Source organism: Streptopelia decaocto (genome assembly GCF_964273445.1).
Source record: "Streptopelia decaocto genome assembly, chromosome: 1".
Taxonomy (NCBI): domain Eukaryota; kingdom Metazoa; phylum Chordata; class Aves; order Columbiformes; family Columbidae; genus Streptopelia; species Streptopelia decaocto.
Genome location: NC_138663.1, coordinates 122,252,360 through 122,496,152, shown reverse-complemented (window position 1 = coordinate 122,496,152; position 243,793 = coordinate 122,252,360). Strand labels below are relative to the sequence as shown.

The following is a 243,793-nucleotide window of genomic DNA, read 5'->3' as shown; positions in this document are numbered from 1 at the left end:
ATTTAGTGGTCTGTGTAATGAGGAAATGGTATGTTGGAGGAGCCAGGTGGTGCCTAAATTGGTATTCCCATCTCATGCATACAAGAGGGCTTCTGTTATGTGGCGTTACTATGTTCCCCACTTCCCTCTGTCCTGGTGAGGTCCTATGTGTTGCCAAAGGGCAAGAGGTCGCATCCCGCCATTTTCCTGAAGCTGTTAACAGTACATGATTATCACAATATTAGAAAACTCACAAAGTACCTCTGTGCCATTCAGTTAAAAATCCCCTTTCCACTGACAGACCAGGTGAACATGACAAACTGTGGAACCAGTTCTGCCAAGGATGTTTTTTCCTCATAAGCAAGTCCTTATGCCTCTTGTTTTTATTACAGCCTGATATGAGGTGCCATATAAAGATCTCCACTGTGTCCCCAGAGGAATTAGAACAATCATTTGTACAAATGTGAAGGCTTTCTGATCTCTTTTCAGAATAGTTGGTTTTGGCCCTTGTGACGCAGATTCCCTCTTCTAGAAAACTCCCAGAAATTCACCCCAGGCATTGTGGGATAAGGAAGAAGATTTTTTTTTTCCACAGTTTGTATTTTCACACAGCTAAAGAGTCATCAAGGTTTCCAAATTACAGACCTAATTTTAAAAGGGCAAATTTATTTTTGTTGAGCTGATAAGCCTACCTCATTTCTTCCCTTTGCTTCCTCAGACCCCTCACCCACAAATCTTAACATCATCAAGCATGTCCAACAAACCATTAGGTCTTAGCCAAGTGCTGCTTTTGGTGGATGGTCTGAAGCTGGAATCTGTATAAAATGGGATTAGACATGAAGCATGTTGGCTGGTTAAAGGGATGTACTGGGAGGAGGGCCATAAGGAGCCTGCCACAACTGTTCTTGTTTAATAGAGCAAGGATCGTCTTCTCAAAATGTTCCTTTTAGGTCTCATTATAACTGAAATGGGAGTGATATATGCACGAACAGAGAATTATGCATTATTTATAAAACCTTGTCTGGCTCAACTGGGCTTTGGTTTCTCACAGTCCCTAGATCTGACTGCCTAGCAGATAGGTGCAGGGGTTCCTCGCAGAGGACTTTGCCTGAAGACCTAAATACTTCCCAGGGCCACACACCAGCAACTTGCACAGTGCTGGTTCTGCTGAGCAGGGCCCACCTGAACCCAACACTGCTAAAAATGAAGTGCCCAAAACTGGGATGAGATGGGCTGCAGAAAGTCAGTGGGCGTTGCAGAAAAGCTGGTGGTTGATCTACAGGTTTATGAGGTGCAGCTGGAATTTCTTCTCTCACTTGTGGGTATCCTAAAGAAGAATGAAGATGGTAATATTTACGTAAGAGAGGGCAAGGGCAGTTGTGTGTATGTATAAAATAATCAGTGTGCCTGGTTATCTTGTTTTTCTAGCTACTACGAATTTTCCGGTATTTTAGTAAGTGAAGCATAGAGGAACTGTGGACGGTAGACTCTGTCAAATGAAACCTGGACCGCTAATGCCATCCAGTGGCTGGCACACACTAACACACTTGCCATCACTAATAAACCCTGAATTGACCAAAACAAATATTTACTCTAAATTCTTCCCCCTATGCTGTCTGCAGTCATTCATACAGAGGGTTTTTCTTGCGCTTGGTCTTATCAGAGTCCAGGCTTATACTGAAAAAACGGTAAGGAACAACACATATGTTCTATTCAGCTTGTTTTAAGCACATTTTTCCCTTCCCACCTCTGTTTTCTTTAGAAAGTATCATCTAGAGCTTAGTCTCTGTGAAGTAATCCCCATAAATGTTGTACATGCTGCTGAGTTTGTATCTGATCTTTCTCAATGTACCTGAAACAAAAAGCTGTCCTGCCATTGTACAGTGAGTGCCCTCAGGCAAGAGCCATGAGGGAAATGTACTGACGTGAATTTGGTGCACAGCGCAAAAATGATTTTGCTTTATTTGTTTCTGTGACTGTGTTACATGGTCACACACTGTTGCCTCCATGTAGCCCTTATAAAACAGCCGGGCACAACAGGAACTCTCAGTGTCGGCTGGTAGGAGGAAAGTAGTAGTTGCAATGGCTTGTACTAGAGAGATTAGCCCAGCACCTACCGCTACATCCTCCAAAAACCCAATCGGCCAACCGCCATCGCAGCCAAAGCACGGTCATTGGCATCCTGCCCTGGTCTGCTCCTCTACCATATCTGCTGAGATAGAGAAGATGGAGCTGCAGGATAACAAAACCTGGCCAGGACATGTTTGTGCATCCACTCAAGCGTTTGTGCAGGGAACTCGCAGTGAGTTCCCACTTTCAGGGTGAGGGAAGAAAGCAGGAAGGTGGTTCGTTGCGGGTATTGTCCTTCTGCTTTCAGACAGAAAACATTTCAGTTTTTTTTCATGCCCTACAGGGGTGAGGAGTCCTGGCCTGGGCAGGCAGGCTGATGCCTGCTCTCATGGGCACAGAGGGAGAGTTTGGTGTGCCGAGGCTGCTGAGGTGAAAGACAAGAGAAAACTCTGTAAAGAAGCAGGGTGATGGCTTAAAAGAGAGAGGAGCTGAGGGTCCCACAGTCAAACCAAAGCAGGGCTGGTATCTGGGGAGAAAAGAGGCATGACTCACCAAGGAGCACAGAGATGAGCCTTCTGTGATGGGAGCTCTTGTTAGCTGAGGCTGTGTTCTACACATGGACCTCAAGATGAAGGCTAAAAGGTTCCCCTGCCATCCTCAGGTGTACACCAGGTCCCAGCCATCCAGATAATGTCTTCTGTGTTGGCAACAAACCGTCTCAGAGGCACCACCCGCACTTCCTCAGCTCCTCAGTACCAGGCACAACCAAGCTACACGACCCAAAACCCCTGAACGGGTGCTGTCTCTATCAGTTCAGCTGTAACCAATTTCACAGCAGGGAGGTTGATCTGAAATACAAGTGCATTGTGCACACAGCTGATGTAGCTGAGGTGGTTGTGCACGAATTGCCTGCATTGCGTGCTCCCCCAGTGTAGTGGAGCAAACCCACCATGGTGCCGGTGACTGCTCCTCCCACAGATGGCAGGATGAAACAAGCGTCCCTGCAGTGACCCAGGAATAGCTGCTGCGATTGCTGTTTCTCCAGAATACAGTGACAATGCTCAGGATGGATGTCATGAAAAGCCAATAGCTCTGGGGGAAATTAGGCAGCAGATGGCTTTGCGTGCTTCCTGATGGCAGTCCCTTCAAGCTACTCGCCAGCTCTGAGCTGCTGTGATCCCGGTCAGTGGGTGGGTGCGTGGCACTGCCAGAAAGCAGGGCTGCCAGAGGGCAATGCCCACCCATGACTGAAATGAGAGAGAGGCTCAGAAAGCACGCTGCAGTATTCCATGTCTTGAAGTGAATGGCCTCATGTTGATCATTACACCTCTGCAGAACAGTGCGTTTCTAAAAGGACCATCTCTGGTGCGTGCCCAGATCCTAGTGCCGTGGCTGGCACTCACTGGTGGCAGCTAGGATTCTCTGTAAAAAAGGCATGAGGATTACTTTGTGGAAACTGGCTGGCTCAGGTGGTCCCCAGACGGGTGTCAACTGAGGCTGCGGTGAAGACTTGTGGTGGTGAGTTGGGTCAGGAGCAGCATCTGGCACTCCATGGTGGTGGCTACATTGCACCCTCCTGTGCCGAGCAGCTTCTTCAGTCTGCCCTGAGCAAAGGTTGTCCTTGTCCCTCATACTTCCCGGCACAATTGCATGTGGAGTCACTCCTTAAGCACATCATGTCAGAGTGATCCCAGCAAGAAAATTCCAGCTATTAAGTGTGCAAATTAGCTTGGATCATGCTGACAGGATGAGATGAGGCAATAACTACACATGAAGTCACGAAGCAGTGCTGCTCTCCAGCAGGGGTGCCAAAACCTCATCTCCCTCCACAGTTGTGGACGGACCAGCATAGCTGAGCTGGCATGTGACGCAGCGGGCTGCCTGCCAGAGACCATCAGGAGGTTTAAATTACTCCAGTTCTGGAAAAGTAAGGGCATTGTCCCGCTGGGCCCGTGTGCCCATGCAGAGTCCCCCGCACCAGCAAGCTGAGGAGTGTACCAGCAGGGCTGGATGCGGTTCAGTGCAGATGCAGGTTTCAGTGGATGCTGCAGCCTGTTCCAGAACACTGACAAAGTTTGGCCCTGGGGGAGACCTACAGCCAGGCTCATAAAATCCCTCAACACTTACAAGTGAATGTGGAAGGGGACTTTCTATTCTCTCCACCAAATCATAGAATCATTTTGGTTGGAAGACACCCTCAAGATCATAGAGTCCAACCATAACCCTACTCTAGCACTAAACCATGTTCCTAAGAACTTCATCTATACACTTTTTAAACACCTCCACCCAACAATGACGTTGCCCAAGTCCTGACCGGGAGCTTGTGTATCTGACCACATTTTGTGAAGGCATTCCAGATCATACAACCCAGAGGGATGATGGTTCCCGGTGTGCACACTGGGTGCAAAGTCTGCACACTTGCCTCCTGTGGTGCACTTCGTCCTTTTCGCGAGGCTGGAGAAGTCTGCTCTCCTATGGAAAAAATGTTCTAACAGATGCAAAGTGGTCATATGAATATTAATTACATGGTACTGTGGAAATGGTATTAGAATACCTGACTAATGCCTTTTGCAGCTGCATTCCCAATTATTAATTGCTTGTATTAAAACAACACCCAGAAACCTCATTTCATTTACAGATGTACAAAACCAAGCTGAGTTCTGCTTCTTGCTTGTGAAAGAACTCAGCCACTCCCCAACCAACAGTGACCCCAGAGAAGAAATAACACGTTTCAAAATCCAAATTAAAACACTCTTTTTTTAATTCTGGACATCTGCCTACATGCATTCTGTTTTCCCACTGCAGAAATTGGATAGTTTACACGGTTGTACCATTTAGGTATTTTCTAATTGCATATTAATTAACATGTTCACCGTGATTTTGTACTGAATCAAGCAATTGCATATCTAGGATTACCCAACACAGCTGAGTTAAGGGAAAAACAAACAAACAAACAACCTCATCCTTTAATGTACTGACACCTGCTGTACTAGTAAAATGTAAATGTGAGAGTGCAGAACAGTTTGTGTCAGCAAGTGCTGAAAAGTATATCCAAATGAAACTTCATGGAAAGTTACCTCTGGCATATTCTTATATGGGTTGCGATTTGCAAAACAACTTATATATCAAGTGACATTAAGAGTTTAGTTAAAATTATAAGGACTTTTACAAATAAAAACTTAGCTAAAAATCTAAGAATAAGCTTTTCTTTTTCTACGCTGTGAATGAAATCCTTAGCAGGTCATCATATATAACATACATATATTGTATGAAAGGGTATAGGCTTTCTTTGGACTTGATTTTTACCCTAGTTAATATTTTAAATATATTTTCCTAATGTATATTTGTACACACACACAAGGCGTTGCGTCTATTTAGGTGCCTGAACCCTTTCAGTGGACAAAACAATATTCCTGAACGCATAAACATTTTGACAGTTTCTAATAAAAAAAAACCAAACTTATTTCAGATGACCTTTCTTGACAATATTCTGTCTTCGACCAGTTTCAAAGGTAATGTTTTCACTTTTTCATGACAAAAACTTTAAACACCAGTAACCTGAAGTGTGCTTTGCGCTGTAGTCCTGTTTCTGCTCCCCTGCAGAAGCAGCCTTGCCAGCCACCACCAGGTACCTTCAAACACACGTGTACCCCTTTTCCTCCTGACGCTGCAAATGCCTGATAAACACTGGCCACCATGCGGGAGCTGGAGCACCTCCTGCTCTGCTGCTCCTGGGCTTGGCGTGGGGCTGGCCAAGAGCCTGGCCTCACGCCAGGGAGCTCTGCTGGCACAGCCACAAGATCTGCCCATTTGCCAGGAATGGGGTGAAGGGCTCACGGGACTTTGGTCTGCCTTACATTGGCCACACCAGCAGCCCTGTGCTCCCGTGATGGCTGAAACCCAAACTCTCCAGGCCTGATTTTTGCTCCGGTGAATCCAGCTGTAGCACACAATCCCGGGCCTTGCCACATGCTTGTGCTCCACTCCATGAGAAGCAACAGGACGTGGGGGCTGCCACAGCTGCAGGAGGGGTACCCATCGCCTCAGTGGGGTGCACACCGGAGCAGCTGTTTTTTGTGGCTGCTGGTTGTGGTTGTGCTTCTCTGTCTGTAATCCAAGTGGGCAAATAAACTGCTTGAGGCGGGGACTGCATGCAATGGAGCAACACTAGTTTAAAATAGGTATATGCAGGAGAACAAGGCCTCAAACTATGGTTTTAATTATCTTAAGCAAAATATTCTTTTTAATTTTTTATGAACAATTCAAGCTCATTATACAAACAACAACAAAAAAATCTAGTTAATAGTTTAAAAGTTCTTTTAAACTTCAGCTGTGTTTCCCCACAATTCCATTTAATTGCAGTTGTCTATGCTATAGCATGAGTTCCCATAAAGACCACTGCCAAGTATTTTTTCTGCAAACACCCAGAGAATGCAAAGGATTAATGTGTGTATCCATCCTGTCTTGCATATGACAGTCCTGCCAGTCACTGTTTGCTGCTTCGTGCTCCCAGTTTCAGACTGTCAGGCTGTTTCGATGGGGAAACTCTCCTGATGGCTGCCGGGTGTGCGGGAGCTCTGGCCCACGAGCTCTGAGCGAGGCGCTGCAGGATCGGCTGTCCTTGGCAGGAGCTCCTCACTTCCTCGGGTTTTTTTTTAACCAAAGGTCACGCAGCCTTTTGAGCAGAAATAAAGGACTGAGTTTCTCTTATGAGCTACTTCTCCTGTTTCAGGAAGACGGAGGCAAACACTATCACAGCCTTACGAACACCTTTGAAAAATTGTCAGCCTTTCAGTGCAGAGCTGGCAGCTGCGAGGAACCTGTTCTAAAATTCCCCCAGCGGGTACTGTCAGGACCAGCCTCTCCTGCGACTGCAGCTGCCCCACACAGGCACCTACTGCCCATTTCCTTCAGATATGGGGTGCACAGGCAAGCGGGGATGCTGAGCATCGGGTTTGCACTGCTGTCACAGACCACCCTCTGTCAGCTTCCACACGTGGTTCAGCAGGGGATCTGTACGATCCACTGAATTCACTAGAAATACACACTGGAATAACATGCACAAGCTCTGGCACTGCATTAAATACTTAAAGTCAGCCCTTGGTGAGTTTTATCAAGAAAAAAAAAAGAAAGAAAAAATTAAAAAAAAACAGTAGACAGACCTTGAATAGCACCAGTGCCCTAGAAGGGTTGTAGTAACTTGGCAGCTGCAAGCCCCATGCTGGGTACAAAGGTCTTCAACAACATTTACGCAACCTCTCCTTTGAGTCTCATGTTTCAAGTTTACTCAGCTTGTCAAGCAATGGAGGACAAGGGACTTTTTAATCTTGTATGTCCCATGTAAAGGTTTTCCAGCAGGCTCTGCGTTAATTACACGAACGCTTCGGTTATCAGCACCACCACCCCTTAATTGGAACGGCAGGCTTTCCACTAGGGAGCCACCATCACAAAAGTTTCTAGTGAAATAATGCTTAATAATTTCCAAAGCACATTTCATCTTCAAAATACTCCGCAAATATAAACTCAGTTAATTACCTCTCCCAGCATCCCTTAGGGGTAGGGAAGTGCCATTACCCACATGTAATCAAATGGAAAGACTTTAATGACACATGATGTCTTATTCAGGACGACAAAAAGACTCAGGGTTTGATTTGTTTCCTCAGTGTATGTACCTAGTGCTCTTTGAGATGCTGTAGAGTGCCTCCAGGAATGTACAGGGGGCTGGCAGGTAGGAAACAGCAGCTCCAGGACCACTTTTGTAGCAGCTAGAGGCCAGAGGAGACAACCTGGAGTATCTCAGGTGGTGATAGACACTGATGTGTAGACAGCTGGGTCCAGTGACAAAGCATTAGACAGTGAGGTTCCAGCATCTAGACTGTAGGATCCCAAAGGAAAAAACAAACCCCCAAAAAACAAATCAACCCACAAGCCTCTTCCAGACCATTCACAACACAGAATAATAATCTGTATGTGATGCAACACCCTCCTTACTGAGCAAGCCTGAACAAAACAAGCATATACTGTGTTCTCTGTGCACTAGGCAACTCTCAAATGCAGCAAGTCTTCTAGGGTGCCACAGTGCATGGTCACACCAACATTGGAAATGCAGCTTCCACAGAGAATATCTAGGTGACAAGACCATGCACCCTGTCTACTACAGCACTGGGAAGCCGCTGCTCACCACCTTCATGTAACAAGAGTTGCTCAGCTATCTGCTTTCCTGCGTGCTGGGATGAGCACACCCGGACTTATCTTAATGGTGGTGTCCCCTCCAGAGGCATACATCAAAGGATGTAGCAGGCCCTTGCAAAGGACCATTATTCAAAATCCATGCAGTTTCTGTTTACTTTTCTTAATGTAAGAGAATAAACAAAAAAAATTACATTAATGCAGATTTGTGGACAGCAACATTGATGAGCAACCACCTATGCACACAAATTCAGGCAATCTGAAGTGGTATTTACCACTGCAGTTTTATTTTCACCATGTATTTTTCCAGAAGAGCCATCAGAAGTAGAAAATACTACATATTTGCACAAGGCACCAGAGGTATGGTTGCCACGGGAACCAAAACCTTCAACACTTTCTCCCTCTAATTTTTAAATCCCTAGAAAATTTTGATCAGAAAGCGTGATAATGTGCTGCATGGGCTTTATGCTTGATGGGGTGGGGTTGGGTTGTGGTTGGACTCAATGATCCTGGGGGTCTCTTCAAGTCAAAATGATTCTATATTTTTACAGTACATTTTTTTATTTTGTTACTTTTGCACATTTTGTTTAGAAGTTTATTAGCTTCTGTCTACACAGATTTGACTTCTGTTAACCATTTGCCCTTGAAGTTGGCAAATTAGGAAACAACAAAGACTATCTTGAATCATGTTGTTCTTCAGAGAACCCTGTGCACATACCCTTAGGCAGTGACAGCAACTCATTTGATCAACATGAAAACCTGTTTCACTCCTCTGCTACAACAGATATGCTTTGCAGGCAACTGCAGAACAGGGCAAGCAAACAGAGCTGTGCGTCCACCCAGCCCTACGTCTGTCCCTCCTGTGTGCATTTCAACCTTCTGGGCCCCACATCAGTCCAATATATCACCAGTTTGCTTATAAAGGTGCAGCTGGGCCCAAGCTCGATGCTTCTTCTGAGCTGGGATAGCAGAACCAGGGTACAGGACAAAGAGAGATGTCAAATGACATGCCAGAGTTGCAAGAGGTGTCACTCTTACGCCTGTCAGATCCTGTGTCTTAGTGTAGTTCCTGCTATCAAAGTTAGTAATGTACTTTTTCTTCTTTCCTCTCTGCCTCTGGTACTCCAAATAATGAAATAACATGCTGTTCAGCTTATTTGGGGTGGATTTTTCACCAAAAAAAAAAAGTTCCCTACTGGTGACATTTAAGAAAGCAAATGAGTTAAAAGGAAGTATGCAGGGGGAAACAAAACAAAAACCTCTCCCTAGCTTCTTGTATAACACTTATGTGAAAGAGTACACCTGTTAACTAATACTTGTGTATTTCTATTGTACTTGTAAAAGAAAAGGGTAATAGAAAACACGCTAAAGGGTGAGGCCATGACCTCGATAAGATTCCTGATCTCTTTTTGCATGTGCCATACAAATTTTTCTGTATTAGCCCTCGACATTCATATCTCTCCTTTAGTCTCCTACTGCTGATCTTTTCACCATGTTGTCTCCTAGCATGTCAGCTTTGTTAGCTGCATTCTGCCTAAATTCGGCATGGGGCATTTCAGTGTACCCTCACACGTAACATGACATTGATGCCTAATGCAATAAATCTCTGAAATCATTACTTCGGATTATTTCATTTCACATTAAGAAGCCTGACACACCTGGCTTTTATCCATCTGTTTGTCCTACATTCATGTAGAGGCACAAAGAAGGGCAGATCTTGAAAACTTACATCCAGGAAGGAATAAACCCATCTGATAAAAACATAGGTGTATTTGGAGATAGGCCTAAAAATAAGAGAAAGCACTATAGCACAGCACTCAGGATGCCCCTCTTTATGAAAGGGCACTGACAAATAAAGATAGTGACATGGGAAGCCAAAGATGACTAAAAATCAAATGAATTAGTACTATCCCTTTGAATTTACAAACCACTTAAAATCAAACAAGATTTGCCTTGAGGGCACTGGAATCTTTCCTCTCGATCTAGCAAGCACTTATAGTGCCGCAGATTGTGCCACGAGCACAGACCTGTTTGCTCAGAAGTCATTTCCAGTCTCTGCTCTCCAGGCACATCAAGAATGAAACTCTAGGGAGTGTAACTCACTAGATGCCAAGATGCTTCCTAGATAAGAAGCTGTCCAGCTCTCCTCTCTCAGCTTCTTTCTACGATTAAACTACAAATCTTTGTCTGTCTCTCAAATAGTCTCCATGGATTTATGTGTTGTTTTTTTTTTTTTTCCCAGCTGCCTCAGGCAAACAAACTCCTGTTTGTTTCAGTCATGTCACCTGAGCCATGACTCAGGTGTCATGGTTGAGTCTGATGCGGGAAACAAACCTTGTACGTCCTTCTCTGACCATATGGCATTCTCAACCAGGTGACATGAAACCATCTGGGCATATACACAGGTTACCTAAATACCCAGGTACTGGAAAATCATTCTGCATTTCTGATTTAACTTCTCCATCAACAACACAGCAGAAAAACAAGCAACATGGGTTTTGCCAAAGGAATTAATTAAATGCATTCTTTCATTTTTAAAAAGCTCGAAGGTTCTATACACTTGATAAAACTGCAGAGCTGTACGCCCCCCAAGTCTGATGTTAACCTTTCCTTGGAGTCTAGGGTTTGCCAGCATTATCAGCATGAAGAGAATCTATTTTGTCATCTCACCTTTACACATCCCTCACACGAGGAGTGGTCCACGGTTACACCAAGACGCTTTCTATTTTAAGCAGAACTCTTGATCTGCAATACTGCATATCCACCTTGTTAATATGGTCTGCCTATGTGCAAAGGTGACTCTAAGAAAAGTCAGCAGCTGAGCAACACCAGCTTTGGATTGTAACTTTGATGGTTTCTCTACAAAACATTTGCTGGGCAAGGAGACTCTTTTAAAATGCAGCTAACGGGCAACTTCAAAACTGCATATTCATTTCAGATGAGAGTTCGTGATACCAAACACCTCAGTCACAACAATAGAGGAAAATAGCCTCCAGGGGAGGGAAAAATATGCGTATACTGGAAGAAAAGTGTTTGCAGAAAAGGAAAATAAACCTGCTGCTGCTTCTCTCCATGTCACTATTTTAGGACGTGTCTGTAAAAAGAGATTTTTCTATGTCTGGATGAAATCATAGCATCAGAAGATCACAGAACAGAAGCCTGATGGAAGTTTTTAAAGTGAGGCTGCCTGAAGCGCCGCGTCTCCTCAGGGTGCAAGCGCCACCACGGATGTGAAACGCAGGAGCGAATTCCCCCTGGCTCTCGAGTGCAAGCGCGGTGCAGGCCAAAGCGCGGAGGCCGGCCACCCGCGGTGCGCGCCCTTGCTCCCTCGCTGCCCAGCTCGCCCGGGCCCGGGCCCTGCTCGCCCAGCCCCGCTTCACCAGCCCCTAGCAGCAGCGGCCGCCACACAACGCATCTCCCAGCGACCAGCGCCAGCGCCACCTCCCCCGCCCGCCCGCTAGGCCCAGGGGCGAAGCGCCGCTGATTGGCGCCTACCCGCGCGCTGTCGCAACACGCCCGCCTCCATTGGCCGAACCCCGCGTAATTATTGCGCGGAGAGACCCGCGAGCGCAGCGCGATTGGCCGCGGCGCTGACGGGCCGCCCTATATAAGGGCCGCAGGAGGGGCGGACCCCTAGTCCCTCAGGCGCTGGGTGCTGTGGCGTGTTTTCGGTGCCGCGTTCCGGCCGCCGCGGGAACATGGCGACGCTGAAGGCTGTGTGTGTGATGAAGGGGGACGGCCCGGTGCAGGGCGTCATCCACTTCCAGCAGCAGGCAAGGCCGGCGGCAGTGGGCGCGACCCCGTCCCCTTGAGGCTCACCCGGCCGCGGTGCTGAGTCATGGCGTGGGCCGGGCGGCGCAGTTCTCCCTTCCCCTCCTCCGTGGGGGCTGCGCTGGGCGGGCTTGGCCTGGGCCGCTGCGGTGGGAGGGAGTGGGGCTGCTGCTCTGTCGCCCCTGGGTGTCCCCGGGCTGTTGCGACGCTGGGCCCCCGCTCCTGCGTTTCACATCCGTGGTGGCGCTTGCGCCCTGAGGAGACGCGGCGCTTCAGGCAGCCTCACTTCAAAAACTTCCGTTAGGCTTCTGTTCTGTGATCTTCTGATGTTCTGATTTCTTCCAGCTATAAAAAAACATCTCTTTTTACAGACACGTCCTAAAATAGTGACATGGGGAGAAGCACCAGCAGGTTGTTTTTTTTTTTTCTTTTCTGCAAACACTTTTCTTCTAGGATCTACATATTTTTCCCTCCCCTGGAGGCTGTTTTCCTCTGTTACTGTGGCTGTGCCCTCAGCCCTGCGGCCGGCCTTACGCTGCCGACAGAGCGTGTTTACCGCTGTCAGAGTGAGGCTTAGCAGAGCTTTGGTTGTCCAGTGGCCAGAGCCCTTCTGAGCACTCAGTTGTTTACACTTGGTAAGGGAGTTGAGGCTGCGACAGGAAATACTGTGTCTGTGGAGGAGGAATGACCTGAGGGTCACTTGTGCTTCCAGATGGAAGTACATGATCATTCTCAAAAGCAAGTGATCTAATAAAAGGCATTCATTTTGCTGTTGATGCATAATAGGAAGAGCATATTTTAGGCTACTAAATAAATGCGAACAATTTGTGCAATAGAGTATTGGCATATAGAATCAGTTAATGTAAGGTAATTGTTCATATCTTAGTAGCTGAACTTGTAGTATAGTCTCTAGTGTATCCTGTTGACTAAGAAACTTTATTCGACCCGAGGCCATTTAATATTGTAGTCATTTGGTGATCATAAATTCTCTCCATTAAAGGGCAATGGACCAGTAAAAGTTACTGGAAGAATCAGTGGCTTGGCTGACGGAGATCATGGCTTCCATGTCCATGAATTTGGTGACAATACAAATGGTAAGATGTCTGTCTAAGCTTTTGAGTTATGGCTGTAATGTGATTTCTCGCCTTTAAAGAGCTTTGTTTAGTGTTGCAGCAGCAACTAGTACTTGGGTACATTGCACATCTGTGTTAAGAAATTATGACATTTCTGAAGGAATTGATTCCCATTTAATACTTTAAACATGTTTAGGCTTGTGTTCAAGATCTGACATACCAAGCACTGACCTAAATACTCTGTTAACCTAGTATTAAGAAATTAGAAAGCTTTCAACTGAACCCAGAGTGTTACAGAATGAGTAACCTTACTTAATTAAATTTCTAAGTCTGTAGTAGGTTACTTACCTCCAGAGGATTAGTAGAACATCTAACAGGAGACTAGCTATTTCATCATTACTGACTTCACTGCCTCTGGATATAGGAGGACTCGCTTGGTGTGTATTGTATAAGCAACAGATTTAAATTGGCTATTGAAAAAAAAAAAAGGTAGTTTTGATGGCTGTGTTCTGTTTCAGGGTGTACCAGTGCAGGTGCTCACTTCAACCCTGAGGGCAAGCAGCATGGTGGACCAAGTGATGCAGAAAGGTGAGTTTAATATGTGGGGCCTCTTGCTGGGTAGCTACTCCATGCAGCAGCTTAGTGCAACTTTGTGCCTGAGAGGCCACTTAATGGATAATATTAGGACAATATCAGAAGAAATCTGGTAATTCCTGCAGGACTTTGAGGGTCACTTGACAAAGACTGTGATAACTGCACAGCAATTTGTTAGGCACTTTGGCTCGAATGGTATGGGTAAAATCTAGTCTTTGGGACATATTCTTGGTTTTGTCATAGCTTGGGGAGAAGAGGAAATAAAGGCTCTTACTGAATGAAGTTACCATAGGATGTGCATCTGGGGGATTTGTGTTAAAGCCTTCTTTGGTCGTTGTTGATTGGTTTCTGTTCTGGGGCCAGCTTTTGACAATAGGGCCCTAAACCGTCAATTGTTGAGCTGCATGCAGCAGGATGGTCATGTGGCAGATCAGAGTCATCAGTGGAAGGCACTGACGCTTCAGGGCAGTCTGCAAGGTGAATACAGAACTGTGTGTGCCCAGGCATGGTGGCTTTTTATTGGGGCTGCTGGGCTGGTTTCAGCCTGTTAGCTTAGGTACTGTGCTACCTACAGGAGGTACTCCTCAGGTGCTGGGTGTCAGTACACCATCTGATGCTTATGCTGGATGTCTCTTGGACCTCAGTGGGAGCTGAGACCTAATTCTGCCCCTGGAAGCAGTTTCCATAGTCTGGTTACCTTCAGGGAACCCTTGCATGTTTGAGACCTGATGCCTGAGTGACTGGTTTAAGTAGTACGCTGACTGGTTTTGGAGACTGGGGGGGTGGGCTGCATGAGACCTGAAGTGGTAGTGAGTGGAGCTAGGAGCAAGTGTAAAATATGGGCTGGTCATGCACAGGTAGCATCTTGGAGTAGCATTAGGACCAACTTGGCATTGTCATGAGCCTTTGAACTCTCACATCTGTCTGTAACTGCACCTTCTGTGGCTGAGTAGTTAGTACCTGAGTGATCAGTTGCAGGCTAGGCCAAGCAAGGTGGCTGTGAGCCAGCTGTCTGGGTCAGGGAGCAGCATGAAATGGTGTGCTCGTGGGCTTCAGGTGCAGCCAACTGTTCCAGTGCTAAAGGTCAAAATTACATGAACATCATGGCTTCTGCTTTTCTGCTTTGTCAGATTCTGCTTCTTGTGTCACCTGTCTGCTCAGGCAGCCATAGCCTGGGGAATTCTTTAGGAGGGTTTAAGAACTAGATTACGCTTTTATCAGTCCAGAGTTGAAACAATTGGACTGAATCTTAAATCATGCCAATTTCTAAAGAGAAAACTGCCCTTGACCTGGTTTTATGGGACTTGCTTAAAAATATGAAGTTGGCACTATGCTGTTTAAGCCGGCATTTGGCTGAGCTGGTCACCCGATGTGCATTGAGAGTTTCAGAAATAAGTTGCTATTCAAGGTTCTGAATCTGGATAGAAGAGTCTTGCAGAACATCATCTTGTTGTTTGATTGAATGTTTGTTTGCTTTTGGAGGAGGCAGATGTGAAAGAAACAATCCACTGGAATGTCCAGACGTTCAATGGAGCTGAACTGCTTGAGGATTAATTCTTAAGGGGAGCCCTAGTGGAGAACTAGCTCTGATAGGGTATAATGCCAAGTGTATGGGGAAAATGCCAAGTAAACTCAAGTAGTCATTCCTGATACTGATTAGAACACAGCTAGTGCTTAATGCACATCCCCTTTGACCTGTCACTTGACAAATGGTTTTTACTAATCCTATTTAAACTGAAAGCCTGTAGCCACTTGTGGAATAGCTGATTCGTAATAGATATTAGAAGCTCTCAAGAGTAGTGGCGGTGCTTACACCAAACCTTTTATGTGCAGTAAAGGTCATTTCACCTAATCTGAGAGATGTTCTTTCTGAGTAGAGGGAAGTGCAATCAGCATGGAGGAATTCTTAGCTTAAGAGTTGTGTACTGTTAGCTTGGCTTGCTAGGGAATATGGCCTTCCTTTCCCTAAAGGTGATTAACCTTCCAGTTTCCAGTTCTACCTAGGGCTGAATTTTATTCATCCATTGAACTAAAGGAGTTAAAATAGTGGAAGTGTTCAAAATTGACTGGTGGTTATAAATGAGGACATATGTGCTTGTTTAAGCTAAGATGGTGGAATACTTGAGTCTTGTAACTATGGGTATTGTATTGTTCAGGCCATCACTTAGAAGGGCTTTAAATTTAACCAAGCATTCTCTGAGTTTCTCTGCATCTTTGTGTAGGCATGTGGGAGACCTTGGCAATGTAACTGCTAAAGGAGGTGTGGCGGAAGTGGACATACAGGATTCCATCATTTCTCTTAGTGGACCACATTGCATCATTGGGCGTACCATGGTGGTAAGTGTCTTGGTGTTACTGGGATGCTTTGAGGAACACCAGAGCAGTCTTTTCAGCAAGTGGTGGCTTCTTGATGCTGGAGATGGGTCCCTGGTGTTTATAGAACTGATAGTGCAAGTTGGTCCAACATGGGGAGTTCTTTGGAGCCCTGCCTTAAAGTCCTGTGTGTCTTCATATGGCACTTCATTGCTGTGAGAGCTTGATTTTCTGCCTGCCTTCTGAAGGTGTTCCTCTCCATTTAACTTCGCTTCTTCCAGCTGTATGTGACTAAAGCAAACTGATGGAGGGAGCTGGCAGCCTGGCACAAATACTGTCACTGAAAGGCATGGCAATGGGCACTGCAGGATGCTGGCCACTAGCACCAGTCTGGTAGCTGCTGGTGTCACTGGTGCCTTGGTACCCCTGGGAAGGAGGGTGGAAGAGGCTGAGTGGACTTGGCCACAGATGAGCATTGTCAGTCTTGTTTCCCCTGGGACTCCAGTGTATGCTGAGATCAAGGTGCTCCTGCATGAAAGAGGCTTGGATTGATGGCCAAGGAGCTGGGAGATGAGTTGTGCAGCACGTTGGGTGGTGAGGCCAAGGTGCTGCACTTGCCATGCGGCAGTCACCCTCGTGTTGCAAGGGTGAACTTGAATGTCAGCGCCAAGATAGCTCATGGACTGGTGGTAGCTCTTTGAAACGTGGGCTTTTGGTGACTTCCAGTTCAAATTAATTCTGCTGAAGGCAACTCATCTCTTCATCCAAGTCTAGTCTTAAGTTTTAGCATGAGTATCAATTTGGCATTCAGCATTACCTAATTACAATAGGTTCTTTGTTGTGTAACAGACCCTGCTGGTAGCTGGCAATACTCCTCATCACTGCTGCTACTACTGAGTAGTGAAAAATGTTTAGTTATGCAATAATATAAATTAAGGTATCTATCTTCAATTCTCTTTTAGGTCCATGAAAGATGCGATGACCTGGGTAGAGGGGGAGATAATGAGAGCAAATTAACTGGAAATGCGGGACCTCGTTTAGCTTGTGGTGTAATTGGAATAGCGAAGAGCTAAGTGTTGTACCTGTAATGCTTAAGATGACAGTGGTAAATGGGCTGTGTTTCATTGCAAGTGCTGTACTTGCCCTTCCTTGTGTAAGCAAAAGATTTATCACTTAATCTCATTACTATTCTGCATTCTGACTATCATTTAAACTGGTGAAGACTGACTTAATTTTGTATGATGTATATTGGAATTAAAAGTGACCCTGATGGAATGTCTCTGTAGTCTTCTGCTAAAGCATCTGCTGTAACCATTAAGTATAACTTCACTAACTGGAACTCCTGTGTAATGAGAAGATGTATAACAATGAGCTCTAGCAAGACTACTCACCAAAGAGCAGTAGGCACTGTATGTATCAGGGCTTCCTCCTGGCAAAGTTGCAGCATTTGTAGGTTTCATGTTTGTGTAATAAACTTGCTGGGCAAATATACCTTGGTCTTGCTGTTTGAAAGAAAATAAACTCCAAACCCCTACCTGCTGACTTGCTAACATGGAACAGTGGGCCTGGACTTCCTCCTGTCAGTGGTTAATTATCTAGACATCCAACAAGTTGCTTCCAGCTAGTAACCCTGGAAGGACTGAGACCAGAGCTCTGTCAGTGTTTTTTATTTGCATTTTTGTGTGGTTTTGTGTGACAGAATCCCATGTTCTGTGGAAATAACCTGACCCCTTCTGTGTGTTAGAGGCAGGGATTTGACGTACCCAAGGATAATTACTGCTTTGCAGAAATACCTTCTTGCTGTAAAGTGTAGTAGTGTGTGGCACGTGTGACGCTTGCACGTGGATGCAAGGGATGTGTGTGTGGTGGGGAAGCCTTGAGCATATAAATGATCTGGTTCCAACATGTGTCCTTGTGCCTTGCCTGCTGGCTATGTGGGCTGGGTTGTTTGGCAGGTGCAGGCAGCTCCCATCAGTGAGAGGTGAGGCCTGGGGGGCAGTGAAAGTCTGGGTGCGTTGAAGAGAACTTCTTTCTTCAAGCTGTGTGGAATAGGTCTTTCTTTAAGAAGGATATACATAGCCAGAAGTTCTGTATTTAATTTAATAGAGCTTTTTCAGATGTGTAATCACTATATACTAGTGCCAACTTTCATTATTTTCTTGTATGTACCTCTTAAACACAGATTTCCAAGTTTTTTAATTGAGAAAATTATTACCTTTAATGAAGACTTGTATCAACATTCCTTTATCTGGTACATAAGAGATATTCATGGTAGTAATTGGTTGTAGCATGTTACAGATGGAATGGCTTCTGGTAGTATAGTGAGAATATTGCAAAAGCACTTCTGAAATTCATTGCAGGTGGCAAGCAAGTGTGTGTACAGTTTATACCCACCTGTACCTCTTCCAGGGGATTAGTCTATGTTCTCATTCAGCTGCTGCAGCAGAATTAAGGTAGTAACTCCACCCTTCAGCTCCTGCTCAAGCATCAGGGGATGCAGAAGACCCGCAAATACCACCATCATTCTTTGTGTTCCTGAACTTCATAGGACTGTTGTCATCTCCCCTTCCCCAGAGTGGGGAAACTAGCAAGTCCTTGACAACTGTAGGAGCTGTTGTGGAATGCAAGTGCCAGCAGCTCTGTTGCCTCCTTTCCAGCCTTTCTCTGTGCTGAACTTTGTGGCTTTGAAAGCCCAGTATGTCTAGATCGTTATTTCCAAGCCTGTTTTCTCTTGCTGGGTTACATACCTCATAGTACACTAGCCTAGGAGTCAATGCTGTACTGAAGGACATGCACTTAATGCTCAGTTTATGTATGAACAAATTATTGCAGCTGGCAGGCAGAGGCTCAGTAACCCAGGTAGTAACTACTAATGCTGTAATACATTATGAGTAATGGATGCTTGCACTAGGCTAGTTAATCTTTCAGTACAAATTGCTGGCTTGTCTTCTTCTAAAGCTGGAAGTTTGGTAGTTGTACAAGGGTAGGATGCAGTTACACTGGTGATGCTGTAAAGATGCATCCCCAGCAGGTTCACTATACAATTACTGCTTCAGAAGGCATTACAAAACTTCTACAAAGCATGTCCAAGGTTTTGATTTCCATTTCCTAGAAAGGGAAACAGTGAGAATGTGAGGTGGCATTTGTGTGAACAGAAAAGTCTTCTGTCTCTTTCAGTCTTGTCTTCAAACCTTTTACTGAACGTGTATTAATTTAAAAAAATCCTCTTTCCTTACAGAATTATGGCAGTTTTTACTAAGACAAGTTTTAAACATAAGATGTAAAAGTCTGGCTCTGTATGAAAAGTTAGTTCTGCTAGCCCAGCATGAAACAAACATTAAGGACACAAGTTTTAACACATGGAAGCTGAGTTCACTACAGTATGTAAACAATTTTTTTTTCTCTCTTTATTCTGCTATTGCAAGAACATAAAAATATATGTCCTCTCCCCAGTTCATAACTCCACGTTTGCTTTCCCACCCCTCTCCCTCGCCCAGAAAGAAAAATCCCTCTGCTGCAGAGCAGCTATGAAAAAGCACTGATGTATGCAATCAGCTGCCCTTCAAGGGGAAGAAAAGCAACTTTAAAAGTAGAACACATCTATATCAAGGAAAAAAAAAAATAAATATGCACAGGATTCATACAATTTTTCCACTAGGCTTCTCAAGTTTAACATGCTTAAGTGTGGCTGATGGAGGAGCCTGTTTCAGGGCAGAACTGTGAGGGCTTAGGCTCTGCTCACCACGGCACAGCTGCCTTTTAACATTGTTTGTGCCTGAAGGGCCGATTAGTATTTGTCCTCTTAAAATCTGACGAAATTACTTAAGTGATATGGAGAAGAGATGGTAAAACTTACGTAAATACAAGCAAATTCATTCTTTGTCCATCAGTCCCGTAGGTACAACAGTAAAAATGTGACACCTACCTCTTGCAGGATTACAGGAGGTAAGACATCAACACAGACAACCGCAGCAGCCCAGGCTTGTGTGGCTGAAGAGGCAGCATTTAAAAATCCTTGTGCGTCCTCCCACCTCCCTTTTCACAGCCCCATTAAAAATAGGTCAGCATTTTACATTGTCTTTTGGTGTCTTTGATTTCTCTTTCTCCCCGCTTTCCAAAAAGCATCAAGGAATAACAGGTACAAGAGATGCTGAACTGGTGTGCTCCTGAGCCACCGCACACGGTACTGTTATAACATCACAAGCAGAGCAGACCAATTATGGCTGAAGGTGTCCATTTTTAAAAAAGGCAGTTAGGGCAACATTGACCGCAGAACCAGTTGGAGAGGGGGAAAAGGAAAAAAAACATAAAGAAAAAAAAGTGGATTGCATTGCAAACACTAAACAGTTAACTCTTCAATTAACATTTTAAAACCACTAACTTTTACCTAGTATGGTCAAGTAGATCATTAAAATGCAGCAATCTAAAAACCAAGATGAGTTACAAATAAAAAATTGCTTCTGTGAATAGCTACACAAACAGATGTATTTCTCTTTAACAAATATAAACAAAACAGTCTAATTTAGACTCCAGTACAGCATTAACAGTTCCAACTTTAAGATGTTGAACACTCCTTTTCCACTTCAGTGCAGTGTAGGAAGAATAGCACACGTTAAAGTTTGTTACGAAAATAGAGTTTATTAAAAACACATCCCTATTGTTTTGAGGAGCTTTCACCGTTACCTTTTCTTAAATTAAAAAAAAAATAGAAAGCACTTCTACTTCTGATTTGTAAACTTTTTAAAGTCAAAACTTTAAAAAAGTTACAGCAAAAATGAGTAATATTTTAATCATATCTTCAGTATCTCATGTTATGTTGTGGCTATTTTAAATAGAAGGGAAGCAATCAAATTGCTTACAATTCCCCACCAACTACTGCGGGGCTGTGATATAAGCAGAAGCAAATATGATACAGCAGACTGTACAACTCTAAAGCTCTACACTCCAACAAATGTCACTGTCGCCTTTCGACAACGTCCAGTCTCTAGCGAGGAGCCTCCGCCACTGAGCCCAGATCCTTCTCCGCGTGTTCCACAGATGAGGTAGCCTCGGATGGTAACTCTTCCACGGGTTTTGCACCTGTAGGTTCAGACTCTCCCGCAGCAAGTTCAGAAACAATGTCTGCGTCTTCCACTTTGCCGCTATGAGATTCATGGTTTTTGTCGCCATCTGCCCTGTCTGTCACCTCCGATTTCTCCTTTCCTCGGTTTTCTTCCTTGTCTCTACGAGATTCCCTGTCCCGCGAATCTCTCTCTCTGTCTCGGTGGCCACTGGACCGCCTGTTCCTGTCCTCCAAGTCTCTGTGTCTGTCGCGCTCGGGGCTTCTTCGTCCCCAGTCTCGCCTGTCACGATTACCACCTCGCTCGTGATCTCTTTCCTCGTTGCGGTTACCGTAGCGCTCGCGATCGTTTTCTACCCGATTTCCAAAAGATCTCCTTCCAAACCTTTCCTGGTCTCTGTTAGACGTGAACGTCTGCCTGTCGTTCCTAAACTGCCTCCCATCTCTGTTTTCCTCGGGTCCGCCTTGCCCCCCGCTTCCCGGCATCCCCCCAGGTCTCACAAAGTGACCCGGCGGTGGGAAGGGGGTTTTCATTCCGTGGGGGGGTGGCATCCCAAAGCCCCCTGGCCCTGGTGGGGGCCCTCTGTGCATCATGTGGGGAGGCATGTGTCGCGGGGGCATCAAGGGGAACCGCTGCAGAGGAGGGGGCGGCATTCCGGGCGGTCGCTGGAGCGGTATCAAACCAGGCCGGGCACCCAAGAGGCCAGTGGATGGGGTCTGCAACCCAACAACAGGGGCTGGCGGGGGTGGCGCAACCCCTTGAGTGCCTGAAACAGAGAAACACACGCAAAGTAAAATCAGAGGCCGGCAGTAAGGAGAACAAAAAAGCACTTTCATAATTGCAAAAATTCTGAAATTATCTCGTGAAAAGAGTAACACCAAAGTTGGGGGGGGGAGGGGGCGTGGCACAGGGGAGGGGAGAGCAACCTGCAAAGCCTCCTGTGCTGGTTTACATACTGTAAAGAGAACGTTGTCTTCAAACAGAAGTTTGTGTTGTGATAGAAATAATTAATATTGCAATGGTAGTAACTAATAACTTAACCTATAAGCTTCCTTTTGTGAAGAAGCCCTTGCTATTTGGCAGGTCAACCCTTCCGGATCCCCAGCTCAGTGCTTTGCTTCGTCAACTGCTGATGAAACACCTTCCCAATAGGTTATGCTTCCCAGGCTTCTAATTAAAGACAGCTCACCTCCTCGTTACCTTTAAAACATTCTTCCTCCATTAGAAACATCAGCAAAATTGTATCTGGCTAAAATGCCTGAGATTTGAACTGGGTCATCAACAAGATTTTTCATGTGCGGAAGAGACTGCAGATACGGTCAGTGATGGAGGGAAAGGGACAGGGCTGGGGCAGGAGATAGCAGAGAATTCAGTTTACCCTTCCAGAGAAAAGGGACATTTCAATGTTTAATTTTAGTAAAACAAACCTTGCAATGTAAACTAAAAGGAAATGCAAGAGGTAACTTCTGGATTTTATAAAATACGGTTTCCCATCCTTTATAGCACATACCAAATACCAACTATTTCGCATTTCTATTCCTGGACTCTTGTTTTAGTATGGTCTCCGTAAGAGATTAAAAAACCCTTACTCTCCAAACACATTTTGAGAAAGCTCAGCCCAAAGCTTGTTGACATCAACACGAGCCAAAATGGAGGATTCCCGAGCTCCAGAGGACACCGCAGCAGTAAGCGTGTGCCAGCTTATTTTGTGTGCCTCCTTTTGTTTGAGCTACTAATGCCACTGTCTCATGGGCTCTGCAGCATTTATACTGGATCTGCTCTGTTGTTTACCTGAAAATAAGCTCCATATCTGAGAAAGAATGTGTTGTTTTTCAAACACCGAAACTGACATTTAAAGGCATCAACAGCTGCCAGCAGAACAAGCACCAATCCCTCCTAATCCATCTTGCGTTCCTTTATAGATTTGTTGGGACTATAAATAATGTTTTATTTCCACAGATATTAATAAAAATGGAAGAATGCAGGTTATGTAAAATTTTGTAACTCCTCCCACGGGTAAAACTAGAATGTGAAATAGCTATGGAAATTCACACTGGCATTAAATACTTGGCCAGTGTCATCAGTGAAAGCTGCACTTTGATTTCAGCTTAATGAGCATGGTGGAGCAGACAGCCCAGATAACCTTCAGCCAGCGTAGCTTCCCTCTTCCTCCCCCCGATTTATTTAGCATTTCTATCCCAAATATGTCTGAGCCTTCTGAAGAACATGTTGCCCTTTCACCAAACCACTTCTTATGCTTCGAACATCTCTAACAAAACCTTTTTATCTGAGTGTTCTTTATATTCATCTTAGAAGGAAATTATCCTTTGCTGGTCAGGAGAAGTCGGGTAACAAAGATGTGAATGTTCTTCCAGTCCATGGCATCATCTTACCTTCCCCTCCCAGCAGTCACTTCTAAGACATGCCTTGACAGGTCACACTCTTTGAAACAAATGTTCCAGCAGCAACAGCGTTTTGTTTTGTTTCCCATTTTAATTTTAAAACACACAGCCCTCCCCATCCTCTTGTTCACAACCAAGGCTGTAAGCACCCAGTCTGAACTCCTCCCATGACTTGGTACTACAGATCTGATGAAAGAGACATATGGCTAATGATGCCTTCCAAGAACATTATTTTGCTGAACTCTGAGGTTTGGGGATATTTTTGTTGATAAGTAAATTCTTCCACAGGAGATATAAAATAAGGAGAAAAGAGTAACTGAGATCTAATGAGCTGAAGAGGACAAACATATGATTCTGCTCTATAGCAGCAGCATAGATGTGGGTTACAACAGCATGAACATGAGGCAAGTGTGAAGAGGGTTTTTTTAATTTAACGAGTACAAGTAATTTAGTTTCTCAACCTTACTTCTACAGAAAATGCAGCACAGAAGTAGCATAATGGTATCTGAAACTCCTTCTCTTTCAATCTGGACTGCATTAGCAGGGTAACTGAACTCTTCTTTTAAATCAGCCCAAATTTTGAGGGTGAAGTACACTGTAGAAAGAACTATTAAGAGTTTCCCTGCTGTGCTGCCAAATCAGGCACCAATTAAAAATTTACTCTTAAAGAGCTGTCCAGGAACACGTCCAAGCTTATCAAAAATGCTCAGTAAAATTAGTGGTACAGATTGCACGTGCCATGTCTAAAAAATTTTACAGCCCTTTGTTGCCTTACATAGAGAAATACAGTATATAAAATTTAAATATTTTGTCAAACTTGAAGTACTACAGCTCCTAGAGAAACAATAAAGTGATTTAATAACCATCTCATACCTGTGCAGACGAGTGACGGAATTTATCGGCCCCAGCCTGTATTTTATTCGTCTGTTCATAACTGTAAGCTGTTTTGTAGCAGCTACCCTTGTCTTCTTGCTTATAGGTATGACATACAACCACCCCTTTCATCAGCTGCTTATTCTGCATAACATGGCCAAGACGTGGCTTTTATTACTAGACACTGCTTTTAACACTGGAGATGCAATCCTCAGATCTTACACCTATTCTGTTCAAATGTGTAGAAATATAGATTGCTTTCACAACTTATTTTTATGTGTGGCCTTTACCAGTGATGCATATTGAAAGGTCCTCGGAACTTGCAAAGAGTGTTTACTATGATGAATGCAGACTCAAGTGCACTAGGAAGACACATATCGCCAGCCATCAGTGTTGTTTCAGAGGTGCAAGAACAACCACACAGTGTCAAAAGTTTCATAATTTCACTTTACTCGTAAGACATAGCCCAAAATACTAGAGCTGTCCTGAAGTGTCTTATATCCAGAGATGTCACAGGAGCCGTCCTTACTATTTTGATAAATTAGGGAAAAAGCCAGATTTCTGTACCGCTGTAATTCCATTTCTGATTATCTTCTCTTCTAGCTGGACAAATCCCATGTTCCCTCGTGGTAATTATCAGTGTTACAAATGCTGACATAACTGAGAAGCATGGCATCTGATTTTATTTCCTCTTTTTTAACTGAACTCTGCTCAATAGGTGGTTACAATGTCTCTTATGATCCATTGAATTACCTCTCAGCTGTCCCAATACAGGAAAGCCAGGAATGGTGATTTTTCTGACACAGCAATCCTGCTTCTGATGCACCTCCTTTGCAAATCGTACGGAAATATATATGAGAATAAGAAGCCAGAAGCTTAATATTCAGCAGAACAGGCTCAAGGTTTACTCTTTGAGTTTGATGCTGATGTTCTGCAACATTTAGCATGTCACATTAATTCTCCAGTGGGGAATGTTGCATCTTAAAACTAGAACATTAAATGCTAGCAAGAAATTCTTGAAAGATGGACAATGTTGTAAATCTTGTGTCTTTTTCTGGAGTTGGATACAGAATCCTTTAGACCAGGCCAAGACTGTAAAGAAAGAAGCCTAAACTTAAGAGCCTAAATATTGATTCACAGCTTAAATAACTTGCGGTAAATACCAACATTTTTCAGGGTAGTCAGCGTCCACCACTGAAGCCAGCAGGAGCTCGCTCTTATTCATGTAAGATGCTTAAACAGGATTAGAGTCAAACTACATTATGTGTACAGTACTGGTTATTGGTATTAAGACTTCTGAAATTCCTGCTTGGTAACACAAACACTAAACTGATCTGAGTCAAGGGAATCATCAAGGCAAAACTGAATTCCAGGAATGCTGCTTGAGAGCACATGTTCCCTTACCTCCAAATTCTCCTTCCGTAGTATTATGAAAGCAACAGTCATATATATATAATTAGCAAACATGCAGTGTTTGTTGTGCTTTTAAAATGGGCTATCACAAGAAATCTGGAAATGTATTAGGCTTATCGTTGTTCATACCCTGTATTAATTAAAAAGCTCATCCTTCCTCTGAAGGCAGTATCACTTTATAATAGAGTAAGACTCTGATGAGCTCAGAGAATATCTTAGTGTGTCTTTGTAATCTGCATTAAATTATAAAAAAGACCACATAGCTACTTAAGAATAAACCATCAAGGGAGAAAAGAATAATTCAGCATGCATTAACAGGAAATGAATACGAAGTTCGATAAGAACTACAGTATAATTAATATTTGATAATATGTAATTATCATTGTAAGAGTTTTGGTAAAAAGAGCACTAGACCGGAACCTACAAACTGCAATATGGTGTATTTAATCAAGATAATAGATCACAGAATCTGAATAATCAAAACACAGCATCTGCAACAGCAGTTTATTACTGGTCCAAATTACAGCATTTGCTCAACACTAAGAACAAGTTGGCAAATCAAAAATGATTTAAAAGTCTGTCACTTTCTGCAATATGCACAGGTAAAAGGAGTCTAAAAATATCTGCTTTGCAGACCATTTAAAAATGACATATGAGCACACACTCTCAAAACCAGTTACAGTCTGGATAGTCTTGTTCATATTAAGAACAAGAACCTTTAACAGCAGCAAATATGATCAAGGAAACAACTAAATCAGAACAATCTGAGGGTGGTTTTTAGAAATAGGTACAAAAAATTCAGACACAATGTCCACAAGGGATCACGCCTCTGAAGCACAAACAATGTTGTTGTTGGAAGTGGTGAAAGAATTGCATTGGAGGAACAAATGAAATTAGTGGAGATGAAACAGAATGTAACGTACATTACTAAGAAAGCATATGAAATCTTACAACAATCCATTTAGAATTACTTTGTAACAGATCTTCCATATAAAAACTGAACAGATAAACTTCATTTTGAAGTTACAAAAATCAGAAAAGCGCTCCTGGTGCTTGTACAGATTACATAAGGTGTTCTCAAGCAAGGTTAGGTTTAGATTTCTATGACAGTCTCTCCAGAGCAATCTTCATTCCTTGAATTCAGCCTGCTGAAGTAAGTTCTTCTATCCTGCCCAAATATCCGAAGAACATTTCTTCATTCTTCATGTTACGCTAATCAACCCCCTTCATCCCTATTTCCCCAAGCAGAGTCCTCATGACATACTTCATGATGCTGTCACACAAATCTTTCTTCCAACTTCTTATCTCAGCTTGGAGAGCCACACGATGGGAATGTTTAATGAGCAGTTTGAGGACTTTGTGAGAAACCAGTCACACAGTCATTTATTCAAATGGCTAAGCCATGAGGTCCTTTAATCTGAAGCATTTGGTTTCCCTCGTCTGCACTTGCCCATGGCTAACTGAGGGTCGATGCCGTACCCACTCATTTACTTTGTCCAGTTCATTTGCCTCTGACCAGTACAAGACTAGGTCACTCTAAGGCTACGTTTAAACTGTAAGCCTACAAGTAGTTGTGGGCTCTGGGACCAGGATGCATACGTAGATTGCATCTCATGTTCGCACACGTGGTGAAACCCTGGCACACTCCATCTCCCAGGCTTTCATTTCCCTAGGAGCAAAACCTGACACACAGAATGAAAAGGAAGGAATGATGATGCAGCCTGTCCAGCTCTTCAGCTTGGAGGCTGGGGAGGGCAAGACTTCAAGGGACACTTCTTTGCCATCTACATCAGCATGAGTGCTGGAAAACATCACCCCTTTCGTGTTTTCCTTCCAGCCTAAGGAGAGACCAGATTTGGACTCCCACACACTGAGCTAAGCTCAATTGATAAGTGAATCAAAGTGATCTTACGAAGAGAGTTTCTGTTTACTTAGTGAAAAGTTTTCAAAGCAAAGACAATTTATATTAATCTTTTATCTTTAATCGTGTAAAATATTATAATCTGTTTCTTCTAGTTTTCTTGTATCATATTGTGAACAGTCCCCCTTAACTCCAAAATGTCAGGATGGAAGGACTTCACATAATTCCTTGATTATAAATAACTTCTTCTTGAAGTAAGACACTCATCAACATAAGATGTTATTACTTAGGTAAACACATAAATCTCTAAGCTATTACTTCAGGTCTAACTCCGTAAGCTCACACATGCAATCTAACAAAAAGAAAAAACTCTGCTATCCTGTTGTAGATGAGACAGAACATTGGAGGAGTCACTCTGACCACATGGACAACTTTACCTGCCTCAACTAGTCAGTAAACAAGTTAATAAAAAAACAAAGACAAGTTTTTGATCTTCAGATAAGCTACTGTCCTAATGTGGGTATATCATTTACTTCACTCCGATCTTTATTTTGTAAAATGTTTGTCTCATGTGTATAGCAATACAGCAACCTTCAGAGAGTAACTCAATACATCCCAAAGGCTTGGAATAAAAAGTTCAAGTTATGCCATAAAACACATAGCACCATGAAACTTCAAAACTCTAGTAATACCGTGTTGCAATTACAAAAAGTGTAACTTCATCATTAAGATGTGATTGTCTTAAATGTATAGTCTGATAATCCTATCATTACAAAATTGTCAGTGCAAATTTTTTTAAGCTTTTCTCTGTTTGCCAAGTGTCCAAGATACTCTAAAACAATTACCTGCTGGTTTTGCATATCTGCTTTCGCAGCTTTTACAAAGCAGAGTGAAACTCAGAGAGAAGCAACTTTAAAGTTTTTGAAAAACGCCTTTTAAAAGGGTCTTATTTTGAATTCCGAACATGAAGGATCCAAAAATCACTAGTCACAGCTGGAAAATCTAGCCATCAAATCCAACAGAGCAGTGAGCTCTCAGGGAGACAAACAGTTGTGCTTTTTTCAGTGTACACTGTAAAGTTCTGGGCAGAAACATCCTAAACCACAATTATATTTTTCATTCACTTGTTAGGCTCTCAGAGGTCTGAAATCCCATAAACGTAATAATCTCATTAAAATTTGTAGGAATCAAATCTCTTGAGTATATTTTTGACGTTGACCCATAAAAGGCCACTGTAAAATAAATATCTAGTAGACCTCTGTAACATTAAACAGTATACACCACTCTCTTTAAAAATCTGACCAAGTTCATATCATATAGTGAAATTATGTGAGATACTGAAAGTTAGCTTGGTTCTGCTATAGTCAAAATACCATTTTGTAATATTTAAATAAGGTTAACATATTGTTTTAAAAGTTTCAAAACTTGTAATACTGCAGGGCTGAATAAAAGCTTTTAAAAATTATTAAAATACTTTATTCCATACATAAAAAGCAGACGATATTTTCACAGATTTAAAAAATGCTAAAAAAATTACTGTTTCTAAGTTGATTTTGTATATGTAATAGTTGAGTCTAAAACATCGTTCATGTCATATAGATGTTGTAAGTTCATTTTCTATATGGTATAAATGTCAATTTGTTAGAAGTAGACAGCATTTCATTCTGTCCTGAATTTGTAACATAAATGTTACAGCTTTTTTGTTTCTTCAGAAAACAGACGTTCGATAATAAATATTACCGCTCCTTCTGTGCAAAATCAAGCCACTAAAAATTATCTAAAAGCCAACACAAGGGCATAAATTTCAAAAAGTTAGGAAAATCTGCTTTACTTTCTCATGAACTGTGAGTAAGCAGTAAAGTCAAAATCGTATTTTTAAATTCAGGGAACAATAAACCGAAGAATTTATACAAAAATGAACTTACCAAGAAGTGGAACACCTTGGGTGACAGGAGCAGGTACATTAGTAGGTGCTACGGGAGGTGGAACAGTCGCATATATTTTGGAATTATTGGTAGTTTCAGCATTCCCCCTGGATCCAGAAACCACTGTTGGGATGGGATTTCCTACGGATGAATCTTTTGTAGTGTCTTCACTTACACCAGTTGCTGTAGCTAAGAAACAACGCATTGACATATTACAAAAAAGTCAGCTTTTCTGCTTGCACAATACCTTCCTTCCATTGCCGCCTGCCCAAGATTTAAACACTTACAATTTGGGATGTTTACTGCTGGAGTGTGAGGAACTGATACTGGAGGAGTTATAGGTGGTGGTGGTCCAGGAGGAAGAAATCCTATGAAAAGGTAGACATCAACACTGAGCATCACTTTACCAAAACATACTTGTGCAGTTTATATGGCAGATGCTTTTATTTGCTATATAGTTTAAAAAAAAGGACTTAGTATTCCTAAAATTATATACATATACCTGGGGGTAAATGCATCGGGTTGAAACCAGGTCGTAAAAATGGAGGTGGCGGCGGTGGTGGCACTCCAGGAGCAAACCCAGGAGGTGGGATTCCTAAAGGTGCTGTGAAAGCAGGTGGCTGGAGCGCACCAACCACAGGAGGACCTGATGGATGTGGTGGAACCTAAGAAAAAAGGAAGGGGAAAAATGTGTTATCTCAAGACTGAATGTTGAGCTATTTCTTGTTCAGCTGTGGACTGCTGTCTTCTTTGTCCATCAAAACAAGAAGATATAAGCTAGCTTAAATTACTCTGCAACAAGGTGATTTACATAATTGATCTAATTAGCAGCCAAAAAAGTCCTACAGCTTAAAACATCGACATTGATCTTGTCTTTGTTCTTAAAGAAAAAAAAAATCTCTGTGGTAAATCAATATTAATGCATGCTGGTAGCTGGTATATCTAAAAATACCTTTTACACAGCAGCTGGAATTAATTTTACCATTCAGCATGATACACTATAATGCACACAACTTCGGAGCAATTAAAAAACCTTTTATTTTTTCATTTTTGCTGCCTGAATTTGTACATTATCTTAGAGTGACTATTGTTTCCTTATTAATTTATTTTTTATTATTATATCAAGTTCCCTAGACTCATATTTATGAGCTTACTATAAAAACTACATTAAATGTGTGGGAATCAAAAGGAAAAAAGTCTAATCAAGATATGTTCTGCATTTAAAATTGATTTATTAAAGCAAGGAAGAGCTGTGTACTCAAGTGACCGTAACTGACACCTCCATGACCATCAAAGCTTCAGAACTACTACACTACGACCCTTCATAACTCCTCTTTTATTTCTAGAGTAAAGAAGGAAAAGCCTTTACTCTTTTATTCTCAGCACTGAAAGAAGTGGCACTAAACCAAACTAAGAAAAATACTCTCCTTAAACCTGGAGAAGATACTAAAGCTGCCAAGCACCTGATACGATTTCAAAGTTCTGTTCCAAGTTCTCTACCAATGGCCAGGTTAGTGAGCTGAGTCACATTAAAACTTGTACTATTAGATTTTAAGAAAAATTAATTACAATAGGCTTTAATTCATTACGCTTTAGCGTAGACCACCCCTGTTTATTGTTAAGTTTTAAATTGCTTATTTATTGCTTTATAACAACCTGCTGATTAAGTCCTGGCCTGAAGTTCAGCTAACTGAGCAGGATGTGAGAAACCACTGGATGTGACATGAGAAATTGCCAGACAGGACAGGTAACAATGTGCGAAGCTGACATGTTATAGATGGCACCATGAGGGATGGCTGGATTCTGCAGGTGGTTAAGGGGGTGTTATGTGAACAACAGCCAGACTTCAGTGAGAAGCAGAAAGGAGGCACTGGGGACCTCCTGGGGACTAGGACCTTGCAAGGCCAACAGTGCACAGGTAAAGCATATCTAAGAGCACCATATAAGGCCAAGACTACCTAGATGAACATTAACCTGGAGTAACACTAGATGTGCTGCCATTAATCACAGTTTAAGCTTTAGAAAAAGTACTCCAAAACCACAGCAACCTAATTTGGTAGGTATTTTTGTTTGTTTTGCAGGGCATTCCTTCAAATCACAATGACAAAATTAGCTAGACAAAGTGACGGACCTGCTGACTGCAATAATCTTTTGTGAAGCAAGTGTTAATGTACAGTGTGTATGTAGCAGAAGGAATTGTGGAGGGATATCGAGAAGGCTAAAAGGTTTATAAAAGAGGGGAAACTTGCTGAATGCTGTCAGTCCTTAAGTAGTTAAAACCTGTGAAAACCGTGGATGAAGCATGTGTACACAATGGCTTGAGAAGAATAGTAAAATCTTATGATGGAAGTAGGAGGAACATCAAAGGAAGATGGTTTAGGTATGTATTAGAGGATATTCATACCTAATTATCCAAGCTTAACTGCTGTATTTAATTTTTTTCTAAAAAGTTAACCTAATGCATAGTTGTAAGTAACACATTAAAACCTTCCCTTTAAGCAGAAAGAAAAAAGGAAAGCCATAAAAATCCGCACATAAATGTCAAAACATCTAATTTAAAATACAATTTAAAGTGTTAAGTTTCTCTGTATGTTAAAGAGATGGAACCAATGGCTAATAAACACTGAGAGATACCAAACACAGAGAACAGGTGAACAGTTTCAAAATAATGGCTAATGACTTGGATGAAACAAAATAACAAAAAATGCTACTGGGAAGACCTTTTATTAATGGGGAGACCAATATTAGGGAAACCTCATATTTTACCAGCAACATTGGAAAATGGAATAACTCACTTCTCAATAGCTGTAATGCAGACTACCCGGTGCATTTCAACGAACACTTCTTGGGGTCTGGCCTGTGTCCAGGTACAAATATTTCTTAGTGCACACCTATCAGATTGACACTTGAAGGAGAATCATTTGCCCTGTGAACTAAAGGAGCACGGTGCACCTACCAAGTCAAGTAAATATATATTTAAGTGCACCAGCAGGAAGACTGCCATTTTCAATAGGAAGGGTATGGGATAGATATTGGACCAATGCACAACTCCCACATCTAGTTAGAGGGAGAAGGAGCATGTAGGATTGAGAAATACATCAGCAAATTTAGGAGGTATACACTCAACTTGGACTATGGCTTCTGGCTGAAATCCCATTAAATGAAGAAAAGGGACTCTGGGTTGCAGTGGGAAATATAGAGAAAGGGTGGTCACAGCAACGCTCCTGGACTTCAATGTATAGCCTTGGCAAAGCCGGAGCCATGGTTCACGGTAAAAGAATGGCAGTTTTGGTAGGGTAACACCAAACTTTGCCAGGAGAATGGAGCACCAATTGCCCCAAACTTCCTCAACGAATAAGCAACACAAGCAGTATCACTACACAAGTGCTATTAACTGAAACTGACTCTCAATAACCAGGAAACAGACTTAAGTTGGTCTTGGACACTGCAATATGACTTAAAAATTAACACAGACCTACCCTCAGAGCAGACCACTGAGGTGCATTACTCAGACCTGCAGGAGTGGGACCAGATTCAGCAAGACCTCAGAGATCTCAATCTATAGGCGAGAAAAGGGCTTACTCCAGTAGCACAACACAATACAACACAAATATTCCATCTATCTTGCCAACAACTCCGGTCCCTGTGCCTGAGAAGATGCTGTGCGCACTACTGAGGCCAAAGAACCAGACTTAGCTACGCAGGCTATCACTCTTAGAAGGACATTATAGATCTGAAGTGCCTTTCTACATAAAGGTTGCATTCAAGGGTCCTGGCAGTAACAGGAGGTCAGTTTGCAGTTAGTTACACTGCACACAGGTCATGTCCGGTAGAGCAGGGCTCCATCCCTACATGTCCAGCCCACGCAGAGGGGGCAGCACAGAAGGCCCATTCAGGTTTTAACAGAGAAAGCAGTGGCGCAGCTTCTTCCCATCCTACCTTTACGCATGGGATTGTTAGGATTGTGAGCAGATCACAAAGGGGCTGATGAGGCCCTGACCTAAGTTAAGCTTCAAGACAAAGGGCGTTATGGCCATGAGAAGCTACTGGACACAGCATGAGAAACTGCCAGACATGACAGGTAACAATCTGAGAAGCTGATAAGTTACAGACAGTGGCATGAGGGATGGCTGGATTTTGTGGGTGGTTTACAGCATGCTTTGTGAACAACAGCCAAACTTCATGGATAACCAGAAAGGAGCACTGGGGATCTTATGGGGAAAAGGATCTCCCTTGTGAGGCAAACAGTGCGTAAGTAACCACATCCAGGAATACCAGACAAGAACAATATTACTTAGGTAATCTGATCATAAACAGCAAATCTAGGTAGCGATGCAGCAAAACTAGCACCAACACGGAAGAGAAAGCCCAACAAAACAGAAGGTCAAGAAGTGAGAAAAGAGAGAGTATGTTATGGGAATCACACAATCAAAGCTGTATTTATAAAGCCTGTTCTGCCATACCACACACATTCAAGCTGCTTCTCCAGTCAGAGGGAAAAGGCTGGACAGCGGTTTTCCATGGCTAACACAGGAGCAGTCAGCCAGCCAGAGCATCCTGGTATCACTGTACTGATGCCCATTGCAGGCTAGACAGCATGAGCAGCTACCCAGCTACTCCCCACCTCTTACAATCCCAAACACTAAAGACAAATACAAATGAAAGCAGTTCTGCTTGAATCACAGGACAAAAAAGCATCAGCTAATTAAAAAGCAGTGGTACTCTACAAAGAAAGTGGAATATAATGAGTTTTTTCCTTTAGGTATTCAGTCACATTTGCATATTACAAAACATGTTACTTTTACTACTACCATCACTAACATCATCACACCTGAACTTAATTTGTAAATTTTAAGAACTATTTACAAACTATTAAACTATTGTAATTTTATGGCCAGGGAAAACAACCGTATTGGTCAAGTGTAAGCATAAAAAAAAGTTCATAGTAAAACCAAAGATAATGACTTAATACAGTTCTCTGATCCTGGCCTGAATTTGTGAAGATAAAAGCTTCTTTGCTATAGTAAAAATCTGAAGCTGATGAGGCAGAGACAAGCAATCAGCACACTCAACATATTCTGAATCTGGTTGGTTTTTTCTTTACACTTCCTTTTTCAGCAAAGATTTAAGGAAAATAAACAAAATCACTATTATTTAATACAGTTAACGGTTACTAAAACTCTCTGAAATTAGAAATTTGACTTACATGTTCATTTACTACTAACACCTTACAGAATTTCAGGAATTCTGTGTCAAAACAACACAAAATTAAATATGCTATATTCTCAAATCACATAACTGGCTAAATGATATATGTCTTCAAACAATCTGAGTTCTTGATCTTTTCTGAGTGTCTGCCATATTGTAGTTAATAAATCACATTTTCTCAAGACGCAAAATAGTTTTATTTGCACTTCCTCCTATTTGGAAGAAGATATGCTACTATTTTAACAGTGACAAGGAAGAAACTATTACTGTAAAAGTAGTACCACATCTGCCAGTATGTAAAGCTAAAAGAAAACAGATTATAAAACACTGGAGGGAATAATTATTATAACATGCTACTTAAACTAATGGTAAAATTTCAGAGTGTTCTTTTAATGAGTGAACACACAACATAAGCTTTGACTAAAGAACCATTATAACAACAAAAGAAGAGTATGAAAAGTGTTATATTAAATTCCCAAAGGCTGTTCAAAGAGAGTATACACAATATGGACAAACATGAAAGCAATATGCATATTTTAGAAGGTCTATAGCTTATTAAAGCCAACAGTGAGGAAAATTAATTAGGAAACCAGAAAAAGAAAGAAAAGGCAATCATAAAACTAAGAGGATGCAATTCAGCCCATTAATAAAAAGAATCTACTGCAGTAATTCATCTGGGCCTGGGAGAACAGGTATTAGCAGTACAGTTCTACAAATACTTCAAATAAAGATCTGGCAGACACACATACACTCTGCCTACATTAGCATTAGAGCAGCAACGAGGTTTTGGAGTAAATCTGCCATCGTTCCCACTAACCACATGCTGACTCAGTTCCCTGGGCTGTTCTGGTACATGCAAACTACATCCCTTTTCATGGAAATCAAACCAGACACTCTGCTCTTCCTGCGCGCAAAACATGCTCCAAACCATAATGGGTGGTTTGTTGTTTTTTTTTTTTTTTTTTTTTTTCAGAGTCTTCCATTGCCACTGTGGCTTAGCAGGAAAAAAAAAAAAAAAAGTTGTTCTACGAGACTGTATTGCTCTTTTCCATGAAGAAGCTCAAATAATGGACTTCAGGTGCATACTTGATCTATGGCACAGCAAAGTTATCTTCATAAATCAACAGTATAGCCAGTCTGCTAACAAGAGCATTTTTAACCCAGAACAACAACATGACAGACACACATACAAAAAATCAACTAGTTACCGTTCATCGTATTTCCTCCTCCCCGTTAACTTACCTATTGCCAAACTCAATTATTATTTAAAGTAAGTTTTTGTTTAAATATCCAGAGCAAATGAGAAGCAACTCTCACCTGTGGAGGAGGTACTGTTATTGGTGCAGGCATGGGAACAGGAATTGGAACAGGTAAAGCTTTAGGTATAGGTGACACTGGTTCATTATGTGTAGCTTCTGCACCTCCGTTTTGAGCTACTTCATTTTCAGACTTCTTGGGAATCCCCTTCCACTCTAAACAAAAGAACCCCAAACATATATGTATCAGCTCAGCAGAAGTGGACAAGTAGTCAAGGACTGCCATGTAAAATGACCATGCTTTCTGATGTTTACAAAAATGATGTAACTGAAAATATTCAGATGAGAAGTACAGAGATAAGACGCATTTAAATGTATTTCTGACAATAAAATTTTAAAATTACTTTAAACACAGTACAGCAAATCTCTACTACATAGCAGTAAATTTATTCCTTTGATTAGTCATTCAACAGCTTTCTTTTTCACTGATGGCATTTATCCATGCCCAGGACTCTGAAACACATTATCTGTAACAAAAACAGTGAGGTTGTTTTGGGACAAGCTTTCAACAGACTAATTCTATTGCTCTCAAGCAAGAAGGCATCAGATTTTTCACTACTTTGAGAAGTCATTTGTGAAAAAACAACATTTTCAAGTCTTGAACAAGGAAAAGGAGAATATAACAATGAAGAATAGAAGCAAATTAAGGGAAACATCAAACATAGCTTCAAACTCTATTTACAGAAGAAATATGGCTCCTATTGTTTGTCAGAAATTGCTGGGAAAAGAGAGCTAAGGAGAAAAAAGGGATCAGTTAAGAAGCACTGTGGGAAGGAGAAAAGCACTGAGAAGACTGGAACACACTTAGGTTATGTTTATCATTCGTTAGACTTTTTGTTTCAAATGCACACTCTATTTATTTTTGTGTTTTTATCAGGAAGAGATACTACCATTTAAAATAGCCACCACCTACTTAAGGCAAATTGGAAAGACAAAACCCTGAAATAATGTGTCAATAACTACTAATACACAAGCACATCACACAATGATTAAAACCAACAGCTTAGAGTACTGGTTCAAAGAACCTAAGGGTATTTCAATTGTTAAGTACTGCATTCCTTTAATATTACTTTTAAAATCATAATGGCCAGCACACTAGCAACTTTATACTGATTTGAAGCTGCTGATTATAATAGGTATCATTTTCTTAATATAACCATAGTAACCTGATATTTTCACTGTTTGCATACAAAATAACAAGAATCCTATTAGGTCCTTATAAATGCAAGACTTGCTAAGGGAACTGAAAATGTCGCAAGTGAGAAAACTATAGGCACTTTTTCTAGAAATTACAAAGTTGCTGTCTGCTCTGCTGCTACTCAAGTACTCCTCAGTCAGGCTCCTTTGCTAGTGGTGCCTCACACAAACAAGCGGTGGAGGACCAGGCTGGCTCTGGGACACAACACACTTTCATCATGTGTTGCCATCAAGGGCAAACACCAGTGCAGCTGACAGGTCACCTGGTAACCACGTGCATTTTTAGCCCAGCCTCTCATAACACAGCTGCACAATTCCTAATGAGGGACTGTCCTTAATGGCTTCCAAACTCCCTCCAGTCTACAGGTTGTACATGATACACTTCTCAGCCATTTCAAGGATTTTATGTGCACCTCAGAGTCATGAAAGTCAGCCACACCAACTTCAGCACACCAGCACAAAGGAGAATTTTTTTACAAGCATCTAAAGATGTAGCAATACTTTACCTGGACAAAGAGTTTCGTTGTCCAACATTCCTCCCTCACAGAAACTTTCAAGATCTTCAGGTTTTACTTTGTCCCATGGTATGTAAGTAACACCTAATTCTACATCCCAATACTGCTTATAATCTGGCTTTATTCCTTTATTCAAAGCCCATGCAATCTTAGGGGAAACAAAAATACATGTAGTCAGTAAAATGTTTCCACTTTAATGGATTCAATATTTACTTCTCAAAAACAACATTACCACTTAAGGCTAAAAGGCAAAAAGAATACTGTAATAGTGGGAAAAATAGGTTAGTTACAAAACTATGAAATAAGAGAGGTTTTTAAAGCAGACTTAGTTCTTATTTCTTGGTTTGACTCTTGCACAAAATAAAAATGTATAAATGTAAAAATATAAATAAATTATGTATAAATCTAAATAATAAATAAATGAAAATATATAAAGGCATTTTCTTCAAATGTTCTCCCATGACTAAAATTAATTCTGTTTCCCTTCAGAAGACAGTGTCACGGTCTAATACAATGTTCTTCAAAAGGAAGAACTTCACTAATGAATGTGTTCTACTTTACTTATTAGTACTTTTTGTAGGATTAGAATATATAATATTCTAATAAAAGACAAATAGCCAGCAACAAGAAAAACATAGTTACAGTCCACTGTAGTGACTAAAAGGACACCATTTTAGGTGGTTAAATAGACAATTATTGGCAATCTTCCAAGGAAACAGATACAAGTCCCACTAGTCACATTACAAAACAGGAAGAATACATCAAGTAAATAGTGGTCCATTCGCATAAATTAACAGAATACCATATCCAGAATACATAAAAGTCTAAAATGCCCCAAAGCCTAGAATAGATGAAAAGGGATTACGGTGATTACAGTAACTTTAGAACAGCTTGACATGTTCCAAGAAGTACCTTTATAGATTTCTGATTGACTTTGAAGTTTCCTCGGCTCAGTTTTTGCAGGGCACGGTAAGCATCTTGTCTGTGAACCATTACAATATAGGCACATCCTCTAGGCGGTATCATCTGTTTGTATTAAAAAAAAAAAAAAAAAAAAAGGTTTTGTTGGCACATTAACAAAGTAATGAACAACACACAAGTCTTCAATTATAGTACGCTGTAACATCAGCAAGTGTTTCAAAAAGGACTATGGTAGCATGAAAGGGAATGTTAGTTGAGAGGTATATTTAGCCAGTATCTTCTGGAAATATAAATTTCTAGCAAATGAAAAGCAACTTCTTATGTGGAAAGTTTTAAACTTTGTTCTGTGTGACAATACGGACAACTGTTGTATATTTAATCTTTTAAAACCGTTAAACAGTAGTATTCATGTAAATGTTGTGGTCTGGCAATTAGTTACTTTGTTAGAAGAAACAAGACACTCTAATATCTCACTTCATTCCATATACAATAAGCAACCAGCTGCACCTCCATGTTCTGTTTTATTTGCAGTTTTGTAATAATTTTGATTCTTCGTAATGCATTTGAGAAAAAAATTTATCTTGTTTTACAAAATTTGGGAATAGGAAGAAAATTACAGTCACTTATTTTTGTTTGCTTGTTTAAATTAAATTTTATAGCTACTGGAAGAGCTGTCATTTGTATAGAAAAATATCCTTAAATACAACAGTGCAATAATAGTTATCCATGTTTACGACCAAAATGACAGAAGAGAAACAAGCAAAAGTGACAAGAACATGTGCTGAGAGTCCACATAAAATGGAGCAGAGAAGGAAGTCAGTAGTATAGCATGAAATTCTGTACCCATCTCAACAGCCCTTTCTTGTTCAATTCTCTCCAAACCACGACTTTTATAAAAATGGGATAATCTTCTGTACTACCCCAACAGCATTTTTAAACTGCAAGAAACTAAAGCAACTACCTTCTTGTATTTCTACAAAGCAGCCAATGAATTGAGTTTACAAGCTAGAAAACACAATCATGTAGGAAATCAGAGCTCTTGACTCTTCTCAATGTATCAACAATAAAGCTGTCTTAAAACAGTTTGAAAAGTCTTTTTGTAACCAGGACATATCAAAGTAGCTTACACAGCACCATTTATACTTACATTTATTGATTCAATTGGCCCAAACTCCTCCAAAAGACTTCCAACGTCCTGTTGAGTTGTCCTTTTGTCAAGTTGTCCTACCCAAAGCGTAGTACTACAAACTACAAAGATTTAATGCAGATTGTAAGAGCACTTGGAAATACACGTTTCACTGGCCAGAATGTCAAAATAGTTATTTTAAAAGTCAGTTATTGAAATGAAAAAACCAGCCAATATTACAATTAATATTTTATTAATTAGAGGTTTTTGACAGAAATCTCTTTTTCTTGCCCACCTGGAGCTGTGTTAACATTTAACCACAGCAACTACATCGGAATTGTTGTTAGAATGCCCCCACTAAGAAGCTCTCTATTTAACTTAATATTGAAGTGACCTGCAACTTCTGATGATCGTGTTTATGGTGATACACCCACCACTGGCAAGATTTCCCTCCAGAATGTGGGAACAATTCAACTACAATGAGCAACCAAACTTTTGACATCTTTAGTAACCTACCCAATGACTTTTTTTCTACAGTTAAGTGAAAAATTGACACAAGATTTTTCTTTCAGGAATGTGTAACCAACGTGCTTATCTTGCTTCATGCTTCAAGGTAGTAAAACACACTCATCTATGTTTTCCCCACTAAGTGATATAAAACTGCAAACCTAAAAAGCATTGTGTGACAGGATCTGGGAGAGATGTTGGGAAAAGTGTATCTTGCACCACTGCCAATAAGCTTTTAATGAACAGCTACTATGTCTTTGCAGTCCTTTTAAACTAATGGTATTGTAATTCACAAGGTTTTAGCGAGATAAAACTCTCCAGTTTTTATTCCTCTTACATAAAAAAGAACGTTCTCATTTTACTTGATGACTCCAGAAAGGATTCCACATTCCCCAGGAACACTCAGAAGACAACTACTACATTTTGTCTATAAACAGAGGCAAAGCCAGGATTATTTCAGAAATCTGAACATCAGACTGTGTGTTTTCCAGGTCAAAGCTCCCCTCCAGGTTTGAGAGACACACAACATTGAATCATTAAAAAAATTGTAATAATGTGCTCAACTACTTGGTGCTCAATCTGCTTTACCTTATATGTCTTGAAGGAAGGAAAAGAAAAACACGGTGTTTCAGCTTTTTCTTCCCTCATTTTACAGCCAAAATATTTCTGACTTGGAGATATTCCAAAAATATCAAATTGTCTACTATGACTAAAGGAAGTACAAGGATGTGTGGTGAATTTAATTCTTACCAGCTTTACAACAGTTCAGAAAATAAATCACAGTATAGTTTTATTCTGTTTGGATGAGTCTTGGAACCCACATGAAATAGCATTAAACACAAGAAAAAGGAACCAAAAAACCCAACAACAACAAAAAAACCCACCACACATCAAGTTAAGAACTGTCTTCTGGGATATTCTAAGCAGATACCATACACTGACGGTAAGTACACATGTCAAAATTAAATTTAAGAAAAAGTCTAATAGATACAAGAAGTGTATTTCTTTGACATTTACATTTTTGCTAAAATAACTGTCTTCTTAGTATTCCATTTTACATAGGTACGGTATGTACCATAATATCTTCAACTACACAGGACTCTTAAAATTCATTAAAGAAAATACTGGACAAAGACAAAAAAATTCCATGTATGAACCAAGAAGATGCTGAGCATCCGAAAAATGGTATTATGGGAATTTGCAGAGCTACACAACAGTAAAGAGAAAGCATAAACTTACCACTAACAGTTTCTGACTTTATCTGAGGAAGGCCTTTTGACCTGCGTTCTCTCTCCCTCTCTCGTTCACGTCTTTCTTGTGACCGAGACTTAGGAGAGTGTCGGCGTCTATCCCTGGACCGAGATCGAGATCGACGATGACGTGACCTTCGAGATCGGGAGCCAGATCTTGATCGTCTCCTTTTAGGTGACCTAGTTTAAACAAACAACCATTTATGTTCAATCTTTCTGACCCAGACATTGACAGGTAACTATTTCAGATATCTATTTAAATAATCAGGGAAGAGTTCAGTAAATAAAAAAATAAATAAATCCAAGTTCGTTCACATGCATTTAGGACTATAATAAGTTATTACAGTAGCTTATTAATGCACTACAAGTTCATTGTTTTTCAATATCTTCTATTACTTTTGTATTGAAGTTTACTATCAAAACTATATTCACCTTAACACAAAAAAATTGCATCTGCTTAAATGAGGAAAATGTTCATTACTTTTACAAAAGAATGGCTAAAAAGAGAGATTAAAAATAAATTCTGCAAGTGAAAGTGTATTTTACATCATGTTCAAGTTTTAAACCACTCAAGGTCTGGAAGACAGAATAAACCTTCAAGGAAGTAATACTTGGCAAAGGAGAAGACTCGTAACTAAGTAAGACAGCTTTGCTTTAATACTGGAGCCAAATTTGTTCGATCAGCTCAGACGTGTATACTGCCTCTGTGATAGGCAAAGTCCCATAGCACACTGGATCACAGGTTTTCTTCTTAAGAAAGATGTCTTTAGAGCACGGAAAAAATTACACTACCATAGAATCAGAGAATCATCTTGGTTGGAAGAGACTCTCAAGATCATTGAGTCCAACCATAACCTAACTCTAACACTAAACCATGTCCCTAAGAACCTCATCTAAATGCCTTTTAAACACCTCCAGGGATGGTGACTCCACAATTCCCTGGGCAGCCTGTTCCCGTGCTTCACAGCCCTTTCCGTGAAGAAATTTTTTCTAATATCTAATCTAAACCTCTCCTGGTGCAACTTGAGGCCATTTCCTCTCATCCTGTCAGTCACTACCTGGGAGACCAACACCCTTCATACTACAACCTCAAGTACTTGCAGAGAGTGATAAGGTCTCTCCTCAGCCTCCTTTTCTCCAGGCTGAACAGCCCCAGTTCCCTCAAACGCTCCTCATCAGACTTGTGCTTCAGGCCCCTCACCAGCTTCATTGCCCTTCTCTGAACTCTCTCCAGCACCTCACCTTTCTTGCAGTGAGGGTCTTCCCTAAATGTACTCACTATAGACAGGCATAGAAGTTATCTCTACCAATAAGAGAGAGCTGTATAGAGACCCGGTTTTCCTTAGAAGGTATAAGGCTTTCAGGGGTTCACAAGTCTTAAGGGTCACTAATCTGTTACTCATTACCACTGCACTGAAGTACATACAACATTTAGCTGTGTTTAAACACAATTCCTCTCAAAGATAAGATGTTGAAAGGGTCTCTTTTTTTTTTCTCTCCTCCAGAAGGGGAATTCAAATAAAGCCCTTGACAGTTTTAACTGTACCAAGAAATTTCACTAGTGTTGTCCACACAGAGATTAAGACACAGACAGTAACTTCTTGTAATTAATCCTTAGATTAAATTGAAATGGACTCTTTTACTAAATGTGTCCTTTGTCACAGAATCCAACTTGTACAGCACAACTGGGCACTTGAAAGAAACTACCTCAAAGGAAGCACACTGAGCAGGGCACCCAGGAAGTCAACTCAAAATGGAGCTAACAGGACTATGTCCTAAGGCATTGAAAATGAGCTCCATCAACAGTTCAAGCTGCCTCACCTCTCAGCTATTTATTGTCATGTCAGTTTGAAATTACCACTCCTACAGTGGATTTGGCAGCACAGCAACAGATTCTCTGAGCTCCGGATAATCAGCATAACTCTCCTCAGTACTTGTACCGAATTAGTAATCATTTTCAAGTCTCTGGACGTGACACACTTAGTTCCTCATGTTAAAATCCAATACTTCATACAATATACACCCTCACTGAAAGAACTTTCACTAATTTACCTGGATGCAGATCTAGATCTTGACTTTCTGCTGTCAGAAACATGCCGTTTTCCCTCTTGAATAGGTGGCTGCTCCACTTCCATATCCTAAAATATTAAGTTGACTGGTGTTACGGGCAAGTAGCACAAGCATTTTATTTCATTTTATGCCTAGACTAAATTATATAACAGCATGAAAATTATACTGATATTCACATATGTGAAATAATAATAAATAATAAATAATAAAACTCTCTTCAAAAGCTTCATCACCACTTTGTGGTCACTAATAAGGAGACAGTCCAGTAATAAATGAACATAATACTACTACTGCAAAAATATAATAAAAGTAATTTACACAGAATTCTCATTTTCAATTTGCAAATTATTGCTTTCTCACATTTTAGTCAATTTCAGCACCACATACATCTCCACAAAATATTATGACATTCCTTAAAGTCAGTAAGTGGATCTTGTTCTGTCACCAAAATCACAGAAAAGTAAGGCTTACTAAAAAACTTTTCTCCAATATGTTTTACGAAAGTAGTTTAAGCCATATATATAAGCTAATTACAATACTATAAATTTGAAGAATGAAGCACTAAGTCATCAAAACAACAAATAACACAAAACAACCTGCTTTAAAAACCCCAGTAAGTTCCACAGTTCTTCCTTCCTACCCCAAATCCTCTACAGCTTCCCACTCTCGAACACACTGTGTTGTGCCTAAACTTTAGTTTTCACAATGCAACCCTGACACGGAACATCCAAACAAACAATCTCTCAGAATGTACTGATTTAACAGAATTCAAGACTAAAAAACTGATTACCAACATCTTCCAAAACCTTAGGAACAAGAAATAAGTGTTTACCTACACTTGGATTTTTTACAAACTTTTACAGACTTCAGAGTTTATTTCCACTATATTAGCAATCTACCAGGCCCTTAAAAAGTACAGTTTCCAGATGGTTTATCTCCAGAGCGAGATTGGCCTGTTAGAATTCCATGGAACAAAATATTCCTGAAGCATGATGGGGACAGGAAAGGGAGGATGAGGAAAAGTGAGAGGTGGAAGGACAAAATGCAATCCGAAGTCTTTCACAAAAGAGTTAACGCATATGTATGCTGGGTTTGCCATGCTTCTGAAATATCAGACTTGTCATATAGCACTGCAGCTATCCAACTTCTTCTTGGATGAGTTACCCTCACAGTCATCCCTGTCCATGGTTATCATGAAGTTTCCTCTCCTGAACAAATTACACAGGTTTGAGAAAGACATGTATTAGAGCATTTAAGTTAGTTTGTTTACTGCGAGGAGTCCTCACCTGCTGATGTGGTTTCTGCATGTGTGATTCACTCTGTACTGGAAAAGGAGACTGAAAAGTTTGCTGCACAGGTGCTGTTGGTGGAATCACAGGCTGAGCCATGGGTGGAAACTGCGGGGTAGGCAGGAGGCCAAAACCTGGCATTTGCCCGTTAGGAGGAAGCGGAACCTTGGGAGAAGAAAAAACACAAAACCTTCCAGTTACAAAAAAAAACGCATTAGTGTTTGCAGCGTTTCTAGTAAAATTGTATCCCTGCTTCAAAGTCACAATACAAGAGCAGAAGCCCAAGACAGATGAAGTAGGTCAACTGTTTAGGCATATAAAATAAAAATCTTGTTTCTTCAAAACTTGACCAGAACAGAGAACAAAAATGTTTCCTGGGAGAGCCAGAGGGCTAAGCCATATTCACTCTTCATTAATAGGAACACCACTTCCTTATTTCTGCACCAAAGAAAGCAAAAGATAGAAAACATAACACAATAGAGGGACAAGGGAAGACCCTGAAGTTACCTGGTGACGCATTGGATCCTGCTGCATTCCCATCATCCGCTGCTGAAAAGGATCCATATTTGGGATTTGAGGAAATACTGTCTGTTGTACACCTTCTGCTGGAAACCCACTAAAACCAGGAATATTTTAGTGAGACAAGTCAGTAGATACACAGATTTTTTTTGCTTTTATTTTATATATTTCCATGTACATTTAAACATGCTTGCTTCAAATTTAGACAGAAAAATCTTTATTATGATTCCATTTCCCCTCTAAAAAGTGAAAACAAAAAAGGAGAAAGAGTGGCTTCCTTATCTTTTCTCCACTGTAAAAGCACTCCTTCAAAGAAATGCTACATAAAGGTTTAAGCCTCTATTCCCTCTGTACTTATATGATCTTGCTAAAGATATCAGTCTATGGAAATTTTTTATGAAGGTTGTGTGCCTTAGGCTAACTTTATTCCTCCCCAGTTCCTCTTTTGGGAACAAAATAAGCAAGCTTTTTCCTCAATGAAAATAAATTGGTCATACTTTTGCTAGAAAAAAAACCTTTAGTTTGGGAGGAATTTAGGGCAGAGGAGAAAGGATTACAGTAATGTCATTCACTTCTTGATTCAACACACAGAATGGACAGTGCTCAGGGAAATAATGAGGTCTGTGCATTTAACAGCGCCTGTTTACAGGATGCAGTTTGTGCAAGAAACTGAACAGGATTTCAGGAAGATAAAGGAATTTCATGGTGATGTGAAACAGAACTTCGTAGTATTTTAAGACACAGGTGCCATACAATTCTTAGATGATTCTGGGCAGATCAGTTTTCCACATAGAGTATTACTGATTCTGTGTGCCCAAAAGGAGACTACTGGAATTCAGTCTTCAGAGGCATCTTACATAATATAAAGGAATAAGGACAGAGGCTTTGAAGTGCTACAAACAGAACATTAACATGCTGAAAAGCCTAGTCCAATGATCTCTAGTTGTGCATACACAAGCAGCACATATGTTCAACCTACCTCATCTTTCTGTACACCATGAGTTCCATCTGTATTACAGGGAAAACACTACTGATTTACTTAAAAGGCATTTTAATTAAGTAATACTCGCGGAACATTAAAGTGCTCAAGGTGATAAACACAGTAAGAGAGCTAATGACAAAGTTAGTGATCCTGTTTTTGAGAGTGGGGTTTGGATGGCATATACAGAGAGTAAGACATGGGGCCACATACTGAAGCAGGGAAAAAAGAAATATTGACTAACCCAGGTATTGAGCACCATCCAGCCTGTGCACTGAATGAGAGAGGGGTCCTGTGGAAAAAACTAGTATGTGATCATGTAATTTAAGACTTTATCATAATGCATATCAAAAGGGAAAGAGGAGTCTGAGTTAGTTTGCATGGATATTTAATGCTTGAGAATTTAAAGCTGCAAAGCCAATTTAAATGTTTTAAATAGCTAAAACTATCACAATGTTTGGAAAAGCATCTTGTCCTCAGCCAGCAAAGCAATCCAGCTGATTACTAACAATGCCCTGATGCTTGTGCAACAAAAACATGGGACTCATCTTGAAAACAAAACTGAGCTTTTCTCTACAGAGCACATCCTCGATCAATGTAATGTGCCAAACCTACACCAGATCACCAAAACCAAACCAAACCAAACCACCACACCAGTTGTTAAAGTTGTTAATAGTGTTTTAACTTTGGACTATAACAGTTAAGCACTGAAGTAACTTGGAATTTTAATCTAACCTAAGTATTTTTAGAACAAAAATTTGTGAATTTTATTATGACACAAAACTTACAAAGCTGGCTGAGAAACTGAAGGAGAGGGAGCTGAATCTTCTTTCTTTGAATCTTCCACTGCTTCTGGTTCATCATCATAGTCAAACCGATCCAGCAATTTCTGAAAGAAATTACACCATTTTTTCTGTATCTTACATAACTGGCAGCCAAAACATCCTTATTATCAAAGTCTTACTATATACCTAAGAGTTCTGGAGTTAAAGACAAGGTTAGAATCAGAAAAGAAAAATCTATATTCTAATGCAGAATCAGAAATTACCCAAAAGTAGTTTTATTCAGCTTCAAAAGCTGCAAAGGCTATAAAAATAGGAAGCCAACCTCCAGAGGGAAAGAGAAGTAACAAAAGTTGTATCGTTTTACTCCTAGCAAGTGGAAGACATTGAGGCATCCTTCCATCAGTCTTCTGCTGAATTGAAGAAGTCAAAGACAAAGAGCAAATGAAGACTTACTTTGTCAAATGATGTTTTTTGCTCAGGTGGTGGGAAAGCAGCTTTCTGTTCTGGTGGTTGTGCTGCTGTAGTTTTCAACTGAGCAGTAATAGCTTGAACCTGAGCCATCACAGTGTTATCTATGACTGGTGACTGGGGCTTTTGAGGCTGTTGAAAAGTCTGAAGAATTTGCTGAAGCTACAAAAAGATATATAGTATTAAGTATTCACTCTTCTATAAACACATAGTATTGCAAGAGTTGTAGGATAAAAATTTTACGTCAAGCCAGAATATGCCACAGGATGAACATGACCAGCCACCTGACTGAACTATGAAGAACTTTCAGCAAGATCAAATGTCATTTTTAAATACTTCAGTGGCTATATTCAGCAAATCCCAAGACTTCAGTATTCAGGCCTTTCAACACTGTGAATGTTTAAGTGGACCAAACAATAAAACTCAACATTTTGTTTGATATATTCTGCCTGTTCTTGAAACTTGGTACCTGCATCAATTCAGAACTAATTATTTAGGAATATTTAACGGAATTTTCCTCAAATACCATAATTACAGCATAGAAGGGTCACCAATCATTCAAATACTGACTTTAACTCTGACAAATTTTCCACTAAACACTTTACAGAGGCTTTTTGTTTTGCTTCAAATAAAGGCTGTTGCTTCAATCACTTTTCCCCCTTCATTTAACATAAAAATTGAAGTTAGAAGGGAACCAAATACAAAGAGCTTACCTGCTGTCCTTGTGTTGTTTGAAACAACTGAGCTACAGCTGCAAAGGCATCAGAACTGGGCAACTGTGGCACAGTAGGTACTGAGTTAGCAGTAACTTGAGGGGGCTCTGAAGGAACCTTTGCTGGAGGGGGCGGTGAACCTGAGAGTTTCATAGGAATTGAGAAAGTGCGACATTACTCCAAAACATTCATGTTCCTCTTCAGTCCATACATCTACCTCCTCAAAACAACTATCTACTATACTCTATTTAAGCCAAAAAAATCCTACCTAAACTACCCCACAATTGCATATTCTATTCATTTTGCCTTTAACTGCTCCATTCACTGCTCACATCTGCAAATTATACTCACTTAAGAAGGGAAAAAAAAGAAAAATGGCCTATCTGAAAGCTAGTCCAGCATGCTATTTTAGATCACAACTCAATGTTTACAACTATGGAATTTATAAAAGCTAAGAGAAAAACCATTACTCAAACAGCATAAAGCAATGTGTATCAATACACTTAAAATGCTAGTTCTGGTTACAAAGTTCTGACTCATTCTTTTGGATGAATATTTCAAATCAATCACCTACTGGAGGAGTAGTTACATTTATACAGTGCTAAAATTACATTTGGCCCTCTGACGGCAACCGCGAAGCTGATGTGGCCCCCAGTGAAAATGAGTTTGACACCTCTGATCTACCGGTTCATTTTAAGAGCAATTGAGTTTCTCTTAATATTTTCTGTTTTCTAGCAGTAACTGAACTTTTGCTGAAATGGCTGGTAATAATTAAAGGTTTTAAAAAATTATTTCATAAGCAACCTTTTCTTTGACAAGGTCTATTCCCATGCCACTTTTCCACAAGCACAAGCCAAACCAGTATTTGATAATAAAATCCTACCATAAAAATAATCTTACTAATTTGTCCAGGAAAAGACTCCCATCTCCACTGAGCTTTAATGAAACTGAGATCACATTTTAAGACATGCTATTGGCTTTGTTTACACATGCAGCCTTCCTATTCTCTTTGCTTTAGATGACAATGCCTTTTTTTAATAAACATTTTGCCAGTACAAAGTAAACTAGCAGTAATACCATCTACTCCTACATGCTGTGAGGAAGCAACTATTCATCAGCAAATATATTTTAATGGACTACTATAAAACTGTACAAGGAGAGACAGTCAAAAAAACCCCCACAGATCTAAGTAATTTTCCGTTTCAGACACTAAGCAAGTAAGTTTGCCTCACAACACCAACTTGTTTAAAGCCGTTCATCTGTTTGCAGTTTAAATAACTGCTGTGTTGACATACAGCAAGCAGAGACAAGCATGTGGAATAATATTCTCCCAGAAGTCAGATGTTACACAAAAACACTGCAAAAAGATACGTGATTGTTTTTAAATATAAATTAACTCCCAAATTATTTCCTGTATATATTCAGAAGGATATTTGCTTGCTCAAGGGAGAAAATTTGCATCTCTCTCTCTCCCTCTCTTGTTTCGGCTAAACAGAATTTGTAGCATTATGAGCTAAACAGATTTTATTTCACATAATGCATTAATGTATTTATTATTATTCATTAGCATATTTATTTCAGGGCCAAATTATCCCCTTTGGTGCATCTGAATAACCTCACTGAAATCAGTAATTCTGTACATGAAAATCTATACATAACGCATCCAATCTGTTAGCTATTAGTGATGAGACAAAGATGGGAAAATCGTGCCACTCATCCATCATATCAGAATGAATCTGTATAGCCAGCAGTCTGCACCCAAGCTCAGATGCTAAGACATTCCGTCCCCTGCCATGTTTATAAAACATGTCAATAGGATATGCCTTCCAAAACACTGCTGGAGACAATTTCACTTATTTTATTGCACATTATTTTGTTGTCTGTAATCACACCTCACTCCATCACATTTTTTTGTCAGTCCTACTCCAACATACACAAGTACAATAAATAACGAGGTTAGCCAAGTTAAATCTGAAATATAGAGTGCAAATTCAAAAAGAAGGCCCTCCAGAGAAAGGGAGAATTGTGGTATGCATATTCTCATCCACAATTCAGTAATCACACTACCAGCTTTTTATGTGGCATAAAATAGGGCAGTGAAAATACTATGGGCAAGTCGTCATTATTTTACTCCTTAGGTCACTGGACATTGAAGTAACCTGTAAGTAAAGTGTACACATATGTATGTACATATGTATACACACATTTTCCAAATAAGCATTCACATTCTGATCACTTCTGAAGTACAGTATCAGCATTTATTTAGACTGAGCTTAGCTGCTCCAGATAATCGTGAAAACGAAGCTGAGTTTATTAACATGCAACTGTTGAAACTAACAGTAGGAGCTTTCATGTGAAAGCTAGCAAACTATTACCATTCAGCCTTTTAAAAGAAGTTACAATGTCATTCATACCTTCATTATTAGCAGCATTTTCTGTCACTGGTGCAGTGGCACTAGTTCCTGCTGCCATATCCAGAAGCGGTTGAATTATTTCAATTTTAAATACTCCATTTTTCTGCCAAAGGTTCAGTACACGGACTATTTTACTCTGTTGAAACAAACGTGAGTATCAATGCTAAATACATCTTTCTTAATTCAAAAATTGCAAATTTATCTTCCATATGTTGAGAAGAAAGGATTGAACAGTACAGGAGTTCAACATAATCGGGCATACCTATTTAACAACCCCTATTCGGTCACATAAGTCAGCAAGACCTTTTACACAGCAAAGATAAAAACTGCCAACTTATTTTACTATCTGCTTTAATAAAAAGCAACTTGTGCAATTTTTCTAAAACTCTTCTGGCCGGTCAAAAAATCCAGGTTTGATATACAGTGGAGAAAGTCACATCAGCCCCATCATGTCTTCACAGATGGTCATAAAGCGGTGAAACAAAAAACAAATGCAACAAGAAAGATAGAAAATAAGATAAGTGGGAAAACCCTAATGAAGAGAGGGGCAGTTAGGCCATAAAACACTAGAACAAAGCTTTAAAGTTAGAAGATTATTTGCTTGAATTTTTTTCTATTAACCGAACCAACCCTGTGTTAACACCAGAAAAGCAAACTCCATCATTAATCAAAAGATCAGGAAATAAAGTGGAAAACATTCGAACTGATCACTGCAGAAAGATTAAATTAGAACCTCTGATTGTCAGCTGTTATTTTAAGCTTGTTTCTTTTTTTAACATTAAGAACAAGGAAGCTTTCAGGAACAAGCTGGAAATCAGTCTTTCCTTCTTTAGCCCAGTATTTAATAATAATACCTAATTAGACGCACTGCTTCAGTTCAAACATGCAAGCAGGTAAAAGTCAGAATACATATTATATTGCCATACCTGTCCTTTTTGTGTAGTCAGCTGACTTGGACACATACATGTTTTAAGTGGTTTTTACTTCTACTGTAAGTGCTAAGAATGAGTTGATTCTATTCCTTCTTGTTTCAACAATAAAATGCCTTACTGTGACTCAGTTATATAGACCCATGCAAATTCACCTATACTTTCATAAGATAAGCAATTAAAGACTTTTACAAAATGTTTTCTACAATATGATCAATTAGCAAGAAACTTTAAAATGGTTATTTTAAAATAAGATTTTGTCTGAAAAACAGTTAACTCCAAAACAGCACATTTTTTGACTTTGAGTACTCTATCTCTCCAAAGACTTAAAAATAATATGAAGGCCAAAAAACTAATAATTTTAATACTCTTGTTCTCAATCACATACTAATCTTACAGAAAGGCTGTTGAAAAAAAAAAAAAAAAAAAGTAGCACATTTCTCTTTGGATATCAACCATAGTTGTTGTCTATTTGCAGACCAGTTTTTTTGTTTAGGTACTGGAAATTCATTACAGCAAGCACATTTAAACAGTATCATTCCCCTAGTGGAAAGCATCTTAATTATTTTAGCAGTGAGGCATCAAGTAGTTCCATAAAGGAGAGGAATAGTATAACTGATTTAGATGAACAAAATGGTAACCACAGAGACAGAAAGAAGAAGGGAACTGCTCTGTTTCACCTGGGTATGAACCCAGAAGCTCTAGAATATCAGATTCAAGGCCTAAAGGTCTAAAAGTTCCACACATTAGAAAACTAACAGAGCATCAAGGCCTTTCAAAAGCTTAGTCAGAAAGTTAGGGAAAAAGTCAGTTAGAAGAAGAGTATTTTGCTCTTACAGTACTACCATTAAGAAAAAGAACAAGTAGGCAATTTTCTCGAAACCAATTGGCAACTTCTAAAACACACTTATCTTGGGAGTCTTTTGAAATTGTTCTGACAGAGGGCACAGAAGCCATCTTCTGTTGGTAGCAACCTGGACCATCATGGATTCAGGATACTTTCTGAGACTGTTCTGTCAGCAAGTACAGGAAAACTAAGACAAACAAGGCCTTAAACCAGTCCTGACAATGGAGAGCAGCAACAAAAGTCTCAAGTATGGGATTTGTAAAGACTGAAGAAATTAGCATGATGATTTTCTTAGAAAATATTTGGGAGTAGAACCTTCATTGCCTAAAACACCAAAGATTTTCCTATAACACTTTCTTTTTGTAGGTGACACCACCTTCCACAGAAAGTATTCCTGAAGGAGTCTGAAGAAGAAAAGTTTTGGCACAGACACACTCTGCCAAAGTGTCTGCATAAGTAAAACAAAACTGGTGAAGTTACACAAAATAAATATTTCAACTAGAACTTGCATTTAACTACCACTTTTTATAATCTTTCTCAGCATGTTTTACCATTTCATATAACAACATTCACTAGCAGAGACATAATCACCAAATTAGCTTTCACGTAAGTGGAAACACCAAGGTAGCACTGTTATCAATTCTCAACAACACTTCAGAAATTATAGTTGTACCTTGTCTTCAGATGGACAGAGATACAAATACTGGAATGTGGCAGTAATATTCTTAGAGAATCTTGGCCCAAAAACATCTTTGTCTGTTCCAAACTGGTGACGAGACTGACGAACAATAGAGTCAATAACGTACAATCCAGGGACCTTATATTCCGGTTTGCACTGAAAACATAAAAATATTTTTTTATTATGCAGTGACACTGACAGGGTAACATGCATTGATCTTAGATCCTTACAGGAAATCTATGCTTAGTATATCTGGGTAGGAAAAAAAAAAAGTTAATTTGTTTTATGTAGAATTCTCTTAGTGCTCTATTTTCACTTTCTTTATAGAAACAGATAAGGAGAAAAAAATGCCTTCACATTTGTGACAGAATAAATATACCTGGATATCTTGAAGCAGCCTTCATCTTCTCAATCACTGCTTTTAAAGTACCTTTAGCTTGACAACATGTGACAACAGGTCTACTACATTACAGTATAGACTGCCAGAACTCTGTTATCAAGCTCCCTCACACTCACTGCACTGAAACTACCTCCACCAACTCTATTCTCCAGAATTTAATACAAAGTCCTTCTCTTTGGAGGTCTCTGAAGGACTTCGGAAAAGAGTATTTTTCTTGTTCACTCAGAGGAACTTACTTTAGGCAGCATGACAGTTCTGCTTTAGTAATACATTCTAGCCTGTTGTTCTTTACACCTAGGCAAGCATGAAAACTGTGTTTCCTGAAAATATGTATTATCTTAGCCAGTGAAAATTAATTTGAAGTTCAGTACCTCCAGTTTCCTCCCCAGCTGCTGGGTAGAGGAGAAAGGAGGAATTACACTTTTTTTTTTTTTCTCCCCTTATTAATGTACTACGGAAAACTAAAATGAGGAGATGATTTAGACAAAGAGATACAAAAATGCGTAAAATCCCAACAAAACAGAATTCCTCCCACAATCCCTAAATAACAGAAGACATCTTTGTTATTTACTAGCATTATTGATAATATGCAGTAACAGATGCAGACAGTATCTTTATCAGTAGATTATTTTTTATCATTTACCTTTTTGATAAACTTCTCTACAATCTGGACAACATGCTTGTAGAGCTGGAAAAGAAACACATAAATTATTTTATAATCTACTCAACAGTGGTACATCATTTCAGAAGTACTTTAACTCTTTGTGCTTAATACCACTTTGGGAAGACCACAAAATATTGTAGTCACATTCTAAAAGTAAGTATGTTATCAAGCTGAGTTAATCAATCCAAGAGAAAAAAAGCAAACCAAACACGATTTCATGGGGGGAACAGACAGAAACAAACCATCCTTCCTGTCAGAAATGTGTCTATGTACACAAAAGATATGATGCTTCTAGACTATTAGTGAGAGCTTTCTGGATTTCCCTTCTAGGCGAATCCACTATGTTTTAATATGCCAAAGTGCAGTTGCATCCTGCAACATTTAAGATTTTATTATACAGAAATCACAACACCCTAGTGGGTGTAGCATTAAAAAGCAATGATTTAAAAAAAAAATAAAAAAAAAATAAAAAAAAATCAAGCTGGCATTATGCAGCTAGTCTAAAACCAAGAGATGATAATTCACCACCCACTCATTTCTAGATAACATTCTATATTCCAACTAGAATAAACATCCATGAAGCTAAGACTGGGAAATCCAAAGATGCACTTGCTTAAAAGTAAAATAATAAAAAATCACTACTGTTACAGTTTCATGTTTGTCTCATTGTACTTTACCTTAATAGCTTTAATGGCAGCTTTTGTAATAAGAATCATTTTCGCTCGTGAAATAGGAGGTTTCATCTCCATCAATGAAAAGAGCTAAACAGAGAAAATAAATATTAAAAATGTAATCTGAAGTTTAAGCAGTTAGCCAAAAAGACAACATTTCAGACCAGTTGATTATTGATGTTGCACGATATATACCACCACAATGCTGGCTGGCCCCTGAAACAAATTCTGAGACTAACAAAGAGATCTTTCAGGCAATGTTCAAAGTTATTTTCCTTGTGAACTAACCTATATTCACCCATTTACCAGATTTTGATAAGATTGCTGTCAAAGTTCTATTTGTGTCTGAAAACTACTATCTGCTAATTTATGGTACAGGCAATGCTAACTTATGGTATGGGAACTTGCTATTTTACAATAACAATATAAACCAGAAACAACCACAGCATCATTCAAATTAGCCTGAGTATGAGCTTACCGAATAGAAAAATTAGGATGGTGCTACAGATGGCTAGACTGATATAATCCTATAACCTTAAAATTATGTCCAAAAATGTATGACAACTTGCATCCATCAAGACGATCAAATCAATACTAAGTTTTCAAATTAACCTGCTATATACAGGCATTGCAAATGTCTTTAATGGAGATGTTTACCACTTTGTTTGCTATGACCATAACATATTATTATTAAAATTAACTGCACCAAGTGTTTTGTAGAATCCTCTGCATTATTCTTCATACTAATATTACCCAGTAGAAAAGTTAATTTCTCAAGTACCAAGTTTTCAGAGGTTACTAGTCTTTGCAGACTACAGTTTGAGGCATTCTGTGAACTTACAGAATAATTCTGATCTTGTTTCTATAAACACAGCCCAGGCACACTATTGCAAATAGTTTTAATCATATCAGAAGCTAAGAAGAGTGCTGGTTTTTGACACCATCAAGCACAAAAAGGGATTCTGCAGTGGTTGATTTAGACACTATTTTAAAGGAAAAAAACAAACAAAAAAAAGGTCTGAATTCACAGAAAACATATTCTATATTCAAAATATGTAGGATACAGGTAGAATGTTCAGCGCTTCAAATCTGAAAGTGTGACTCTAAGCAAAAAAAAATCTCCAAACTTCATTTTCACAAATAGTATCCCCATGACTTACATCTCACATGTAAGGAAAATTTATTACAAAGCACTTTCAAAGTCTTGAACCTAGACATTGCTCTGTCTTCCAGTATTGACCATAACTCTGAAAACAAGTTATTAGCTTCACATTTCAGAAACTGAGATAAACTAAAGCTTGCACACAGAAGTGTCAGAGCTGATGAAACATCTGTGAAGGTCTGAACGCAGAAAGCCAAGGAAAGAGTGACACATTTTCCTTAGGACCCCAGCAAGACTTGGACAGCATGACTTCGCTTCCTGTAGAGCGTTTTAAGAGCACAGGGAAATAAGGGATCTGGAGAGGTTTGGTTTTAAATAACACTCCTACAGCCTGGCACTCATAAGCATGCATGCACACACACCAGAATCCAATGCACATTTCACCACCTTCCAGACCACCCTGCCTACTCGAGAATTACAATGAATATTCCGTAAGATGTTGTTGTAATTTCAAATCGTAAAATAACCAGTTGCATAAAACTACACTATATGCTACACTGTGTTTTTATGGCATACTGTGCACACTTCTGACCTACCAGTCATTAGACCTGGATGCATGATCAACACTGGCTTGTTAGGACCATTCTCTCTTCTCCAATCTTTCTTCCCATCTTTCAAGCAGAAAGAGAAGCCAAGACATCCCAGTACTACTTCTTAATCCCCCCTTCTACATCACAGCTCATGGTAAGGTGCTCTGCTTCATTAAATATTATTTTCTATTCTTCCTTGACCTCTTATTTAAGCTGTGGCTTACTAAAGGTAGAATCATTATATCATCATGATTTGTATAGTGCAAAAAACCATGGAGATCTTCAACATTTCCTACATACACACATGATAATTTTTATCTTGAAATATTCACCACAAATCATAGAAAAAATGACTTTGCATTACACTAATTTTGCCCTTCACAATAAAGAAAAAACAAATGTCAAAAACATAATCAATTATTTGCCACAAAGCAAAATCAAGAGAATAATGGTATTTTCTTGTAACAGTGTAACGGAAAGCAAGGTATCCTCTAAAAACGTATCTCTTTCTATTCATTTAGAGTTCCAAAATACTTCTAAAATGACCGACTTACACAAGTTTATCCATCATCTCAGCTAAGGTAAAAAACAATGCAGAAGATAAAAAAACTTGGACAAATATTTAAAAGCAAGTAAAGTGATACCAGGACTTTCAGCAATACAGAATGAAAGCCTTACACCAGACATGTCCAAATAATTTTCACCAGGGGCCACAGCAGCCTTGTGCTTGCCTTCAAAGGGCTGAATGTAATTTTAGGACTGTATTAGTGTAGTAGTTACCCCTGCCTTACACCAATAAAATACAAAAAAAAAGTCAAGAAGGTACTTACTTCCTTAATTCAATTCCTGTTCCAGGAGATATGAAGGAAGAAAATTTGTCCTTCAAAACAGTGGTAGCCAGATACCTTCTCCAACACCAAGTCAAGACCTTGACTTTTCACTACTTATCTCCACAAAAGGCATGTTCTAGAGCCAGAATGTTTGAATTTTAAAGCTATTCAAGCTGTAAGAAATACTTCAGCTAACATCCCTACCTGCTGAGAATTCACAGTATGGAGAAATAAAAACTGTCAGATAAAAGACAAAAGGAAAGAGGTATCTGTGAGTTGACTTGTTTCTTTTAAAAAAAGGCTTCATTTCGATTTCTAACTATATTGCTTTAGAATAAGTGCAAAGACTCTTGATGAACAAAGTCATTGCTATTATTAAAACTCAGGAAAATCTGTTTTAAGAGGTAACAAAAGATTAAAAAAAAAAAAAGTAAAAACACCCACAAACAAACCACCAGAAGGCTCAAAAAAAATAGGTGGAGGGAGAAAAAAAGGAGCCAACATTAAGAAGGCACTCCTTTCCATCATATACAAAGAAGCAACTGGTCCTCCAGAAAAAGGAGCCAGTCCCTATAACAAGAGCAAAGAAGCCAGTGTGAAAGCAGTACTTCAGCATTCACATTTCAGGAACACCACCACAGAGAACCATGAAACTAGGAGAGCTCATAGCAGGACAGGAGATGACAATAAGCAAGTGGCAGTAAAAAAATGTGTCTTAAAAGGTATCCCAAGAATGACATTGCAACCAGAGGGAAAACAAACAAACAGCAGAAAGAAACTGCCAGAAGGCAGGAAAATGGGAAATCAGCTTGATGCACTGAAGTAGCCAGGAAGATGCAATAAAGAATATGGTAGCTTGGAGAAGTCATTAATTAAAGAACAAGAGAGACTGAAACTTAGGCTAATAAGGCAGGAATAAACAAGAGCTTTGGAAGAACAGGACTGAGCAGATCACTGTAAATTGTTCCTTTGCTATTACAGACAGCACTCTGAGCAACAAAAACACAGTAAAAGCAGCGCGGTCAGTACACACAGATATTTCCAGCTCAGAGTGAACAACAGCTGAAACATGCATCAAATTGAGATGCAAATGTTTTCCTATATAGATATATATGCACACATATATGTATACACACATATGTATACGCATATATGTGCATGTGCATATATATGTATTCTGACCCCTCTTCACACACAACCCCATCACTCTCAGAATAACACATCAAAACTTTGTTGCCTTTTAAATTTTCATAAGATTTTAGAATACCAAATGACTATTTTAAAGCTGATTTTTATTTAATTTTCAGTATCACAGTTACATGTGTCAAAACCATGTTTTAAAGATGGGTAAATCTAAAATTTAACAAGCTTACTAGTTCCTCATGGATTTTTACTGTTAGAAGGGGAAACTTCAGTAAGGCGCATGTACTTTACATGTTCAATTAGACTTGGATCTTCTCTCTCACACATTTCCCAAACCGATATATGAAAAAAGTCCTATTTTCAGAGGATCGCCCTTCCTATAATAAATCTAATTGCTCAAAGGGTACCACGATGAGCTCACAAAACAGCCTAGACACAACAAACTTACACTTTATTTAAAAAATAAAATAAATTAGATGGATGTAACAAAAGAAACGATAATTTGCAGCTTGAGAGTGTTTCCAATGTGCTGCCTCACAATAGGAGCCTGTCCCTGGAATGCTCTGCCCTGCAAGGCTTGACCTGCTAGAAATGACTTGCCGCTTTTACCAACCATAAATGGATGTTTGGAGAAAACAGGTCCTAGCAGTTCCCTACCTTCCTTCCCCATATAGTGACAACACTGGCTGAAGGAAAAAGCATAAGTTTAGCTGTGCCTCTATTTCTACTGCCCATTGCAATTTCATTTGGTGATGAAAGCCACCCATATTATCCCATTCACTAGGAGAGACAGCAGGGGAAAATATATGAAACTTTATTTTTATGTAATAACTAATTAATCAAAGGACTATTCAAGACTTGTGTCTTTATTCAGTTTTGATAATTTCAATAGTTTAAGGAGAATTGTCTCCTGATGTCTGCATGGATTCTTTCATACACAAGGAAAAACTAATATAGGAAAATGAGTAGAAAAGCTTGATCAGAAAATGTTATCAAAATCATTCAGTCAAAGGTCATAAGAAATCTTCTCCTATTTCAGTTATAACAGTTTCACCCGTTGAAAGTAGTACGAAAAAACACACACCTTGTTTTACACAAGCTATAGCTTAGGATACAATTTCAATTTAAGATTTTCCAAACATTTCTGGAACCTCCCTCCCTATATTTGAAAGTTTGTGCAGTGTAGCTACATCTGTTTTTAAAAGCAATAATTTATTTGTTGTTCCATATCAACTCATGTACTACAAAAGTGGAGCTATTAAAAAGCCTACTAAACTCAAGCCACAATACAAAATATTGATCCAAGAGTACTTCTGTGTACTTTTCACAACAGTACAGAAGCACAGAATAAAACAGGTATAAAACCAAGAATCTCAAAGGCAGAAAAATCATCTGCTCATTTGCAGGCTAATAAATGCAATTAAACAACGTTGATGAGCCACTCATTAAACCACAGCAGAAGCAAAAGGGAGACTAACCATACTGCCTGCTATTTAAAACAAGCTAGTAATCATCCCCAAATTATAATGCAATGTACAATACAGAAATACTATAGAAACAAAGTGGCAGGGGTGAACTTAAAAGGCCTTTCAACTCAAACTGTAGAACTTGCTCCACTTCATAAGCCCTGAGTGAGGTGTACTAAGAGGGGTTGGGTACTGGGAAAAGGAGTAGGATGATAGCCTTAGTTTTTCAAGCAGCAAATTCTTAATTTCTGCTATTCTACAAGTAATGCCCTTTGAGGGTCTATTTTATACAGAAACCTGAGAATTATGGGTTTTTGAAGCAAAGGGGAGAATCACTATTTTCAAATTTACCCACAGCCTTACCTTAGAATCCTAAAACGATAGCATGTCTGGGCACAACATGTCTTCAAAACAAGACCAAGTTGAAATATAGGAATACTATTAGCTTCACTTTTTTACTAATTTCATTAAACGAAAAGCAGAACCAGACAGTGATATGTGAATTCCAGAAGAGAAGGAACAGGGATGCCAAGGGAAAAACATAAGACACATGGTCAGAGAAAAAAGGCAGCTCATACACTTTCCAAACCTGAAATTACTAGGAAAGAAGTGAGACAGTGTCACCCAGTGACACTTATCCCGTTGGCACAGAAGGAAAAAGCTCAGGCTTATATCCTTTGGGGTGTTTCGAGCTTGATGTATGATTTTAAGTCTATTATCTGTTTTCAGCTTGAGATAACACAGTAGGAAGGTAAAAATACCTTTCAAGACTTGAACTGACTTCCCTGACTTTGTTCTCCTGCGAAAGTTTCTTTGACACAAAAGGCTTGCTTTATTTGCAAATGAAGAGGTACAGCTCCATTTTACACACTTACTAAATAAAACCCACAGAAAAGAAGCAGCACAGATAGAAGCATGATCTACTGACAGAAACACAGTGTTAAGTTATTAGTCAATATAAAGCACTCAGGTCATTGTTACAATACTCTTGTTAAATCTTCCCTTCTCCAAGTTTCACAGAGCAGTCCAACATGTCCTCAACAATTTCATCAACTCTTATGTGTCTAAGAACAGCTCTCTAAGCAGGCTCCATACACGCTCGACACAGTCAGTACTCTGTACATTCATTCATTTTGTTTTGAATGTGTTTTATTTATGCATTTAGAAACCACCCAATACAGCCAAACTACAAGTCATTTATAGACATATAATTGTAGTTATTTGTTCATGTGCCTAAAAAAAAAGAAGGATGATGGAAGATGTGACTGCCAAGCACAGATACCATATTATTCTGTTAACAAAATATCATTACTACTAATACACAATCAGATCTTTAAAAGGTCAGATGTTTTAAACAATACACATGGGTCAAAGAAAATCTGTTAGCCACATACATTTTTCTTCCCCTATAAAACTCATTGCTTTTTTTTTTCTTCAGGTCCCCATTCTTCCTTGAGCTACTAAGGAAAGGAGAAAGATAATTATGTCTACTAAACATCTGTCACTAAGCTATGTCTCAGAGGGCCAATGTAAGTTTTAAATTCTTGACCATCAGCTGTGAAGCATACTAAGTACCAGGTACTGCAGAAGATAAGAGATCATCAAAAAATTCATGGCCATCAGGCTACATTCTTCAGAAAATAAAGTGAGATTTAAATTTGACCTAATGTGAACCCCAGGCAATGAAGTTAAATAGAACTCCATCTACTAAGTTATTTCTATGGCCTAGAAAGGCCATTCACAAACTCCAATTCACCGGAGAGAAACATCTTTACAAAAGACACTGATATGAAAATGACATCATAAAAGTACACAGAACATCATTTTGTTTTCTGCACAAATGTTTTTGAAACTTATCTGACTCTTAGGATCAGTGCTATGCTCCTAAGTCCAGCATGTCTCCTGAAAAGCTGTTTGTCTCGTTTCTTCTCTTACAAAGAATCTCCAATAGAATGCCACAGTTTTCAACATTGCTGGAAACAGTTCAGTCCAGAAGCAACAGACAGAGCTCTTTCAGGATCACAGTGACGATGAGCCGTCAATTACTGTAATACGGTCATAAAAGGAACAAAGCAACTCCCACCCCAAAAAGCTGCACACTGCTTCTGCAATAATTTCAGTTCGGGTCTCACAGTTTCAAAACAGGACTAAATTCACTCTAGAACTTTAGCAGCACTCTCCTATATTCCTCTCCCTCTACCTCATCCAAACAGTATCTGAACTGCTGCTTAAGCACTCTACCAGGACACATGAATGGCAGCACTGACAAAAATGCAGCCTATTGTATCTACTGGAATATGGTAATCATTTTAGGCAGCTACGCCAGGTAGCAGCTTTCACTGTTTTCTTGAAGAGACAAAGGGTGCCAAAATGCACAAAAGACTATCTTAACCTTTCCTCCAACCACATTTGCTGGTAGTTGTGTCCTTGCTGCTCCGACATACAACAGAGGGAACCTAACTGGGGTTCATGAGTTCCAGTAACTGCTGAAGAACCACTGTGAAGGATATCCTGCTAACCTCTATTTATAGGACCTGGGGAGGATAGGGGAGGGGAAGAACAGTGAGCAATGGATTGTAATAGAACATTCAAAATGAATTCTTAACATTAGCATAAGACAGCTACACTAGATCAAAAATAAAACTGCCCAGCTCACTGAATATGGATAAACAGTAAGAATAAAGCTGCAGCATTAACTTTAAAGAAGCAGCCCACAAAGTACCTATCCTGTTTGTGATCTAGGCACACGTAAGTGGGATAACAATTATTTCAGTGGTACAGATTAACTATTACCAACTTGAGACACACGATTAAGTGAATATACTGCATTACTTAATACAAACATAAGATTACAAAATAGGAAATTTGACTTCTTTCTACTTCCAGCAGCAAGACTGAGAGTAAATCTCCATTTCTAACTTTTATAACCAGTAAACTACCCTTCAAGTTTTCCAGGCTGAAGAAAAGGAAACATATATCCCCTAAACTAAAACATTATAAGAATTAAAATCTTTATAAACCACGACGGATGTGTGGGGTTTTTTTGTAACAAAGTTTTGCAGCATTATCAAATTGCCTTTTGTGATTTACTTATGTTGTACTATTAATTTAACACAACATATACACTTAACAGTACATGAATTCTAACTCATACTTCCAGGATAGAGTTTGAAATAATTTCCTCAGGGAAAATATACTGTACGACATAACTGTCAAATCCCACCTATTCAGTTGTTAATATCTGCTGGATAAAAATAAAGCAGCAAATGTGGTGGGTCAATTAAAAAAAAAATGTGCTTGCTCCTGTAGAAAAATGAGAACTTTTAAGAGGCACATTAAGTGATAAACTTGCATTCAAAATACAGGTACAAAGAACAGGACTAAGGGAATGGGCAACACAATCAAACATGATCAAATTACGCAACCCCTCTAAGTTACCACCCATTGCCAGAACCAAACTAATTGATTCTAAGCGTTCTTTACTAGCTCACCACAACTGCTAAGTGCAACGTGCTAATTCAGATCTCTGTATTTAAGTTTTACCTCACGATTCAGATGGGCAGTTAAGATCATGTACTTATCACAACTGGCTGACAGGCAGAAACTTGTTACTGCAACATAATCATATATACCGTCAGCAGCCTATAACCCAAAGGGCAGAAACTGAACTTCCAAGTAGATTTGGAACCTAAGGCAGCCAAAACTAATGGTTTCTACTGGACTGCGTGAACAGCTTCAGCCAAAACAAAATGGTTCAAATTGCATAAACAGAAGTGTTGCTGGTGCTTTTCTCTTCCCGCCCAAGCTCTTTTGTCTGAGAAGCGGGTATCAGCCTAAAAGCTTAGAGGATGCCTAATTTACAGCCAAGATCTGAACTTGGACCTCCCACCATTCAAGAAATCGCTGTAATCATTAAACCCACCCCAAAAAATCCCAACTGATCATATCACCTGAAGCAATAAGCGGCATCTCCTCCTTCATGTAGACTGGCAAAGAGCTGACAACTGCCACCTCCACAGAAGAAAAGACAGTAAAGCCAGAATCGCATCACCTCTAGCACACATGGCAAGTCCAGCAGAAAAGTCATGGCTGCTGCAGCTAAAGTTGCCACTATAAAACTCCAGTTCTCTGTCTACAATGGTATTGTGCAGCCAGCAAGTTCAGGAATTCTTGACCTACAGGGTATTCTGTAGATAACCCAGTCTTCACTGTTGAAGCTATTCCACTCTCAATAAAATAATTAACTATTCAGTGAACAGAGACTGGTATCTCTGTAGTCCTCACAATGTCTATGCATTATAAGAGTCTTACAGACAAAATGAGTTCTCACACACTCCCTAGCCTGTGCTATTCCCACCATTCTGTGAATAATGTTGAGACCCTTTGTAAAACAGCTCTTTCAGTTTCTCTGCTTTCACTGAGAAAGCCCAGAAATGGAACAATATCTGACCGTAAATCTTACCCTCCCAAAAAAAGTTGGAGATTTTTCACACTTTTATGTTAGTATACACTGTTTTGCATGCACAGCTTTAGGCAACACACATGGAAGGAGAAGAGTTTAAGAGCGGAATTTCATGTTCTTAGCTAATATCATAAATATGCCTTCTGAGAAAAGGACAGTAACTACACAAACCCTGAATTTATTAATATGCTGGCTTTACGCTTAAGTAGTCCTATGGAACTAGTCATACGCTTAAATGATTGCAGAACAGGGATTTTAGCAAGTATAGTTTTCTTCCCCATAACTGATGTTCAAATGAAATCCGGTGTTTTATTACCCTTCAGCAGCCAGCCATCAGAATTTCAGTCAATACTTCTGATTATATCAAACAAAAGCTTCACACTTTTACTACATCTGAGAGGAAGAAGTATGAAATAAAACATGCCCATTTCTAAAAAGGAGTCACAGAATACCAAGAAACACTGCCTTCACGCTCAAGTCACTTTCATCACCAGATCAGCAGTGTTTTTTTGTGAGAAACACTAATCACTGGCTGTACAATTAAGTTTTATCAGGTAGCAACACGTTGAAATGAATGAAGTGAAAGCAATCATTTGCTAGAACTCCTATTTATATTTAGGCAGGTAAGAATTTTTCTGTCTCATGAAAATTGAAAACACTGCACATGTGCCGTTCTATTTTAATGTATTTGGGAAGGCTGCTTTGTACCCTTCCATACTACTGGTTCAAAACAGCACAACAGACCTCTAACATGGGCAAATAAATAAAAATAAAACTGTTAAGGAGGCGTATGCGGTCTGCTTTTCACTTTGAACTTCTATAATTTCGTTAAGGATGAGTAGATTTTCAGTTGTGTGTGTGTGTTTGACAAGCAGTTGCAGAGAGTGAACTTTACACAGCATGACTTCATCACATGAGAGTAGTCTGCCATTTTTCCTGATTCTGTTCAGCAAACATGCACAGCAACCTAACCTTCAAAACATATTAAATATTCTGGAATACGTTCTGGCTTAGCTTTAATTGATGATATGCAACAAGAATATGGATGTTCTATAGTCCATAAAGCATTTGCAAAAGTAAAATCACCAAACTGAGGCGGGAGCATAATTTAATCCAGGAATCATTTTAAGTAATGCGTCAAAAACTTTATAGAGGCTAGTGGTTTGTTACATATTATGCAAAAAATAACCACAGACCATTTTGTTTCCAATTCTGACTGGCTAAGGAATAAAAAGAAAAAAAAAAAAAAAGGCATCATGGAAGATAGGGTCCTTCTGTGTATCATAAAAGAAGGCTGAATGCCTTAAGGTTTCCAACCTACCTCCCATGTACCTACTGTTGGGGTCGATCCCTTAGTCTCAACCCCAGCAGTCGATTCTATACAGAGATAAGCCCCCTCGCGGTTTTCCCTCTCTCTTTTCAACCTCCAGCCTATCCTATTTGCCGCCTGTTCACATGGCAGGTCCCTTGCCAAACCACTGCGAGGAAATAAAAAGTGCCTCGCGCCCTGAAACGCGGCTTCCCCCTCCTTAACAACACGCACGCAGTGGGAACGCCTTGACACAGGGATCTCAGCTCGGACGCGCTCCAGTGGGGCAAGGAGGAAACTGAGCGGGGGTGGGCAGAGAGGGGAGAGCGAAGATCCCCTCAGTGTCGTCGCTCCCCCCGCCCCCCCCGCCCCGTGCGGGAACCTGGGCTGCAGCGTCGCCCCGGGAACGCTGCCGTCCGTCCGTTGCAACTGCCGCGGCGGACCTGACCCCGCTCGCCTCCATTTTACCCAGGACACCCGATCTCCGCCCCACACCGCCCCTCGGGCCGGCGGGAGGCCCCCGGGCCGAGCCAGGCCGAGCGTTGCCCAGGCCCTCCCCAGTCAGGCCTCTAGCAGCGCCGCACCGGGCCCGCGCGGCCCAGAGCCGGAAGCCGAGCGCGGGTTGGAAAGGGAGCGATGGCGGCCACCGTGACCTCCCCTGCCCCACCGCGACCCCCCCGGCCCGCGCTTCCCTCCCTCGTTCCCACCCGTTCCCCGGCTCCCACCTCCTGGTTGAAGGCGTTCACGGCCTCCATGTTGGCGGCGTCGGCTGCTGCGGGCGGGCGCCCGCGCGGGGGAGGGGACGGGGAGGAGGGGCGGCTCGGTCCCGCTCAGGGGCCGCGGGCGGACATGGCCGTTGGGGCGGCGGGGGGCTCGCGCTCTTCCCCTCTCTCTCCGCGCGCTCGTCCGGTGCAGGCGTCTCGCTGGCAGGGCCGCGGCACAAACCGTCTCTCCCAGCGGGATGGCGGAGCCCACGCCGCGCACAGCACCCTGGGATCGAGCAGGCCTCCCGGCCTCGCACCACCCACAGGAGACAGAAAGAGGGGGGGGGAGGAGAAGGGATGGGGGTGGGGGGAAGAGGAGGAGGAAGCGCGCGCGCGGCGCGGGCACCACGTGACCAGGACCGGGTTACTCCCCGGGCCCCGCCATGTCAGTGCCGGCCCCGCCCCGGGGAGGGGAAATGGCGGGGATAAAGCTGCCGCTGCCGCCAATGCTCGCCTGCAGTCGGCCTCGGTGATGCGTCGGGTTTGGCGGTGTGTTCTCTTAGCCGCTGGGTGGGCAGATAGCGAGCGCTAGGAGCTTCCGCAGCTTCGTCCCCTGAGGGGAGGCCGCAGCTGCTTCGGCCATGTTGGGGTGGCTGGGGCCTGGCTCGGTGTGTGAGGCAGGGGGCGCGTCTGGGCCGGGGAGCCGTGGGGACTGGGGCGAATGCCGTGCCCGCTTCTAGCTTCATATTTTAAAAAAATGTTGTAGTTGGTTGGTTGTAGTCATGTTTTGCAGGTAGCAGACAGCACATGCTAAGCCCCACTCTGACAAAAGCAATGCACCAGCACTGGGATGTGTTTGATAGCATGAATCACAGAATGTTAGGGACTGGAAAAGACCTCAAAAGATCATTAGTCTAATCCCTTGCCAGAGCAGGAACACCTAGATGAGGTTACACGGGAATGTGTCCAGGTGGGTTTTGAATGTCTCCAGAGAAGGAGACTCCACAACCCCCTGGGCAGCCTGTTCCAGTGTCTGTCACCCTCACTGTGAAGAAGTTTCCTCTCATATTTAAGTGCAACCTCCTGTATTCCGGATACTATCACGGTGGGAGAAAACAACACTGCTTGCTTAAACATAGAGCAAAACTGAAAGGCTGTTCTCAAACATAACACTAAAGAAGATGGTTGACAAATTACTGCATCCATGCTGACAATGGGGGTTGAAGTTCATGAGAAAACTGCATATATGCTGCAAAGTGTAGTTTTCAAGAACATTATCTGTCTATTGGCATCTGTTTAAGAGCACATTTGTGAAGTGCTCTAGTAAAGTGTTGGTATCAGTGTCACATCATAGTGGTTTCAAGTTTGCAGAGTACTGCCTGATACAGTCTGTTCAAAATGTTACTGTTTAACTTGGTATTTAATTGTTTAGTACATCAACAAGAGAGTAAATCGGAAAGAGGAGACTCAGAATGTTACAGAAATCTCACAGAAAGTGCATTTGGCTTTATTTTGTGTTCTGCTATTAAACTCTGAGTTGTTAATCAGACGCACATTGCTACTGGGAGTCTCTTCTCCCGGTCATCAACATAATGGCTCTGCAGCAATTAGTCCTCTTACAAAGAAAATGTCTTGAAATTCGAAGTTAGTTGACAGAGTAAGAAGAACTTTTGTTCTACTCAGATTATGAGTACATTAAGGAGTTGGTGTACAGTTATATGTCTGGTAGTTGGAGGAGTTTTAAAAATAAATAGGTTCTAGTGACAAATAGAAAGCTCTAACAGATGTCATAAGCATCTGTAGGTTGATCTTTTACTGGAAAATAAATAGCTTTTGTAGTTCTTGTTTAAAGAAAGTTGCCAAGCTAGAAAAGAGCGGGGGGAAAAGATAATATTGCCCGTCTAGTGTGATTGTCCTTGCTTTTTGTAATTTTTGCCAGTTTAAACATGGTAAATTATATGTAGCTTTTACTACTGTTCTTTTTCATGTCACTGTCCAAAAACTCACAAAAGGTAGTTTGTTCTGCCACCTGAAAAATAAGAACAGGAACGTAGAACTGAAGTATGTGGTGAGAGATTGAAAAAAAATGCAAATCATCTCTGTCCAGTTCTTGCATCAGCTAAAAAGCTTTCTGAGAAGTAAGAATGATTTCTTTGAGGGCTCCTGGCTTAGGGACTGAGAATGGACATCCTGCACTGGTAATTAATTTTCAGGTTTCAAACCTAGGTGTTAAATGGTGACAGCTGTTTCTGTAGCGCTGAGGACCTGACATTATGTTCCTTCCAGTGTGTACTTTATAATGTATATGCAGTGCTCTCAAAACACTATTAGTAACTTGTACAGGAAAACTAAACCTTCACAGGACAGGGAAGGCTCCTGGTGGTTCGGGAAATTCACATTAAATGTGGGAGGTTTTTTACCTATTAAAACTTCTCAAGTTTTTTATATTATATACTTGCCTTTCACAGGGTGTCACTACAGGTTCTAGAGGTGACTTCTCTAAAAACTGAGTGTTAAATACGTCTCAGTTTTCCTCATTGCTATTTATGTGTTAGGTATTGTTTTATTATTAATCTTATTTTTTCAAACATCTGCCTTTGTAGCATGTTTGCAATCAGAATTTGTGCATAATTAGATTTTATGTAACCTACAGAGGGGGAAAAATACTGTAGGTGTACCCCAGTATGTTTCAGAATTGTCTAGTTCAGGTGCTGGTAGCCACAGTGCCGTGGTGCTCGATGGGCCAACTGCGTTAGTGCTTGCCATGCAGTGCTGAACTCCGTTGCCCATTCCCTTATCAAGCCAAAATCTGGTGTGCTTGTGTGTCCTAGAACACACTGCTGGTTCTGCCTGCAGCATAAACAAATCCTTAGAGTCTGTAGAATTATCCCGGGCAACTTTGGTTCATTGAGAACTATGTTCCGATTCCTCAGGGGCTGAACGTTAGGATTTCGGGGTTGGATAGGGTGAACTAGGTTAATTACTGCAGTCTTAGACTTAAGTCTGGGTTTTACTAGGCTATGGCTCTGCTGTTCAAAGCAAATCTGCTTCATCAAGATAATATGCTTGGTAATTTTGAAGTAAAATTTGCCGTTGCTTACTTTGTATTATAACTACCTTTAGACAATAATATAATTTCTTAATGAAAAGTATATTATTTTCATTATGCTTTTGTCAATTTTAAATTTGAAGGTACTTGAGCTTGCAGCAAGTTTATTATTTAAAGCTGCTTTTATAGCAACCTTAGCCATTGTACAAATAAATGATGTACGATGCTCAGCATTTTGTTATATATTCGTGCAATATAAAGGATGGTCCTTGCCTCAAAGACCATGTAATCCGGTATGACTCATAGAACATTTAATACCATTCTTATTGTTCATATATATTTAAAAATATTGTTCCATGTTATTCCAAATGTATTGTTTAACAGTTTTGACTTGTGTTGGTGTGTGGGTTTAGTTTCTTCAGCTTGTTTACTTTTGTTTGTAACAGATGGGCAATAAATGGGCTCACCAACGTATGGAAATTACTGTTAAGAACAAATTACAGTTACGTGATGTAATGATTCTTTTTGTCTTTGTACCAGCTGATGAAATACATGTGCAAGTCTTATTCAAGCTTGCTGAAATCTGAATTATTTTTGCATTCAGTATAGTCCCTGTCATTTTGCACATAATGTCACAATCACAAGTTCAAGTGATTTTCAGTTAGCTTAAATGGTTTTACATAATGATATGTCTGTAATTTTTTTTTTCTTGCAGTAACGTTAAGTCTTGATCTTTGGAGATGTTAAGTATCCTAAACCTTGCACAGTGTCCTAAATTATTATTAGCATTGTGCATCATCATTGACAAAGAAGATGATTGACAATGATCATCCATAAAAATGTCATACTCATTGTTCTTTGATTATCTGTGTCTGCTTATCAGTGTTTCTCTGACTCATTTGATAAGGATCAGTTATCACTGGTGCATTATCACTCTCTATTGTTGTAATTTACCTTATGGGACAACTTTGGATTTTGACTAGAATTTCCTGGAATCCTATGTTCTGTAGAAAGACAAAACTCTTTTTCCTGCCGTGTTCAACATATTGCTGTGACTTTATATTCTGTAACTTTATATTATATCCTGTATGTGTTTACCATGATTTATAAGTATTTGCTATGTGATTGATGCTCTGGCTAGATCTACCTCACACCACGGAGTGGGATTTACTGATTGTTGTCTAAATGTTGGCATTGAGTACATGCCATGCTAAAATCGGATGCCTGAAACAGGATGAAGCAGCTTATCGATGCTGATCTGTTGTTTTACTTTTTACTGTTTGTAAACTCGGGTATTACAGACAGGCAGGCTGTCCTGGAACTGTGCTCTGAAAGGCTTTAGGAAACTTCATAGGAGGGGTAGCTTTTTGCCTGCCTGCCTTGTGGAGTGTGCAGAAGCTCTGGACACAGCCAGCTTTCAATTGGATTTTAAGATCTACCATGAGTATGCAGGTATAGTTTAAGGTCCTGGGTTCTAACCTAGAAAACTTTGTAAACTTTTAACAGTTGGTGACCGGAGAGGTTGACTCTCGTCCTTTGCACTGTTGGAGTGATATAAGTGACCCCAGCTAGTAATCAAAACCACAATAGTCCCTTGCTCACTGCCCCCTGCCCCACCAAGTAGGGGAGAGAATCAAAAGGGAAGGGGGAAAGTCGTGGATTGAAATAAAAACAGTTCAATAAAATAACAAAATAATACTGGTATGCTACTACTAATATATATAAAATGAAGATATAAGTGATACTCAGTGCAATTCCTCACAAACTCTGGTGACGCTGAGCAGCCAGCCCCAGGCAGCAGCACCTGGTCCCGAACAGCCAGGCCTGGGGAGAGGGAGAAAGAGGCAGAAAGGCCCAGAGACCTCTGCAAATGGCAGGACGGTAAAGGTCAAACTAAAAGAACTCCTAAATGGAACTCAACCGGAATGGAACAGAACTGGAAGGGGTCTCCTGAGCCCCAAAACCTGACTCTTGTTAAATATGAAGCAATGATGCTAATGGTATAGAGTATTTTTATTGGTCAGCCTGGGTGTCAGTCAAGGTGTACCCCATGTATGCCCCATTTCTTAGCTCTCAGCACACGCAGAGAGAGAGCCCAGAAAGACCTTTGTGTCCCACACGACAGCTAAGGTAACAGTAGGTTCTTACATTCTCTTTGTTCCAACTCATAACCACTAGCAAGTTACTTGGAAGAAAAACATGGTTTCTGTCCTGGAGTGTTGCTTTATTGTTTTCAAACTAAATCCAAACAATGACTGTGCTAGCTACAAAAAAGAAGAGTTTCTAACTGCCTGAAAAAAATTAACTTTTTTTTCAGTCAAACCAGCACAGTGACCAAAGTAAAACAAGGTGATTCTGCAAGCAGCCTTCTGATGTAGACAGTCTTGTATTCTCAGTGAATACCAAAATTTGAGCCTGATGTAAAATACTTTTTTCTGGCCCAGGGGCTACTTTTGAACTACTTATTGAGGCAAGGTAGAAGAGGGAAAATTTATGCTTTTTGTCTCTTGTGAGCATTTAGATTTTCATGCTCTGCCATGATGTTACTGCTGTAGACTTGGCTTTAGTGTTAAAAAAGTACTTTTTTTCCTTCTACTTCTGATGACACCATATCTAAAACTGCTGTTGATGGATAGCTAACCACTGAGGGTGTGAGTTGTCTATATCTGATGCTTAGTATAACCATCTATTTTAACGTTTAGTGGATAGGAGAAGCCTCTGCCTTTAACAAAATATTTTGGATAACCTTATGGAAATGGGACTGCCCACTAATCCCCTGCCTCCAGTGGATCTAGAGTATTACTCCAGTGTTTACAGAGATTCCAAATCATACAGCAAGGTAATATTATAATAAGGAGCTCACTTTGCAACATCTCTGTGCAAATCCTTATTAAGTGAATGGAGGTTTTGCACTTGAAAGCTTATGGGATAGAATATTAACCTGGTAGAAGACAAGGGGCTGTTCAGGTTTTCTGTGCAATCTAGACTAGATTTTGCCAGTAGACATGTGAGAACCGACTTACCTCTTTGCTCCTTCATAGTTATCTCAGCAACCTCTTTGGTTTCATGTGGAGGCTGGCAAGATCATGAGACTAGACAAGGTTTTATTGTAGGTGCAAAACTGAAGATCAAAGTGTGTCAGAAATTACTTCCTCCTCTGGTAACACTGTGGTACTACTGTTCCTGCTGTCCATTGGAGGCACAGAGACTGATTAGGGCTAACAGCCATTAAACAAAGACTAATTAATTATTTTGAAAAAGTCATGTTTCAACTGTGGCTTGAGAGATGATGTGAACATATGGAATTTAGGACACAGGGCAAGGAAACAGATACAGAAATAGGTATATTGTATGTGATGGTTGATAGTCCATTTAGCACAATATGGGGTTTATAAGAACAACTGCAACAAATGTGTTCATATCATCACATTAAAATTAATTAGTGCTTTAGAAAACCTGCACAATAGGAAGGAAGTTTGATTTTTTTAAATTAGCAATCACAAATGGAAGTTTTCTAGTGAATCATTTATTTGAATAAAGCCTGCAATTCTAAGGCAGCCACTATTCTGAGTTCATGTTAATTTCTAGGCATGTATGTAAGCCAAGCGCAATAAAAATTTTAGAAATGTGAAATTGTTCACCACCTTTATAACCTTTGTCTCTTTCCAGTAACTTTGTGGTCCTAATTCTTTATCCTCTTTCTTGTTATGTATTTTAAAACAAAGTATTTAATTTTGGATTCAATTAAATTTGACTTCAAAGGGTTATTCCCAGCCGCTCCTTAAGTGCAGCAGCACTCTCTGTAAGAGGAGAAGCAAAAAACTGTTTGTGTCCAACTGGATAGGAATTGTGTGTATTTTCTTGTTTATTTAGGAGAAGAAAAATCAGATTACACAGTCAACAGAAGCAGAAAATACTGTCTTCGAGGAACCAGCTTTCAGCTTACTGTGTTTCTTGTGAGTGAAACCTGAGAACATTCAGTGATACCTATTTTGCAAAATCATTTCTAAATAGGATCAAACTGAGTTGTCCTTATTTAAGTTTTATGCTTCGCAAGTTCACCAAGATAAATCTTCCACAGGTTTCAGTGAGTTTTGGTGATACCTTATTGAAGGCCTCAGTTCCCTTACTCTGCGCTTAACCTCCTACTGGCATCAGTAGGTAAGAAGCACTGGGGGCTTTGTCCTTTGGATTCTCACAAACCCCATCAAACTCACTTTAGACCGTAAAAGAGTTTGTGTCAAACATGTTGTGCAGAAACAATAATTAGCTCCCTCTTGTTCCTTTTAGTTTATCCCCTCTCCATATTATCTAGGCCAAAAGAGGTTCTGGGTTTTAAAGTGATTTCTATTTGTGTGTAATCTGTTTGCAGTATATTGTATCATTTATGTTTACAGTAACTCATTGTATTGAACCTGTGTTAAAGTGCCTTATTTTATATTGCTTGTGTCAGGCATTCAAAAAACACGTTCAGGCCTTTTTTCTTCTCCCATAAGGAGTGAGACTTAAAAATCACCAAGAACAGTAGATACATATTTTGTAATTAATAATGTAATAATTGGAAGTTGTTTTTTGTTTTTTTTTTTTAATTTCTTCCTCACACTGATGAGAAAGTTTGTTTGTTTGTTAACATCAAGATGTTCAAGTAGTCATGATGTAGTCACTGCTTCTGAAGATGAGATTTCAAGGCAGCTGAGTGTCATGGGGTGCAGTAAAATTCTGTGTACTAACAGTGATGCTTGATTTACAATGGGATGTAACCATAAAGTGTTTAAGAAGGAATGTGTAACTAATTAACTGTTAAGCATTTTTGGTTTTGTAGTATACTGGTAAAAAATTCTACTCAGATTATGCTTGAGGGAGGAGAAAGAAATCCTGTGCAAGAGACAACAATTCTTAGGCCTAAGCTTATAAACTGTGGCAACGGGTATGTCAGTCTTCATGGGAGATGCATGGACAGATTGCTGAGATTCACTTGATTCAGTAGGGTTCTGTGTTGCTGCTGCAGCCCAGCAACACAGTCCAGGGGTGACAAATGTTAGGTTCTCTGAAATTCAATTGAAATGCCCTAAGAGGGATTTGAGCACTTTTCCTTGGCACTATTGAGAAATACCAGTGGCACAGTCCTTGTTTGTGGCATCTATGTGGCTTTTCAGGTTTCAGTGTGTTGATTTTTTGTAACATAGGTTAAGAAGGACTTTCTGGGCCACTGGCTGCAGCTGCTGCCAACTGTGGCAAATGACATTATCAGATGAAGATACACCTAAAAGCAGAGCTTTGTGTCTATCCTTCCCCACTCTACCAACATTAGAAAGATGTTTGCAAATGAGACAGCTCTGAACTTCAGGAAGAAGCTTTCACCTTCCTGATGAAATTTCTTCACATTAAACCTGTAGGCATTTGTTCTTTGTCCATTACTATCTCTAGAGAAAACAGTTTTTCACAGGCTTTACTCCCTAGACTTAAAAAAATATTACTTTGCTGCTTCTCTTACAGTCCTTGTTCTGGCCAGAAGGTGGCACTTATGTACACAATAAGGAGGAGTAAAAGAGGCTCATATAATATTTATCTTTGCTGAAATTGTGTTTGTGGAATGGCAGTAAATATCTTGGGCAGATGATAACTCCCAGGATAAAAGATCACTTTGATCTTGTGGCACATGAGTGGCACAGATTCAAGAACAAAGTTCAGGAACTTATTATTCCACATAGAAACTCTTTATTTCCTTATTCAGTAATCTGATATGCTCCTGAACTCAGAAAGCAACCAGGAAAGAAAAATCCTGTGTGTTGATTTTTTAGGGTTTTTTAAGCAAAATAATCTAAAAGCAGTTTTTAGCCCTTTTTTCCTATTCCAACTGAGATTTTGTGCTACATGTTAAGGCCTGGTCTAAAGATGATATTGCACTGAAATAGCTTTATCAGTTATGTTTTTTGTACTTCTGCTTGGCCTTCTTTCTCAAATTATGGGTTTATATCCTTCATGGAGACTGAGTTGTACTGTTCTCCAGCATAAATGACTTCTAATACCCATTTGTGATAAGCCATCCCAACATGAACCTTTTTATCCCAGTATAACTTTGTCAAGCGTCAGGGATATTGCTCTGAACTAGCCTTTTTTACAACAGTACAGCTCTTCTTTGGAGCCATGTTCAAAGGTATGGGGCACTGAATTTGCACATAGGAGGTGGTGAGAGGAGGATATAAAGTGGCTGCAGTTCATTCAGGCAGCTTCCTGAGACTGTCAGTGTATTTTGTGCCAAATCATGGGGCCCATCTAAATCAGTGCAGAAACTAGAGTGGTTTGAGTGGCCTGTTGTGCATGGGGCAGTGTTGCCTAAAATCCCTGGACTCGTGCCTGTGGCATTCTCACAGGGTTGGGATCCGGCCTCCCTATAGCCTGGCTTTTCAAATAAACTTTTTATCAGGGTCTGATGACATCAGTTCATCACACCAACAGCTGGAGTCACTGACCCTTCATGACCTTCTGTCCCTTTCACCTGCTGTTGCCCACAGCCTTCCTCCCACTACCATTTTGATCACTGATTTATTTTGGGGATTTACTTCTAGATCTTTTGTTTTTCTCTAACAGCAGTCAGCATTGTAGTGGAGAGTGACAGCTTGCATCCAAACTTTCCCAGCTCACAAGTTCTGTTTCAGTCAGAAAACTCAGTGTGAGAACAACTTGAAAACATATCTCATTTGCCATTCTCATCGGATGTTTCTTGGTAGGAAAATCATTATATGTATGTATTTTACATATACACACACACGTATACTGCACCATGACCACTAACAACCAGATTGTTTTCTATGTTGCATGCAGAAGGATTGTTGCAGAGGATAGTTCATCCCCTGGCTCTGGTGATAATTTTTGTGATCCGAGACCACATTAAGCCTTATGAAACCCTAGCCCAATCTTTGAAGATCCATGTCCAAGTGCTAAGCCTATAAGCAATTGAGAGGGCTCCTGGGCCTTATGAAGTCTTAAGACTGCAATTGATAGTCTGAAAAGGGAAAGCAGTTGGAAAATACCTCTGGTGTCAATTGCGTGCCAATGTCAAATACTTGACCACTGGCAGGAGATAAAAGACTGTGAGCTGTGAAAGGAGAAAGGACTGCAAGGAGCACTAGGGGTGCACTGGCTGTGTCCAAACTGGCCTTGGGAAGGTTACAGTTTAAGTGCTGGAGTCCTGGCTTGTCAAGGATTCAGAACAGGGTCTTAGCTGGAATGAGGCACAGTTTCTATCCAGACTGCATGATCTCTTTTTTGTTTGTTTGTTTGTAAACCAGGTCTCAGTAGTTCTTTGAGTGGATGGCTGCAGGTGCTTGGCAGTGAGATTTATGCCTTCTGCTGCTGTTCTGCACCATCTGACTGTGTGGGTCATAGGCTTCAAGCAGCTCTTGGCAGCGTGTGTGTACCTGCTACTAAATGTATGTGTAATACCAGGCCTTCTTTGACGATGAACTGTTAGCTGAACTGTTACATGCTTCATCTGCAAAATACACTGGGGATTTTTGGCAAAGTAGAAACACAGTCATTTCAAACATAAATAATTAGCAAAACAGACCCTGCCAAAATAAATGTTACTCTGCATGTGTGAATCTTCCCCTACTTAAAGAGAGAAAACTAGTTATATGATGGGTGTGTTGATTCATGTGCTACTGTAAAAAACTCAAGTACTATGAAGAGAGGAGTGTTGTAAGAGCCGGAGTTGCACGTAACTGAGATCTGGACCTAATGTACTGTGGGAGTTGGGAGACCTGGCTGCTTCTCGTAGCTGTCCTGCAGCATCCTTGTGTTGCTGCTCAGCCACTTGGCCCTGGCACTCCTTCTGTCAGATGTGGGTGGTGGTTTCTCTCAGGAGAACTCATGGCTCACTTTGGGATCCCAGGTGGATTAGAGCTTATGAGCCAAGTGAAGGTTAGAGAGCCTGTCCATTGCAAAACAAGAGGACGTGAAACATCAATATATATCAGCTTGCATTTGACTCTGCCTAGTATCTCATGAGGTATGTTTGCATTTCATCAGGTAGAGAAAAATGGCTTCTGAACCCATTAACTGAGATTAAGTCTATCAAAATAGCAATATACTGTTGAGGTGAAATTTTCAGCTAATTACATAGCCTCCTACAAAACATATGTAGGTTGTTTTAACTTACAAAAACTCCCATTGTGTTCATGTAAAGTTGGTGCTCACTCATACAGGGTGCTCATCAATCAGGTTTGCAGATGGAAGCCCTGTATTTTTCTGCAGAAAAGCAGTAGACTATTTGATGTCAGCATAAATGCCTTCCAGTGTGTCACATAGCGCACCTAGGTGTCCTATCACCATGGCTGAGGTGAAAATTCATCCTATGTCCTTTGCTGGGACAACAGAATGTTCTAGTTAGAAAGGTGGTTTGTTGGTTGCTGAAGTACCTAAAATAGTTGAAGAGGACTCTTGAAAGCCTACTGTGAAGGTAGGGTGATCCTTGGTTACTTTGTGGAGGTGTAGTCATTATCACTTAAAAGTATTAATCCTGTAGGCAATTGTTAACCTAAAGATATGTAAATCCTTTCCGTTTTAGGCCAGTCTGCTCCTCTGACAAAGAATGACTTGCAAAACACCTGATGAGAAACTACAGAGACTACTGACCTTGCAGCTTTAGATATTTTGGAGCCTCACAATCAGTTGAGTCTTGCTTTAACACGTATCTCAAGATGGTTGGGTAAAGTGTCCTTAGCTGAACATTGCTTATTGTACACTAAAATGATTATGTAACCAGTATGCTCTGTAGGGTGTGAATGTAGGGATGCTTTCCTTTCTAGCATGCTGGCCTTATTGCAGCATCCAGAGTTGTACAACTCTGTAATAAACAATATCTTGTCTCAGTGTGCTAAATTGGGCTCTCGAGCATCATAACACCTGAAGGGTGCTAGAAACTCTGGAGGATGCATATCAGCTGCAGTTGCTCTTCACAAGGATGGCAAACTTTATTTTGAAGGTGACCTCAAAGCTCTCTTCAGAAAGCTGCAGGGACTTACAAATGCATTTCCCAAAGCCATGAAAGCTCTCAGAAGGCTGCATCCCACAGAAGCCACAGGAACTAGATGGCCGCATGATGTGCTGTGTCTGCACCCAGGTCTGTGTATGGAGGAGGCAAGATGGGCATCTGGGGGAGGGACCCTTGTCAGATGTCCCAGTGCCACCCACCTGGTAATATCGCCCACAGCTCCATGTGCAGTGTGGGAGTCAGAGAGTGGCTGCAGAGTCCCTCCATCGCCCTCCTGGATGATGGGTGTAGCCCAGTTTGTCCACAGTTGCAAGTGCATGTGATGTTTAGTCGTAAACCTTCCCACATATCGTGGAAGCAGGGAAGCCGTTTGGGTTTTTCTGGATTTTCATCTTTAAATTCCTGTTAAAAGAGCAGCATTCCTCTATTTTGTCCTGTTTCTCTGCAGACTAATTATGTATTTGTGCTATCTTCAGAGAGCTTGCCATGGCTCTCTATACTGGCAATATTTGGGTTTCTGAGCTCGCTTTGCTGTTGCTATGCAACGAACAACCAACAGCAATTTGCATGACCCTTTCTTCTGATGATATTAATATGCAGGAATTAGTGCCAGCTGTAGCTGGTGATGTGATGGTTTGCAACCAACCTTCTGCTTGCCTACCTCTTGCCTCTGGTGTTGCTTCAACCAAGTTACTGTATGTGGTTTGGTATTGGGAAACATGTAAGAATTGAATATTGACAGAAACTTTTTTGTTTTTTTTTAAATTGCTCCCAAGTAGCAAGTGACAGGATGAGAGGAAATGGCCTCAAGTTGCACCACGGGAGGTTTAGATTGGATATTAGGAAAATATTTGTTCATGGAAAGGGTTGTCAGGCATTGGAACAGGCTGCCCAGGGAAGTGGTGGAGTCACCATCCCTGGAGGTGTTTAAAGATGTGTAGATGAGGTTCTTAGGGACATGGTTTAGTGCCAGTGTTAGGTTAACAGTTGGACTTGATGATCCTGAGTGTCTCTTCCAACCAAAATGATTCTATGAAACAGAGTGTAAGTGTCACGAGGTCATCCTCACTTACTGAAAGCATAAAAACACTCAAGGACAGAAAATAAGAGTGTGGCCAAAGATTTGTGTGATGAGTCTCTGTACGCAACTGACAGTTAGAAGACTCTGTAAAAAAAAAATAATCTTTGGCATGCTGCATTGACAATTGTGAAATCTAGGTAGTTTTGTGGCATGTAAGGAAACCTTCCAGGGAAAGGTTAAGCTCTCCAGCCATTCTTTTGGTAGTATCACAATCCTCAGGATGGATTTTCAGAGGCAGCAGCAGCACATAGGCCATTGATTCCTACTGACTGACAATGAAAATTTAGTATCTGATGGTTGTACCTGCGTTTGAAAAGACCTTTCATAGCAGAGGGATTTTGGTTTTTCTGCTTGTTGTTGTTGTTTTGTTTCATTGTTTGCTTTTTTGTTTTGTTTGTTTTTTCCTCAAACCAGAACAGTATTGTTGAAAGCACTAGTTGGCCTCACGGGCGAGCTGCCTTCCCTCCACAGCACTGCCACGCATCTCCTCCAGCAGAACCTTTTGGCTGGCATTTCCAGGCAGGCTCTGGCTTGTGGCATCTTTTTTTCTTGCCATTCTCGATATCCTTTGTACTTCTAGAGGTGCCATTTGTACTCTGGAGTATGACTAAGGGGTTTCTGTAAGGAGCATTTTTAATGTATTAGCTGAAGTGAATAATTAATTCGAGATCCGTGCATTGTTTTCTGTTGACATACCATGTAAGTGGGTATATAAATAGAAGCATAATATAAAACATTTTATCCTAAAGTTAAACCAGTATAAATCGATAACTCTGTCTTTTAATCTTAGTATTTTTGCGAGGTCTTTACTGATATGTTAACTGCAGCCCTGATGTCTTCATTAGCATGATCCTTGTCCTGCATACATGTATGCCTGTATTCAATTTTACTAATGTTTACATGCCTGAGGATTTATGTGTGATGAGAAACATGCATTGCAAAGGTATTTTCCTATATATTCATTGCTTCAGTCTGTTTTCCTGTAATTAATCTACATCCACAAATATGAGAGATGTTATAAAAATATAAGTAAGTTTATAGTGGATTCTAGGGAAAATATCATGTCATAAGCATACAGATATAGTTGGAAACATATTAGTGTTGAACACAAGTAGTTCTAAATAAGATTTTCTTTAGATCTTTTACTTTAATATAGTGATTGAGACATACTGTAGAAGTAACTATTTCTGACATTTTGGAAAGATTCTTAGAACTGTTCTGTGTTTTTGATATTACACTATTTTAAAATCAACCAACTGGAAATGAGATACATTTGGCATGTATGGTGAAGATGTATGCATTATGTGTTGAATGACCATGAGGTTTGTTAGCATTTTATTTAGAATACTAAGAAAATGAAGCTCATGTAATTATGCTTTTTGCACACATTTTGGGGTTTTTGAGAGACCATGTCATCACAGGATGACATATTTATATTTGTTATTATTGCTTAACTGATTGGGTAAAACCTTAACTATTCAGAGTCAAAACCTTTAACCCCCTCAAGTAGTAATCTTTATATATATAAAAATTGTCCTGTCACGTCAATAGGGTTACTTCTAAAAATAAACTTTGGTAAGAATGGATTCATTTTTAATATCATGCTTTAAATATGTTTATGTATGACTTTGATTGACTTAAAACTGCTTATTCTTCTATTTGTTTCGAGATAATGATCTATTTTTTCCATCTGTCTTATTTCTTATCCTATATTACTGTATTTTAGGGGACAGACTAAAGGAGTACTTATAACTGTAAGTGATTCATAATGCTGCAGTTCACTCAATAACTAGGTATTTCATTATAATCTTCTTGCCACATAATCTTCACTGTCTGTCAGTTAGTTGATTGGTTTTCCATACCCACTTTGATTGTCTGGCACAGTAAAACACTTTGCTATTTATGTCAGGGACTTGCAGGATTACTGGCATCAGAAGCAAGCTGATGATGAGGAGTATCCTGCTCCATCTCTGGTCCTTCAGGGGCCATCAAGCAGCTGCAAGTGCCCTGACTCCTGCAATTGAACGTTTCCTGCAAATCAAGCTTGTTACTGATGGCTCGTGCCAAAGCAGCAATTTTAAACCATGATAGCCTCTTTTCTGAAGGGGGAGGAATTTCGCACAATATAATGCGGGTGTGGGAAAGGCTTGCCTTGGAAAAATAGGATGTGCCTTATGTTGGATGGAGCCATCCTAGTTTTCTCTTTATAAATCGTGTATCACTTTGCTGCCTGCTCAGCTAACGCTTTTCCATGCTTTGAGGGTTTGTATTATGGAGGTCAGTCACTGTGTCTAAGGATTTGTGAATTTTCAGTTACTTGACAGAGAGAGTGAGCAGCCGATTTGCCAGGCCCCTCCTGACTCCATACGAAATATACATAAGAGAAGAAGGGCACAAGGTCATCAGAGATTAGTTCTCTTATTTTCATAAATGTCATAAATATCCCAGACTGAAAAGAAGATGAAGATATGGCGCCATTGTCATTTTTCTAATATTTGTGCAAAATTCCACATGCACTCAGAAGGTCAGTACCTTTGTAATGAGTTAACCAAGAATTTCTGCATTTTGACTACATACCTAGTCAGTAGGTATTTAAATATGGCCCTGGATTCGTTGCATAAACACAACTTTATCCCATTTGCCCTTCACCCTTCCATGTCTTACACCTTCTTCTCATCTTCACTGTAAGTCTGCTTCTCACTCCCTTTGAATTTCCTAATGGCAGTCTTGTGACTAGTCCTTCAGTCATCTTCCATGATAAGTGCAGCTGGGTTTATCAGGAGATAAAACATTTTATTAGGTTAGAATGGATATAGCTGGAAAAAACTCCAGACAAGCTAGTGAAAGCTGATCACACTGTATCAGTTGATTGAATGAAAAATAGTGTCTCTCCTTATAAATTATGCTTTGCTTCACCCTTCCAGTCTCCCTGTTCTAGCAATGTAGCTTCCAGTTCTGATGGTAAAACTTTTTCCTGATTCTCCTTGGAGGATCTGATTCATTACAAAAGAATAATTCTAGTTTATGGTTCATAATGCCAGATGGGCTACTGCGATGCTCTAGCCCGCCTTCCTGTTTGACACACAGCATCAGGCTTCTTCCTGTTTGAAATACAATGTCTTTTAGAAAAACATCTGATTTTAATTTAAAGAATTCCAAAGAAGGAGACTTTGCCATAATGGCTTGCTGGGTTGCTGTGGTGCTTAATTATCCTCACTGTTAAAAATATGTGTCTTATATTATAGCTTGAATTTGTCTAGATTCAGCTCCCAACCACTGGATCTCATTATAGCTTTGTCTGTGAGCCTGTGTGCATACTTAGACAAACAGACTATGAACAATCACCCCACTCCCTTTGCTAGTCTTAAAAGGACCAATTTCTTCCACTGTAAAGTGTATTATTTAGGTCTTCCTTCACTTTCATATCTCTTTTTCTGGGTTTTCTTTGGTTTACCAACTTACTCCTTGAATTGTGGAGAACAGAACCAGATGCAGTTTTCCACATGGGGTTACAGGAGCACAGACTACCTGATAATTTAGCAGTTTTTTTTCTTTACTCCTTGTTATTTTTCCTTTGTGTATGTATTGATGGACCACATTTTAGGTGGACTAAATGTTATTTTTGATAGGCAGAAATACGCACCCAGTGACTCAGTCACGTTATCTCTTTCGGCCATTTAAGTTAAAAACAGGGAGTAGTAGGGTCTGAAAGTGATACCAAAGCTTTTATGAGTAATTCCCCTTCCCTGCCAAATCTTTCAGGATACTTAGCATTCATCAGCTAGGTGGATAAATCTGTGCTGATTCAAGGGAGAAAGTATGTGTTTGACATAGAAACAGGTGCAGAAGAGACTAACCTATTGGGTTTTGTAATAATCAACATGTTATCCTGATATATTCAATCACATCTCTGAGTGATGCTGTAATGATGTAAATACACAAACCCGGAACTGTGTGGGTTGTTGTTTTGTTTGTTTGTCTTTTTTTTTTTTTTTTTTTTGGGGGGGGGAGGATGGTTTTGGTTATTTTTTTATATTTACTTTTGTTTTTTCAGTTTCTCTAGAAAGTCTACTAATAAAAAATCTAAAAGCTTTATTTGGACCTAGCATGAACTGGCTTCCAGTATTCCACTGAAGGACTTACGAGAATGTCTTGACTGGAAGCTCTGTGCAGAAAATTTGTAAATAACACTTTCTACACCCAAAATTGATTTGGTTGTTCTGTACACATTTAAGGCCTAATTTGTAAAACTTCCTCACTAGGACTAGTCTGATTTTGTTAAACAGGAGTGTTCATTTGGGCATGATTTACCTGTGTAAACAAAGGTTTGAGAGATCACATATGCTTAGGGCTACACTAAATGACCTGTACAACACTAAGTTAAAAAAAAACCACAAACAAACCAAAACAAAAACAACAAAAATGAAACAGAAACCAGAAGGGGAAGATGAAAAGAGCTAAAACTTATTTTCAAGGCGGCTTCATGATTTTTGTAGTTGTGAGTAATGACTTTTTGGATGCTCGAATGAGCATTACTGAATGAGGGTCTCCCTATTGCTGGCTCTGCAGGTGAGCTGGCTAAAGAATCAGACAGGAGTGCAAATGCCAGCCTTCACGGTGGTGTTGGGAGGCTGGATTTAGTCTGCAGCTTCAGGATCTTCACGTGGAGACAAGGCTGGAGCCATACAAAACTCTCTCCAAAATTCTTATCTCAGTACACTTGATGTTCGGGGCTTTTGTCTCAGTACACTTGAGATTCAAGAGCTCAGGACCTCAGCAGGGGTGCCCAGGATTATGAAGATGGTTTGGACATCCCTCATCTGGTGGTGGAGCCGGCTGCCTGTTGTCGAGGGGTGTGATAAATGCATCTGGTGGTGGTGCGAGATCCAGGGCACATTAGGTGCTTTATCCAGATGCCATTGTTGCAGCAGGGGAGCGTTGTGCAGTACCGGCTGCTGAGCACCGTGTCTTGCTGAAGCAGCTACAGTGATGGCTGCCAGGCAGGCCACTGCTGAAGCTGTTTCCTGCCGAGGTTGGTAGCCTGCCAAGCTGCTTCAATAGTTTGGGCAACTTTCCTTCTGCTAATGCTGGCCAACCCATATAATCTCTCTCCCTAAGTGCTTGAAGCAAATCCTCCCCTGCCATCACTGGAGCCAGAGCCTGAATGACCAAAGCAGCAGCCCAAGTGGGAGCTGAGGGCAAGAGACGCATCTCAGTACTGCAAGCACCAGTAAGAGAAAGGACAACAAAACTTTGTGGAAAAGATTATTTCACCAACTTTTTCTTTTTTTTTTTTTTTTGGGGGGGGGGAGGTGGGAGTTGGAGATATGGGCAAATAGTTTAAACCATCAGTAATACTGATGAAACTGAAAAATAAGCAAGCAAGCAAAAATAACCTGGAGAAAAACAAAAATAAAGGGGATCAGATGTCTCTTTGAATATGCAGTGAGCATCATTCAGATAGGCTGGTTTTGGCCAAGTTCCCCATGAGGAAGTTGGTGGTGGCTTCTGGAGGAGCTGCTGCTTGCGGCCACGGCGTGGCAGTCTCAGACGCCCGAGCCAGAAGCTGGGATTTGAGGTCGATATGTAGCTGTGCAGAAAGGGAACCGTGCAACGTTGAGAGATTCGGCTGTGGACTAAAACACAAGTGGGATGCCAACGAGCTTTGGAAGGAAGGTTTTGCACAGTGCATCCCCAAGCTTTTGGAAGGAAAACCAAAACAGTATGGTTGACCAAAAGAGATTAAAAAAAATTCATACTGCAGGAAAATTTCAGGTAATTTATTAAATACTTACACAAGAAAATAGTGTATGAGCTGCACTATCAAGAGAGAGGTTTCTTCTGAAATACAGAGTCCTTGCATACCGTGTTTGTTTCCAGGCATTGGCTCCTGCATCGATTCTGATGCTGTGAATCCCAAGACCACCAGTCTGGAGCAGTGAAACAGCGTAGCTTGGACTGAGGCTGCCTGAGGAATTTCCTCTTCTCCTGCTCTAAGCACTATCTTGACAGCTGAGACCAGCCAGAGAGCTTTTGCTGACACACCCTGAATTTGAACATCTGGAGAGTGTAAGCTCTGCTTTCTTTGTGAAACATCCTCAGCTCAGGAATTTACTTCTCCCAGTGGCCTAGCAGAGCCAATGTCCATTGACCTTCAGGGCACCATGTAAGGCCCATCTGTTTTCCCAAATTTTTGCCTGAGGGTCTGTCAGGGAGGCTCATGGTTAACTTGTCCTATGGGAGTCTGTGCGAGATGAACAGTGGGCAGCCTGGTATGTATCTGGGTTTTTAAACAATATACATGCGTCCAGACTTTTACAGGGAAATTAAACAAAATATTTTTACCTTACAGGCGTTTTGCAATAAATAAATTTACTGAAATAAATAAATCCCTCAGATTTTGGTAACTGTGCTATGAAGGTTCCTCATGCTTGAGTGAGAAATTGATCTCTCCCAGGCCATCTGTTCTTGATCCTGCAAAGAAAGTATATCACAACTACCTCCATGACAACAGACTGACATATATGCTCAGGATTAAATCAACACTGCTTCAGAAAATAGGAGAGGCCCATGTGACAGAAAGTCCTCATGAACACTAAAAGAATTTCAAGGTAACAAACGCATTTCTCCCCCCCCCCTTTTTTTTTTTCGAGGTCAGTCCAATTAGTCCTTCTTTTAGGCACACGAAAAAAACCGCAAGCCTGGCATCAAGCTGAAATACCTGTTGATTGAAGTATCAGTGGACTAAACGGAGGGTGGGAAACAAGTACTAATTAACTCATGGTGGCTTTTGCCATAGATGCAAAGTCTAGTGGGAATCAGATGTCAAAAACTTGTTGAAAGCAGCCTAGATCACAAAGGGATCATACTGTGTTCCAAGCGAAAAGCTCTGACTCTGCAGAATCATCTGTTTCCACTTGAAATTGGATGCGATCCTGCAAGTCATCCCTCTATTCTCCTACGCTCAGCGTGGCCGCCTGCTTCCCCTGCAGCAGCATCACATCCTTCTGCATGTTGTTTCTGCTTCCATCCTCTGCACCTGCTTTGGCCTTTTTGGCGTTTGCAGAGCTCTGGAACCAAGGATCAAAAGCCACATCTTTGCCTTTTCACTTGCATGGGCTGTCCTATTAAAACGTGAATCTCATAAATAAAGAAACTGGGAATTGTTCCCACACTTATTTTCATGTTTGCAGAAGGCTGTGCACCCCTTTCTTGTTGTGAGTTAAGAATAGTCCCATATAGATTTTTATGCGAATTGTGAATTGTTAGAGACTTCAGATACCAAGTCCGATTTAGGAAAAATCACAAAAACAAGTTTCGTAATTTAAAATTTAATTCATTTATTATTAAGCTAATGTCACTTAAGAAATGTTGGAGGACTATGCCAGGTCCTGAATGTATGCCAGAATATTCACCTGTAAAAAATTGTGCACTTCATAACTGGGTTTTCCAGCATTGAATTTTTGATGTGGTTTCAATAGTTAGGGAAGTTGCATACAGAGACGTGACTGCAGCAAGTTAACTATGATTTCCAAATGAGATTTGCAATAGTCATGCAGCAAATCTATCCATATACAAAGGAAGACACTTGGAAAATTAATGTTTTTGTTTGCAAAGCACCAAGATTAATTTTCATAGCTTAGTACAAGACTGTATTCATTTTGAGATTTTTAATCTGATTAAATGTTTAAGGGTTCTCAAATTCGAATTAAAAATAAATATACAACAAGACTTGTATTTGTAGCTGTTTCATGATGGAATTTGTGTGCAACAGTCAGAATGATGGCTGGCTGAACTTCTTCATTGTTTTTCCTTGCCACACACTGCATATAGGTGAAGCATTGCTCAAGTTAACAGACTACATTTCTAGTACATTATGAGCCTATGGGAACCTGTTTGTTGACAGCACAGCGTTGTTACTCTGCGGCTATCAAGAACCGAGGAAGCCTGGGCCAGAGCCGAGATGAGTGGAGCTGCTCTACGTAACATCCAGGTAACTCACACTAAAGCCAGCCTGAGTGGAACTGCAAGCGTGTCCGCTCCTGCTGTACACCTCTGTGCAGCAGGTCTTTATGCACCTTATAGGAAGGAGCAGGGGCTGTTGGGTAGGAGTGGAAAGGAACGTAGCTGAATTAGTCCCCACGTGTGGATGAGAGCAGAGGTAGCGAAGACGGGGAGCAGTTTGACGCAGGCGTTGCAGATCCTACTCTGGAGACATTCAAACGGACACCTTCCTGTGTAGCCTCATCTAGGTGTTCCTGCTCCGGCAGGGGGATTGGACTAGATGATCTTTCGAGGTCCCTTCCAATCCCTAACATTCTGTGATTCTGTGATCCGGTCCCTAAGTAGTCATCTTCCTGTAGCCCATGAGTATAGAGTACATACCTGCAACAGTTTTGTGGTAATGTGTACTTTTACCGCTGTTGTCCTGGTTTTGTTAAAAACAAGTTTCTCTTTCAGTGAATTTTGCCTGTCAGCTAAAGCCTTCATATTAACTGCATTTTCCTGGAGAACCAGACACATGTTTTGGTAAACCTAGCAATGGAATGCAAACTTATTGATAAGCATGGATGGACATCTCGCGAGAGGGGCGACGAGAAACAAGTGACTAAGAAACTGACCAACTGTGTCTAACATTCCATTCACGTGAATACTTCATATAAAAGTGGGAGATCACAAGGATCTTGTCCCTTTCCCTTTTTCCCTTCTGCTTATGGCCGACCTTAGGAGAGGATCTGGCTGGTCGTCCCTGAGAACTGAGGCCTAGTGAGAGACTGAATCCAGCTCCGGTTGGCTGCAGAGTCCAATCCAGGACTTCGGGTGCCGGCTCTGCAGTTGCTGAAACTTTCAAGATTGGTTTTGTATATTTTGTATTATTTTCTCTATTCTTATTAGTAGCATTAGTAAAACATCTTTAATTTTTCCAACTCTCTTCTCTCTGTCCTTCTTTCCCTCCCGATCGCCTGTCCTTAGTGGGAAGGGGGGAGAGGGAGGGGCAAAGAGGGGGAAGTGGGGGGAGAGGAGGTTAGCGATACATCTGCCAGGGTTTTATTGTCACCCCGCAATCTTAACCCTCGACAGCTGTACAACTCTGCCTTCCAACAATTCATTCAGACATCAAAAATTACTTCAGGCTTAAGCAAAATAGAGAAATCTTAGTTCAAGAGTGAATCACTGGTTTGTTCACATTTTAGCATGGATGTAAACAAGGTGTTTGGAACATTTCTTGCAAGAAAGCATTTAAATAAGCTGACTTTCTTCAACTGAAAAAACATTTACTGAAGATGCAAGCACAGAGCAGACACAGGCTGATGGTGCTCAGCCTGCAGCAACAATGAGAAAACCACCAGTCCTATATTATCCTCTGTGGTACTGGAATATATTCTGACTTATTGCCAAGAAAAAAGATAAGGACGTACAATCTTAAGGCTTGAGGGTGTCTTGATTCTGAATTTCCATTGTGGCAGGTTATTTGCTTGAATGTTGGCATGGCATAACACTGTCAGGATTGTTTGGATTAGCATCTGTCCCTACCCGCACGCAAAACTTTATTTCAAATACACTCATCTTCATTCTCATTATGCATTTAAATTGCTCTTAGAGCACAATAACAGTGTGCCAACGTGGCACTGTGGAGTGACCCAGGAATTCCACTGAAGGGATTTTGTCAGAATTTGTAATAACTCACACCTTTTTTCTGCATGATACACTAATTCCAGGGATTCACAAAAGTCTGATTTCCTTTTTCCTTTCCTTTGTCTTTACATGTCATCCATCACTGATATCTAAAGGCTTTTGAAAATACAGGGTATTTCACATAGGCATAATTATACAACACTCCTCTGTTCTCTCATTTGTAAACGAAACTTAAATTCAAGGTCCTAAATTTTATGACACCGTGCACTGCAAGGAGGGTTTCACAGCAGTTTAATTTAAATTTAAAAATTGAACTTCTTAATTAATGAAATGTGAAAAAGAATAACGATGTTAATACAGCATCCTCCTGCTGTTTACTTTGATATTAAATTCAATTTGGTTTATGGTACCTCCAAGTTATCACATGCCCTCAGTTTTTATATTGGCTGCAGAGAACTATATTACAGAAGCCACAGGGCAGAGAGCAAATTGGAGATTTTGGTGGGAGCACAGGAAAAGTAGAACTTTTGATGCTCAGACAGTGACAGATAACCTCATTGCCAACATATTTCTGTAAAAGTTATCAAATAGTTTCAATGCTTACTCAGGTACTTTTGCATTTTTTTCTGAATATTTTTGAGGACAAATTTTTTTCAATATTTTTCAAATACAAGTTTAAAGCTTATGAAAGCTTAGCTGTACAAGTCCTCTTCCTGCGACCATTGAAGGGTGAAGTACATCCATTCTCTATGACTACCAGACTACATGGATTTAGAAATATTGTTGTCACTGCCAGCTGAATGGTATCTGCAGTACCCATATGTAGGCACGTAAGTCATAATCAGCTGATCCTGGACATCACTGTTCTACTGAAAAAGTTGTCTTCTTCACTGCTATCCATGTTGCAGTATAGGGGAGAAAGGGGCCGAACCAGGTACATAATCTGTCATTGTGGAAATGCCTGTAAACTTGGGTTCTTGACAGTCTGAACTCTGACAGAGATTTAAATGCTGTAAAAAACATGTCTTGTAAATTCTTTAAGAACAAATATGAATACATTCTCACTTCAAAAAAATATAATAAAGCCAACCAGTTTAAATTAATATTCCTGTAATATCTGAAACCCAAATATTACAAAAGTAGACAGGTGTCAAAAAAACAAAAAACAAAAAAACCCAGTTATTTTAAAGCAGAATGAAATATCAAAGAAAACATAAGCAACAACAGGATGACTTTTCTTTTTTTAACCTAAGTTATCAGGACTAAGTTAAGCTTTCTCCTACAACCTGACGGAAGTCAGCAGTTAACCATTGACTTCAAAAGGCCTGGTGATGTGGCAGGTAAATAGTAAATTACTCACTTTGAATTTGACCAGAACAGAATTTACATGTTGCTCTTGTGCAGCATAATTATGAGCTTACTTGCTTCTTCCTTTACCATCGTACTGTTGAAAAGAGCTGAGATTTCCATCATTCCTTCACTCAAGGACCTTGAGTCTCTTCGGAAGAATGAGAGCAATTAATGTGAATCGCAGAGGCAGGTGAGGCATAAGGAGGACTTGAGCATCCCAGGCGACAGCCCCGTGCTTCCCTGAGGAGTGCTTGGAAAGCTGCCACCACCACCTGCCACCAGAAGACCCAACAGCACTGTAAGGCGAAGCAATTTGCTGATGGGCTCTCAGGCTCACAAACGTTTCCCTTGCAGCACCATGTTCTGCTGCTGGACCAGCGTTTTCTATTTCTGTCCCCAGCCACAGCCTCCTTGGATGGGGTACTGTAGCCTGGGGACTCGGCTGTAGGGTTTGTCCCTCTGAAGGATTCAGCCCAGGTAGACCTTGGCATTGGGGATTGGGTGTGGGGGCCTCCATCTTCCTCATGTCTGCAAAACTCCCAGTCTGCAAGCTGATAATATGTTTTATTACAATATTTTTAAGGGCTGAGGATGGCAAAGGACAATACAGTCCAGGTAACTCTAAATTTCTTCACTTTCGTGGATTTAAATCAGGCTCTAATTTATTTTTAGTAACTTGCTATTACAGCTTTTGCAACCTGAAGACAGACTACTGCTTTTAATTCATTAGTAATTTCAACAGTTAATCAGAAAATGTCATTACGTAGAAGCACTGCGGCTCGACATAAAGCACATTGGAGTTAAATTTAAATTAAAGCATGGACACAAGTGAATGCAGCCTTTGATCCCCCTTCCATCCAGACTGCACCCTGATGGGCACAGCTGGACAGGATAGAAACCATGAGAAGGCAGCAGTCTCGCCTGTTTAAAAGGATACTGTCAACTCATTAAATCCTCAAGTTGAGTCAATTTTAAAAAAATATTCACTAAGTTCTTTCAGAGCTCTCCTAATATTTGCTGCAATGGCCATTTCTTGCCAGTTTTATTTTTAAAAGAGGTTGTTTTTCAGGTGTTTGACTTAAAAACATACCATTAATTCCTGTTCAATCATCACAGTGGCCAAAACCATGTTTCTGTTAGCCAAGTGGGAGCCATGAGCCTAAGCAAAGGCACATACCTCTGACTCTCTGTCTGTCTGAAAGTGTATTCCTTTGAGCAAGGGAAGGGTCTGGTTTGTTTTGCTGTGGGTGAGGTCCCCCCATCCGCACGTGGTACCAGCAGTGAAGCAGATGATGGAGGTGTGTGGTCTCAGCTCACCTCTCCTGTGCCGGGAAGGATGTATGGACACTGATGTGCACCCGTTTTTGGGCATCCATGCCTACAGAGGCTGAGGCCGGCATGGAGTGGCTGAGACAAGCTCTGTAGCCAGGGAGCAGGACATACAGGCCTGTGCATGCTGAGTATCTCCTTGCTGCATAGCAGATAGACTCATAGAATTGTTTTGGTTGGAAAAGACATTTAAGATCATCCATTCCAACTGTTAACCCAACACTGCCAAGTCCACTACTAAACCATGTCCCTCAGAACCTCATCTTTTAAACACCTCCAGGGATGGTGACTCCACCACTTCCCTGGGCAGCCTGTTCCGATGCCTGACAACTCTTTCTGTGAAGAAATCTTTCCTGATATCCAATCTAAACCTCCCCTGGCACAACTTGAGGCCCTTTCTTCTCATCCTGTCACTACCTGGGAGAAGAGACAAACACCCTCCATGCTACAGGTAGTTGCAGAGAGCGATAAGGTCTCCCCTCAGCCTCCTTCTCTCCAGGCTGAACAGCCCCAGTTGCCTCAGTGGCTCCTCATCAGACTTGTGCTTCAGACCCCTCACCAGCTTCGTTGCCCTTCTCTGAACTCACTCCAGCACCTCAATGTCTTTCTTGTAGTGAGGGGCCAAAAACTGAACACAGGATTCAAAAGTGGGGCCTCACCAGTGCTGAGTAGAGGGGAATGGTCACTGCCCTGGTCCTGCTGGCCACACTATTCCTGAAACAAGCCAGGTTGCTGGGAACAACCTACTTCAGAGAAAACACCCCAACGCCCCTGGCAAGGAGAAACCCTGCACCCCTTTTCCTTATCTGAAAGGTCAATTTGGACCCCAGCTAAACAATCCTCTTCTTCTGTCCATCCCCAGGGAAGTGCACAAACATGAGTGCAGGAGGCTTTGCTGGCTACCAACCCCTCCTCTCCCAGAGAGATTCTTCCCTCAAACTCAAGCAGAAAATGGCATATTGCCATTTAAACAATGACCTGGTCTCCTGCTGCTAACTAATGCTTTCTTTACCTTCCAGCTCTTCCCGCTCAAGGGCGTGCTGTCCCTGTTGAAGCCGGGCTACGCCTTTCCTCTGCGCTCCATCGCTGCCTATAAGGATTAGCCAGAAGCTGCATCCAGGCGTGTCTTCCAGCATTTTCTTGGGCAGCCACGTTTCCGATTTCCTTCTTCCAGTTCCCTGCATAGGAGACATGTGGGAATTCTTGCATTGTCTGTCTGAAACGTATTGGGTCCATTACAAGAACAGCTATATAGCAGATGTAGTTGCAAAATCTCTTAGCATAGTCATATCTTTAAATAATATGGGAAGATAGCCTCTCTACAACTGGAAAACAGTATGTACTTTTTATTCTTCCAATGTAACTGTCTGCAGTACAGCTTTTCTCACCTTCCTGACTCCCCGACAGTATTATTAAAAGTCTCACATTGACAAGAGAAGTCTTTGAAACAGACCTGGGCTCACCACTGAACGATCTCAGCTTGCCACTGTCCTGGCCTGTGCAAAGATTGTGTCACCTTCCCTGCAAACACACTGGGATGCTCCTTGCACCTTCCCACTTCCAGCTTTGATTTAGGAAACACCAAAAAAGTCCTCTCCTGAATGATTCAGTTTTGGTGGGAGTCAGTTTCATCAATCCCAGTTGATTCAGGAGGACAAGGAAGGTCTGATAATGGCATAATCTGAGGATGACATTGTCATGGCACAGTGTAGTACAGGGGTACTTGCGCTGCCTCACTGTGTGCTTCCACTTCTATTTCTCTGGTGGCCAGGTCAGTAGAGGAGTTGTCTAAAACTTCCTGGCACTTTTAAAGAGGCTGAATCACCTCACCAACCCTGTTTATAGCACAGCAGCACAAACATGCTGACACATCAGGGACAGCCGGGGCAGGACCAGTTTTACTGTTAGGGACATGTTCTGTCAAAGTGCACCCCAGCTATGAGGAGCACAATTTCAGCACAGCAGCCATCAGATCAGGCAGCGTGTCATGGCCCTGTGTCCCTACAACTTCCCACAGGGGCCCAGACTGCTCCTGGGATAGTGGCAGGTTGGAGAACACACAGAATCTTGTTTTAGGTGTACTGTAATATTTGTAAAGGCATATAGAGCATGGAATGAGTGTGTATTTTAAAAACAAAATATTATTGGCTTTGGAGCTTTCCCTTCTCCAGTTTCTGCCTGCTGGGACAGTGCTGGATTTCTGTTTTGTTTGAAATTTCACCTGAAAACATCTGTAATGTGAGTGTGGTGGTGTGGAGCTGGTCCCAGGGTTCTCAGCAATGGAACTGCTCTATATTTAGACATAGCAAATACATTCTTGAGGGATCAATGTAAGTTTCAGGGAACATGAAGTTGGATGATGGAAGATGGCCAGCTGAGCTCCAGAAATCTGTAGTGCTTCCCCAGTTCCTTTCCCATATTCTGCCTTGTAGTAAGGGCCTTCATCCCACACAGCTGTCTACCACCACCTCCACGCAGCATGGACACCCATTTCCTCCATCTCCTCTTCCCAGCAGAGGAGATGCTTTCCTACCCCTGCAAGAAAAGAGAAGGGGTCTATGTAAGGACGGCTCCAAAGTGTGGGAGGAGACGGTCATGACTCCTGACATGGCTGGGCCCAGAGGGCTGGCAAGGTGGGTGGAGAGGACTCGTAGTCCAGCTGCACCCCAACCAGCCCCAGCCGTGGGGTCATCAGGAGGTGGCAGGTCTCAGCACAGGTGGCAACAACACCTCTTCCAGTGCAGGCAGCCCAGAGCTCTTCACCACCAGACTCCCTGGGCAGCTGCCCACCTCTTGCCTAAAGCCAGACCTGGGTATGTTTGAATCTGATTATCAGTCACCTGGGAAGCCTGAACTGACACAGAGGAGACTATGAATTGTTATCCATTACATTTGGCACTGTAAATCATAGAATAATTTGGGTTGGAAGGGACCTTCAAAACTCATCTATTCCAAACCCCTTCAACGAGCAGGGACATCTTCAGCCAGATCAGGTTGCTCAGAGCCCCATTCAGCCTGGCTGTGAATGTCTCCAGGGATGGGGCATCTACCACTTCTCTAGGCAACCTGTGTCAGTGTTTCACCTCCCTCATTGTTAAAAATTTCTTCCTCATGTCTAGCCTGTCAGGATGTTGCTCAGCTCTGTCTTAAATTAGGAAGTTTTACCAAAGTTTTACCAAAGCAGTGATGTCAAGAAAGGTAGTGTGGAAGGAGCACATCAACACTCGTGCCAGCCAAAATCCAATTAGCGATGCAGGCAGACAACTCCAGCAGAAGGGACCAGAGGGGTACAGGTGTCCCAGTGAAGTGATAGAAGTTGAGATAGAAGCAAAGGCTAATGCACAGCAGCATGGTGTACAATTGGTTTGACGTTTTTAAGGAGTAAAAGAAGAGGTTAAAAAGAGGTGGCAGAGTGTGCAGAGGAAGAGTTGTGCTAGCCAGCCCTCTAGGGGAAAAAACAGCTTCACATGGAGCGGCGGCGCGATTGCAGCAGAGCTCTAAACCAGTTTTTATCAGGTACAGCTGCATCTTTACAGGAGGTTTTGCTGACATAGCTTGCACCTCGTAGGGTGCGAGTGATTTCTGTTTTTCAAATTGTTAACTAACACACAGCCACGCAGGCAAAACTTGAAAGTAGATTAAGCTTGAACATAAATAAGGGTCCTTGTTTACTTTCTTTGCTGATACCATCCCAAAGATAGGTTTTAGGCTAAAATCCTTAGGATCTCTGAGGCATTTCAATTAATTAACCGTTTCAATAGATCGTCCACAGCATGAGCTGAAGGTTGCTGGCATCACTGACCATCGGAAACTCAAGGCGCGATAGCTCTACTGGCTCTGGCTCATCTCCCGTCCCTGCTCTCCCTCTCCGGGTGCCTCCTGTCTCCCAGCGCTGCCTCCAGCGAGGTGGAAGGGCAGTGAAAAATGGCAATATACCCGTTTCTTCTCCCTTTCCACGCGATGGGGAAGATCGATAGGGAAATGGGTGTCCCCTGGACGCAGCCTGCGGAGGATGGGTGCCCAGGTCGCCTCCTCTCTCCCGCTCCACCGGGCCCCGGAGCACATCTGGGGAATGCAGACTGCGGGGGGAGACACTCAGCCAGGAACCCCGCTCTGCCAAACAGGAGGAGGACGGCCGGCAGAGGAGAGCCGAGCGCCGGGAGGGATAAGATGGAGAAGCGGGTGGTGAACGAGGCGGGGAGCGCAGCCCGTCGGCGCCGCCGGAGCAGCGGGCGGGCGGGGCGGTCACGATCGCGTCGCGGTAGCACGTTTCCCGGACACGGGAGTGAGAAGGACTCAGACGAGCTCGGGAAGGAAGGTGGTGAAGAGCAACACAAAAGATATTCTCTGGCAGCAATAAAACAAAGCCACACGCAGAGTCACGGCGCTGCCCAACAGCCGGGACCCCTGGTTCAATTCCAGAGAGGGATGCGCTGCCACCCCCGATTTAGGATGCCGGGGGTGGAGGAGTGGAAGGAGGGGCCAGCCGAATTTGAACATACCCAGGCTGCCGGGTTTGGATCGCATCTGCTCCCGCCGCGTGCGAGCGGATTAAATTACCGCAAATTCAAACTGAATGAGCCCTTTCCCCCTCCCTCCGCCGGTCCCTCCCTCCCCTGATCCCCTCCTCCCAGCCCGGCGCGGCAACCTCACGCCCGCAGCCGCTGCCGGCGCGGGGCAGAGCAGCGGCGGGCAGGAGGAGGAGGAGAGGCGCCGGATCCAATGAGGGGCGGCAGCCCGGAGCACCGCACCGCCGGCTCGCCCCAGCCCCGGCCCCCCGCCAGCCCCGCTCCGCCCCCCGGCCCCTCCGCCCCAGCCTGGCCGGCGGCGCTCTCCCCCGAGCAACTTTCCTACCCGCCCAGTGACCGCCCCGCGGGCCGGGGGCAGCAGCATCGGCAGCAGCGGTAGCGGCAGGGTCGGGCATGCCGGCGGCGGCGGGCGACGGGCTCCTGAGCGAGCCGCCGGCGGTGGCGGGCAGCGGCGGCGGCAGCGGGGAGGCGCGGAAGGCGGCGGCGGGTGCGGAGGGCAGTTTCCTGGCCGCCTGGCTGAGCGCGGCGGCGCCGCGGGAGCGGCTCCGCGACTTCCAGCACACCAAGCGGGTCGGCAACTACCTGATCGGCAGGAAGCTGGGAGAGGGCTCCTTCGCCAAGGTCCGGGAGGGGCTGCATGTGCTCACCGGAGAGAAGGTACCGCGCCCGGACAGGGACGGCCGGCACCCCTCGGGTGGCTGCCTGCACCCCAGGAAGTGGGGAGGGGGCGGTGTGTGAGATGAGTGTTGGTTGGGTCTCTGCCGGCCGGGAGGATGAGCCCCCCGGCGGAGACTCACCCCGGGGGGCGCCGAGGCGGGGGAGGCGCGGGGGTCCCCTCGGCGCCCGGCTCCAACTTCCCCCCGGCACTGCCTCACGCTGCGGGCGTGAAAACGGCGCTTCCCCTTCGCATACCGAGTTTTCCCTGGCTGTAATTTTGCTTTTCTCTTGAAATACTTCTGTTGCCTTCAGCTGCCTTCCTTCTTTATTCTGTTTGCTTCCTTTTTTTTTTTTTTTGTCAGAAATGTGTTTTTAATGTTAATACTTGTATTGCTGAGGAGCAGTCACAGTGTGCAGCCCAGTTGCGACGTTTAATGTGTAGATACATACAGGTACTTCTTGGTCATCAAAGCCATAGGAGATGCTGCGTGTGTTTGGAGGAGGGTGTACAGTTCCGTGATTAGAAGTTGTTGGTATCGCCGCATGGCAAAAGATGAGAGATGCACTATGGATTTCTTTTTTCCCAGAGTGCTGGTAAGAAAAGTCTGTGGAGGGTGTCTGCTTTTTGTTTATCTGGAATCTTGCAGTTGAGGCTTTTACCCATCAATCAGGATATGTCACAATGCTATAAAGAGTTGTAGGGGCTTGGTTGGGTGGTAAACAGAGCAAGGACAAGCCTCCTAGGGCTCGCAGATGAAGAGTTGTTTGAGCTATATGACTTCGGCTCTGTTTTATCAGATCCTTAACAGAGGGCTACAAAAGGCAGGATGCCTTGTTGTTACTGAAAGCTCCTTGGACCAGTGGGGCTAAGTACAGTGTAATTTCCTCCATCTCTGGCATCACTGTAAATGTGCTGCTGTTACGATTGCACCTTGGTAGTTTGCATTCCTGCATTCTTGGATATTTGTATTTTCTTTTTTTCATTCCAGTAAATTTGTCACAGAGTGAAATTTAACATAGGGCTCTGAATTTCATCATGAGAAAAATGATAAGGTTAGTGATTATTATCATATCGGAATGCAAAAAGAAAAATTTTGCTCTCTTCTGTTACCAAGCATGTGCTTCTCCTTGGTAACAGATACATCCAATGATCCTCCAGTTGATAAAAGGCACATGCACATACACGCTCTTCCCACCTCCTCGTTTTTGGATTGCTACATTTATCTCAGTCTGCTAAGAGGGGAAAAAATAAAAAGACTCACCACACACCTCTCTGTCTCAGCTCCCAGGCCTGCTGCCTTTTTTTCTTTCCCCCCGCCTCGATGTCTTGAATAACACACACTGTGACAAAGTGACAAGCAGAAACTCCAGGAGAATGACACTTCCTTCCTGCTGAGCCACTGTGCCCATCATTGTGGACAGGCACAATGATCTCTGAGCTCCGTCTGATCTGATCTTGTACCATGGGATCAAAGGAAGCACTTGCTGTCGACTTCAGTTGGTGAAAGATAAGTTGCATAGTTTCAGACTGACTAATCAAAGGTCCATCTTCCCAGAAAATCTACCTATTTAATTCCAGGTATTTATGGATAAGCAAGTTGAGTTAATACATAGGAGACAAGAGCAATTAATGATTTGCTTAAGGTGAGGTCCTATCTCAGCAAGGTTCCTCCCTCTAACCAGAGGGGTGAATGCTTTCTGCCCCATGTGAGGATTTTGCCCTGTGCAGAGAGCTGATGGACATTCGGCTGAGCTTTCACGTGTCCTCCAGCCAAAGGCAGCTGAAACGTGCCCAAACTGGCTGTGCCTCACAGCTGCTGGCAGCTCTGCCTACATGGAGCCCAGCATGAGCGACTAAGCTCTGCCTGTGATATAAGGGAAAGAAGAACAACATCTGCTTACCCAGGCTCCTTTCTTTCAGAGTGCAAAACTGTGGCGAAGAGGAGGCTGAGGCTGGCAAGGGTGGGAATAGGATCGGGAGCAAAAGCATGAGGTGGAGTGGGGGTGGGGAGCCACCACAGGGGAGGAGGCTCTGTGGGAATAGGACACTTTACATAAGAAATGGTTTATCTCATGGCAAAGTGCTTCCAGAAGAGCATCCTGATACAGGAAGGGCCAGATCCATTGATTACGCTATATTTGTGCCTTTAGAGAAATCTCAGTGAACAGCGGACCAGGCTCTGGAGAGTTAGGTATGACAATGCCAGCATCTGAGCCCAGGTGACACCAATGGGGACAGACTTTTTAGCAGGGCCTGTTATGACAGGACAAGGGGTAATGTTTTTAAACTAGAGGAGGGGAGATTCAGGCTAGACATGAGGAAGAAATTTTTTCCAGTGAGGGTGGTGAAACACTGGCACAGGTTGCCCAGAGAGGTGGTAGATGCCCCAACCATGGAGACATTCCAGGCCAGGCTGGACGGGGCTCTGAGCAACCTGATCTAGTTGAAGATGTCCCTGCTCAGTGCAGGGGGTTGGACTAGATGAGCTTTGAAGGTCCCTTCCAACCCAAACTATTCTGTGATGCTCAGCACTGACCTCCTCCTCCAGACATCAAGTGGCCAAAGTAAGGCTGGAGTTAAGGGGTCTGAGACATGGCATCAGTAGCTGCACGTGGCGGTTCCCTTCTGTCATCTCTCCCTACCCACCTCCACCCCTAAACTTGTGTTGGAGGAGAATCTCCCAAAAGTGACACCATGCTCCTCCAGAGGCTGGAAGAGAAGATCACTCCGATACGGCCTGGTGCTGTCTCTCCTTCCACAGGGTGAGACAGAAATTGCCCATGTACAGTCTTCTGGTCTGTTCACTTGCAGAGGAGAAGTTTATCTGCAGGAGTGTATACTTAATGTGCTCACAAGTGGAGTTCAGCGAAGCAAAATGTGGAAACAAAGCCGTCTCTCGTGGACAGCTTGCTGGATCAGTGTAATTGCTGCATTTTTCTAAGCTGATGCTTTATGAGCCTATTATTCCAGGATTAGTGCCTACATGTATTTTGAAAGAAAAAAAAAAAACAACTGATTTTTGTCTGGTAAAGCCATTGTTGAACAAGGGTATTGCCTAAATTTCAATAAAATTGCCATAATAGTGTAAAGTAGGGGTTTTATTACTAATGTCTGGTAGCTATTTTGGCAGGATCTGGGCCATTATGGTCACCAAAATATCTCAACTTCAGCAAGGGAGACCCAAACAGGTTTTGATTTGCAGCAGACCTTAGCAACTCTGGAAGAGTTAATGTGCATTATTGTTTCGGAAAATTGTATGTTTATAAATGAAATCTGTGGATTAGTGAGTCCCCAGCTAGGCTTGGATCCATCGCACTGACACAATGCATTGTACAGAATCAAGGCTATGTGGAGTGGATGCCAAAAATCTGCCATTACCTCACTCTGAGATTGCTAGGAGCTAAAGAGGTCTTCAAGAGAGCATGGGATGTTATATACTAGGGGCCAAATTCTAGTTAACTTTAGCAGCTGCTTCGCGGACAGTTTGATGGATGATGCATTTTGAGTGACCTGTGTTGGATGCGAATCAGCAGCTCCTATAAGCACCTAAGCACGAGCGGGTGAACTGAGGTGAGATTTTTAAACTTTCTCTAAGAAGGTCTTTAACGTTGGACTTTAATTCAAATCTTTTACAGTATTTCTTGCGGTTTATGTTGCCATAATGGCAGGCATGCTACTATTTTCTGGGCTTGAAAAATGTTTGGTAGTGCCTGATGCAATTATGTGTATTTTAGCTGAGCGCAGGAGAATGTTGAACAGATTCTTCTTTCCATTGCTTTTGAATAACAATATCGCAGCCTATAATCTGACATTTTTGGGTAAAAGGCTGATTTGTCAGATCGGCTCAGGCAGTCTTTATTGCTAATCTTAAGGAAACACAGTTCCTCTATGAAGAGCAAGCCAATTTAGCTTTAAATTGCGGCTCTGAAACCCCGCTGAGTTAGCTGTATTCAGCTAACTTTGGGAGCCTGTGCACAATATATTCTGGGATTGTTTCGAGCCTTCTGCTTGGGGCTCAGAAGGGTCAACCGCTGGGTGATGGGAATCGGGCAAAGGGAGATATTGCAAGATAATGATTTTGTTGCATGTTTAGATAGCTGAGATTATGTTGCCATGTGGTGGAGGTCGTATGAGGCTCTGTTAGTGGACTGAATAGATGGTGTTACCTGCTGTGGACCCTGGTGAAATGTCCAAATAACTCCATATAGTGTTGCAGTGACAATGTAAGGACAATACATTGAGCCAAAGTTCTTACAAACAAACTTAAACCGAGATTACATTTAACTACTTTGAAGTGTAATCTTTAGCACTACAAAAAAGAGTCATTGAAGCAAATTGAATCATTTGATTTCTCATTCACCAAAAGATTTGTTTGTCGTTTTCTTTAGCGCTATTGTTAAGCTCAGGAAAGGAACATTTTTAGGTACAGTTAGTCAAGGGCCTTTCTGCAACAGTGGGAAGCAGCGTCTAAAAATACAATTTACCAGTTTCTTCTATGGAGCCAGAGCAATTAATATTAACAGTGGCCTTTTCACAAAACAGTTTTGTGTTCAGAATGTGTTTCAGCATTAAAGAGGCAAAAAAACCCCAACAACAGAACAGAAGAGGTGTATTTGAGCATCCTAGAAGTGCTGGGGTAGGTAGGTGGGCAGAGCAACCTCCCTGCAGGGAGCTGGAAATGCCTCTTCTGGCCCCGGTAGGCCCTGCTCGGAGTAGGGAGGCGTTTCAAAGGGCACCTGCTAGCGGCACGTTGCACTGCCTGCGTTGTGCAAAATTATACACTGGCATAGCAGGAGCGTTTCTGTGTGAGCTTCCTGCCCTGCTTTTGCCTCCTGATGCTCTTTTCAGTGGGCTCGGTGGGAGCGGTGCAGCTCCCAGCGTTTTCAATAGGTGTGGAGCAGCTGGGGCTGGAGCTGCTGCCAAGGAGCCCAGGGGAGGTGAAGAGGTGGTCAGGAAGGTTATGTGCCTGCTTTACATCAGCCAAGCCTCCTAAAATGCTTCCCGTGACCAAACACAGGCTGTCTGGTTAAGCAGTGTTTATGTACGTGAGGCTATAGAGAAGTCCATATGCGGCGGTGTCGGTCCCTGGCCCTGCACACCCCCATTCCCATTGCAAGCCCCCTGCTGCTGCAGACCCCTCCATCCCCTTCCTGTCAGGGGCTTTGTTACCCAAAGCAAAGGTTGGAGCTACTTGTTTTGCAGAGTTTCTGTCTTGTAGCCACAGTTTAAGAGAATATAGGCAAATGGACACTGAGAAAAATGGAAACAAGTGGTGCCAGTAGACAAGAGCAGCTGTTATAATGCTATGTATCCTTTCTCATGTCATGGTGTTAATTTTGCCTTGACTAAATTCACCGTTTTCCTGTGTCTTCCACCATAGTCCTCAGGGAATGGAGACTTGATGGCCAAAGGCCTTTTGGTGTGTTGGCAGGTGAGATCTTGCCATGTTAATGCCCTTGGTAACCATGCCTTTCCCGGTGACATTGCTGCTCTCCATCTGGGAAACCAAGGCTGGTGGGGGCTTCCCATTGAGGGTGTCTGCACCAGGACTAGGCTTTGTCAACCTTGTCCATATCTCAAGATCCAGGGTTGCCCAGGTGGTAGTACTGACTTAAAAGCTGCGAAATTTGGTGTATGCTCATATGTAGTTCTATGACTTTACCTCTATCTGATTCCTGAGCTTTGGGGGCTGTGAGTGTGTGTGTGGGGTCACTTTCACTTAGAAACCTTCTTGCCAACCAAATGGGCCGGGAAGTTACTTCATTGCAAACAGAAGTTGAGTTTCTAAGGTGGTTGCTGGTCTTTCATTTGAACCCTTTCCTTCCCGCCCCCCGCCAAATATTGTGAGGTTGCAGGTGAAACTGTGAAACTTGGAATGTCTTCATTGCTTTCAGTGGCTCAGAGGGTAAAACCACAGGATTTTAATTTTAAATTTGATCTGTTATTTTATATTCTTTCTCCAGTGACACTTGTATATGAGTTTCCTAGATGCATTTGTTCCCTCACGCTAAGTATTTAATTAGTACTTCTCTTTTTACCCATTTCTCTACATATTTTCAAATTTTATTGCTATAAAAAACCCCCTTGTTTTGAAAAGTGCTTACTACAAATCTGCATGGTGGCTTTCTCCCAGCATGCTTTTCACTTTTATTAACAGCTGCCAACTGTTGCACCTGGATGATATGCCACTCTTAATTATATGCACCGAGGGAATAAAATGAGGGTGTTTCTGGAGCCTGAATTTTGACATTTCCTTGCTTCTAAGTGTTTGCTTTCACAGCTTTGACACTCTTCTTTTCACAGAGGTTTGTGTGTGTGTGCAGATGCATAATTTTTATTGAAGCTGCTAAGCATATGCTTTTGTTAACATACGATACTTCAGAAAATGATTTGAAGGACAGTGTCGTGGTTGCAATTGCATTAGCGAGGACTTGGCTGGAAGCAGGACCAGAAGGTTGGTTGCTGTGTCAGTACAGTGTTCCCCCATACGTTATATGAAACGTGCAAGGACTTGAGCACAAGGCAGAATAAACACCAAACTGCTGATGTGCATCTACCTGCTCAGTTTGCTATATGATCACCTGTTAACAGTTTGTTCATCTGGAGAATGACTGGTTGCATCAGGCACTTGTTATAAAGCCACACTCTTCCCTCCAACCCTTTTCTATCTTGCATACTTGGCGTAAGTGGGAATAGGCTTTAATAGACAAGAAAGCCTGTTCATTAGTGCAGTCTGTCTTCCAGGAAGATTGCTTTAATATTTTTCAGCTGTAGCTTGCAACTTGTTCTGCAATGAGATGAATTGATGTACATGTGGCAGTTGCTTATCCTCTTGAGATAATCTGCTTTAAAGTTTACATTCAGCAGTTTTAAGAACGTCACTAACAGTGCATGTCAGCAATGTGCTGCTTTTCATATAGACTGATATAGTTTTAGTGGCATATGCAGGATTGAGGGAAGCCAAGTGTTTAGGCTGAATTGATACCAGGTGTAGTTCTTATGCGCTGCTCACATCTGGATCCTTATATTTGTTCTTGCAAGTTTTGTATTTTTAACATATTTAATGATACGTAAAGCTGTATGCCTGTTTTTGTAGGCATGTGTTACCTATAAATGTCTTGGTAATTAAACTATGTCTTGTTCCTACATCTTGCAGTTTGCCATGTCTCCTTTTCCGCCAATGAGGTGGAGAATGCTACCGTAGCTTCATGCTTTTCGGTGGACATAACACATTAGACGTCTTTGCTCATCCGCCCTTGTGAGTTATTTGTTAGCCTGCACTGGGGAAAATGGGTGTTATTAGTGAGCAGCACTGATTTGTCACAAGGATATAACCCCAGAAGAAAAGCAGTCGTGAGATGGTGTGGTAAACCTTCTGGCAACTGAATCGTGATAGTCTGCCTAAACCCAGAGCTGTTGTGTTGTATGAACAATAGAAAAATGAGCTGAGAGTTTACATGCTGTCTATGGTACTCTTTAAGGTTATGGAGAAGCATCTAAAACTGTCCCAAGCCAATGATTAGGTAGATACCAGCCAGAAGAAGAGTTAGGTGGATTGCAGTGTTGGTGCTCACCTAGCAGACTGGGATACAACCAAACCAAAGCAAACCAGTACTGGCTAGATTCAGACCATCTCAAGTACTTTTCTGCTTGGCATCTAGCCACACTTTGCATAATTTCAACTCCAGATTGGTTTAGCTGTTATTTTCAGATAAGCTGAAGAGCAAAAAATTCAAACCTCTCAATTCTGCTGTGCTTCCCTGATGGGTTTCTGTTGGCCAGTCTTGAGGGTATGAACTTAGTGGTGCCAGTGTTCTTGGTGGACTAATGGAAGTCATGCTGATGAAGAAAACCGGGTAGATTTTTCCAGTAAGACTTACAGGAGTAAAAGAGAGGCCACCATAACAAGCATGGATGTGGGGCCCACGCCAGGGTGGAGGTACCTGTTTCTAAGCTGATAAAGTGAATCCCTGCAAAACCTGTCTGTTGATCTGCATTTAGGATCGGTGCTTGCAGGGAGCAGGTTCAAACCTCATCCTCACAGAAAGAGTCTAGGAGGAGTTACCATGGCCTCCCAAGGAGACCACCTGCGAAAACAGAACAGAGAACTGGTGCTGCCCTGACCAAAGTTTCATTTTCTGTCAGTGCTTTGCTCTGCTATGGCACTGCTGAGCTTTAGGTCCAGTACCTTTAATGCTAAGTCCAACAGGGCTCTTCTCATTTGCAGTGCAAGATTAGTGCTACTAGTGCTATGAAAAAAAATCATTGCAACAAAGAGATAAAAAAAGATAAGTTATATATAATGAAGTTCCTTTGCTCTCTGCCTGTTGTGGAAGATTGTCATGGAAACTTTTTTTTTTTTTTACAGGGAATAAATTTATTTTCTGTGAATAATGTCCACAGAGCTAAGGGAGAGGACATATTATTTATATATAAAAAACTTGATAGGAGACACCCTTCTCTTGACTCCCAACAGTTGTAAATGTTTTATTGACTGTGTTTTAAATCACTACAAAGGAGAGGGTATTACCTGGGCCTGAAAAGCAGTGGCTCTTGGGTTTTTGTTGTTGTTTTCCTTTGTAGGTTTATGGGTTTTTTGTTTGCTTTTTGTTTGTTGGTTTTTTTACTCCTTAAAGCCATACAGCTGTATTGGTATTAAAGCACTTTAAATCAGTGACACTTAGTCTTTCCTAAGTCTGGTTCTGCATTTGATCACTAAAATGTGAAACGGGGACTGTTTAATATGAAACACATTATGAATCCGAGATCAGGAAAATGGGAAGCAGCATGAGCTGCTGGGTTTCTCCCATAGGGATCAGTGTTGGAGGAATGTCTTTTGGTCTCGCTCCTCTGCTTTTGCTTCCCCACGCGTAACCTGAGATCTTCATCCCTTTCACTGTGACAGAAGACATTTTCAGCATTCGGAAGGCAAGTTATGGTTTATCAGAAACAGCTAGATGGGATACGGTTTGTTTGCGACCAAGGCATCAACCGTACTTCAGCTCTGGTGGCTGCTTCTTGTCCTGACAGCTCACCAGGGCCATGTTGGGAGTGGAGAAGACCTCTGTTTTCCAGCAGTTCTCACGCCAGCCTTCTCTGTGAGGGGTTGTGAGCAGCCATCAGCTTCCATCGATGTGAAGTAAGGACCTTGCTGCTCTGCATCTGCTGCAGTGACTACACGTCAGGATCCCCATGCCCCTGTGTGACAGGCCCTGAAAAGTGTCTGTCACGTTAGCTGGTCGTACCTTGAGCTCAAAGAGTTTTCACATTAAGTACTGGGCGGTATTTCAGCATGTCAGTCTTGCCTTATGAACAGCCCCTTTCTGAAAAACAGCTCATATTTGGAAAGTGATAGCTGATGAATATTTCACATGCAAATGGCAAGGTAAACACACTTTCTCCTTGCAGGGGATGTCTCTGGCCTGGAGGCTGGTTTTGACAAGCTTGTAAGGATTTCTTTTGGAACCTCTTTAGTGCATCCTCACGTATCTCTTTGTCTGGCTTTCTGCCGCCACTGCTTCCATCAGTCTCTGTGTAATCTCTCTTGACTTATGTAGATAAATTTAGAGGCCAGGGAGGTAAAAATATGCTCCTGTCCCTCAGGAGATGCAGTTATGGCTGCCCAGGAGAGTGCTGGAAGGTCACTGAAATTGGTTTCTTTCTGCCAGAGACAAAGGTAAGATAGATCCCCTCCATGACCCACTCAGGACGAGCCATGGGTTCCTTCCTGTGGATGGGGCTGTGCTGTAGCGGCACAGGTTCCTGCTTCTCAGGCTGCTGGGCTGTGCTCTGACCCTGTGGCATCCATGCGATGTAAAAATTCTGCTGCTTGGGACATACAGCACCAAGGGAAAATGTGATTCATGGGTGTTTCTGTTCAGAGCAGCTGGGTAGGGCCAGAATTATGGCATCTTCCTTGCCTCAAAACCATCTCCTGCTGGTCCCTGTGCTCTGAAGGTCTGGCCATTTCAGGTGGCAGAGACACTAGCAGATAAGAATATGTCTTTCTTTCAGTTTCTTGAAAAGGGAGTGAAACAGAAGATGAGAGTGAGGGCACAGCTGGCTTTATGGAAGCAGCAGTGTAGAAGCATGTCCAGGAGAGGATAACAATAGTTGCCCATGAAGTATGGTGTGAAGTTAGCCATAAATATTATGTGAAGTAAAAAGCACATTGAAGAGAAATCTGGCCAAGAACAGCTTTCCTCCAGTGAAGCTGAGCTGCTCTGTGGAAATGGACCACATCAGACAAGGCATTAGTCATGTGTTAAATCAGCAATTGGCTCTGCTTTGTTTCCTTCCTTCCTGACTGAAGTAAGAGGGAAAGGAAGGAAGAGCTGCAGAAATACAGAGGATGCCATACCATGTGGAAGGGCACTAAGGGAGAGTGTGAGGAAGCCCTGAGGAGTCCGTGGACACAGTCTTGCAATACTGACAGCCTTAAAACCTTTGTGTGGTCTGTCTTTGCTCTTAGAGTAGTGTGAGCAACTCCATAGTGTGTCCTTACAAACAACAGTGCCTCGACACGTTAAAACTCTGTCTCCTTGTGGAAGCACTAATTTGACTGTGCTGATACAGTAGGCAGCAGATTCGTGGGTGAGCTGGGCTGACTGCAGCAGCATCAATATTTGCATGACTCTCTGTGACACTTTGTCTTCTGTGCTGAGGAGCTCCATAAAGGATGTTAGAGAGAGCCTGTAAAATATACATCCCTTGATGTGACTGCTGATGTCTCCCAGGGTGTCTTGCCAAGGTCGAACCCCACCATTCTGTGTCATGTCTTGTCCCCCCACTCTCTGCCAGGGCCAGAGACCCTTCGCATGTGTACACAGGCACTGAAGCCCAAAGGGTTCACAGCAATCATAAGGCCTGACTTCCTATAGAAGATGAGCCCTGGTATTCTCTTCAGGAGTATCTGTATCAATGTTGTGTTGATCTATTGCCTACTTTTCAGAGAGGGGGGGAAAATTCAAGACCTTCATTCATCTCAGTAAGATAAGATGTTTCTATCATTACTTCACCACACCTAAAAAACATGTATCATGGTTATAGCCTGAGTTTGCCCAATCTACCTTTTGCAAAGTTAATTTTTATTTGGCTAGATTAGAGATCTTTCTGTTATCAGAGATCTTTTCCTCATGTAGGTACTTGCAGAAAATGATCAAGTCAGTACTTAACATTCTCCTAATTAAGTATTTTGAGCTTCAGTCAGTTACTACGACAAACAGTTATTGGACCTCAAACTGTTCCTGAAGTTTTGTTCAGAACTCATTCCAAATTTTTAACATTATTTTTTAATTCCTGGCACCAGAACTGGATACAGTAATCTAATAATAGTTCCCAGTGCCTTGGACAGGTGTAATTAATACCTTTTCTTACTTTAACAAATACATCCTGCTTATGCTTTTAGGGATTATGTTTAAGTTGGCTGTGGCATCAAGAGAGCTTATGTTCATTTGCTTATCTAAAGTACTCCTGAATCCTTTTCTGCATTGCTGGATACTGTTGTCTTTGGGTTGTAGGTAAGTTAAGATTTTTAAATTTTTTATATTTTTTTTTATCCCCTAGCGATTTAATTCCTTCTTTTCAAGCCACCTTGAATCTGAAGTATACGAGTGAGTTTACTCAGAACTACTTTCTTATTTAGAAGAGTTCACATTCTTTCAGGCACTGAAGCTTTCCTGACTCTGTCTAGCCTGCTAACAGAGAGTGGCCTCCTGCCTACTCAGACATTTATCCTGTACTTGTCTACGGCAACTGGTTTTATGTATTACTAAGCTCAAAACTCTTGGCTTACACTGTCAGAGACTCAGAAAAAAAGAGAATACTTTAGCAGAAGTGCCTCCTCTCTACCTTTTTTCATTGTGGATTTCACTTATGTCAGGTCAAATCCAAAAGAAAAACTATATATTCAGCTGTCTTACAAAGAGCAGATACAAAAACTATCAGACCGAACATCGCCACTCCAGTGTGAAGCAAGAAGATGGTACTGCTTCATTTAACGTAAAACCTCAATGCATCTCTAATTGTATAGCTACTGAGCAGCCTTTTCACAGTGCATGTATGTGCACATGCATGCGCATGTTTAAGTCAGCCTCTGTCCCCCGTATTCCATTTGTAGCAAGCATACAAGGTAAATATAAAAGGTATCAGATGGCCATCACTGAATGGTGGTTCTTTTCTCTCCTTGATAAGTAGGACAGGTGTTATTCTTGTGGAGGAGTCTGCCTTTGCACATTGCTGTGGGTTTGGAGGATTACAGTATCACAGTATCACAGTATGTTTGGGATTGGAAGGGACCTCAAAAGATCATCTAGTCCAATCCCCCTGCTGGAGCAGGAACGCCTAGGTGAGGTCGCACAGGAACATGTCCAGGCGGGTTTTGAATGTCTCCAGAGAAGGAGACTCCACAACCCCCCTGGGCAGCCTGTTCCAGTGTCTGTCACCCTCACTGAGAAGAAGTTTCTTCTCAAATTTAAGTGGAACCTCTTGTGTTCCAGCTTGATCCCGTTACCCCTTGTCCTATCATTGTTTGCCACTAAGAAGAGCCTGGCTCCGTCCTCGTGGCACTCACCCTTTATATATTTATAAGCATTAATAAGGTCCCCCCTTAGTCTCTTCTTCTCCAAACTAAAGAGACCCAGCTCCGTCAGCCTTTCTTCATAAGGGAGGTGCTCCACTCCCTTAATCATCTTTGTTGCCCTGCGCTGGACCCTCTCCAGCAGTTCCCTGTCCTTGAACTGAGGGGCCCTTCTTGAACTGAGGATTGCTGGCTTCCTTGAAGTAAATGGCTAAACCGTAAGAAGGGTTAGCAAGTGGTTACCTTCTTGTGATACTTTCAGAAGTACTCTGTGGTTTTCTTTGAAAGCTGTTCCTGAAAGGTGAATAGGATGCTTACATTTGTTAGAGAACTGGGAATCCAAGCAGGATAGCCAAAGGGAGTCCCACCAAAAATGCTGACCTGGAAGCCTCTTCAGGCTTTCTCTGAATTGGGTGGTTATCGGCTACAAGATAATTTGGCAAATGCCTAACATCAAGGATCTTACCTTTCTTAACAGTTTCATTGTGTTTAGTCCCATGGTGAAAGTTAAGTTTGTTTTACTGTCATGGTGTTTTGATTCATCTATGTCTGATGGACCTAACAGAAGAGCTGTGATTTCTCTCTGTCCTGAGTGGGACGTGTGTGGTTCTTTCTGAAGGCATAGAGTTTATTGTTTCCTGATATGCATTTGCTTGGGTGATCCTTTTTTAATGCTTCATTTCTTAAAATATTGGAACTTGCTATATAAAAAAATATTTCTTTGCTCTACTGTAAAAATTTGCAAATCTGTAACAGCTAAAGGAAAGAATAAATGCTACCCAGTGAATGAAGCTGGCATTTTCTAATCCTTGGATTCAGTGGTGAAAAGCTGGTTCGTTGCTCAAACTGAGATACCTTTGAAGGGATTGCTTTCAGAACTGTGCTGACAACTCTGCAGGCTTCAAAGTTAGGTCTGTTTAATATGATTTGAATTGGCCACCCGAAATCACCAGCCAGTTTTGAAAACTAAGCTCAGATTTTTGTGGTGAGAACAGTGGTAAATACAAAGCAAGCTAGAAGTGATGCCAGACACTGAAAAGAAGAAAAGAAAAGGAATTCATTGAATAAGTCATCCTGGGCACTTAAAAAAGAGCTAGAGATGGACTTGCACTAACGATGGCTATAAACTGCATACTTGGTCTGGCTCTTCATCTCATTCTCCTGGCTAGACTTAAACCAGACAGCAAAGTTAGGTTCAGAAATCCAAGTCTCAGGCTTTTCCACTGACGTCCCCTGAGCTGCACCTTGTAGCCTGCAGCTCTGAACTTCATCTGAATGGTCAGGGTGCACCAGGCCTCGCATGGCCCCGGACAGTGCTGGGAGTCAGCACTGCTGCCTGGCTTGGCATCATCTCCAGCAGGTCTGCCAGAAGTAGACTCTGGCAAAAACAAAAAGAGGAGGAGAATTAAAAAGAAAAAAAAAAAAAAAAGGCAGGGGGGTTGTCCTTCCAATAGTTGAATAATCCCTTCAGTAATTGAAGTGACTTCTCTTGTGCTGTGTTGTTCTCCTGGCCAAATCCCACAGTGCTTGCTGGATTCTTATTCAATCCAGTTTCCTCTCAATTCAGCTGGAGCTCCCTTTGGCAGAGCTCTGCAGGAGCTGCCTTCCTCTTATTTAAAGTTAGGAAAGAAATTGCAGAAGGAAACAATTCAGGTGGTTGGGTAAGTGGAGAAAACTCTTAAAAAGTCCTCAAAATGTCATACCCTGATTTTGCAAGGTCACGTGCAGTCTTCTGTTCTCTGTAAAGTTAAACATGTTATGACATTATTTGCCAGGCAGGGCCATTGCTATGAAGTTATTCTTCCAGATGTTATTGCAAGCATCTGATGTATTGTTCAAAACATCTTAGCTTCGACTTGGCAAACAGGCCATTGCAAAAACCCATTTTCTGGCAATCAGGAGGGCTTGCTGCCATTGAGGTGTTTCCTTCTGCCAAGAGACAGCCTGTGCAAAGACATGCAGATCTGGCGAGCAAGAAACCCGAAGCTGAACTCAGACCTGGGTTTCCTGACTGCTAACATATCGTGTGACTGAAGTCGCTGCTGGACGTGTGGTTATTACGTGGTTTTTATTCAGGTGGAATCTGAACTGGTTGAAGCTTGAGATTCACCAGGGAAAGGTAGGTAGAGGGAGACCTGCCGTGGGCTTGTCCTGCTGTCGGGGCATAGATCTGGCAAGCTGCCCACCATGAAATGTGCCTCTTGCATGGGCACATGGATGCTACGCTGGGGCATCCTTAGGATGTGTGTGAGCCACTTGCCATGCTTTGTTGCAATTTCATACGTCAAGGCATGACTGTTTACAAGGAGGATGCAAATGTGTTTTCTCTGGATGCAGCAGTGATCTAGCAACCGAAGTCCTGGCTCCCAGACTTCTCCAGGCAACGTTTGGTCCTTTAAACTGTCTCTTCTTGCTTTTTCTCAGGGCCTTGCTGTGACTGCTTTTGTGCAGTTTGGTGCCAGTCAGCTCCACCCCTCCGCCTCTCTCTCTTGCAGATTCACAAACCCTCCTAAGACACCAGCTGGCAAAAATCCTCCGCCCGTGTGTGTCAAATGTGTGCCTTTGTTTGGGTGATGACACGTGCCTGTATTTGCTGATGGTGTTTTAGCTGCTTGGTTCAGTAACCAATGTCACTGTCTCCTCCAAGGATCTGGGGAGAAGAGGGGTGCTTGTGCTTCCCCCTCACCTCTGCTTCAGTGTGCTTTAGCCCAACCTGAACTATTTTAGTGCAACGATCGAGAAAAGCAGCAATTGCTCATATGATGTGTCACACCATAAACTTCGGGAAAGTAATTCATTCCAACAGTATAATTCTAGGACTCAGGAACCAAAAATATGTCCTATTACTCATCTTTGTATCTCATAACACAGAATAACCTAAACCATTCATTTATTTACACAGCAAAGGTTTAGCCAAAAGCAAAGTGTTCAATGTCAAGAGCCACTGTCGCAACATATTGACAGAGTAATTACTTGTTTTATCATTTATTTTTTTATTTCTGTGCCAATATAGGCCAAGAATGCAAGTCAGGAGATAAGCATCATGCAGAGACAAAGAGCCTGTGCTTGAAACTTGGGAGAGGAAGACTAAATAACTGGCATGTCTTGGGCAGGCTGTGAAAGCTCAAATGCGTTTATTTTATGGTTATCTAACATCTAGTGTTTTCTCTGCTGAATGCATTTTTCTTCTGAAGGAATAGAAACTTTCAGGTGTATGCATACATAGAACCTTTCCCAGCTTCGTTGCCCTCTTCTGCACTCTCTCCAGCACCTCAGTGTCTTTCCTGTAGTGAGGGGCCCGAAACTGAACACAGTATTCAAGGTACAGCCTCACCAGCAGTGAGTACAAGGAGGCAGATAGATAGATACAGAGGGCTTTCTTTAAAGACTCTGGCTCTTCAATAGTTCCTGAGATGGAGAGTGGGTGGGCATCTCTCTGCGATCTTTCCGGGGTGCCCTGTGCTGCAGGACAGACCTGGGAGAGGATGCAAAGTCCCATGCGCATCTGTCCCAGGAGCAAGCAATATCACATGAAGCTGGTTTCCTACGTGCTGTGGGATGTGCAAGTCTGTCCTAGCCTTGCCTGGTCTTTCACTCTTCTCTTTTCCCCTGTGTAAGGCTGTTGCCAAAACAAAACTGTCGTTTCCACTTTTGTCAGCTCTGTCAGCTGTGTTGGTGGATCTCTCCAGACCTGATGCAAGAGGCCTTGAGGGGAGCAAGGTAGCTTGGAGTCAGGGGTGGCTCTGAAAGCAGCTTCGCTTGTCTTGTGGGATAGGTAGGATACCTGACCAAGTATCTGTCAAAATCAAGGAGAAAATTTGTCTCTAAGGCACAGAAAGCTAATTCTTTGTGATAGAAAAAAGTCATCAGGTAGTCACATAGTTGGCTCTGTCTTTTTGGTTCAGTTGACTGCCCCATCTCCGCAGCTGTGCTCAGCCTGGGCAGCAGATGTGTACGTGTGTAGTAAAGTGCTTTTTTTGGTCAATGAATTGGGGATGACTTATCGATATGGGTAACAGATTACTGCACCATACTGTTAATACTCCATGTTTTGTATCCTGCAGCTGTGGAAAATATCAGCTTTTTTTCTTTTGTTTTTTTTTGAAAAATTTTTCGCAGACATTGTGTGGTGTTGCCAGCAAACAATCTGGCATCTCATGTTTCTGTAACCCATGAATTTGTTTGTCCTCACCAGAATGACTTCTGTGGTTTTCTGCCTAAATAATCCATGCAAGCCTGTATGTTCTCAGTTCTACCTTATTATATAGAAGAACATACTAATTTAAGACTGTTTCCTTGGTGAATCACCTGGGGCTTTCAAAAATGGTGAAGTTAAGCTCCAATTTACCTGTTGTTTTATCTTATGACTAAATGATCTTTCTTTAATGTGACTAGTCAGGAATGCAGCTTCTAGGTGTTTATGGTCTGATGCTGCTCAGGGCTTCACCCAGGTGGCTGTCTTGTGTGTGGTGTTCAGCCTTATCTCTTTATCAAGGGTAGTTAATCAGGATGATCTTTTAGCAGCAGAAATATATCCAGTTAATAACATGCCCAGTGATACTGACTTCTGGCTCTTAGCACAGACTATGAAGCCCCAACACCTGTGGTTTTATTCTTCAATTCCTCTGCTGATGAAACTTGACTTTGATTCCAGGGCATTCATGTCAAAGGGTATGGATCTATTTTTGTTATCGTATTTCCAGACCGTATTTTTTGTGGTTTTTGTTCTCTAAAGGAAAACAAAAATATTCGCTAATTTAACCTTTGCTTGCAGAAAAAAATATAGGTAAGGCTAGTCATGCCGGGGGCTGTTGTGTGCTTGGCACTTTCTCAAGCCAGGAAGGCAGCCAGAAACATTTTGACTAAGTTTGTCTCCCTGTTGCCGAAGCCCACCAGCCCGCAGTGCTGTGGATTGTCACGGTAGGGTTCGCCATAGTTGCAAGTGAGTTTGCTGTGAGTAGCTAGTTCATCGGCCATGAGGGGGATGATGTATGAGCTGGAGGTGGAGGGAAGCCTTTTGGGCTTGTTCTGTTGTCTGAGTGTTAAGGCTGGGGTAAATAAAACTCTGAGGTTTTCCCCACGTTTGTTATTTCTTCTCGTTGTATGAGTAAGGTAATGTGGGAGTTCCTCCAAGGCCAAATCAAGGCAGACAGCAAAGATGTGGGTGCAGCATCTTTGTGCCTCTGTCTAGGGGGGCAGATGTGGCATTTTCTGTGGTTTTGTTGGGACTGTACCCATGCAAAGAAGACTCATTCACATCATGTAATATTCAGCGTCAGGCAGGAATGCCAAGCACCACTTTTCCCCCACTCTAATCCTGACAAACAAGCAGCTGTCACTTGGGTAACGATGGGGGAGCTGTGGGTCTGGGTGTGTGTGGTGAAGAACTCCCTTTGTTGCAGAGCTCTGAGGAAATGAGGAGCCTGGGAGGAGGATTTCATGGAGCCTTTTGTTGCTCAGCCTGGCACAAGCTGTTAAATCTTTGTCTGGGGCACCCAATCTGTCAGCCGCACCCAATCTAAATAAGAAATCTCAATAAATGTCTATAAATTTCAGGCAGAAAAAGGCAGGTACTTTTATTGTATCTTATATGTATATTATACTCCTATTCATAAATGTAGGAGTAGTTATATTTATCCAGTCCTAAAATTACTTTTGTCCCTTTGAAGGCAACCGTGATGCTGATGTGGCCCCTGGTAAAAATGAGTTTGACGCCCCTGATTTAGTCAATCCATTAAAACAATAATAGGAACCAGATTTTTTAAGTGTAGAACAGAGTGATATTGTAGCCAGTCTCATCCTTTTGTTCTCATGTGGCATTCTGCAAGAACAAGGAGATGGAAAGCACTTGGATAGGCACTAGCATGTGCTGTGTTGTAGATTGTGGTACAGAGTTCCCTTAGTTTTATTATGCACTTTCATGACGGGCTTCATTTGACTTGGACAGCTGTGAGCAGGTGTGCCACTGAGAACTCGCATTAAAGAAAGAAAGTTTAGCCTTTGTGGGTTTTGCGGAGTTGCTCGGTTCTAGACGTCACAAGGAGATCATCTTTCATGTAGATTTTAAAAGAGAAAAAAGAAACGTGCCAGGAGAGTGGTACAAAAATTATTTTGTTTTTCATAGTATGTTTTTATTCTGTTTAATCATGCAAAACTAACACTTGGCTATATTTTAAGAAACTTGTCATGGAAGCATATAATCTCAAGTCGTATATCCAACGCTAGGAAAAGCCAAAAATTACGCTTAAAACTTGTAAACACCAGCTTGAAGACTTTCTGGGAAAATAGATAAAATAAATTCCCAGTATGAAGTGTGCTCTTTGGGTATGGTTAATGGTTTGTCTCCTCTCCTTTGTTACCTGTTTCCTTGAATAACTTTTGTCTGTCATCATACAAGAGAATAGAGAGAAATTGTCAGTGGTTCTGGAAAAATGCTATCTCACTGACCTGGGCCGTTGTGCCTGAAACAGTGGTGTATCTGTTGAGACTGACAGATTTTTGATTCTTTTTTTAAAATGTTATTTATACAAGGTTAGAGAAATAAATCATCAGTGTGACTGCTAACAATCCCCTCTCCTCTGTTTTTTTATTAGGTGGCAGTGAAAGTAATTGACAAGAAAAGAGCCAAAAAGGACACTTATGTCACCAAGAATCTGCGACGGGAAGGGCAGATCCAGCAAATGATCCGCCACCCAAATATTGCTCAGCTGCTGGATATACTCGAAACTGAAAACAGCTACTACCTTGTCATGGAGCTGTGCCCTGGTGGCAACTTGATGCACAAGATCTACGAGAAAAAAAGGCTTGAGGAACACGAAGCGCGCAAATATATCCGGCAGCTTATCCTGGCAGTTGAACATCTTCACCGGGCAGGAGTAGTTCACAGGTAATCTTAAAACCCCCCTCTGGGTAAAGTTTATCTCAGAGCCTCTAAGTGGTATGTTGGCATTTATTTGTATGTTAAGGAGTGTTCCTTATTAAAACATGTTCCTGACAGCTTTTTCGGCTAATCTTCATTATGTTGTTTAGATGCTCGTATTGTAGACGTCAGAAAGTATCTGCAGAAAGCATCGAAATAAGTGTGTGACTCCAGGTGAGCACACAGGAGCTGTGCTGACTCCATGTTCTTAAAGATAAGCCTGTGCTTTCCAAAAGTAGGACTCTTTTCCTGCAAGTAGCACTATTTTGCCTCTTCAAAGCACTGTACCAACATTAACTAATGAATCGTTATACTATTTCTTTGAGGAGGTGGTTGTGTCTGTTGTTTTGCTGGTGGAAATACAACAGTATGGGGAGATGAACTGATTTGCCCAAAGCCTCGCAGTGACACAGCTGGGACAAAGCCTGAATGGGACCACAGAAGTCCCTTGCTTCTACTTCTGTGCTCTTTCTGTTGCTTATATTGCCCCCACAGGACCTCACAAGTTTGATTACTGTGCAGTACAATGCAGAGTATGCAGCTGTTCGTCTCACAGTGTCTTCTCAGGAGAGATGCAGAATGTTGTGATACATCGCTTTCTTCCTTCAGGACCTTCGTTCAATCAGTGTATAGGCAGGATGTGGATCTCCTTGCAGGAGGAAGATGCTGTGAAGTTTACCTGGGCTCAAGGAGAAACAAGTTCATCAGAGAGAAGTCTACAGAGGGTTGCTGAATAAGGAGTAACTACCTCTGCCTGAAGTCCCTGAGCAGCAAGTGGTAGAGGCTAGGAGAGTACAGGTGGAGGTGTCACATGGGATTGCATGTCCCTGTTCCTTTCTCGACTTATGTGTTCTTGGCTGCTATGGAGACAGGGGGGATGGTGGGCTGGGTGGACCTTTGGTCTGAGCCACTATGTCTCTTTTTCCATTCTTCGGTGTATTTATAGGGTCTTGTCTAAGAAGGAGGCTCTGCTTTCTAAATTTGGGCCAACTGGTGTTAAGTCTGGACTCCCACATACTTCCCATGTGATGCTGAGCAAGTTGTGTAGGTCCCATCCTCTTAGGTTACCCAGGCACGTGGTAGGATCTAGATACCTGAATGCTTTTGAGGATCTGAATCTTAACTTCCTTGGCTGCACTGACTGTGTATGACTCTGGAGAGCTGTGGTTCACACCCATCCACAGGTCTGGTATGCAGCTTGCAAACTGCATGAAGGCAGCCCATAGCCAGCTCCTCCAGCTGTGCCCAGCTGTGTGCTGCACTGCCTACTGCTGTGTAACGCTGTTGAGTGCCTCTGGCTTAGTGGAACTCCATGTGCTCTGAAAACTGTATTTTTTTGTCCTGAATCTCTCTGCGTGTTCCCTGTGATCCATTAGGGATAGGTGCTACGTGCGCACACAACCTCAGGTGTACTGAGGTCTTATCTTGAGCTAAATTTATGGTACCACTGCAATATAAATATTTGAGCAGCCACCAGATCTATTCTGCAGGTTCTCTATCAACAGCTTAACTGCTGACCTCTTTAAATTATTAACCCCACGATTTGGAGCGTAGAAAAGGAAAAAGTCTACTTTTTGCCTTAAGGGATCAATTGATATCGGGTACGTACAGAGAGAGGAAGGAAAAAGGTCAAAGTTTCTGAGGTGGGCAGAAGAAAACCAGGCAGGAGCAAGATGAATGCATTTGGCTTTTGAGAGCAGTATTGAGTTCAGCAGCAGTTCCTCTCCCTGAAAAATTTGCCTTCTGCATAGTGGCCAAAGCACTTATGGGGGTTGATAGATTTGGCTTTGATTCCGTGTGTTTTTTCAGAGAGGATTCAACCCCACATTTTGTACTAAAATAGCTCTTTTGGTACAAGCTAGAATCAACAGGCTACTGTTGTGGGAAGAAGGCAAGGCTTTGGGGTCCAGAGAGAACGGGAAGATGAGTTCCTGTATGGATGCTTGTGTGCTCGAGGCCATTTTGGCCCTCACCCCCTCTTCTCTCTGCTGCCTCTGCAAACATAAGTGCAGCCCAGGGACCTTCATGAGCAGAGGGAGGAAGCAGCCCTGGAAATAACTGATACGCTCTGCTGCATCTGGCAGCTGAGTTCTCTCGGTCCAGCCCCATGGTGTTGGATTAATCCTTACCCCAACGGCAGTGTACTCCATCCACTCCATTTCTCAAATCGCAGCGCAGTGCAGCGCTCATCCTTGGGATTCTTCCATCCAGATAATGAGCATGTCCAGTTCTGCTTAAACTGTTAAAATTTGTCAGAATCACAGGCAGTAAGTATATCTGGAAGTATTTTCTCTAGCTTAACCATTCAATGTCTTGACTTATTCTGCAAACAAAGTCTATAGAACAGTGTTAGAGATGCAGGAAAAACACTGCTGGAGTGATCCAGATTTATTCTTCTGACTCTCTGCAAGCAAGAGAGGAAGGAAGAATAATAGTTACCCCAGGAGATGTCCTTCAGCATCTCAGGCTTTTAACTGTGGCAACTCTAAAAAGACTACTCGTTCGGCACCTGAAGAGGGGGAAAAATAGTTCAGAAATCTGATTCATTCTCACCCTGGATAAAATGGCAATGTTCTGTTGTTGTTATTGTTGTTATTTTTAAAACAGGTAAAAATAACAGCACTTTCATCTGCATGGTGATCTGTGGGTGTTCGCATTCACTGTGTGTGAAACAAAACATGGCATCCTAGGCCAGAAGGCAGTCTGCTGTTTCTCTCTCCAAATGCTTTCATCATTCACATTGGAAGTGTTCACTGGCTATTTTATTGTGAAAGTCACCAGCAGTTTTGTCTGCATCATTCAGGGAACAATACTTGTCCTGTTCCATAACTCAGGGTGAAAAAAAGCCAGATTAAATAAGTTGCATGAAATCTGATTACATTATTTGATTAATATTATTCTGTAAACTTCATGACTTATGGTCATGACTTACTTGGCATGGCAGAAGAACACTCTGGACAAGAGGTGGGACCCTGAACTCAATGGAAACACCTCTTTTAAGGGACACCAATGTGCAAACAGCCTAAAATTAAAAAACTTCAAGAAACCTCATTTATTTAGAGAAGTTAAAACAAAAAATACTCAGGTTTGACTGTGTAGGTGTATATCAAATTATAAACATTTCATCTGCTATGATGGATGAAGACTGCACGTTCCTGAGTACAGGAGCTGCATCTTTGGTGAGGAGTGTCCAGGTTTCAGGACTCCTTGGCCGCTCACTGGAAAAAGAAATGCCACTATTCTATATATAATTGCATATAATCATTTGTTTCATTCTCTCTATCAGAAGAGCTGTTTGGTGGCTAAAAATATACTTGCAACAAGCTCAGCTGTGAATCAGGTAGGAATATTTATCTTTCCCTCTGACAAAGGAAAACAAACCCAAATGGCAGTATCTGGTGAAGCTTTCTCTTTTCAGAGGGTGTTTACATAGGCCTTCACGCTGTCAAAAAGCAGGATGAACAATAAGCCCCTGGGGAGCATAAGGACAACAGGGAAAATGAAGTGAAAGCCTTGGTGCTTGCCACTGCATCCCACAAGAAATTCTCAACAACCCTTTTAAAGTAATTTTAACAAAATTCAATCCCATTCAGTGCAATTACTGTCAGGATGTCAAAGAAAAGAATTTAATAATGTATTGGTTGCAAAGATAGCTTTCTGTATTCCCCCTTTTTCTGTCTTCGTGGCAGCATATTTGTACCTTCCACTGCCATTTTGTAATTAAAAGCAGATCAGGAGCTTGAAAGACCTGAGGTTTTGAGCGGAGTTTATATATTTTTCCACAATCTCTTTCCCTAGCAGAGTAAGGTGGTGCCATATGATCCAGTTGCTCAGGGTGCTACAGGATTCCTGCCGTGGTACCTGCTACTTTCAACATGTTGGCTTTGATAACTTCCATCCTATTAATTTTAAGTGCCAGTAGTCTGGCTGCTGATGCAATATTTATGACAGATCCTGCACTACAGACCAAAGTCTTCTTTTGAAGTGCAAAGCTGGTTTGTCTCTCTATTTTATGTCAGATTTTAAAATTACCTTTGGGCATTCTCTCTTGGAGTACTCTGCTGTAAACAAACTAAACATTGTTTTAGTGAAGACAATAGACTGAATTCCTCTTTTACAGAGGCATCCACATTGAATTCAGTGATGTGACTGATAGAAGAGTCAGCCTCAATAAACAATATTTTGATAACAAAGCCTTCAAAATATGTATTGACGAGATGATGAACCCAAATCTCTGCAACCTTTGCAGCTCACCCCCGGCTCTTGCATGGGGCTAGAAAGTGGGCTGGTAGTCAAGGAGTGATTTTTTTTCATTATGCTGCTCTGATTACAAATCAGATGCAGGAGACAGGAGCCAACCACTGCTGCTTTGCAGCTGCTTGCTGGTAAAACCTTCCTTCTCATCCCTCCTCCCCCAGACAAGACATAAAGTGTGAAATGCAAGAACTTCAATTTTGCTGTCTGATGCCTGCAATGGCACCGAATAAGCTGCTTTCAAAAGCACGCCAAGCTGACAGCTGAAGCCTGGGGTAGCTCTCTCGGTGGAGCAGGCTTGTGTTGCTTATGAGAGTCACTGGCTGGAGTCAGGGTTTCCAAAGTGGTCTGGGGAGCTCTAAGCAAAGCCAGAGACAAATTAGCCCCGCCTACAGCAGAACAAACTCCCCAACAAGCCTGGAGAGGAGAAGGCTGAGATGGGATCTCATCAATGTTTATAAATATCTCAAGGGTGGATGGGACCGGACTCCTTTCAGTGGTGCCCAACAATAGGATGAGGAGCAATGGGCACAGACTGAAGCACAGGAGGTTCCACCTAAACATGAGGAGAAACTTCTTTACTGTGAGGGTGCCAGAGCACTGGAACAGGCTGCCCAGAGAGGTTGTGGAGTCTCCTTCTCTGGAGACATTCAAAACCCGCCTGGACACATTCCTGTGCGATCTGCTCTGGATGAACCTGCTTTAGCAGGTGGGTTGGACTAGGTGATCTCCAGGGGTCCCTTCCAACCCTAACCATTCTGTGGTTCTGTAAACCATCCCATGAAGAAGGCCTATTTTCAAATACAGGGAACGCTAACTGCATGCTGCTAGCTTCACTAGCTGACAAGGCATAAATATATGCTGATTCTCCACATTGTGGAAAGGCAGCTTCATCTTTCTTGACTGTCTTCATTATTCATAGATTTGACTAACTTGTACCATAGTTAGAAACCCTCAGCATCACAGAACTAACCCCTCAGGAAAAGGTAGAATTTGTTGTTTCTTTAGTATGTAATCACTAAGCATATTTTAAAGTTTTTTCAGCAATGAATGCCAGAAATTTGCTTAAGGGGAGGAAAAAAAATTCTTTAGTCCTGTTGTTTGAAGAGCTGTGACAGTGAGGAACAAGATCAGATTTACTTCAAGGAGGGAAACTGAAGGTCTCCAGCAACTGCATTTCTTCTGCCCGCCTCAAGGCCACACAGCAGCATGTGCTGCTGGCATAAGGGAGTTCTTCCCAGTCCTTCCAGTCACAAAGCAGCTGTGTCCAGCTCCAGGAACGCACCAAGAAGTGCACACCACGTGCAAAACTGTGAGGGCCTTTGAGTCTACAGTGACCAGCATGTGTTCCTGATGTTCAATTGATGTTCAGTGCTCTGGGTCTTCCCATTGACTTCAGCAAGGACTTCAATTGCTGTGTGTGTCATAGGTGGTAACTCACATTCTCTCTTGCAGCATGCAGCAATTAAAAACATGCAAAACCCTCTGCTGACTAAAATAAATAAGGTGGTATGTTTGCTTTGATTTGTTAAACCATTTATAATATCGTGCATGAAATTCAGGGTTCCCTAACACTTTCAGGTGGAATGGTGCTAGTTTTTCCATTGCAATGAATTAATGTATACATTCAAACAAAGCAGCAACTCAGATAAGCCCCTCTTTGTAAAAAATAATTAAAGGTTGAATTGGATAGAACTGACATAATAAAGCATTTAGGAACTTTGGGGAAGTTGATCCTGTCTCTCAGTAGGATGAGCAGATATACAATTGGGTTATGCCACTACACTTTTTGTTAAAAAGAGGGTAATTTGGTGCGTTGTTAAAGTTGCCTGAAGTACTTACTGAATAGCCTTTCTGTCCTGACGGCCATGGGTCTTGCCCAGACAGGAAGATTCTATTTACACTTTTGCTGTCCTTCCTGACTGCAGGTACCTGTCCTCTCTGCGCCACTGCCAGCCAGCTGCAGGGGATGGGGCAGCCCAGTGGTCCTGCCCGGTGCCCGCCCAAGGGTCCGCATCTGTTTAGTAGCAGTTCTCCAACTATGGCTTAGTCTGGGGATTTTTAGTTTGATTTCATACAGCTTTTGCTTTGTGCTTCTAAGGCTGGTCCATGTGGAAGCTTCTTGTTAGGTTGTATCAAGGAGTAAAAGCCTGTTGTCCCAACTCCCAGTGTCACACTGAAAAGAAGTGTTTTATTATTGACATGGGTTGACAAAACTGTGGTGCATATGGACTATTAGATCAGTTACCACTTACTGGCAAATCTGCAATAAGCATATGGGTAAACATCTTTAATTAACCAGGTCTGATTGCAGTCAATACTGAGGCTATATTTAAACTTTTTTTTTTTTCATCTGATAGCTTTAAAATGTCCTGTAACATTTACCCTTAGTGGTTCTTTTTTTTTAACTTTGGATCCTTTTAAATATCTTGTGTTTATTTTTAGCCCTTCTATCACTCATTTCTTATTCCTATTGTCTGTGTGTCTTTTCTCCTCAACTTACAGCTTTCATCTTTCCATTCCCTTGCCTTTGTTTTTAAAGTCTTGCCTCTTCTTAGATAATGTTTAATATACTCAGAGCTTCCAAATGGTCCTTTTTCTTGCTTTGAGACATCATACTGAGCATTGTGATGTATGGGCTGAAACTCCATGTGTTGATTTCAGTTTAGTTTAGTTTTTTTTATTTATGGTTTTTTCCCTTTTTCCCATACTGCCTGTGAAAACCTTCACCTGCAAGCAATAAAGGCACGAGACTTGAAGAAATAAGCCCTTTTTTGGCAGCAGAGGGAAGCAGAAGTGGCTTGGTCTGGATCCATCATCAGGGCATATCCTCCTTGTATCAGGCCATTTCTCAGTGGCAGCGGTTGTCCTGCAAGAGAAGCTCCCTTTGGAGGACACAGGGTGGTGGGTCTGCAGCCCCGTCATGACACATGGAGTCTCCTGTGGATGAGGAGAAGGGGTGCTGTGGATTCCAGCTGGGCTCATGGGGTGCATGGTCTGGAGCCAGTGCTTGTTGCAGGAACAGGGCTGGAAAGCAGGCCCTTTGTAGGCTGGATCTTGGTCATAATGCAGCCAAGCGTGGTTCCATCTCTGTTGTGATATTTGAAACTGGCTGTCACTTTCAAGGTGGCTGGTTTGCTCAAGTCATCACACTGGGTTATTGCCAGAGGAGGGAATATAACCCCCTCCTCCTGTCTCTTGCTTTATTGGCTGAGTTACGTTACCTCTCTGTGAAGGGGACGGTTGCTGATGTGTTTCACCACTGAGCACAGAACACAATCCTCTCGTTAGGAAGCCTGCTGTTTGGCTGGACACTCAAAGAAAGCTGGATATCTCCCCTGAACACCTCAAATTTGCAAAATACTCTCCTTTAGTAGATTTATGTAGTATTTCTCCTATTTCTTTTTACATGTGGAGGAAAGAAAATCTTCAAGAATTGCACACAGGGGTGCAGAAACATCTGTTCAATTCCAAGAAGGTCCTTGTGGTTGTATTGATGAAGCGAGTGGCATCTTACCTGCAAGCAGTCTTTTGCCACAGGTTGATTTGAAACACAGCATGGGCATAAAATGCAATGGAGGGGAGCATTTAGGAAAGGCTTAGAGCTGGTCACAGCTGTTTTGCTTTCTTTCCCAGATCCTTTCTTGTGAAAGTGCTTTGTTTGGTTTGGTTGGTTGGCTTGTCTTATTTTATTAAGCCTTATATTTTCATCTGTTATAGAGACATCCTTCATTACTCCTTTTGCCTTACAAAGGCGAAATACCATGGATGTCACCGACTACCCATAATTATAGCTGATGGCTATATTATCCAGATTTTTCCGAAGCATGCTGGGAGAAGCATTGCTGCCCATCTGAGCTATTGCAATCCCAGCATGCTATTTGTTAGAAATATTTTATTTCTGGATAGGGAAAATAATTATTGTGATAAAGACACAGCCAACTGCCGGAAGTCACGGACAAGTAATGTAGCAACCTAAATGATTTCTTCATGTTCTATTTAATGCTTGGTCTGTACAGTTTGGAGTTCGGGGGTGTTTTTGTTTGGTCTGGAGGCATAACCTCTGGGATATTTTTCTTGGGTAGAACATGATTTAGGAAAGCATGACCTCATTGTTTAATGATGAAAGGGCACATGTGAAGTGAACAATGTGCTGACATGCTTGTCAGAAGGAGGGTTGGCCATCTTGTAGGGGGACACCACAATTTTATCCTCTCTCCCCCAAAACTGGTCCCAGCCCTGCTCCGTGCAGTGGCTCTGTGGAGTTGGGCAGCATGGCACAGTGGAGAAACTACTAACGTGGCACTCAGAAAGCGCGTGTGACGTCTTCTCTTGGCTTCGTTACTGGCCTTCTGGATGGCATCGGGCAAATCATTTCAATCCTGCAGCCTCATTTTTCCCCTCTAGCATATGAGAGTACCAGTGCTGACCACCTCTGTGGGGAGTTTGGGTGCCTCATCACCAGGGAGGGCTGAGTCTGGTCTCCCTTGTAGACAACAACCAGATGTTTGAGTCCTCAGATCTCTGCAGAAGAAGGTTTATTCTTCAGCTGCAGCCAGTGAAGAGCCTTTGGTTTTGAAGAGTGATGAGAAAGTGACCTCCAGTTCCAAAAACATATTTGAAATATTTCCAATGTATAACATTTCTGCAAATTTTTAAGTACGGGAGAAATTTGAAGAACTTGATTAAGTACAGGATGTACTGACAAATGTTTATAAAGTTATTTTGTGCCTGAAGAATAGGTGTGAAACTGTGTATGAAAGCACTGGTAATTCTGGAGAGGAAACAGTGTATGGGGCTTTCTGCTCTGGATGTGGAACTGTGTGTGCTGCTTTCATTATACGTGTTATTATATATGAATCTTGTAAATACACTGATGAGAGTGACGATAAGTTGCTTCATTATTTTGGAGGCTCACTCAAAATATTTTATTTCTTTCAGAGACTTGAAGATAGAAAATCTGTTGCTAGATGAAGACAACAATATCAAGCTTATTGGTATGAAACCAGTTTGGCAATTCCAGTAATTAAAATTGGTAGTTATATACAGAGAGTTTCTGAGACTTCATAATCCTCCATGTGACAACTGCTAATGTTGCTGCGGAGAGGAGCTGGGAGAGCATAGATAGCAATCAAGCTGTTCCTGACAGCATCTTGTGAAAAAAATGTTCCAAATAATTCAGCTTTATCAGGGTATGGGCATAATCCTTCATCTTTAACCAACAGGTTTCATATTCAAACTGGGAACTTTGTAAAGAATTAAAGGATTGATACCACAGAAGTCATTTATTTTATTATCCTCATAATTTCTTATTTACTGAGGGTAGGATTCTGCCCCCATATGCATATGCTTCCGCTGAAGTCTGTGGGAGTTACACACATTTTTAGCAGCTGGCAAAATTTGGTCCTATATTTATATTCTTTAAATTTGTTTCCAGCAGCCAATACGAAATTGGTTTAGAGGGCTGTTAAAAAATAAAAAAAAAATCAATGTTAGACTCTTAATTGTATTCGGGTATCAGTTGTATGCAGTGCTCGATTAATTCAACTTGTGCAGACATTTTAGATTAATCATCGGTGGGTATAGTCTCTCACTGCCTTTGCGTAACTCCCATTAATGCTAATGTGGGCATTGAAAAGAAATCATGCCCTTCATAAAAAAACCCCGAAACATCTGTTTATATTTATCTCCATGCCTACACTTTTGCCAACAGCAGTGTCTGTGGTTGCAGACTTAAAAACTCAACTGACTTTCTTCAAAAGGTTTCATAATTGGAAAAGTGATGAAAAACACAGCTTTCAGGTCAAATGAGCAGTCACTGTAATGTATAAAGCACATACATATCCAGACAAACAAGAGGAGGATTGTTAATGAAATCTGAAATACTAAAAATTTACCTAGGGAATTCAGTCTTCGGAAATATTACCACAACTTTTAGTCATTATTCTGCAGCGAATCAGCCGACTCTGGGAAAATAATAGCAAAAGAGAACTCTGCATTACCTCAGCTATGGGTCAAGAGGATACCGATATGTTACCATGAATCATTCATTAGTAATGATGGATACCACCCATTATCTTGATTTAGCAGATAAGTGAGACCAGATGGTTTGCAACAGTTCTATCCGAACATCTGATAAAGAATTTCTATAACTTTCCTGTTATTGGGTGTTTGATTACGCAACAGTATGTGATCTTGACATCCAAACCCAGACCTAATCACATGATACATGTACAATTAAAACTCACATGCCAAAAAATTACTTCAGAACTGTTCCTGCAGTTTCATTTGCTTCGGTTGCATAGAAAGGTCTCCTCGCAGTGGGTGGTGTGGGAAGAATAGAGAAAAGAGACAGTTCTATCTTCCGTAGCCTTGCTAGCGTTGAAATAAATTGTCCTCAGGTCTGCAGCCTGATGTTTTAAGCAAAGCAGATTGTACACAGTATGTATTTTAAAACAAAGCAATTAAATCCCACCGTCCAGCTGGGTATGTTATAGAAAAATAAAGATTGCTTTATTAGTAATAATTTTGCTGTAAGTAAAACCAGATTTAATATCAGCCAGCTCATGCTGTATCTCGACAGCAATGCTGGTGACCTCTGGTTGCTCACCCTGAAGAAGCAGTGCCTCTGTTCTTCGTGCTCTGCCTGCTGTGCTTGTGGGGTGCAGGGGCCACCAAACCCAGCCTCAGGTCCCTGGGCAACCTCTCCTCACCAGCACCTCTTTTCCAGGTGGTCGCAGTAGTGCTGGAGTTGTCAAGCAGCTTTACCTTACCACCAGGGTTTCCCAGAACAAGGACAATTTTCTAGCACCTGTCTGTGGCTGGTAGAATGGGCCAGATAATTTATTCCTCTTTCTCCTCCCTGCCTGTTCCCTCACTCAGCTCTTTCAGCACTTAGTACAATATTTATGTAGCTGTTGTGTTATCGCATAGTCCTACTTAGGAAGGTTCCTCAGGGGTGAAGAACATGTCTTGAGGAATTAAGTACTGCTTTTCATAGAATCATTTTGGTTGGAAGAGACCCTCACGATCATCAAGTCCAACCATAACCTAACCTCACTCTAGCACTAAAACATGTCCCTAAGAACCTCGTCTAAACACCTTTTAAACACCTCCAGGGATGGTGACTCCACCACTTCCCTGGGCAGCCTGTTCCAGTGCCTGACAACCCTTTCTGTGGAGAATTTTTTCCTAATATCCAATCCGAACCTTCCCTGGAACAACTTGAGGCCATTTCTTCTTGGCCTATCACTTGCTACTTGGGAGAAGAGACTTGAAGCTACAAAAACAGCTCACATTAACTGCTTTGGGGTGGGAGCTTGGTCACCGTGTCTTGTGCAGCTGCAAACACATGAGTACCTAATAGAAATGTTGCTCTTATAATAACTATGAAATGAAGAAAACCCACTGCAAAGGAAAAAGAGAAGGTGAAATGAAGGAAGTGACATTGAAAGTCCCTACTTTCATGGATTTCAATGGGAATTGAATCACTTGAGTCCTTTTTTTCACCCAGCTGCTTAATAGCACCTTGCTTTTGTTACACTTCTTAGCTACGTGACAACATCTGATAAAGAATTTTGTGACAAGCTGGTTTATAATTTGTTCTTAGATAGTATTATTAGAAAAATTAATTTGCTGTGTTAAGCGGCCTTATTCTTAGCTGTCTGTTAAGTCTCAAATCTAAGAACATCAGGATTGGAAATGCTGGAAATGCTTCACTTCTCTTCATCTACCAACTCATGGTGGTAGGTGTCTGATAAAGATGCTCATGGGCCACACCAAGTCGTTGGCATCCTGCTCAAGGACCGATACCACCAAAAGGACCCCTGCCAATACGTACATAGCTCTGCTGAGCACTGTGGATCTCTGGTGCTCAAACTTGTCCATGAGGTTGGTGCTAAGGCTTCTGCTATTTAATAACTCTGTCCCTATTCTAACTGTCACAGCTTTGGAGATAGCCATATATCCATAGCTTAATGTTGATTTCCTGGAGGCGTTAAAGAGTAGTGGTGTAATGCGATACTTCGAGAGTACGCACAGTATGAGCAGTGGGGGTGGTGGAGTTTCCATGTCATAATATTTACTTTGGAAAACCACGTGTGGCCTTTGATCTGAATTCTGTAATTAGCTCGGCTTATTGAGAGGAAGCCCGAGACAGAGGCAGGAATGGCAGTGAAATTATCAGAGCTGGTGGTAATATCATTCTTATCAAGATCAGCAGTGCATCCTTAGCAAAAGTCACACTGCGATCACAATGTGCTGCCACAGTGTTAATAACAACATTCCCATTTCTTTCACGACAAAATCCCTGTCCCCAATATGCATGTATTTGCATGCATTCTGCATTTCAACGAGCACTAGAAAAAATGAGTATACCAGCCTAGATTAAATGCATGAGCTGAAAAAAGTGAGTAAGATGTTTATAGTTTAAGCAAATAAGATAATGAAAACCTCCACTAGAGTATACCTCCATTGATAATGATAAAAGGATGGTGATTTACACTATCTTAGAATATAGCCCTTATATAATTTGATTGTAAAGGATTATATTACAGTCAAGTAATCTTGAGGTGGTATGACATAGCAGAGTAAACACCATGGATAATACTGTGTGGAGATGTTATTTCTAGAAGTTTTAAAAAGTCTTTTACAGCTGACATAACCTATCTTGGGCCATAGCTAGTAAATACATTAATTAAGTAAATGGATTCTCAGAGGTATTTGTATAAGCCCCAGGGATAATACATATCTAGCAGAGATGATTAAGCAGTGTCCAGAGACAATTGTTTCCCATCAGAGGCAAGGAAATTGTCTCGATCCTTCCTTCCGCTTTGACAATGTTCTCCAGCAAACCCCCTTTAAGCCCCTTTGGATGTTTAAATATAGTGATTCTTGCCTCTCTTGTGCTTGTCTCGCTCTTGGAGATGCAGCCAGTCAAGTGGAAAGCTCTGTGTAGTCATTTGGGCACTCCAACTCACATAGTCATCTTTATAATTGCTTTTTTTTTAAGCATTATAATTTTTTCACCTGGTTTTGTAAGGGAACAAGGTTGATGTGACCACCCTGGCAGAGCACTTCTGATATCTTGCGGAACTCCTGTCTGATTTCAGCCAAATTTAATATGGCAGTAAAAGCTAAAGGACACGCCATTACTTCAAGTCTTATGCAAATAAGTAGGCAAATAAGGGAGAGAGATTCAAATTAATGACTCTGTGGAGGGAGAGTATTTTATGGGCTCAACAGTTGCCTGCTACATTTGACCTGCAAGATGTGTTGGTTTTAGCCCATCCAGGCGGGTGGGTAGAACACCCAGAAATATGCAGGTTTATGAGACGCATGGATGCAAGACACCACTCTATAGGAAGAGGATTCAGTATTCTGCTTCTTCTGACTGCCTCATTTGTGTATAAGTCCATTTTCATTTTAAACACATGCATTCTGGGAATGTTTTAGAAGACTGGATCCAAAAAAAAAAAAAAGCAAGGAATTAAACAGATGTCAGTGTTCTTAATAGCAGTATTTTTGTTGTTGCAGCTGCCATCAATAACAAGTTATTAATAAATGCAAACATCTTTGATAGTGACTTCCCTAGATCTGCTACTTCTGAATGTGCTGCCCTGCAGCAAAGGCTGTCAGCTTTGCCTGTGTCATCCCCCTCCTTGTGAGCTTGTCTTGCTTCTTCCCCTTATCACATCAAGTTGTTCGACTTTACTTTGAAGACCCTTTGCAACCTCTCCTCACATTCCATGTCAGCTGTGGTTTCGTAATTGCTTTCTCCCAAGCCAACCATGGACTACCACGAGGCAGGGTGGGCTTGTGCTCCTCTGGCTGCACATGTTGCCTCCAGCTGCTTCTGCCACTGGTGAGACTCTGCCTGCCTTTCTTTCCTTGCTTAGTGGTTTAAATTTTAAGATTGTTCCCTAAACCCAGCTGAGCCTACAGCCATACCAGCGCTGGAACAGACAGGGAGATTTTGGGAACACCCTTCTCGGCGCCAGCCTGGGCTTGAGTTGGCTGAGAGGTCTTGGGAAACCACAGCCTCCTTCGGTGCGGAGAGGCGGCCTCTTGGCTCCCATCAGCTCATGGTGCCAGGCTTTGCCGGTCCCTCATTGTTATTGCCAGCAAAAGAATGTCAGATACACCCAGGGACCAGAAATACAGTAATTCAAGGCAGAAGTCAGAGAGGGGGGAGCCAAATCAACATATTCTTCTTGCTCCAATATGTCCCTGTGTTGTTTCAGAGCTGAAATGTTGATTCTGCAAACCTCTGCGTCTGTGCATTACCACAGTAGACCCAGAAAGCAACCCCCTCCCCACCTCGTCTTACATCTGATGGCTCATTTACACAATTTAGAGGAAGACGTTGAAGAAGTCCCAACCTTGGCCTCTACATCACATACTACAATACTATGGGATCCATGACAGCCTGAAGTGGCTTTCTTTCTCATCCACATCATGTAGTGCCCAGGACAATCTCAGTTCCAGTTGTTGCCATTCAGTTCCCAGGGAAATGTAGTTGCTTTGTGTATAAAATTGATAATTGTACATATTCTAAGTCTTTTCTATTGTTTGTGGAAATCTCTGGTTATTTAGCACCTCAGAGAAACAAATTTTATAGAATTTTTGCATGTGCATGATTTTTCTCTTAGGCAGTTCGTTGCTTAGCTTTTGGAAAAAAATGTGCTTTTTTTTCCTTGTGTTCTAGCGTGGTTTTACTGTATCTGTCTCTTTCATAACTCTGTCTCTGTGCCTTTCACAGACTTTGGATTGAGCAACTGTGCAGGCATCTTGGGTTATTCTGATCCATTCAGCACCCAGTGTGGGAGCCCAGCATATGCAGCCCCTGAACTTCTGGCAAGGAAAAAATACGGGCCCAAAATAGACGTTTGGTCCATGTGAGTTACTTCTCTAGTTTATAATTGTTATTACTGTCATCATAACCCATTGCTCAAATGAGAAACATTATTCATGTACTTGGCTACTCTGAGCAAGAAAATCTGTTACATTAGCATGACTCTCTGAACTAAGCTGCACAGATATTGTGTTCTGAAATAGATCTTTTATGTACCTATATATAGCTTGCTAGAACATATAGCATAAAGAGATTGCAGTAAAGCACAGCTGTTGATCAATCATGTTCAGACACAGTAGAAGACATGGCTTTGGCACAAGAGGGCCAACAGCTTTTTTTGTTTTCTCCAAAGGATCCTCAAGCATTCACGTGGGCTCTGGGTGTTATCCACAGTCAAGTCTGACAGGAAATGCAATATGAAGTCAAGTCATCACTTTGAAAGCACAGTTTTTAAAGGGGAAATAAAAATGGCCAGAAAACATGTAAGCTTTTGTGAGCTTATTAGTGTTCAGGCAAAAGAACAGACAGAAGTCCCTGGTGCCAGAGGCAGGAGAAGCTACAGAGATGTTGTGGAGACAATTAATTTGTCTGCAGTACTGCTGTAGACTGTGCATGTCCCACTACCCTCCTGTTGGCCAAGGACATGTCAGTTATCCTTGTCGGTCCTGGAGAGGCATTAGCTGAAATCAGTCGAGTTTTAGCTTTTGCTTTAGTGTTGACAGATTTTCCCTCACCAAGTGGGGATATCAACATTTGTATAAATTTCAATGAAATAACAGAATTACAGTAATGCTTGGAAAATGTGAAGTGCTGGAAAAACACTACTACTGCTAAGAAAGGTTGGCCAGAGTTTATGTATCAGACTAGGACCTGGGTCAAATTAATCTCTCAGTTTGACCAGGTGAGTTCCCTGTTGCACTTCAAGGCTCTTTAGAACTTCCCCAGCTGAAGCCTAATTTGCAGTCTGCCCTCCTAGAAGACCCACAGCTCAATCATTGTATGGCTTCTGAACTTCTCACTCCAGCAGTGGGCCATCCGTCCACATCCAGGGTGAGAGTACCAGCCCCGAAGAACACGGGCAAACAGAGCACAGTCATTCTTGTAAACCATTTAAATTTATCCAGTAATAAAGACCTCCTCTTTTTAAAAATAATTGTTTTTTAAAAAAAGAAAATACGGTTAACTCTTACCCTTCCTCATAGCTGAACAAATGGTGTCTGTGATCACAGTTCATGATAGCACACCGGTTTGGTTTCTTTTTGTTCACATATGTGTATTCAGCAGACTGAGGAAACAAATTCCCAAAAAGGAGGAATTCCACTCAAATTGAATTTAAAGCCCTTTTAAAAGGAAAAAGAACAAGAATGCCCAACACGCTTTTCATCCCTAACTTGGCTGGGCATAAACAAGCAGTAAGTTTTCTGCTCTGAAAAATGTAATTGTTCTGCATCTGATCTTTGGGCTGCACCAGAGATGGTGGAGGTCACCTCTGGGCTCTACAGCAGGACCTGCCATGTTCCCGTTGGTGCAGGCAGCTGTTCCACAGCCGGGGCAGCACCAGGATGAGGCCTCCAAATGCCGTGTGTTCATGCAGCCTGAGGAGAGACTCAGTTGTGGGGTGGCATTTAGCCCAGGAGTTGCTCAAGATCTGGGCTCAGTTCTGTGGCTTCCAACTGATGTCGTACACAGTGTGACCCTCCACAAGCAAAACTCTGGGAATTCTTGCCCAAATTATTGGGTGCGACAGAAGAGAGAGCCTGGTTAATGTCAGACATTAAAGATGAAGTGCAGTCACTAAAACCTAAACTAAATTTTTTCCTTGTTCCTGAACATTTTGGTTTCTTTTTCTCTGTGTTTTCTTTTAGTGGGGTGAACATGTACGCAATGTTGACTGGAACATTACCTTTTACCGTGGAGCCATTCAGCTTGAGAGCTTTATACCAGAAAATGGTGGACAAAGAAATGAACCCTTTTCCCACTCAGCTCTCTGCAGGTAATCAAGGGGGTGTGCTGGGACCTGTTCAGATCCAGTCGGTCAGAACCACTGCATTGAATTCTGGATTGTGAGTCATGCTGCCGACATGGCACACCAATTGAGAAAAATACTTTTTTTTTTTTTTTCATTTTAGCCTGCAAAAGATCTGCAGGAGTTGCTGTAACATAACTCCTTTTGCTTTGACTTCTGTATTTAAGCTGGAGAAGTGCCAGGTCATGCTGATCACAAAGAGGAACAGATCTGTGAAAATCTGTGAAGTTGCTTTTGTAGAGTAGTTGGTTAGTTTTGCACGTTCAGAAGATTTTATCATAGAGCATGGATGCAGGAACACATTACTTTGGAATAACAAATTCCTAGGCATTGTCATGACTAAGGCTGAGTGATGACCTGCCTTGAATGACCTCACATTTATTGTGGAATAATGATGTGCACACAGAAAGATATTTTGGGACAGTGGCCTGTGGTAACCTTTGTGTGTTCACAAAATGCAGAATTGTTGATGTATTAGTATTAGAAGTATTAATTCCTGCTTCAAAGCCATGTCACTAGGCAACAGAAAAATTTTTCATCTTATAGCAGGACTGTTGTCAGCATTTGGAACAAACTCTGTTTTGTAGTTGTGTTTTATTTTTGTGTGCTACATTTGTTGTTCATAGAGAGCTTCTGTTCTCCGTATCTGGCAGCCTGTTTACAAGGGACAATCAAAAAAATTCAGAGATTGCAAGTAGAAAAAGGGTAACAGAGCACACATTTTTACTTCACACTGAGGCCAGCAACCATTGTCATGGGGGATAAGAGAAAGCCTCTGGAAACTGTGTCACAAGATGAATTCTCCCAAGTATAGATTTACCTACATATGGAAGAAGTAGTTAGTTAAGGGTTTTCTCACACAGATTATCTGTGGCTCAAATGGAGTATGTTGTTCCTTGTTCACTCAGCATCTGTATGAAGTATGCTTTCCGTGCCTACAGTTCATATTGCTGGCATGTTGTAAAGTGGCGGGTTTACAAGTGAGCTGGGATGCTACGAGTCTTGCCATCTATTTGATGCAATTAGAGTGTTTGGTATTTCCATTCTGGAGACATCCTGTTAGGATTCAGTTGCACAAAACAGTTATTTTAGTGTTCTAGCACACGCTCTAAAGTCCCACTGAGTAAATTAAAAGAAAGATTCTACTGACTGCTTCGTGCTGTACTGATCTAGATGCCAAATCCTTCATCAATTGCAAAGTCACTCCTGTAGTCAGGGACTTGAATGTCATAGTAAACATTTTCCAAGTGTGGCAAAACATTTACCAAACTTACCTCGCAGAGTGAGGCTTTTACCAATAGAGAGCAGTTATAAGATGTCTGTGTAGTGTCTTTGAATCAATGGACTGTTTGCCTGATCATTGTTTTCTTTCAGTCATCTCTAAATGGGAGATTTTACTGACTTGAGTGGGACAACTAATGTATTAAAGGCTGAATCACCCACAAAAGCTCTGTAGAAGACCAGACCTGGGTAGCAAAAAAGATAACATTACTTTTAAACAGGTTTAATTTGACTTCTTCATTAATCCTACTGTTTTATAGTGGAGATCAGATTTTCTCGCAAAAGCATGTCTGTAGCATTTGTAGCTCACTGACACAATGGTCTCCCGTGAAAATAGTATTGTTTATCCTGTGAGAACTATAGCAGCTTGAACTTTCAGAGATGATGGCAAATCAATGGAATAGATTTAAACGTGTTAACCTTTACTCACTGTGAACAAAGGTACGCATCAGTTCTTGATCTAAGTCAGCAGCCTTGCTCATTCACTGACATGGCAAACTGTGATTTAAGATGACATTTGTTCTTGCCACGTTTAGGCTTTGGGTCAGTAGGTAGAAGCTCTGGTCCTCTGCTCTGCCAATTGTTGTGTTTGTTAACTTCTTAGGTTTATGGATCTTTTTATCTTTTTTTTTTTTTTTTGGTCTGTAAGTTCACATATATAGTAGAGATTTTTTTTTCAGGATTCTGTTTTGCTTGCTCAGTACGTTGTCTTTCAATATTTCATTTCACAGCTACTGAATACACAGTCCCATTAAGGTAGCCAGTCTTGTCACTGAGCAAGAGTATGTTTTATTTGTATTAGTTAAAATGTTGGGTAACCCTGAGTACCCAACGCAACTGTGTAGCAACAGGGGACGTCTGGAATTAGTGTTTGATTTTCCCAATTAGGAAACCATTTTCCATTAAGCTTCTTAAACAACAGAGCTATCTGATTATTGATTTTAAGTAGCAGAGTTCAGTTGTTCAGGAAGTTGGTATATACTTAGCACACATTCCTTTTTTATCCTCAATTTACCGCTTCTGTGTGTTCATGGTCTTCCTTCTGGAGCAGAGAAAGGCAGTACAGATAATAAGAAGAGTCATCATCTATCCATGCGTGTAGTTTGGAGGAAGGATTTGATTAGGTGGACCTTGCTTATGGCTTGTGAAATGACCTAATTTCATTTTCTCCATCCAGTTTTGTAAGCAGCACCTGTACGCCTCATTTTAACCAGGCACACACCCTGACAGTGTGAGCAAGACAGTAAGTTGGTTTCATTCATGACAAGGAACATGAAGACAGCAGACGTCTTGTAGTCCCCACTGAAGCACTCTTCATTTCTGGTCATCACTGAGCTCACGATGCTCAAGGAAGTTAAGAGAGAAATGTAGTTTCTCATGATGCTGGTATCTTATTTGACAAAAAAGCAAAGTTTGCCCCAAAATTACACCATGGGAACAAAATTCCACCAAGAATTAGGTTAGTGCTGGCCTGAGCTAGTCATAAATGAGGCCTCACATAATAAAGCCCTGGCAGGGTGGTTCACAGCCCCCTTTGCTCACCAGCTCACTTGGTGCAGCAGGGAAAATGGCTTCAGGTGCAGAAGGTCCAAAAATCAATTGGGCAGCTTCATGTTTGCTTCCTGGGGGATGAATTTTGCTGTCTCACAGCCATGGGGCTAACTGGAAAAGGTTTCTCTCCTCCCTGTACCATCTGACAGCTCAAATTGGCCAAGGTGCTGTTACTCATCTCCTCCATGTCACCCAGGCCTGGCCTGCCAGGGAGCCTCCCAGGGGGCATCTTCTCTCCAGAATTAGTTTCTCCCAGTCTGGATCCGCTTATCTTTGTGGTGCTTCACAAGCCTCATTAATTAGCTTGCCTTTTGCCCAGGTAGGGAAAACAAAACAAAACAAAGCAAAAAACATTTTTTAAGATGTTAGCTCATTTGGGGACTGAGGGTGGTTGTGATGGGAGGGAGAGATGTTGGTTTGGGAAAGAGTTATTTACTTTGCTCTGAACCCGTGGGATGCATGTGGTTTCTGAGACAGGGGAAGTGCTGGAGAGGAGATCAAATGGAAGAACAAGGGGTTTGTTGTTTGTCTTAATGAGGGGGTCTATCCCCAAGAGGCATGGAAGGGAGGCACTCAGAGCATGCAGAGAGCAGTCATAGCATCAGCTTCCAGCAGGTTTATGAACTGGGATGTGGGCTTTTCCTGCAATTGCCACAATATTACTGCCATAGGAAAAACAAAAGCAAAAAAACGATTAAAAGTGTTGGGAACGGCTCGAAGTACCTCACATAAATCAGTGATTTGTGAAGACAGAGCTTAGAAAAAACCCAGCTGATGCTTATCTGAACCAGTAAATACATAACTAAAACTGTCTCTCTTCCACATATAAACTTATTGATGTGTTGAAATGGATGGGCTCTCAGGGCCCTCTCCAGCTGATACTAGATTTTTGCAGGATGTTGAACACCGAGCTTTTCCAAGTTGTTAGGGGTCAGCACCCATCGGGTCTAACCCTGATTCATTTGAGGATAAACCCTCCCTCCCTAGTCCACTGCCCTTCCCTGGCACATCAGCCCAGCTGTCGCATCCTAGACTGTGGGTGGGGGGTGATACGGAGGGGTTGGGGAAATAAAAATGCTCAAGGGGATGGCCAGGTGAATGTGAAGGAGTACAACAGCCTCATTGAGGAGAATCTGTGATGGGCAGCAGCACTGTGCCTAGGTAAACTTTTATGGCCTTTTCAGATGAGGACTCGTGAGAAGGCATATTGTTCTCCTGAAGTTGGATGTGGGAATGCAGGTTCATGAGGTTTTCGCTGTACTGCTGGTAGAGAAGACATGTTGTGGCCACTCTGCTTCAGAATAGAGGATGGTGTGGTGCCAGTAGAGCATGCTGTGGTGGTGAGACCCCACGCCTGTAAAGCCGAATGGGAGGACTGGCTCATAATTTCGCAGTTTTCTGGCACTGAAGCATTAGCACATCCAGTTTGATCTGCTTTGCAACACAAGCCTTTAAGGGGTTTGGTTTGCCTGCCCTGAGCTGCAGTAGCCATGTTGGCAAGGCTATATTGCAGCTTGCCGAGGACACCATCCCGTGCCAGAGTGGTCCTGTCCCACGGCTGCTCAGGCTGCCTGGTCAGGAGACGAGTAGACAGGACACACTCAGGAGAGTGTAGGAGGAGGCCCAGAGCTCTGCTGTGGGAGAAGGTGGAAAAAAGCCCCCAAGGTCCTGCCCATCTGACCTGGAAAAAACTGTGCCGCAGACATCACTTCTGCCTTTTGCTTGCCATTGGCTTAATTCGAGACGCATCTGGCTTTATCTCACTTGGCTGTATCTCCTCTACAAAATCATTCTGATCTTGGTTTTCCCAGAATGAGGTTTCGTTGTCTTTCATGCAGGGAATTAGAGAGGAGATAGTTAATTCTTTACTATCTTGCAGCTGATAAACTAAGTCTAGCCTTGATAATTTGAGGAATGAAGACCAGACCTAGTTAAAACAGAGTTTATTTTAGGCTCAGATCTGCACTTCTTGTGAGTCTTTATGAAAATATTTCATTCCTCCTAACCGCATAGGAAGCACATGACTTAAACATACTAGAAAAGTACTTTTGAGGAGTTTTGCAAGAAACTCCTGAGAGATGGTTGCATGTCATGGAAAGTTGAAGGTTTAGTATCTGAAAACAGAATGAAGCCCATTAATTTTACTGTACTCTTTTAATTTGTCCTTATAATGTCAAAGGGAGCCCCATTCTCCACGTCTTCCCTCCCAGCTCTGTATCCTACCCCTCCACTCACCCCCTGTCCATCTCTTTCTACTTTAAACACAAATTGAGTGATTTGCCCCTGACCTGATTCCAGCCTCTTGTCCTCACACAAAAATTAAGTTTTGGCTAACCTGTGTAGAAACTTCAAACCAGCTGTGAAACAAAAGGTGCTTTTTCTCCTCTCCTTTATGACTCTATAAATCATTGTGACTGTAAATCATTGTTTATTTTACTTACTAATCCCTTATCAGGTTTTCCCTTTTTCTCAAGGACATTAGAGCATACTGTAAGGAAAACATTCGTTTTTAGTATACTCTTGGTCAGCCTCCACACCTGTAGTAACTCAACTACCGTGTTAAGTCATAAATATATGACATATCTGTTGTTTTTCTTGATTTCTTCACAGCGGCCATAAACTTTCTACGATCTCTACTAGAGCCAGATCCTGCAAAGAGACCAAACATCCAGCAGGCACTTGCAAATCGATGGCTTAATGAGAATTACCCTGGGAGAGCACCGCCTAATGTCACATATCCAAACAGGTACTGTGTGAAAGAGTGGTGAAAGCCTGCCAGGGTGTATGTGCATTAAAATGTTAATTACTTTGGCACTGAAGTTTTCATTCCTTGTGTGACAGCATCCCACTGCATTTTCTGGAATTTCTTTTGTGACTCTGTCCTAAAAGTTGTTGGGATTGGACATTGAATATGTGTTGCTTGAGTGACAAGTAGCTCATTGGCTCTGATCTTCTCCTTGGTTGTCTGTAAAAGCCAAGCTACTTTTCCAGTAGAGGCTCTGCCTGTTTGTGATACATACATGAGGTTCTGTGGATTAGGTAAAAGATAGTGAGAAAAGTCAGAGTTAGATGATCTTGCTTTGTTGGTGGTTGATCTTGAATACCTGTGCAATGCTGAATGCATGGCTAAATGTAAACAGCATTCAGATCTCATGGCCAGTCAAGCATCCAAAAAATAAAGAAAGATACTTGTGGTCCACTTTGGTTAGAAATAATCTTACTTGACTTTAAACATCTGCAGTGTAGAGTTGACACATGAGCCAGCCAGCCCGGGCTCTCATTACAGGCAATGGAGAGAAATAAGGGTACTTTTTACAGAATCATTCATCTGTCTTCTTTTTGATTCTGTAATAGGATGACTTTGTGCCCAGGAGATCCGAGCTCCTCTCCAGTGACTGCAAATGGAGCCCTAGGCAGCTCACATAGAAATATATGTCTATATTTGATCAGATAAAACCTTATTCCTGTATCAAAGCCCTCCAGCTACGTCTCATACACAATCTAGTACCTGCAGAGGATTCACTGTAGGAGTTACTAGCTTGCAGACCAAGATCCTAAGTAACACTGAGGCAAAGACAGCAACTTAAAGCCTAATTTTGGTGCTTAAAATTTGATAGCACCCCTAAATTTCTGGCCTAACTTGCTAAGAGGAGTGTTCCTAAGTGAAGATCCCCTTCCCCCTACAGTTTACTCAGTTGCCAAATACCAGATGTAGTGTATGCCTAGCAGTGTGATGATTTACTTTTGTCTGAACAGCTGAACCACTGTCCTCCACCCAAAAATGACTTGGTGTTGGCCAACCAGGCCATCTTTTTATGTTGGTGCCCTGAAGGACTCGATCCCATAGGCATGCTCAAGCCATGCATACAGCCAGCCTTCAGTGTTCAACCCAGGTCACAGCTTTGCTCGTAAGAGTGCCTCCCACCCATTTTCCCCTCTGCTTCACCACTTGCCAGATGAACAGGGTGTGTTTCAGAGCCATGAGTCCAACCCCTGCGGGGCTGAGGGGCACCTGCAGCACCCTTCTTAGTGCTGAAACAGGTGACAACTGCTCCCACTGTTTGATCAAGCTGCAACCAGGGCACAGGAAATCAGTTTGAGCCCTGAATCCTGGGAGAGCCTTTACGAATTTTTGGAGACCTTTTTTTTTCCCTCTGATGTTGCAGTTGACTGGCTTACAGGTTGCAGCTTGCATGGTCCAGGCTCCTATGTGAGTCACCTCCCTTTTCCCTCTGCATTGACAGGGAACAGAGGTGCCCTGATTTAGCAGCAAGCATTTCCCTTACAGAGGCAGGGTCTTAACTTGCAAGTACTGCATGGTGGAGAATCACTGTGACTATGCCTTTCTTTGATCTGTGGAGAGTAACAGATCTTCTGCTCTCCAAGGATGGTTGAGTAGATGTTGAGCAGCTTGGATGCCTGGAGGCATCATTAGAGCTATCCACTGAAATGGGGAGGGCAAATGTGAGGCTAGCTCTCTGCAATCCCCAGACTTACATGGACAAATATAAAGATGGTCCCTATGAACAATTGTTTCACAAAGAATAAGAGTGAGAACAGGCAGACACATTATCTCGATATTCCTGCCTCAAATTTAAGTGCACTTGAGTTGAGTAGTATGCTGTCCAACAAAAGGAAATCTGAGTTTCCATGGTGCATCGGACTGTACTGAAGTATGGTACATACGAATATTGTATGGTAAAGAAAGGGAAAACAAGTGTAAACTGAATGAGTCATTAAGCTAATGAAATCACTGTCATAATGAATCTAATCAATCTACTAAATGTGGCATCTGTTAAGTGAATGTAAGTGTAACTGAGAACTGTATGGTTAATTTAATTCTCTTGCTGTGTGTGTGTGATTTGTAGAAAAGAGGAAAAATGACAGAAATAGGGTTTGAGTGTGGTTTCACAATTCTTCTGCATTTGTAGGTACATTTTCATGCCTCTATTTTTGACTTCCAAGCTTGCAGTTCTCAGGCTTTAGTCAGGTTGTGGTGGAAGCGTCCCTTCTAGGGTCTGCTCATTGGTGCAGTTAGGTAGGTGACTTACAGAAGAGACTGGCCTCTGTTAAACAGAATAGCTGTGCAATGCTCTTTATTTATGGAGTGCCTATTAATCATTCTCTTCTAAAGACAAGCAAATCAAATGGAAAGAAGATCCAGTGCTGAACTATAGAGAGAGCATATGTTTGCTCATGCATAGATGTATATATGGTGATGATCCTAAACCTTTCCTGTTATAAGCGCTTTTAAAGGGAACATCAATGGCAAATGCCATGCTTTGCTATTAAAAAAACAGTTATTAATATGTTTTTTCTTTCTTTCGCATTGCACAGCCATTATCTTAATTTGATCTGAAAACAAGAGAAAAGCAGATATTCCTTCTGTCTGAACCCACATTTTATGTAAAGCTGTAAAGGATAAAAGCCATACAGATTCTTTCTTTCACTTCATTTCTTGGATAGTATTTCTTTAGTTTAATTGATGCCCCAAGCTTGACCTATGTAGAATGCTGGAACCTTATAGGGAAAATACTCTTTAAGTTTGTGATATTGGAAGGCATGGCTAGGCTTCTTTTGAGCTTGCCTCAGAAAGTACCACTACAGTCAGCTTTGACAGAGTTTCTCCAAGTTTTTGTTAGTGAGCAGGTGTGGGTAAGGTGCATTGAAATAGTTTTGAAAAACCCACTACTGAATTTGCAAGGAATCACTTCCTCTCTCAGTCATGCTTTTTATAACACAAGTAAGAAGCTGTGTTGTGTTCTTGCAGTGCTCTTCCACCATTTTAGGTGTAACATCTGTTGTTCCCAACACAAGAACTTGGTAGGAAAAGGGAGAGCATGGAGATGGGGCAGAAGAACGGCAGAAACTGCATTTTCAGAAGAATATTCTCCCAGGCTTTTTATAAGCTTGCTTTTATTAAGGAAAATCCCTGAAGGCAAGCAAAAATTTCCCATTTTGCTGAGCACTTCAAATAGAAATTGCTTGAATTTCTTTTGCTGTCCAGATGCTTTAATGTGCAATGGCCAAGATAAGTTTTGCTTTTGAACTTTAAAAAAAACAACCCCAAGCATTCCTTAGCTGCAGAATGAATGTTCATAAGCATGCTGAAAAAAGGAAAAGAGTTATTTGATATTTTCCAGACTGTGTTTAGCATCTTGTCTTAAGTCTTCTACATGAGACCTAGACTTCTGTCTGGGGATTCCTCACATCACAGGTGCACAGGACAGTGCGACAGCAAGGCAGGAGTGGGAAAGGTGGGGAGAATGGACCTTTTGAAGGGGGAAGGCAGGTTGTAAAAAAGCCCACAATCTAAGCTCTCTTAAGCTGCTTTAGCCAGATACTTGACTTGATATTAGGAACAAGGGATATTCTTTAGAAACCAAATGAAACCCAGCATTTCTTTGGAGATGAATGGGAACTGACAGGTACATCTGGGAAGCTGGCCAGCACATTTAGAGATCTAAATAGGAGCAGAGTTCTTTGGAAAATCTGGTTTTAACTTAGACTGAGAAGATGCTTTGCCATTTCCACAGGGCTGCTGTTCTCCATTTATCGCCTTGGCTGAGTCTGTCATTGACATTATAGGAGAGCATGTACATAAACATGTCTTGTACTTGTGCTTTTAACTAACATGAGTAAAGCAGCAGTTTTACCATTCTGAGAGCTGCTGTAATTACCAACCCTGTACAACCCATTTCTCTGGCGTGAAATTCCCTGCCTGCTTAGTGCATTAATATTGTGCCACAGGTAAGGGGTGAAGCTGAGTGCAGTGGTGTTTGATTGCAAGGAAAGGGTCATTTCAGAAAGCCAAATATAGCTACCTGAGTTGCATTTTACCTCTTTTCCTTCAAAACCAGCCAGATGATCTTGACAGTCTTCCCTGTTCAGATGTAGGATAAAAAAAGGTGGCATCCTGAGCATCACCGTGCTGTTGTGCATCAGGGTAGGACATGGTGGGGACAATGCTGTTTGTTCAGCCATTACAGCTTCCTGTGGTGCCTGAATAGTCTCCCTTTTTCCTGTGTGCTCACAGGAGGAGAGAACTCATCACTCCCATGTCACTGAGCCTATCAGGCCCATTCTTTACGCCCTGCCACGTCCCCCATGTCCGGCAAGGCTTTGTGGCTTGGAGAACGATACAAATGGCATGCTCTGCCTCTCTCTCTGTGTAGGATTCACCTGGAGGACCTCAGCCAAAGCGTGCTGCTCCATATGACTGAGAAGCTCGGCTACAAGAACAGCGATGTCATCAACACTGTGCTCTCAAACAGGGCAAGTCACACGCTTGCCATCTACTTTCTGCTTAATAAGAAGCTGGAGCGCTACTTGGCAAGCCTCAGGGTAAGTACCGCTTGATGCCGAGTCTTTGGATAAGTGGGTGAGGAAGGTAAAAAAAGTGCTAAAAGTTTCCCTGCTTGCTGGAATTTTATCTCAAGACTTTACCCAAGCTTGTTTGTTTGTTTGGGTGTTTGTTTTTCTAATTTTGTAGCAGTAACTATGAAGGGGAAGTACTCCTTGCAAACTGCTAATGTTAATTCAGATAAGAATTCAATTCCCCAGGTTGCAGAGATACTTGCTGACAGGCTTTATGTCTCATGAGTCCCTGTTTCCATAGGAGATCCCCTCCAGCTAAGCAGTTACCCTACAGAGAGCAAACTGTTGCCATGCAGAGCCTTACTTGTAACTTGTGGCGTACTGTTGTCTATATGTTGAGATAATTCTGGCACTTGAAATATCAATAACACAATGTAATTTGATTCAGGAAATCAAGGGGAAGCTTAAGAGTGATTAATATTTTATTTAGTTTTTAAGGGAAAGCTTAGCTGGAAGTGTTACATGAGGAAGAATATGAATATAAAGTCTAATCTCTTGCCAACCTTTCTGGCCCCTGAGTATGGCTTAGGGGCCAGAAACACTGCTGGTGGGTTTGCACAGCAGCTTTCTCTAGGGCAGGAGCCTGCTGCCACATGTCATCTTTCCTATTAGAACCATAGAATCATAGAATAGTTTGGGTTGGAAGAGACCTTCAAAGCCCATCTAGTGCAATCCCTCTGCACTGAGCAAGGGCATCTTCAACTAGATCAGGTTGCTCAGAGCCCCGTCCAGCCTGGCCTGGAATGTCTCCAGGGATGAGGCATCTACCACCTCTCTGGGCAACCTGGGCCAGTGTTTCACCATCCTCATTGCAAAAAATTTCTTCCTCATGTCTGGCCTGACTCTCCCCTCTTTTAGTTTAAAATCATCACCCTTGTCTTGTCGCAACAGGCCCTGCTAAAAAGTCTGTCCCCATCTTTCTTACAGGCCCCTTTTAAGAACTGAAAGGCCACAATAAGGTTTCCCCAGAGCTTTCTCTTCTCCAGGCTGAACAACCCCAGCTCTCTCAGCCTGTGCTCACAGCAGAGCTGTTCCAGCCCTCTGATCATCTTTGTGGCCTCCTCTGGCCCCTCTCCAACAGCTCCATGTCTTTCCTGTACTGAGGGCTCCAGAGCTGGACACAGAACTGCAGATGAGGCCTCACAGGGAGCTCTCAGGCCATTTTGCATGGTACTTGCTGAAGTGCTATGATGGGTACAGCACACAGAGACAAGCTGCCTATTCTCTTCCCTTGGCCTCTCCACACAACTGCCTGTGGTCTGGCAAGGAGTCTGAACTAGTTGAGGGTCTATAGGCTCCTACGTGACTGCACAGGCAGGAGGGTGGGTTGTATGGTGTTTTTGTCATAATGTGTTTGCTTCTTAGAGAAATTATCCCCAACGCCCTTCTGATCTGACAACAGCTTCTTAGGTTTTTTTCTTTTCTCTGTTCTTTTAGCAAGCTTGTTTTAATGATGGTGCCATCAATGATATTTAAAATGTAATGGACTAAATTCGCCATCTCTGTAAGATGATGCTCCTCCACTGAAAGCCAAGAATGGATATTATCCATTAAACATTAATTAAACATTAGTTTTCTGTAATTATCTTACATACTTTACTTTTCTGTGCTTCTCTCTCCCCAGAAGTCTGAAGGCCAGGACAATATCTGCCACAAGAACCAGCTATACCAGATAGAAAAATACAAGGCAAATAAAGACTCCTATGAGGTAAAGCTCATTAAAGCTTGTTAAGGTACTTTGAAAACAGACTGAATTTGAGAAACCTCGGTGATTGTGATTAACATGTTGGGTTTCTGGACCTGTGGAGAAAAAGAGACTTGTGGTCTTGCCTGTGCAGGACAAATAATTCCTTCAATTTCTTTTTGAAGGAACAAATAACAACCACCTAGGGTTGAAGTATAAGGGTGACTTTCAGCTTTTATGAAGAAAATAAAAGTTTTAAATGCTCTGTTTAGCAAAGTAATGCAAACTTCTTCAGGGGGCTCTGTAGTTTCATTCTGGGGTGCAAGTTGCTGGTGTTGTAAGAAGACCAAAACCATGTTGCCTTGAGTCTCAAGACCTTGGTGGTGTAGGGCAGAGAGCTGAGTGACAGCCAGGGTGACCCTCCCCTGTCATCTGGTGTTCCTGGTGTCCTGGCCCAAGCCTGGGTTGTCTACAAGAAATGATAAAACTATTTTTGCACAAAACTCTGACCAGGTTAGTATTTTTTGCTTCTTAGCAGAAGTGATGCATGAACTAGCAAAATGCATCATGAGGCACTTCCCTTGGCCAGAGAAAAGATTTAACCAGGTCACCTTTTGCTCTGTCAGTCTCCAGCCTTTTTGCCTGCAAACAGGGAAAATAGTTTGTATTAAAAGACTACACATCAGATAATAGCCTTCTCTCACAGCTGGATTTTTCTTCCCTGATTGATTCTTTGCCAAGCATTAATATTACAAGAGTAATGAGAGCTGTGCAAGTCTTACCCACCAACACAAAGGGCTCTTGAAGAGCCTACCTATTTCAAAAGCTACTTTTCAGTGCCAGATTGATGATCTAATTGCAGGAGATTTGTACCATGGCTGGTTTTGTTTATTTTAAAGACTGCTTCCAAGACAGGTTGAACTGCAAGCCAGATGGAAATACTAGGGCAAAGTACTTATCATTCTTCCCTTACATAAATCAAAAACCACCTTACTTCAAATGTATCAACAGTGGGTAGACTCAATGAATGTAATCTTTCAAAATGCTCTTTGACAGCTTACTTCAAGCTGTTGCAGGGCAACCTTCCCCTGGAAACACAGGCAGGTACTTGGAGGTGAATGCTGCAGATCTCACATGGTGCATCCTGATGCTCACTGGACCAGCTTCTTGCAGCTGCTGGTGTCACTTATCTGTGCCATGACAGAGACGCACAAGTAGCTCTGCCTGCCATCCAGGCATTACCTTGCAGCTTCTGCCTACCTGCCCCATGCAGGGGAGCCTGCAACAAGGTCTGCCATAGAGAAGTGCATGGTCTGTTTTTTTGGTGGCCCTGAAATCTCTGTGCCTCTAGAGGGGAACTGATGTTTGACTTCCTTAAGGATAATTAAAAACTAATGGTAGTGCCACTGTATGACCCCCGTTTGTTTTGCAGGCATGCTTAGAGATAAAGGCTCCCTCCAAAGCCTCTCCTGCATTCAGAGTTAGTCCCAGCATAGCTATTTAGGGATGAGGGGGTGTCATTTCTTCCTTGAAATAGTTACCTTGATGCAATCACAGTGCAGACACTGGGATAATAATACCGTATGTTCTGTTTCTGCATGGGCACAGGAGAGCATAAAGCAGGGTTTATATCGCTTTAGCTGTATTTACACAAGGAGATTGTGTTACCCTTACTGTACCAGGACAGTTACAGCAGCACAGCTGAATGAATACAGACCCTGGGAGGCTACTGCTGTTTGTAACTACAGCAGACATCTCTCCTAAGAGGTGGAGTCACCATCCCTGGAGGGGTTTAAAAGATGTGTAGATGAGGCTCTTAGGGACATGGTTTAATGCTAGAGTTGGACTCGATGATCTTAAGCATCTCTTCCAAACAAAATGATTCTATGATTCTAAAATGTCTTCATGTGGACAGGAACACAGCCCTGGTAGTGTCTCATTTGTGCCACTGGGATCAGTGGGTGCCACTGGGACTCGGGGCTAGGGATTCTGTAAGCTCAGGCAGGTTCATGAGCTGCACATAGAGTCCCCTTATCACCTCCCATTTCCAGAGGGGAGCCAGGAGGCACTGGTCCCTCAGCAGGCACTGCAAGGAGAGCGTAAGCTATGTGTTGCCATGGGAATAGAAGGGGAGAGCTGGTCAGCTTCAGCTTTAGCCGCCGACTGAATTTCTTCCCCATCACTCCAGCCATGCAGAATAAGGACTTTGCCGCGGGTGAAGGCTGCCAGCCAGCAGCACTGCAGGTTGCCGGGGTGGACAGAAGGGCAGGTGGGCAGTGGTCGTGTCCAGCCCCTCTTCTCTTTGAGGTTTCCCAGTCTGGGCTGCTGAGACCAGCACCAGGTCTGAGAGCTGCTGTTGGAGCTCAATAAGCTGGCTATGTGGCAGGCTGGTTGCATGGGAGTGCTCAGGGCAGACAAGCAGAGCAGGGAGGAGGGAGAGAGGGAGGGAAGGAGAGAGGCAGCAAGCTGTCTCTCTCCATCTCTCCTTGTTGGAGAGGCCCCAGGTAATGGGCAGCCGTCCCTCCAGCAAATCCAGGGAACCAGTGCTGGGCATACCTGCCTGCTGCAGGGTAGCTAGTGGGCTCAGACTCCAGGAATTTGCAATTTTTAAGAGCTTGTGTCATTGCCCTGTCACCATTTCAGACATGGCCAACGCAAATACCCTTTATCATCCTGTAGATTCTATTGCTGGGACTAGAGTAGGTTTTCAGGTCGAGGTCAGGACAGGAAATAGCAGAGCATGATGTAATGCCAAACCTAGTCAAGTATAACATACCGGTACAACTCCTGCATTGTGCAACAGCATGCCACTGCACGGCTGTGCACGGTACAGTGAAGAGCAAACTTTCATAACTCCCCTGAAAGAAATCTTCCTTTCCTTTTAAAATGTAATAATATGTGGCACTTTGGGAGTTTAGGATTTTGGTCATTTCCCCTCTCACAACCATCGTCTAAGAGAAACAATGTTAGTAAGTTTTAAAAATACTTGTAAGACTATTTGTAACAACTTTCATCAAGGGTAAACTAATCAATTGCTAACACCAGGTATGTGAATTTTCTTTTTCGGGAGTGCTTTAATTGTATGGTATGACTGTGTTACTGCTGCTTAGAACACATAACAGCAGTGTGAAGACAAATTCAGGCGCACTTGGCAGGTGAGGAGCTGTGGCTTGGCTCTTGCACCATTAGGCTAAAAATATTGCAGCACCAAACCGTCCTGCATTCTAACAGATGCTGCAGCAAACAACATGCAGATTATTTCCTCACCTATCCAAAATAGCAAAAGCTGCTAACAATCTTGATTGGCTCTTTTAGGCTTAATATAGTCACCACTTGGTCTCATCCTCACAAGTACCTTTAAAAAAAGATGTTCTGTAGAGCCCAGTCTCTGCTGAACTTGGCTGCAGAGTTTCAGAGCGGAGAGGAAAAATAGTGTGGTGGGCTCAGAATTAACTGTACAGCTCCCGCTGGCTCTATTGTGTTATTCACACAGCATTATTATTAATTATTGCTATTGTTGTTATTACTACATTTCATCAGTAGTGACTGCTTGCCAAGGTAGTGCCTGGGACACTATGTCTGATTGCAGACATTGTGTTGTTCCAAGCACAGCATGGGCAGGGAGGAATAAATGCTTTGTGCCAGAGGTGTCAAAGCCCCTAAAGGCAAGGGGAAAAACATCAGGTGGACAAAGAGGTATCATGCAAGCAAATTGATGATGGCTCCATCATGCATTGGTTTGTTTATGTGAAAGGGTTAGCCAGCTTTAGCTAGCTGAAGGGAAAGAAATTGGAGGAGATAAGGGACAGATGGAGAGAAGGCTGGGGACAAAACACGTGTGCGTGAAGGGAGACTGAGGTGGAAACAGTGAGAAGTTCCCAGAAAGTCTCTGGTTCTTGCTCTCCCAAGTCATTTAACCACTTCTGTAATGAAACCGAAAACTTTTTCGTGATTCACTGAAGCTCTTCCTTCCAACTCTGTTAATTGCTGAAAATTCGAAGGTTAATTAGCCCAGTGGTGCCCAGACACCGTCTGTGCAGGGAGCTGGACTCTGTCTGAGCTGGGAATGATCACAACAGGTGCAATACGGTTATTTTCCTCTTATGTATCTTAATATGTTTCCAGAGCTGTTTAGTGGCCCAAGAGAACCCAAGTTGTCTTCTGTGTCTTTCTTTCATCTCTCTCACGTGTATGCACATCACTTTGTATTTGAGGGTTTCAATAGACTGCATGGCAATGAACTTTCAAAAGAAAATCATCAAGAGAGCCAGCCCTTTGGCAGTGCATAATTATCAGACAAAATACAGGCCTCAGCACATAATTAGGTAAAGGAACTTTCCTGCATTTTTTAAAAAAGACTTGTAGTTACAGTGACTTTTGAGTAAGACATAGTGAAATATGCTGCTTAAATGAGAATTACAGCCACACAAAGAATGTCCTGTAGATGCTCCTCTAAAGAAACAACCCCAAAACAAAAGCCCCACTTCTTTGAGATTGACATCTAAAACCAGACCACACAGATTTGTTCCAGAAAGGCAAGACATTATTGAAGTCTTTGAGGGATAGCAAAATATGGGCCACAAATGTGATGCCTGATTTTTAGAAGTGAAATAAGACTTTTGGCTCTCCCAGGAATTGGTGGCAGGGAAACAGTGTTACACAGCTTGCAGAATCTAGCGATTCCTGTTGAAAAAAGATAAAATGAATTTTCACTGTAAAATAGGACTTTGAAAATTGGATTCCTCTTCAGAGTCCCACTCCCAGGTTCTGTTTTTCCTCTGTCGTCACTGGAGGTCAAACCTACCTTTTAGGATGTATGCGCTTGCAATCCCACCTTCAGCTGCCTTCTCTGTCACAAAAAGGAGTTAGGGTTCAGTGAAAGGTTGGGTTGGTAATTTTCTCCCCCTCCATGTCTTATGCAGTTGCAGAGTTGCTGTAAAAGCAAGGACCGTGTTCCTCCAGATCTTGTTTGGACAGAAGATAAGTGACTCAAAGAGTCTTTAAAACTTTGCAGCTCAGCTTTTCAAATGCCAGAGGAAGTGCAATAGAGAGAAATCAAAGACCTTTCTTCGATGCTTAAATAGGGAGGCAAATTTTAGGTATAGAGGAGTGCAAACTTCTATCTGCTTACTTCAACGAGGTCTCCTAGGACAACTGGCCTCTGAAGAGAAAGCTTTAATTTTCCTTTAGTTTTCCAAAACTGACTTTCACATTGCATGAGTGTCAGAGCAGATGGGAACCATGAAATCCATGTCAAACAGATCAGAGGAAAATGAGACATGGAAGATTTAGTTATTTTGAGTAGCCAGGATAAGTTCCTTGTAAATGTATAGTTTTTAAATCAGCTGCAGTAAGTGGTGTAGTTATAAGTCTGGGGATCATTTAAACTTCCCTTAAGTAAACCAAATTGTTCTTGTTTGTTTTACAACTTAAAGGACAAAAAACTCAAAGAACAAGAAAAGAAAGGGGAGATTCTTCACCGTCAGCTCCCAAAGAAAACTGAGAAAAGTCCAGTTTCATATAGACAGCCTTCTTCCTGTCTTATCTCACAGATACAGAACACCAAGGCTCTGCCAAAGGACTGGAAAGTCACCAAGGCTGGAGGTCCGGAGAAAGGTCAGTGGGAGAAAAAGCAGTGGTGTGTCCCTGTGTGCATGTTCATGCATGGGCATGTGTGGTATTAATGAGTGTCTTGTGTTGTGTGTTTGTTAGTAAATTGGTAGTAAACAGTTGTGGTCTTGCATTTGCTGTCTGCTCCACAGGAGGTATATGAAAGAAGTATGTGGATAATGTAATCAAACATTGAACAAAACATCCTGAGCAAACCGTGATGATGTTCAACAGTCATGAGTCCTCACTTTTACTTCTCTTTTTATTTGACAGATTTCCCACAGTGTTTTTTTTAAAAAACCTTTTCTTTCTCTATTTATACATACTTATACAAATTCATCTGTGCTTCACACTGGTGCTTTGAAAGCATCAACGCTCACCCCAGACCACTATCAAACAAAAGCTGGTAGAAACCCTTCTTCCTATGAGTGAATGTGTTTTTGCTAAGAGGACTAAAAGGGGCAGCACAGGAAAACAACCCTGACTGGAGAAGTAGTGAGAAGCAGCTGATGGTGGTGGAAGGGGAAACAGGGAGCTGAGAGGAAACGCAGGTGGAGCTGCCAACCCAGCAAATTTCAGGCAGCAGAAAGGGTGAAAAGCATTAATGGGGAAAGGAATAGAATAGAATCATACAACAGTTTGGGTTGGAAGGGACCTTCAAACATCATCTAATCCAACCCCTCTGCACTGAGCAGGGACATCTTCAATTAGATCAGGTTGCTCAGAGCCCCATCCAGCCTGGCCTGGAATGTTTCCAGGGGTGGGGCATCTACCACGTCTCTGGGCAACCTGGGCCAGTGCTTTACCCCACTCATTACAGAAAAATTCTTCCTCGTGTCTAGCCTGACTCTCCCCTCCTTTAGTTTAAAACCATCACCCCTTGTCCTGTTGCAACAGGCTGGGCTAAAGGGTCTGTCCCCATCTTTCTTATAAGCCCCTTTTAAGAACTGAAAGGCCACAATAAGGTCTCCCTGGGGCCTTCTTCAGGCTGAACAACCCCAACTCTCTCAGCCTGTCCTCATAGGGGCAGTGCCCCAGCCCTCTGGCCCCTCTCGAACAGCTCCATGTCTTTCCTGTGCTGGTGACCCCAAAGCTGGACGCAGGACTGCAGGTGGGAAAAGAGGAGACAGCCAGAGGAGAGCAGAGCAGTAGTCACACAGGGTAGGAGGCAGCCTGGGAGGGATGGGTGAGAGCTGCTTGCAAAAGGTGGCAGAAGAAATGAGTGGAGGAGAAGGAAAACGGGGTGTCAGTGGTGCACACCTGTCTGGGAGACACTGAGGAACAGGAAGGCGATGTAGCCAGCTGTTAGATGAGGGAATTAAACAAGGGCAGGTCACTACAGAGCAGAGGAGGGAAATAGGGTGATGTAAAAGATTTGCTGTGGTATCAAGGGGTTATTTAGAGTGGTGGCTTATGGTGTTTTTATACTCTTTCTAGTGACTTGGTAATTTATTGTTTGATGTTTTCTACCTAATAAAAAGTCGAAATAGTGTTCAGCAGGCAGCACAGGCACCTCTACTGCAAGGTAGCAGTACTCCACAGAGTTGGTCAGAAATGGGGCATACTTATTGTGAAAAATGTAAAAAATATTTTAAAATGCTTATTTTGTTCAGAATTCATCATTTCTTCTGGGAGGGAGGGGCATTTTTTTTTCCTCTTTAGGTTTCTCCCTGCTTTTTTGAGCTGAAACCTAAAAATCATTCAGATCTCAGCTAAAGCATTTCTCTGCTTATGGAAACCATGTTTTGACACCTCTTAAATGAAGTGGTCAAATAATTTTTACCAGTTTTGGTAAGAAACTAGTCAGATTAAGCCTGGTCTGCTTTGCCCAAACAACTCATTGTGAGTGATTTCATCCCGCACATCCATGCAGGTCTCAACCCCTGCCAAGATCATCCCTTTCAAAAGAAATATACATGAGATTTGTGGCTGTGTCCTGAGGCCTGACAGACCTGAATTATTTTATATCCCTTTTAGATGGTTTGAGACCCAGGGAACTCATGGACAGTGATTAACTGGTGGTCCACTGTTCTTTCAATTAGGGGAGCCTAGCAAAGCAGGCTCCTTGGACAGCTTTCCATAAACACAGCAAAACATGTTTTCTTGCAACTAACTTGGCATAAGTGAGTGCCAGCATCCTGATAGAAACTGAGCAGATCTTCTCTGTGAGCTGTTTCGTTTTACTGGGCTAAATCCTGCAAAGGTTGTTCCATTTATATTTGGTCCTTGCTGGGGGATGATTCTTGCTGAAGTCAATGCAGCAAATCTGTTCCAACTGTAACAGCCTGAATCTGGCTGGTGCAGCTACTCCATATTTACATGTGTGAAACCAAGAACAGGTTTTCCTCCAAAGTGCAAGTGAAGACTCTCGTCCCCTATGTCTCTAGGTATGTTGGTGAATACGGTACACAGACCCAGTTAAAACCATGCAAAGTTGTGCTAAGAAAGGAGAAATGTGAGATTTCTCAGACATGGCCTTAGAGGATATAATTAATACAAACAGCTGAAGATATCTGTGAGGTTCTATTTCATGTCCTTGCCTTGCTCAATTTAAGCACTGTTCCTGCCTTTGAGGAAAGTGGCAGATAAATTACCCATGAAACAACAATGTAAGTATCAAATGAAAGTAAGGGAATTAGGTCCTGGGTGTATCCATAAGACCATTTGCTTTAGCTAGTGCATTTGTCACGCTCAGCTAAAATTTGTTAAAGGTGATGCCGGATGCTGTCTGCCCTAAGGCAGAGAAGGCAGCGCTATTAAATGCAATGTGGTCTTCTGGTTTCTTTTCTGATTGCTTTGCAGACTCCAGCGGTGGGGTAAGCCCTTTCCACGAACCCCTGGCAACCAAGACGGGCTGCGTCACTTCCAGCTCCCTGGAGTACCTGGAAGTCCAGCAGCCGCCCCCCAGAACCCCTCGGCTCCTCAAGAGGCAGGAGTCCCCGCAGCAGGAGCCAGCCCGGATCGGGGGCCGGGCAAAGGACTCTCCTCTCATCCTGAATATCGTGCACTCCTTCGAGTCGGTTGACAGAGAGGACCAAATAGACCAGGTTTCCCCCTCTCATCAGTACAGGATTTTAGGCTCGCCAATGAATTTCCCTTACAAAAGCTCAAGTGAAAGGACACTGTCCCCGCTGTTTCAGCCGGGGAGTACATCTCCCGTCCACCCCACTCAAGTCTCTTTCACATACGAAGAAAAAGCATATCCAGCAAAGGAAGAAACAGTGTCTCCTACTCAGCTGGTTTCCAACAACCCCTTGGGCAGCCCTAACTGCGTTAAAAGCAGAGGCAGATTCCCCATGATGGGGATTGGACAGATGCTGCGGAAGCGGAACCAGACGATGCAGTCGGCGACAGACAAGCCGCTGGAAGCGAGGATGCCTCAGCTGCAGCAGATGAGCCCCACGCAGATTTCCTTCAATGCGGCAGATGCTGTCAGTGGCCAGTGTTAGTCTGACATCCCAGGATTTGCACTGCTGTCCTCTGGGACCTTTTTTTTAACTTTTAACAAGAAGGGAAAGCCACAGGCGTGTTACTGTCACTATGTAATACACTACAGTGGTCCAATGTAAAAAATCAGAGGTCTGCTTGAAAGGAAGGTGTTGTCCTACCTAATAAAGTTGAAGGAAAAGGGTTCTGCTTGTGCTGTTAAATACTAGCATTTGGCATCTGACTGTACAGTAAAACATGTCTTGAAAGATCTACATGAATATGTATTTTCACTGCTCTCATCTAGTATTGCAGTAGGGTTGACTGGAAGAGCAGTGAACATTAATGGTTTGATTCGCCACGGTAAGCTGCGTGGTGCCATGATTGCCAGTCCCATTCAGGATCTGTGGTAAGACTGGCTGTGCTTCATCTGCCTGTTCCACACAGTACATGGTACTGCTACAGGTATTCTTCACATGGCTAAACAAATGGAAAAACTCAAGATTCTGTGTCCAAAGTCAACTTGCTAACAAGTACTGCCAAGAAGATGAAGCTTGAATAAAGGCACAAGTGATCTAAATATTCAGAAGTGAGAGTATCGGAAGTTAAAGCAGATTTTACTGTTAATTACATAGAGTAGCTAATAATGGAATAATTTTTTTCCTAAATAAAATGGTGATTTAATGATGTCATTCAGAAGAAACATTATTCTTTAAAAACAAGTTTCATCACATGGAAATTCACTGCACTAGAGGCCCGTTCCTTTCATATGATGGGTCTGCAAGCAGATGCTTCAAACAGTAATCCAGATTGCAACACGCTGTGTTTAAACAATCCATTCACCTCTGATTTTTGTAGTCATACTAGCTCCAGAGCACACCTACGTGCAGGGCTGCGTTAGCCCGTTACAGCAAGGCAGCGTTGGACACACCTGCGGGCTTTTCTGAGAGGCTGCAGTGAATGAAAAAGACTAATAAAGGACACATGAGCCTGTACCAATGCCATTTTATACTGCAAGATTGGTAATGCAGTGGTTACCAAAAATTGAGTATTGTTACGAGCGGTGAAGGTAACTTTCTTAAAAGGCACCATGTTCTTCATACCGGTCTTGTTTTTCTAAGTAAATGATACATCTGAGAGGTTGGTGGCGTTTTTTTGGTTCTGTTTTTATCTTCAAACCATTTCCTATAAATTAGAAGGTTTAGCCAAAGACTACTCTTTTCTTTCATCTGTACCGTGCTTGCATATGTGTTTGTGTGTATGGGATATGTCAACAAAGCTTGTTCCAGCATGGTTCCCAAGCGGGCAGCCCTGGCCCACGTATGCCCCACTGCTGCCCACTCAATGTCATTTCAAAACCCAGGCAGCAGCGGCTTTGTCTTCTTCTTGGGGTTGTTGCTGGAAGACAGGGATTTACCTCGAGACCATCAGTAGGAATCCAAACCCTATTTTTATCAATATTTTTGCAAATGCTTTTGTATCCCCATTGCTTTTGTATCTGGGCAAACACTGAGAGTTTCCCATTTCAAAAGGTTTCCTTCCAGTTTCATGTGAGAGATAGATACATAGGGACTGGTGGGGAGGGAGGGCCAGCAGAGGCAGGGGAGACAGTCCTCAGCAGAGCCCATAGCTGAACACTTGTTCCAGATTCTCAGTCTAACACCAAAATCTGAAATAGAAAAATTGGACGTTAATCCAAATACTGACAGAATAGGTAAAGTTCAGTATTTTGAATGCTTGCTGGAAAAAACAGCAGTGTGAATGCCCAAAGCGACCTTGTCTCCGCAGATTTGACCTTCGTCTTGGCACTGAAGCTGCCCATCAGTTAAGTATGAGGGAATCCCTATGTGTCTTTTACTCTTCGGTGTAGTGAGGACACTCACCTCGGAGGTAGCTAAGTTACCTGGAAAATAGTATACATAAAAATCCCTATATGATAAGAAACAACCCTGAAATAATATTACTCATTTTCAGATTGAAAAATGTCATCTGCTGTTTGTACAGAGCACCTGTGCATCCACGGGGTGTATTTTAGCTCTTCTTTTCATTTAAAAACATCAAAGCATTTTCCTTTTCTTCATGCTAAGAACATGTTTGCACTGCAAAGCTGGCAAGCGGGGACCACTGAAATCCCATCTTTTGCGTGCATTGGACTTGCATACCTGAACAGATGGCAGATACTGACTTGAATTACAAACTCAGGTTTATTTGGAACCCAATATAAGGTTGGGAGAGGCAGGAAAGAGACATATTTTTGTGAAAACCCAGTAAATATGTGTAAGAATCAGAATGGAAACATAAATGTTAAATCTTTTATTATATTTATAGAGAATATATGCGTATTACACTGCTAAAACGTGCCCATGTATCCACCGTAGACAGTAGCTATGTACAGTCAAACTTCAGTGACCATAGAAGGGACTTACTGAAATACAGTAGAGGAAATTCCAGGGGGAAAAATGTATTTGTTATAATTATTAAATATATGTACTTTTTGAACAAGATTGCCATGGACTACTGACTTTGTTTGCCAGGTTACAATGTAGCAAGGATTATCTAAGTACAAAAACAACCAGCAAGATGGTGAGGTGACAAGAGGATTGCCAGCACCTTTACCTTCACCCATCAAAGACTATCCCTTTGAATCTGGCTGCTGACTTGTTTATAAACCCCAAGTGATCTAAAAGGCACGAGGTAGGATTTCCCATGCTTAATACTAGTCCTCTGCAAGTTGTGCGTCTGGTCTCCAGTCATCATCCAAACTCTGTTTGTCACCAGTGAAGACTGGTAGGTATCTCCAGTTCTTTCCACCTTAAAACAGAGGCCCAAAATGGTGGGAATGAATTGCTCCTCAGCAGCATGTAGCTGTTCCCAGATATGAGGGAGGGAATCAGGTTGGCCAGTTTGGATGAGAACCCAGCTTTTAGACAGCCATGAGAAATCACGCCAATATAAACAAAAGCATTTACTGATCAGCTTTCTGCACTTCTGGACGTAGTGTCTTCAAGTTGTAGGGGTTAGTCCTATCTTTGCTAAGCTTAGCACCACCATGCAAACTGGCAAACAGCCTTGCATCTTCAGCTGGAGCATTTCTGTCCTTGATCCCACAGTTCTTCTAAGTACTGTTTCTTCATCCTCCTACCATTTTAAAGATGTGTTTCCTACAACAGCTGATCCAAATACCTCGGCTTTGGTCTTTTTCTGGTGTTTGCAATAGGCTTGGCACTGAGCCTGTAATGAACCTGTTTGCTAGATCTGAAAATACACTTTTGACTTCAGGTCATGCACTGGGAAAAAGAGCACTGCCAAACTTTGGATGCAAAGTGGAGGCACCATGGCTTTCTGGGGCCTTTTTCAGGTACTGTTCATGTGCAGAAGTCAATGGAGCAGCTGTGAAGCACTTAAAGAGGTTTTGCAAACTAACTGATCTCTGGATCAGGATCCATAGTGATAAAAGTTATTTTATTCAGGCTCCTCTGCCTGGAAAAATAGGTGTTGAATTTATTCAGCAAGGCAAAAACCAAATATCAGTATCTGTTAAAGGTGTTTGCCTTCGTATTTCTACGGTAAATGGGCTTACAAATATGAAAATTCCCAAGTATCTAGGTTTACAAATCCTAAAAATAAATAACAGTTACTTTCATACTTTTTCACTTGACCTCACTTGATCTTTGCAACAAAATCCCTTAGTGTGCAGCTGCAAAAAGGTTGGGTTGGGTTTGCAGGAGACTTTTCAGTCTCTAATGCACCAGTGAGATGGTTTGTCAGCCACCCCCTGGAGACAGCCCAGCACGGATGTGCCCAGGCCAGCGATGTGGCTAATGTACGGAAGAAGGAGGGTGGAGAAAGACTCAGTGGTCAGTATAGCTTTGCTGTACATCTGCCGGGCAGACTGAGTGTCAATGGTAGAGCATGAGGCTGGTGGGTAGATTCAGCCTGTTGGTGGGTCTTGGGCTGCTGCAAGTGGTAAAGGAGTTTTAGGGTGGCACGGATAAACCCCCTCCACAGCTGGGGTGACAAAAACCTCCAAACCAAGGGGAAGCTGACCTTTTATTTGCTCATTTGTGATTAAGCTTTAAACTTTGCTGTTTAAAGCACGCCAAGCTCATAAAGGCCTTGCCTATCAAGAAGTGAGCAGAAATTTCACGGACGCTCTTGCAGTGTGCAGTAGTTTAGAGTTTGCCTGCCTCTTCCCTGCTTTTTTAGTACTCAGTGGTCACAAACTGTCCATTTTCTCTTTTGTTTCCCCCTCCACATACCTTCCCTGGAGCAAAACAAAACTGCTGGGTACAGCGCTGGGGCCTGTTTTTCATATTAAAAAGTTACAATAGCTCTGTGGACTGAGACCTACAAATCATTCACGTGCAGAAATACAGCCGTGTGGCAAATTCATTACTCGGTGTGACTGTATGGTCCTTCAGCATGCTCCCTGCCTCCTGCTTACACGACTTTTTTACATCAGAGGCAGTCTCAAGCAGGAGTAGCATGAGGGAATACCAGGAGAGGCTTCAACTTCATGTCATCACTTCTCATTGAGAGAAATGTGCTCCATCAGAAGTGAGCGAGTGTCTCATTTGCAGCAGGTTTTCTGTCAAGGGAGCTGCTTGAGCATTGATTCCTAAACCGCGTACATTGGCATGTGTTTCCTGGGGCATGTTTGAATTGCGTGTAATTGTCTTTCACAAAGATGGCTTGCAGGTGGATGTGGGGGGGTGGAAGACAGGTGAAGTCATTTTGAGTCCTTTCAAAATTTAATATCAAAAGAAGCCTGTAATTTGATGCTTTCTGAGTACAGGCAATTAGCTGTTGTTAGAAACAAAGGATGTCAGGATAGAGCCTAGAGCAGGATTTGGTGTTCACCTGAGCATCTCTTCTGTCTGCCTGCTGATGCCAGACCAGTGGAAAGCCCAAGAGAGAAGAAAACAGAAGAGGTTTATTAGTTAAGGGTGAAGTACTAAACTTGTTATAACATTTTAATTAAAAACAGCACTAGTGCATTTTTGCGGTATAGATCATAAAGAAATATATTTATTAATGTTTGTATGTATAGCACTCTTCCACCTATAAATGTAAAAATCCCCCAGTTCTTTGTATCTCCTACAACCAGAAAAAACAGACTCAAACTAAAACAAAGAAAAGCCATCAGAGGCTTTATTTCAAATAGCTTCCCTTTTTCCGTTTCACCTGAGGAAACAGAAGCATTGTCCTGTGCTTATAGCATAGGGATGGCTGTTAGATAAAACTGGGATTTTTCCCCTAATCTCTACCTACCCCCAGACAATTTGTTTCTGACCTGCCTGTGTGTGGACTTGGACTCATGTTTCTTGTGCACCCCACTCAGCTGATCTGAGTCTCCTTCTCTACCCAGTCTCCAGTCTTCATGAAATCTGTGAAAACTTTGGATTTCAGAGACCTTCTTTTGTTGAAAGCAGCCAGGTGCCCTCAGATGTTGTTCAGGAGGCTGACAAAGAGATGGGCAGACTTATCTGTGATCCACAGAAGAAATATCTTTTTCACCTTACATCATCCCAAGTGTTACTGAGGGGAGTATCTGATATGTGCTGATATCCAATGCATGAGGTATTTACCCGACAGCAGATATTACTTGAGCACACTCATACAGCAAACTGACATCCACATGCCCAACTATCAGGCAGGCCGGCCATTTGAAATTACTGGGATTTTTTTGGTAGCTTCATTTTTTAGACACTGTTTTAATTAAGCAAAATGTTTCTGTCCCTTCAGAGGACAGGGTTTGGAAGTGGAAATACAGATTCGCACTTGCCAGACTCACAAGCTCTTGCAGCTTCTGTCTTTGAGCAGCTCTCAGAGTACAAACTCTTCTCCAGAAAGCCTTCGGGTGGGCTTAGTGCTGGAGAGTGATAGGCCCATCTCCATGGGAGCCACTCACATCAGACCGGTCTTTGAAAAATGGTGGTGGGCAGATTTTTGTGGGAAGGCTGGGTTGTTTTAGCAGATTGATTCCCCAAAGACCCTGCCCTGAAGACCTCGGCACTACAAGAGCAAGGAATTAAGGGAGGGGGCGGGCAGGCAGCAGAGCCACCCCCCTACAACATCTAAGTGAAAGCTGGAGATAGGACATGGAGCTGCTGAAGGTTGTGAAGGACTAGGCAAGTTTCTGGTGTGATCTTGCTGCATGTGATCAGCATGGGAAGTCTTCCAAGCAGTGTCCGCAGGCCTTGAGGCTCATCCTCAGAAAGGCCACCATCATAGTTTGGGAGTGCTGCCTCCATCAGATCGCACCTCACAAGCACCTGCACAGGGAAGCAGGAAGCCGCCCTCAAAGGCAACACTGAGCAGAAGCTCCCCCACAGACAACTTCTGTAAAACTGGGAGAATCTTCTGCCCTAACATTTTAATCAGGGCATTGACCATAACTTCCCCAGCAAAAGTTCCTCTTTCACTTTATTGATTATCACTTTCCAAAGAGCAATTAAGTAAAACGTTAGTGCAAAACAGTTTTAGCGGGGTGAAAAAGTCCATTTTCACAGTATGCCTTCTGAATGGAGGAGTTAGCTATCCCAACAGAAAATGTCTTAAGTCGGTGCTTAACTCTCCAGTCACTGCAGAGGCCACCAATTTGTGACGGTTTATGGATTAATTAGATTTTACTTTGAACCCCGGGGCTATTGATAAAAACTTCAGGCTTTTTACTGATGGGTTTAAGGCGTACCTTCCTAACAACCACACACAAAGCAAACCTTCTTATTTAGTTACTCGAGCACGCAGCAAAATTGTGAGTTACAAAGCCAGTCTTTATGAAAACAACAGCGTAGCAGGTGTTGCAGCCAACATTTTAACACACACAGCTGTTTTGTCAAACACTGGTGAAGAGGAGTGAAAGGAAAGAGAACAAGCCTCCGTCCTGCCGCTCAGCAGGCAGTTGCTGCAGGAGAAGGTGGCCTTTGGGCTGGGTCCTTCAGGTGCCAGCTCTGGACACCGGCTGAGGGCTAGGGAGAAGGTGGAGGAGACCTGTCCGGGAGAGCAGGCTGACAGCAAGATCCCAGCGGGGCAGCTGATGGGTCTCTCCTGCTCTTTGCCACAGCTAAAATAGTCCTTGGAGCAAGCAGGACACCAAAACACATTGTTCCTGTAGAGCAGTTAACGAGAGCTCCATGGGGCTTCCCTTTCCCTCCACGCAGCTCATCACAGAATCACAGAATCACAGAATGTTAGGGATTGGAAGGGACCTCGAAAGATCATCTAGTCCAATCCCCCCACCGAAGCAGGAACACCCAGATGAGGTTACACAGGAAGGTGTCCAGGTGGGTTTTGAATGTCTCCAGAGAAGGAGACTCCACAACCTCCCTGGGCAGCCTGTTCCAGTGTTCTGTTACCCTCACTGAGAAGAAGTTTCTTCTCAAATTTAAGTGGAATCTCCTGTGTTCCAGTTTATACCCATCACCCCTTGACTTATATTTGGTTGTCACTGAGAAGATCCTGGCTCCATCCTCGTGACACTCACCCTTTATATATTTGTAAACATTAATAAGGTCACCCCTCAGCCTCCTCTTCTCCAAACTAAAGACACCCAGCTCCCTCAGCCTTTCCTCATAGAGGAGATGTTCCACTCCCTCAATCATCTTTGTTGCCCTGCGCTGGACTCTCTCCAGCAGTTCCCTGTCCTTCTGGAACTGAGGGAAGCTGCAAGGTAACGCCTGGATGGCAGGCAGAGCTACCTGTGCATCTCTGTCATGGCACAGATAAGTGACACCAACAGCTGCAGGAAGCTGGTCCAGAGAGCATCAGCAGTTCCCTGTCCTTCTTGAACTGAGGGGCCCAGAATTGGACACAATATTCATGCCTTACCTGTGAAGAGTTTCCTTCTCACAGTTACCGGCCTGAGCCTACAAACGAGGTGACATGTGTGATACGCTTCAGCAAGTGCGATTTGCAAGTTTAATAGGGATAAAATACAGCAGCGACTTAGGCCACCAAGGTAAGCATGACTTGGCTTGCTCAAGGTAGGGTATCTCCTCGGAGAAAAGGTGCTGCTGGTGCCAGCTGATGTCCAGAGCAGCATGGGCATGCACAGGGTGTGCAAGCAGCTCAGCTGGGCTTAAATGGGATGTGGAGCCGATTGGTGCTGCCTTGAGGGAACCAGAGGTGAACAGAGACTGTGAAATCCCAAAGGAAATGTTAGTAAGTAACACCTCCCTCGGAGCCAGGTGTACTGAAGAGGAAGGGGGAAAGATTTCATTTACAGCAGAGCACAAATCACCTCAGGATAAAAATCTGCTGGATCCCCACTTTATCAGCACAGAGCCAGGTTGAGCTCCTTCATTTGGCCTTGTTTTGTGTGTTAGGAGGGAAAAATCTCACTTTAGCCTGTACTCTGCTGTGTACTGATGTTCATGGTTAAGTCCCATGCTCGTGGTTATGTGCAGCAAAAGCATGGCAGAAACCATCTCAGCAAAGACAGACATGAGTTGCTTTCTCTGGGAGTCAACACACCGATTATTAACTCAGACAAATAAAACCAGAGGGCAGGCAGAGGGAAGGAGCAGATGAAGGGCAGCTCTCCTGCAGCTGGAACCTCACAAAACCAAGGCTGCGGCTGGACCATCCACCCCTTTCTTCTCGTGCCCACCACCCTCCTGCAGCCTTGAGATTGCCAGAGGCTACATTGCAGCTAGGCTGGGCGGATGGATGCAAAGCCCCAGGTAAATAATGTTGATGCTGGGCCAGTGAGAGCGTTTAGGAATATGAAGCTGACAAAACAAAACGATGCTCCATACCTAAGAGAATTTCATGTGCAGGAATAGGGCTAAATAATAATAATTACTATTTTTCCCCGTAATAAAGCAATGCAAGCTGAGTATGAACTGCATGGAAATAGGGGAAACTATGGGGAGTTGCTGATTGCAGCATTAAAGAAAGACAACTCCTGCCTCACCAGTGGCTCTTACTGTCCCAGACCTCTGTTAGGCCAGTGTTGACGACTATATAACTTCTTTATTTTGAAGGGATGTGTAGCAGGGCAAAAAACCGTGATCTTCTGGGGCTACCACAACATTGGTGACATATGGCCCAAGTCTGAGAACATGGATTGAGATAAAATGAGAATCTGGTGCTTTTCCACAAACTGAAACAAGTTCTAACCTTTCCCCTTCCTGAGCCTGGAAAATAGCTGGAACTGATGCTTTTAAAAGTGTGCCTTATCCTTTCCAGCAGCTGTATTTTGGGTTTCTCTGCTGAACCAGCAAACCTTTCAGTACTTGCTCCACAATGCTCAGTTCAGCTGGAGTTTCTCCATTGCAGTTTCAGTGGCTGGTGCAACATCTGAAGGATGGACTGGAAGCTGAAGTGGAGGATTTTTGCCAGGCAGGGCTGCCTGGAGACTGACTTAGGCCTAGCCCAGGGAGAGCTGCTGCAGAGCTGCTTTAAATCACATGTAGACATGTGTATCCCTAAGGACTTAGGTGCCTCTGGGTGCAAGCAGGAGAGGGTGGGCTCTGCAGCATCTCATTTACGAGGTATTCAGTACACCTCAAAGCCAAAACTGCACTGTGGACAGGTATTTCAGTGTGTCTGTCCTGTCAAGGAGCCACTGGGAAGGGGGGCAATTATTCAGGGTCTACATCAGCCGTCTTTACTGTATGTCTACAGTAATGGAACTGGGGCAAAGTAGAGGCCTGGAGTAGGGCAGGTTGTCTTGTGCATTACAAGGACAATATATTACCATGCCCCAACGGCCCTTTTCACAGCATTTCATTTAAATATTTTATCCATGGATGCATCTGGATGTGACCCCTCCGTCCTTTCCCAGCGGCTGGATGAGGGCATGAACCTTCAATTGCACTGGGACTTTCACGTGGAGCTGTGCTGATGGCTCTGCATCAGCAGCACCTGATTAAAAAATGCTTGCCTTGCTATCCCAGGGTGCCTCTGGATGCAGTTATTCATCACTGCTATTTCACAGAGTGCCTGTCAGGTTGTAGATTCATCTGGTCCAAGGCTGCTGAAATGCACAGAGCAGTCAATGCATAAATCCGTGCAGTTGTTAGCCACAGTTGCCCTTCCCCTTCTTCTCCGGGTCTGGTGTCAGGTGGACTTGCTGAGGGGGTAGGGACGGGGCAGGGCTGCCTGTGCAAATTCAGCAAGGAACCGTCAGTGTTTTAGTGCAGTTTGTCTCTAATCTGGCAAATCCTGTGGATGCTCCAAATTTTCTTCTTGTCAGAGATGTGCTTTCTTTTCCAAATGGAAAAGATGACATATTTAGGTCTGCTCTCCAGAAGGATGCTTTAAACTCCCTACAGCTGAGTGCAGTCCCCCAGTTTGCCTGTGCTGAGGCACCAGGAAAGGACTCAGGTGTCTAAGGTATGTGCTAGTCTCAGCTCTAAGACGTGTCCGTGCAGGGCCTGGCAGAGTAGTGTTTGACCGCGTACCACTCCTGCCTGCAGCGACAGGTAGAGCGATGAGAGGTGCTGAGAGATGCTCCTGTACCAGCCTCTGAGAGAGGAGCTGGGCTGGCAGATGGCCTGGGGCTGTGATTAAAGCATGTAACACACTTACCATGTCTGTAAGTGACAGCTAAATGCTCCCTCCCCCCCAGCCCTCCGCTCAAGATTTTCCTGGGTCATGTTCTTGCATTTCAGACTGTGTGCTGGGATCAAGGGGGACGTGCTGCTTCCCAAGGGCTGCACACCCAGGCACGCTGCAGCTGCTGAAAGGCGCAGTTTCCCTCAGCAAGTTTTATGTTCCTGGGCTATTACAGCCATCTGGCCTCTGGTCCAGACACAACTGGGAGCCCTGACATGGAAACTTGAGGTTTGCCTGCGTCCGTCCCCATAGATCCACCTTGAGAACCTGCATACCTGCAGCTCCCACTGATTTCTCTGCCTTTTGAGCAGTTGCAAGGCTTTACATACAGTGCAGAGTTTTCTGTGAGGTTAAAACCCTCCGTTAGCATGAGGGGAAATCCCACCTAAGCACCTGGCCAGTGCACCTACTGATAGCTGGGAGGGGAAAAACCTCTTTTTGCCTTCAGGCACTGCACAGCAGTGTGAAAAACCCCCACTTTCCAAAAAGCTGCCCAGGACCTGTTGCTTAGTGCTCAGCTGAAACACTAAGCCCAAATTGGTGACTTTGCAACAGTCTCCATAGTGATTAATTGTAACTTCACAGACAGGGCATCGTGACTTGGCAGGGGAAATCGGATGCAGAGCAGAAGGCCTCCTTGCTTGTAAAAAAATGGGGAGAGACACATTTGATTCAGCAGACCTGCTGTGTGTTACCGCTGCTGCTCCCCAGCCCCTCCAGGTCTGTAGAAGGTGCTCAGATGGCAGCACGGGGCTGAGGCAGAGATGGGGAACTCCCCCTGTAACCCAAACAAGCGATTTCATGGAAGATGAGACTTTTCTGCCTACCGCACCTGATCCAAATGCACAATGAGAAGGCACAGGCTGACAGTGCCGGAGATTGAAAATCCTCGTGGTGTTCATTGATGCATGTGCTGAATGATCCTTCCAGGAAATGGGGATGTGGCATCCACCTGAGCCCACTCAGTGCCTGGTCTGTGGGACGGTTGGGCAAACTTCTTACGAGAATGATTTAAGGATGGTCAAACATTACAGGGAAAAAACATTTGTCATGAGGCAAATATCCTCCACTTTTTCTGCCTTTGCAGGTGCATTCTGGGAGACCCTAGCATCTGTGTACTCGGGCAACTGCTCCTCTTTACAGCTCATCCTCTTCTCTGGATATTTTCTGCTTCACAAATTGTGGTTGCTGAGAAAGCAGGTTGCATGGACAGTGTCATCTTTAGGGAGTCCTGTCTCATCTTTATTCAGTTACCTGCAATCCTCTTTGAATGAAGACACCAAATCCCTAGCTTGCAGCCAGATTAGAAAAGCGATTAGTTACCTGTGCATCCCATGTTAGAAGGATAGGATTACATGGCAATTATAGAGGATCAGACTCAGCCTATTTAAAGGGATGCTGACACCTTGGAAACAATTTTTACAAGCATTTTACACTGAGCATCCTCACCTCAAATGCTTTCAGGCATGTAAAATTAAATCTTAAAATTCAGTTTCTTAAAACCATTGAATTTCGTATTTTGTGCTCAGGTGATTAAGGACAAGAAAGGCAAATTGCTGGCAATTACCCTTGTCATTCTTTGTCTCAGTCCCAGGCAGCACCATGATGACAGCACTGCTTAGGCCCAGATCTGACCTGGAAACATGATACAGCTGTGTGGGGTTTTTTTCATCCTTGAAAGGAAAAGCTATTGATATATTGATGTGGCTGCTGGGCCTTCAGAGTTTTAAAGAGCTACTGACTACACCATATTTTTTAATAACTAGTAATATAAGCTGGGGAATACAGTCACGTATTCATGCATTTTTACTATACAGATGTATTATTGTACATGAATATATAACTCACAGATGAGTGTCTGCTATCTAATTCACATGCAAGGTAAGTGGGAGCAGGCAGGCTCACAACTTTATTAGCTGTTTTCTGTCCCTCAGTGTCTATGTCTGTCTTCCCCAGTCATTTCTGCACTATTGCCCAAGCTCAGCTGCAGTTCACAGAGATGCAGCAGTGGCAGAAATCACATTGTTCCTAGAAGTTTCATGAAAATACATAGAGAGATAGAGAAGGTAGAGCTTGTACTTCCATAGAGGATGGACTGAACCTAACTTGCAACAGAAGCCAGGGAGTTCCTGCTCAGGACATAGGTGCTGTCGCCACAACAGCTGTGGGAAAGCTTCAGTCAAAGCCAATGTCCTCCATGGGCTCCACAGACCCGGGCTATGGGACTGATGTGTGGGAGGCGTGGCTTAATTACTCGTAGAATCACAGAATGTCCTGAGTTGGAAGGGACCCGCAAGGATCATCGAGTCCAACTCCTGTCTCTGCATATGACAACCCCACAGTTCACACCATGTGTCTGAGGGCCTTGTCCAGTCTCTTCTTGAACACTGTCAGGCTTGGGGCCGTGACACCTCCCTGGGGAGCCTGTTCCAGTGCTCCACCACCCTCTGGGGGAAGAATCTTTTCCCTCCACTCACTCAAATATTCTTTCTGTCATGCAGTGATGCCCCTCTCTCCTTTTAAAATGCAGCCAACTACTTCCAGCTGACTATTAAGTTTGTCATCTCAGTCCTTCTCAAATCCCCAGCAAGCACCAAGGGCTTTCCTTTTTCTTCTTAATTCAGGTTCTAAAAAACCTTGTGCACAACTTTTCCATATTTCTCCATAGTCTGTGTTTATTGTATAAGCTTCCTTGGGGAGCAAATAGCTGTGAGGCTATAAAATGCATCCTAGGGAGGTGTGTTTTCCAGTGAGTGAAAGCCATGCTTCTGACAGCCACGGAAAGGGAGATAAGATCAAATCTATCTAATGCCTTCTCTATTGCTCATCAGACCCATAACTCAGATGCATGTGCTGATGTTGACCAGCAAAGGGCTGCGGGAGACATTCATAACTCCTGCACTGCAGTCAGCTACTTAAATTAGGCAGGGGAGCTTCCTTCCCAGGCACCAGGGAGAGTCAGGCTCCTGCTCTGAGTCAGCCGAGGGAGGAGCACGACTGAATGATCTGCCTTTGCCCTGGGAAGGAACCGACCTGTCTCTGCTGACAGAGGGAGGCGGCTGAGTGCCTCCGCATTTATCTTTGGAGGAGTTGCAGCTCCTGGTAAAATCTGCTTCTTTAGTGACAGTTGAGTCAAGTGTGTTGAGGCTCCCATTCACCAGGCCTGGCCTCCTGTGGCTTTATTCCTCAATGTACTGCTGCATAAGCAGTACAAAAATAGCCTGTCTTCCAGCAAGGAGCCTTTCCAAAGCTGCTGTGCTCGAGCAGAGGGCAACGGGAAGGGGCGGAAAGAAGTTGTTCTTGTTAATTCCATGTTACTTTTCTTCTAGTGTGTTGTTTGGTTGGGTTTTTTTCCTCACTTCTTTGGGAACAGAGAAAGGGGAGAAGGTGGCCAGGACTCAGAAAGGCTGCTATCGGCAGCAACCTGCAGAGACTGGGAGAAGCCGAAGCTGGGGAAATGGATCCTGACAGCCAACTGACACACCAAACACATCAATTCTTTTCACACATCAGACCAGAGTGCCTTTAAGAAAGAAACACACACACACACACATACATAAACTCACTCAAAAGCACAAATGCTATGGAAAAAAAGCAATGGTCCTAAAAGAGTTTTCTCTGAAAGGAAACCTAATGATGATGGATGTGTCAGCTCCATGAGTGAACATCTGTGCTCCTCCTGATAGGCATCTTCTGAGGCAGAAAGGGGGGTTTCTCCCACAGCACTGGCGCCCAGAAACATCTGAAGCCCAGACTCCCCCCCATCCCTTCCCCTAGAGAGGAGCTGCATTTGTATTGAATGCCAGCAGTCCCTCTGCCTTACAGCAACAACCCAAGGGAACAGCATGGGGTTTACTGGGCAATAAACCTCCCGCTGGCACATTATCCTCCTGCGAAGTGTCAGACGGATGACCCAGGGGCAGTACTGTTTTATAGCAGCCATTCCCAAGGAGAGAAGCTAAATCTGCCAGATCTTCCACCCCCAAAGAGCAGTGGGATACCAGTCCTTGAAGTATCTTGCAGTACAAGCAGAACTGGTGTGTCTTCATGTTTTAGGCTACATGACCATCTTCCCTCAAATCAGAGAGATGGGCACTTTAAAAAAAAAATTTAAAAAAAAAAAAAAGAGAGAGAGAGAAAGTAGTAAAATAAATAAAAGTATTTTTAGCCCAAATCCCCATCTGAAGGAAATAGGTGATGTCTCACTGAACTCAGTGGGGGTAAGGTAACTTGCTGCTTGCCACAGTAATGAACTGACCGATCTGATGTCAAATTCAGGTTCTGACCCAGGTTCAAGCATTGGAGATTTTGGTTGTGTTTTGGTTTGGGTTTTTTTAGCCGTTTCCCTTGAGTAATGATGTGAAAACTAAGTTAAACAAACAATAAGAATGGCTCTTCTTGGTTTTAATGGTTTTGGTTGGTCTGTCCACCGGAGGATGGAAGGACTGCTTTTGTCACACATCTAAGGTATGACAGGGCTTGGAAGGACTCCAGAACTTCAGTGCCTGGTGTTACTTACATGCATCTTTGTCCATAAAACTGATGCATGAAATATCTGTGAAAATGGTTGCTTCTGCAAGACATTAGAAAGTTTCCTGATTACCATTCCCCCCCCCCCGTCATTTGTGCTAATCATCTGCTAAATAACTCTATTTTAAAGTTTACTTAAAGTTTATACTTATAAAGTTCAAGACTTCTGCTGGGGTGCCTTAGGACAGAGAAGCAAATGTTGTTTGTTGTATCAGCCGATGGTGATACTCTCTCACCACTTGCATGTACAGCAGGGCCCGGGAAGAGATAAAAGGGGTGAATGATAGGAGGTGTGGGGGTACTTGGGATGTAGCAGCTGTGCTTGTCTATAGCAGGCAATGTTAAGGGAAGAACAGGCTGTGAAGTCTCTCCAAATGAAAAGCAGACTGCTAGAGAGCCAAAATTGAAGAAAAATACATGGACAACCAGAGCAGGGAAAGTCGCTGCTCTGTTGCTAGGTGATAGATCTGTTATCATGCTAATGACAATAAAGGATGATACTGGTACCAATAAAGCATCTTTCATCTGAGAATTACCAGACATCGAGACAGCGAGGCTGTATTATTCCCATTTACCAGAGGCACAGACAGAGATTAATTGATTTGCCAAAGGTCACCCAAAGCAGCACTGACAGATTTCAGAATAAGAAATTGTCCTGTTCTAGTTCTATTAGGCCAATGATTGCCATAAAACCTTTCTTTGCAATCAATCCCTCCCCCATCTCCTCATCAATCACCTCCCTGTCCCTCTCTCCTGAGGGGACATCTTCCTGTCTTGTTTGTATTTCTCATCCTGTTTAGGTTACAAGCTCCTCTGGCCCTGGAGTGTAGCTTACTAAGGCTTGCAAAGAGCAGAGGAAAAGCTGAGCTGTTTGGGGTCTGCATGAGCAAGAAGAAAGCAGAGGCCCCAGCTGCACATAGCAGGTGTGAAATAGGGGATGGGACTGCATTGTGACTCCCATGGTGTCCCTGGGTGGGCTGTGATCTTGGGCTGTGGCTCCAGCAGCAGCCGCCTGGGGCACAGGCCCTTACTCTGGTACAAGCTTTCTTTACAATGTGTGGGTTGATATCTGCAGGTGACAGGTCTGGTATCTGCCAAGCTCTTGGGCTGCCCCAAGATCAGGGTTGCTTTTGCATGGGACATAGGGTGAGGAGTCCTACACACCTGGCACTTTCCTGCCCTCTTCCATTGGGGAGCAAAAACAGGATAGGCCTGAAATCTTCACGTAAGATGGTACTAGCTTGCTGTCCCTTGCTTGCTGGCTTATGACAGCAGGTTGTGCTAAGCACCTATTTCTCCTGGATGCTTTGACCAGGGAAAACCCAAGTGGCTCCTCACTGACAGGAGCTGTGTGACTTCAGGGTGAAGGGCTTCTAAGTTGTGCTCCACAACTTCACATTGGACAGTTATACACATTGCAGCCTGTGAAATGCCAAGAGACTGAGTGAAGAGAAATGCTGATGTTCCTTAACCTGCCAACTAACAGCTCTCCCTGACTATCCGCATGGCTCTTCCCAATACTGGGGCTCCTCAGGCATGAATCAGTAAAGGCATGAGTCAGGCATATTTTTTTCTGTCATTGTTTCCTGTTAGAGATCGTGAGGGAAACACAGGCGGGCCTAAATCCTGGCACTTGTCGGAAAATACCATTTCTGCTTTCCATTTGCAGAACAGAGTTTCCATGATGATGAGGAGCCCCCTGCAATTTCTTGATGAGCCGATGTAGTCTAGCGAGGACAGCAGGGTGGGAACACAGCGGGGACGCCTACATGAGCAGTTTTACTCTGAGTCATCTTTCCCTGGAGGGTCTGGGCTGAATGTATATCCCACCAGGTGTTTCCTATGGTGCTTCCAAAGGCACAAACCCAGCAGCTCCCACTATCTCTAAGAGGAGCACTGGGCCCTTCATAGGCATGAAAACCAGGCTTTTACAATCTTTGTTTCCTTTTCTTTACCTGTAAAATGGGGACACATCTCATTTATCTCTGACTGTCACTGTGAAAATTTAGCTAGTTTTTCTACCATAAAACAGATGCAAATTGCATTTGCAGTAGGTGCTAAGTGTTTTAATGACTCTTCACTCCTGTTTTTCCTACCTCTTAGAGTCTTGGCAAATTTCTTCAGTCTCATGTATTTCATTGCAGGAGGATACAACCCCAAAGCTACTGAAGTGCAGGAGCCACACAGCAGCTTTGTGGTTTTTGTTCAAGTTATGTAAAAGACCAAGACAATTTAAAACCTCAGGGCATGTCTGCAAAATCGATCATACTGGACTGCTACATCCTCCTAATGGATGTAAGGCTGCCACTGAGCAGCTAAGAAAAAGTCTACATTAGCTCCAGTCCAGAAAAAGACATGTTAGAGACATGAATTTAAGGTTAGTGTGTGCTTTACTGGATTGGGACTGTTTTCACTTCACACAGGGCAACAAATAAATAAATAAATAGATACATAAATGAATAAATAAAACCAAAACCCCAGAAATGTGAACTGGCACTTCTTTTTTTTTTTTTAAGGTGAATGTACACTCTGAGAAGCAGGGATACTAGGAACAGTGGAGTAGGGTAAAGCCAGAGAAGGAAAACCATATTGGCAGCCTCACAGTGTAAGTGCTGGTTTTAGGCTTCATGTTGTGCTTGAGCCTAGCTTTGAGGGGAGCCTGGAAGCTCTGCACATGATTAACTCCTTCTGAAAGGTGGAGGTGCCAGATGGATGGGTAAAGTTAACTCTGCTCAGGGAACTCTGAAACATCCCCTGTGCTGCTCACCTGCAGGTGATAACAGAGAGCAGCTGCAAACAGATGTAGTGTCTTTGGTGAGCCTCATCCTGTCTTTCTCCCCTAAGCATCAGGGACCTGTCCCAATGGAGAGGATGACAGCAGCAAGGCTTAAGCAGATAGTGTTTTAATCAATGTATTTGCTGAGATACAACAGTCACTTCTCCCTCTCAGATTGCAGATGGGAGAATACCTTCTTGCAAGGTTCCTCAGGGAGTCTTTCCAGAAATGCTTGTCCCCAGCAGCAGTTCCGTGCTGGGACCCCATGACCATGTCCCATGGGCCAGGCCCAGCCCCTGAGCTCTCCCGTGAGGTGTCAGAGGGGACAGAAGCAGCCAAATAGCCCTGCAAAGGGGCTGGATGCAGGAATGGTGTGTAGCAGGAGGGAGGCTGAATGAGCTGATCTTAGACACAATTGTTTAAAACTTGGCAGCTGGGCTAATCCGTGATAATAAAACTCCCACACCTTCTTTCCCAAATAATGACTAAGAGAAACAATGCTTATTTTCAAACCAACCCTGCAATCCAGATAAGGGGTCTGTGCAACACAGGGGAACAAATTTACATTTAGGACACTAGGAGGAAGTTAAGCAGTAAAAATAACCTTAAGCTTATACTACTACTTTCTGTTGTTCTCCAAATAGGGATAAAAACCAGTAGGCTCAGATTGCTGTTCAGAATTGCTCCAGGTTTATACCAGTTGCTCAATTAGGTGTCTGGACTATTTCTGCAGATGAGTAAGGAGGACCTGAAGTATTTGCCTTTGACTTGCAGCCAAGACTTTTCTCAGGTGGCCCCTTTTCAAAAGCAGCACTGGGCTTTCCCTCTCAGTTACAGCCCTGGTGGAAGGCAGACAGCTACACAAGGGCCCACAGATAGATCCCGGATAAATCTGTTTCACAGCCAAGCTCTCTCTCTCCACAGATTAGCCTTCTCTTTGGCGGCATCCTTCAAGTCCCTCTCCAAAAGTAACCTCAGGCTCACTTTGAATCCTAAACCTAATCCTAACCTCACTTAAACAGTAATGGCCTTTGGAGAGGGCAACCAGACAAAATATATCTCACTGCCAAGCTCTCTCAACAATCCTCACTTCCCTTTCCATCCTGCTGTCAACTGCAGTTCCATAATGTCTCCCTTAGCCCTAACTCTTATGCACACTGACAACTGACTTATGGGCAAGGAGCCCAAGTCATTACCCAAATAATAAAAACCTTGCATCCAAGCTCTCTTTGTAGCCCACACTTCCCTTTTGCAAGTGCCTTCTCCATTCCAAGATAAGAGCAACTCCAGACATCTCACTTTCTTAACCCAAACCCAAACCTCAAACCTAACACTAACTGATGATCAATGTTTGGACAAGGTACCATAGACATTGACTAAATTGAAAAATAACTCACAGTCAAGTTCTCTTGGCACCACACTTCCTCCGGGCAGTCTCTTTCTATACTCAAGTCAACTGCAACCCCAGGTTGCCTTCCTTCCTCAACCCTAGCCTTGCCCCTAACCTTACTTGAGAACAGCCTTTGGACATGGCCTTCCAGATATCCCATACAAAAAGCATTTCATAGGCAAGTTCTCTTGTAGACACTTTTCCTGTTGCACACAATGATTGTAGTTCCATGCTACCTTTATCCCTCAACCTTAACCCTAACTGTAACCCTCCATGAAGGCTGATCTTTGGACAGGTCACACAGACATAAGCCCTCCAAAAATCTTGCAACCAGGCTCTCTTGGCAGCCATCAGTTCCCTTGGGCAGCTCTTTTCCATCCACATGAAAGCTCAACATCCAGGCCCTCTCCCTCTTTCAACTATACTGTTCGTGGCCAACCCAATGGACTGTTAATGGCCAACCCAATGGTAACATGAAGATTTACCTTCAGATAAGGTGGTCTAGGTATTACCGTAAGGAAACATATCACATAGCCAAATTCTCTGAGCAATGCATATTCATGACCAGCCCCCTTCTATCCTAATTCCAACTGCAAGTCCTTAATTTCTTTCTTTTGTAAATGTAGTCCTAACTGACAATCAAACTCTAGAGAAAGGCTTTGCCCAAGTTGAAAATATCTCACAGTCAACCTCTTCTGTCAACCCACACTTCCCTTTCCATCCATGCTCTAATCGCACCTCCAGGCTTTTTCTGTCAGCCTTCCTAAACCCAAAACCTTAGCCTAACTCTAACGATAATTGATGGGCAGGCTTTGTGCAAGGCCCTGCAGACGCAGCCTAGATGCTGCACAGCCAAGCCCTCTTTGCAGCCCACAATTCCCTTCCTTTCCCACCAGCTGCACCTCCAGGCTTTCTTTGTCTCTCCAGCTTTACTAAGGGCTTGGTTTTCTCTCTGACTCTTGTTTTCTCCCTGTGGCATACTGCAGTGATGCTCTGGGGATTTTTAACTCCTGATGTTCATTTCTTTTCATAGATGTTGAGCACAGTTCCACATGAAGGTTGAACTAGCTACCTGTCTTTCTGAACTCTCAGGTAGGGTTTGTTTGTCCATACCACTCAAGGTTTGGGCACCTTGATTCAATCTGTCCCTTCCCATCCTGCATTTCTAGTATTTTGACTGAAATATGTATCAGTCACCAGCTCACTATGAAGTTGCTAATTTTTCAAGGCAAAACTATAAATTCTATTTTAAGGTGAAACCACTGAAATGAAAGTATAGGACTAGCTCTTCCTCTATGCAGCTCCATGTGTGTAAAGCAACCTTGAGGCTAGTGTAGCCTACAAGTGTTGATTGAGTTCCAAGCTTGTTCCTTGAGTCTGCTGTGAAAACAGAGACAGGAGACAAGTATCTGCTGGGAAAACAGAGGCAGGGGTAGGATTTTATAGAGCTCTTGACGCACAGATGAAGCTCTGGTTGTGTGTCCTCCACATGCACGTGTCTGCTAACCAGGATCAGCAGGATTTGGGAATCCTGGAAATTTTCTTTGGGAAGATCCCACAAGGTGTAGGAAAGAGTTAAAGATAAGTTAAGATACTGTTTGTTTAAATATTTAGAAGGAAACAAAGAGAACTGGATTTTAGAGGAAGGAACAATGCATGCCTATCCCAGCCAAAGCCCTATGAGATTGCTACTTCTTTCTTTAAAGTATTATGTGGGTAACTGGAATGCCTGGAGGACTTTGTGAAGGACCAGCAAGGAATTTATACTAAGTGCTGTGCAAATACCCACAATGAAGATTGTTCCTCTCCCAAGGATACTGCAGTGTATAGCAAACAAATGGAGGACAGTATAACAAGGAGTTAATTCTGGCTAGCATGATAAACTTTCCTCTCCATATCCAGAAGTCGTGTCTATTTTTTGCAGGAGCATTTATGTGGGGGTTAGGAGGAGAAGTCTAAATTAGTTTTACAGATGCTTGAAGGGAATTTCCCCTCAGGTACCTTGGGGAAATCAGGCAAGGCCTGTTTGTTAATGCAATGCAGGTAGCTCTCCTCACAGGCCCTTCAGAGGTGGGAGATGACCCACCAGCACTGAAGTGAGGCGGGAGGCTGGGTAGGGGCCACCAGGCACCTTGTGTGTGACACAGTGAAGACGGGCAATCAAAGGGTGGGCTGGATCATACGTTTGTCTCCCTCAGATCCCCACAGGGACCCTGTGATATATCAGTCTGCGTTGCATCAAACAGCTGTCTGACAACAGCCTTCCTGAAAGAAAAAAAAGCAAAAAACGCAGAGTCCTTAAAATTCAGGCACTGTCTCTTGCTTTTGTCAATTGCTCTTGTCAAAGTCCATTTGTCAGAGGCTCTGCAGACTGTCACGTCACACAGCTCAGCACCCGTGGTTCCTCCGCTGTCCCACAATAACCTTCACAGCTGACGAAAGACTGAGCCATTCTTCCTCCCCATCTCCTTGGTTTCTTTCTTTATCAACCAACATTCATTTATTAAATGAGCATTCATGCAGTAAAATTACCTACAATCAGATGAACGTGCTGTCTTAGTAAATAATGATGCAGTAGGTCCAGATCTGCCCTAGTACAAAAGAGTCCATATAGCAATACTACAGCAATAAAGGATATGCTGAAAAAATCATTTCAGTGATTGCATAGTTTATAAAATGCTGCCACTTGTTTCATTAACTTGTGTTAGCCTTGCATGGCCACATGCGCACCAGGCTGCTTTGAAAGAGAACTGAAAGGCGTCCTCGTCTCAGCTTTCCCAGCAAGTGATGGCTCCCAGCAAATGTTTCTGAATCCAAATGTCTTCTGTCACCAAAGCCTGAAAAATCCCTCCATGATACATCGTGTCTGTATGTGTCTCTGGCCTATTTCTCCTATCTGTTTATTACTTCTGTTTCAGATCCTCCTGTTTTCCTGAGTTTGATAGGTATAACACAGGCATAATGATATCTTCTGTTAATTCTGCACTTCACAGGAGCATGCAATATTGCTTTGTACAGGTTGGGTTTTTTGTTATTTATGCTGGTAACTTTTTCTTTGGAAGAGGAACGATTGCAATTCTAATGGCTTGCTCTAATTCATTGTTGGTTTCATTTTTATTTTTTTTTTTTAATCATAAATGAAGGCAGGGGTTCTGATACTACACTGTCCTACTTTTACAGACCAAGTTCATATTAATTTGCAGTTTTGTCAGTGGAGCAGCTCAGTGCCAATGGGATGATTAAACTGGATGGAGCCTTCCTGATTTGTCAACAGTGGATAATGTGAAATCTTGACGGAGAAACCTTTGATGTGCCATATGCCATGTGCCACAATCCAGTTAAAATCACTTGGAGGCTTGGGAAAAGACTGAGGGCCAGACCCATGGCTGATATAAACCACCTCAACAGAGTTGCCATTGTTGGCATTGAGTAGGAACATGGTCCAAGTGCTGGGTGGTCCTAGGACAACCCTCAGTCTGTAAGGTGTTTACTTGTTGAGACTATGGGGGCTCTGCTCTTCCTATTTGGCCCACAAGAGCTGGTTTCCCTGTACAAGCATAAAGAATGAATTGCTGTGAGGGGGTCTGGTCACAGAGACATGTCTGGCTGAGCTCCTGTGAGCCAGGCTTAGTTAATTTACTGCCCCTGCTTGTAGTGCTGTTTGCCTGTCAAACACTTCAGAGCAGGGGCAGTGGCCTGGGTGGTTTGTCACCCCTTTGTCACCAGTGACATGAGTTGCCATCAGACCAAATGGCACTCCACCTTCTCCATTACCCTTGTAACTAGGGCAAAAACTTTCAGTGACAGCCAAATCAATAATGATAAAATTTTGGATGGCCCCAGTGTAGATGACCAGGGCCTGGGTGGAGGCAGCCCTGTTTATCAATTGTTAATGCTAGTAAAGGATTCTTTCCCAAAGCCTCCAAGTGGAAGGGCCTCTTTGTTGTGCAAGACGTCACCTTCATGACAAGGAGATGTTAAACTGCTGCATGCAGAGGGAGAGTGTTATTTTGGACAACACATTATGGCAGCAAAACAAACAGAAGCCTCTTTAGCAGCTGATTTTATGGTGTTCTCTCTCTAAGCATCAGGTGTGGAAAAGCCATTCACTTTGTGCTCAGTGCAGGGATTTTTATATAAAATGCATGCTCCACCGTATATAACTATGTCATGATGGTTGTAGGACATGTTGGCATTACACATCCCACTTGACATGCCCTGTGAATGTGGGCTGAGTAATTTCAGGTTGTATTTAAATAAAAGTGACTATATTTTTCTTGCAAGCACAAGTCAGTTAAAAATATCCTGTGGCTGCTGCTTTGAAAATGCCTTAAAACCAACTTAATCTGGCCATGAAGACAGGGTGATGGTGACAGTCCCATTAAAATACTCAGCTGCAGAGCATAACTACATGGAAGTAATTTCTCCCACGTTAGCAGGAGAAAAGCTTGCCATAAGGAAAGGTGAGCTCTGACTTTCCCTGGCCGCTACAGCAATCCCACTGACCCTGCAAGTTGCCTCTGCCTCTTCCTGGGCTGCTGGAAAGGCGGCAGATTTTGAAGCCTTCGTGGAGGCATGCACAATGCAGGACTAAACACAGAACTGGAAAACTCTGCCTTTGGACTCCTGTAGCATGTGCTTGAGCTACGAGATGTGCTGTCCATCTCCACTCCCAGGTCCAGTCCCAGTGCCTCAGTCTTCCCGGACATGCAGACCCTCCTTTGTAGGCTCAGGTTGTATGTTTGCAACCTGTCTTCTCTGGTCCCCCCACCTTTGGTTTTCCTTGCTACAAAAGCCAACTTAGCCTTAATCAGGGCATTGGGTGCACAGTCCCAGATGGCTCTGAGCAGCCTCGCTCAGGACCTCCATGCACTCCCCTGCCCACAGGAGCCCCGTTGCAGCTCTCAAGGCCTGCCTCAGGCTGCCTCACAGGTCACCTGTACCCACTGCTGCCCCCCAAGTCCTGATTCGCGCAATGGACTATGTGGAGGGATCAAAAAGAGAACAATTTCATGTTTTAGCACGGTTTGTTTGGTCTTGAAAACTCATTAGGAGAGCTGGTCTTTGGGTTTTCAGTTTTCCTTCCCTTCTGTTCATTCACTTACAAACATGCTTCCACTTTTCCAACATGTCACTAAAGAGGAGGGAAAAATCACCCCCAGGTGAAGGTATGTAACCCAGTGAGTACAGAAAACTGTTCACTATCTTCTCATTGTCACTGGCACAGATACTGTGTGGCAGGATTAATAATAAAGAGGAAGCTTTCAATGCATCTAAAATCCACTTATCTCTCAGGTGAATGGTACAGCAACTGCCAAAGTTACCACCGACCGTTTCGCCATCGCCTTACCCTCTTCTGGCAGGACATGATTCTTACTCAGAAAACATCCCCAGCACTGCAGATATGAGTGCAATTACACAAAGTCCTTGTTCCCTCACCTGGGAGCCCAGCTCCCTCAGAAATGTTACAGAAACCAAAGACAAACACACTCTGATTAGTTTTATAAGCACAGCAAAAGCAAAATCTCCTTCCTTATTAAATAGCAGCCGCAGCATTCCTATGCTGTTCCTGTCCACCATAATCCCCCGTGACTAAAGGCTACCGAAAATGCATGAGTCTTTCTAGAAACCATCTGGCAGGATTAACCTCTCCGCACACCAGCCCCTCTCAGGGCTGCCCATCCACAGGGGCTGGAGGTTGAGCTTCCTCCAGTTGGGTTGTCCTGGCAGGAGCTCCTGCGTGCGCTGAACGTCTCCTCTGGTTCTGATAAATACTGGGGCTTCGGGCCAATGCATTTGTATTCTTGCTATGGGGGATTCCTCCTGCCAAATACTCCACACACCAACATAATTTATGTGCTGCAGCGCTAGCTGGAAGTCAGTCAAGTCCTTTGCTCGTCTTCCAAAAGTGAGAAGCAACATACTGTCCACCTGGCTGCATCGTCACTAACCTCACACTGCGGTAATTTGCAGGGAAGAAAGCTTGTGAGGCAGCTGGACTCTTTCCAGCTCCTTTTGGCAGCACGAGATACAGCCAAGACAGAGCGTACGGGCCTGGAGCAGCACCACACATTGCTCAGGGTTGGCCAGCTTGGCCAGGAAGCTCTCACATGAGAGGTAGGGAGACAAGGGCGAAAGCTGGTGTGGTGCTGCCATGGCTTACCTGCAGCAAGCTGGCGGTTCAGATTTGCCGACAGCTATTGTGTTACTTCAGGCTTTGTCCTCAGAGAGCCCTAGAATTATGTGGAACAAACCTGGTGAATTTGCAATAATTCATCCTGATTAATATTGTTTTCTTTATTATGCTCATAGCCAGTCTTGGTTAAAGCTTTTATTCACCAACTGATTTTTAATGTCTGACATTATGGTTATCTGTAAAACTGAGAACCTGGTGGTTAAACCAAAGAAGAGTTTCCCCACACTGGTGATGATCTCTGAGGGTCTCCTTTGTCTAATTAGTAAGGTCTACTGTGCAGACAGTGTTTATTGCCATCTGAAGAAGTAGCTACTCACTCTAAAAGGAAAAATCATGATTCTGTTGATTTAAAATATTAGAATTATTTATGAAGCCTTACTCTCGTAGATGACAAACATACAACCTATAAATTGTATTTTCTCTCATGCAACTGCTGCACGACACCCAGAGTTATGAACTTGACTGCTCAGGAAAGTTGGAGCACGTTCCTTTTATCGTCATGACCATCTTTTAGTCACAGAATGGGATTTAGTTACTCCTAAGCGTGTTATAAATACAGCCAGCTGTGAGATCCAGACCAAGACCCAGAGCTGCTCTGTGGGGTGTGTGGTTTTCCCTTCGGCTCACAGTAGGAAAGAGAGGCCAGCAGCAAGTCTAAACCCTGAATTTCCCTGGAGTCTGAATATATTTGTATCTACAGAGGCAATCGTCCTCTCAGCTTCTCTGTACATAAACAAGAGATAGACATACATTGTGAATCTGGACTTGAGCTCTCCACAGGCGTTCTCTTATTCAGGCTGAGGGTCTGAACCCAACTCCACAAAAAAGAGACTGCAGACTCCAAAAAGCAAGTGTCAGGGGGCTGTAAGCTTTCTCCTGGAGGGAGGCCCTGCGTGAGGTACCAAGGCAGAAGAGCGAGGGATGACAAAGTGTTAAGCGATTGCAGGTGCTTGGCTGCATCATGGAGTGGGCTGGTGTCCCTTGCAGACACTAAGGCGTGGGATGAAGGCCCCGTCCATGTGGGCGGATGTGAAGACAGGGAAGGGAGGGAGACGTTCCTGTGCCCTGAGGGTTGGTGCTGCAGAGAGAAGACACACAGTTAGGTCGGCTGGGGTGAATTACTGCGTGTGCAGCAGCTTTCAGGAGTGGAGGGAAGACCAGCCTCCGATGGCCCTGCACCCTGCTTTGCCTTGAGGAGAGGAGAGAGAAGAAACAGCAAAGCAGCAGCTACATCAATACCAGATCCAAGCTCACTGCTTTTTCATCTGTCAGAGAGCTGAGATGAGGTGGTGGCCTCAGCTGGACACAACTTTCTTTCAACTGATTCTATTAGGAAATGCAGGTCATTAATTTTGTCCCTCTGTACGAGGGGGAAGAACTGCAGAGCTGCTGTGGGTCACAGCTCAGGGCATACCCTGTCATTGCTGTGCTGCAGATTGGATTAAGACCCTGCCAGGCTCTGAAACCTAGTCATGACTCTGTACAAGAAGGCATTTAACAGTGAAATTCATTTTGACATGTATATATTTATTTGATACATATATATATATATATATACACACACCATATATACACAGACAAATAAAGGGGAAATGAAAATATGCCATGTCAGCTTCTTGCAATAAGATGTGTTAATTCACATAGAAGTCTTCTGGTTGTTTAAGCAAAGCCAGGATGCTAACTGACCAACTCACCCCAAACAAAGAACATCTAGCAGCTCTTGAAAAATCACAGAAGTATTCAAAGGCCCTCATGTCTTATTATTTCCACACACACATTCATAATTTCAATGGACCAATTGCTTTTGACTGATTGATTTCACTTCTTTGAGACAGCATACATCTGGAAATATTCAGGACATTACTGTATATTATACTATGCTAGAGTAATTGTTCCATTTGGCTTTATCCCTTGTGCTTACAAAGTCTTAGAGAATCTTCAAATACTCTTAACATTTGTATGTGCATGTTGGCATGTTTGGTTTATGCATCTGAATGACAATATGAAAATGCCATGAATGTAATGCTAAACCAACTAATCATGCTATACACAGAAGTCAGGAGAATTCAGATTTAATATTCTTACAGGGGTATTAATATTCTTAAGGTGTAGGTCTCCTTAGGATCCACACTTTGATGTCTTCCTTTGCTCAGCTCAAGACTTCATGCCAGGACTCAACTCACTGAAGTCAGCAAAACTTTGCTGGTAGAATTTGGGACTTAACTGTAAATAACAGTGTCACAGGCTCACAGCCATGATCACATGCTACATCCTGTCCAGTTTTTCTGTGAAAGAGGTTAAAGAAAACAGTGTTGGTTTAATAGATAATGATGCAAAACTCAAGTTTATTTATAGAAGAAAAGGAAGAGGAAAATACAAATCAAAGAGACTGTCTCTGCTATGGCGAGGTAGGGTTACTTTCTACATAGTTAAAGCTGAACTGAAAGGAAGGAAAAGGGTGTTTGCACTTGCTATAGATTTTGTGTGGTGAATGATGATGATGTCAGGGTATTTGTTTGGCATGTGTATTGAGGGAAGACAGATTGCTTATGCCTTGCTATTGGAATTGTTTGGATTCCCCAACTGGTTTCCTTTTGAGTGTCTCTTTGGAGAACAGGGAAACCTGCCTGAGCTCCAGTTTTTTTTATGGAGAGAGAAAAACTGTAACTCGAAGGACTCTTCAAAAAATAGCATCCTGAATTTGTCAGAAAAGTCAGCAGGCAAGAAGAGAGAAAAGGCTGCCCCTGGGAAATTCACTGGCATTTTCACCATGGCATTTCTTGTCACTCTTCACATTGGACTCCAAAAGGCCTGCCAGCTATCCCAACCCTAAAAACAGTTTAAGTCAAAACGCTGTGTTATTTATAGTCATACAGTAAAGAAGGAATGTCTATGAAGTCCCTCAGGAGATGTAAATTGTTGTAGTTCAGCACTGACAAGCAGTCATGCCAAGTAAGGATGTGCCAAAATGTTAAGGATTTAACTGTCCATTGCCGGTTCCATTTTGGATTCTTTGCTGTTCCAAAACTTGCCCAGTCATTCTAAAAGTTAACATATATCTATGGAAGAAAGGATTTCCTAAAAGACCAAGGCTCAAGTGGTAGCTCTAGCATACTTCTGACTGGTGTATTTTTGCTAACATTGCTGGTTTGTACTTGTACAGCCACATAATGCAGAAATTGCTTGACCATACACATGAGAATCTGTGTTAAGTGTTCAGATGCACCAGGTTACTACTGGAGTGTTTCTGCCTTTGCTTTCTGCATTTTGAAATTTTCAAGGGTGTGACGTGTGCCAGAAATTTCCGCTATTTTGCCATCTGACCCAAATGCAGTTCGGAGAAACTTCCATGAAATTGTTCCCATCCTATGTTTTCACGGAGTGACCTTTGCTGCTTTTTGCAAGGTTTTCCTGTGGTGGTAAAGCCCTCTCAGTTTAGCTAATAACTGAGATGGCTGGATACTGGCATGGTCTCCTTAGTATGACTGAAGTTATATTGATGAAATCGTATTTTATGGCTACTGAAAAATGTACACTAGGACTGATGCATTGGTGGTAAAAGATACCTTTATGCCTGTTCAGCAACATCTGTGTTAGGGATGACAGTAATACAACTGTTTTGGTAAAAAGCTCACTCTTCATCCAATCCTTATTACCAGAACAGAAGGCCAGCACCCAGCAGCCATCAGCCTCTTTACATTTGACGGGCTCTCCACTGCAAACTGATGAAGTACAGGAAAAGGAGTTGTCTTTTTTTCCTTGCTTCTATTTTGAAAGGATTTGATTAATATTTAAATAAAAAGTTTGGCATTTGCCCTGTGTTGTATATCATGCACATCTGCAACCACCTCCTATTTAAGTTTGTTGACTGTTCAACCTTTTGCCTTTCTTTTTATAGTTCTCTTGATAGCTTCCTTACTTCATTAGGCTTTTGACTTCTGAAATAAAAACTTGATGCTTGACTTCTCTGTCCCATGTTTGTTTTTAAAGCCCCTTTTGAGGACATTAAATCAAGATCAGAACCAATAACATTCTGCTTTAGGAGCACAGAGTGACTATTTAAGGTGTTCGGGACCTCCATATGATCATTTATCATAACATTATTCCTGTTCAAAAGCTTAATTATAGCATATTTTCAAATCCCTTTCCAGAAGCTCTATAAATACCTCAGCAACATCTAAGGACCAATTTAGCTGCCGATAGCTAAAACTGTCTTTTCACACAGACTGGGCTTTGCTTTCTCTTCTGCTAAAGGAGATCCTGTTTATGTCTGTGTTTTGCCTCTAGGAGCCCATAAATGTCAGGTCCTTTCTTTGGTTGGTGCTTTCTGGGCTGAATATCTTGCCTTGCAGACATAGCCATGGCTCCACCTTGCTCTTCCAAGGTGTCAGACAAAGGTCCTCCAAGGCAGGTGAAGGTAGAGATTGAAGATTTCCTCCATCCAACCCTCTGTTCTCCTCACTGGCTTCAGTCCATCATCACTTCCATCTGATGTGCTATGCTGCACACAAAGTGAGGGCATAACACACAGAGACCTGGCAGTGTTGTTCTCGGTCACCGAAGAACAAGAGGCGATTGGACAAGGATCACACAGCTTTTAAGATAGCAAAATGAAATACTTTCCCATTTACACACACTTTAGCCAAAGAACGCAATGCCACAAGTATGACTATCAGCCTAAAAATGGTCTGATGTGGAAAATAGCCACTGTTACACTGGAAGAGGTTTTTGTAAAGACTGCAAAACATTTAGGATTCGCCACCTTGGTCAACTGCTAGCCAGCTCAGCCAAGAAGAACGATTCTCTCTGGGTAGGTTGTCCCTTGCTGTTGCACGGGGTGTGCCTGGTTTTGTCCCAGTACCTGGGGTACTGCCCATCCCCATCCCTGCACAGATGGATGCACTGACTTGATGGGCTCAGGCTTGGGCAGAAGTTGTTCTGTCCCATCAGCAATGATTTCAAGAGTTTATTGCTGAAAACCTGTGCCACAGGGAGACATTTTGGTGTTGGAAGCAGGGTGACTACCAAATGTCTTCCCTCTTGCTCTCTGTCCTCTGCAAGTGTGATGGAAACCTCAGGCAAAGCAAGGAAGGGAACAGGAAGGTTTTTTACCTTTCCCAGAGCAGTACAGTGAGGAAGCCTGCATGCTTTGTGGCCTCAGGACATTTGACCCCCTTTGGTGCTTTTCATATGAGCTCCTGAGGTGGCCATGTCTCTTCCAGTCCCACTGAAAACCTTCAATGGTTAAATAAAGAAAATTTAAACCCAACTTCACAGTGCAGTTGAACTTACTTGCTTTTTCATTCTCTAGAGCACTGGAAGGCAACTTAAAAATAGACATTTAACACATTGGATGAGTGATATTTATAAGACTCTGTGCTAGACCGAAGCAGAGCCATGAATAGATATTTACAAATAGTAAATTCATTGAAGAATATGGCCTTGGTCTTTCTGGAATCATCAGTGCCTTTAGAACTGTCTGGGCTGGAAATACATTTATTTTGGGAAGAGATTCATAAAACTGCCTGGAGGTTGGGAGATTTACCCGCATCTCAGTGAGTTCTTTCAGCCTGAAACAGTGAGAAAAGAGGGACATTTCTTCTCGTAGTTTTTAATATCCTATCTTTCCTTTTCAGTTGCTTGCTTTTTTTTTTTTTTTTTCCCGAAAGCCCAGAAATCAGCATTTTGTTCAGGTTGAAGGGGTTACTTTGTGCAGAAAATAATGCTTTCTTTTTGTTTTGATTTTTTTTTTTCCTCACAGAAGAAATGAATTTGAAATCTTTCATAACTTAGTTCACTCCAGAGGGATTTTGAGCTGATTTGCTTTGTTTGGCTGATGTACTGAAAAAATCACTTTTATTTTCTTAGCTCTAAGCAGCATCCAGTAAGCTCTTCTGAAATGCTCTGTATCTAGTCTTGTCATTTAATGGTGAATTTGAAGAACTACAAAGGAAAAATAATATTTTTCTCTTTCAATTGTATTTACACTTTAATTGCAAAACCTCTGACTTTGACAGCTCTGCCTATTTGTATGTGGTACAGCTGTAGCTGCACCATTCTGAAAGATACAGAGAGAACATCTAATGCACTGTGTAATGTTTTCCTGCAAACGATCACATGGAATCCAAATCACCACTACAATTAACCTGGGTGTCTACCACGAAATTTTTGTCACATGGCAGTAGTAAAATAACAAGAAACTGAAGTGGCATCAGTTATGGGAACAAATCAAAATTTCCATCATGCTCTAACATAAATGAAACACTGCAACTTTCAAGGTGTCATATGTTAAGAATGAGACCATTTATGGAATAAATGTGAGGTTAGAGCCATATGCTTGTCCTTCTGGTTAGTTAATTGTAGTCCCAGCAATGCAAAGCTCTGATTTCCAAGTGAAGTCAGGCAAGGCGGAGCAAGCAACCATGCTTATGAGAGCTACAGTGTGGCTTAGATTGTCTCCATAATTTAAAATCTTTAAAATGTGTTTGTAACCCAGGGCAAAATTGAGTAGTGTGAGGTGCATCTGGAACTCGGTGGCCTGGGAAGAGCCCTGCAGTGCCAACATGGTGATGCAGGGCACATCTCAATTCAGCTGGCATCAAATTTTGGCAGAGGTTCAAAAGTGCTACGAAACCTGTATGCACTTACCCAACCCCTACCGAAAACAAGAAAAAGAAATACAAATTTAAAATTTAAAAAATCCCTCCTATCACTAGGAAAATGTCAGGCTGCTCTGCTTAAAACTTTGGCGGCAGCTAAGGGGATGGTACTAAAACCTTACACCCACTATACACCAGTCCTGCAAATATTTTAAGGTAAGTTTCAAAGCTCAGTGTGTAGGCAGGTCCTACTGACATCAAGCTGCTTTATTTTGTAATTTTCAAGATTCTTTTGTGCACCTTTCTGAGACTCTAATGCCAAGTTTTTTCCTAGTTGGATGACTTAGCAGGTGTGATGCTTTCTCTCAGGCCTGCTCTTAGTCTATTCTTTCTAGTAATTTGCTGTGATTTTTCTGTGTTGCACCTGGCAGGTGGAACACATCATCCTACAGATTTGAGAAAATGAGAGAGATGCTTGTGCTGAACTGCAGAATAAAGAGCAGAAATAACCCTTGCTAGAAAGCCAAAATATGAATGTGTTGGAGTCAAGGATGACACCATCTCCTGGCCCTATTGCAACTGGCTCTTTTCCAAGACCACCCACTTTCAACTCTTGGTCTACATGACTGGCCAGCACCCAGCAGACTTGCCTTAAATCTTTTGCCACTTTTGGTTCCCCAAACCTCCACCTGACAAATAGCTTTAAAATTCCCATCAATAACTTCACAGTTAACAATAACAGTGAAGGCAGGTTCCCTTTTTCACATGCATTAGTGGACCTGCAAAGAGTACAAGTAATAATTCAAGTGTCGTCCGCTTCAGTGGCCCATGCCAAACGTGGAGGGAGGCCCCTAGTTTCACTGTTTTCCAGAAATGCCACCTGATAAGCAGCAATTTTCCAAAAGACTCTGCCTTGGTATGCACATTGCAAAACTGCCCTGTTTGGTGGATAAAATCCTAGAAGAGACACTATGGCAGAGCCCATGTGAGGAGCTGTGAGATGTCCTCCATGGCTGTAGCAGAGCTTTCATGTAGCTGGTAGCTCCTGCACACCCCACTTACAGCAGAAAGCTGGGAGCAAGCTTCAGAGGGACCATGGCCACAGTTCCCAGGGTCTGGATGCTACACGGTAGATAGCGTGAGACTGGGCAAGAAGCTGGATTTTAACTTCCTGCTCCTTCAGTGAACTTCAGGATTTCATCTTTTGTGGTTTACCTCCCACTCAAAAAATCTTTCTCTCTTCTTCTCCATTTTGGTGTCACTGCATCAGCATATGCTGGGGGACATTAGCATACTCCTTAGCATATTATGGTGACCTTGGTATGTAAGTCGCCTGATTGCAATTAAAAGTAATTTCTATTTCTGCTTAAGCACATTAAATATATGACCAGGCATACACAATCAAGATTCCAAATCCTATGGTGACTTTCAAACAACTCTTAAGTTCTTTGATTGTGTGAGAGTTCCCACGACTGAGACCTGTATAGGTGCAGAAACACTGAAAATACAAACACAGACTTAAAATACTGTCTGGAAGTTTTATTGCTGTTTTTGTATTACTTTAATGTAAATCTATATTCAGAGCACTTATGACTTTGTAGGATGTAAACCTCCTGAAGCTGCTGACTAAAGAGGGGATTTCTCATCCTCATTTTGTTGGCTATTTATTGAAGTGTTTAATTTGTACACAGAAGAGATCTGGACCAAAGTTATCCAGAGCTTCACTGAAATTAAAATCAACTTTTCTACTGGATATTCACTTATTAAAATGAGCATATACAATTTCAGGCTAGAGTTACTGCAGAAAAATTTCCATGTCAGTCCGACCTCTCCTACTTCAACCTCCTTTCTTTTCCATACTAGCAGTGACTGGGAGGAATTTGATAAAGTCACATAGCTTTATTCAGCTGTGAATTTAAGTCTGAAGGACGGGACATGTCATCTCCTTAAATCAGGTGCATGTAATGTCTATCTATGGCCTGTGACTTTATTTTTTGTTCAGCCTTGATAACGATTAACAGCACACTGTTAAAGGAGCCTTTCTCATTAGTAGCGTGAGGAAATCATAAAGACACAGCTGGGTTCCAAATCACGGGTTTTATTGTGTAGGTATATAAACAAACACAGCTTAGCTCCATATGCTGCACCCAGCTCTGGTGCCTTCCTTGGTGGAAAACCGGGAAATGGGGGGGGGGGCGGGCAGACACAGGCTGCTATCAGAGAGACACATGCAGACCCTGTATGGATCCCATACGCCAGACACTGTGACGCAGGGCTGTGCACAGGAGCCACTGGGACTGGGCTCCCCGTGAGCATATCCAGACTGGCTGCACCAGGACCATCTCAGTCCTGAAGTAGCTGAAGGTTTTGGCTTGAATGGATTGAATGGAGCCAGTTATCCAATGGTGTGGAGTTTGGGTTCAAACAGAGCAAAGTTTGAGGCCCCTTCCAGGCTTAAATTAAGAGAGGGTTCATTTTAAAAAAGGTACAGGACAAATTAAGAAGAGCAGCATTTTACATACATATTCAAGTGGGTACAAGTGTCCAAAGTTTGAACAAAGAAGGAGTAGCAGTATAACAAAATATTAAAAAAAAAAAAAAAGATAATAAGAAAAAAAGCAGAGAAGTTGTGATGGCGTTTTCACAGTGCAAGGACAATAAAGCCTTCTTCTCCTTAAAGGTGTGACCAAGTGGACCACCAACAGAAACACCAGGGTGTCTTTGTCTGAGACAGCTGCCACGGGGCCAGCGCAGCCCCTGCGTGACCAAGCCCTTGGCGGTGGGGCACAAGAGATGGGCAGGGTGGTCCCACCAACAGACACAAAGGCAGAAGCACCACTGAAATATTTGCTTGCTGGGACACAGCGAGACGGTGAGGTGCATAGAACCACCCACCTACCCCAGGTTTGGGGGCAGCCACCGGTGACCAACACCTTCCCCAGACAAGGGTGGTGACTGGCATGGTGAGGACATCTCCTGCTCCCAGCATCTGATTTTTGTGACTTGCCAGACGCTTTCCAGGCTCTGCGAGATGCTCTGCTCCCCCCCAACACCGCAGGCCCCCGCTGCGCCAGAGACTGGATGTGTCTGCAGGGTTTTCCCATGACACTTTGCTGGGTCTCCACGTGTCCTCAGCCACCCTGCCTGGAAGAAAGTTGTGCCCCCAAACAACCGCTTTCTGCTTTGGCTTTGCACTGTTTTAACCAAACCAGACCACTTCCTTGCAGGTGGACAGAACTGAACACAGAAAGGGTCTTTTGAGGAAAAAGAGCAACATTATGGCAACATTAACTCTGCAGTCATCTTTTGGCATCACAAGGTTTTTCATATTTAAAAATCAAACCAAAACAGCAAACAAACAAAACAAAAAGGAAACCCAAACAAACAAACAAAAAATTAAAAATGTGTTATGAGGTGCCTTTTGGAAAATCAGTATCCTTCTATATACTTGCCTAGTATTAGGCCAGAAAAAAAACCCTGATGCTTGTATTTTACTTGCGGTCAAGTTTCTACACAGAGGAGGAGAATAATGCGAATGATAAATATATGGATAAACAGACGGTGTTCCCGATATACGGACCTTTGAGTGCAGGAAATTAATGACAACTCAGAACACTGTTCCTCTCCAATTTCCTCCATTAATGCACACAAACCAGCTAGAGCACACAATTAGGAGGAGGCCGCCTGTTTTCAATTAGGTCAGAGGAGGGGGACCTGCCTCTTTTCTAAATGAATTGCAGATAAAGCGTGCCAGGAGTGGGCCTCCGTCTGTCTGGGCTGGTGTAAATCAGGGAAGGCAGCAGCAGCCTGCAGTGTTACACCAGGGAAAGCAGGGTCCAGCCTGCCCAAGGGTCCCATCCCACCCTGGAAGAACAACTGCGGGTTGGCCAGGCCAGCTTTGGCCTCCTCTTTTTCCCACCATTTCCCACCATGTCTTGCTTTATAATGGTTAACACATCTGTGTTTCATTCCCTGCCTTCAGCATGAAAGGGGCGGGGGGATGGTGGTCTCTCTTTCAAAATCCTTGTCAAGAAGATGGAGGTGCTGGAGTAATCTGAAGGGGAAGGGTGAGTTATTTTTGTTGACAGGATTTCAACAAGTAACAGTTCTGGCTAATTACGCTCTAATTGAATTGGCATGTTAATATGGACTTCGAGGGACTCTACTTTTTTTATCCATTACGAGGGGATTTTGAAATACAGGCTGTTTTGCTTTAAAAACAGAAACAGAGCAAATAAAATAGAGCAGTTGAATAAATTTGCTAAGCTCCCTCAGGCCCAGGCAAAACAGTTACCACTGAAAAACCAGATACTCCCATATGAGAAGCACTCCAAGCAGCTTTAGGAGAGCAGATGACCAGGGTAACTGGGCACTGATTACTCCACACAAGCTGCAGTCCAGTTTCCCCAGTCACAAGAGAGATTTTTCTGCCCTTTTAATGACCTAAAACCTTTGGTTCAGAATGTTTTTTTCGTGATCATTTTTTAATAGGAGAGAAAACAACTCACATGGGAAACAAAAATCAGCATTTCAGATCTACATTAAGGGGAATTTATGGAAGTGCAGCCTTTCCCCTTTTCTTCCCCCACATGCTTCAGAAGTTAGGCCAACTGGTGCTTCAAACTAATACTAGGAAAAAGGTTTCGTCTTGTCCAGCATGCTCTAAAATTGTCCAGTCCTTGTTCTGCAGCATCTGGCGTTGGTCACTTCTTGGAGTCAGGCTACAAAGGATGAATCTGAACTTAAAGGAATGGGAAAATGAGCTCTGCTAGTATGAGGATATATTGTTTCTATAAAATGTAATCTCTACAGTGCAGTAAAAGTTTCATCTGAGTGCCTGTAGGTGTTCAGCTTAAGCTGCATGCACAACAACACTATGAATGTACTTTGATTCATCTGGTCACACAACAGCTAAGTCATCTCAAGTATCTAAGACCAAGATTATGCTTTCCTCTAATAATAAATGTATTCTGTGAGATTTAAAAATATGACAGCAAAACCTTACTCTGAATTCCAACTTCCCTCACAAGGTACTGTGATTTTAATGTGAAACCACTAAATATGATACAATGTGCTGATTTAGTCTTTTCCTTACTTGCCTCCAGTGGTACCATCTCCCAAATGCTCTTGCACACAGTTGTTGTTTCACTTGCTGAGTTAAATGCCACCCAACATAATGTCAAAGGAAATGGTGTGCATATGCAAACCAATGCCATGCAAAAATACAGTATTTCTTTCAGCATGAAGTACAGTGAAATGTTTTCTCTGCAGAAAGGCAACAGCTAAAGTCCATGGTCACCCTTAGGACACAGACATGCTGGGGATGTGTCCCCCTACTTACTTCAAAGGCCAGAAGTACCTGCAGTCCTGAGCCCTTTGGAATCCACCACCCAACTTTACTACTCCATGGCCATGACTTAATGAGCTGACCTGACCTAACACCGTGGTAAGAAGATGTATCACATTCCACGTTTGCTCCGCCTTTCAATATTGAACACTCAGTATTACATTTCAAATGAACAGTGTCTCTGAAAATGGTAAATCAAAGGGAAAGAGACGAAATTTGGGCCTTTTGTATGAATTAATGCAGAATGATTAAACACGGCTCCTGTGCTGAGTACCAGCACAAAGACTCTCTGAAAATGCACCCAAAATGTATTCAAAGGGCCTCAGAGGTGCATGAGCCTTTTGTGGATCCTCTGCATGGCATTAGTTTCATGATCTCTGATTTTTCCCTAGAAAAACAGTGACCAGACACGTCCCTTAAAACACTGTGGCATTGTTATTACAGTGGAATGTGTGGTGCAGTTTGATGTACGTATCCACTGATAGCAATGGAAAAACTTCCATTCAATTAAATGGGCTTGTAGCCAGACCCACAGTGAAGCCTTGTCTGTAGCTGTTACTGTGATGGTGGATTCTATAACAACTGTATCATAAAACACTTTACAAAAGAGTCATGAACTCTGGAAAAGAGTAAGGCTTATATATTCTATTTAAACAGAGGAAGTTGCTCAGTGACTTGGCAGCAAAGCATGACCCCCAGTTACGGGTAACTGAAGCCAACATCAGAGAAACTATATAAGCAGATAGTTAATATCAAGGCTCACATCTTTCCAGTCTGTTACTGATTCTTATGAGAATTTCTGAGCTGGATCTAGAGGTGGATAAGAGGAATATGAAAGTGATGTGTGATGAGGGTGACAGCCCCCTGCATGCAGAAAGCCTGGGCATAGCCTTTTGCAGTCTGTCAGGTCACTGTTTGAAATTGCATTTTTAGTGAAATCAATAGCTAAAGTCCTGTTGATGTCAGTGGGGCCAGAGTTTCCCATTTTGGACTAAAAAAATATCATGAGGGTGAAGTGAAGTAGCTATCACAGGAAGAATGCAAATATAAATAGAATGGGGACAAATTAGTAGCTGACAAATATTCTCCTCTAGTCGTATGGAAGATCTGGAAGAAAAAAACACAAGGTAAGGAATAAGTTAATCCTCAGGTTTCTGTTCTTGGATGATAAATAAATGTCTGAATAAAAGGAGAGAGAGGAAATGAGAAGCAGAAACATGTAACTTTTCACTCAGAAGTGTCTGAATCTTGGCTAGGAGTAGGCTATAGTGTAAAATAGTTTTCTTTTATTCTCAGGCCAAGGTTTGATGGAATGGAGGCTTTAGTGACAATGCTGGCTTAAATAGGTGCCTTTCCTGGGCTCTTATTTCCACTCCTGAGCAGCAGCACAATATGCCCTTACTGCATTGACACAACTATTTGTGGAGCCATGCTGCAAACAGGCTCAAATAACTGATCAAGTTTAAAAATAAAAGCTCTGCAGGAGTGTTAGAAAGTTGTTGGAAAGATGGTGATGCCATCAGACTTGGCATGGGCATGCGTTGTCCCAAAACCAAGATTCTTTACCCGGTATGCATACAAATGAGACAAATTAGCACACAGAGACCAGATATTTATTTACAGAGTTGCACAAGTCTGGATGCTGGAATGAAGCCAGCATGCCAGCAAGAAAAGTAAAAGGCATTATATACAAAATCTTATTACTGCTCAGGGCAGTCCTAAAGAGCCAATTGGTTATACTTTTGCATATTGTATTACATAATCCTTTTAGTGTATAATAAGCAACTTTAAGCTAAGGGACACTTTATCCAACAGTCTTGAGATATGTGTTAAAGCAAGACTCAACTAATTGTGCAGGCTTCAAAATGTCTAAAGCTGCAAGGTCAGCAGTGTCTGTAGTTTGTGACTAGGTGTTTCGCAAGTCACTCTTTGTTATATGAGCAGACCAACCTAAAACTGAAAGGATTTACATATCTTTATGTTAGCAATTACAGACAGGATTCATTATTTCAAGTGACGACAAGACATGGACCCAGTGACACCAGGATGTTTGATCTGTCTTTGGATGTTCCCTGGGTTAGTCAGAGAAAGCAGCCCTTCTTCTCTCCATCCTCCTGATGGTGGAGGCAGGTTGGGCTTGTATGGTATTATTAGAGCAACAGGTTTGGCACGTGGCCCTGCATGAGTTGTAATCAAGCTCAAGACTGCCTGGCATGCAATCCTGATCACATTATTCATGTATCTTATTCTCCCTTTTTGCATCTATTAATCCTCTTTGTTTTGCTTTGTTTGTCCCTTTTTCCACCCCAGGCTTCTTACAAATAAACAGTCCACCCTTACTTACTTTTACTTCTTTTGACCCAGTTTTGCTACATCTGTACCAAATTTGACATTTCTGATATGGGTACCTAGGTAACATTGCCTTTATATGGTGTTCCTAGATATGGTAACCTGTGCGCTGTTGGCCTTGCAAGGTCCTACTCCCCAAAAGATTCTCCCAGTGTCTCCCTCCAGTTATCTGTGACTTCTGGCCACCGCTCACTTAACACCTTCTTAACCACCTGCCAAATCCAGCCAACCCTTACAGCGCTATCTGTAATTTTTGTCAGCTTCTCACATTGTTATCTCTCAGGTCTGGCAATTTCTCATGTCCTGCCCAGCGGTTTCCCACGTCCTGTTCAGTAAGCTTAAGGCCAGTGGCCTTGTCATCTGCCTGCAACTCTATAAAAAGAAAAAGGAAGGGGAAGACAGTGAGATAATATTTCTCAGTCATTCACTATCCATTTGGGAGACGGTACTGAGCTGGGTTCCCTGGGGATCTCTCCTGGAGTCAATGCTACTCACTAATTTCATTAATGGCTAATGAGAGAGATAAGACACTTTAAAATTACATAGATACTATGAAGCTGTATAGGACTGTAAGCCGTTTCAAGGACTGGCACAGAATTTAGATTAATCTTGTCCAGCTGGGGACCCAGTCTGGATAAACATTAGCTGCCATCCAGTAGGAACAAGCACACTGCTCTGTGTGTCCAGAGGGACCATCCACACAAACACAGGACAGAACAACTGGTTGCAGAGTGGTTTTGCAGAAAAATGTTGAGTGATAATGGGATGAACTTGGATCAGTAATGACAAACCACTGAGAAGAAAGTACCCAGTGGTGAGAGGTACAGGCAGGAATGCCATGAGTAAGATGAGCAAAAACAATTCTTCACTCCATTGGGTCTGGTTGTGAAGACATTGGTTGGTATCTGCTCTATCTAGTTGTAGGGGCAGTTCTCCAAGAAGGGCTGGAGCTGGAGAATGTTTCAGAGGAGAGGTCTAAGACATAAGACCTGCAAGGAAATGTTAAAGGAAATGAAAATGTTTAGGCTAAGAAAAAGAAAAATGAAGGGAAAGATGCCAAAAGTCTTCAAATACATAAAAGGTAACTGCACAGAGGAAAGAGTAAACTGCTCTTTCATGTGCTCAGGGCACAGAGGAAGAATTAATGGCCACAGGGGAAGATTTAGGTTAGTTGTGAAGAAAGCTTTCTAATGAGCTTTGGACAAAGCTCTGGACCAGCTTGCCTGGGGAAGCTGGGGAAGTTCCAGCAGGGAAAGTTTTTGAGAACAAGCTGAAGTAACATATGTCAGGGGGGGTTAAGTACAACTGATCCTGCATTTGAGCTGTGAGATTGACCTCTTGAGGTCCCTTCCAGCCCTGTTGAGCCCATGAAACGTCCCACAGTGAGACAAGAATTGGCTCATTATATCATTAGCCCTTCTGATCTGAGCCATCAACTGCAATCAGGGCCCCTTTGACCCTTTCTGTTAGGAGAAGAAACGGATAGTGGAATGGGGGAGCTGTGACAGAAACCTGTTTGTTTACAAAGATGGACAAAACCCTGTTGCACTGAACCCAGTTGAAACCCTACAGCAGAAGCCAATTTCTTTGCTTACATTTTTCAGGCTCTTTCCAGACAACTGTCAGATCAAAAGTGTCCCCAGAGGAGTTTCTAGCTGATGTATCCCCAGTGCTAAGTCAAGCTGCATCTGGTGTTTTTTTTTACTGTCTTCTCCTTGAATTCTTTCCATCTTTCTGCTATTCCCCTTTCAGAGACACCCAAGTCTTCACCTTCCATTTTTCCTCCCTACATTCCATCATCGCTTTGTAAATGTTTTCATCTTGGTAGGGGATGCCTGGTAACATATAGGTAAGTATTTCAATCTGTTCTTTCAATAATTGAAAATTAAGGAGGTTATTTAAACATGCACATTCAGAAAGATTTTATTCAAATCAAACCAATATTATGAATGACTAAAAACTCCCCACAAACTGTAAAATGGCAACATATGCAAGCAACAAAAATGACTTAGTGTTAGTCATGATTTTGAATGATGATTTAGGTGGAAAAATTGTGAAGAGGAGCTTAACAGAGCTAGATGAATGAAAAGTAAGATATCTAGTCTAACAGTGGCAGATGCTGGAGTATACAGAGAGTCTTCAAATTATGCAAGTGAACTCTGCTTAGACTGTAAAAAAAAAGTCAGCTGCAAAACAGTTAATGTTAGTGGCAGATGCTCTATTCCTGTTTAACAAGCACTTTCAGGCTTTTTTGCCTAAAGAGCAGTGTCTCTTTTCTCACGTTAATGGAGATGCTTCTTTTAAAAACACCATGTTAAGCAGCAAAGAATAAAACATATTTATTCTAAATGGAAAGGCAATTACCTCTCTGATGTTCCCTTGGGCATAAAAATCTACATGAACTACTCAGTGGAGTTACAGTAACCTGCTTTTGCATGTCGTTTAGCAGGTGGAATTGAGTTGTTCTTAATTGCTTGCTAAATTACCTGGGTTTTAGCTCTCAGCCCCTCCAGTTGCAAATTGGTTACAAGCTGAAGTGGGAAATACAGAGAAGCTGTAGGTTTCAAAAGAAGACTGTAAAGTGCTTTCATCTTTGTATAAGGAATTTCCAGTCTGTATTGGAATTGTTCTCCCATCGGAAAAAAATAAATTGCTAAGCATGCACCATACATCCACATGTCTAAATTCTCATTCAGGTTGTCCCAGGTGGAGGGAGAACAGCTTTTGGGCAGTTTTGACTTAGTTTCTACCTGTCAAAGACAACAGATTGCCTCAATGTTGTCTCCAGCTAATATGAAGGAACAGGTTGACACCCATAATGACTGATTTTGTTTGACATATTTTGGTGTATGAAAACATGAGATTAACTGGCATTTTTAAATGGATAGGTTTTCTTGAACTGAAGATCTTGATTTGCCTGTTAAGAAATCAGTTCTGACCCCTGCTGTTAGTTTTGGGGAAAATAACACTTTCAGCAGCATCAGTAATGCAATCCTGGAAGCTGATCTGGAGAAGAAATGGTATCACCGCAAAATGTCAGTGAGTTGAAAGCCAACTACTTGAGGCTGAACCAGACTTTACCGGTTTCTACAGTTCACTGGCTGGAACTCCCACCAAAGCCAGGGCAAACAACCACATATTAACGTCAAAAGCAACCCACACCCACGCTTTAGAGCCCTGTAAAACAAAGCTATGATGGCAACCAAAAGCAAAGCCAAGTCCTGCATTGAAGACACCACTTAATACTTTGCAAATGTGCGTGTTTTCTTCTGTCATATTTGTTTGCTGAATTCCAGCCTGACACAATTTGAAGCAGCTGGGACCTTCAAGTCCTGTGGTGACCTTCCTGAAATCAGAGCTTTCAGCACCATGCTGTTCCTTGTCACCACAGGACTCCATCTCCTTTAAATCTGGCAACATGGGCTATGTGGCTGCCACCAGAGCCTTCAACACCTCCAGATCTCCCCATCCAGAGGATCTCAGTCCTGTACCTTGGAGGGAAGCAGGCTGGCTGACTCCCTGCTTTGCCCTTTTTTACCAGGGGAGAGACAAGGACATATCCTCATTCAAGTGCTAAAGCTCCATGCTGTCATTACTTTGAGCCTCAGTGGTTGTTTACCGTGGATTTCTCTGAATGCTTTGTACCCAGTGTGGGTGACTAAATCCCATCCTGGGGAAGGTGATATCAGCTGTTCCCACACGCCACAGCTAAGAGAACCCTGTGTATCCTGCTTCGTGTTGCTTCATCCCAAAGTTGCTAGGATTCTGCCGCCTAGCAGGACATCACCCATTTAAACTGTCCAAGAAAACTGGGATTCCACCCCATTTGCTGGTTACAAGCAATGAGGCTTGGAAAGTGACTCAGAGGAGACTAAGCATGTGGTCTCTGCTGGAGGAGCACAGATGCTATATCCAGAGCCTACACATCGTGGTCCACAATAGGCTCTGACAGGGAGCATTGTGAAACAATAACACACTAAAGGTAGAACAATCATAATCAAGTGTTGAGCTGAATACAGTGGAGGGGCAGCCAAGAAAATCATAGTCTCCATGTGCTACTGCTTTTGCCAAGCTATGTCCAATAGCACGTGCAGCACACAGACTCTCCAGGCCCTGCTAGGCTGTATGCTTCACCGAGCTGCCAACTCCTGCAATGAAAATTCAAGGAGGAGTAAGTTCAGTCAGCACATGCACTGCATCACACTTGTATTTTCATTTTTCCCTGCAAATTTTGACTGGCATGTTTTTCCCAGTGTGATTAAAATACCAGTCTGTGGAGGTCATTCAGAGGAAGGATTTGTTCTTGGCTTATCTGGCTGGAAGCCAGCATTAAGCTTCGGACACAGCTGTGCTTTAAGACCCAGTCAATGCACAAAATGCACTGTTTAAATGTCCTCCACAGAGCTGTGACCTCCTCTTTCACTGTTCTGCAGTGAGTTACCCACTGGAGTAAAGCAACAAGGTATGTTGTCCTGTGCTGTCATAGCCATCACTGGCAGACACCAGCACTGCAGCGCCCTCAGGTCATGGGTTCTGCTTTTCACCCTGTGGCTGATTAAAAGCTCATAGATGTTGCTGGAAAGTCTCCCTTTGACTCTGATGGTCTCTGGAGCAAACCTGCACACAGCATAAAAGCCTCGTAGTAGACTGAGGCTGCACGTCAGACTGTTCGGAGCAGGGATGAAATCCAAGCTCATGTCCTTGCTTCAGCAGATCATCGCTACATGTACTCGTAAGGAAGAATGGGTGTGTACAAAGTCAAGTAGGGCAAGATTTACTGAAGAGGAGGGCCCGACTGTCCTGTTCTGTTAGCCACGTCTGCTACTGCACATGTTCTCTTAGCTGTGTGATGTGCTAGCGGCCACGTAACTCCTGAGGATTTCCTGCTCTCCATCCTCACAGCAGCTGCATCCAGCCCTATATGCATGCAGAAATGCCCCCATGGAGTCGTTTCAGCCATGACCTCACAGAGTCCAGCCCAGCAAGCTGGCAGAGCCGGCAACGCTGTGAAGCTGCTTTTAATGCAGAAGGGATCATTGTAAAATTCCTCTCTCCTTTCTAGTTATGTCTTCCTAACAGGAAGTTTTTCACATGGCTTGGGTCCAGCTGGCTCTCTGAGGAACAGAGAGTCTTTCCACACATAAACCAGATCTGAACTTTATGATTTTGGTTTTTGTTTTGGGTTGTTGTTTTTTTTTTTTAATTTACAAAGTTAAACATGTCAGTTGCCAGTTGGTTTAATGAAAGAAGGGAGAGGAAATAGGTAGTTTTAGGTATGTGAGGCCTCTTGCTCCTAAAAACAAAATGGAAACTTAAAACCAACCAGTGCTGCATGTGGGCCCAAACGATCTCTGCATGCAATGGGAATGCAAATAAAGACGGTTATCTTAAGAACTCAACAAGTAATTGAGTTTCCATTTAGGCTGGGCTGATCAGAAGCAAATGAATAACAGCTCCCTCAATTTGAGAGCATGCAGCCTTGGGAAATCACCATCCTGCAGTGGCTAGCCTTTAAAGTCATTTCAGCCTCTCTGTGAGAGTTAATTTGGGGATAAAGGGAATAAAATAGGAAGCACATTACTCTGTTGGTGTGTGATGCATGTCTTATCTGTTACACAAAGTGTTCTCTCACAGGGGGAAAAAAGGACTGATCTTCACTGTCACAGCAAGGCCCTTCTGCTGACACTCTTACAAAGGGTCTGGAGGAGATATTACAAAAACCTTCCCCAAAATCTATCCAGATCATTCCTCCCTGGTAATGTTTTCAGATGCTTTTATGAGGAAAGAGAACTATAGAGATGTCTTTGAAAGGAGCTCATAATACCACTCTCTCCAAGAAAAATTACTCCTGTGGACAGTTACACTCTTAGAAATACTCATTTTGGTCTAGCACAATAGATACAGATGGACCAGCAACAAAACAAATATTCCTGTGACTGCACTGCACCTATCTGGGCTGACAGCAAGGGACTTTTACTGACAGAACAAGGGATTTAGTGGAATGTGGACATCTGAAACAGGAGAGGCCAGATTCAGCTCTGGAGTAAGCAGCACAGATCTTAGCCAGCTGAGACTCCACTTGTTTTAAGTACTCCCCAAAATGAAGTCACGCCATTTCTCTGGTGTGCAGCTACTTATCCCCAGCACCATATGAGCACATGAGTCTCCACTGGGCCTCACCAGACCTCAAGAGCAGAGCTGCAAGGTCCTACATTGAGCTGGGTGGCTCTACCCCAGCTCTCCAGTGACCAGGGATCAAATTGCATTTCCCTCAGGCCCATCGGGGCAACTGGACCCATAGAACGGAACCAAAGGCCAAATAGTACTTTGTGACCTTGCTTCTACCACCACAGCAAAGCCAGTGAATTCCTGAGCTTGACAGCATTTAGATCTGACCTCATTTTAGCCTCTTGTCTGAGATAAGCCAGCTAATTCCATCTGCAAGTCTGACTAACTTGAGTCAGAGTCTTTTGTACCCAGACAGACAGTGTGATTATGTAATAATTCAATTGAATTTCTGTTGAAGATGTATTCCTAGAGTAAATAGAATTATTTAGACATGTAACAGGAATTCAGGATGAGCATAACATGGAAATTAGTTATGTTGAGTGATGTACCTGGATGTTTTGTAGCTGTACACAGATGGTAAAGACATCTAATCTAGTGACCAAGGACTTATCTCAATGTCTTTCCAAGGTGAGGACTGACATACAGAATCTTCAAGTCTTGTCATCTGCATGGGTAACAGGGGAAAATGGACAAAAATACACAATAAGCACACTGAAAGGGATTTGTGGGAAAGCTAAATTACTGTAACTTTTATTTTAGTTTTGTTCTGCTGCTTTAAAAGTCAGATGAATGAGCTGATAGGCACTGGAAAGCCTTTTTGTGTGTGTCTGTGTGTACACACCGGTATCTCTTTGCATGTGTTAATGTACAAAATTTGCCCAGAACCTCCTTCTTAGAATCAGCAACCCATTAGGCTCAGGGCTAAGTGCAATTTGCACTGAATAAAAGGATAATTACAGTTCATTAGTAAACTAGGCACTCTGATCTCTTTCACTTTAGAGCATTGCCTTTTCTTTCTATTGAAGCAATGCAATATCATGTTAAAAAAAAAATGCAGTATAACTGTAAATGCCAGTAAGGGGAAGAAAAACACTCTTAAGCCTAGAGAAAAACTCCTGTTCTTAAAACTTCATGGGTAAGATCTTGGACTTGCAGAAGCCAAAGGCAAGACTCCCACTCATTTTAGCAGGGCCAAGATTTCAATATGCTTTGTGTATTCTTGGTATGTATAGCTTGATCCCTTCTAAAGAGATTTATAGCAGGCAGGAGAAACTACAACACTATAAAATGTTGGTGCGTACATACAAAGTGAATCAGTAGACACAAAAGATTTTGGCACTTAAAGTCGGGTTTGAAAATGTAGCCCTTTATCAGCTTGAGCAAATGCACATTGTAAATCCTGATAATTCCTGTAGAAATGCTTGCACATTTTTGAGAATGTGGTTTCTGTGTATGATGCTCTTTGCTTGCCTAGAGCCAGAGTCCGCAATCAGCAGCAGTTCTGTCTGAGCAAGGACTTAAAACTGTGTCCCTGTGATGCATTGCAGAATGTTCTGATCCCCGTGTGTTGTCTCCACAGACAGTAAGTATAGATGTTAAATCTGTAAACTTTCTGTGGGGTATTCGATTGATTTTCCATACACAAAAATACTACCTATACATTGACACACATATGCTCTTCTTTGCATAAAATCACACACCTGAATACAATGCAGAGTTTTAAAATATTTTGCCATGAGTTTTGCATGAAGAGGAAATGTGATCAAAGAAGTCTAAAAAAGTCAAACTGTGATGTTTTAAACAAACAGCCCAGCATTAAATGAATTAATTTGGGATTCCTTCTGGTAATAAAAGATAGAAATTGTATTCACTGTGCTAAATAGATGGACTCAAAATTAATCTTGAAAAAGATCTTTAAGCAACCTAAATTCCCTGGCAGTTATGAAACTCAGAGTTGACTATTGATTTGCTATTTTAAATTTTAGGTTTTCATGTGAAATGGAAAGGTTATTGTAAAGTCAGCTCTGAGTTTGCCCTCGTAGAAGGTCAGACACAGGCCACCTTTGATTGTGGCACAGGCAAGGCAGGGAACTACTCCTCAGCCTTTCGGCCATGAGTTCAGTGCCTGGAAAACAGCAATAGCTTCAGCAGAGGCATTTCCGAGAATTGTCACATTCTGCATGAGCCCCCAGCCCTTTCTCCCCTCCCAGTGAGGCCAGTACTGAGCAGCACAGTGCTGTGTGAGGCTCCCTGCTGCTGTGTCTCTGTGGGCGACCAGGAAGGGACTTCCTTGGGGAGCAGGAGCCCAACACAGGGGTTGTGCTGGACCAGGCTCTAGAGCCCTGGCAGGGAAGACACAAATGTCAAACAAACAAGCAAGCCAAAAGATTATTAATCAAACCAACGCTGTAATTTCAAGCGGCCCCATGGAAGCTATGTATTGCTGGTTGCTGTTATTAGGTCTTTCGGGGACACGATGCAGTGCGTAACGATGCCTTGCCCTCCCCGGACATGCACCTTTGAAGTCACTGTCCAAGTTGTGTGTCCCTGCCTGGGTAGAAACAAGCTTGTTACCAAGCTGTGGAGACCAGTCAACTGGACAGCCCCGGCTCAACCACTTCCCTGGGCAGCCTGTTCCAATGCCTGACTACCCTTTCTGTTAAGAAATGTTTCCTTATATCCAATCTGAATCTCCCCTGGCACAACCTAAGGCCATTTCCTCTTGTCCTATCACTTGCTACTTGGGAGAAGAGACCAACACCCTCCATGCTTCAACCTCCTTTCAGGTAGCTGTAGACAGTGATCAGGTCTCCCCTCAGCCTCCTTTTCTCCAGGCTGAACAGCCCCAGTTCCCTCAGCTGCTCCTCATCAGACTTGTGCTTCAGACCATCTTTTGATGGTTTTGCTTCTGCACTGCCTCTCCCCTGCACTGCCTGACCCCCAAGACTGTGGGGCTGAGTGCCTGGCCATGGGGAAAGAAAGGGGCAGGCCCGTGAAGGTGGTTCCCCTCCCTGAATGTAGCTGGTGGGTGACCTCCACTGTGACAGGCAGGTCCCAATGGCTTTGCTGGCCTCACATCTTTCACCCTGTGGGGTGCTCAGAAGGCTGGTGAGGCGCCCGTGCCACCCCCAGCCCCAGTTGGCAAGGCATTGTCCCAGCAGTGAGGAGGGCAGAAGGGAGGAAGTGCCCAGGGGGGCTCTCCCTGCTCCTCCCCACACAGGGGGCACTGCTTGCCCACCAGAGCCAGCTGGGGTGGCAGTCAGATCATGGGCATCCAACATGGGGCTGATAAGCTGGCTTGGCTCTGGGGCTGCGTGGGGTGACAGCCCCTGTGGAATCTCGCTGGCCCCAGGGATGAAGCTGGGTTTTCCTGCAGATGAGGACAAAACAATCATGTTGGTTTCAGGACAGCACGTTTGTCTTGGATGGAGGCAGCAGTGATGGGGAGGCAGCCAGGCTCAGGCCTCTTCAGGCCATCCCAGTCACCATGGCAGGGGAGGGCTGTGGCAGCAGCCATGGCAGGGGTGGCAGCACAAAGCGCCAAACCCAATACCTTTTCCATGAAGGCACCCCAGTGGAGAAACAACTGACTACAGATGATGTCTGATCGCCCACAAAAGAGCAATCGGGGCAAGTGACTGTACAGACACCCAGGCTTCCCACCGCAGCCTGGTGTGCCACCAGCCCTGGTGCCCAGGGGCCATCAGATGTCCTTGTCTCTGCTAGGGAGCACTTCCCCTGCACCCACCCCTTGGGCACAGCTCAAGTGAGTTAGCTGGATGGCATTTGAGCCTTAGCCCCCTCCCACCCCAAATTTCACTATGACTGGGTTTTACGAGTCATTGTGCTACGGCACTTTGTAAAGCACCAATTGGAAGCGCAGAGTGCAGTGACTTTGTAGGCAAACAGAGCAGCCATTATATGCTTAGCAGTGTTCAGGGCCCTGAACATTAGAGTCTGTTTTATGGAGGTAATTAATACTGGTCAGAGGGCTGAGGTTCTCCTGTTCTCACTGAAAAAAGCTCCACAACTTCTTTATATACTGTCTAGTCAGTGACCAGAGAGACCTCACCAAAAGATACTCTTCCAGCTCTTTCAGCCAGATTACTTTTCAAAGGTTAAATATTCATGCTATGCATTTACCTAAATGCCTATAAACTGTCAAGCTGAAAAAGCAAAATGTTTTATTTCATTCCAAAATAGACTTGCACAACCTTAACTCTCAAACTTGGCAAAAGGAAAACATCGTGTGTATAAAGTATGTTATCCAAGATCCAAAGGCAGTACAGTTTCAGCCTTAGGCTTTTCCACAAGTGTTGTGCTTGGGGCTACAATTAAACTTTTCAACTTTGAAAAGAAATATTTTTAAAACAAGAATAAACCTCCAAATTATTCTGACACGAGCTCGTATGTTTGCTTCACACAAATGAATAAGGAACATTTCTATACCCACAGAAGAACTTTAAACAGGATTCAAGGTGCTGTGAGAAATTTACCACCTACAATATTCATGCCAAGGCAGCATGGAGACTGTTTCAGTGACAGGCAGAGGCACACGTTGGAATTAGTCAGGGGAAAGATTTATTTTCTTCTGCTTGTAGGAAATGGATTTCCTAAGATCTTAGAGCTATTGAAACACAGTTCCTAACACTTTCACAGTCTAGATCATACATTATGTACATGATACTCCCTTGCATATTTTACAAAGGATTAAAATGATTAGTAGATATTATAAGAAGTTGCTGACATGAACAGTATGTGCTGTTATAGTTATAAATAGTATAGATAGTTATAATATAGTTACAAATGCATCAGTAGGAGCATTCATTACATGAATGAGAGAAAAGCTATCAGGATATGTGCATAGACTGGAAAGCAGGGTGATCAGAAGAACTAACCCGACATCCACCACATGTTTCTGGGATGGGGCAGAAGGACAGCCATCCATACATACATACATACAGACTTTCTGCTAGCTCACCTTGCCAGGAGTGGCTGTTCACAGGTGTTTAGAAGAGGCATACAGAGAACAGGGTTGGTAAAATATGCTCCTTCCCCAGAAAACCATCCAGGGACCAGAGGGTTAGAGACAATAAGAGGCATTTTAAATGTTAACTTTAAAAAAGTCGGTTAGAAACAATAAGAGGCATTTTAAATGTTAACTTTAAAGAAGTCAAGGGTCTTTCTTTAAAGTTTGCTCTGACTGCTTGCTTCCCAGGTAAATCCATACTTTAATTCTCAGGATGCTTCACTAAATTTCATTTGTTGAACTATTTCAGTTCAATCTGAGTTTAGAGCAACAATTCCTCCTTTGCACTCAACTCTTCACTTATTGCCCTGCCCCACAATCAGAAGCAAACTGTGATATTGAGTACACTGGGTGCCTTTTGACTCATTTTTATTTCTTATTCACATAAAAATGAATGACCAACCTGTGCTCTGAGGGACCTGACCCACCCTGGGCTGTGTGTGCTCCTTTGACTCAGTGCAAGCACGACTGTCTACACAAGCAGGACATTTGCCCGCACATGGCTGATCAATTCACATACCAAGAAAAGCTGATTGTGAAAAAAGTTTAAACCACTTGGCCTTTTCAAAGTAGTACTTCTTTCTGCTCTTTTCAGGCAAGAGAAGAATTATGTTTCCCTTTATATGACAATTTTCAAAGAAGTCGGTTCAAAGCAAACAGTAAAATCTATCACAGAATGATGTATGTAGCCTTCTGAAATATTTGCAGTTTGTTAGAATCAACAATTGCCTAAAGAATCAAGCCATCCACCAGATAAATAATTTCTGGTTGACACAATATTTTGGTTTCCTTTGGCTCCATCTGCCCTTCACTAGTTTTTCTTATCTTGCAAATTCTCCAGAGCAAAGAGTATCTTTTTACCCTGTGTTTGCAGTGTCCCCAGCAACAAACACGTCCCAGCTAAGGCTGGTGGGTGTTTTCATCAGAGAAGTAATCGCAAATATCTGATTTACAGTAGAGCTTCCATAGCCCTTCTTGAGGTTACACAGCTCTGTTTCCCTTAATTTTGCAGCCTGATTTGTGAACCACACTTATTCTGGAGAGTTTCTGACAGAAACTTGGCTTTTAGAGGGGACTTAAGACCATTAATTGTTGCTATTAAACTGTATTGAAATGTCTTCTTGGACAGGGGTGGACTGAAGTCCGTATATCCCTGGAAGACTTGTTGCCTGTCTCACTCCTCTCCAGGCCTTAATTTCGTGTGCTTTTGAGCCGGATTTTTTCTCTGAGGTGATACAGCTCCTCTTTCAGAGCCTGGAGTGGGCTGCTGGCCATGTCGTCCGTTCCCTCATAGGGGAAGTCTGACTCCATGCAGAACAAACCAGGCTTCCGACCCTGGGCTGTGAGTTACTGTTACTGTCAACACTGTACTTTGCATTATTCATGAAAAACAGGCCTTTCCTAAAAGTCCCTTCTGCCAGCATCAATGGCCAATGTGAAGCATCAGCTGCATATGCTACTATTCTTGCTAGGATTATTACTAATATGCATTATAATAAGAAAGCTGCTCTCTATTCTTAATGAACAGAGAGGATTTAAACTTCTGGAGAAAACAGGTGATTCATCTCTCTTACTGGGAGGAAAGACTGACATATGCTGAGCATATTGTATCCTCTCTTGTGGAGTTATAAAGCTTCCTCTGTAGGCAAGGATCACTAAGAAGAAAATGCCTGCCTTTGCTCTCCCTTCCCCCCCAAATGGAAACCATTTGATCCTTCCCTAGGCTATAAACAAAGCTGCCTGAGTTCAATTGAGAAGAGCTGTTCTAAAATGTGAGATGTACAACTGAAGTCAACCACAGAAAGAATGGCTGAGGCTTGGCTAAATTTAATTAAAATCATTCCCATACTTAGACTGGGAACCCAGACAATCTAAAAACACTTCGGCTCTTTTTTTCTGACTCTGATTTTAGGCATGTGCTCTGTGTTTATTTCTTTTTGGTGACAGAAAATGTTACCAAAGAAGTTGTTGGTTTTATTTTAACATGGGCTTTTCACAAATCCTTTCCTGAGAGTTGGCCTATAGATTTTACAACAGCTGGGGAATAGCACATGTCCTATGAATTTGTAAGGTATGTTATAATCTGTAGCCATTTGTCTGTTGAAAAAAGAATGCAGGTGCTTGGTTTATGGTGGGATTTTTTTTTAGATTTTTTTTTAGACTGCAGGCTTGCTAAATAGCTGAAGCAAAATTCTTACCCTTATTTTTTCCAGCTTGTCACACAATTCTAATGCCATCACATCCGCTTCTGCAAAATGGTCTTGAAAGTGCTCACACCCCAATTTTCTCTTTGAGCAGAAGTACTGGATTAACAAAAAGAACGCTGCTTTACACCATACTGACATGTCTGTATGTGCAACACTGCCAGCTCTGAAAGGTGGTCTGATCTGATCTTTCTGGTGAATTTTGAAACAAGTCAAGAGGAATGCTCCAGCTTCCTCTGGATGACTTTGAAGTCTGGATCATAAAAATGTATTGAAGAGCAAGAAATCCAAAGGATGCAACCTAAAATGTTTTCAGTAAATTGCTTGATTGTCATTATTAGAAACACAGAAGCAGAAAGCAAATTTTGTAACATTTTTTACATTGTTGATTACTCTTTTCAGTTTTATTAACTACTGAGAAATGACCTGCCAGTCAAAACAGAATTAAAAAACTATAATTGAAAAATGTATTTTTTCCCAAACATGATCATGAACATCCTGTCTTTTTAAATCAAACTTCAGATGTCAACCAAAATGGTGAGTCAGTTTCAAGTTTTTATAAGCTTTAGAGCTGATTGGAAACAAGATTATATTTTCAACATTTTCAGCTGAAATTGTTGATTGAAATGAAATTCCTAGACCTAAACAGCGAATTTTGCATATTATATGAGCAACAGCTCATTTTTTTGTGCATATAAAAGTAAGCTCTCACAGTATGGCTGTAATACCTAAATCACAATCCAAGATGTTATGAAAGAAGAATGTAATTAAAATAAGAAGAAAAATAACTAGTGAATGAACAATGGTATGACAAGAATAGGAGACAGCATGACTCATTCTTTTCTCTGATAGTCTGAAATTGAGGCACTCTGCGAAACATTGATCTTCAGGGGATTTTCACAGAGCACTTAACATACTGTCACATCATTTTCCTAAAGCGCCTTCAGCGTCTCTCTAAGTGAATGGGGACTCTCCTACGGGTGCTCTGCCCTTGCCTTTTGGGAGTGGGCTCCCCACAAAGCTCCAGGAAAGCAGCTTTCTCGCTCCAGTTCCTGCGATCACCCTGGACACCCAGCGCTCCTCTCTTCTGACATTTTGGGTCCATTACCCAAGCCCAGGCACCAAGGCACTAATAAAGGAGCTTCTCCAAAACAGTTCCCTCTGGAGTTAGCCCTGCAGGTCCTGACACCCACCTCCCACTTCCCTTCTCTGGCTGTTTTCTCAGCCTCTTCTAGGCCCACCAGCAGCTGGCGAAGAAATTGTTGCTCTGACAAATGCGTTTATCTCTATTTGGACAGTCTGCAAAGCTCTAACTGTGTGGGAGAGCCCTGTTGAGTATATGCACACAGGTAGCACGGGTAGACCTGCACAAGGAGTTGCTGCATCGCTCTTGTCCCGCTCTCCTCTGCACTGGTGCGGCCTCACCTGGAGCACTGTGTGCAGTTCTGGGCAACACAGGATAAAAAGGATATAAAGCTACTGGAGAGTGTCAAGAAGAGGACTACGAAGTTGGTGAAGGGTTTAGAGGGGAAGCCGTATGAGGAGCAGCTGAAGTCACTTGGTCTATTCAGCCTGGAGAAGAGGAGACTGAGGGGAGACCTCATGGCGGCTACAGCTTCCTCACAAGTGGTGCAGGAGGGGCAGGGGCTGATCTCTTATCTCTGGTGACCAGTGACAGAACCCGAGGGAATGTCAGGAAGATGTGCCACGGAAGGTTTAGGGAGGACATGAGGAAAAGGTTCTTCCCCCAGAGGGTGGTGGAGCACTGGAACAGGCTCCCCAGGGAGGTGTCACAGCCCTAAGCCTGACAGTGTTCAAGAAGAGTCTGGACAACGCCCTCAGACACATGCTGTAGCTGTGGGGTTGTCATATGCAGGGACAGGAGTTGGACTCAATGATCCTTACTGGGTCCCTTCCAACACAGGACATTCTATGATTCTACGTGCTTCAAAGCTTCAAGAGACAGCAACCACGTGAAAAGTGGTGTCACATCCTTCCCAGTGACCTCCCTCTCCAGGGAGCAGGGAGGCACAGCAGCTCAGGTCTGTTTTTTCTGGGCTGCCCAGGATGGCTCCAACAGAATGACCATGGAGGGTCTGGGTGAAAGCTGCTCCCTATGGTGACAATGGCCAGGGACGGCAGGAGGGCAGGCTGCTCACCTGGTCACAGGTCCGTAGTCACACCAGCAGCCTCAGCCTTGCAAGGATGGTGTGATACACACCTGCACTTGGCTCCTGCGGCACATCCTGCAAGTTTCACCATATCTCCTTGCCCCATAGAGCAGCTGGGGGGACACAGTCCTTCCAAAACAAGAGCCGCACCAATACTGCTGTGCAGCTATTGTGTGTCCACCTGAACTACTTGCAGCCAAACTCCTTTGGGTACTGGAGAAGCCCATCAGTGGCAGCAAGGGGCCACGAAGGAGCTAAAAAGCAGATGAGCCTCAGCTGGTCTAAGCTTCACACCTGGGGGTCTGCCAGGGAGGGATGGGCTGGGGGTGTTAGTTACAGGGCTGGCTCTGCCTCATGAGGCCCTGGAACCTGTCCTGTCCACAGGCCATACTCACCCTGCATGTCCCTGGAGCAGCCAGGGCCTGGGAGGTGAATGAGTGGGTCACTTACCCCTCTCCCATTGCCACCCATGGGTATATGTGCTTGGAAAGCTCCTTCTCTTACTAGCATGGGCCTCCCACATGCTCAGCTCATAAAATTTGCTCTCTACCCTCCCATTGCCTTCAACTGCTGTAGTCATGTGCTTCAGGGAGGCATCACAGGTTTCCCAGGTGATGCAAGTGATGGTGAAATAAGCGCAGTAAAAACTTGATTAAAAGGTGCTACCTTCTCTCAAAGCAAGCCCTGAGCTTTGAATGGAGACCAGACTGCAGAAGGGTTTAAAGGAGAAAAGAAAAACACTAGATTTTACTTTTTCTGCTACAAAATTTTATTAATAACCACACTCATACCGACCATATAAGCACACATGTGCAGGGACTTGCAGTAAAGTATGAGTAAGACTCTCAGCATTGCCAAAGCAGGCCAATGGTGAGCAGATGTTTTGTAGGGCCATTTGGTACTCCAGTATCATAGCAGGAGGGAGTTGCGTGGTCACTGAGGCACTTAAAAGCCCCTTTGTGTCTCGATCTTATAGCCCTGGGAGTTTTCTCCCATTCACAGTGCCCTTGAATATATAGCAGATCATGAAATGCAGAGAGATTATGTGACTTGTCCAATCCTGCACATTAGGTCAATATTATAGTCCAAAAACAGCCCCAGGCACAGTTTCTGGGATGTGCAGTCTCTGCGTGAACTGAAACTTAAAGTGACAGCATGACAAAAGGGTCAGGGAAAATATGTTAAATTAGTTTCCATAGTACTGGCTGCTCAAGCACTAAAAGCTGAGAAATCTGAACCAAATAGACCAAAACTAGCCACTGTCAAAAAAAAAAAAAAACAAAACAAAAACAAAAACCAACCAACCAAACAAAAAAATAGAGTGCAGGTAAGAGGAATAGATATGCTGCTCAGGGTCTCTTTTCTTGGCATTTGAGCTGCACTTGGAGTGGTTGCATGCCAGAGAAGGCAGTACGCCAGTCTGTCGAGTCACATTGTTTGCTCCCGACCCATGCTTTCCTTCAAGGTCCCTGCCCAGCACTGTGGGGATGCTCCACTTTCCAGATTGCACAGGCTACCTCGAGTGATGGATGAGCCATGGACCAGCTGCCCATGGACACGTCGGGAATGCCACGCAGCAGCACGCCGTGCCCCAGCAAGTGTCTCCACAAAGCCCAAACTGTCCCTGTAGCCTGGAAGGGCAGCCTGTTACCTGCAATGCAGCTCACAGGTCCCTGCAAGGCAACAGCAAAACTCCCTGAGCGCCCAGGTGTACAGACATGCTGTCTTTCTTTCCCGCATATTTTTGAGATTTTCCCATGGGGAGAAAAAAGCAAACACCACATTCTTAACACAATAAGATTTTGCACCTCCAGGAACAGAAACTGTCTTTCCAACAGACATGTAATCTCTTCCCAGCCAGATGTTATGAGTCAAAAATATTTCCCTTTTGGCTGTTCTTTTTAACTCCCTCTCTGTGGCATGGTTAAAAACAAAAAATGACCGCAATAACTTTCTGCCTCTGCTTATGCTAGTCCCTCGTAAGGGGTGTGCAGCTGGCTGAGATTCTGACTAGTTAATCAGAGAGAGTGAGGCTTTAACCTTTAGATATCTGAGAAGGGGCCACCCATAACAGATATAAGGCTTGAATTTATGGTTACGTTGCAATAAAGAGCTTATGGGACTTTTTCCCACCATTTTTGAGTGTTATTGCCTTGTTGAAATCATGCTACATAAAAAGCATCAAAAGACTTGCAGAAAATGGATGAAAAAGGAAAAATAATTGAATTTTTAAAGTATAAATAATTTAATAAAACAAATCAGAAGATTCCAATAATAGTTGAAACCTTGGGTCAAAAGAACTTTAAAAATATTGAGATAAATGTCAAGTACTCTCCTGCAAAAGTTACAACACTTAGAGCAGGTGGATGTTTTTTTCCAAGCAATAAAATCACAGAAAAATGTAGTTCGAGGTTAACCAAAGCTATTCAGAACTTCAGGTCAAGCTATCATATACTGTTTCAGGTTTGGGTTTTGTGTGTGTGTGGTTTTGTTTGTTTGTTTGTTTGGGGGGTTGTTTTGTTCTATTTTGGTTTTGGTTGGTTGGTTTTGTTATTTGTGTGTGTATATGCTTTTTTTTTAAGGAAAAAAAAGCATTCAGATAACTTAAAATATTTCTGCTTCTCATTTCACAATGACATTTTCAGTTTCTCATTTCACAATGACATTTTCATTTCAAATTGACCTTAAAAAAGGTTTTCAAAAGAAGGATAAAAAATTTGGATCATCCTCAGGCAATTCCCTCTTTTGTCCTCCTTTTCTTTACTGCTAAGATCCAAATCAAACCCCCAAACCATTATTTGTCTAACTGCATGGTTTTTAAAGGAGAAAGAAACCTTCCCAGAATTGTGAATCTTTTGCATACCAGCAACCTCATATTCTTTTTTTCTGGAGTTACGGAAGTGACCAGTATAGTAAGAGATCCCTTTGGACTGTGGACAGACCTAGTAAGTGCCCAACTCATTAACTCCAGAATATTTGCATCAAATGCCCAGGATGCTCTCATTAATATTCCACAAAGGTTTTAGGACCAACAGTAGCATGCAAAATAGTATTTAATGACAGCAGGGCTTATTATCAGAATGATTTGGCCTCATCTGGCCTCTTTTGGCAAAATAATGTGCATAATAAGATATGTTAATGTTAGGCTCTTTGGCAGGTCTTAGAAGAGGAGATAGTACAGCTGGCAGGACGAAATGGGAGCAGCTGGAAGAGGAAGACCTGGTTTCTACATATTAAAACATTTGACATTTGGTATCTGAAGGGAACACTGTTTATTTAGAGCTAATAAATAACCCGCCAATGATGACAACCTATAATGACAGCTTTTATTATGGTCTGGTTAATCCTCAAATTCAGCTTTGTCCTATTAGACCATCTGCCGTCAATTTTTTCTTTTTTTTTTTTTTTTTTTTTGCTTTGTTAAGTGTCATGCACATGAAAGGTTGTAGCCATGCAAATATGGAACGTATGTCTTGGAGTTGTTGTTGTTGCACAGGGAGGGGTACTAGCAGCAAAGCTCAGAGTAAAAGGTGCAGAAACGAGTACACGAAGCATCCAAGTGGGGATTTTGCCATAGATTGTCTAGCATTTCCCTGCAAGATGACAGTCGATGGATGCTGGCTTGTGTGCAGGTCCGGTTGAATGCACTTTTCTTCAAGCATTCGCATTTCTAGGCATGGGAAAACGCCACTTTTTTCCCACTGGATGAACATGGCCCGTTTCTGCCAGAGAAATTATAAGGCTCTCTCTCTACAAACATCAAACACATCAGCAACACAATTTCTTCAAAGCCTGAGGTGATAACCAGGCGAGGCCACACATTTTCCTTGCAGACACATCTGATCAACACGGATGTGGTGTTACTGTATGTCTCACAGCCCTCATGATGTCTGATGTCACTCACTTTGGGTACATTGTCAGATCCAATTACTCTGCTTGAAAGACAATCATTTTCACAGATAACCTGCCAAGGTGCCAAATGTCTATGAAATCCAGACAAAAAGCCATAGTTCATATTTCAATTGGCTACAACATGTGCACAGTGTATTGCATGTATCTTGGAAGTGATAGACTGGTTGCAAACGTGCGGTAGAGCTAATTTCCAGGTACCTAAACAGCACCAACCAGGAACAACTGCAAGTCTCAGAGCAGAACATGTACTAAAGAAAAGGAGGAGAAATAAGAAAGCTATGAAAAGAGGAAAGTGGTCTGGAAGGGGCAACATCGATAACAGGCCAGGAGGTGTTTGTCAGCTTGTTAGTAGTTAAGAAAAGGGCTTGCTTGGCAGTGTGATGAGTTGGATGCACTCTTGTCTCAGAAGCTTAACTTGCCAGGTTAGGAAGGAGGAAACATAGAGGAGGGGAGTTGGGAAAGGAAGCTGGTTGTACACAAGTCTGGAAGTTGCCCATTTCATAAAGGAGCCCATTTCATAGAACAGGTGCAAGCACTGCAGAAGTTAAAAAAGGAAAAACAAAAACGAAAGGCTTTAGGTCCCACTTAAAACCAACAGTTTGCAGAAAATATTGCTTTTCCCGTAAGTGTGCAGGCAATGGTCTCTGCATGCAAAACCTTGGCTCCGGTACAGTGACAGGACTGTCCTGTTTTCTTTTTTTCTCTGGGCCCATATTTTTTCATCTCACTGAAAAGGGCCACACCATGGATGCCCTCTCTGAGCCCCATGAGGGAGCTACTGATGTGCAGCCATCCTGGAAACCACAGCTGCAGCTCTGGTTGCGCTGGAGGCAGATGTTGTCCACACCCTCAGGGCACTGTGGTGTGCTTAAAGGTGGCAGTTTACTGGTTTTCAGGGCCCTTGAGACAGAGCAGAGGCAGCCAAAGCCTGAAGAGCATGTCCCACAGCACATTGTCATAATCCTATCCTCAGACACCTTAGCAGATCTGTCAGTATTTTCCCGGCTCGTGGTTCTGAACTATGTAGTTTTGCACTTTAAACTTCCACTGGAAGTCTGGGAACTGGTGCTTTGCACTACAGATTTCCAGCATGACCTTGAGTGAAGTCTTCAACTTCTTTGTCCAACAGGGTTCCTACCTGTCAAATGGGAGTAACAACCTTCCCCATCGCAGGCAGGTTCTGTGAGTTTAACTTCCCTCACATTAGTAAGTGCCCAACTGCACAGCATTTAGTATATAGGACATGCTATAGAAACAAATGTTTTAGGCCAAAAAAGAGGGATTTATAACACTAGATAGTATATACTGTAAAAAATATTCTTCAGTTTCCCTTAGGGAAGAAATTAAAAACTTCCAAATGAATGGTTCAGCCTTCATCTGTGTGGGTTTTCTTTCATTGTTTAATGAGTAAGATCCCAAGGAAGAACTGAGTGCCCTTTTCAGATGTTGCTTCATGTACCGGCATGTTTTTTCACCTGTTAATTGATTTTCAACATATTACTCATGTTGTGAGGTACACATTGCAGTAGCCTTCTCTGAATATGAAGTGCAATGTATAAAAACAGGTCTGTCTACTGATCGTGCACTTAATCATATCTAATAATGCCCCAAAATAACCAGGGAGAGTAATTAGAATCAAGAGTGAACATCTTACTGCTGATTTCACAACATTTTTTTCTGTGAAGTTTCCTTTGAGATACTGAATGAAATGAATCAAGCAGAATATTTTAACACAGTGCTGCTTTATGAGTAGCATAAGTGTATCAGCACAAGTAACTGGTCACAGAATGACCAGCAATTCTAAACCTGTTCAGAAACAGGGTCTAATTAGGCCACTTACATTAGTCAGGCAAAATCAATATTTACATAAAAAAAGCCTTCAAGTTAATGCATCAGAGTGAAAAATATAATATTTTTTTCCACCAGGGCAGATTAGATTGGGATCCCTGCCCTGTTATCTACCATATGTATTTCCATCAGGGCTGAGAAGTTGCAGAACCAGCCCAGCTCAATGGTGTCTGACCCATCTCAGCACTCTTCAGCTCAAGAGGAGACAGGCTGCAAAGAAACAGATCCTGCACGGGAAGGCACTTAATCACTCAGTGCATGGTTTCCTGATAGCACACAGGAGGACAGCAAACAAATGATTCCTGTGCTATACCGCTCCATTCTGAGCAGGCTGATGACTTTTCTGGGTCACCTGGCTCAGAGGCAGTCTGGATCTGCTTAAATATACAAGGAAATGGCATGCTGAAACTGTCCGGTTGTTCATCTTATGCTGCGTCCTGTCTCCGGTGTCAGTCCCTCAGAGCTTCCCCAGCCACATGAAACCAGGAGACTCTGAGTATGAAGTGGGGGAGAAGATGCCAAGGATCCAGAGATAAGCTCCTCATCACATATTTTCAAGCAAGAGTAATAGGGGAGTTGTATTAACATGCAGAAAGGACCCTGAGCATGGCCTCCAGCACTGGATGATGGGGAGGTTTGATCTCTGGAAAACACCATGATACCAGCTTCTAGGAGCAGCTGAGTAATTCCCTTAAACTCAGGAAAATCATCCTTTCTGTGTGCAAGAGGTGTCCACTGTCTCCCACTTCTGCTCTGAGTCAGTAGGCTCCTGGGGGCAGGAGCCTGGTACTGTGGAGAAGGCATTAGCCTGTGTCCAGGGCACTCAGGGACATCCTCTGGGACACTGGGCAACTACATGAATCTTCCTTCCTTTGCGTACCTCTTTGTAAATCAGGTATGAGACTTTCTTGTGTCCAAAGATGGTTTAAATTCAATAAAACTTATGAGGTCCTCAGCCAGCAGAATTATAATTGTTGAGAGACCCACTTAAAAATGTGTCAAACATATTTCTGCAGTTATGTCCATGTTTTTGTAGTTTGTTTTAAACCAAATATACCAGCTTCCACGAGAGTGTAGGAACAGCACCACCGCAAACCCTGCCTGCAGCACTGAGCAATTGCCCATCTGCCCAGGCCATGCCACATTCCATGGTTACATGGCCACGCTCTCACCAGCACCCACATTTGCTATTTTAAAGCTCATTTGGATCTATCTTTATAGGCAGTTGTTGCACCCCTGCCTTACCCTTCCCAATGACATTACCCTGGGACGCTGCATTTCTAGCCCACCATGGGTGACTTCAGCAGCACATGGCTTGCTGGTGCTATCTGAGATAGCTTTCCCTGTCTCTAAAATATCTCTTTATAAAGTGCTGATAGATTGTGTGAGAAACGCTAAGAGGAATTCAGAACACTGAAGGGTTTTTCCACACTACTCATGGTATGATCATTACAGAAACATACATAGAAAAAAGCTTCATACCAGATAGTCTTGGCTTTTTTACACTAGATGAGCCACAGATGTCCCTTACAGACTAAGTTATAAAATACATGTAAACATTTGTCTCTGTGTGGTTTTTTTTTTCATGTCTCGCTTCTGTCTTCCCTGGGACTTTGATTTGACTTCTTAGGAAAAGCAATGGAAAACCTTAATTAAAATTTTGCTGCTCCCTGGACATCTGTTGGTGAGTGTTATATAAAATATTACACATCGTTATAAATATACATTCATATTTTATTTTAAACACATTAGTAACTGGGATTTTATAGGGCCATAGTGATTTATTAGGCATAGGACTGCAGCAATAGAGGCGTATATGCACACACTTCTATATAGATGTTGACATATATGTATGCACGTATAAAATTTTGTAATGTCAACAAAATTCTGGGAAAGCTTGTGGCAAAGAAGCAGTCAACTTTCGCATTTACAGTGCATGCTTTGCTTCTGATGTTCGTGATAGACTCATCATTGCTCTTGCCACTGCAAAAATGACTCAAATGTCCTATAAATGAAGGGTATTCAGGGACAGTAATAACCCACAGCATTTTTCATCCTTTTTGATGCTCTATAAATGGATATCTGCTGCAAGGCATGCTATTTAATGAAAAGTATCTCCTAAGGATGCATTTGTAACCTCTAGCCAGTCAAGACCATCAATGGAGAACTTTACAATCAATGCTCCAGTACTTAGAAATGTTGCATAGAAGGCTGTGAAGGCTCATCATTAATTTATTCTCCTCTTCCGGATGATCCAGTAGACGAGATTATTTCTTCTCTGAAAACTTTTGAAAGAACTGGCAATGAGTTTAAAAATAAAAACCTGCCTTCAGTTGTGAACTTAGTTACCATTAAAGCCCTGATCCATTTCTGGAATAAGTCTAAGGAGTCTCAGACTTTCTGAAGCTTCTCTATGATCACTGCACATGATACGAAAAATGCATTGCTAATTAATAGCAATTCTTTCTTGGAAACTGCTCTCAGTGTGGTTCTTTCCAATTTAATCAGCAGCTAGAAAGTGTAGAATCAGAGGCTCTTGAGCATCCAGCCTCAGAAGTGCTTCTGCATTTCCAAGACTGCACAGAGTCCTGCTTTCAGCAGCAAAGGAAACAACATGTGGACAGTTTCTCTTTCAACAAACCTGAGCTCTCCAGCCCAAAAGCTGAAGGTGACGAATTGAACAGAACAGTGCTAGCAGAAGAAAAATCTCAGTATTTCTTCCAGTGTCACATCAGACTATATGGGATGAGTATAGCAAGTCAACCACTACATGGATTCTGTCGGATTAGTTGCTTGTTCGACTTGAGACTTTCCCTGAGCTCCCACCTCTCTTTATTTTCATTCTTTTTCCCTTCTGAACCATCTCCAGAGCTGTCTGTCACATTGGCCTCTCCCAACCTGTGCAGATGTACTCAGCTTTCCAGCTCAACAGCACGAGCTTGAAATGGAAACAGTCTGATGTTGCCGACTCACTGAATAAGGAACATTTTGTCTGGAACAAGCAGCTTCAGTGAGCTTGTTATCCAGCCCAGTGCACAGGACACAGGGAAGAACCTGGGTTAGATTCAGGGCACATTGCCCTGGAGCTGGCGTCCTCTTGGGCTTGCAGCCTGGAAATCCATAACAACTACCAGGAAAATCATGACACCTTCCATACAGCCTGGATCACAGCTGCAGGCATTCACATCTCTGGGTGTCTGGCTGAGCTGGGATTCTCCTGAGCTCTCTGAAAAACCCTGGCACCCAAAGTTTTTCATTTCTTCTCACAGGACTGCAAGCTGCTGAGCAGAATTTGTTTGGGACTGTTCTTTTCAAATTAAACTTTTTTGGAATTCCACAGATTGTAGGAAATTGCTAATATTTCTGAATTTGATCTAGTTTGGGCTCAAAGCCAACATTTTTTTTTAAAACATAGCTCAGACATTCTGCTTTCTAGCCAGCTTAAGCATTTGTGATGACCCGAAATAGTTATTGCACTTGCTGCTTAGGACTACAAAAGGCTTCCTCTTTACAATTAATATAACCTACTAACCAAAAAACCAACAAAGGGTCAAATTTAGGGTTTCAAATTGAATGCTAGTGTGGGAGCATGCAATACAAGCCCTACATCACTGTATTGTGTCCACCATGCTGCTCTTAACAGCACACATGACATGCAAAGTTCATTGACACTGCACTTGACTGTGGTACAGTTAGTCCAGTTTATATCCAGGCCTGAATTACCTAAAGCTGTGGTTTCAAAAGCAGAGATTCACAGCCTACAAAGCTATATCAAGCTTCCCATGGTTAGTCTTCGGAAGTACATGAGCCCTGTGACAGTGTTAGGTAGGAGTCTCACATGGAGGCATGGAAGTCCATAAGATATCCTGGCAGATGGTCTGTGGGATGCACTGGATTATTGCATATGGGTCTAATGTTGGATTTATCTGCAGCAGAATGAAGCTTTATAAAATGTTTGCTCTTCCCCTTTGGTGGTCAATGGTGGGAAATCACACATGCCTGTTGAGTTACTGTCTCTAGCTAACATGTGCCTCTGCACTGGCAGTATCAATAAAGGCCCTTTCTTCAATGTTACATATTATCTCACAATTGTATATGACATTTTTTCCTGTCCTCATTTCTCAAATACTTTTGTAAGTCAGAGACAACAAAAGGGTCAGAAGAGGAAAGATCCCCCCTACAAAGCTACCTTAAGGAGTTTCAAGGTGGTTCATTAAGTTCTCCAGCCATGCAAGAGAGATTTCCAATGATTCCTTATAGCCAAATGTCTTAGGCAGGTTTTGCAGCTCCTCAACATTGTATCTGTAATTGATGGAAATTCAAAGCCTCCAACATATTGGTGTAACTTTTAGGAAGACATGGGGCTGAAGTCTCAGAGCTCACATCGGTTTCAGGGCACCCATGCTTATGTCACTCTGCTTTAATTTGTGTTACACAGCCAGTGAGGAAAATCCCTCCTAATAACACCCTGTCTTGGAAAACAGGTGTCTCTGGCCATGATGTCATTCACAAGGGAGTTTGCATGAGATATAGGAGATGCCTTACTCCATGAAAAGAGATTAAAACACGAGCGAGCCTCCCTTTTTCAAGCCTGGGAAATTACTCCTGGAACCAGGGAAACTGCCTGAGCTGGTTTTCTGTGCGTAGCTTAGTGATCTGAAAAGTGATTTCTCCAAGGGGTGTGCAGTCATTCTTGATGGAGCAACCGAAACCTCAGACCGCATATTAGCTCTGGTGAATTAACACAGGATCTCCTGACCACCTGGCATAACGGTGGATTTCCTTGTCCCCTCCAAAGTTTGACAGAAGCCCAAGCTGCCTGTCACAATGACTAAAGGCAAATCTCACACCCTGTACATAATACCATTGGATATTGTAGCCTCCTTTCTTGGCTGCTCCCCCAGTCTCTGAGCTTGCTCCCACCAAGTCTGTCCAAAACACAGCTGCCTCCCTGGTGTTCCTGGTCTTTCCAGCCCTTGACCCTTTCTTCTCCAGCTCCCAGTCTGTCCCTGATAACAGCAGCGAGGCTGGGGAGAAGCTTTCACACCGGCCATGTCTTGCCCCACTGCCAGGAACCTCTGTAGACCATATGGTGTTACAATTTTGGCCCATGCTCAAGCCTTTGGGAGGGTTTCTTGCCATGGCCCTTCCCCTTTCCCACTGTGGACATGGTGCTTGCACCCAGTGCCAAACTGGGAGCACTGGACTCAGTGCGCCACTTCAACCCACCTCCAATGCACGGTACTACCAGCCTTGCGTTTGGATACAGTTGGCCACCCTCACGGGCCTGATGCAGCCAAAAGCCATTGCACCATGGGGGGGTAACTTCCCACTCATTTTCTTACCCAAGGCACGAAGGACCCACCCCTCAGCCCCAAAGCAGAGCGAAGCAGCCACCGGCCGGCAGGAACTACCACAGGAGGCTGGCCATGTCCTCACAGCGGGAGAGGTGGTGAAGATGTACGCACCCACCCCCTGGGGAACAACACAGACTGGTTCATAGAGAAGTGGACTTGGCAAGCCTGACCTACATTTCAGATGGCTCTGGTGCAGCAGACTGGAAACTCGGTGGCAGCTCCCAATAAATTAAAAATGTGGCAGGCTTTTGTTGGGTTATGGAAATGATTAGCGTGAAACATGAGTCTGTGTCTTACTTAATTGCATTAATTGAATGTTCCCACATCATGTTTCGTATTCAACATGCTGCTGGATTTTGTATGGAAAATAGCCACACAAAGGGAAGCAGGGAGAGAAAGACAGAGATGTTTAGACTCTGAAAGCATAAGAACGTATCTGGAATGAGTCTGTAGATCAAGTGTTTCCACTAAAATGAGAAGCAGGTAAATAGTGAAAAGTGCTAATATTTGCATTTTCTTTGTTAGTTTCCAGAGTTAACTACCACATACATTGAAATGCAAGATTTAGGCCCAGGATCCGACTCATTACAGGGCTTTTTGCAGATCCAGACAAGTCTCAATGACAGATTTTTATAGTGGGTTTCTCTGAGCCACATTTCAAGATTTTCTTTACAACTGTATCAGCTAAAAATTAGAGCTGGTTAAAAATATTCACATGCAAATGCTCCAGATCTTCTTAGTCTCCTTCAGTTTTGTAAGATTTAGAAGGTAATTGTGTTGAGAGGGGTATTTGCAATGCTAGGGTTACTACAGTCATTTCAATTAGAATAGCTGGTAGCTGTTTGGGGATAGGTTAGGTATTTTATGTGTGCCGATTTTCTTATGAATATGCTCATGAAATCACAAGTAGGCAGTTGTTTTGAATCTTCCATCGAGCTCTACACAGACAAATACATATGCGCTTGTAAGGGAGAAATAATTTTTTCCTGATGAGCACAATGACTAGCTGCTTCAACACAAGCTCTTTGTTGTCTGAATGAAAGGTCAAGTCAACAAGTTCAAGCCAGTATGACTGCTCCAGTCAATCCAGAGTGCTCCACTGAATGATTTCCTAAATGAACCCATAATTACTTTAAATTGATGGATCTGAAAGGCAGTTCTTTTCTAATACCTTTAACTTGTAAATTGAAATTGCCACACTGATACTTTGATGCCAATTTTCAGGCTGCTACCACAGGAAAACCCTGAGCCATGAGCATCGCACTGTATTCTGTGAACTAAAGAGAGTTGCTGAGCACATGGACCATGTGCGTGCAGCACAGGGTTTGTTAGCTGGGCAACTGAAGTTATGAGGACAGCAAAGCTGAAACCAAGTTTCTGGAATGGCCTTTGGTTCCTGAATTTTGGCTGTGGCTAAGTATGGCAAGTTGGGCAGGTGTGGACACCTGTGAAGTTGGCTACAAGGTGAAATCAGAGGGATGCAGGTGTGGGCCCATCTATGCCTCCTCCAGAACATGTCCTGAGTGGGTCACAGCAACCCTTGTCCCTGGGAGGTGCAGCTGGAACACAGCTGGCAGGGACCCTGCAAAGCACATTGCTGCATAACCAGCAAATGCCTTTTAACTTCAGCCTCGCTCCGACTAGGGAAAGCAGGCTCTGGAGCAGAGTGTGCAAAACTCCAGTGCTATCCCTCATAAGGGACTCCTTAAAGGGGGTCCCTGTTCCCCCTCCTTTGGCCCATCTCCCGGTTCAAGAGGTGCTATTCTCATCACACAAAGTAAGAAGTGCCAACATGGCAAGATGGTTTAAGCATCCATACCACGTAACTAAGGTCAAAAGCTAAATACTGTGAGGCAACAGGGTGATATGGCTGGAGTGTTTGCTGTTGTGTCAGGATACACCCCGCCAAAATGAGGCGCATTAATTCTACTAGAGGCACTAGAACACATCTGAGCAGTTCAACCAAAAGAAACGCTTAAGTAATGTGTGGATATTGGCCAGACTAGAGAGTTTACAACTGGCTCAAAGCTGGGAGGGAGCCCTGGTTGTCACACCAGTTGCCTTTGATACAAGGACTATACCAAGGGGGTGTTTCCAGTCACCAAATGATGTCTAAGCTAAGCCTATATGTATGATTACTACCTTGCAGTACTATACATTCCAATCCACGTGGGGACCAATGCTGATAAGTCACCCAAGAAAGGTTGCCCTTAGCTGAGAAATTGCCATTTCCTCTTGGCAGCTCTGAGGAGCTCTGCTGGGAAGAGGAAATGAGTTCTACAGGGGTAATGGCAGCCCATTGGATTTTTATGACTTCAAGCCCATGCTTTGATTAGCTTTCTCCTTGCCTGCTCAATATGGAAGTCTACGATTCTGTATCTGAAAACAGAAATAATATAACCATTATGAATGCCATCTATGTGTACATAGGATAACTGTGTTGCTGTTTCCTCCTGGAATTGCTTGAACTGAAATGTTCTTACTTTCAGAGACATTTCAAGGAAGATAATATTTTGTAATAGGTCCTCATCTTGGCAATTACAATCCATTTCCATGTCATTCATAAGAAAGGCAATAGATCATCTGCAAAAATGTATCCTTGACTTTTGTGTTTCCCTTCCTGGATTGCTTGCTCATTTTCTTCAAAAAGAGCAAAACACAGTTGTGCTCTGGTCATATCACCTGTCGGGTGCCACTGAGCACTCCTTGCTATGCTGGCTCATCTTCCTTGGACGCTGTGTTTGGTCATGAAATGGTCTCCTCCAGAGGAGGTAAGTGATGATAGTAAGCCAGTTCCTTCCCTGCTGGAAATGTCATCATCATGTTACCCACAAGAAGTTGTATGGAGTGATTAAGCCTCTCCTAGCAGCTGCATTGCCACTGAAAATCCTTCTTATGTCATACAGGATTTGGCATGATTTACGTATGAAGCCAATGTTATGAAACTTAGGTGTACAACATGAATTTTATAAGCCTGTGTTTGTGCCTCTAAATAACAGCATGATTTTCAGAGGGGTCTATCATTTTCAGGTTTCATTACTTCCCTTATGTTCCCCCGCTAGGAGCCAAGAGGTTTTCTCTTACTCCATAAGGACCAAGGCTAAAGCACAGAATCTGTGTGGGAAGGACTTAAGAGGCTGAAGCAGACAGGTTTGACAGAGACACGTCCTAAGCTACATAGGGCAGAATTTGACTTAAAGGGGTGAGACCATTAATTAAGTTGATCTGCTGACATTTAAGTGCCCAGCAACAAGATTGAGACTTTCTCTCCAATTCAGAAACGTCTACCCGAAAACAGGGTCAGGGTACCTGTGGGCAGTGCTGTTCACATGAAATTCATTAAAAATTCTACAACAGCAAATTGCTCCGTTTTTATACACAGATACCTCTGTCCTGTGTCCTTGCTGCCACCCGAGATTCCAAGCCAGAAGGACGTCACCTGTAATTGCTGATCTTGTTTACAATGCCACGGACTTTAGATAATAGGAAGGGATGGACACAGACCTCAAAGAGCATCTTGGAAGGGGAAGAGCAGAAGAGCTTCAATTGCTGGGCAGCCTGAAGTCTGTGATCTCAAGACACACCCACCTGTTCCGGGGGAAAGTTGTGTCTCTTTAAAAATCAGTAATGTTTTCTATTCTTTCTCCCCCTGGTTCTTCCCAGGAAAAAAGCCCCCTGTGCAGTGCTGAGTGGAGGTGGAGACCAGCGCCCCAACACAAAGATTTCAAAAGGATGGGATGCTGACTGCTTGAAAGGAAAAACAAAATCCATGGGACATTTCCTCTCCACATGGTGAAAAGGTACTTGAGACTCAAAGAGTTTATTTTCTCTCCTTTTTGTCTGCAGCTGAAGAGGGGCTGGGGCTCAGCCCCTGAGCTCCTTTGCTGGGGAAAGCAGCCATAATTGCTTTTACAGCTGGATTGCTCCACAGCATCCCCTGCTCCCCTCAGGCACCCTGTGAATGAGCAGCCTCTATGGAGGCCTTCCAGGGCTCTTTTGTTTACATGCCCTGGGCACAGAGGTACTTAGAGAAGGGTCAGGGCATCGACACAGTCCTGCCAGGTCTCTAAGAGAAACGTGAAAAATTTCAGGTCTGTATCATTCCTGTTTATAAGCTCTTGGCTTAGATTCATGGACAGGGGTCACACACCACTGTGGTCCGCAGGGTGAGGTTACGGATTTCAGGAGAAGGTACAGCATTTGCTTTGGGGAGAGTTGGGGTTGTTCAGCCTGGAGAAGGCTCCAGGGAAACCTTATTGTGGCCTTTCAGTACTTAAAAGGGGACTATAAGAAATATAGGGACGGACTTTTTAGAAAGGCCTATTGCGATAGAACAAGGGATAATGGTTTTAAACTAAAAGAGGGGAGATTCAGGCTAGACATGAGGAAGAAATTTTTTGTAATGAGGTGAAACACTGGCACAGGTTGCGTAGAGAGGTGGTAGGTGCCCCATCCCTGGAGACATTCCAGGCCAAGCCGGATGGGGCTCTGAGCAACCTGATCTAGTTGAAGATGTCCCTGCTCACTACAGGGGGTTGGACTAGATGACCTTCGAAGGTCCCTTCCAACCCAAACTGTTCCATGATTCTATGGTTCTAGGATGAATTATGATATAGTGTGACAGAAAGCAGAGGTGTGCGGTAGGAGAGAAGGGAAGGAAGGCTTTTGCCAGCAGACAGTGGTTTCCTCTGCTGCTGTGCCTGGTATGGAGGACACACAGAGAGGTTTCCCCCAAAAAGCCAGAAATGAAGTACTGCTGTGGGGGCCTGTTGAGGATTTCCTCCAAAGAGAAATGGAATATTTTCCTTATGGTCAACCACAAGAGAATGTTACAACATCCTGCTCCTTGCATGGCATATAAATAGAAGGAGGAAAGGAATGACTAGTTAACTGTTTGACCTCTGTTTGGGGAAAAAAAACTCCCAAGAAACCTCAAGAACTCACCCCATTAAGCATACAGGAAAATGTCACAGATCTGGCACCTTAATTATATGCTAATGACATCCTATGAGGGAGAAAAGGTTCAGATGTCTGAAGAAAAAATATATGACTGAAAAGTGTTGTGTATGCTCACAGAGCATTTTCTGAAAACTATTCCCTTTCTTTTTGTCTTTTTTTTTTTACTGTTTGGGAAGAAAAAAAAAATAAGTAAAAGAAAAAAAAAAAGAAAGGAAAAAAAAGCAGCAGACCGAAGAACTAGGTGAACCTTTGGCATTTGTGTTTGATTTTCAGCCGCTGGGCATGAACTGAAAACAAAACAAATCCTGCTGCAGAGAGGTTTGTCAAATGTGCAGGCTTTCAATGACTCTTCTGTTCATAATATTTTTCTGATTCACTTTTAGCTAAGATTGCAAATGGTCTTTACCCATCACCTTCTGGTGAACTTGTCTGAAAAATACTTATTATTTTCCTATAAATTTATTTGCTCCACATGAAAAAAAAAATCTCAGCTAGTATAAATATGTAGCAAAGTTAATGAACGTACACCCAGATATGCAATCCAAGTGTGTGGTATGCTTTTTGTTGACTTACTGGTTTGATTGAATTATTATTTCCCAAGAACTTGGCATTACACCTGAATGCTTAGAGAAGCCTCTATTCCTAGCAGAAGCTAATGATGACATTTATTTGGACAGTTTTTCTGACTCATATTTACATCCACTCACATGTGGCACATTTATTGGCACAGAAATGATACTGTATTTGATTGTTGAATATTCCTCTGCAAAGATTTTGGCTGAAGATCTTGGTTCACGTGCCATTTCAAGCCTTGGTTTGACTGGTTCTGAAAAAAAAGGCCTGAACCTGCTGACAAGGAAGCCCATAACTCATCTGCTGGTCCCCACATAGGTGAGAGGATGCCTGATGTGCCCAAGTCTTTCCTTTGGAAGCTGGAGATACTCCATGGGGCTCTGAGGGGGAGCTAAGACAGGGTCCTTGCTTTGTGGATCTCACTGTGGGAACAGAAGGGCCTCAGCTCTTGTTTCAAAGTCTGCAAAAGCAGTACTGCACAGACAGCAAATGTGAGTGGAATCAAAGCTGTTTGTATAGGTAATAATCACAAAAACGAAAGTAGCATCTCCAATCAGTGTCTGGAAATCATTAGAAAAAAATTAAAAAATCAACTCAGGAAAAACTACTGACTATTCATGGACAAAAAAAAAAAAAAAAAAGAACAAAAGCCTCCATCATTATGAAAGCAATCCCAAAAATTAATGGTTCAAAAATTTGCCTTTGTCCACACTAAGTGAAAGAAATGCTTGAGCCCAGAGGGGCAGCTCCAGTCCCAGCTAGCACAGGGCTCACAGGGCAAAGGCTGGGCCTGGCTGCGGGGTGAAACTAACAAAAACGGCAATGGCAGACAGATACTGTTGTAAAAGAATTAGTGTGTTTCCAGAAAAAACTCACTATTCTGGAACAAAATCATTTCTATTCAGCAAGATTCCCTACCCAAAGCAGTTATTCCAGGATAGCCTGTGTGGGAAACCTAATGTGACACTTGCTATTCTCGTTATTTTCTCCAAATGGGCAAGTATTTGCTTACAAGACTAGTCCTGCTGACTTCCCAGGAGCGTATCATACATGGAAATGCTGGAGACCCGATATCACTACATTTTTTATTACAAAAACATGAAACTACTTGGTTTTCGCTCCCATTTTGTGCCCCCTTTCTCCTCTGGGATGGCTATTTTTGCTTTTCATTGATACAGGATCTATAATTCTTAGCAACGGCTATGTGGCAATCCCTTTAGGTTTTATTTAACTTTTGGGAAATAGCCCTGATACTTGTACAATAAATAGGGGTTTGCTTTCTTCTGGGGGACATAAGTTGGGTTTACTAGATTTAACTTATTAATTGAGTGAAAATAACTGTTCTCTTTAAATTATACTAAAAATACTAGCCTTGTGTGTGTCACAAGGAGTAGCAGTCATGGGACACAACAGCATGGTTTTCAAGAGACATAGAAAGGAGGCAGCTGAAGCTAACAAGAGGTTTTCTTCATTACTAAAAGATGTGGCTTTTAGTTCGATATAACCAGGCCATATGGGCTAGCCAAAAGTGAAACCCCATCAAACCTGTTTGAGGTATGTTAGCTCTACTTTGAGAGAGTCTTCCCAAGATTAAGCCCCATCCTACTGACATTGGGGTTAACTTTGGTAGGTTTGTTTAAGGATAAAACAGAAGGACTTTGTTCCTCTTTGACACCTCCTCTCAGGGCTATTAGCTTTTGTCTGGTGAAAAAATATTCCCCTTCTGTATCCCTTTTTTAGTACTGAAACCATCTCAGTCTGGAGCACATTATGGCACACCTGAGTAGAGCTGCACATCTCGGCGTGAGCAACCTCAGCATCCCCCTCCACCTAAGGGAGTAGGTCCCAGCCCTCCTCTACCATCCTTCTCCTCCCTCCTTGCCCTGGGCTGTTCACTCTGGTTGCTGCGTTCAGGCAGCCCTGTCATTCAGCAGAGCGAAGCTGGTCATCAGATTCAAACTCAGCAGTAGAGCAGAAGACAGGAAAAGAAACAAGGGTTTGTTGGTTTGGGTTTTTTTCCCCAAGTTCGTGACCCAGTTAAGTGACTCGTCTGCCTGCCAGAGTGAATGCAAAGGGGAGGAAGGATGGCATGATGGGGAACTGGGGTAGCAGAAGGCCAAGGTGGGGAAAGGATATTCTCTGGCTGAGCTGGGCTGACCCTGTGGCCTCTCATACTTGGAGTTCCTGCGATGCTCAGGAGTGGTGGATCCCAGCACCGCCTTGTGGTGAGGACACATGGTGTTAGTGGCCCTGTTGGGTCAAACAAGCTGGCAAACAGACATTTGCCCTGCAAAACTCATGATCAGTCATGCATTATTGGCCTTTTTAAAAGAAAAATTGCCGTGCTTTATTAACACCTGACCGACCTCATAGCAAATTTCTCTGCCTCGGAAAGATTTTGCCTGCAACCTCCATTCCAGATGAGGGGACGTCGCCCTCGCTCCTTATAGGCGTTATTTTATGATCCTTTTGTCAATTAATAGAGAAGATACTGTACATATAGAGCCATCCCACCCATAGCATGGCTGTCTCCAGCTAAGGCTAACCTGACTGTTTCCAGCATGAAGTAAGAGCAATCACTGAGCATATGTGCATAGGACTTACATTAATACTAGGAGACAAGATAGGGGATTGGACTAAATGATCTTTTGAGGTCCCTTCCAATCTCTAACATTCTGTGATTCTGCGAAAAGGTGCCTGTGTGTTCATGAGTGCATGGGCAAGTGCATGTATACTTGTCTGGGTGTAGGGCTGTGTATGCAAGTGTGTCTGCACACAAGTGTTCATGGGCTCGTACGTGCGAAACAGAGAGAGACAAGCAGCTCTTGAAGCAGCTGGAGTCCACGTGAGTGGAAGCAAACAACAGGAGTTGCTCTTCAATCAAGAAGGACAAATGGGGTCAAGAAAGTTCTCCCAAAATCTCCACTGAACACTTCAGCTTGCAGAGCGGCACTAAATGCACCGCTCTTCGCTTGCCTCTGCTTGATGGGGCTGCTAACTCTTTCCAGATGAATATTGTTTATTTAGCTTATTGATTAAACCAGCTGCTGCAGCTAACAGGAACCTCACATTTTCCAGAAAGACAGATATGAAACTTTAAAACTGGTGACCATTCCCCTCTGCCCCCCCTTTCAAGGCGTATAACTGCTCTTTGTGAAGAGGGTCAGCTTGTGTTACACAAGGCTGCACAGCTACAGATCCAGGAGTCTGAAAGGGAAATGAAAGCAAGTTCTGCTTGAAGGAAATTTTTGGAGCTTGGGTGGCTGTTTCTTTCCTTTTTTAAACACAAAATTACTAATTTCCTTTAGTATGAAAACTGAGATGGCATTGGAAACTACAGCCACTAAATCAGATTGATTTAAAAAAAATCTTTAGAGTACCTTGCCACATCGATGAATGATGTGATGCACTAGACAAAAGGCTTTGGGCTTAAAAGGAAAACAGGAAATTTCTTTTTGGCTATTGCAGCACTGCCTGCATTGGGAATGCTACTCCCAGTGACTGTAAGAAGTTACCTGCAGACTGACTTCCCAGGGGGTTCATCAATGGAGCATCTGATAAGCACTCAAGAGTTAAGGACCCATCCCCTCATGGAGTAAAGCTGTCTTCCTCTCCCTGCTTCCCAGTCAGGGAACAAAGAGTAATTTGGACAAGCCAATGTGGCAACCCAGCAGTGTCCCTGGAAATAGGTCTTGGCTCACATCCCTGTGTGGTGCTCAGGGCACAAAGCCAGCTTTCCCCACCACCAGCCATAGAATCATAGAATGTCCTGAGTTGGACGGAACCCACAAGGATCATCGAGTCCAACTCCTGTCCCTGCACAGGACAACCCCACAGTTCACACCATGTGTCTGAGGGTGTTGTCCAATCTCTTCTTGAACTCTGTCAGGCTTGGGGCCGTGACACCTCCCTGGGGAGCCTGTTCCAGTGCTCCACCACCCTTTGCAGGAAGAGCCTTCTCCTAATGTCTAACTGGAACCTCCTCTGGCACATCTTCCTGCCATTCCCTCAGTTCTGTCACTGGTCACCAGAGAGAAGAGATCAGCGCCTGCCTCTCCTCCTCCCCTTGTGAGGAAGCTGTAGCCACCATGAGGTCTCCCCTCAGTCTCCTCTTCTCCAGGCTGAACCATGCCTGTGGCCTTCCCTTTTTCACTGGGAGGTGATGTGGTTTCTTCCTCTGAGGAAGCTGTTGACACATCTGTGCACTTCATCAATCCTGGTGCAAAACTGCATTGCTCCTGTTTTTATTGAAAGCGAAGGCCACTCAGTGCCTTAGCTGGCACTCAGGGGGAGATGGTGGGGCAGTAGGCATTGCCCAGCTGCCTCCTGGCCTGGTCTGCTTCACAGCTGCACTCACCCAAACCACAACCTCATTATTGGTGGGTCAAGGATTGTGTATTGGTTCCAGCGAAGTAAGCTGCAAAGTGTTCCGTGGTTTTACCAGGAAAAATCAGAGGCTTAGCTTGCTCAGTCTTCTGCTTAGGACACACTGGTCTTACAGAATCCCTCTGGCATGTACAAGCAAGGTCTTTGATACCCAACCTTCAAATGCTTTCACCTGCCTTTGCAATATAGTTGAAAACCTCTGGAGGACAAAGGAGCAAAAGGATGAGTATTGTCATCAGACTGTTGAGTCTGAATAATGGCTCTGGAGCCATAAAGCTACATAAGTACTTCATGCCCTAACATCTGAAAGGAGAAGCTGGGCAGAATCTAAACCAAACTGCCAAATAACATAATTTCTTATTATGTTCCATCCCCAAGACAACGAGGAGCACATCCAGCCAAGGTAATCTGTTAGATGTTAGGACTCCAATCACAAAACCAAACATACAATATAAAAGGTACAGGATTCTTATGGACCTATGTCCGTGATCCTCAAACCCTTTGCCAGCGCTGCAGCAGCTCCAGCTGCTCCATGTCCCCATCACACCCATACTAGATGAGAGCTGTCATGTGCTGCAGTTCCTCTGAGGCTACATGAGTCCAGAATGTATAATGATTTAATTCTGCCCACTTTTCCCCTAGTAGGATACTTTATATCTCTTCCTCACTGCAAAGCTGAATTTCATGAAGCTTATAGCCTTCAGTTACCTTGGAGACTCTTCTCCCTTCCTGAAACTTGGCTGAAATGCTCATCAAAAGTTACTACACAGACAAATGAACAGGCAGACAGGCAAGCCCATCTCCATAAGTAAAAACAAAATAACCACACATGAGGCCTGGCACAGTGCACATGAAACACGTTCAAATGCCAGCTTGTAGGAGACTCAAAGCTGTGTGATGAGGCAGTGCCATCAGCTTTCCTGCGCATCACCCTGGTGCTTGGTGAGCGAGCTCCCCATGAAGCAACCTCCTCCTGCTTGTTAGACTTCCAGACGGAGGCACTGGGGTTGCTGCAGACAAATGTTGAGCAGCCTGGAAGGAAATTGCCTTCTTGTTCCCTCCTGATAGGGAGCTAACCTCAGGGAGCATCCAACCAAAAGCTATACGTTTTTAACATGCTCTCTTCTGCTAAGAAAACATCCAAGGGAGGACATCTTTCCTGCAGCTTGGAGAAATTCCAGCAGCCTGATAAAACATGACAGCTGTGATATACAAAAAATCCCAGCGGAAAAGATAGCTCACAGTGATCTCCCTGCTGACTGACACGTGGCAGTGAGCACTGCACATTTCCTTGGGCTCCTACACTTCAGTATAATTCTTCTCCAAGATTTCTTACCACACAAAGCAGAGAGACAGCAAACAACTATTTTGCTGTGAGATGTCAATTTATCTGTAATATATCTAATTGAAACTCTAGTTGTCCTCACTTCTTTTTTTTTTTTTTTCCACCAGGAAGGAAGGCTGTGCTAGAAAGCAGTGTGCATGAAATCATTGAATTAGCAAGCATTTTCAAAGTCCACTTCAGCAACAGATTCAGTGTTTGATCTTCCTTCCCCTGACACCACTGGCAATATTCCCACTAGTTTCAATGGAAGCAGGAGGAGAGCTTCAGAGCTTACACCTCAAACAGCACTGACCTAAGTTACCAAAATGAGAAAATAGGGATGAGCTTGAATGGAAAGCAAGACTTGCCCATCTAGGTTAAAGTGAGAAAAAGACACAGGTTAACCTAAACACAGACGAGTAGTGAGAAGTAAATGAATGCACTGCACTATTCAATGCTGTTGAAAAATAGATAAGTTTTATTCAAGTTTCACACAGGATATTTGAAAATTTTGGCACTTGGCAGATTGTGCTTCTCCTGCAGTGTGCTCATGACTGCCATGCACACATACAGGCAGCCAAGCACACCAAAAAATATAGACGATTTCTCTTCTCTGCATTTGGTATATGTATTCATTGCACCTTTTTCAAGTCCCATAAAAGTCCGAAAAGCAGAGAACAGCTTAAAAGCAACCTCTCTGCCATGCCAACTGGAGGTGCTTCTCCATCACCATTTTCTCCGTCATAAAGTTCTTACCAGAAGAGAGAGCATGAGCGATGGGCACAATGAACAGGGCTGGGTTTTCCCTTATCTCTTTACATGAAGGCTCCACCAAGCCCTCATGAAAGAAACAAGCCAAACCAGTAGAACAGTAGTGCAAGAAGAAATCAGGTTTACGTGCAATTCTTGAACCCTCCTGCAAACCCTAAAACAAGCTGCGTATGGTTTTGTTTGAAATCTCCCTCACAGAGCTCTTCTTTCTTTCCTTTTCCTTTTTTTTTTTGAAAGTCATGAAAGAAGAGAGCTGGCAGTGGCACCCAATCTGCCCTTAGCTCCTTCTCTACATGTCCTTTCCACCCATCCAAACGACTTCTCAAGAGGAAACAGAGTGCAGATAGGTACTAATCCCATCTTGTGCTTTGTGACTGAAGGATGATTTGGAACTTGTTCATTTAGAAATAGGAGATGGACACAGGAATGAGGGAATGAAAGATAAGCTCTTCTCCACCCTCTTCAGTTTCTGATAATCACTTTTCCAATATAGCATCCTAAGGCTTGAAAACACAACAGGTTTTGCTCACACTACTCAATTCTTTCCTTGTTAAAATAAGGGGGAAATATTCTTGCTGGCTTGACTGGAGCATGGCCCATGGCTGACTGGTGTGAACCAGTACAGTTTGTACATGGCCAAATTGATTCCTCTAAAACTGCAGCTCCCGAGGACTGGGATGCATTACAGAGGCAGCAGGTGAGAGACACACTTACTAAAGGCCATATTGTTAATGCAAATGAAGGCAGATGGTGTCTCCACTGCAGGGAACAAAAACCTCCAAAGAGCTTCTGAACATCCTGCAAGTTTTAATGACCCATTCAATGCTTTAGTGATTTTGCCCTTCAGTCACAATTCAATAGCTTTAAACATGCAGGAAGCCTAATGTCTCTAAGGGAGAGTATTTCTTAGGTCTTTACTAAATAATAATTTAACTTGGCTTTCTTTCTGTTGTGTTTTGTTTTGTTTGTTTGTTGGGGTTTTTTTTGGGGGGAAGAGGTTTGGTTGGTGTTGTGGGTTTTTTTGTTTGTTTGTTTGGTTTTTAGTGAGTATGATTTTTGCAAGGCAGAAAACCAGGAGGAAGATAATGAACTTGATCAGAATCTGTATAGGACTTAAAGCACTTATGTAACTCCTGTGTGAAAGTACTTTCTTCAGGCAGTAACTCTATCCAAGTGTGTATTTTGATCAGTATCAATGTCATCATCTGTGCTAAAGTAGCCTCAAGATGTCCCAGTCAGACTCAGGGCTTCATTCTCCTGAGCTTCGGTGACAGCCAGTTGGAGAGCTGTAGCAAATGAAAGGGAGGTACGGGAGAGGAAGGATGGCGAGAAGCATGGGTGGTTGCATGAGAAAGCATAGGCACAGCCTTGTGGAAGGACTTTCTAAACAATACAGTGGTTTAAAACCAACACACTAACCTAGTAGCCACCCCACCCCTCCTCTCAGTGTGGAATTAGATCTGGCCCATCTGAACGGCAGACCCACATAGCCTTGATTATTTGGGGTCCTGTGGCCCCATTCCTTGCTGACTCGAAGACTTTTCCTCTCAGCCTGATGTAACCTTCTGTTAGAAGCTGTGTTTTATCTCTGCAGGTGCCAGGTTTGACACCAGCAAGTGCCAAGGTGTTTCTTTAGCTTGGGCCAGTGCTCTGTGCTCTGTAAGCACAGGGTAATGCAAAGGATGTCACTGTTGCATGTTGCAAACCTTGCAAACTCTGCAACTGTGCCAGACCTCTGAGCCCTGGTAGATGCCCCCGCTCTGCCACCCAGGGAGCGCTTGGATGTCTCTGTGGACCTTGACAGACCTCCTGTGGGAAGGCAGCTCCAGCAGGTACCATGACCACAGCTGGTCCTGGCAGGAGACCAGGTTCCTTTGTGTCAGAGGTATGGTTGAGGACAGACTCACTGGGAACATCCACCCGCCACCACCACTTCCAAGAGCAGGTGTTTCCCAGTGGGTGTGCAGAAGGTTTGGACTGGTGCACCATCAAAGCAAATTGTCCACGTCTGGATAAAAGGCAGCAAAAGACCTCTGTAGTGGTGGTGAAGCTAGAGAAGAGTTGGATCCCCATTAAGCAGTGTGAGGCAGAAGCACATTCAGCATCCCAAACACACTGTGGACTTACACCAGGGACAGAGGCAGTCTCCAGACAGGAGCGATGCTGGCAACGAGGGTCTGAGGAAGCTACAACTCTTGGTAGCCAGGATATCTGTGATCCCCCGGTCACTGAGGGCCCACAAAACACCTGGACAGCAGAAGGGGAGGCCTGGTCCATCCCTAACACCCCAGCTGTGGGAAGAAGGAGGCTCGATGGGAGACAATCTCCATAACAGCTCCCTGCCTTTACCCTGACACAACAGCATTATGTTTTGACATCTGGCCAGGCTTGTGACTGGCCAATGGCTATGGTTGTTTACCCCTGAAGTTAATATTGAAAAAATCTCTTAAATGCCAAGGAGTAGTGTTTGGCCAGAAGCTGGACTATATTTAAAATATCATCTATCAAAGCTGACTTTTTATGCGGAGAAATATTTGTACTGTACTATTTGACTTCTGTGCTGACGTGGTGTCCAGCAATGAGGCACCATGCCCATGGTTTCTCCTGTACATGTCCTAGGATCACATAAGCTTGACCATACATGACCTAGCCCAATACCATTTCAGTGATCATTACTGATCTGACTGTGTAAACACAAAGCAGTTAAATATCCTGGCTTTCTGTGGAAATCAATAACAGCAAGTAAAAATCTACCCAAGAAAACTCTGACAAGTTTTTGGAAAGGAACACAGGATACACACACATATTGTGCAAGTTTTTATACCTCAGCCTCTGCTGCAGTAGCCAAGGCAGAGGAGAGAGCAAAAAAGAGAGTTTGGGAAAAAAATCTATTTCTAGAAAATGATGAGTTTCACATTTAATTTTACAGTTTCAGTGATGATTTCCCATGCACATTACTGCATTAGGTTATAGCCTTCATCTCGGTTTAAGGAAGAGATGATTGCTTATGCCTAATATTTAGTCAGTAAGTGCCACCAGCAATTCAGCCATCCTGGTCTGATCTGAACCTGAAGACCATGGATTCAGCAAAGACCCTGGTAGCAGCAGAGAAGGCTCAGCAAGGAGGACTGTGGGCCATCTGAAACACGTTCACTATCCCAAGCAGCTTTGAGTGCCTGTCATTATTGTACATGATTGACTCTCCACTGCTCTGGCTTTTTCCAACTCCTACTCGCTCAGAAGAGCCTTTGAAACAAAAGAGCGGTGGTCTCAGTCCTTCACAGCTGGGACTGATAATCGCAGGCAGGAGGTGCCAGCATGGAGATCAGTGCAGTAGCACTATGTGTGATGGACCCAAGTTTGTTGCAATCTCTGCCTGGGGCTCAGAATCAAACTTTGGGCTGGTGAGTGTCCCCACAGAGAGCGATGTGACGGGGCAGCACAGCGAGGGCTGCAGCCACATGACACCACTTATTCTTCTGTTTTGAATTCTGCAGCAACACAGAAGTGAGCATGTGGGCAGAAAAGGCAGCCAGGCTGGGGAAGAACACAACAGCAGCTCCCTGATGGAGCAGGAACTGAAAAAATGAACTCACCACCACCACTGCAGGTGTCTGGCACCACTGGTGTTCAGAGGGAGAGAAGATCCTCCATGGACTTTTGTAGTAGCTACAAGTCCTGCTTGCAATTCTCCTGCAGGACACTTTTGCAACCACACAAGCTTCTCTGTGTTGATGGCTCCTTTAGCTAAAGCTCAGCTATTGTGGACCAGGCGACATGGGCTGCAAGATGCAGGGTGGTGACAGGAGCATGTGCCATTGAGGGATGGAAACTCCTGGGAGGTGGCTCTTTCCTGCTTGCCTTGTGGCAGTAGGTGCCACCCAGGCACACAGGATCTCACATCAAGAGAGGCACAGCAGCATCATGTCTGTGGGGTATGGGCCTGGGCTGATCAGAGCATAGGCAACAGGTGACATCGGCTGCTCAGACCATGACAGTCTCGTGCTACACGTGCGTTCACATGCTTTCCTTCTGGTTAACCCACTCATGTTAACACAGGAGCTTCAAAGTGGTTACTAAGGACTCTCCATTGCCAAATAACTGCCTAGATTTTTTTTTTTTTTTCACCTCAGTATAGCTGATAAAGACAATCAGCAGTTTAAACCTGACCAGCCAATGTTCTGCCAAGGAAAAGTGCTGTGAAGGGAACCTGGTCCCACCATCTGTGGGTGGGTTATTCAGCATGGCTTATTTCTGCTGAATAAAGGCTTCAGGATTAACTAAACTGCAGTCAAAAAGCCATCCAAACAAGAGAAGTGGTTTGCAAGTTGTGTCCCTGAGGCCTCGCTCCAGCTACCCAGCTTTCACCATGCTTAAGGGGCTGGGTCAGTATTCCAGCACAGGGGCTAACAAGACACTGAACCAGATAAATTAAGCAGTCCGAAATTTAACAGCAGTATTATGAATGGAGACTTTCACAGCTAAGCCACCCCAGCCCTCTGTATTTATTTGGGTTGAGGATGAGATGCTTCAAGAAAAGACTTCCTATAGCAGCAGCCATAAAGAAGCTGCTTCCAAGCCTTGTTAATTCCTGCTCGAATATGAATCTTTGTAAGCTTAACCCTCCTTTCTCATCAGCTGCTTTCAGAAAAGCCTTGCTTGCACGACATAATGCAGAGCTTTGCTTATGCAAGGCTTAAAGAACAGCCATTAAAAAAATAGCAGTAGTTTCAGAAACCCATCAGTTTTCAGGGTTTGACCTTTAAGCCAGCATTCTTCTCCGGATGTGTGCTACTCACAGTTGAAAAGAGGATGCAGAAATCAGTGATTTGGAAAAAAAAGTGGTAAACAATTGAACTGTGAACAATGAAGAGCCTATTGTTACTTATACAGGAATCACTGCATGAAGTCACTCTGTCCCAGGATATTTTTAAATACATATTCAGTGGGTAGATGTTTTGGTTCTTTTAGGTACTGTTTGAGATTTGCCAGCAGTTTTAATTAGCTAGTGGTGAACGGTGTGCGGTTTGTCACTCAAAACTTAGGCTCCTTTTCTAGAGCATCACGGTGCCACTGAACAGTAGATTATAGTCTATTTATAAAACCCTTAAATAGGCAACGTTTCTTGTTTTTGACCTCACCTTACTTTGCTTCATAAAGATAAGCTAAATGGTTTTAGTTTCTGTCAAATCATGGAAATTTGCTCCTCAACATGGATTAGACTAATGCTTGCTACATTTTCTTGCTTCTATAACATCTCATATATCAGAAACAAAAGACAGATGTGAGCCCCATTCTACTCTCAAAATTAGAAAAAGCTGTCTTGTTCAGGTTTTTTTTTTTCATAGAAAGCATCACAGCAATAATAGCACATCATCCCCAAGAAACCCCCAGGGAAGTAACAGATGAGAGTCCTACAGACTCCTTTGTGGCTCCATCTTAACAGTTTTGAATCAAAACAGTATTTATTCCACAAATCCACACCTCCTACCTCCAAGTAACAAAGCAAGGCAGCTGGCAGTCTCCAGCCAGGCTGCAAATTCATCTTGAAGAGCAAATAGGTGAAGAAAGGCAATAAACCCACAGCACTACGTAGTGAAAAAAAAACACCTAAGTCCTGAGTGAGCGGAATGAACTGGAGAGGAAAATCCTAATTGTGACTGCTAAGCAGCAGTGTAATCTGTTATGGAGATGTGCCCTCTCCCGGCCTCAGCAGGAAAGTGTGGAGGCACCACGGGTGTCAGGGACACAGGCACTGCAGGGAGGCTTGGGAGCCTCTGTCACTCTGCTGTAACATATGCAGTGCCTATCAGCCTAGCAATTACATATTAATACATCATTTGGGTCAAGATTTAAATAAATAGAGAGGCAGCCCAAAGTTCAGCTCCCAGGTGGCCATTTTTTCACAAGTGCTGAAGCACCTGAGCCTAAAGCTCCTAAGATTGCATTTGGACAGTCGCCAGCAGCATGAAAGTCACACCTCCTGTTAGGACGCTTGGACTTGGTTATCTGAACCCAGCTTTCAACCCTGTTCTTTTTTGTTGTTGTTGTTGTTGCTTTTGTTCGTTGTTTTAAATTGCAACCCAGGAGGAAAGCTTTAGCAACCTGGGGAAGACTGTCCATCCACAAGCCCTGCCAGATGGAGCCAGCCCTGGCTGCAAGGCCTACACCTCCTGGGGGCTGCGCTCAGCCATGCCATCCGCACAGCCACGGCCCAGGGCCCCCGCATACACCCACAGCCAGCTGGGAACAGGGCCTGTCTTACACATTTCCAGCCATGGAACATCCTTTATTTGAGCACATCGGTGTATGGGAGTTGGCTGACTCTGTTAAAAATCATACACTTCACTGCCAATATGATTTTTGCCTAGCTTGCAGTCCAAAGCCCTGCCCCCTCCTGTGCTGCTGGACTGAGGGTCCCTGTACTAAGAGGTCTCTGTTCCTCATGGGTGAACTGACAGACAAAACTTCCACTCCTTGGACAAGCTAAACAGTTGGAGTGGTCAAAATCTTTAACAAAATAAAGCATATTTTGCTGTCCTTAAGACAGTCTCCTGCCCTCTTCAGTATTAACACCCCCCTCAAACTGTGGACATCAAGCAGGAACATCATATTCCAGCAGCAGCGTCCCTGTCCTAGGCTCTGCTAGAGTTAGTGCCCACTATTTAATTCTTCCATCTGAAACACCACGAGAAACACATCTGTGCCTCATCCTCTCATAACAAACTTTTACCAGAGAAGAAGACTGCAGGGAAAATTATTCTGAAATATTTAAAGTGAAGTGGCTCTACTAACAGAGCGATTTCATTTGATGTTGTACAGTAACAATGCCATTTTGACAGCCTGGCATAGCTAAAAGGAAGTCAGAAAAGCCCATTGCATTTCTGGGTTTTAATTCCTTATTATTTGAACCTACTCTTTGCTGTGCTGAGATTTGGGCAGAGGTTTTCCTCTCAGTGTACAAAAGATTTAGAACAAATCTTCTCTGTCTTCCTAGTATAAGCGCTAGCCCTCAGGGGCTAGGGGGAAATGTAGCTTTTGCATCAGCAGAGTGAAAACAAGGGGTCTTTCCTGATTTATGTCTCCAGCACTTTTGTCCTAGCCATAAACACAAACCCTTGTATTATAAAATTACATAGGTTTGGTCTCCTGGGTGACTTGGCAGAGCTTGGTGTTCTTGTTAATTTAAAAGAAAGCACAACTGTGTTTCTGTGCTCATTTTCAATCTGACAACAATACTGCAACTCCTCTGGCCACATGGTAGGAAGCCATGGGACACATAGGGAAAGAATTACCAGGATGGTGTCACGCTACTTAGCATCACAGGAATGAGCCTTACTTCTGTTGTAGCCCCATAACACAGTCAATACAGTGTCGTCACTGCTGTTAGCAGGGCAGAGCCCCTGTGTTCTCATGGCAATAAAAGCCTTAAGGGTTTGAGAAACATGGGTGGGCTTATCTGGACTTGAACTTCTTTAGCTTGATTGTAGCTGTATCAGCCCATTGCCAATAGTTACTTGACACTGTGATTCTGTGTGTGACACTCTCGAGGGCAGAGGGACCCTGCAGAGGGATCTGGACAAAACAGAAAACTAGGCAATCACCAACCACATTAAATTCAACAAGGGCAAATATTGGATTTTGCACCTGGGACACGGCAACCCTGGCTGTACATACAGACTGGGGGACAAGATGCTGGAGAGCAGCTCTGTGGAGAGGGATCTGGGGGTTCTGGTCAACGGCAAGTTGAACATGAGCCAACAGTGTCCCTGGCAGCCAAGAGGGCCACCCGTGTCCTGGGTGCATCCAGCACAGCATTGCCAGCCGGGTGAGGGAGGCGACTGTCCCGCTCTGCTCTGCACTGGTGCGGCCTCACCTGGAGCACTGTGTGCAGTTCTGGGCAACACAGGGTAAAAAGGATATAAAGCTACTGGAGAGTGTCCAGGAGAGGGCTACAAAGTTGGTGAAGGGTTTGGAGGGGAAGCCGTATGAGGAGCAGTTGAATTCACTTGGTCTATTCAGCCTGGAGGAGACTGAGGGGTGACCTCATGGTGGCTACAGCTTCCTCACAAGGGGAGGAGGAGGGGCAGGCGCTGATCTCTTATCTCTGGTGACCAGTGACAGAACTCGAGGGAATGTCAGGAAGATGTGCCAGGGAAGGTTTAGGTTGGACATGAGGAAAAGGTTCTTCCCCCAGAGGGTGGTGGAGCACTGGAACAGGCTCCCCAAGAAGGTGTCACGGCCCCAAGCCTGACTGTTCAAGAAGAGTCTGGACAACGCCCTCAGACACATGGTGTGAACTGTGGGGCTGTCATATGCAGGGATAGGAGTTGGACTCGATGACCCTTGTGAGCCCCTTCCAACTCAGGACATTCTATGATTCTATAGTCCAACTTGGCTTAGCTATAATGGCAGAACAGTCTAGCAGGCAGCTAACTAATGTCTAATTTGTTGAACATATTACTAAATTTGTACTCCAATCAGAAAAATGTGTTAGCAGTCAGCTGCTTGGAAATATGCAGGAACAGCATCAAGCTGTCCCAGGAAACCCCCCACTACGAACATCAGTACATTACCTGCTGAAGAACCTGGACAATGACAAATAGCTGCACCACCCCATCTGAGGAAAAAAAGATCCTCCACTACAGACCACAGGCACAGAGGTGAACATCACAACAGAAGAGAGGGAGATGGTAGAAAGTCTATATAACAGTTTTAATTGTATCACTAATGGGAATTAGTAACAATTGGGAAATTTGAACGGTAAGTGTTGCTATTAACTAGATTAATAATAGCTGCTTGCTACTATTTTGACTAGGTTGCTAAAGCAAATAATTACACTAACAAAACATTACAATTCTTCATTCCATATGGAATGAACACTTGGGTCCTTTTGAGTTTAACATTATCAGTTCTTGCAGATCATAAGAATATTGAGCTTAAAAAAGGCATACACTCAGATCCCTTTGCTATTTTCTTCCTCTTTTTTTTTTTTTTTAACTGAGAATTTTCATTGACTGTTTTTCATTTACTTTCTTTCTTCAGTTTTGGAATATATTTTCTCCAGTCCTTTCATACCCTGAAGACTTGTGAGAAGAGTTTTCAAAGAATCTGCTGCCTTGTTCATATAGAGGACTTGACAGGAAACTGCACTACAGTGCCTACTCCGGTGTTCTTTTCCTCCCAAATAAATGCATTTTGTCAGAATAAAAGTTATTTTACTGCAGAAACAATCTGCTGTGTCAGTTCACTCTCCAGTAGCTGTAGCTGTCAGTTTGCCAGATTCCTAAAGGAATCTGATGTTCAGATCTCTCTGGAACTAAACCGTCTCAGGTACTTCGCTCCTTTTGGAATCACACATCTATTTTCTTCATGCTTACTCCCACAGTATCATGCTTCCCTGTCAGGACATTGTGTGCCAGTTTTCTTCACCTTCTGTTCCAACACATTTTCTCCAGTTCAGGCTCTTTATCTTCTCTATCCTACCAGCTGAAAAGGCATTTTTCCAGCTAGACAATTTTCAGAGCCCAGGTGTGGATAAAGTACATGGCACTAGTGGACACCTGAGAGGGAAGAGTTCCAGACAAATGGTTCATGTCATTTTATGCATCTACCTCATGTCTCTAAATGAGGAGGCCACCTTTAGTCAAGGAAGCAGCCTCTTGGTGAAGGACATGGGCACCCTCATCTCCTGGTCTAGAATCCTCAGTCAAGGGGTGTTCTCCTTCCTCATGAGTGTTCGGAGCACAGCAATAGACTGTCTTCTACTTTCACCTCAGTTCCCTCCTGCCCTCAATCCCCTCCCCCTCCAAGTAAGATTACTGTCCCACCTTGAGTAGCACTTTTGTTTTGCACTTCCAATTCTTTCCTTTCCTCATGTCTTTCCAGCCATCTTGCTTGCTCAGCCTCTTTCCAAGAAGCTCCATCTGTATGCATGGTGCTTTAAACTTAACAGCAGAAATTGTCATTTTCAGCCCACTGCTAGAGCTATCTGCTAGACCTCTGCTCTGCTGCAACTTGCCATACAGTACAAACCTGCCTCCTATGTTTTTTTTTCCCAAGCCTTTTGTAGAGCAGAAATCACATCCACATAAGGACACCAATTTTTGCTCATTTCCTACTCATTATCCTGACTGTTTTTATTACTAAAACAGAAGTTGAACAACCAGTCTGGAGAGTTTTGAGACCCCCATCTTTCAGACCTCTCCTGAAACCAAGAGCTATAACTGAGCAGGCAATTCTACAAAATGTTGGAAGTCCTAAATATCAGAAGTCAAGCATTCGAGGCAAAAGGCTGGGTTGGCTGAACAAGGATCTTCTTCTAGAATTAAGGCAAAAAAGTATATGGCCAGTGGAAGCAAGATTAGGTGTCATGGGAGGACTACAGTGATGCTGCTCACAACTGTAGGGGGGAAATTCATGTGGCCAAAGCTCAGAGTTGAAGCTGACTAAGGGTGCTAGAGACAAAAAAAGGGCTTTTTAAAATATGTTACTAGCAAAAGGCATGCCAGAAATAACATTGGCTCATTACTTGATGAGCATGGTCACCTCTGTGAATTATCACATGGATTAGCCAGGAACTATCACAGCCAGTAAAGAACACTGTCGCTTTGTGACACATTGGCAGGAATGGACACTGCTACAGTGCTAAGTTTGGAAA

At 42.9% G+C, this 243,793-nt stretch overlaps 3 protein-coding genes and 1 long non-coding RNA gene across 9 annotated transcripts; 3 read left to right on the top strand and 1 right to left on the bottom strand.

Moving 5' to 3' along the window:
• Positions 1 to 11,780: 11,780 nt before the first annotated feature.
• Positions 11,781 to 17,480, top strand: SOD1 (superoxide dismutase 1). Its single transcript, XM_082043643.1, has 5 exons — positions 11,781 to 12,011; positions 13,010 to 13,103; positions 13,601 to 13,670; positions 15,899 to 16,013; positions 16,952 to 17,480. Exons 1-5 carry the CDS (start codon positions 11,937 to 11,939, stop codon positions 17,060 to 17,062), a joined length of 465 nt encoding a protein of 154 aa, XP_081899769.1. The 5' UTR covers positions 11,781 to 11,936; the 3' UTR covers positions 17,063 to 17,480.
• A 184-nt stretch (positions 17,481 to 17,664) lies between these two features.
• SCAF4 (SR-related CTD associated factor 4) lies at positions 17,665 to 66,896 on the bottom strand. 3 transcript variants are annotated; one of them, XM_082043640.1, is made up of 21 exons: positions 66,618 to 66,896; positions 54,997 to 55,080; positions 54,299 to 54,343; positions 53,250 to 53,411; positions 50,801 to 50,936; positions 48,387 to 48,526; positions 47,659 to 47,835; positions 47,209 to 47,309; positions 46,665 to 46,712; positions 45,430 to 45,538; positions 44,920 to 45,087; positions 43,616 to 43,701; positions 41,553 to 41,743; positions 39,828 to 39,928; positions 38,672 to 38,785; positions 37,751 to 37,907; positions 36,049 to 36,203; positions 30,026 to 30,188; positions 29,811 to 29,891; positions 29,524 to 29,712; positions 17,665 to 21,815 (listed from the first exon to the last, which is right to left on the bottom strand). In XM_082043640.1, the coding sequence occupies exons 1-21, from the start codon at positions 66,645 to 66,647 to the stop codon at positions 20,974 to 20,976; spliced, it is 3,279 nt and encodes a 1,092-aa protein (XP_081899766.1). In that variant the 5' UTR covers positions 66,648 to 66,896; the 3' UTR covers positions 17,665 to 20,973. The 3 variants fall into 3 exon arrangements, with proteins under 3 accessions (XP_081899766.1, XP_081899767.1, XP_081899768.1); XM_082043641.1 differs by lacking the exon at positions 46,665 to 46,712; XM_082043642.1 differs by lacking the exons at positions 53,250 to 53,411; positions 54,299 to 54,343; positions 54,997 to 55,080; positions 66,618 to 66,896 and adding an exon at positions 51,727 to 51,950.
• A 127-nt stretch (positions 66,897 to 67,023) lies between these two features.
• LOC309449560 lies at positions 67,024 to 87,494 on the top strand. Of its 2 annotated transcripts, XR_014185973.1 has the most exons (4): positions 67,024 to 67,145; positions 84,840 to 84,951; positions 85,602 to 85,790; positions 86,074 to 87,494. It is a non-coding gene; the product is annotated as an uncharacterized lncRNA (long non-coding RNA). The 2 variants fall into 2 exon arrangements; XR_014185974.1 differs by having other exon boundaries at positions 85,602 to 87,494.
• Positions 87,495 to 96,704: 9,210 nt separating this feature from the next.
• On the top strand, positions 96,705 to 155,917 carry HUNK (hormonally up-regulated Neu-associated kinase). Of its 3 annotated transcripts, none has more exons than XM_082045993.1 (10): positions 96,705 to 97,222; positions 116,394 to 116,686; positions 125,915 to 125,970; positions 131,733 to 131,868; positions 133,691 to 133,818; positions 139,294 to 139,429; positions 143,859 to 144,027; positions 145,688 to 145,768; positions 151,180 to 151,360; positions 154,157 to 155,917. In XM_082045993.1, the coding sequence occupies exons 1-10, from the start codon at positions 96,959 to 96,961 to the stop codon at positions 154,801 to 154,803; spliced, it is 2,091 nt and encodes a 696-aa protein (XP_081902119.1). In that variant the 5' UTR covers positions 96,705 to 96,958; the 3' UTR covers positions 154,804 to 155,917. The 3 variants fall into 3 exon arrangements, with proteins under 3 accessions (XP_081902119.1, XP_081902120.1, XP_081902118.1); XM_082045994.1 differs by having other exon boundaries at positions 145,685 to 145,768; positions 151,297 to 151,360; XM_082045992.1 differs by having other exon boundaries at positions 145,685 to 145,768.
• The last annotated feature ends 87,876 nt before the right edge of the window (positions 155,918 to 243,793 follow it).

Excerpts from the sequence above, each read along its gene's own strand:
- SOD1 (XM_082043643.1), top strand. The coding sequence starts at position 11,937 with ATGGCGACGCTGAAGGCTGTGTGTGTGATGAAGGGGGACGGCCCGGTG. Across the intron at positions 12,012-13,009 it reads TCATCCACTTCCAGCAGCAG|GGCAATGGACCAGTAAAAGT; the intron begins GCAAGGCCGGCG and ends TCTCCATTAAAG. Across the intron at positions 16,014-16,951 it reads TCATTGGGCGTACCATGGTG|GTCCATGAAAGATGCGATGA; the intron begins GTAAGTGTCTTG and ends ATTCTCTTTTAG.
- SCAF4 (XM_082043640.1), bottom strand. The coding sequence starts at position 66,647 with ATGGAGGCCGTGAACGCCTTCAACCAGGAG. Across the intron at positions 48,527-50,800 it reads AAATGCTGCTAATAATGAAG|GTTCACCGCCCCCTCCAGCA; the intron begins GTATGAATGACA and ends TGAAACTCTCAG. Across the intron at positions 30,189-36,048 it reads TAACAGTACCTCCTCCACAG|GTTCCACCACATCCATCAGG; the intron begins GTGAGAGTTGCT and ends CTTTTTTCTTAG.
- HUNK (XM_082045992.1), top strand. The coding sequence starts at position 96,959 with ATGCCGGCGGCGGCGGGCGACGGGCTCCTGAGCGAGCCGCCGGCGGTG. Across the intron at positions 97,223-116,393 it reads ATGTGCTCACCGGAGAGAAG|GTGGCAGTGAAAGTAATTGA; the intron begins GTACCGCGCCCG and ends TTTTTTTATTAG. Across the intron at positions 133,819-139,293 it reads TCCCACTCAGCTCTCTGCAG|CGGCCATAAACTTTCTACGA; the intron begins GTAATCAAGGGG and ends ATTTCTTCACAG.